The 255,269-nt window shown below is 29.1% G+C and overlaps 16 protein-coding genes, 1 non-coding gene and 4 pseudogenes across 28 annotated transcripts; 6 read left to right on the forward strand and 15 right to left on the reverse strand.

The window, feature by feature from the left end:
• Positions 1 to 1,853: 1,853 nt before the first annotated feature.
• Positions 1,854 to 6,477, reverse strand: LOC132945861 (uncharacterized; annotated as a pseudogene).
• Positions 6,478 to 6,656: 179 nt separating this feature from the next.
• On the reverse strand, positions 6,657 to 8,273 carry LOC132945859 (uncharacterized). Its single transcript, XM_061015654.1, has 2 exons — positions 7,759 to 8,273; positions 6,657 to 7,502 (listed from the first exon to the last, which is right to left on the reverse strand). Exons 1-2 carry the CDS (start codon positions 8,238 to 8,240, stop codon positions 6,752 to 6,754), a joined length of 1,233 nt encoding a protein of 410 aa, XP_060871637.1. The 5' UTR covers positions 8,241 to 8,273; the 3' UTR covers positions 6,657 to 6,751.
• A 2,355-nt stretch (positions 8,274 to 10,628) lies between these two features.
• Positions 10,629 to 12,368, reverse strand: LOC132945858 (uncharacterized). Its single transcript, XM_061015653.1, has 2 exons — positions 11,800 to 12,368; positions 10,629 to 11,718 (listed from the first exon to the last, which is right to left on the reverse strand). The coding sequence occupies exons 1-2, from the start codon at positions 12,279 to 12,281 to the stop codon at positions 10,902 to 10,904; spliced, it is 1,299 nt and encodes a 432-aa protein (XP_060871636.1). The 5' UTR covers positions 12,282 to 12,368; the 3' UTR covers positions 10,629 to 10,901.
• Positions 12,369 to 12,511: 143 nt separating this feature from the next.
• LOC132945860 (uncharacterized) lies at positions 12,512 to 18,542 on the reverse strand. Its single transcript, XM_061015656.1, has 2 exons — positions 17,937 to 18,542; positions 12,512 to 16,763 (listed from the first exon to the last, which is right to left on the reverse strand). The coding sequence occupies exons 1-2, from the start codon at positions 18,401 to 18,403 to the stop codon at positions 16,001 to 16,003; spliced, it is 1,230 nt and encodes a 409-aa protein (XP_060871639.1). The 5' UTR covers positions 18,404 to 18,542; the 3' UTR covers positions 12,512 to 16,000.
• Positions 18,543 to 22,053: 3,511 nt separating this feature from the next.
• LOC132945480 (uncharacterized) lies at positions 22,054 to 26,694 on the reverse strand. Of its 2 annotated transcripts, XR_009664573.1 has the most exons (3): positions 26,000 to 26,680; positions 22,652 to 25,511; positions 22,054 to 22,539 (listed from the first exon to the last, which is right to left on the reverse strand). XR_009664573.1 is itself a non-coding variant. In XM_061015239.1 (2 exons), exons 1-2 carry the CDS (start codon positions 26,503 to 26,505, stop codon positions 24,758 to 24,760), a joined length of 1,260 nt encoding a protein of 419 aa, XP_060871222.1. In that variant the 5' UTR covers positions 26,506 to 26,694; the 3' UTR covers positions 22,054 to 24,757. The 2 variants fall into 2 exon arrangements, 1 of the variants encoding a protein (XP_060871222.1); XM_061015239.1 differs by having other exon boundaries at positions 22,054 to 25,511; positions 26,000 to 26,694.
• A 3,969-nt stretch (positions 26,695 to 30,663) lies between these two features.
• On the reverse strand, positions 30,664 to 36,590 carry LOC132945862 (uncharacterized; annotated as a pseudogene).
• Positions 36,591 to 39,169: 2,579 nt separating this feature from the next.
• On the reverse strand, positions 39,170 to 40,943 carry LOC132944812 (uncharacterized; annotated as a pseudogene).
• Positions 40,944 to 66,047: 25,104 nt separating this feature from the next.
• On the reverse strand, positions 66,048 to 128,198 carry LOC132945170 (organic cation transporter protein-like). Of its 4 annotated transcripts, none has more exons than XM_061014837.1 (13): positions 127,935 to 128,198; positions 122,765 to 122,952; positions 72,342 to 72,616; positions 71,477 to 71,644; positions 71,309 to 71,412; positions 70,366 to 70,520; positions 70,124 to 70,292; positions 69,934 to 70,063; positions 69,244 to 69,433; positions 68,879 to 69,007; positions 68,620 to 68,804; positions 68,416 to 68,549; positions 66,050 to 68,327 (listed from the first exon to the last, which is right to left on the reverse strand). In XM_061014837.1, exons 2-13 carry the CDS (start codon positions 122,874 to 122,876, stop codon positions 68,249 to 68,251), a joined length of 1,830 nt encoding a protein of 609 aa, XP_060870820.1. In that variant the 5' UTR covers positions 122,877 to 122,952; positions 127,935 to 128,198; the 3' UTR covers positions 66,050 to 68,248. The 4 variants fall into 4 exon arrangements, with proteins under 4 accessions (XP_060870824.1, XP_060870820.1, XP_060870821.1 ...); XM_061014838.1 differs by lacking the exon at positions 127,935 to 128,198 and adding an exon at positions 127,739 to 127,916; XM_061014839.1 differs by lacking the exon at positions 127,935 to 128,198 and adding an exon at positions 123,014 to 123,496.
• On the forward strand, positions 101,325 to 105,883 carry LOC132945064 (uncharacterized). Its single transcript, XM_061014687.1, has 2 exons — positions 101,325 to 101,408; positions 104,559 to 105,883. Exons 1-2 carry the CDS (start codon positions 101,325 to 101,327, stop codon positions 105,390 to 105,392), a joined length of 918 nt encoding a protein of 305 aa, XP_060870670.1. The 3' UTR covers positions 105,393 to 105,883.
• Positions 128,199 to 138,757: 10,559 nt separating the features above from the next.
• On the reverse strand, positions 138,758 to 142,461 carry LOC132944505 (xaa-Pro aminopeptidase 3-like). 2 transcript variants are annotated; one of them, XM_061013878.1, is made up of 8 exons: positions 142,105 to 142,461; positions 141,891 to 142,024; positions 141,517 to 141,817; positions 141,273 to 141,457; positions 140,052 to 140,355; positions 139,660 to 139,901; positions 139,467 to 139,587; positions 138,758 to 139,392 (listed from the first exon to the last, which is right to left on the reverse strand). In XM_061013878.1, exons 1-8 carry the CDS (start codon positions 142,145 to 142,147, stop codon positions 139,223 to 139,225), a joined length of 1,500 nt encoding a protein of 499 aa, XP_060869861.1. In that variant the 5' UTR covers positions 142,148 to 142,461; the 3' UTR covers positions 138,758 to 139,222. The 2 variants fall into 2 exon arrangements, with proteins under 2 accessions (XP_060869861.1, XP_060869862.1); XM_061013879.1 differs by lacking the exon at positions 142,105 to 142,461 and having other exon boundaries at positions 141,896 to 142,024.
• Positions 142,462 to 142,586: 125 nt separating this feature from the next.
• On the forward strand, positions 142,587 to 149,426 carry LOC132944506 (nucleolar complex protein 4 homolog B). 3 transcript variants are annotated; one of them, XM_061013881.1, is made up of 9 exons: positions 142,587 to 142,722; positions 142,842 to 142,988; positions 143,051 to 143,288; positions 143,354 to 143,548; positions 143,643 to 143,703; positions 144,075 to 144,185; positions 147,523 to 147,680; positions 147,759 to 147,952; positions 148,756 to 149,425. In XM_061013881.1, exons 2-9 carry the CDS (start codon positions 142,875 to 142,877, stop codon positions 148,873 to 148,875), a joined length of 1,191 nt encoding a protein of 396 aa, XP_060869864.1. In that variant the 5' UTR covers positions 142,587 to 142,722; positions 142,842 to 142,874; the 3' UTR covers positions 148,876 to 149,425. The 3 variants fall into 3 exon arrangements, with proteins under 3 accessions (XP_060869864.1, XP_060869863.1, XP_060869865.1); XM_061013880.1 differs by having other exon boundaries at positions 142,622 to 142,742; positions 148,756 to 149,424; XM_061013882.1 differs by having other exon boundaries at positions 142,666 to 142,785; positions 148,756 to 149,426.
• A 568-nt stretch (positions 149,427 to 149,994) lies between these two features.
• Positions 149,995 to 154,373, reverse strand: LOC132944507 (uncharacterized). 2 transcript variants are annotated; one of them, XM_061013883.1, is made up of 5 exons: positions 154,150 to 154,373; positions 151,678 to 151,760; positions 151,574 to 151,601; positions 151,237 to 151,514; positions 149,995 to 151,166 (listed from the first exon to the last, which is right to left on the reverse strand). In XM_061013883.1, exons 2-5 carry the CDS (start codon positions 151,743 to 151,745, stop codon positions 150,659 to 150,661), a joined length of 882 nt encoding a protein of 293 aa, XP_060869866.1. In that variant the 5' UTR covers positions 151,746 to 151,760; positions 154,150 to 154,373; the 3' UTR covers positions 149,995 to 150,658. The 2 variants fall into 2 exon arrangements, with proteins under 2 accessions (XP_060869866.1, XP_060869867.1); XM_061013884.1 differs by lacking the exon at positions 154,150 to 154,373 and adding an exon at positions 153,386 to 154,005.
• A 5,039-nt stretch (positions 154,374 to 159,412) lies between these two features.
• LOC132944814 (uncharacterized) lies at positions 159,413 to 162,893 on the forward strand (annotated as a pseudogene).
• A 5,380-nt stretch (positions 162,894 to 168,273) lies between these two features.
• LOC132945455 (tektin-B1-like) lies at positions 168,274 to 171,434 on the reverse strand. Its single transcript, XM_061015202.1, has 6 exons — positions 171,232 to 171,434; positions 170,947 to 171,163; positions 170,643 to 170,857; positions 169,635 to 169,857; positions 169,346 to 169,569; positions 168,274 to 169,263 (listed from the first exon to the last, which is right to left on the reverse strand). Exons 1-6 carry the CDS (start codon positions 171,432 to 171,434, stop codon positions 169,131 to 169,133), a joined length of 1,215 nt encoding a protein of 404 aa, XP_060871185.1. The 3' UTR covers positions 168,274 to 169,130.
• Positions 171,435 to 172,289: 855 nt separating this feature from the next.
• On the reverse strand, positions 172,290 to 174,751 carry LOC132944618 (uncharacterized). The gene is made up of 2 exons (XM_061014063.1): positions 173,681 to 174,751; positions 172,290 to 173,570 (listed from the first exon to the last, which is right to left on the reverse strand). The coding sequence occupies exons 1-2, from the start codon at positions 174,071 to 174,073 to the stop codon at positions 173,022 to 173,024; spliced, it is 942 nt and encodes a 313-aa protein (XP_060870046.1). The 5' UTR covers positions 174,074 to 174,751; the 3' UTR covers positions 172,290 to 173,021.
• A 3,557-nt stretch (positions 174,752 to 178,308) lies between these two features.
• LOC132944861 (60S ribosome subunit biogenesis protein NIP7 homolog) lies at positions 178,309 to 181,353 on the reverse strand. Its single transcript, XM_061014384.1, has 4 exons — positions 181,157 to 181,353; positions 179,897 to 180,122; positions 179,677 to 179,817; positions 178,309 to 178,487 (listed from the first exon to the last, which is right to left on the reverse strand). The coding sequence occupies exons 1-4, from the start codon at positions 181,210 to 181,212 to the stop codon at positions 178,368 to 178,370; spliced, it is 543 nt and encodes a 180-aa protein (XP_060870367.1). The 5' UTR covers positions 181,213 to 181,353; the 3' UTR covers positions 178,309 to 178,367.
• A 3,281-nt stretch (positions 181,354 to 184,634) lies between these two features.
• On the reverse strand, positions 184,635 to 184,706 carry Trnap-cgg (transfer RNA proline (anticodon CGG)). The gene has a single exon. It is a non-coding gene; the product is annotated as a tRNA-Pro (tRNA).
• Positions 184,707 to 193,313: 8,607 nt separating this feature from the next.
• Positions 193,314 to 211,038, reverse strand: LOC132944924 (condensin complex subunit 1). Its single transcript, XM_061014480.1, has 25 exons — positions 210,757 to 211,038; positions 210,559 to 210,696; positions 206,280 to 206,458; positions 206,037 to 206,197; positions 205,824 to 205,974; positions 205,188 to 205,454; positions 204,902 to 205,063; positions 204,672 to 204,842; positions 204,453 to 204,615; positions 203,948 to 204,110; positions 203,089 to 203,266; positions 199,151 to 199,426; positions 198,882 to 199,084; positions 197,239 to 197,364; positions 197,060 to 197,180; positions 196,920 to 196,995; positions 195,450 to 195,537; positions 195,258 to 195,363; positions 195,096 to 195,202; positions 194,893 to 195,010; positions 194,690 to 194,817; positions 194,454 to 194,593; positions 194,257 to 194,389; positions 193,812 to 194,167; positions 193,314 to 193,744 (listed from the first exon to the last, which is right to left on the reverse strand). Exons 1-25 carry the CDS (start codon positions 210,872 to 210,874, stop codon positions 193,416 to 193,418), a joined length of 4,158 nt encoding a protein of 1,385 aa, XP_060870463.1. The 5' UTR covers positions 210,875 to 211,038; the 3' UTR covers positions 193,314 to 193,415.
• Positions 211,039 to 211,679: 641 nt separating this feature from the next.
• On the forward strand, positions 211,680 to 216,275 carry LOC132945476 (COP9 signalosome complex subunit 5). Of its 4 annotated transcripts, none has more exons than XM_061015234.1 (5): positions 211,680 to 211,994; positions 212,059 to 212,226; positions 213,563 to 213,797; positions 215,319 to 215,513; positions 215,598 to 216,275. In XM_061015234.1, exons 2-5 carry the CDS (start codon positions 212,072 to 212,074, stop codon positions 216,030 to 216,032), a joined length of 1,020 nt encoding a protein of 339 aa, XP_060871217.1. In that variant the 5' UTR covers positions 211,680 to 211,994; positions 212,059 to 212,071; the 3' UTR covers positions 216,033 to 216,275. The 4 variants fall into 4 exon arrangements, with proteins under 4 accessions (XP_060871217.1, XP_060871219.1, XP_060871216.1 ...); XM_061015236.1 differs by having other exon boundaries at positions 211,682 to 211,819; XM_061015233.1 differs by having other exon boundaries at positions 211,682 to 211,986; positions 215,598 to 216,272.
• A 4,902-nt stretch (positions 216,276 to 221,177) lies between these two features.
• On the forward strand, positions 221,178 to 232,384 carry LOC132944815 (queuine tRNA-ribosyltransferase accessory subunit 2). The gene is made up of 14 exons (XM_061014330.1): positions 221,178 to 221,537; positions 221,596 to 221,748; positions 222,416 to 222,534; positions 223,136 to 223,292; positions 228,525 to 228,719; positions 228,804 to 228,967; positions 229,045 to 229,137; positions 229,227 to 229,352; positions 229,419 to 229,476; positions 231,345 to 231,539; positions 231,624 to 231,787; positions 231,865 to 231,957; positions 232,047 to 232,172; positions 232,239 to 232,384. The coding sequence occupies exons 1-14, from the start codon at positions 221,406 to 221,408 to the stop codon at positions 232,297 to 232,299; spliced, it is 1,836 nt and encodes a 611-aa protein (XP_060870313.1). The 5' UTR covers positions 221,178 to 221,405; the 3' UTR covers positions 232,300 to 232,384.
• Positions 232,385 to 242,797: 10,413 nt separating this feature from the next.
• On the forward strand, positions 242,798 to 253,865 carry LOC132944520 (b(0,+)-type amino acid transporter 1-like). The gene is made up of 13 exons (XM_061013908.1): positions 242,798 to 243,117; positions 248,408 to 248,534; positions 248,656 to 248,757; positions 248,864 to 249,139; positions 249,273 to 249,398; positions 249,481 to 249,580; positions 250,314 to 250,358; positions 250,454 to 250,577; positions 250,673 to 250,776; positions 250,871 to 250,967; positions 251,064 to 251,213; positions 252,117 to 252,285; positions 253,085 to 253,865. The coding sequence occupies exons 2-13, from the start codon at positions 248,450 to 248,452 to the stop codon at positions 253,219 to 253,221; spliced, it is 1,515 nt and encodes a 504-aa protein (XP_060869891.1). The 5' UTR covers positions 242,798 to 243,117; positions 248,408 to 248,449; the 3' UTR covers positions 253,222 to 253,865.
• The last annotated feature ends 1,404 nt before the right edge of the window (positions 253,866 to 255,269 follow it).

Genomic DNA, 255,269 nt, shown 5'->3' on the forward strand with positions numbered 1-255,269 from the left:
AGTGTGTGTTTGTTCTCTGCTATATGGTTCATAACAGTACTGATGTCGACGACAATCTGAGCATTTTCAAACGCAATAGGAATACGATAATATTGTAGCTAATTTTATTTGCTAGTTTTTGATGCCCACCGTAACAGAAAATCCAACTTCACACTTGTATGAAGATGAGGTCGGGAGTAGTATTTTTATAGCTTCAGCTCAAACAATTAAAAATGTTTGTTGAAATGACAGCCAAAACTGAATCAAATTATTCAATTTATATATGTCTTATAAAATAATATTTACGAACATAAGATAAAAATACCAAGACGCATTTCTTACAGCCATCAATATGACATCTTTAAAATTCTAAACCATGAGAAGAAAAACATAAAGAAACATCAATGCTTAAATATTTTTGAAGATTATAAGCAGAATGATTTTTTATAGTTTTTTAATCCATATTTAAAAAAAAAACTTATAATACATAGTATAGATACCAAACTCAACAGGTTTAAAATAATTAAATAAGTTATATTATATAATAAAAATACTTTACAGTTAGATGTACAATTGTTATAATATAGTCACTATATGCCTAGTTTTATCTTTATTCATATAGCACGAAAAAATAAAGTAGGTTTAAATAACACAGCAATTTAAAAAAAAAAAATGTTTGTAATCTTTTAATATTAGGAAATAACATAAAAACTTACGATTTTCACCAAAAAATTATAGTAATGATATCATTTTCATAACTATTGAATCTTTCTAAGCTTTAAATATACATTATTACATGTTCTTATATTTTTTTGTTTTTTTGTTTTAAAGTTCTTACTTAAATCGCAAAAATAGAATTTTATGAGTTGAATTATCATAATTGTTATATTTATTTATTCTCTTTGTGTTATTTTCATGTGAATTATCGGTCGGCCTATTGCCTCAGATATTGATTGTATATTATCTTTCTTAAAAATTGTATTGTTTACATTCTGCGACCAACGCCCTATTATTATTACTATTATTTTTTATTATTATTATAATGTTGCGTTTTTGTGGTTAGGTATTAAAGCGACCATACTTTTTTATATTTTGTGATCCACTATTATAGCGATCTGTTTTATTTATTTTGTGATCCGCTATTAAAGCGAACACCAAAATTATTTATATTATTTTTTGGTGCACACGGTTGCCGACAATTATTATAATTATTATTATGTAGACTAGTATACGAATCCCCGGTGGCCAGAAAACGTAAAGTCACGGCTAATCTTTCCTCTACACTTATAGGTTTCCTCCAATGCGTGGTTTGTTTTTCTACTTGCGGACGAATCAATGAAACTAAATACTTGAAGTCAGAATAAGTCATGTGAACGAAATTTTCAAACTGTCCACTCTCTTGAAACAGCAAATCATTGATTAAATTTAGTCCACCATGTTCATCCTTATTCTTAAAATATTGAGTGATCCACCAACGTCTTTTTTGTTTTTTTTTGATAAGTGACTTCAAAATTATGAACGTGGCACCTGCGATGACTATGCGTCTTTTTACAAGTTCGTTATTGAACATTTTTAATAAAACTTATTGGTAACTGAGTACAAAAAAACTGAATGTGAAATGTGGAAGTTAAAGTCGATGATGAACAAATGTCGACGTTTAAGTCGAGAATGAACAACTGTCGACTGAATTTAATTTTTGCGAATAATTTTGAGCCAGTTAGAGCGGCTCCGGCCAGCTCGCCTATAGTGTTTACACAATGCGCTCAGTGATCATGTTTTGCTCGCGGTCACTACGGCTCGACCGTGTTTTTGCTCAAGTGTATACGCGCCTTACTGTGTGTTGCTATTAAACCTGAGATATTTTCAATAAAAATATGATTTCCAAAGCTCAATAGTAAGTCTTTATTATTATTATTATTATTATTATTATTATTATTATTATCGCGTTATACTTGCTGCTGTGTATTGTCAACGTCGGTGCCGTCTTTAGTCCCCGCGTAAGTCCGCCAGCAACGTACACGAGTTGTGTGAGAGGCCGCCCAGGTCGTCCAGGTCGACGTCTGCCTACTGCATCAAGATCGTTGTCAATCCATCGTCATCTCAAGACTTCAGTAGTGTTAAGTAAGTTTTTAAGTATACTAACCCTATTTTTGTGAGCTCTGTGCCCTGTGGTCATTGCACCAAACCGAATCGACCACAGAGATCTCCTCCCCATAACTAGCTTGCACCATCCTCATTCCTTCGGTAGGTCTCTCCCGTCCTCGTGTTTGTCGTCGTCGTACGTAGAATTGCCTACCCACCAAATATCAGGCGAGGGCACATATGGTTGCCTAACCAGTGCAATAGTTCGTGTTAGTGGTGAAATTGGCCATAGCCGAAACCAAAAATCGTTCTCGGGCATCATCGAGTGGTCCTTCGGGTAGCCCCTATCTTTAGGGTGCTAACAATCAGTATAATATAAATCAACAAAAATAATGCCTTGTTGTCTGTTTTTACACATTTTTCCAACGGATGTTCATGGGATAGATTGATAGATGTGTACGATTGTTATATTATAATGATAATACACCTACTTTTTATCTTATATTTACATCATAAAACAAAACAAAAAACATGGGTAAGTGGGTGTTGCTTTGCTGTACAGGAGGTTATTGTAATGAATGGTGGTAATACATTTGAAATCAATGATCATTGAATACGAAAAACGATTTTGAGACGGAGACAGTTTGTCAGCCTAGGATATTTTATGTTATATTTTCATACTGTTATTATTAATACGGTAGCCGGTAAGTTGAATAGATATTAGAATAATATACTTTAGAAGTTTCTAGTACCCACGAATAATATTTTTTTTTTTTTTTATTGATCTCAAAAAAATTAACATCGACAGCAAAGGCCATTAGTTTACAAATAAACATTAATTAAATACTAAATAATAACATTTTTTTTTTTTATATAAGATTGAACAATTTGGTTTGTTTCATAAACTTTATTAAATCAATGTTTTTTTCATGATTGGGTCCGAGTGAAGAGTCTAGGTTGTAGGATATCTTATGTGTGGTCCGCTCTTGGTTGAACATTAAACAGTCTGATATAATAAATAATATTTTTAAATTATAACAAAAACTAAAATCGTTCTTCTTCGTTAAAATATCTTATTTCATCCAAACTTGAACTTCAAATAACTATAAAAAAAACCCTGTTTTTAAATATATTTTTTTTAATAAGTAATATAAACATTCATTGCATTTCATGTATCTACGGTTAATGTTTTAGAGTTACATCAAAAACCAAAATCGACTTTGTCAAAACCCGATTTTGCAAAATTCCTGTTTTTTTTTTCATTTTTTAGATTTTGTTTTTCCTAATGGTTTTGAAAACTATTTAGTTTCAACTTTTAATTCTATGTAACGATTTAAGCGTGTATATAACAAGACTCATCAATATGAGTATAAAAATAAATAAAATATTATAACACAAAAACACGAGAATAATAAATTCAAGAAACAGCAATACTTGCCATATTTTTAGATCTTGAGCAAAGCCATTTTTTGTAAATAATTGATTTAATTAGTTTTGTGAAAAAAATGTATTAATTACATAAAATAATTCAACATCTTAAACATATTCACTCAACAAATGCTTTTTATGTACAAGTGTACAACCTAAAAAACAAAACTATAGTCATTATATTATGTTCAAATGTATTTCAATTTAATATGTATTTAATTGAGATTATTATCTAAATTTCTTACTTTATGTTATCTGTATTTACTCTATATATCTGTACGATTCCTTAAAGATCGTTATTATTTATTGTAAATTATTATTACTATGATTATTATTATATTGAACAAGTAGTAGAATATAATACAAAATAAATTTAGATCTACGATTAATGTAGTGACAATATAACAATTTTTACTTACATCATAAAACATAAAAATATCTAGTTGATTAAAAATACATACGTTATTTAACTATATTATGAAGCATGTCATGGTGAATTTATGGTGCACCACACAAAGCAATGGAATAAACATTCAGTCCATCACACTCAGGAATCTAGACTCACATATGATTGATCCAAACCAGTGGTCTTCAGACTTTACGTTACGGCTCCAAGGGGCGTCGTGAATATATTTCAGGGTACGGAGGAGCCGAGGCACTAAAGAAGAAATAAAAATTTCGATGATATTGATTAATATATAAATATTATTTTATTCTAAACATAAATCATTTAATTTCAATTTTCTATACTAACATTATTAAAACATTTTCTTCCGGTGTCCTTAATAATTTGACAGCAACCAAAATGGTGTAGAGAGATGTAAAATGAAAAAGTTTGAATACCTCTGGTCTCACACAATTGTAGAACACAAGGAACAAAAAGCACAAATTATCTCAACTACCTATGTCGACAAAATGTATTGTACTATTAATTCGTGTCCTTAACCGGATTAGAGTGTACGTCACGTCCCACATTTGTGTGGCCCGTGTTGACTAAATGCTGCACAATATCGGCTATGTACTCGGTTGCCAGGTCACCACCCAGAAAGTAGTCCACCACTAACGCCAGAAAGTAGTCCATCGGATCACCGTTCGTCAGATACGAATCCAGTTAATCGCTTCTGACGCGTAACATATACGCCAGGCCAATCGACGCTTTGACGAACCCGTTGACGACGGTCGCGGCCATCTCGGAGTCAATTTCAGAGCGACCTCTAACGGGAACGCCTGGTGGGATGGACGCGGCCAGTGCGGTGCAGTAGGTGTCTATGAAGTCGTCCCAGTGCGCATCACGCACCCGCCGTGTGGTTGACATGTACAGAAACGACGAGAGATCCAACGCAGGTGACCCGTAATGTAGCATAAAATAGTCTATGGGCAGCACGTCAAACGGACGACGGCTTTCTTCGTATTGGAACATCAAGTCACCTTCACTGATAATTGTCTTTAATTATTTTTCAACGATCAACTCCATAACTTATAATCGCAATATTTCAATATTTTACGTCTTTTTTGTATGTTATTTAGTTGAGTACTAATTCCAGTACTAATAATTTGGACAATTTACAATCTAATTTCATAACAAATCGAATAATACCTATTATCTTGAAACCCCGCCTCTAAAATCACTTATCACCTCACTCATTCATTAATACGTTAATGTGCAGTATAATAGAAGTTATCAATATTCTTTGTTTGTTACATCATTTTTGGTTTTGTATACACAGTACCTAGTTTATGCCTAGTCTATTTATCGATAAACAACCAAAGTAAAGAATATTTTTTAGTGGTTGTTGATATGTGCGGTTCATTTTTATGGTTCAATATTTTAAGTGTTTTCATGCATACGGTTTAATGTGTAACGTAAAGTCGATTAACGGAACACTATTCATTTATCTGTTAATATTCGGTAGCCATTACAACTGTAACGTGTGTAATATGCTACACGAAAACGTTAAAAAAAATTGTTTTTACTAATTAATTGTTATAACTAATCTATATTATATAATGTACAAAATTTAAATCTTGATTTTGTTTGGTTTCCATGACAACTCTAACGGTTAGAAAAACATAGTTATTATTTATCACAAAAGCACGACTAGCAATCACCTTTACAACATGTGAAGTAGAACTGTCCATGTGAGAAACAGCCCTCTCTCAAGTCGATACCAGCTATGTTCAATGATATTCGTTAAAGTTTGTTCGTTTTCATGGAAAATCATACTTTAAGAAGGAACCAGTGGTGTCCTCAGGAATTTTCTATGGGGTGGGTTCTGAAAATTTACTAGAACTCAATAGGGGGGGGGGGGCTCTGCCCTCCCACACTCCCCCCCACCATAGTCATAATATTTACACATTTTGTGTTATTATCTATTTTACCATTTCAGTAGTCAGTACCTAGTGAGCTGTATTTGGAATATCATATGAATATCAAAAGTAAAATAATGCAACCGAAAACTAAGCCATAATAATTTACCAAACATTTCAAAACCAGTGGCGGCTCGTGGTTTGGGCGACGGGACGATCGCACTCCCTACTAAAGTTAATTAAATGAAGAAAATTAATTGTATAATATTCTTAATTTTACATTTTTAAAAAATATTGCAAATTTTTAAATAGTAAAATAGTTATAAATTACCTACTAGTTACTACATACTTTATCTCTATCTGTTCTCTTTATCGTTTTACACTACTAACTACTTCTTTAACTGGTCAATTTATAGGATATTGTGCATCGCCAACAAGAATAAATCTTTTTCTTTTTAAAATTAATTTTTTATTAACCTGTACATTTTTGATTTGTATACTTGTTATACTTATAATATAAACTTGTCTGTACATAGGCTCGCGGACTGTTTTCACAATTAATAGGTAAACAATTAAACGTGTTAAGTCACATACCGGAAAAGACAGCGACACGGACCACGTAATGACACAACCTTAAAGCATCGAAAATAGCGTAAAAATGGCATAGGTGGTAGAAAATATGTTCTCTGACTCATAGTATCTCACGCGGACAGGTCAATATATCATATGAAAGCATATAGTATAAAATGTGGTAGTTTAAACAAGGACTTATGTAAAATATAATAATATTAATACATAAACCTGCGTATTAATACAAACATTCATACAATTAATAAAATTTAATTATAAAAAAAAAAACATAATAGGTATACATATCTTTAAATATTTAAATAAAAAACAAAGCAACATGTAATTATACATTGTGGTGATCAATATCAAACAACTGAAAAACCCGTTAACTACGTAACACATTCGTGTATTTCATATCGACGATGTGTTGGACTAAGTCAGCCACTTTATCCGTTGCTGTATCACCACCCAGCTGTAATATCCACTCTATAGTTTCTGTTTCGTCCATTCCCCCATTATAAATGGCATCAGATTCTAACTGATGTGGTAAGAAAAACAACGCATGTGCTAATCCTAAAAAGGCACACTTGGACATTTCGGAGTCCAGTTCGGCTCTGTTTGGCACGCGGACGCCGGACGGTACGGATTCCGCCAAAGTCAAGCAGTACGCGTTCAGTAAATCGTCCAATCGACTTTCACGCAAGTTTTGCGTTGTGTTCATGTACAAGAAAAACGACAGATCTAACGCTGGAGACCCGTAGCGAGGCGTCCCAAAATCAAATAGCAAAACGTCAGCTGGAAGTCCCGCCTCGTCGTACCGGAACAGCACATTGTTTCGGTTGAAATCCCCGTGGCACACGACGGAAAACGGTTCTTGGGGAACGAGCACACGTCTCAGTGAGTTGTTTCCGTCACCGATGATTTCGTTAAATCGACACAAGTGCTCGTTTTCCCGATAAAGGTCACCGCTACGTTTAAGCAGTTGGTCTACTCCTCGCTTACCGAATCTATTTAATGCGTTGTTCTTAAATATCCACTGTCCATCTGCATCAAATTGTGTATCCCGGATATCCATAATGATTTCTTGAAATCGATCGTGGTCTTTGTGTTTTGCTGTGTATGACAACCCATGAAACCTGAAGTGAAATAAATAAATAATATTTTATTTTATTATTTTAAGGACTGTTTCATAATAGCATTTGTACTCAGACTTTTACACGCTTAATGATAAGTTTAATAAAAAGTTATTTTGTATAATATTAAATATTTAAATATGACTAAAAATTCACAAATCGTCACAAAGTCTCTTGTTTGATGAGAAAACCTCAAACTCCATAAATGTATAAGCCATTGTATTTATTTTTATATAAAAATATTATTGTGATAACTCACTTTGCTAAAGCTTGGAATGCAATTAAAACGTGATCATAGTCAAGAAACGGACGTGCTTCACTCAATCGGAATCCCAAAGGATTAACGTTCTCCAATACTATTAAATCTCTTTCAAAAAACTCACCGCATTTATTACGACCGTAAAAAAATCGAGCCAATGGTGGCAATTCCCTGACACCTGCTATAGAGCGATGACATTCAAAAAAGAATGGTATGATTCTTTCATACATAGTAATTTCGTTGTGAAATTGAAAGTCGAGTTTAAACTTAATTCTCATCTTTTCATCTCGAAGTTTTAACTTTACCACAACACGATGTTGTGATTCATCAGATGTGGTGATTGTACCAAATAATACTGTTGACATGTACTGATCTTGTCCAACGTTATCCTTGTCCAATTCAAATGATACATATTTGAGATTTTTTCCGAACGCACCATTGCTTACAATTGTTGGCAGTTCTTCTCGCAATAAAAAGTCCATTGCTAAAATTATTGTTGAGTACTAACTCGATTTAGCTAACAACAAAATATAATATACTGTATTATTATCTTTGCACTTCACTTCTAATGTCGTGTATACACACAATCAATATAACTCAAATCACTAGATTTTGTCATCAAAATAATTTTTAGTTTTATTATTTACTAAGTGTGATGATTAAAATGTATTTAATTTATTCTAATTTAACTGATATCCATCTATACTACATAAATGTATTATTTTTATTTTTAAGAATTTGAATAATACAAGGCGGAAGTCTACGAGTTTTCCGTTTCATTATAATTACTATTAGGAATTAGGATAATACTTCAACACAAAAAATAATAATATAGTTGCCCACTCTGTATATTAATCGTATAATAGGTATAAAATCTACTCATATTTTACTACCTACGTCATAATGTAAATAATACTTACTCAAGATACATATTATAATCTAAAAAAAACTGCAATAGATATTTCATTATTTACCATACATTTATAAGTGTGATTTGATTGAAACATGAAATTTGATTATGTCATAAGTATTTTTGAAATATTACAAGATATAAGACCTACATTATTGGAATAACATTATTTATCTGCAGTAGATGCATGTCAGTAACAAATCAATATTAATAATATTATTAATATTATTAACTACGTATATAGAATCCGTTCTACCATGACCAATGTCAGATTAGAATCGTTTGACGTACATTGATTGTGAATAAGATTTCAATATCGATCATAAATATTATGTAATTGACTAATTTAGTATTCAGTTTTATACGTTGGTTATAAGTTATAACGTGTGTATAATATGCTACACTTGTTGTTATATTCACGAAAAACGACCGGTGAGCCGTAATGAAGCATTTCGAAATCAAACAGAAACACATCGACTGGAAAACGATGGCACACGATGTCTAGCTGCTCGTGGGGATTCATCGCACATGTCAATGAATTGTCTCCGTCACCAATGAGTACGTTAAATTGTTTCAAGTGCTCGTGGTCCCGGTAAAGATCACAGTAACGATCAAGCAGCCGAACGGGTCCTAGCTTACCGAATTGAGGTTGTTTTTTACGTATTATTATTATTATTTAGTTATGACTCATATTTTTGTATACTCATATACTGTACATATTTTGTAATATTTATTCTGAAGTGTTGATATCATAAATTCAAACACATTATTTTGATTGTAATTACTAATACATCGAAAAATCGAAGAACAAACAATGCATCAAGGCGTATACGCGTATTAGCGTACATATTAGTATTTAGTGTACACTTTTCGTTTACAACTTCATTATTATTCAACATATTATTATTATTATTATTATTAATAGAATAATTAATATAGTATTAATTTCAAATTAAATCTGGATCCTAACACCACCACCGTGTACCACGTAAATCCGGCGAGTCCAGCGATCAGTGCTGTTCAAGGCGTTAACATTTCTACCGACAACATGATATGTTCAAGATTCAAGAACAAATAACGTCCAAAAACGCAATCGTACTAAGACGAAACCTAAATAACCATTAGTACTATTCTGGTTAAAAATGTAATGCCTATAATTGGTCACTCACTTTGACAGCGTTCGGAGCGCCACGACTAGGTGGTCGAAATCCAAATACGACTGGTGGCCGTCGGCCGATCACCACCTTCCTGTATCCGTGGACGGTTTCGTTTTCTGAAACGATCACGTCCCGGCCGCTTGTTTGCAGCAATCGTAAAACTAACGGCAGAGAGTCTGAATCGCGGGCTTATCGCCCCACCATGGGCCACCAAACAACTGAAACGGCAACTTTCACAATTTTTTTGTTGATACCTTATTATTTGTAAGTCATTGTTACATGACTAAAAATAAGTACTTACGCTTTAATTTTAATAATATAATATCGTAATTGAGAGTAAATATTTCCGCACTAACGAGAGTGTGGGATAGATAAGTGGCAGATCGGGGGGACAATATTATATTTTACGATATTTTTGTCGCATAGGTATGAAACATCGAATTTTGGCTGTAACTTTTAAGCCGTACAACCAATGTGCTTGCAAGGTCTCCCATTCCCATATGCACAATATTTCTGATCGATTGATATCTTATATAACCTTATATGTTCAGCTGTTTACCATGTAGAGTGGGCCGATAGATTAGCACAAATTACCATGGTTTTTCAATGATACGATACAACTCTAGCTTCTATACATTAAAGTGGCTACTGAGTTTTTTTTTACTTAGCTCCGCTACTATTGTCACAATGGATTATTATTTATTACTATTTTACTGGGAAACGGTATTTTGCACCAATTCTAGGGCTTGTGCCACTAATAAATTATTTTAAATAGCAGACATCTATGGGATTTGACAGGCACATAAAGTAAAATAATTTATTAATAACATAATAATATAAATCAATATATAGCTAGGTATTATAAAATTTCATAACAATTTAACTTTTATCTTATATCTATGAATAATAAATAAATAAAAATAATTCGATATCAATTTCAAATATGAAACACGTTAAGTCTTTAACAATAACACATTAGATATAAAACTGATATAAAAATAAATCAACCACTAATACAATAATACATAATATAAATATAAAATATTTCTAAATATCCAAGGACCAATACGCTCAATTTAGCTTAACTGCTTAGTGTTCTCACAGCGCGTTGAGTTCGCATCCTTAACATGATTTGAGTTGACGTCACGTCTCACGTTTATGTAGCCCATATCGACGAAATGCTGAACCACGTCAGCCAAGCATTCGGTTGCCATGTCGCCACCCAACTCCAGGAAGTAGTCCACCGGGTCGTCACTAGTCGCCAACGAATCCAATGTATCGCTTCTGTCGCGTAACATGAATGGCAGCTCAAACGACACTTTTGCGAACGCGTTGATGGCAGTCTCGGCCATCTCGACATCAATTTCGGCGCGACCGGGGACAGGGACGTCGGGCTGGACGGACGCGGCCAGTGCGGCGCAGTAGGTGTCCAGCAAGTCATCCCAGTGCAACTCTCGCATCCGCTGCGTGGTAGACATGTATAAGAATGACGACAAGTCCAACGCGGGTGACCCGTAATGAATCGAATAGAAGTCTATGGCCAACGCGTCGAACGGACGTCCGTCCTCGTCGTACTGGAAAAACAACGTGTTGCGGTGGTAATCGCCGTTACATATGACCGACAGTGGTTCTTGAGCTTTTAATGTCTGCATTAGCGTGTTGTCGGCGTCGTCGAAGAGCTCATTCAAGCGGCGAATTTGCACGTGGTCCTGGTACCTGTCTCCGTCCCGTTCCAACAGTCGGTTCACACCTCGTTTACCACACTTCTTAAAAACATCGTTCTGGGACATCCAGTGCCCGTTAGCATCAGATCGTATGTTGTGAACGTTTTCTATGATATCGTAAATTCTGCTCGGATGTTTGTGTTTGGCAGTATACGACAGTCCATGAAACCTTATCGTAAAGAACAATCAAAATAACCTTAACGTGAAAAGAAATTAAATTTTATGTTAAATATATTTTATTTAAACTTACTTTGCTATTGTCCGAAGTGCAATTGTTAAATGTTCGTAGTCCAAGAAAACTTTCGCATTGCTTAAACAATATCCTAAGTTACTAACATTTTCGATAACAATTACATCATTTGCCGTCAATTCACTAAATGTATTACGACCATAAAAAAAACGTGGTACAAATAAGGCATGTGCATCATCAACTGTTGGCCCTCGGCACTCTAATAGGAACGGTACGATCTTTTTGTAAAAAATTAATTCATTATTAAATAAAAAGTCACATCCAAAACAACCACGCATTTCCAAATCTTGAATTTTTAACTTGATCATTATGCTATAGTGTGATCCGTCCGAAGTTATAATGTTACAAAATATTTTATTGTACCACCATTCTTCCATGTCCGCCATACAGTTGTATAATTTGATCGACGTTAAGCTACAATTTTTTCCGAACGCACCTTCACTAACAATCGTCTTTAATTCTTCTTCAACGAAATGTTCCATATCTTATGATAATATTTTATGCGCAATATGATATACCATATACGTCTTATTTATATGTCATTTAATTGAGTACTAATAATTTTGTACTGTTCATAATTGAATAATAATTTCATAAAAAAAATCATATACATTATCTCAAAACTCCACCTTTTAAAGCACTTATATAACTGCACGTGTATAGATTAACACGTTAATTTACATATACCTAATATAAATTGTTTATTTATTCAATTTCAACATTACAATGGTGCAGAGTACAGTATTCTATAAAAACATGTACAATAGTGCATTTGCGACTTAAGAATAAAATTATAACGTCAAAATTAATTAAATACATTATATTAAAAAATATATCAGTATTCTGCCTTGTTTTCATGATTTGAAAAAGTGGATCTAGGAGGAAGCGCATCCATAATCAGTACTATGGAAATTACTTTTAAATGTTAAGCGATGTCTTGAGTTAAAATATGAAACAGCGATGGGAAGTAGAGATAGAATTTAAGTACTCAGGAGAATTAATTCAAAGGTTAGGTTAGGTTTAAATACAAAAGAAACAATATTATTATCAATAATATTTTGGTTTATCCTTTATTGTGTCTTTTTTTTATGTATTTACACTTTTTGTATTGATGAACAACCCAAGTAAAGTATATTCTAATTCTTTATGAGCAAATTATATAGGAAGCTTTTTAGTCCAATGTATTGAATCCATTATACCTACATAATTATATATAGTATAATTTAATATTTTATTAAAATTAGTAAACATTAAAAAAAAATATGAAAAAAATTAAAAAACGGTATAAATATTTCACAACCAAATATAATGCATTAAATAAAAATATATTTGAAAAGAATTCAAATTCAAATTTTCTGATGGCATTGGTTTTTATAAATATATTAAATAATTAGTAGTCAAAAAAATATTTAATGGTCATAAGTTATAACTTATTGTTATTAATTAAACGCAAATACAATAATATAATAAGAAATAAGTATATTTATAATTTATCAACAAACGATAATTATAAAATCATTTCTAATTTGCAATTATAAATTAAATTTTTAATAAATTCATAAGATGTATTAAAAAAACTTAATAAATATATGTATTATACATATTATAGAAGTATACAGAATTATACATTTTAAAAAAATACACAAATAATAATTACATTTGCTAGCTCCCGGATGGGTGACCATCCGGGATTTTTAGCTATAAATCGTTGCCACACATACATACACGTGTTTCAACCGTTCCTTCCCTTCCACTGCAAACAAAAAAAACAGCTTATGGCCATAGTTGCCATGCTTAAGCTCAATAAAAAAAAAAAATAATAAATACATAAATATACTATCATTAGAAGGTATTTGACTATTACATGACACTATAGTATATCAAAGTAGTAACAATTATAAAATATTAACTAAGTAACCAGATATAATATTATGTTGTATACAAATGTAATGTAATAATTATTAATTGTTTCAGTGTACATATTTTAAGCATCTTAAGAACTAAATATAAAACATATTTTGTAATTAAAAATAAAACAAAGATTAACATTAACTTACACTAGGTATCTTATTTATCTTATGTATTACTGTATAAATAGCTTTGGTTAAAAAGTATCTAATACGATCACCGGAGTGGCGCTCATACAGTAATGATGCCATCGTATTAAAAAATTAAAATATAAAATAACTTTCAAAATTATCCAAGTGATTTGTAAACGGAAGGTAAGATTCTGGAATGTCAATATTTTGTACCATAATATCTACAAAATCCGGAAAGTGGTATATACGAATAAAGATTCTGAGTAATGACGGCCTATTAGCTTATATTTGTAAGGATATTTTATAATATATATAAATTGTATTATCTATATAAGCTACTAATAATTTATTTTTCTATCAGCACCATGCGGTTGTGGTAACAATTTTCCAGTCCCTATGAATAATATTTTTTGAATTACCTACAGCAAAAACAACTAATGTTGTTTCTTTGTTTTTATTTAAATATCTAATTTCTTCAACATTTAAACTTTAAATGTCTATAAAAATGTAGGACCTAAAAGAACAGCTTACGAAGAATCCTTTTCAAACTTTTTCACCCACAAACAAATATAACTAAACATCCGCACTCGAGTCACACTTATACTCTAGCAATTTATAATGTTATTTTAATTATTAATATTATTATTATTACATTTATTCAGTTCCTGTATACCTACTGTAATTTTATTGCTATTATACAGATGAATCATATTAAAATTTAACAACAAATTGTAAAAGTTGGGCATGTGTAACAACCACTAGATTTTGAAATGTTTGTAAACTATATTGGGCTCCTGTTGGCCCATAAATAATTAAATAACTTGATATTTTCTCCACTGCAAGGAAAAACAACGAATCATATTATACATGTTTTTTGTGGTCGTTGTTATTTATGGTTTATCGCATAACACAAATTATTTGTTAATGTTTGGTTGCTATTGCAACTGTAACACGAAATATGCTACGCGAAATTGTTAAGAAAATAATCAATATAATCGATAAAAACTAATGATAACTAATCAATATGAATGATTTCAACTTTTTTACTGTTTGCCGTAGCTGCAATTGTAAAGCTCACAAATTATTTTTGTATCCAGCTCAAAAACATACACTAAATTGCAAAACGATAATATTCATGGTTCTACTCAGAGTATATTAACTGCGTGATTCATGTACTTTTTAGGTGTTATTTAAAAAAATAATATATCTCGCTATACGTTGATACAGTATGTTTTGATACATATTAAAGCAAGGCTGGGCATTAACGAGTTAAAAAGTTAAAGTTAAGTTAAAAAGTTAATTTTATTTTAACTTTTTAACTTAACTAGTTACTTTTGGCTTTTTATTAACTTAACTGTTAACTTACTAAATTTATTTCTCAATTAACGTGAAATTAACAAGTTAATTTTCCATTTTAAGAAGTGAGTTAAGTTAATTTATTTTGTTTTAATTTTATAATATTTCACTATTTCAGTCTATTTCGTTTTCATGTCAAAAAATATGTATCGTAAATTGTTTGAAGTTAAAAATGTATATCATTCGAATCTAACTTATATGGAAATACTGTATGAAGTATAAACACCATATCCTATAATTTAGTTTTGGGTTGTGAAAAAATTAAGTGCGCTAGCGTTGTATAAACAAAATAATATTATAATAAAATTTAACTAAATAAAAATTTAACAAAAAGTGTGTATTAACTTTTAACTTTTTTTTATTGGTGCATATTAACTTGACTTAACTGAGTTTAAAAAAATCTTTAACTAGCCCAGCCTTGTATTAAAGCATTTACTACTTGAAACAAGTGTGTGCATGTGTGGCAAGGATTTATCACTAAAAATTCCGGGTGGTCACCCATCCGGGAACTAGTGTCACCTGCCGGTGTGTACACGCAGAGCACATTCGTAAATGAAAGCAAACGCCACGCCACACCGAGTCACAAATAGTAAATTATAGGCACCTACCTACAAAATAAGAAAAAAAAGTGTTGGAAAATGAGTGTTTTATATTAAATAATACTAATACTTTGAGATTGTGAATACTTGTGATACTTGAAATACTGCTTCTATATAGGTACTTTCTTCAAAAGCGTTTAAATACACGTATTTACATTTTAAGAGCTTAAAAGTTATTTGAATACTTTTACCCAATTACAACTACTATTAGCCGAGTGCATTACAAGGCTGCGTGTATGCCAAGTCGACCATGTGCTGAACGAGGTCGGCCAAACAATCGGTGCACGCATCACCACCCAACACCAGAAAGTAGTCGACAGGGTCATCGCTGGTCGCCACCGAGTCCAACAACTGGTCGCTGTTGTCCCGCAGCTTGTACGGTAAAATGAACGACGCTCCCAAGAACCCGACGATGGCGGACGCGGCCATCTCGGCGTCCAGTTCGGCGCGATTCGGGAACCGGACGCCGGGCGGGACGGCGGCGGTCAGCGCGGCCCAGTACGCGTCAAGCAGGTCGTTCCAGTGCGTCTCGCGCACCTGCTGCGTGGTGGTCGTGTACAGGAACAGCGACAGGTCTAGCGCGGGTGACCCGTAACGGGATTCGAAGAAGTCCATGATAAGCGCGTCAAACGGGCGCCCGCTATCGTCGTACTGGAACATGACGTTACCGTGGCAATATTCGCCGTGGCACAGGACGGACAGCGGTTCGTGGGCACCCATCGCCCTCCGCAGCGTGTTGGTGGCATCGTCGAACAGCTTGTTCAAGCGGCGCAACTGCTCGTGGTCACGGTAACGTTCCCCGTCGCGCTCCAAAAGTCGGTCTACGCCGCGTTTGCCAATCCTCTTCAACCGGTCGTTTTGGGCCATCCAGTAGCCGTTTCCGTCGAACTGCAGGTCTTGGATGTCGGCCACCATGTTAAGAAGTCTGCTAGCATTTTTGTGTTTGGCTATGTACGACAGCCCGTGAAACCTGTGCGCATACACAACAACTTGAGTAATCGAATTTTAAACATTATCCTGATACGTCGTCTGCCGTGTCATGACCACTGAAACTGAACACATATTCCGGTAAAACCTCTCTATAACGGAATCACTTGGTACCAAATGATTTTTATTCCGTTATAAAAGAGTTTCTGTTATAGGGAGACTAAAATATACGGCATATATAGGTTATAACAGGATTATTGTTATTTTCCGTCATACATGGCGTCCGTTATAAAAAGGTTTAACTGTATATTAATTTATTATTTTTCAGTTCAGTGATCGTGTCGAAAATATGGGCACAACTCTAAAAATTTACCGCACTAGATCATGGTTACTGGCGATTAAATGGGCCAATCAGAATACGATAACAGGCACTCGACACGGCAGACGATAACGATATGAATCCGTAGTTTTCTGCGTATCTTAGATGCTACCTAAAATTTTATAAGTGTTGTATACGCAATGCACCTTTTCACCAAATTCTATTCTGTATGGTATATTTTCAATTTAACGGTATTTTATGATTAGATCGCCGTGTGACGGTGTCACACTGTACCTCTTTGATGTTATAATTATGTAATGCTCTTTTATCATTTATTTTACTATCAGTTTTAGTGACGTGGTGATATTTTATACACAATACGCGTTTAGTAGATAACACGAGATTATTACTTAGAACTACGACGAGATCAGAGAGCACGTATAATCGTCTTTTCAATCAATATTTATGTACTTACAGGCGTGGATACAAGAGCCCCATAGGGACTGACTCCCCCCCCCCCCTTAAGCCTTAAGTACTTAACAATATTTCATTCTTGCCTACATAATTATGTAATATTATATGCAATTAAAGATAATTTTGTTATTAAAGTTTGTTATTATTATTATTTTATAATGCACGTACCTATGATGAATATTTTATTCACTATAAAAACTTAAGCTTAATTCCTATGATTTTGTGTACTTGAAGTAAAGTTTTTCATCCGGCCCTTCCCTTTTTTTATTTCACAATCCACGCATGTGTACTTATAAATATGGATATTTTTTTTTTTTTGTAATTTATATAATAGGTATTGTAAATTTTAAACTTCACAATCTAATTTATTTTATTCACGTCTAATATAATATTTGAATTTTGTCTGAAATCAAACCAACTTACTTTGCAATAGCCTGAAGAGCAATGATTAAATGATCGTTGTCCATGAACATTTGCTCTTCGGTAAAACGGTAGCCTAAGGTATTAACATTTTCGAAAACAATTAAATCCTTTTCCGCTAATTCACCGCCGTTGTTCCGACCATAAAAAAACCGTGGTAAAGACAGAGCATTTACATCGTTTACCAACGGTCCACGACACTCCAATAAGAATGGTATGATCTTTTCATAAAAGTTTAATTCATTTTGGAATAGTACATCACATCCAGAACTTTCACGATTTTTAAACTTGATCAAAACGGAGTAATGACTTTCGTCTGATGTGACAATGTCCCCAAATATTGCTCTGTACTTCCATTTTTTTTTTTCAATAATATCATTATACATGTTGAACGACACTAAGTTACAATTTTTACCGAACGCACCTTCGGCCACAATAGCCTTTATTTCTGTTTTAACGAATAGTTGCATGACTTTTAACTTTTATTACACTCTTTGGCGGTGTTAAACGTCTTTTTAAGTGTAGTGAAATTGCTAACTAATGATAATATTAATTTATTTAATAGTGTAATGAAATATACTATCTCTCTGCTCCACTCATAAATCAAATGCACCAATTACGTTTTATGTTCACGTTATCAGTCTGATACAGTACGTTTATAATGTGGTCTAATTGGGTTAAATAAATAAAACTGACAATAATACAATTCTCAGCACATTCAAAAAATACGTGATAAGTACATACGGGGCCCAGAAGCTATCTCATGAATATTTCAATATAATTAAGAATACTATTTCTTATTATTATTTTTTATTAAGATATCTATTGTATATATATATTTATATATATTTTAGATTCTGAGCGAAGCGATGAATGTATTGATTTTACATTGATGTGTGTTTTTTTTTTTATTTTTAATTTTTTTAATTTTTTAATTTTTGTGTCTGTCATGGCCTTTTAGGACAATAAAAGTGCTTGGATTTCCTTCAACAGTAACTTTTCTGATAGGAAAATGAATCTAGTTGGTACTTTGGGGGGTCAAAAAAAAAAATTTCAAAAGCGACGTGAAAAACAAAAGAAAAATTAAGGAAAAACGGGAATTTTTACGCAAAATCTGTTTTCGAGAAAATCGATTTTGGTTTTTGGTGTAACTCTAAAAAAAATGACCGTAGGGACATGAAATTTTGACTGAATGTTTATATTAGCATTTTCTATACACCATAAAATTTTGACTCTTTTTGAGCTGTTTACGGACATTGTCAGTCTTCAATTTTTTTAGTTTTTTTTTCTATAACTATCAATAAAATTGTATCTGTTGAGTAAAAAAGCTTGAAAATTTAATAAAAAGCTCCTAGGTTATTTTTTCATAGGCAGATGAAAAAAATTAAAAATCCTTAGTCACAGTTTTTATTTATAAGCATTTAAAGTTCAAATTTTGACAAAATACGGAAAAATCACAAAAAATAGTAAATTATTTTGAGTTGAGAATTCATAAAAATTTTTCTTTTTAAATGTAGTATAAGATTACTCATAAGTTTGTCTACCTTTATCAAAAAAAAAAATGTCTACAGGAAACATAAATTAAATTTTTATGAGCGTCTGAAATTTATATTTTTACAACATTTGATATTCACTTGATTTCTCATGTAACAATTTTCTTATTTTATTGTAATTGAAAAACAAATGACTGTAGATACTTGAAAATTTCACTGAATGTTTATATTAGCATTTTCTATACACCATAAAATTTTGAAAATAATTTGACTCTTTTAAGCTGTTTACGGACATTGTCAGTTTTCAATTTTTTAGTTTTTTTTTCTATAAATATCAATAAAAATTTTTTTGTTGGGTAAAAAAGCGTGAAAATTTAATTTAAGGCTCCTGATATATCGTTCTAATAGCAGTTGAAAAATATCAAAAATACATTTTTAACATACACAATTTTTTTTTATAAGCATTTAAAGTTCAAATTTTGACAACATTTATCAAATTTATAATTTATTAATTATTTTTTAGTTAAAAATGTATAAAATGTTTAACTTTTATGGCTAAGGATTGAAAATTTAAAACAAGGCTCACGTAAATAGGTTATATATAAATTACTTTATTCACAATAATATCATCAAATATACTTGGTAATATCATAGGCTGACTGACCGTTTTCGCTCAGAATCGTTTTTCTTATACAATGATATTATATCATTGAATTCAAATTTAACACCATCCATTACAGTGACCCACTTGTGACCTACTGTACAGCAGAGCGACATCCACTTATCCACTTTTTTTTTTATTTTTTTAACTTTATTCCAATTTTTAATTTTTAAGAATATCTGTCGTTTAGGAATTTAAAATTTTTACATACTATAAATTGTTGGTTTGTATACAATTGTTGTCTTTTCGTAGATAACCTTCAATCTATAGGTATAGTTAATAAACCACTAAAATTATTAGAATCTTATTTAGACAATAGAAAACAACAAGTAAGAATTAATAACACACTCAGTGATGAAGTTACAATCACAACGGGAGTTCCTCAAGGGACAGTATTGTTAGTTATTCTTTATATTATATTATTATATATGTCTCTTCGCTAGGTCATTTAAATATTCACGGTAAACTATTTTCTTATGCGGAGGATACAGCCATTCTTATATCAGGGGACAATTGGGACGAAGTTCATCTAAAAGCAGAAACAGACCTGCACTTGATAAATGCATGGTTTCTTAAACATAATTTAAGAATAAATTACACTAAATCAAACTACATTAATTTCACTCTACACAAAAGAACCCAACCCAATTCAAATACAATTAAAATCTATGATATAGATTGTAAATCTAATTACTATTCGTGTAATGTTTAAATAAAACGGAAACTATTAAATATTTAGGTATTACATTTGATCAACACCTAAAATGGGATACACACATAAATAACACAATAATAAAACTACGTAAAATGCAGTATCTGTTCATTAACGCAAGAAAATGCCTAAATCACCAGGCTCTACGTTTAACATACTTTGCCATGACACAATCTATTAAACAATACGGAATAACCACCTGGCGTGGCTTAGGTATTATAGGAAGCAATAAAATATTCAGAGCTCAAAAAAGCATAATTAAAATAATTTTAAGTAAACGAAAAACATATCCCACTAAAGATCTATTTACTGAATTTAAAGATTTACGACGCAACAGTTATTCTACAGAAATGCACTATATTACACATATAAATTAAATTTAATAGAGTTTAAACCTAGATACTATAACACACGTCAAAAAATCAACTTAGAAATACCTACTGTTCGTATATTGAAATCTAGTCGATGTTTTTCGCAAGTGGGTCTGAAATTATTAAACAATATTCCGCTGCAAATTATTAATAGCACGTCTTACAAAATATATAAACAATCTATTAAATTATGGTTGTTAAATAATACTAGTGACCTACACCCTATGTAAAATACCAGTGTATCTATATAATGTAGTCTGTTTATTTATCAATTCCATTTTTGATGTACTTCTTTATAATATATTTATTTATTGCAATTTATGCTTTAATTTCTATAGCTATAATTAACAATTAGTTCTACAAGTATGTCTATTTATGTTTTTGAATTTATTATAGTCAGATATGACGCGATTTTTTACGAAATATCTAAAATATTATAAAATGTATAAATGTATACCAACTTAGCTCTTAATAGTACTCCATCATCACCGATAAGAGGTTATCCTCAGTGGTGAGATGGACCATCTAACCATATTATATATATAATCATTGATTACTTATTGAAACTGTATTTTTCTTTTGGCCGGTAAATAATATTATTATTATAAAGTTTTAAATTATGTATCCATGTGTCATGACCTATATACTTGTATTAAGACTTTCAAACAATTTGACATTCAACTAAAAGTCTACCATATGTTGTCATTTATTGTTTCAAGCTCTTCAAATCATTTTAAATTATATAAGGCAATATCATTTGAGCCAATATCTATGAATTAACAAGTATCCGTGATGACGTTGTACAAAACTCTGAAACCTATTAATACCTAGCTATTTGCCATACACTTTTTTACTTTTCAATAATCAGAATATGCCATCATGGTGGCCTGTTGAATATAATATATTGTATAAATAATTTAACTTAAGTAACTAATTATACATTCATATTATACATTACAGCGTGCATCCCAACCATCGATATAGGTACACAATGTTAGAAGTTATAACCCACTACACACACATTTTACAATATACACTAAGAATAACGATACTCACAATATAATACTACAACGATACAATTTAATAAGCTTTACGTTCTTCAAAAGTTCTTCTTACATCAACCAAAACTATAATTTAAAATTACCGAAAATATAAATATTATGCAACATTTTTTTCCTTAGACATTTCGTTGAAATTTAAAAAAAAAATAGGATATATTAAACGTAAAATAACGAATAATTTAGGCAAACTGTCTTCGCTGATAATGGTATATATGATATATACGTATATGCAGGTGCTTTGATTTATCATTGAATTCAAATTGAACACATCCATTACCGTGACATAGTCACATAGATACTCTCAACATCTACAATACAGCACAAAGAAAAGCAAATAGTTTGTAAAATTATAAGGATTAAAAATAACAGTAACCGACTAAGAGTTTCGTTAGTTTTAATATTAGATTTCATTGTCCTAACCTGAAGATACGGCGGTAATAAACCCGCTGAGAGCCATTCCCTTCTGCGGAACTGTTTTTTGTGGTTGATCGAAATTCGGCGCCTTTTGAGTGCAATACTGATGTTATACATGCACCGACGTTCAGGTAGGTTATCGCCCAAACACCAACACACTTATTATTATAATATTTATTTATTTTACTATAGAATAAATAAATAAACTGATGACATTGATAATTTCTATCGAACAATTATACTATGGACGTGCGTAATTATACCTGCTAATTATTAATATTTATCTAATAACTCAAGACTTTATAACATTTGGTACTTATACTTTCTTTCATTCGTTTGGATTCATAACCTTGGATCTGTTTATAAATTATTTTTTTATTAAAAAACAGGAGAATGGCAGCAATATGAATTTCGATATAAATATAGATTATATGGTTGTTTTAATTAGAAATATAATATATTTTGTAACTAATTTATAAAAATCGTCGAGTGTTACTGATGGGTAGCTACTCCCCTCGCGCTGTCACAGTCATTGTAAATTGGAAATAATATTACAGATTGTATATCTTCTAATAAATATAAAAAAAAAAGCGGGTAAGTGGATGTCGCTCTGCTGTACAATAGGTTACAAGTGGGACAATGTATAATACATTGTATTAAACTTCAATTCAATGATATGATATCATTGTATAAGAAAAACGATTCTGAGCGGAGCCGGTTTATCAGTCTAGATTTTTTAATTTTTTTTATTTATTATAGCCTTTAAATAGAATTAATATTATAATATTATAATTTTTTATTCGTTGCAACAGCAAACAAATTGTTAGAAATTAAAATCCCATTTTAAGCGGTTTTTCGTAATTTGTCAGTAGTTTTTCCCGTGGCTAAAATAACTATTGAGAAAATCGAAAATGACCTCTCTAAAGTACCATTTTGATCCAATTTGATAAAAGATAAGGTAGGTACTATATGTTGAAATCGAAGCACTCCATCTGGTGGAAATTTTGTATACAGGATATATACAAAAAAAAAAACACCATTGTAAAACTACTAGTTTCCTTGTTCCGTTCAAAATCTAAAATTTATAAAAATAAAGACTTGTTTTTAAAAAAAAAAATTATGAGAAAAATTATATTTTGATATCCCTCAAAAATTAACAAAAATATGTGACCCACTGATTGAATATTGGTTATTCGCATTTTCTAATAAATGCTGGTCCTCAGAATTTTCTTCAGCAATACATATTTATTTGAGTATAGCCGTCACTGCAAATACGTATGCAAAACGACCTGTGCGAGATGTGTGTGATACTGCGATAAGAACGACACGTGCGGTCATGAATTTCGGCGGCGTTGCAACTTGCAAGCGCCGACTAGTACAGCGGATGACTCGTATAAAACGATATATTTTATGATATATGAATAATTATAATATATTAATTATTATGATAAGCCAAACACCGCTCAAAAACTATATTCAAATTAAATTAATTATAATGTATATTTTATAAATTATAAAGGTGATTAATGTATTACTAATTGCAATTGATACTACTTTTATTAGTAATTTTGTTTTAATATAAAATATATGATGAACGTTATAATTTTAAGATATAATAATCCACTGGTAGTAGGCAGGTACAAAGCTAATATTTCAAAAAAAAATTTAACTAATATGAATGGGTTGGTAACGTAGGTAATGATAAATAATAATAATTATAGGTATTCGTGTGAACTGTTTCAATGGAAATAGTCTCACTCATTGTCCATATAACTATTTGAGTGATTGAAAATACGATATGTAGTTATATTATTATGTTATATAATCATGCCACTTAATTACAACTTTCACATACAAGGGCAGAGCAAAATAAAGCACCATAATATTATAAAATAAAATCAAAATGTTTTTTCGTTTTACTATTATGAAAACTACAGTTTATTACGAGTGTTGCGCCCAGTCACTTCATGTAATACAAGAAATGTCATAATATAAGGATAATTTGACAAGAATGTAGGTGAAGTATGGAAATCTGCAGACTTAAAAAATAAATTAATAAAGAATACGTGTGATTTTCTCCACGCATGCGTATAAGCAATACGAGCATCAGGATCATATTTTGGCATACGACGTGTCCAAATAGTGTTGGACGATGTCAGCCACCCATTCGGTGGCCAGTTCACCACCAAATGACAACAGCTTCTTCAGCACCATATCGTTGGTCATTTCGATGAACTCCGATGGATTGATTGGTTTCTGTTCCTCCAGCATGATTCGCAAGAAAAACGCCCCGTGTGCCAACCCGTAGAACGCGTGCTCACGCATTTCGATATCCAGACGGCCACGGTCCGGCACCGGGACGTCACCGGCGGCAGTGGCCAGCGTTTCACAGTACGTGTCAAGCAGTGCATCCCAGTGATCGTCCCGGGTCCGGCGGTCCGTGTTCATGTACAAGAAGAAGGACAAGTCGAGCGCCGGCGACCCGTACCGGATGGTGGCCATGTCGTACGCTAGCGCGTCCACCGGCCGCCCGCCGTCGTCGTACCGGAACAGCAAGTTGTTCCGGTTGAAGTCGCCGTGGCATAGGACGGACAGCGTTTCGACAGGTTCCATTACACGTCTCAGCGTCTTCATCGCATCGGCCAACAGCTCCGTCCGAAACCTTTGAGCACGTTGGTCGTCTTCACCACCATTGCCGCGACGTACCTTTAACGTGTCCAGAGCCAAGGAGATCAGATCTTCAATTCCTCTGCCTATTACAAGCCACTGCCCATCGTCGTCCCACTGCGCGTCCTTCACCTTGACCACTAGATCCATGAACTTGTTTCTGTCCACGTGCTTGGCTCTGTATGACAAACTGTGAAACCTATGACCAAAGCACAAATATAGCCACTGTCATTATCGATCTATATATGACATCGCAGTGACGAGCGTTTATGAGTTATAATATACTACGGGACTTTACACGAGCGTATTACAATATGATCATAATATCTATTGTCATATTTCAATGTTTGCTTCTTCTCACAAAATAAAGTATCAAATATGCATCAAATTTAAAAAATAAAAGTATTGTTATTTGCTAGCTTAGGTTAATGAAAATCTATATTTCCATTTTGATATTATGAACGTAGCTAAATATTTTATTTACAAACAAGTAAAATTATGCGATCGGCCACTGATATGTGTTAGGTAATGTTTGGTAATCCAAAATGTATTTGATCGAAAACTCGTCTAAATTATAAACACTTAGATATCAAAAGAAATCTCCACGAACTAACTATTCGAGTAATTACCTATGGCCCCCGTTAAGTAACTCAGCTTGAATATAACACGGTTATACTTCCCACTCACTTCGCTAGAGATCTGAGTGCCACGATCAGGTGTTCGAAATCAAAACACAGCCGATGTTCGGTTACCGCAGACCGGTATCCGCGGTCGGACTCGTTTTCCAAGACGATCAAGTCCCGTGGCGCCAGGTCACCGCAGTCGTTGCGCCCGTAAAAGTAACGACAGAGCGATGGCGTCCCGGAATCGTCTCCATCGCCCTGCGAGCAGCAGGCCAACAGGAACGGTGCGATCCGTTCGTAGAAGAGTATTTCATTGTGGAACTGCTTGTCGTTCTTGATTAAGTCCCGCATCTCGGGCAACGGGTGTTTGAACTTGAACACTAGTCGATGGCTTTGGTGATGGCAGTTACGATCCTCGACAGCAACCGTACCGTACAGTACCGACGAAGCGAACTGATCCCGTTCGGTGTGCTGGCCATCCAGCGCGAACGATACGAATCGGCTGTCCGGTCCGAACACTCCTGTCTCGATCATTTCAGCGACCGCAGCAGCGCTCGCCGTCGTCGTCATCGTCACCGGATCCCGATGGGTTAGAGGTGTGCACCTGTGTGAAAAACACCACCAACGTAGTGTGGGTACGTGGAGTGAGTGGACCGAGTTTGACTTGGTCGGGTTCGTGTCACCGCTGCAGCAGTCGTCACAGCACTGAAATCGGACGGACACTGGGTCGGGGCCACAAAACAGGCGTCGGTTATATACCGTCCGAGAGCATTTCCCTCCGAGGTACAGTTTTTTGCGACGAATCAAAAGTCGGGTGCGTTACGAGTACCCAAGAGTCAAGTGCGTACAGTAAATCATTTGAAATTATCAGCTCGAGTATAATACTGATATTATACCTGTACTGACGGTCATGTAGGTTATCGCCCAAACACGGACCCATTAATTAAATTATTATAATATTAGTTTATTATAGATGCACGGATGTCGGTCAACGAGCTAACTATAGACTTGGTAATACCGCGGGAATATGGCTAATTGCATAGTGTAGACGACAAAAATTGTTCCTATAGTTGACGGTTCGGCAGTCAACCAAGGACGAGGAATTGGAGGAGTACATAGTCTTGTTTCCCAGCGCATCTGTCTGTTTAAATGACACTTTTTAGTTCACCATCGAATCCTTCGCTCATAAACCGTACACAAGTCCCCGCTAATTGCGGTATGAGTATTTAAATACGCACACAATACCAACACGCAATTCGTTATAATTGTTTTAAATTTTTTCTACGTATTGCATATTTGTTTTAACGTTATCTGTTAATATTATATTCTTTGTTTTGTTATTTATCATTTAATAGGTAAAAATCAAACGACTGTTGACTGTTTTATCGATAATAAAATGATTTATGAAAATTGTTTATTACAACAAACATGCCCGAACATTGAGATAAGAGCAGCTCTCGATAGTGGAATTGAATAGATATTCAACAAAAAAATTGTACGAGTATTTTAATGTTGTAAAATAAAATATTTTTTACACCAATGTATGTTGTTTTCCTAAAAAAACTCACCATCCATACACTGTAGTGCTTTTCATAACAAGTTTGACTCAATATTCGATGTGGCCTTGGAGTTAACACTATAGAGTATACAGCGTGTAACAGAAACACCTGAGTACCTAACAGATGAAATAACTTTTGTTTTAATCAATATTTTTAATTTTTTTTTATATATTAAAATTTAGTCGCTCGCGTTACACGTATAATATAAACAAAAAATTTCCAATTTTAAAAATCAAAAATCTGACTACGTACGTTTCCCCAGCCCCCCCCCCCCCCTCACGCATTAAGTTTTTGCAATTTTTTTTTTAGCAAATATTTTGTACTCAATTTGTACGATAAGTCGATAAGAACCTAAATTTGTACGAATTTATTCTTGAAGATATACGAGAATTAGAGTGGGGGGCTATAGAAACGTTTCTCCAGTCCACCCATTTCCAAAACCACTTATTTCTATAAAATTTCCATGCAGTTATTTAGCACGAAATTTGTACAAATTTTTATGATCATTCGCAACATTTTCTGAAAATCCCTTACAACCAAAAACGCATTTTCCTTATATTTTCCTTACATAGTCAATTAGTAAATCTAATTGTTAGAACAATTTTAATGGTAAAAACATTTATCTAAATTAAGTAGTTTGTTTTTTAGATGGTGTAGGAGAAAAATAAAAATTTAAGCAACTAAAAAATTTTTGAACAATGATCTTGAACTCAAATTCATTTTGTCGTTTCACTATATGTCCAACAACTACAATATTCTGATTTTTTATCATAGCATACTTATCTTTTATTTTAGAAGTGTTAATAGTTATGTTTAAATCTTGTAATGTAATTTTTTCATAGATCTTATCAGCTAACGAAACATAAGGAGAAACAATTTTAATACTGATTTCTTTTCCTACAGTTACTGGATTCAATATTTTATATTTTTCAGATAAACAGTGTTTTTGTTTTTCAATTATTCGGTTTGTGATTTCTGGAAGTGGATACTTAGCACTTTTCATAGATTTTTTTATTTCCTGAAGATAGTTTTCATACTTAAAACAACTGAAATTATCTAGGGAACCATGAATCTTCACAAACATTGGAAGATGTACTAAATTATGTACATTATATGAAACATTATGTGGGCCATATAGAATCGAATACTGTGAAACAAATTCTCTGAGAAATGTTTCTGCTAATTGGTTGTGTATTTGACAAAGATTATCGCACACAAGAATCCGTAACGCGCTAACTAATAATTTAAAATGAGAATAAAATTGATTATTTAACTTTCCTTTTAATACAATTAAGCCAGAATACAACAAAAAAAATCATAACTCGGTTGCTTTCCAGTATTCTAAATCATCCAATACTCACCAAGACTAAACTTTAACTGATCATTATGACTTAAATATACTTAAATTACTTTTTTACAATATTTATCAAAATGTAGCTTACCTAATCATTATATTAACAATTTTCTCAATTAATTTAAAATTATTTTTTTGGTACTTATGTAGGTAATATTCGATTCTGAGCGGAGAGATTTTCAGAAAGATGTGTGTTTTATATTTTTTTTTAAATTTTATTTTTTAAATAATGCACGACTTGTTTTGAGCTTTTTATGGACATTTTCAGTTTCCAATTTTAGATTGTCAATAACATTTTATTCAGTTGGTCAAAAAGCTTGAAAATTTAATATAAGGCTAAAAATATTAAAAATATATAGTCACATTTTTTTATAAGCATTTAAAGTTCAAATTTTGACAAAATCACGAAAATGTACAAATTATTTTGAGTTAGAAATTCATACAAAATTTTTATTTTTAAATCTAAGATTTTAAAATTTAATACAAGATTCTTCATAAGTTTGTGAACCTTGATCAAAAAGAAAAATATCCACCGGAAAGTCAAATTCATTTTTTAAGAACGTTTGAAGTTAACATTTTTACAACGTTGGATATTCAATTGATTTCACACATGTAACGATTTTCATATTTTGTTGTAATTCAAAAAGTAATAAATTACTGTAAATACTTGAAATTCGTACTATATGTTTATTTAATTAACTCCTATACATGTTACAATTTTCAAAATATTATGACTCGTTTTCAGCAGTTGGTGACATTTTGAAATTTAAATTTTTTTAGTTTTTTGTCAAAATAATAAAAAATTTTTTTGGAAAAAATAGTGTACATTTAATACGAGGCTCCTGATAAATTTTTACAATAGCAGTTGAAAAATATTAAAAGAACATAAAGCACAATTTTTTATAAGCTTTTTTACAGTTTATAATTTGAATTTTAAAAAAAATTATCAAAATCTCGAAAATTATCAATTATTGTAATTAAAAAATTATAAAATGTTCAATTTATTAACTAACGATTAAAAATTTTAAATAAAGATTATCGTAAATAGTTCATACTGTAACTGAAAAATTTGAAAAATATAGGTACATAATATTTTATATTTGTGGGTATAATATGAAACTTCTAAGTTTTAAGTATATTATTATTATATTTCATACACATAATACCCTACTGTAGACTGTAGTAGATACTAATGTTTAATACTAAAATGAACTACCTACTTTAATCACAATAATATCATAAAATATACCTACTGGGTAATATTAATATTAGACTGACAGACCGTTGTCACTCAGAATCGTTTTTCGTAAACAATGATTTTATATCAATGAATTAAAATTAAACACCACCGATGAAAGTCATTTTTCTGTTATTTTTTTGTATTTTTTAATTATTAGCACTATTATGCAGGTATTCAACGGCGTACCTTATGTCTGCGCATGCCTTTTAACGGTGAGGGCTTAGGTTCAGACTAGGTTCTTACTAAGCTTTTTCGCCGCATCGGTGAAAACGCACGCAGCAGCTAGCTGTATTGAACAAAACGCACTTAGTATTTTAATTGATTATCTTTATATATATTGTCCGATTCGGGGACTCCAACCAGCGTGACCGACAGCTTCGCAAAATTCTGCCACACACTGCATGAGATTGGCATACCGAAATATTTACCAAACTCATAATATTCTATAAAATTGTTATTCTTTGTATGCAAATCAAATTATAATATAAATACCAAAATCTAAAATCTTTTTCGACAAACGGTAAATTATAATCGTTGATTTATTTGTCAATCACTAAACTAAATAACGATGGTTAAACTATAATATAGTCTCAATACCTTACACAACAACGGCATTAGCTATAATATAATATTATGTATTATACAGTGTATCACAGTAGATATTAAACTAAAATATGATTTTTGATATTTAAATTGTTTTTATTCAGGGTAGTCGCTCTGATTCATAGTAGATGTCGAGTGTTTTTTACGATTGAGTAAGTAACTTCAATAGATGAGTTAAATTGGAATTCAATAATAAATTATTGTATACGAAGAAGGATTCTGAGGGTCTGTAAGCCTTTGTTTCTATAGATATTTTATTTTATATTTATATTTTTGTTAGGTAGTAACTTATTTCCCTCTTACAGTAATACGCCATACGCTATAGGTTATACTAAATGTTCGCAAACATTTATTAAATTATTATTATTATAATATAATATGAAAATAATGTTACTGTTATTAACTTTTAAGTAGATTCTGAATATTTTGAAAATTTAATTGTGTATAGTTTGTATAAATATATAGTAGTACAAATTTAAGTCCTCCCAATAATACTTCTTAAATTACATAAAAATAACTAAAATTGTTATTACTCGTTTAAATACACTATTTCGTTTTGAACTTCAATCGATTAAGAATACCCTTGTATTCAATTGACAATTTATTTTCATATGCCATTTTTTTCACACACAAAATTTAATCATACATAAATCGAAATAAATTTGACAATAAGTCTATAAATATCACAAAAATATTTTGAAAACTTCATTATGTGTAGAAGGTGCTAATATAAATAAATATAAAAAATGCTAGCTTTACAGCTATTTTTTTTTTTAATTACAATTAATAAAACAAAATTACCTCATCAAACAAGGGGTCGAAACTACGTTTACAAATAAGAAAATTATTAAGCAATGATATCGGGTCTTTTTAGACTCAAGCCAAAATTGTTTGTACCATGTTACTAAATTAACACTATATTAACAGCTCTGTTCAACTTTATTTTTACCTATTGTATTACTAACATAAATAACTCAACCTGGCACCTGCTATTTTTTACATAAATATCGTTATGTAAAATGCGTTGGTACCTGATTGCATTTATTATAAATATTGGAATTAATGTTACAGAAACATCAACTCTGAAATAAATTAATTACATGTACGATGAATATTAATTAGAGTTTACTAGTAATAGTCAGGGTCTGTGCAACTGTTTTAAACAAAAGTCATTTCATGTTTAAATCGACTATAATGGGCATATTGTTGTTTATAAGGCAAACATTATTTCAATCGTATTGTTTAAAAATTTTTTATATTAAATTATATTTATTATTTAAATATTATTTCGTATTTGTGTATATTACTTAAAGCAATTCAAATATTTTAGAAATACTTTTAGAAATGACGATAGAATAATATTATATTGGTATACATTTTTTTAGAATTTTTATATTCAAGTGGTATTGCAAAATATAAAATATCAACAGCCAGGCCAAGGTGATGGCAAAAACATTTCAGGGTAAGCCTCCACCTGGTGTTTTATGTGTAGATCCATCGACTACTCTATCAGTGTACGCCATATCCAAATAATGTTCTACAGACGTCAACTGTCCATTCGGTGGCTCTCTTGCTACCACACGACAGCCAAATCTGCAGCGTTTCATCGTCAGTGAATCCGACCAACCTCGACAAGTTGAACTGGCCTTCCAACACGAGTCGTGATGCAAACGATACAAACGCCAGACCATAGTATGCGTGTTTTCGCATCTCGGCGTCCAGCTGACTGCGATCTGGTACCAGAGCACTGCCAGCCACAGAGGCCAGCGTCTCGCAATATACGTCAAGCACCTCGTCCCAGTGATCGTCCCGGGTCTGGCGGTCCGTGTTCAAGTACATGAAGTACGACAGATCGAGCGCCGGCGACCCGTAACGGACGAGGGCCATAACATACGCCAGCGCATCCAATGGCCGGCCATCGTCATCATACCGGAACAGTAAGTTTTGGCGACCGAAGTCACCGTGGCACAGAACGGATAAAGGTTCGTCCGGTTTCATCACATGCTTCAGCGTCTTGACTGCATCGGCCGACAGTTCTGTCCGGAACATCTGCGCCTGTTTGTCATATCCACTTTTACTCTCCACCAGCGTGTCCAAACCATTGGAAAACAGTCCTTCGAGTCCTTTGCTACTTAAATACCATTCTCCTTCTGCAGTCCACTGCGCGTCCATCACCTTAGCCACCAGTTCATTGAATTCTACTAGATTCACATGTTTTGCTTTGAAAGACAAGCTGTGAAACCTGTAAAATGTATTACGTTGATTTTGGTATACACATTGAACCTATTCATACTATATAAATATTCCTTAAGGCGCTAGACGTATCCATCGCTTCACGGAGTGGTATGCCACGCCATAGTTGTTTTACAGTAACCTACTGAATGACGAGGTACCTACACTCGTAACCTCTTATACAGCAGTAGCAAATTGCGAATTTTTTAAAAATCTAAATCATAATAAATAGATATAATGTAAAACAAACAACTTTCCCATGTAAGAAAAACTTTGTGGATGTTATATGTGTTAATAATGCATAATTGCAATACAAGCGTGTCAATCCACTTAATTTGTCAGTGTTCTTAGCGCCACAACCAGATGGTCAAAATCCAAAATAAGTGGATGGTCGATCACCACTGACCGGTATCCACGAATAGTTTCGTATTTCAAGACGATCCGGTCCCGATCCACTAGGTCACTACAATCGTTGCACCCGTAGAAGTAACGACACAACGACGGCGCGGTAAAATAGTCACCATCCCTTTATGAGCCAAACCCCAACAGGAATGGCACGATTTCTTCGTAGAACAACTTCTCGTTATGGAACTGTTGGTCGTTCCTGCAAAATTTCCGCTTCTGGGGGGTCGTGTGCTTGAACTTTAACACGAGCGGATGGCTCTGATTGCGGCCTTCTCGGTTACTGATCGCAATTGTCCCGAACAGCACGACCGAACTGAACTGATTCGGTTCGGTGTGCCAGCTGTCAAGTATGAAGGACACGAACAAATTTTCAGGTTCGAAAACTTTGCACTCAATCATTTTTGTGGCTGTAGCTACAGCTACTGCTGCATAGTGTTCTAGAACATAGATTACTTGCTTAAATTTTTGTTTGTAATTTTTTATAAATTTAAAATATCTGTCATTGTGCCAATGTGCATATTATATAGAAATTGAAACAAAATCCAATTATTTGAAATCTAATGACAGATACTTATGTAGGTAGCAAAATGTTTCTATTATTCTATTATTTGAGTATGATTTTCAACATTTTATAAAACATTATAATTTTATGAAAATCACTTCTCTATATATATTGTATAAATATATTAGTATTTATCAAATATCAGTTATGGTTTGTTGATGGCACTTGATAATAATTAGGAAATCAAATATGTTTTAACTGGAATGATTTAATTAATTTTTCATAATCTATATAATATTATAAGAAGTCCTAACTGACTGGTTCATAATTAACTCACAGCCAAAACTATGAAAGCTAGCGACTTGAAATGTTCATGGTATGTTTGTATTATAGTCTAGACATTATAGTTTAGAAAGGTTTTTGAATAATTTTAGAAACGAAGTTTTTTATGGCACGATGTGGGCTGGCCGAGAAAAAACGTTCCTGACGAAATACTATGATTTATAATATATTAAATAGTTATTTTAGCCAAAACATCCAATTTTAATTCCATCATACTAATCGACTTAGTGATGCGATAATACTTTTTAAAACTGATTTGAATTTGTTATTTTGTATATTTGATATTGGTCAGTCCACTTTTCCAAATTCACCTCCCCAACATCTATAAATTTAGCTTAAATATCTTGAAATTTCGGAATTTTCAAACGTTCATTATTCGGGATTTATTTGGAATATAAATCAAAAATCTTAAAATGTAGACTGACCGATCTCAAATAGACACTCCAACGAATTCAGATCAGTTTTCTGAAATATTATCGCATTATTAGATCGATCGGTAGGATGGAACAAAAAAAAAAAAGCGGGAGCGGTAAGTTGGATTGACGGTCCGTAATAGATTGATTATAAATATCTTGCGTATATTAATAATATAATTATTGATAATATTATATCACTACAGTACTACACTACGTATATTATGCATTTATAATTATTATAATTAATAAAATATATAAGTAATAAGTATATGTAAAGTGGAAATCCCCAAAAGTGCTGGGCGCGCTATCACGCATATTCCCTGCACAACTAGACACTGAAATTTATACCACGGTCCTTACCAAACATTTTGGTGATTTTAACATAAATTTTAATGATAAGAAATCGGAGACATTTAAAACTTTCCTTATAGAGACATCCAATTTACATAATATGATAAACAATCCAGCAGAATCTAAAACGAGAGATGACACCACTATTGATGCAGTACTTTCAAGATATTTGGAAAAATTTGGAAAAATTTACATCACAAACATACGTATCATATTTTAGTTATCACAGGCCTATATTTCGATTATTGAATATGACTTATATAATATTAATTAAATACTAATGATAATAATTTTCATTTTCATTAATTTTCCATATTTACTTAAATACATTTACTTATTGATATTTACTTTTATTTTGAATGGTTCCACTAAAATGTATTTGTAATCTATAATATTTGTTGGAAAAAAAACTTCGTTTCTACCGGGTGTCCCATGACACCACTAACAGTGATATTAAGATTCATGGCGAAATTAAAACAATTTTTTTTATTTGTGGTTGTCATTGGTTCCAGATTATAATAGTAATAGTAGAAATTTATAGTACAATTATAAAAGGTTAGTAGTCAATGTGTATATGGTGATCATTTTTCAGAATATTTACCTGTTTCAAATCTTAGTGTTTGACAAAATTCTACTACAGTATCATCAGTAAAAAAATAATAAGTGCCGTACCAGGTGTACAAATAGAACAAAACAATTGTAATTATTTTGATTGCACAAATAGATTTTAGTGTACCTAGAGTTAAAAATATTTTATAACTTTGATTGAAGAAATTATTGTAAACGGCCTGTTGACACCTCAAATAGTTGTTCCTATCATCAAACGTTCGAGTAAAAATGACAAACTTTGAAGGACATTGAAACCTAACACTTAAAAATTATACACTTACGTACGCATCTCGGGGGGTCCACCGTAATAAATTGCTCGTGTAATCACAAGCGTGTCTCATAGGCAACACCGTGAGGGATCGCTATAAATTGTAATATAAAATGATTTACATTTAAAAAGATATTATTGCTTCCATGCAAGTCACACCCAAAAGGCGTTGAACGATCAAAAATTGTTTTTCTGGGCAACGCCAGATCATACAGCTAGTTGCTTATAAAAATTGTATTAATCTTACGAATCTGTTTCTAAATAATATGAAATGTTCATTTATTATTTATTATTTTCAATCTGTGTGATATTTTTACTTGGATATTGTATACAGGATGTTTTGTCATTCGATATTTTTTCTAAATACCACAAAATATCTGTATTGTAATTGTAATTTGTTTTATTATTATTTGAGAACATCATAAATTACATAAAGAATACAATTTCAATATAATTTTAAAATTTTGAAATAAAATATCGCTATTTTAAACATAAAATAGTTAGATTTTAATTTAAATGGTTTTTTTTTTTATGTAACTTGAAACATATTTTATCATTGAATTTACTTACGTTTGTATTGATGTTCCATTATATTTGCTTAAACCTGTTGTTTAACGAAAATATGTAATAGGTACAATAAAACAGTTTAGCGATAGCTCATTTCCAATAGGTATATAATTCTCCTTATACAATATATTCATGTGTGGTAATTTATTATACATATCAACTTGTTTTGATTGTGTTTTTATCTAGGTAAACGCTACATAGAGTAAGTACGTACTTCAACATATTTTAACGTATTATCGACTACCGATAATTGCGTGTTATTTTAGTCATATACCTAGAAGATATCTTCAACGTTTTATTATCTGCAGTCTTCTTATTCCCCACTCCGTACATAATTTTTTAATGAAATATTTAAAATGTAATATTTATATTGTACAAAAGACGATTTTTCCAGTACAAATCGACTCCAACAGAGCACAAAAAGAATACCCCCAGATTTTTATATCAAACGTCTACGTGGAAGTACTGGGCCATGCAGCATATCAATTTGGTATAAATAGATACTTATAGTAGATGGTTTATAATTTTAAAAAAACTTAATTTGGAGAAGTCGCTCATCGGTAAGTGGTGAAACCAAAAATTCTAGGGTTTTAGATAATAAAAAAAATAACATGGGGTCAAGTTATGACTAATCAGCTAAATTAATTGTCAATGATTTTATAATCTATATAGAAATGTGACAAAAAAAGTTCCAGGATTATAACACAACTACATAAGGCATATACCTACCTTCAAACCACCTTAATATATATACATGTTGTATAGAGTTTATAATATATGAAAGACAATTGTTCAAAGTTAAACATTAATTTTCATAAGCATATGCATAAGCAACCGAACAGAAATTTATTTTTTACATTTAAAGTCATTACATACATTACGCTATTTATTTTATTTAACTGTGGAAGCGTTGTATTTAATTAACTAGTAAAATGTATATTTGTATTAAATTATTTTGAGACACCTCACCCGCTAGTAAATATTTAACCCATTGTTAATACATTCAGAAAATAAAGTATAATACAGTTCTTAAAAGATACATTATCGTGAAAATATATTACATACATATATTATTTGCCATATTATATTTAAATAAGACATATACGATATATACCTACGTTTATTACCTAATTTTTCTACTATAAAATAAGAATAATTAAATTTGAATAATTATGATGAAGTTTAGAAAAAAAATTAGAAACTGAATTCTACGTATTTTTATTATATTAAATGATTCACCGTATCGTATTAAATAGCTTAGCTCTGGCTACTACATAAAAATTTCGCCATGTTCGAAAATATACTATATTTGTGACTACTAGCATTTTTTTTTCCCGTTAGTCGAACCTCACATTCTCACCATAAGAATTGAATGATGGCCCAAATTATAAATTATGTAATGACAAGTTACGGTTCAATGTCGATTACGGTTTGTACGATTAAAATAATATACTAAGTTACTTAAAGTACCTATATCAATTATATATATTTACATCACTTGTGTGGGGAAAATTTTCGATATTCCTGTACCGAGAACTTACTTGACTTGTGCCGTAATAAATCAACAAATTACATGACACTGCTATAATTTAAAATCGTCTTTCACTTTCCTAGATCTAATAATTTAATGTTTAGAGATGATAGATGATGAACTCGTATAATATATTATCAGTACCATTGCAAGTCTTGTAAATATAAAAATTTAAGACTCCGCAAATTTAATTATATCCTGTATACATATATTTATGTTTCTGCATCTTCAAACCACCGCTCTGGTTTAACGGTGTATTAATACTACCTATAATAGGTATGCTCAAAAATAAATTATAAATAAACTTTTTTTATTTCGAAACCAGTATAATGATATGTGTGGGTACTTGTATCAATCATTAAGTATTATAAGTATTACATTGATGTTATAGGACAATATTTATACGATGATTAGTAATAAAACGTAATTGGTATTATAATATAGTCAAGGATAGTTTAAACTTAACAATGTTCTGAATTGAAAATATCTCTTAAAACCAATCGTTAATTTTTTAAACATTTGCCATTTACACTAATAAGACCATCCTTTGTGTCAAATTACACATACTTACGTCTTACAAAATAAGGGAACCACCTTATAATTTTGATCATCGGTCCATCAGTCAGACAGTCAATAACAAAATTGAAAACTTTTATGTTATACCTTGTTGGGAAGGATTTATATTAAATGCTAAATTGCTTAAAATTGCCTAAGCTATTTAAGCTTAAAATATGTTTTAAATCTTGAAAGTGTATCTTAAGGGGAAGCAGGAATATGATGGTAGGAAAACTGGCTAACGACGTTCATGTAAATAGACTGGAGTTGATTGGAACTTGGCAAGGGCCCTGCCGTGCGCTCAGATACTTACGTATTAAATAATAAATATTAAAAATTTTCTACATATCCATTAACAACATTGTACGTTTTTTTAGTTCAATGATCACTAGTCCTATCAAACTTCGAACAGGACGCTCTTTACCGCGTATTTAGAAGATAGTCCTGTTTTAAACCAACTATCTACATAATTCTGCCCCAAAGACCATGACGTGTGTAAAAAAAAAGCCTGTATGCAAAATAATATTTTTACAATTATTATCATTTATTGAAACTTAAGTTCTAAACAATAGTTCTCATTTACCTTTAAGTAGTTTGTTAGCATCGAGTTCCGATAAAGAATATAATGAGCAGCAGCGCCAAGTTGATGGCAAGATAATTTCAGGGCAAACCACCCCGGATATCAGCATGTGTTGTATGCTCAATTGGCTACTTTATCGGTGTACGTCATGTCCAGATAATATTGAAAAACATCAACTGTCCATATTCAGTGGCACAACTTCCACCCCACGATAGCCAAAGCTGCAGCACTTCTACGTCAGTCAAGCCAAACAATTTGGACAAGTCAGGCGGAGTCTGATCATCTCTAAGCATCATTCGTGAATCGTCATCCCATCGACGAGAGCACCAGTCCATAGCATCCATGATCGCGAATTTCTGCGTCCAGCTGACTGTGGTCCGGCACCAAAGCACTATTAGCCACAGAGGCCAGCATCTTACAATAAACGTCAAGCAACTCTTCCAAGTGATCGTCCCTGGTCTGGCGGTCTATGTTCAAGTACATTAAATTTATAAGATCCAGCGCCGGTGACCCGTACCAGATAGTGGCCATATCATACACCTGCAGCGCGTTCAACGGTCGGCCATCGGCTGTCATACCGGAACAATAAATTGTGACGGCCAAATTCACCGTGGTACAGGACAGACAGCGGTTCTTCCGGTTCCATCACACGCTTCAGCGTCTTTATTACGTCAGCCAACAGTTCTGTCCGGAACTTCTGCACCTGTTTTTCATATCCACTTTTACTCTTCACCGGTTTCACACATCGTCCAACCCATTGGAAAACAGTCCTTCGAGTCCTTTGCTATTAATGTATCATTCGCCTTCTGGAGACCACTGCATTTCCACTACCTTCGCCACCAGTTCTATGAATTTTACTCAATTCACATGTTTTGCTCTATAAGACAAGCCGTGAAACCTATGAAATTGTTTTTTTTACTAAACAGCTGAATATAAATCATAATATTATGAATATTTTAAATAATAAAATAATCATATTATAGGTACATAATGTTAATGGATAGTCGATGCCCTAGCTAGTATGAAAATTAAGTTAATTCTAAGTGCCATTCTAGTTTATAATGTACAAATAAATAAGTAATAACATTGATTACATGCTCTACATATAATATTTAATATATTTAATCAATGGTAATAACTAATAATAAAATAAATTCTAAATAATCTTAATATAATAGGTAACCTATTTATTTATTTCTCTTGCGTTTTTTCATCGTAGGTTTTCAAATATTTATAACAATATAATAAATAGGTAATAAAAGAATTATAAATGTCATACATTTTTATCTACATGATATCTCTAATCCAAGTAAGAAACTTACTTTCAGCTATTTACTAATTTTAATTCAATAACATTCTCTGTAATCTTCTATTACATTTTCAAATGTTGGTTATGATTTTATGAAAAGAAAAATGTTTATAAATTTCTAACTGTACATTAATTTGCACATTTTTTCGATTTTTGTGAATATTGTCAGAGTTCTAACTTCAGACAATCGTACAATCATAAAACATTTAGATTTATGATCAACTTCATTTTTTTAGTTACTATATTAACAACTCATGTGAAATATTGTATATTTGTATCATATTTCAAGTTTTTTGATCAAGCAAAAAATTATTTATCGGCAATAATTGAAACAAAAATTTAATTAACGAAAATGTCTCATAGTTTTAAATAGCATAGTTTTATTCGTAACTAATAACTATTAGTATTATAAGTTAACTAGTTATGTATACATATATATTATATTGATAAAGTAAAAATAAATATATTTAGATGGTCAAAATCCCGTATCTTTCGGTGGTACAGTCCTTTCTGCAGTCCACTGACCTTAAACAATGGGCAACCTAATGCATTTCCTTGACACCAGTCACCAGCTATAATAGCCATCATTATATCAACAAACTTCTCCAAACCTACGAGCACATAAAATGTATATTCGTACAATGAACTTAATTTTAAAGTTATAATTAATATTAATCTATTTCAAAACTAAGCCACTCGTGAACGAACTACTACGTTGAATAATGGAATTTGTATACAATTATTAATTATATTTTAATATTTAGGATAATATTATAATATTGTAAGTAATTTCGTTCACATTTGATACTCTATTAGCCACTATTTGCCAATCGGAATGCAACTACAGCTAATAATATACGTAATATGAAAATGTAATATTTATTTGGTGTAGATGTATTAATTGATTCTTTCTTAAAAAATATGAAAGGAGGTAGATAAAAATAAACTTCCTATTCGCTTGATTACACGCGTTATATTATAATTAAAGGTATGGAATAAAAAAAATACAATACAAGAAACGAGCGAGGGATTAAAATTAAATGTCAGTTCAAAGTAACGACGTTACAACAGTATAACTACGTCTCTTCACGTGCAGCAGTTGTCGCGTTGCTGCGGAAATCCTAAACTGAGTTAAATTGCAAGTGAAACCGTATAAACGTTGTACTTTATATATTGGTCAAGTGTGTTTAATATGTGCAACCATCACGTGGTTTCGGCGACTTGTGCGTTTCTCCGACGCATATACGCGAGATGGAAACTTACTGATGCGATCCAAAACATTCAATCCCATACACGAGCGTATAAATTACGCGGGTCACTGGCTTTGAGCTTTGAGTCTGTTCCACCAAGTAACGGACCTAGGTTAAATAATTATTACTGTCTTTGCGGTATTTCGTCTAGATTTTTGTAAAACGTTGATATACACTATAGGCAAGGTTTTTCCTACGGGGATTTTTTTAAATAAAACAGAGAAGTACGATTAGGTACAATGAAAATTCATCGCACGTCGTAAATGGTTTTCATTTTTCTGTGTAATTGCACACGGGAAATTTACGAGTGAAAACTTAAATGCACATAACACGCGTATATACATTATAGAAAACGGTATTTTTTAAGTCGTTTGAAATACGAGTTTTTTTCTACAAGATAGGTAATTTAGTATAAATCAACAAAATTCATTAGGTTTATGTCATAGAATTAATTAATAAAAAAACATTTATGGTGTAAAAGAATTCGTAAAAAAAACTACAGTAAAACATTAAGTATAATATAGGTACTACAGCATATTATAACGTATTGCATCATTACATTTTACAAGCATGTATTTTATAGTATGTGAAACTATTAAATAAAATAATAATACAACAATAATTGGTATAAAATATAAATAACCTCATCAAATAATTTATGTGCCTATTTGACATTTTATACTGTTCACCCGCTCACATTTCTCCCCCTCTGACTTAATTAATTACGTTCTACCAAATCTAAACTTTGGTAAAATTACATATTATAACTTTATAATATATTCACGCGTTATACCTAATACGTTAAACATAACTTATAACAAATTTATTATTTCAAGACTTATAAGCTTTTCGAAATAGTAAAATAAATTGTATTTAATTTTTACAATTTCACAAAATGTATGTTATTTATAATAGATAGTTTTTATTATTTTTATAAGAGTCTAGTCCAGGGGGTGTATATCGGTAAAACAGATAAAATATCTGTACTTTACGTAAATTCTTAGACTCGTAGGCGCAAATCCAATAAAATTTCTGGAGGGGCTAACATTTTCAACATCAATGTGGGGGGGGGGCTAATGGTATATTTGCGGGGCTAATTCCCCCTGTGATTTGCACCTGTGTTCTTAGTAAAATTTGTTATACATTAGATTTGCATTTACATTCTTAGATGTAATATTGGTCCTGTTTGAAGCAGATATTACTTATTAAAAGTACATTTATAATATAATTTGCATGCATGTGACGAATCCATAGGCGTAAATACGCATACAACAGTACCTATTAGGAAAAAAAGGCCCAGAAAAAAAATTATCATTAATTAGATAAATTGATAAATTTGATAAAAACTTTTATTTACATACTGTAATAAACAATACCTAAATAGTGTGTCAGAAAACCACTGTATCACCCTTGTTATATACTTATATCCATAGAAAACCATGTGGTTTTTTTATTTTGGTTTCTTATACTAATTGTATTAATATATTATTTTATAAGAATTAGGTAATACTTATTTAATTAAATATTACTTATTTTATTGCATGACTTTATATATTCATAGAATAGTTTTATTTTTGTTTTATGATTGTTTTATATTTTTATTTATATTTCATATTATTTTCAAAAGTTTTGAAAGTATTATATACAACAATTCCATATAATATATTATATGATTATCTAATTTAAAATAATGTTTAGTAAACTTACCTATTGTTATTAAATAATACAAAAATTATACAAAATAAATCTAGACTTACATACTAAATTAAAAAAAAAGTTTGTAAGTGGGTGACGATCTCCTGTACAGTATGTTACAAGTGGGTCATTGTAATAGATTTTTTGGTTAAGGAATTAATTACTTACGTGGAACCTTCTTTTAAATGTTGTTAAAATTTAAAAAATAATCAATAATATCGATAATTAGAGCATAATCATATAATATTTAGTGTTTGTTGGTAAGGGGCTTTTTTTTTCCTAGATTCATATCAGTGACCGTGGATTAGTAGCTATTGATAACGTGACCATATGAAAAAAAAAAGTAGTGGGAGAAACAATTTTGGCTTACCTTAAAATAAACAAGCCTGATAAAATGATTTAATCATTTTCATATTTTTTAGGTGAAGTTAGGAAATATTCGGGAATTGATACCCCTAAGCACCTCCCTATTAACGCCAAATATTTCCTTACTTCACCTAAAAAATATGAACATTTTTGAATCACTTATCTTAACATTAATTTTCTAAACTTTTTTAAAAAGTATAATGATATGCATACCTACTTGTATCCATCAGTAAGTATTATATTGATGTAACAGAAAAATATTTATACGATGATTAGTATTGTATAAAATTATACGTTATTGGTATTATAGTCAAGGATAGTTTACATTTAACAATGTTTTGAATTTAAAATTTCTCTTAAAACCTACTATTTATTACATGTGATTTAATATTTATTACTAATTTAATACGGATAATCATTATAATCTTGCAGACACGCGGTCCATAAAAAATAAATATGTGAACAATTTAAAATCTGTAGCAACAGCCGTTTCAAGTTTAATAGTACAATTAAATAAACTTATGTATTAACAAATTTCTTATAATTAATTAATTAATCAACGGCATTGTCCGTTTTTTGACCACTGTGATGATTAACTGTCCCGAAAAACTTAAAACGGGACACTTTATGCCGTGTTTTTAGAAGTCTGTAAAATCAAAAACCTGTAACTAAACAAAACAATATTTTATCATATTATATTGAGACTTAAGTTATAAACAACATAGTTTTCGTTTAGTTTTCAATAGTTTTTTTTCCGTCGAGATCCGGTGGACAATGTTGTTGCCGATAAGAATGTGATAATATTGTGTAAAGTGAAGTTACTGTGAATTAAAATAATATGTACGAACTTCAACTTTTAGATTTTTCCTTTTAGTTACACTGTAAAACCTACCTTTGTGCCAAATTCCACGTTTTTACCTATACTGGAAGTGTCTTATAATTTGGATGATTAGTCAGCGAGTCAGTGAGTCAGTAACAATATTGAAAATTTTTTAATCATCCCATTTTGAAACGGCACAGAATTAAGGGCTCATTTTCTTATAGGACTCTAAGCTACTCGAGATTGATTTATGTTTTAAATTTCAAAAATTTATCTTAAGAGAAAACAGAGATATATGGGTTAGAAAAACTGGGAAAATTGGTTCGTGTAAAGATACACTGGCATTGCTGGAACTTGACCTGCCGTTCCCTCAAATATATAAAAATGTCATGTCACAGTGTTTGTTATTGAACTCCTCCAAAACGGCTTGACTGAAACTAAATAATGTTCCAATTATTATTTATGTTTATTATAAATTACAATAACACACATATATATATATATATATAATAATAATAATTGTAATTATATACATTCGTATAATATATATTATTATGTATAATGTATAATCTATACTAATATATAAAGCTGTAGAGTTTGTGTGTTTGAACGCGCTAATCTCAGGAACTACTGGTTCGAATTGAAAAATTATTTTTTTGTTGGATAGTCCATTTATCGAGGAAGGCTATAGGCTATATAACATCACGCTACGACCAATTAATAGAAGTGCTCAAACCGGGGTTTTGAGATTTACGAAGGAAATATTTGTTTTTAAATAGTTGCTATTGGTTATAATAGAAATGGTATTTATTTATTATTGGTTGCTATTGGTTAATCGGGCAGATCAGGGACAAGCATGCATCAAATCGAATTTTCGCACAATGCCTACCAGAGTGGCTGAGTTGCACTTACTGCAGTGAGTTACACCAAAAAGGAGTTGAACAATCACAATTTTTTTGTCATTTTTTATGGGCCACGAAGTGCGCAGGATCAGCTATATTATATTATATAAATTAATGTTCGTGTGCAGATCTTTGAGAAGAAGATAGGCTAATTTAAAAATGGTTAAATTTGGTTTTTTTTATTCATCGGATTTTAGTACGTTTAGATTAGGTTAGGATTATGTATAAATTGAATATATTAATCCACTGTAGGTGGAATTAAGTAAAAACGACGAACTTGGTATAACATTGATACCAACACTTTGAAGAGTTAAATCATACACTTACGTACAAACAGCACTCAGTCCGCGATCTACCACAAGTAGATTGCCTACCTGATAATATACTGCTGCGAAACAGAATTTTTATTCCAGGCAACAGAAAAGTTAAGATCAATTTTGAAATAAATATTCACCGAATATTAAATAACGAAAGGAACAAAATTTGAGTCATATAGAGTTGGTATATTTAACGGGCAACGAAGTGCACAGGATCAGCTAGTATATAATATATTTTGTTATATAATAATAATGTATATATTAAAAATCTTTTTTATTCATTATTATACAATTATTATCAAGTCTGATAGAGAAAATCGTAATAAACATTTACCAGACTTGTCTACATTTGTTCTACGACAAAAATTGTCACTATGGCATCTTACTGGAATTTTTAATGACACAAACAAATAGAAAATATTCAAATTAAAAAAAATAATATGGGTTGCTATGGGTTTAGGATTTGAGATTAATATTATTATTTTGTTTAATTTGAATATTTTCTATTTGTTTGTATCCATAGCCACCATTAATAAACAAAAATGTCTATCGTAAATCTCAAAATTCCTGTTTGAGCACCTCTGGGGGTGATCAATTTCCTTTTTAAATTAGCCTAAAATATATTCTCAGACCTACCAAATATACACAGAAAATTTGATCAAAATCGGTCGAGTTGTTTCGGAGGAGTTCAATCACTAACACTGCGACAAGACAATTTTATATAATATTAAATAATTATTTTATAAAAATCTTTTCCCTATACATATCGTATAAATATATTAGTATTTATCAAGAATAGTTAATCGTTAGCACTTGGATATTTATATACACTTTAGGAAATTCAATATTTTTTTAAATATGTTTTTAACTGGAATAATTTAATTTATTTTTAATTTATAAAAATTGTATTAATCTTATGAATCTTATTCTAAATTTTCTATTTTCATTTATTATTTATTATTTTCCATCAGTATGATATTTTAACCTTAGATATATTTACTTGGATATTGTATGCAGGATGTTTTGTTCTTGGATATTTTTTCCAATACTCCAAATGATCTGCATAATTGTGATATACATATATATCTGCATATTTTTTTCTTTAATTATTAATAAGAACTTAATTATAAAACAACTATTTTTGTGTACCTTGACTTATTTATGATATATATATATATATATATATTATATATTTATATAGTGTATAGTATTTTTAAATTACATCGATCGTAATTCATCGTTTAAGTATTTAATTTCGTCAAAATTTGAACTTAAAATAGCAATAAAAAAACTGTGTTTGTGTATATTTTTAGATTTGTTAGTAACTGCATGGACTACTTATGAGATGTTTATTTTTACATTTAAAAAAAAAAATTTTATTTAATAAACTTGTAACTACAAAATATTTAGTACATTTTTGAGATTTTGATGAATTTTGTCAAACTATAAACTTCAAATTCTTATAGAAAAATCTTTAATTTATTTTTATAACAACATTTGCATGAGAAACCTTGTATTACATCTTCAAGTTTGTTGAGACATCTAGTGAAAATTTAAAGTATCTAGAGTTATAAGGTTTTTGGTTAAACCAAAAAAACTCAATCGATTTATTTAGTTGAAAACTGGTTTTGCGTAAAAAACGCCGTTTTTATTTTTTTTTTTTCACGATGCTTCAAAAAATAATTGTAAATTTTCTGATGTGGCCCATCAAAAATACCAACCAGATTTACTTTTATGTCATAAAAAATGCTGACGTTTGAAATTAATTATTATTTCTACTTGAAAAAATATTTACAGACATTAAAAACACACACTATAAAGATGTGATAATCGTTTCCCTCAGAATCTAAAATCGCTATTATAAACACAAAAATATATTAGATTTTAATTGATATGGTATTACTTTTTTGTATTAAACTTTAAAAAAATCTATAATCATACAAATTTACTTACGTTTATATTGATGTTTCATTTAATATATTTGCGTAAAAACATGACGTAATATAATAAAACAGTTTAGTGGCAGCTGTTTTCCGCTTATATAATTTGTATTATAAGTTCATAAATCACAAATGATGGTTTATTACACTTCAACTTCCTTTATCCTTGTATATAAGTGTATTTTATCTAGGTATGACTGTATAAGCTACATACTGTAAGTACGTATTTCAACATTTAACGTAAACATTTTCGTCTATCGACAATATTGCGTGTTATTTGAACATCATACCTAGTGGTTAGTAGGTAATAGGTACCTTCGACATTTCATTATCTGTGTCATACTTTAACATGCGTAAACCGGAATCCAATAATCTGATAAGAAAAAGAAATCGTTGATACTTGAAGGAAGTATTACGTAAGCAACATTTAACAATATTGATATTATAATATTGAGACGCTTATACAATATAATACTGTAATATTTTCCAACATAGCTATAACATTGAATACATGGTCCATCAATAAAATCAACGTTATTATAACGTTAAATTATCTTAATTTAATATAACATTCAGCACTATTTGATTTATTAATTACATACTAAACGTCTGATCTAGGAATGATGATTTTGTTTTGACCATTCCTTGCAAAGTAATATTTCGAAAATGTATTTAGATGCTATATATCGAATAAATCATGGTAACTACTATAATAATATACAAGATACTAGCTACAGCTTACAAGGTACACATAAATGCTGTAAGGTATGTGGAACAATTAATTGTTGTACGTTAATAAATTATTTATGATGACCTCCATATGGACTTTACTCCTAATAAAAATAGTGTACCTACCTACTTTTATTTATTACAAAACGTAAGAGAATTAATCTCAAAGATAGCAAAAACAAAAAAGTTTAATTAAATTTTAGTTAGAGCATAAATAACTAGTGTAATAACGTGCACAATTTTTCTAGTGTCGCGGATCCCATTATTTTTTGAATTCAAATAGTTATCGCTGTCGAGCCGTTCTGTTATTGTGTCTTACGTGTTAAGTTGTTCATTATATAAAGTTAATCCAAGAAAAGGATAACAGAGAAGAATAGATTTAAGGGATTTTATGGTCTTAAATGAAATAATGGGAACACATATACATTGTCATTAAGTTTAAATCTCAGTGATTAATCAAGTTCAAAGTACTGAAGCTTAATAATATTTATGAAAATAATAAATATCACAATAATATTATACAATATACCATCTATGTATTGAATTCATTTTTTTTTTTTTAATATTCTTAACCCAAACTGCAGGTCATATAAGCTTTTCTTATACTAATTTACATAGATATACAAAAGAAATTAAATTGAAAAAATAGGTTAAGAATAAACTGTGCTTAACAGCTTACAAAAAAAATTTAACTATTTGTATTAAATATGTTTTTATAATTTGGTCCTCCAGACAAATTAGATGGAGTATTCCAGTTAGCAATTGAGGAGGCTTATAATATTGAGTATAAAAAATTGTTAATGTAATTGATTTGTATTTAAACATCTTATAAAAATTATATAACTATTTATCATCAGTTAAAGTACCCACAAGGAATAAGAACATAATAATAATGAATCATAAATTAATCAAAACTTTTCAATATTTTTTCAAATGTAAACACTAATGCACTTAATTAGCTAAAATATATTTTGTTTGTGTTAAAATAGATTTCAGTAGGTTAATGTAATTGTTCATATATAACGTATTCATTATACTTTTTAGTTGCCGGTATATTGCTAATTTTATACCAATATTTAATGAACTTTAAAAGTTTAAAATACGTACCTACTATAAAATATTCAAAAAAGTTTGAATTAAAAATATTGTATAAAAATATATGAAATATAATTAATAATATTCATAAAATTAGATGTACGTTTATACAAACAAAACAAATTATGTGGGTACCTAAATAAATTACATATTTTTTTTTAGTAAACATTTTTTCTTAAAATAAAATGTTTTGAACAAGTGTCATACACTAATAAATTTTAAACGTGGTAGCTGATGAAAAATAAAATAGTTTTAATGTCAATTATTATATTATAAACAATTATATTTTAGCCTTTAGCGTAAAATGCCATTCATCCACAAATTGTGATTAATTTTTATGTTCCTAAATATGTTAAATGTAATTTACACTGCGCATTATAATGACACATTGTTGAACATACTATTTTAAATAAGGTAATTTGTGAAAAATGAATTTATTTTAAACAATTTCAATTACGTTTTTGTTTCTTTTACTAGTGGACAAAAAGCTCTTAGGTGGAAACAACATTTTAGATTTAATATTATTTCAAATTAATTTTACATATGAAACAACTTCGTCATAAATCTGTGTAAACGTTATTATAATATTATATTAAAACGGTTATATGTATCCATTTTTATTATTTTACATAATATCATTGTATAAATATTGTAACACTCGTGTCTTAAGCAGTTATATTTATGTGTTTTGATGACATACAATATTTTATATAATAATATTATTATAATTTTGTTTTAGGGTACATGGTTTAAATTAAACTGTCAGAAAAAAATAATTTACTATTAATTATAATATTCATATGGACAGGGATCAATGATAATAATACTAATTCGTATTATCTAAGTATAAAAATGTTCATGAATGAAAGTATTAGTTATTAGTATCAGTATTTGGCGTTCATTACGTTATTATTACGCGTTCATAGCGTTTATTAAAATATGTCGGTTATTAAATAACACGTATGCCGTATCTAACACGCATTATGTTTAATAATGAAGAAATACCTGAATCTGACACTAGACGGGCCATACACAGCCCTGTGGAAGTTTTAAATTGTTCAGAGTTCAGATTAAACAATTACGAATCTAGCGAATACCGCTAATTAATCTAAACGATTAACGCAAATCATCGAATAACCCACTAGTTCAGCATTTAGTGAATTAGGTAATAATATTTTCTTGGAAATCGTTTTTTTTCTATTTCTATTTTCTATTTTAATGAATTTACCATCAATGTAATGTAATATAGTGATCTATCACTAAATCTATAAGACACGAAACTTATTATAGAAAAAACAATTAATCGCCAATGGTCGGCAAACGACGAAAGTACAATCTATATATGTATTCTATCTTGTGCAAAAAACCATGGAAAATATAACTAACTGTGCGAAATTGAATATGTACATACTGGTTATATTATCGTGTTGACCTCACCGTTAAAATAGATGCAATTTTTATGCATGGATGTAAGCAAGGTGATATGATACTGGTATTGTATACTATGAACAAAAGATCTAAAATTAATAGTTTTTTTAATAATATCTGTTTTGAATAATATACATTTTTAAAATAATCTACGAAAAGTTAAAAAAAAAAAAACAATTGTTATACCTTTGTACGAACAATAATTATTATAACTGATAATACACAATATACTGACTATACAAGAGATTCACTAAATAAATAGAAGGTTGGTTTTAAACTACCAGTCCAAGATTGTTATGAAAAAGACCTTGGGATTTTATTACAACATTTGAAAGTTTTAAAGTTGCAAAGGTAATGTTAATCTTTAAACTGATACCTTACAGTTGTTAACTGTTGTCTTAAAAAAAAATTTGAGTACAATAACGGAATACATCCTACTTGATAATAATATCGAGTACGGGCAATTAGTTATAATTTTATGCACAAACTTTGTTTAGCCCACAGGCTTTAAAACGTGTTCAAACGTGAGATGTCGGTATACAGCAAAATAAGTATTTAAAAAACAGTATACAACAAAACAAACGAAAACTCCAATAACTATACCATTCTACTTTCAAACAGTTTTAGGTTTTATTATCTTTACAATGAAAATAATTGAGTTTCATATTTATTTTTATAAAAGATTTGTTTTAATGGCCTTGAATTATATTTTATACTATTATTATTATTTGTTACAATATTATTTTTATTTTTACAAGTAATAAACAGTCTGTATCACAATGAGAATATGTGATAAAAGTTACAATTACCTGGTCATGAGAATTTTGTTGACACCAATTTATGACACTTTCTGTTTGTTTGTTGGTTAATTTAATTTAATAGATCACGAAACTACTTACGCTTTGGGCGTCATGGAGGATTGCCAGGTATTTTGGGAGTGGCCATGTTTTTTATTAGTTGATTTGGATAATTATTTAAACGGTTATGAAATCTTTAATAAAAGATTTTTGCTTCATCAGTTATTGATTTACTGAGTTTTAAGTCGGTATGAAGTGTATGATTTGATACGTAGGGTAAAGCGTTCGTTAGTTTTCTAAGGACAATATTTTGAAAAAATTGAATTTTAATGATTTTTGTATTTTTTGCATTGCCCGAAAGCTGAAGTCCGTTTCAATATTGGTTTGATAATAAGCAGTTTAGTTCTAATGGAGGTATATTTATTATTGCATAATAAGGATTTAAGCATGCCAAGACGATAATTCAATGCTAATCTTTTAGTTCTAATGTGCTGAGCCCACGTTAGTTTTTGGTCCAGAGTAAGGCCGAGGTATTTAATTTTTGGAGAAGAAAAACTGTAGGACAAGGAGTATGTCAGAGAGTGAAGGTTGTGTGAACGGATTTACTTTGATTGACTTTAAACCGCCACTCGGTAAACCATTTTTTCCATAGCGTTAAAGTGAGTTAGGAGATTTTTTGATGCTATAAGTATGTTACAGTATAATATAATTAATATTGTCCATTTCCTTTAATTCAATTTTTAAAAAAACAATTTGGTATTCTTAATTTCTTACTCATTAAAATATATATAATATTTTCTTGTTTGAAATAACTTTCTTTACACCTAATCATAATGTTGTAAAAAATATTAAAATACACGATTATATAAGTACAAACATTTTGAAAATTATCAAGTTTCTAAAAAAGTAAATACAAATAATGTGGAAGTAAACTTAAATTACTATAAATGACTACCTACTTGAGTAAAAATATAACTGAGTAAAATTGTTCGTTCTTAATTGAATGTTATTAAAATACAACTAAATGTTATTCTCAATCCATGCTCCATAGTATTACATTGTTGTTGAAAATAAACTGTTCATAACACATACTGGACCACATTATCAATTATAATTAAAAGATTATTTAGATGAGAACACGAAATAAACAAAAATATTTTGTATGTTACCTACTCACACTTATTATATTCGTATTATAATACAGTGGATTCATTATTTGCAGTCTTTAAACTTTACAAAAGTTAGAACTAGAACCATGTTTCATTAATATTATATTATGAAAGTTTTTTTTTCTAAAATATTTTATCCGACAAGAGAACAGTAAAATAAATGTATTTTGCGTGGCTAAGTTTCTTGAATATTTTCGTATTACGTACTGGTGTTCTTCACACAAGTCACTCATGTTTACTTGTCGCATTTTATACTGTGTACATTTTATATATTCTCAAACGTTTTTACCCAGCCAAAATTCGCTCATGTTTGTATACGCTTAATCGGATTAACAAGTTCTCATCCGGGTACCTTTGCACGGAGACACCTGTGCACCGGATTTTTAATGCGCTTGTTACCCAGAAATCATAAGAGCAAACATAGGACACTCCCTAACAAGATCAATAACTTTTCTTCCCGAATTCTATGATAATTAACAGACTTTCCGCTGTTTGAAGATTAAACAGTCACTTGACCTAAAACCATGATAAAGAACACCATTTAACACGCACCACATCAAAAAAAAAAAAAAACATAGTAAAATCATTCTTGTCGGAAATCATTTTTGTACACAGAAAACTTAATACACAAAATAATTAAAATATTATTGTTATACTATATAGATATAAATGACTAAAATAAATTCTGTGATTATCTAAATGTAATTTAATTTCGTGTATAAATAATTATACTCGTGTCACGGGTAAAACTAAAACTTGTCGCATTTATCATATATTTACTAAAAATATTAATAATGAGGATTTACAAACGTATATATACTTCAAAATCACTGATCATTAAGACGCTATATTATCTTTCAATATACAATAAAATTATAATCTTAATAACTCAACACAATCTAGAAATATAATCCTACAAATTAACGTTTCCTAATCATATTCTAAAATCAGAAAATTGGATGAGTCTTTTAGACGCAGCAAGTCCAGATTCCTAGTTTAAATATTGCACAAAAAACGATATTTTAAACACAAAATGCTGTATTTTAATTTATATGGTTTTTGTTTTTAAATTTAATTTAAAAAAAAAATCTATAATCATCAAATTTACTTACATTTAAATTGATCAATTTATTATGGTTGTGTAAGAAAACAAAAAATAAGCGATACAATAATACAGTTCTGTGATTGCTGTACTCCGACAGGTATATATATAATATATATATTTTTCTTAATTAACTTCCCTTCTTTTAGTTGTATTTTATCTTGATTTGTATATAAATCCACGATAATACATCAAATGTTGAAGTATGCACTTACTATATGTAGCTTCGGAGGGCTACCAAACCACATGTGACTGTCTACGACGTTTTTTTATCTGCAACCTCGATGTTTAATTAACGATCCTAATCACACATCATTTTTTTACTGTAACTGATTGAATGAATAACAGGGCTTATCACTATATTATAACACACAATTGTCAGTAGGTAATTGTTTACTTTATTATCTCGACTAAATATCATTTTATAATGATACGAATTGTCGTATATACTCAACAGTTTTGTCCCTTTTTATACTGTCTTGAGCGATTTTTTTCCTAAAGTATTCCTGAAAAATACGGTTCCACCATATAAATCAGGGAAAAAAATTAAACAGGAAAAAAAATTTAGAATTGTTATTTGTATGAAATCTTATTTCAATAAAATTATATAATATAGAAATAGTATCCACATCATGTATGACGGTTAAGAACGAAGAAATTAAAAATATTACATACATGTTATATTCAAATATAGGTACGTAAATTAATACACATAATATAAAATGTATATTTTAAAACGTTCATAATAGTTAATTAAGAACATTCTTATATCTCAAACTCATAGTAACTTTCATGTATTTCGATCTGCGAATAATAATGATATGTAACTAAGTTGAACTTAATATAGTACCTAACTAAGACCTAGGTTATCAAATTCCATTTATCATGAAAATCGATCAAACACAAAATTAAATAAACTATTGTTTTCAGAATATTTTCAACATGTTATAATAGTTTTTTTTTAAACAATTTTTAAAAACATTTATACGATCACGTTCATTTTTCTAGTCTAAGATTTTATAATATTTGAGTAATGTATAGTATTAATACTGTACCTAGGTATATCATATATATAGTAAAATATGAATCATTATCTTATAAATATTAGTAGAACGCTAAAGTTTTTAAATTACATTTTAATAGTTTAGTAAAAAAATGCACATTGAGGCATTTAAAAGTCCCCATCTTGGGTAAAGTCGATAAAAAAAAACAAAATCAATAATATTGTCTAGAACAACAGGCCTAATGTGATTGAGCGCAAAGCGTCTAATGTCGTCAATCATTCTCTCTCCTGACTCACGGCATGTTTGCAGACATAAAAAGGAGCCATAAGCACGCGTAACAGAGCTCCAATGATTCGTAGCTGATCGTCCGAGTCGATAATAGTGCTCGTGTGGTTCGCAACTCCATCACAGCCGCATCGGCGCTTCGAATTTCTTTGGCGAAATGTTCGTGTAAATTGTGCGCAAATGAGCTGTGAAAGTGATGAATGCACGCAAAATATAAATTGTGACCTGCAGATACCGGGGCCGATGCGCTTCGCGGTGCCACGAATCGTTATAATGTTGCAGTCGCATCGCCGTCGTTGTATACGCGTATCGTACGATAGATAATAATGATATAACGCGCGAGCACAGAAATACATATTATATATTACTATATTAGGTATATTGTACAATATAATAGTGTAGGTACCTATACCGACGCGGCAACAGTGTTTTACCGCGAGCTGTCAGCCGTCTACCCTCCCGCCGCCGCGATATATTTATATATTATACCAGCTACCCCTCGAACGAGGTCTGCGCGACATTTATGCACTTTGCGCGGAACACCGGGATCCATTACGTTAATTACGTCCCAGATCCGGTTAGCGGAGGAGCGTCTGTCAAAATGCCGTGTGTTATATTGCTGCGGCGATACATAATATAATATAATATGTATATATGTGTGTATAGATCTATGTAAAGTTATATACATATATAATATAAGTGCGCAGACAGTGCCACCACGTGGACGATTTTGTCGCTTTTACGGTATGGTAGGGGTGTGTGTGTGGAGAATTTACGGGTGGTGGTCGGGGGCTTACAGTTGTCACCCCGACCGCGCGCGCCCTCGCAGACCCGGAGACAACTTGACGCGGTCGAAAGTTCCGGGCCGGATATCAAATGGGCCCGGTTGACCGCGAACAACGTTGACCGATGGACGACGATACTGCCCCTCCACCCCCCCCCACCCCCTCCGTTACAGCCACCGACCGCTGTAATAATAATATATTATACAATACACGCATGTACGTCACGCGCCACTGTCGGTCACTATCGCCGACGACGATGTCCGGTGGCGGACCGGCAAATGGATATCGTTGCGCAGAGGTCTCCACTAGCTGGTCATTCGTCACTACATATTATAGTATAGGTTATAGGCACCTACCTAATAATCGTGACAATTATTATTAGTTGTTTTTACACCGCGCCGATTTTCGTGACGATATTATTATTATTATCATCATCGTTCATTTAAATACAACATTTTTGTGACCTCTTACAACGGATGGACAGAAATCGATACGCCGAAAGTTACTGCAGTGCATTATTATGTGGGTGGATGCTTACTGGAAAAAAAAAAAAGTTTTTTATGCAAACGCGTACACACTTATAATATTGTTTATCGTTTGAGTAAATAATAAATAATAATTTATTTTTCAGGCGTACTGTGTTATTATACAATTAGTACAACTTTTTTTTTCCTAGACTTATTGGCTTATTGCATTATTATGGTTTAAGTAATAGTACCTGCCTACCTACCTGTACAATAGTACACGACGCTTTTAGAATAGATATAATAATTTCAAAACTATATTTCTTAGTTTATAACCTTTAGGTACGATAGGACCTCTGTACTGCGGCGGGGATGACAGCAGTCTATCTCCATCTCTCTGGACAGCTGTACGTGACAGGGGCCGAACGTAGCTGGGTTTTAACCAATGATGTTGTGAAGCACATGTTCCGCCCGGACGATCAATCTTTAAATCTTATAATATTATTAACATATTTCGTTCAAAATTAAAAATTAAAAAAAGGTGGATTTGAATATATTCCATATTTATTAGAAATCATTTCACCAAAAAATTCAATAAGACATCAGTAACCGAATATTGATGATATATTCTATGGCTTTCTGTTTGATTGAGTTTGATTCGATCAATGTATTGCTTAGTACACTAAATAATTTTTGATCTGTGAAGAACGTCAAACGATAATTATTTGGATGCAACAGCGAGTATGCCGCATCGAAATACCCTAAACTACTGTCAAAATGAAATTAACAGGTATATTGGTAAGGACAGACGTAATAAGACCCGAGTGGTATGGTTTTGATAACGTCGTTGAGTATAAATTAGATAATCTCATTCAGCCGTAAAGAGAGAAAAAAGCACTTTGCATTTGAGTAGATGACTTTTTTCCTCCGTTTTTTTCTCCTTATTTTTTTCTTATTCTTGTGTTTCAATTTATTGATCACAGTTATCTTTTAACTGCGTATCTCCCAAGACGAGTGGGCGAGTGGAAGCGAGTTAGTTCGACCGTGAAATTTCCCTCTCGGGTCGTTTAACTGATGCAAACCGTTTCTTGGCCCCTCGCGCCATCCCCGGGTAATATCACTTCAATTTCAGACATCAAGAAACTTTCACGGTGACCGCAGAGGGTTTAGACAAATCCAATGTAGCTGATAGCCCAGTTAGGTAAAGGTTTTTTTTTCTTAGCTATCGTTTCTTTGGTTATATGAAGATGGCAATATTATATTATTGACATGTCACTCTGTTGTTACAATACACCAAACGTCGTAATCTGATTCGAACATGAAACCTAAGTAAGAAATTGGAAAATGTTTTAAGAAATTCTGCATTTAATGATAATATAACATAATATTCCAACTGTAACCTATTTAATGTATAGCTAAGCGTAGGTATAATAATATTGGCAGGTGCAATGTTCATATTTTATGTAATTGTGTATGTTCGTTCGTACCTTATAATTTTAAACAGCTCGATTATTCAAAATTCAATGTTAAATTTCTTTCTAATATAAAATATTATATAATTCAATTTCAATATTATACTTTTGTATTTTTCTTATATCATAATTCATAATTGTAATCATTACAACTAATATATACAATCAATTATGAGACAAAATAAATTAAGTTTTGGTTCTCGTTGTAAGCACATATCGTGGTAAAAAGAGAGAGTTGGTTATTAATTATTATATTACAGTAATTTCTAGAAATTAAGAAAATGCAAATAGAATTAACTAGGTATTAAATTAATACAAATAATTAATATACATACTTAATTATAATATAATAATATTGGTATTTAAAACATATTTTTTTGTACTTGGTAGCGGATGGTTGTATAAAGCTAAAGTACATTGTCGTATAACATATTTAGTATTAGATTTTTCTTTACTCTTATTAAACTTATGATCAAACATAATAATATCTTCAAAGTTAATAGAATACCTACGACATGTATAATAGAATTTAAATCAACCGAAAGTTTATAATATAGCAAACTGATTGAATGAAATCTAGGTTTATTTAAAATTATTTTTAACGAATTAAAGTTAATTAATTATGAAATTGTTGAACGATAATATGGTCCATGGGAAAGCGTGTTGTCTTAAAATCTACACCTATGCCCCAAACACATAGTTAATTATTTATGTAGTTAGTGCAATGTAAGTCATTTTAATATTATTACAAATATTATTACATTTTTTAAGAGAAATAGAGGATATTTCACCCGCATGTGTTTTCTCTATTTTTCTAATGCATAGCATGGTAACTTTTACGTTAAAAAGACGTTACACCCGCATACGTTGTCCAACGAAGAGGAAATCGACATGACTCTTTTTCAGTTAAATCCGGATCAACTCGAATTCTTAGAAATCGTGGGTGACTCGATAGAATCCGCGGTTATGCGTGGAAATTAGTAATTCGTTCCTAGAAAACCAAAATACTATTATTGAAGAAAATGTAATAGACTATCTCTGTAGTGAAAACGTGTCGACAGCCAGGACGTTGAATACGTCCACGACTACGCAGGTCCAAAAGCCGAAAACCAACCCTATCCGGTCAGTCACTTACAGACGTAAGAACACGGTCGTCTGCAAATAAAATTATCCTCTTGGACGCATTAGGAAAATCCTTGAGAGCGGCGGCAATACGATAAACTTCGTACTGTCTGTACTAACTTTTCCGCGGCCGACGAGATTTGTTATAACGGCTGAGCAGACCAAGGTTATTGCTTCGATTGGTAATGGATCCTGTCCCAACGCCTTTGATGATGATATGTCCACGTCCGGTCGAATTCAACGTCATTGAAGAAAATATGTCTGCCGGACAGCAGATTGACGAACCGGAGAACGTAGTCTTGGCAGCCGATAACGACGGTAAACCGGCTGCAAGAGGCTGCTGCACCTAAACGAATATTAGACGTAGGCCGGTCCTTTCGTCCTCCGGGAGGTGACTGCTGAAGATCGGCAGACAACTGTGTTTTTGGTGTGGTACACCATCGTTGGTCCGCAAAGATGAGATCCGGTCCGACTCTTCGAGGCGACCATATAGATTAGATTCTGCGGTTGGAAAACCGTGTCGATCCTGTGCAGTTTGACATGTGTAAGTTCACGCTGTGTGTTTATGGCGGTTCGCTCGTCTTATATTGTTAGATAAATCTTTAAAGATAATATTATGTTACCTATTTACGATTTTGTAAAATTAATTTTGTTCCTTGTATATAATATTGTTATCATAAACCTATTACCTGTAATCTGTTAATATAATGCCAGTACAATAATTATGGTAAATTTGTTGTAGATATTTAAATATATGTTACCTATTTAATATCAAGTACGTCTTATTAATTGTGTTCCATGTATATAATGTAACGAGAATGTCTATCGTAAATTACATATTTTTTCTATTTTGTTGATTTTTCTCACTCTCTCCCAAATTTACTTATAATTTCAGGGGCCCAATTACTTATGAAATAAGTTTTACTTCCCCAGAATGTAATGGTGAGCTCACACACTCTCTCACTTTTTTTTATTTTTTTTTTATTTTTGTGTCTTGTGTACACGATTAGTAGTCGAAATAAAGCTTCGATTTTCAACTTCAGAATCTTATTTGATGGGAAAGTGAATCTAGTTGGTACTTTAGGAAGGTTTGAAATTCCCAATAGTTTTCAAAAGCTTCCGGAAAAACAAAATAACATTTTGAGCAAAACCCACTTGCCCACCTTTTTTTTTTAAATTTTGAATCAAAATATTAATTTTTTGTTGCAACATAACTTTTATACCAATTACCACATTTTTATTATGTTGTTAAATTGCAACAAAAATACGGTACTGAACAAATTTGTGTTAAAAATTATAATACGAATTTGTTAAATTGTAACTATATAATATTTTCAAGTATATTAATGTTCTATATAATATTTAAGCGTTAACCTTGAATTTATCAACTCGAATAAAAATTATTTAAGTCTCAAACAAAATTTATAAAATAAACAGTTTCTTAATTACGAGGAATTTAAATAAAAAACTTTATCCAGATACCATTCAGAACTTTATATTGATTATTACTATTTAGTTCCAGCCAAGAAACTAAATTAGGCGTATAACCGTTGTCCTTTTTTTTCATTATTATTATTATTCAATATTGGGTCAGGTGAAAAGTAAGTACATACTCATAGTACTATTGTTTATATTGAATAACAATAATCAGGAATTTCTGATGTAGGGGTTTTTTTTAAATTATAACTCAACTTTTAGTTCTATATAGGTAGAAAAAATGAATAGTACAATAAAATATTTGAATGGTCACAAATGTATTGCGCATTGTATAACATATTATAATAATATAGTCCATTTGGCAACAACCATTGTAAGAGATAATGATCAATGTTCGTTTGAGTATTAATGGAAACACGGTGTAGGTACATCATACATACCAGCCGGCAGCCGGGGTTAAGGATAGATTATATTTTCGTCGTTATACCGTGTATATGTGATAAGCAAATGCGAATAAAGCTAATAAATTTCAATACAGGTAGTTATCGTGTGTTCCCCTTTGGATATCGAAAATACTAACCTAACCGTGGTGGGTGATGTTTTGTAGGTACATAATTCGGAAGGCACCAAAACTCGAAAACCAAACAATCCCCGATCATTCGCAGAGGAGCCTACCGAGGGGACGGTACATCGATCCATCGGCACACGCAGAGCACTGCACCCAATTGGAATCGACATTTGTAATTGGATTATCGGGTCGAACAACAATACAGTTATATCCTTTGTGTACAACATACGGTGTATTGTAGATCTCCCGTCTTCAGTGCAGGTTGACAACGACCGATACAATACCCGTATTGAAACACTGGCGTTACCGCGATTGTCTCGAATGTCAACTTTTGAATGTGGTCCGCCTTTTCTTTTCATAATCAACGTTGTTTAGTATTTTCCAATAATCTAACAGTTCTCTTTATATTATAAATTGAATTACTTATGTAAGTTAATAATGAGATTTTTAAAAATATAATTTGTACACACTATAATATTATACCTACGTGTTTAAGTTGAAATTATCATGTCAAATTTAAATAAATTTAACTAAATTTGTGTATAATGTCACTACAGTATTTTTTCAATACAATCATTGTTTTCACACAAATGTAAAATTTTTTTATTTACGTATCCAAAGTTTATTGAAACAAATTTAAGTTTTTATGCTATTTAACTTTAAAACAAATAGTTAAACTGCATATTAGTTGTAGGCTGAATACCGACAAACTATTATAGAGGTTCAACATAGGCAATATTCCAATAACGTGTGATGACTGATGAGTAACCATTAGTAAAATAATTAAGATCAGGACCATCACTACCTATAACATACCTCCCATATTTAATAAATATGATAACTCACGCAAACGTACCAATAATAGACATTTTTAAATATTTTTTTTGGAAAAAGTGTAATATTATACGTCTTATTAATAATCACGCATTCTACCTACAGTGATAATACACCGTTCATATGCGTACATGAAATTGGGTATCCGCACAATTGTATTTATAATTATACTTTTACTTCAGAATAATGAGTATTTAAAATGTATTAAAATTTAAAATAAAATTTTTAAAATAGAAGTTTGAGCTTTTCGAAAAATCGAAAGAAACGGACTAGATCTAATCACATTATACTGATACATATTTATATTATATTATATTTTGTGTTATTTATGGGAAAGTAATAATAAACTAATGCATTATGTATTACGCGTTAGTTTAGTTTATATTTATTTTATAGCAACTGGGGTCTAATTTCTAGGTAAACCAGAAAAGGTATTATTAAATTAATTGAATTTCATAAAAAAAAAAAAAATTACCTAGTTTATTTGATTATTTCCTGTGGATTCATTTCTTCCATTAACTTCTCGACTTATGGACGCAATTTTAAAAGACTTCCAAGGGACCAATAATAATCTTAAATAACAGTCTTTTTATAACAAGATTTTCTATCTCTAAAGTAAAAAAAAATAACTATAAGCTCTCTCGTTTCGTTAAACATCAAAAACTGTTTGTGAAGCCCTTCGTGATCCCGCAAAATCACCTCATATGATAGGTTACACAAAATCCCTGTACACTATCTTATAATTCTGATAAGGAAGTTAATCTGTAATATAAGTGCATAAACCACGACAAGAACTTACGTAAAAGGAAATTTTACTTTAATATTTTTTTCTAATCTTCGTAAAAAAAAGTAAGCGAACATGTTTGTAGCATTAAAATTATAATTTGTACATTGACTTTAATTCAATACCTATATTAAAACTTTAAAAGCATCCTTTTTGTCAAAAAATAAAAACAAAATAATTTAAAAATATGGTTAGTGTGAAATGTATAACGCAAAGAATATTTGCATGGAAATACGTATCAAACCATTTTTGTATTAGGCACGTTTATGTTTAAATAACAACATTATTATGTTAAGTTTAGATACCTACCGCTGTAGTTCATTAACTCATTAACATTAGAGATGTAAGGAACATTAATATAATTGATTATTATGATTTGTAAACTAGCGAACATGACTTTTCGCTCATAACAATTAAAACTTGGATTATCTAAAGTTCACAAACTCGGAAGTTGATCATTTGCCAACTTCTGCTGTACCTCTACCTATGCTGTTGCTGATTGTATTACAACTGAACACTATAGAAGATAAACCAAATTCAACGAAACTTACAAAGTTAAGCTACTATAATATTTTGATTGATTACCATTAATTTTGTAAGTAAAATTTAGTCTAACATATTAAACAAGTTAGTCTTGTGCTATATCACGTACTTTGTATACAATATATTTTGTTAGAGCCAGTGTTTGAAAGCAATGCTTTTTGATTTAATTAATATTAATTATTTTGTAATAAACCTACCAAATTAGTTGACTTCTTCATCGTCGTGCTTTAAACCAATCATCGATTTCCATTTTATCTCCATTAACCCGTAAAAAATATTATATAATATATTCATACAGTTTAAAGATACGTCGTCTTGGTAATCTTATATTTCACAAATAATTGACTATATTTCTTATCTTGTATTTTTTAGAGTAGAATATTATAACCATAAAGTCTTTCGCCAGGATAAAATATTTCCCTGCCACTATTCACTTATCTCGTACAGTCGTACCTATAAGTGTTTTCAATTGAAGAATTATGTTTTTGGATAAATCATTAATATTTTCACTAGTCAATTTTTAATTTATATAGTTAATAAATATTATAATATGCGTAACTCTTCGACACCAATCAAAGGATCTTTAAATATTATATATTACAAATAATAAGTAACGAATAAGACAATGCAGCAGAACTATAATTGGTGTACCTTATACCTACTGAATTCAATATATAATATGTAGGTCATTTTCAGACGGAGCTCATTAAATTTTAAATCCTTCATAAGTTTAAGTCTATGGCCCGTAGTGCAGACAATATAGTAGGTAGAGAACTTTTCTTTTTTTTTTATCACGCCATGAGAAGCGTTGGCTGTCGAGTTTACGCACGTGCATGGTCGGAAGTTTTGATGTAGGTTTAGCCGAGGACGTTTTTGTGTGGGCGATAAAGGGGAGGGCGGCAAAAGAGAAGAAATGGCAGTTCTAGTAGCAGGTTTGGCATTGCGACGCGGTATATTCTCCACATTAAACATTCACCCCCCCGAGTAGTAGGCACTTTTTTTTGTAAACTCGTCGTTCTCGAGCACGTGTTGTCGCCCTTCATGAAATAACAAAAATGAACGGCTCCTCGACACACTTCTCTTTCAGTAGCTAGAGAGAAAAGCGGTAGGGTGAAAAAATAAAATAGAAATCGCATAAAATATTCAAAACAGTTTTGACAGTGTTTTACCACGGATTTTCCAATCCACGTTTCATTGCATAATTTAGCAACATGAGATGGGTACTGAACACACTACACTATCCCCGCTTGTTCATTGAGGTAGTGCATTGCTTATATACACAAGAAGCAATTTACTTTTCCGGTCGAGATAAGGTCTAGGAAAACATATTTCTATTCGAATCTCCAGACGGTATATTTACTTGAGCGATTCAACCAAATCAGCATTTACTTGCAGTCAGCGTATTTATAAATATACCAATACTTTAATTTACTGTTGGCAAACATGAAAATAATAACAGTGTTAGCATATTATAAATTAATTTAATAAATATGAAAGAGAGTGTTTTAATTATAGACATACATTTAAACAAAATTGAATTGACTACAACCATTATTATACTTCGTTACTAATCGCTAGTATCAGAACATAGACATTATATTTTTATTTCTAAAACCCGATCTATATCCAAAGTCTAAAATGGTGTTTAAATTTTTTGGTTAGGAATTAGGATAGTAAATCATTACATTTGGATAATTATTGTTAGTTAAACAGTATAGGTATGCGAACATGTCTTACACATTAAACTATACAATTTACAAAATCATAAGTGGAGCGAGTAACGAATTGGCTTAACACTGATATTTTTTTTCCGTCCATTGTATAATATATATTTTACTGTTAATTTAGAGAGAATCAGTGCACTTTAAGGAGTTCATTTTTAAAAGTTTAAGGAAAAACTTTTGATAAATTATAAGAACAAAAGAAAATTATAAATATCTACGAGTTTTTTCATAAAATAAAATCGATTGATTTATAGAAATTTAAAAAGATATAATAATCGTAAGGTCTTAAAAGTTAAAATAATTACTGATTATTTAACATAACTATATAAGTAACATAGACATAATAAAATGTTTTAAAATTTACATTTTATAAGAAACTTAAAGTTTAAAAGCATCCTATTATGACAAGCTTACGCTATTATTGTAAAACAAGCTCCATTCAGAATCGTTTTTAAATGCGATTATTCATCACTGTGCTTAATAAAAAATAAAATGTATGGCTATACAATCCCGTGCTAAGCGAAATGAAATAAGTTAGAAACTCTTGGTCCCTGATCCTGTTGACTTTTTAATTTTATGTTGTACAGGGCGCATAATGTAGTTAAATGAATGCGCACAATAATGTACACACTAATTAACATAATCGTAATCTTAAACATGATCGTATACTATATTTATATAAATATCTTATTTATTTATTCTAATATGTCCGTGGTTGAAATGGGAGTCGTGAATATAAATAAATATAAGCTTACAGAAGAAATTATACCGATATTCGCACTGTTTATAGATTATAACAAATTTACTTCAGCGCATAACGACTATACGATACATATAGTTGTAGTACCTACCCGCGCCCACTTTGAATACAAGTTTATAGCTAAATTGTAATTTTAAATTTAAATTAGAATATTATAATTATTTTAAATATTATATATACGTCAGATAAATATTTTAAAAATGTATTTTTTGTAAAATCCCTAAGGACATTAATGATTTTACAACACCGCGTATCTTAAAAAATAATTAACTACATTTAATAATATATATTATATTATAATTAGACACTATAGAAATAAATTATAAATTATAAAAATAAAAATAAATCATCGAAAAAATGTACAATTAGATAATTAATTATAATTAATTAAGTACCTACACAAATTATATAATCAATCAATCATGTAGGTACCCATAACGAATTTAACTCTTGAGATAACATACAGAATTTAATTTTATAATATTGCAGGTATTTAGCCTTACGGCTCGTCTAAATTTGATTTGTGCGAGAGCGAAATGTTGTTTTTAATCATACGTTTCTGCGAGTCCAGTGAGAGCACTTTTTTATTTAGGCTTGTCAGACTACGACGTGGAAGGAGGAGGGAGTAGGTTTTATTTTTCTTTCTGTCCCAGCAGCAGTAAATAATACGGTATTCTCGGCAATTTGACAACAGACCCTCTTAAAGAGCTTCGCTATAAAAGGCCATAAAACCAAAATAAAAATGTCCTATATATCGTATTCTTAATAGCCACTTAAGTTTACACTAGGGTAATAACTTTGACTTTTTGTTTTCAAGATTAAATGATGTTTATAGAACACGCCAAATAATAACGGATAAGACGTAGTGAATATTACTAGCTAGTCCAAAACTGCATTCTGAGTACCAATTTTGAGTAGGTATTGCTCAGGTACATTGTATTCTCTATGATTCACGCACCACATCATACTTGACTAAAATCTGAATTCAAAAACTTATCGTAAAAGATAATTCACAAAATTGTAAATAGATTTATGTCAATAGACACATACACTGACTAACTAATGATACAACGAATATATAGGCATCAGGTGGCAAGAAGCCAAAATAAAACTTAACATTTATCCAATACTTGCTAAGTAACCTGTGTCTGGACCAGAAAACCTACTGTAAAAAACACGCACGAATTTTCAAACCAACAAAACCAAATTGTGAATCTAAACGTGTTAAAATATAATGTATGTTATGTGGTGATGCTTTAATAAATGGGAGTTTTTATGACAGCCAATAAATAAAAAATATATTATATATTAAATAAATATAATCGAAACCAATTTAATATAATATTAACTGTTAATCGTTAATTTAATATTGTTTTCAAATGAATAAAAAACTGTAAACAAAAAGCAACTCAAGTGGAATTCAATCAGGCAATTTTTCCTCCTAAAAATATCTATTTTTCCGTCTTCTGATCGTTTTAAAAGGCGATAAAAAATATAATGAAAACCTGTTTAGATTCCTCGTTTTTCATTCTTTAGATGTTATTCCTAACAACTTTCAACAAACTTGGACTGATTAAATTATAAATAAGTCTTATTTCCCTTACAATATGTTTATACGAAGGTACCCGAAGGTTGAAATGAAAATATATTATATTCGAATTCCAAGAACCGACCTATTCAATTAGATATACAATTATGACCCACTATTCTGCACTTACATAGTAGGTAGGTGTCTTACATGTTTATCTTTATTTGTTGTCGTAAATACTTGGTAAGATTTTGAAAATTAAAACGCAGTAGGTATTACTTACTATAGCCTATAGGACATTACAAGAAATCAAAATATAATCAGCATTATTTAAATATATTTATATTAAGTCTTGGTCAATTATTCCGATATCATATTATAAGTTTATATAATACAAGTTTTTATAAATCAATAAAATCCATTATTTTAATACTTTTCGCGTAGTTTAAGGTTAACAAAAAAAAAAATAACAACATATTATTTATCTATCTTTAAATATTATGATTAAAGTTAATATTTTTTTTTTCTTATTAATATAGAATATACATATACATAATACATAATACTATATGAATTTAATCGTTAAAATATATACATTTTATAATATTTAATACAAATAAAGATATAACTATACTTATATAACAAGTGCCTATGGATAACAATGTATTTTATATTATCCACAGGCAATAATTTGTAAAAAAAAAAAAATTGACAAAGTCAGTTCAGTTTTTTACAAGAACTTACTTAATTCTATTTACTTTTTTATAAAACTATATTAACATAATATAGACTATCGGTGTAGTACTTTCGTTGACTTATTGATCAACTATAATTTTAGATAATTATCACAGAAATATGCAGAATGAATAAAAAAAATATGTTTTTAAAATACTTATCAAAACGTAATAAAACGATTAGGAAGACAAATTAATAAACAAATAATAAACCGTATAATGTCTATTATGAAGAATTATTCTTTCTCGGATGGCGAACTTTGTACGTTACTACTTATTGTATCGATATATTTTTTCTGTGTATTATTTGATGTGCTGAAATAAAACACGAACAACGATGATAAAAATGACAAAATGACAAAAATAATTACTTAGTAAATTTGTTTTTTTTTTTGTTACTTACCTAATACAATCCTCTACTTCTTCTAATGTATCAGAAAGATAACTGCCTGTTTCTGGTAACATAAGTACAGACAAGCCACCAATGACACTGACTGTTCCCAGTACCAATAACGGTAAGACTTTGCTCAACGGAGACTGTAACAGACGTTTAAAAAAATAAGAATACAATTTAAATTTTAAGAGAAAATATATTCACTGGACTCACTAAGTTCCAAAGGTATGGCACCATAATAAGTGCAATTCCTGCTGGTATATTTGAAGTTCCCACGCCTAAATTCCTTATGACAGTTGGGAACAATTCGGCTGTGTAGAGAGGCATAATAACGTTTGACGACGACACGGAAAATTTGCCAGCCATCACCAAAGATAGCGATATCCACTCATCCGTATCTAATTAAATTATTATTAGATATATTTTAAAAGGTGTAACGAGTAAAATTTCAAAAAGTAAAATATCTAAATACCTGCTGGTAGAATCGTAGTTAGCAAACACGCAATTCCTCCAGCTACCATGGTAAGGCACAATGGAATTCTTCGACCCATTTTGAGCAATATTACCACACTAATCAATATTGCTGGAATTTCGACCAAACCTAAATTCAAATTCAATATTGAATAATATTTTTAGTGAGAACACTTAAACTTGGTTATTTTTTATTGTATATTTGCATATATTTAATTAATTACCATACATTTAAATAATTATACACCTTATCAACGCAGTCGATTTATAATTAATAAAATATAAGGGGAAATTTCGTTGACATATTTATTAGGTATTTTAAATTTAAAAGATAAAATAAATATACTATTTTGTTATGAAAATTACCTGATATTATAGTGTTAATGTATATATTTCCACCGATGTTAGACAGATTAAGTACAAGCCCATAGTATACTAAGTAAAGACTGAACCAAAGTATGTATAAAACAAGGGATATCTTTCTAATATTTTTGGTACGAAACAAATCTGAAACTCGTACTTTAGGTTTGCCATTAATTTCGAATTTGTTTATACTCTGAAACAAAATAAACATTAGATTAGAAAAACAATATATTCAACAAGTATAAACTAACTATAGGTATAGTTTATATAAGTAATAAATGAGTGATACTAAAATAAAAAAATGGTTATTTTAATATTTATGTTGTTTATTTATAATTAATCAGTTATTAATATTAAGATATGAGTCAAGTAACTTGAGTTTGGCCTCCACATTACACAACGATTCTTATATCGTTCCAGTGAAGTCATCAATATACGACCTACTATTAAGATAACCTATTTTAGTAAAACCAAAATATGACTCATGACATATATATTATATATATACTTAATATAAATAATTTTACTGCGACAAATAATAACATTAACATAAAGTACTGTGTACTTAACATATTTTACATTGATCGCACTAAACACAATAGCATATTATACGTTGAATTAAAAAAAGTAATTTATACATTTTCCGCCAAAAAATTAAAAAGTGTTATAATGTAATTTTAATTTTTAATTTACTTGTTTAAGAATTTTGTCCATATTCACTGGCAAGGGGTGCTTATTGATTTTAGAGGCCTTTTCCAGAACTTCCATAGTCTCATCCACTCTGCCCATGGCCAATAACCATCTTGGCGATTCGGGAACAAACCTAATAATCCGTATGAATAAAAAAATGTGTCCGCAATATCTCGATATTTGAATGTCTTACCAATGCAAAACCAAGAAAAATACGGCGGGTAAAGTGACACACCACTGCAGTAACCTCCATCCTCTGCATATGTATGCGATTCCGGATATTATAATGTAACTCATCGGAACCGGGAGCAAGTAAAGAACTCCAGCGATTGTCAACCACTTACCACCGACCAGTTCCATGCCTATATAGAACAAAAACCGTCATCAAATCAACACCGTTGAAAATAATATTATAATGGTATGTGGAATACTTACACAACACAAAACCACTAAAGACGATGCTCACACAAACAAATCCCAAAATAAATCTCAATACCAGATAGAATTCAAACCAAGGACAAATAGCGACTAAAATGCCAAGAGCCAACTGCATGATTAAGGAAGCCATCAACGTCTTCTTTCTACCAAATCTACAATCATAAAATTATTATATTATAAAAGTATACATAATATTCGTTAGGTAGTTTGTTGGTATCTAAATAAATCAAGCAAAATGTTTTAATTAAATTTAGATATTTTAAGCCAATTTAACAACATATTGCGATGTTCTTTCAATAAATGATCCCCTTTAAATCTCCAAAGGAAAAAAAACATGTAACTATATAATGAATTTACCGAAAATCTAATTTATATTTTCTACAATTACGAGTATTAACAATAATACCTACGTATTCGGGTATACGTGCTGTTTAAACGAATTGTACAAACTCCGGAACAGATAATAAAGATATTAAATTATATAATGGTTGAAAATAAAAGGAAATGAAAAAAAAAATAGAGGAAATGATATAACATTTTGAACTTTCCTTTATTATGTTGGTCGTTTCTATTTTTTCTTACGTTATTTATGTAGGTAGGTATACGCTAGTAAACTATTAATATCTACAAAAGCACATTATATGTTACTCTTTATTAAATAATAATATTACTACAGTATAAACTAACATCACTTTAAATGAATAAATTAAACAGAATATTATAACACTGCACATTTCACATGTTCAAGCTTTACATAAACAGTGTATATGCACATATTTTAACAAATTTCGTTACCAATGTTTAATAATAAGATTTTACTGTTCATCTAAATAATTTTCGTAATCTGTTTAAAAGTTCATACCCTTTTTGTGAAAAGATTATCATATTATGAATAGTTGTTCGCTTGTTAATGTTTTAAACTTGTCAAAATTTGACTTACCTGTCTGACACGAGTCCTGAGAAGAAACCTCCAAAAGCAACACCCATCAAGAACATCATCTCAGCAAAGTTTTTTAATTCTTTTCTGTCACAAACTAGGTTCCACTGTAAATCCAAGTATCATAATAAATAAAAAATGCTCATTTATTTTTAATAATATAAAAATTACTTCGGAAGTGATTGTATCGCCGAATTCAGTAGTATTGAACTGCCACGAAGAACACGTTTTAAGCTCATATTGATCTGTTTTATTTTTAAGTAATTCTTTGTAACTAAATTTACCGAGTAAACTTTCGTAGTCGAAGTCACGATAATGACAAGGATCGTATACTGAAACCTATGTATGAAATAAAAATATTTATAAAATTCCGTAAGTTAGTAAAAAACAATATAGTTTAATAAAAACATTTTATCGGGTTCACCTTCACGTATATTATGTTAGGCATCTTATATGTTGTTTACAAATTATTGAAGTAGTAATATTAAAAAAGATTATTGAAAAAGTAAATCCGTTTGGTTAAAAAAACGTTATTAATTATATTAATAAAAAATATCAATCGACTGAAAACAATATTGACAAATAAAATAACAATACATTCGTCGGACATAAAATTGACACCTTGTATGGAATTATATTATATTATAATCACTTTGAAGTATTTTTATAGTTTTATTTCAACGACCATCGTAGTCAAGGATCTTAAAACTACAAACATCGCTGTTTCAACTTTCTCGCTAAAATAAAATAGTACATATATCATCTAAAACGACTAAAACGCAATACTAAGCTGTTCCAAAACTAAGTATAATTAATCCAAAATATTGTTGTAGTTTTAAATTTAAATTTAAAGAGATACCAATGTTTCGTTCTTTTTTTCCATTAACATAATTTATTTGTAGTCTTATTTTAGGTATTATTGATAAAACAAATAACAATATTATGTTTAATTTGACATTATATATGTATTTATATATATTTATAATAATCGCAATTATAAATGTATCTCGATATTACAATTTTCTTTGTAACTCACATTGCTTGTTGGTGATTCGGGGATTACACCACTTAAATTTTTCCATTCATCCACGGATATCCGGTTCAGTACACCCGGCGGCGGTGTACACCAGAAGTCCGTATCTGCCCCCTGGAACGTTAGTACGAATATGTGCCATGTACAAGGCAAATTTAACAAGGACAAAATTAAAGTAAGCATAGCTTGCCATCGGCCGAATTCGCCGATGGCCATAGAAACTGGATCTTCATGTGTCTTTTCCGTTCGTTTGTCATCTTTAAATACTCCAACATTACCTGAAACAAAAACAAATAAATGCCAAAATTATAATTTAAAAATTTCATAATAAAACTATAAAAGTAATGAAATGAAGTGACATCGTATTTTATTTTTCTTAAATTATATTTAAAAGTTTTCAATATGTATATATATATTTTTTTATTAGCTTATAATATAATATTAAAATTGCAAACATAATTGGATATTAAAACATACAAAAAAGCTGGTATGAGTACCGAAAACAATGTATAAATGATATCATTAATTTCAATTAGGCTATTAATTATAGAGTATAAAACGAATAGCATAATGTACGAATAATATTCGATGTAAAACATCAAAGTTGACAGTTGAATAATTCGTGACTTGAAACTAGTATGTACATGTTCAGTAGATTTTGAATGCGATAATTCATTCAAATAATAATCTGTAGAACCTCATACGTTTTATTGGGGAAAAAAAATGCAATGGCAATAAATAACAATATTAGTGTAGGTTGCCACATCGAATAACAAACGATCCGGATTATAATATAATATCATATAGGTAACATATTATTATATGTTTTTACAATACTTCGATCGCATTTCAAACCGCATTTATTAATTAACAGCCGGAAACAATATCATTATTAATGGTCCTTGAACGGAGTGGAATTGCCACCGAGTGTGTGGTGTGTTTGGAAAATCGTTATACATCGATAAGGGTGGGGGGCGGGGGCCTTCTGCGAATGCATAGCCGGAGGATACGGAACGAAAAGCGAATATACTTCCGCTGGCATTGCGGTATACGGTTACTGGTTAGCCGGTTAGATCCCGTTTGCACTCGTTGCACTCATTGTGCGCGCGCGGCGGCCACTGTGGCCAGACACTGTATAATATTATTGCAGATTATACGAAACCGAAGGCCGTCGTCCATTATTGCAGAACTACCCCGTGACGTAAGTATGCAAACGACCTGTCATATAACTGCTGCAGGACGTGCCTCCCCTAACGCGACAATATAACAATATGATTCGACTGTTGAGCGTATATACATGTAAATTGTATCAAAAACGTATGGAAAAACTGTATGCAGTCGAGTCTCGACAACTCGAATTTCTGCGAAGGGAATAAAAATAAATTCGACCGTGTATTCGTATACCTCAGACTCGACTCAAAAACACTTCAAGGGGGCGAGATAAAAATTCGAGGTTACCGAGCTATCGACACTCGACTGTTGTATGATATAATTATTCGTCTCAAACTACCCCACCGTGTACGGGGAGGGGGTGTGAACGGTTACCCGCGGGCACTCGGTCTGCCGCCGTCGTCGCGCGGCGGATCGTGAACGGATAAACGCGGTATTCTCCGCGGGGAAAGGCTCATCGGCGCGGCGGCGATTGTTCGTCGTTTAATAGTAATATATATAAGACATAAGTACCTATAATATAATATATTATGATATACATATTATAATAGTCGTACACATTATATTATCGCCGTGCCAAGGATATTGGCCGACGATCGTATATTACGGTGCGTATATTATACCTACGTCGTCGGATATACGATCGTCGCAGTGCGCGGGGGCATGCTATATCGCACATGCTGCATACGCAATATTATTATTATAAATTGATTACATCTCTGTCGACCTCCATACCGCGTTCGAATGTTAAAACCTATCAAACGAATCCGTTTGCCGACGCGGCACACCGCTGCTAAATAGCCGATGCCGGCCACGACGATCCGCCGTCTGTGCGCTGCGGCGGTTCCAGCGGCCCGTAGGTACAGGTATGCTATGTCGGGTACGTCAGGTATATAATAGCTGGTACCTACCGCACTCGCGGTACCCAGACGCACCTCGAATGAACATTATTGTCGTGCGCGTATCCCCTTGTCCCGTCGATATCATATTATATCATATCATTATCATTATAATGTTACATTATAACAGCTATACCTGTTATGATGGCAATAATAAAAAAATATAAAATATACCGGCAGCGTTCTCATCGTACATGGTAATAGTGGGTACCTATTGATTTTGATGTTTAGCGCTCGTACGATTATAATATCATATTACATCGACGCAGTCCATCGTTTAACAAATTTTAAACGATGAACATATAATGTTTTATACGCACTCGCGGTACCCAGACTCTTAGAATTTTAATAGACATTATCGTGCCCGTGCACCGAATCATCTGTATCATATCATTACCTATCATAATGTTACATTAGATACATTATAATGAAGATAATAATATACCGACAGAGTTCTCGTACACGATTTAGTGGTATACCTATTGATTTGATGATCGGAGCAGTGGTCGCGTATAACAATGTTACATCAACGCAGTCGATCGTTTATCAAATTTCAAACGTTGGACGTTCTTAACATTTATTACTATGTAAACGTAACCGTTGTTTTGGTTTATATTATTTTATCCGAACGTCCGTTATCAGTCATCACAGCAAAGCATTATTTTATAATATAAACAAAATTTTTAAATAGATATGCTATTAAATATAAATGCAAAATCGTCGATTATTTATTTATTTTTGCTTATTTACTTATTAGTTATTAGGTTAAAGGAAAACGTAATATTAAGTCAGAGTGAGTTTGAATTAAGAAGTTATATAATTGAAAAAAATTAAACTTAAATTATCGGTTATGACTTAAGATAGTAATGCGTACTGTGATACGGGACGTGTTTCAAACGACATTCGGGTGTTTAGAGATTCCATATTGTGTAGGTCGTCTACCTCAATCTTGCACAAATAGAAAAACAAATCTATTTTAAGGTCCTATTTTAAGTAAATTATAGAGATAGTGTCACAAACATTAAACGTAATCTACAGACACGTAACATTGTAAATTATTTTTGGCAATACTAAAATAATATGATGCCTACGTGAAAATTCGGCAAAACTACAGATAAACGTCTTATCAATAACGTAACGAGTGAATTTTTTATGGGTATCGGAGTAAAGCAAACCACCAATTCGGTGATTTTGCGTGTTTCTGCGTTGCAAGAATTTCAGTAAGTTTCTAAAGGTAATAGATATGTATATCAACCGAGTAATCTATTTGACATGCTAGGTAAACTCGATTTCTCAGTCAATTATTCTGTAATTTTTTTTTATATAATTTGACGTATCTACTAATAATACTATACAATAGCATATTTTTGAAACAATAAAATTTAGTTGTTTTCAAGCTATTAAATTCATTAAAAACGTTACCACTTGGGGCCCCCTATGGGCTACGGTTAATCGCTGGAGCGTATACCTGTTGAAAATGTATTTTAAAAAATATCACATAGTGGCTGAAACTACCCAAGCACAGTTATAATTCTAAAATAAATAACATTAAAAATATAAATAAGATAATATAATGATAAAATATGTATAGGTATTATGTCGTATGCGCAATTTTTATCAAATTACGTATCATAAAAATTGTCACTTTAATTGTGACGAGGATAATCCCATTACAGTATTCCTAAAAATAAGTGAAAATTCCGTTGCGAAAACTGTTCAGAGTCATGGCCGTTCATTTTATGTAGCTTACCAATACGTAGACCGTGAAATGTACAAGAAAAATATAATATTTGTTATCCAATTTTGGAAATTCGAAATTACCATAATATTCGATGATCAAATTACCTACGTGTTAACAAATAATTTCGATAATAATAATAATAAAAAAAAAAAAACATTAAAGCCTTATTATCTTAACCAAATTAGTAATTATACATCAGTAGATAACCTTGGCCCTCCCCTGTTTCAAATGCTGTTTTAAATTTAATTCTTAGAATTTTAGAAGAAAATGCAAATTTATTTTATTAATAAATACATCTATGTCGAAAATATTTAAATTAAGAATATCTTACTGTTGTGGTGTTAACTGTATACTCTATCGATGATTTAAATATCGTTATTACTCATAAATAATTTAAATACCTATAGTAATCATTATGTTTATCTTTTTCGGTCTATAATTAGTAAAAATACGATAAAGCTACGACGCCACGTGTCTTCAAAGTTATTATTAATCAGACTTAATTGTTAGTTGAAATTTATAAATCGTGACTTAATATATTATTATATACCAACAGTTATGAATAATTTCAAGTGAAATATAATATTTTTATCTCTAAAATCATGTTGTGGCTGAATAAAAATGTTTAATGAATAAAAAAATTGGAAGTTTAAATATAAATCCCCAACAAGCATATATATATTTTTCATATATTAATTTTTTCAAGTACTTTTAGACTAGGTTTTAGTATTTAAATGTATTGTATTCTAACGAAATTTCTCGTTCGACATTGAACTGTCTAATTAAACAACAGTTTTTACCTATATAAACGATACTAAAATGTTTTGAAATATATATCCAAAATGTTATTATTTGTGTGTGTAGCTATCTAGTAAAATAAACATGATTTTCAAACAAATATAAAGGTATAAACTGGTGATATTTTACCCAATTCATATAATTGAAAATGTACTTTCATATTTTAGATAAAGCATATATTTTAAAAATAAGATGTATAAAATGAAGAATTTATAAACATAATATAGACCGACTAGATAGACATTTTCCGACGAAAATGTCAATGAATACGTTGAGGTTGACGTTAGAAACCGACGGCGGCGGTGACGATGACGACGACGTTCTCTTTGAGTTTGTTTAGGGTTTTACTTTCGTTTGTATACAACACAGCGAACGAGTAAAATATTATTCGAGAAAATTCAACAAAGCTTCCCACAAAAATAAATTCGCATGAATAACCTACTCATATAAGAGCAGCTATTCGATACCGTTTGAATGCACTTTCTGCTGCAGCAGAGTGGTATTATGCCAAATTGTCAGCACGACTTTCCGGCAAGCCCTTAATTGTACGTTGTCAACTCGCAGCCATAATAATATTACTATCTGTGCAAGTTGTTTTCGACTTAAACATGACCCTAACTGTTTATGGTTTTGACGTTTTATAAGTTTGGCACGCACACACCATGATATGTACACACAGATTCTGTATCGTATGTTTGACGGTAAACGTTTAACGTGCTGCGATAACACGCAACGGGTCGTTTATAGATTTACTAATACCAATGCGAAACTGTTAAATTGTCGCGAAATCGTAGCGTGGAAGTGCTAAAAAAATAATCAAAAAAAAAAAAAAAAGTCCAGTATAGGTCACCGTTTCGTTATATTATTGTCGTCCTAGTCTATTATTGGCGTTAACTGTTATATCCGCGTAGTTTAAAAGACGTTAAACGACGCGAATTCTGAACGAACGTAATAATTCCGGATTTCAATTGGCGCAGTAGAGATTAAAATATATTATACATAGGTATTAATGTACGGCGTTCGTGTTATAATACAATATTATGTTATTATGTATATATTTATATTAAACGCTAAACCGCGCGCGGGACTATCGTATGGACAATGCCGAGCAGAGACCGTCTTCGTCGTGCAAACAATACGCCGAGGCTGTCAACCCATTGAAACAAAACCCACGATCCGTTCATTAAGCAAAATTAATACTTTCTATTGTACAGTATTGTTGTTGAACATATTTCAATGTCAACGAGCAACATTCAATTGGGAAGGGGGGGGGCTGCTTTTCACCACAAAGGTGATTTTCATAGAATTTAGATTGTATTTCTTTTTTACACCTATTATATGTAGGTAGAAGATATATTTAAGAAAAATTATAATAATTTTTTAAATATATGTTTTCTCTTTCTTTTAGTTTAGAAGTAAACAATAACTTATCGTAGACTTGAGTCTTTTTTCAGCTGATGTTTAAAGAATGAAACGCGGGTGTTGTATTATACTAAACAATAATCAGCAACTGAAAACTTAATTTATGTGGTTTCAACTTTTAAACTGCATGGCGTGTCTATATTAATTAATGCATAATAGTTCATATTTAAATAAGAATAAAGATGCTATTTATTAAATTAAAAAAGTAATACATAATTAATTAAATATGTGACGCATATGAATAAATCTTTACTAAACATATAATTATATTTTGCTATCAATCAAAGTATTAAATGTTTAAATATATACTTATATCAATAAAAAAAAAAAAATATTTTTAATACATTTTACGAAGGATCGTTATAAATTATAATATAACAAAGGCTAACTAATAGAATAAGTTGTAACACTCTTCTTATATTATTATAAATCATTAACAATAGGTAACCTATACCTACTGTATATTTATAGCTGAATGTTTTACATTCACTAAACCAAGATTAACGTATGCGACAAGCGTAGGTAACTAGGTAATAACTAAGAAAATGTATCATTAGATATAAGGTCATTTCGAAATAAGATATCAAAATTAAATTTAACCAAAGTTAATAAACTAACATGTCAACATAAATACTGAAGCTATATAGTTATCAAATGATTCGATCGCAATTATTTATTAATAAGCCTCGTTGTAAATATTTGTTATTACTCACAGATCCGAGATTATTACGAGATTAAGTTGTTGCATTTTAAATAAAAAAACTCAAAATGTTACTTACTATTGAAATTTAAATATATATTACAAAAATATGGATCATAAATTATAATTTATTTTGATAAATTATAAAAATAAATTAACTTTGATACCTATTTAAATATTAATTTGGAAATAATATACAAACCAATCTGAAATAACTTTCGTTGTATAATAGTTATATATATGCAAATAGTTATATATTTCTGAAACATGAAACGATATTTTTTAAACAATAAACAATTTCAATTTATCTCTAAAATGCATCAATTTGTTAGTATAATATAAAATATTATACTAGAATATTAATAATGAAATGATCCATTCAGTTATTGTTTGATTATTCGTGAAGAATAAAATAACATGCATGTACCCATACTAAGCAAGTATGCGTGTACGTCAATCAAGATTGGTCGTAGATAACTACGAAAATAGTAAATGTATAATAAAATTGTATTTAAAAATACGAAGGTTTAGAAAAATTCAATTCAAAAATAAAATAATGACAGTATTAAATTTAAAAAAATATATATTACTGACTAAAAGTCTATAATTTTTTCTTGTACATATACCTACGTGTTTACCTAACTATGAGTTTAATGTGTTAAAATAAATTGCATTAAGCTCAAAAAATAAAATAAAAATAAAATATTTTTTACGTAACATATAGAACTACGAACATTTTAAATATTACGTAGGTAATATAAAGTTGTCCATAAATTACAATGCATTAAATTGTGGATGAGAAGTTAAGATAAGTTTAATTATAATGAAAAAACTAATATAATATAATCAAGCGATGAAACTTATTTGAAACATTTTCAGTCAAGGAATTTGAATTTTAAATCACTATAAATAACCATTACGATTACATAAATGTAAGTCATATAATGAGTAATGACTTATGATGCTTTCCCGTGTATCCGTGAGATACATAATTGTCCCTGTGGCCCATATAAAATATAATATACCCAAAACCGCATACATAATACACTATAACTACCTACCTAAATATTTATTGAACATATTTTTAAGATGTAATAGGTACTGAAATATAGTAAACAACTTTTTTTAATAATTTGATTTATTTATTTTGTGAGTTGTATTTGGTGTATTTCGTTGTTTTAATTTACAATACTTTATTTTAATGTTTAAGTAACCCGTCTGAGCTAAGTTACTTAATGATAATTTTGATCCGAACTGGTTAATTATGAATAATATTCTCGAAAATGTGTAATATTATAATATATCCCACGTCCATGAAATATGATAAATATTTTATAATCCATAATAAACGTTATTTATTTCATGATAAATAATATATTATATTTTCATTCATATAACATTTAAAATAGGTAATTAATTGAGAATTATTTATCAAAAATTTTAAATTATCTGAAACTTCTAAAACTGTGGTATTTAATGGTATAGGTAAATTAAATTAGAACTGAAATAAATGCAATTCCAGCTTACCTTCACAGAAGACAATTAATCCATAAGCATTACATGGATTATAGCACACGCAGTTAAAAAAATGTTAATAAATAGTAATTGAAAAATCATAAACATATATTTTAAATCTTTAATAATGTACAAGAAACCGTGGTACGTTAATTTCCGGTAACGTTACTATATAGTTATTTGCAAAATATCCGATAAGGTTCTTGAACATTGTACATTCAAAAGGGTAAAAAATATCTATAATTGGTATACCTATTAAACTGGTATTCAAAAAAGTAATTTGTGTTTAAATAGTTTCCCTACACCCAGCGACAACATCTCCTAACATACCTACTTAATTTCCCATTGTTAGCACGATATCTGATAATTTCGTAATCCAAAAACTTAATTATGATTGGTGTCGGTTTACAATATCGAATCTAGCACTAATGTGCCCACCTGGTACAATATTATGGAATCACTATAGGACGTCATCTCGTTGGAGAAATATAGTTACAATAGATATCTATATTATATTTGTAGGAATCATATGGTTCTATTTCCCTTTAAACCGGCGAAGTGATAGTTTTGATTCACGTGAAACGCTAAGAGAGTGAGAGACATTTCATTAACGATAATCAGCTATACCTAGGTATACTAAATTGTCTAGATGTAAATCAACAAAACGCCTTCGTAGTCGGAGTAACAATACACAATTATCGCGGTAGAATACGATCGGGTCGCAGGATAAAACACTTGTATATATCATTATAATATCGTATATTACACTTGGTAAACGCAAAACGCTATAAGTATATTGTATTATTAGATTTTGTTAAGTTTTAAACTGCAATCGCTATTATAAACCACATATACTATAACTATATAAACCACACGTTTCAATCCTTTGAACATTTTCATCAACGATTAAAAGTTCATAATGTAAAGCCACATCACTCGTAAAAAAAACCCGGTTTGAAATATGACTACCGTTTTTCAATGAAAATTCTGTTTAGATCATAACGTCATAGTCATCATGAGTGATATCACAACAAACCTGTTGAATATTTTTTAATTATAATGTCAAGGCGATAACAGTTTTAATGAAATTTGAGTTTAGACCTACAAAAACTACCGTAGGACGTACCTAATCATACTTGTTAGTAGTTTACTAATAAATCACAACATATTCGAGTGCATAAGATAGTAATATTATCTTTAATACAGAAGCTACAATGAATTAAACGATATGTTTACTTCCAGAAATGTTGGATAGTAGAGAGTAATACTATCGGTTCGTATATTTGCAGATTATAAAGTATAGGTAGTAAATTAAATAGCTATACTTGGAATATTTTATCAATAATTTACATTTTTGAATTCAATTCAATATTTTGTTTACCTTCAAAGATGTTTTTTTATTCAAAGTCTAATTTCATTTCTCGTTTCATTTATAAAATCATTTACATTTCCGCGTTAAAGACTGTACATACATAGTACATACATACACGCATGCATAATATATACATTTTAAAATAAAGAAAAAACAAATGCATGTTATGATATATATTATATTATTATATATGACATATCGCCGGGAACCAGTTATACGGTCGATGTGTATATCGTGGAATTACACAACGCGCGTTGAGCGTATAAAACCATTGGGTGAATTATTATCATTTATTAGTTTATTATATTATATTAAATATAATTTTATACGAATTCGCTTCGAATAATGTATCATTTTCTGCCGATTTGAAACACGACTCCACGCCGACAGATACACGACTGCGGATAGCGGGTGAGCACGTCATACGTGCGTGCAGTGCGCAGGGAGAAAAAGAAAGAATTAGTCACGTCCTTCGACTTTTGCCACCTTATGAACACTGCAGATACACATACGAGATAATATTATTATATAGAACGCGACTACGGCACAACTGTCGCGCGTGTGTGCGTACGTACAAGCCGCGGGTTCGAGGGACGAAAATGTGACAAGAGAAAAAAAAATATGTAACAAAATCGTCGGTCGGGGGTGTGCAATATACAATAAATCGCGACGGCAGTTATATGGTACGTGGTGTATTGCAGATTTGGAAAATATCGTGTCTGATAAACGTGTGTCTAGTATATGTAATAGTACTATAATATGTTATATCGGAGGCACCTAACGTATACTTTACAGCTGCTCCGAACGCGAAATGCACAGTCGTATATGCAATAAATTCACTACGTGATGACACGCAGAACAATAATAATTATACAGTAATACAAATTCACTTTCCTCGTATCGTATTGCTTACGACATATATATTTTGAAGAAACTGGTTACGGATTATTTAACACAACTATACATATAAAAAATATTATTATTATTATTATTACTGTTGTTTAAAAATGGAATGAATACCTATAGTTAGCTATTATAGGTTGAGTACCTACCTATAGGTTAATTCCTTTTTTAATTTTTCAATGTTTGAACAACGAATTACGCGTTTTTACTAATTTCCTTGTATTTGTCTCCCCGTAATTATTTAATGCGTATTTAATTGTCAAGTAATAATATTTTATATTATATAACGTCTAACTCACAATTATTAACTAAGTGTTATTATTATAATGGTCGACGATTTCGACGAACATCCGTGTTCTGCATTGTATATATAGTCACAGGCAGCAAAATATAGACACAACGTTTTGTTTTCATTTAAATTTAATTAAAAATACATCACTATTATAAACTAGGTACGTACTAATATAATTTTAACATAAAATAATATTCAACTCACACATAATAATATTATAATCACATCAATTTTCACATCTTAAGCCCAGAATATATTATTATATTATAACAATCATTGTATCTCGTATATTTTATTGTTGTCTAAATATTTATATTATATTTAATATGACGAAGCTACATAAAACGTACAGATCAATTCGATAAAGTTTATTGTTAAGAGGATGTCAGCGCACTATTGGTTTTCTCTCTCTGGCCCACGCGCAACATCGACAAAACGCATTTGCGCAAAATCGTTTTTTCCATGTTTTTAAGAAATCTTAGAGTAAAATCACCCATTACAAAAAAGATAGAGAATAATATTTTTGAGGGAATGTCATATCGATTTCTCTAAATATTGTTTCAAAACAATTTAAACATCATTTAATAATATAATATGTATAATGTAAAAATACATTATTTTATAACGATATTTTAATTCATCCACAAATAATTTTGGTATTTTATTTTTATACCAACGCTTTGATTCGATAATGTATAAACTTCTTATTTTTTAATAATAATCTCAGACACATTCGTACGTATCCATTAATTCGTATGTACCTATATCTGCAGTACTGATTTCTTAGGTATAGAAACTCTTTTTCATAAACGTATAAGACACACAAGACGTAAATTAATATTTATAAGCCACTAACATACCTACAAATACTGATTATGAAATCATACCGAATCTATCCTGCAGTATCAATACTATTTCAAATACATAAAGTATTTCCAAATTTCAATTATAATAATGTACGTGAAGATAATAATATTAGAACTATTAATAACATACCAAACGTGGAATATTATGTTGTAATCTATAGATATTACAGACAAGATTATAACAATAATATATTGGACGAGTATCAAAAACTAAGTGAATATTTTGAAGAAAAAATCACATTTCACATTTAAATTTGTATTTTAATCCATAAGTTAATAACCCTACGATTTCGGTATGGTAAAATAAATCTTCACTAATGTTTCACAATAAATTTTAACCATCCTTTTTAATCGATGTCCATTGCAATTGGATGCGGTGGAAAAGTGAAATCTCATTGCTAACGTAATAATAAGTACAAGAAAGAAGGCAAGTGGGTTAGCGGTTGCATGCTTATTTCATGTGTTAATTACGCAAGTTTGTATAGATTACTATTATTACTATCATTTTTTTTTTATTGCTCCAAAAGTGTATTTTAACAATGCGGAATAATATATTTTGTTTACAACGAAAATTGTTCGTGCTTGTACTTTATCTTGTAATCATATTATCTAACACACAAAATTAAATATTATGTTAACCGTAAGAACTAGCAAAAGTCGTTCTCGAACAATGCACCTTAGGGTATAAAGGACTAGAGTGAAGTAAGAACGTCAGGTTTAGGAACTTTACTTTTTAATAGTGTTTTTGGCTTAATGTTTAAATCGATTGTTTTCTAAATTGTAATTCGCGTGTGAATATTTCAGCAACTTATTTATTATTATTATAATAATATTAACTATAATATTAACTTCCTCATTTTACTTCGACTCCACCGTGTACATAATATATAATATAACGTTGATAAATTAATACCGTAATGAACTTCTAATTTCCTTCTAATTACAGTAATTAATCATAACGATACTGTGTTATTAAGATATGATGGACGCTAATGATATTTCGTTAAAATAAATAAGTTAAGTCGTATATTTTACTTATCTAAAATCTGCAGTATACAACTATTAGCTAAGTGAGCGACGGACGATAAATTTATTTCAAGATAAAAGTACAAATTTCGATACACACAAAATGTGCGGTAACTCATCCTGAGAACTTTTATGCGACGGATGTAGAGAAGAAAAAATCATAATATATTAACCCCGTGCATACTGAATCCACGGCGTTTTTAGTAAACCAATATAATAATATGTACTCACGTTCTACGGTATAATTCTTCGACTGTCTTCTGAATATCTTTGAAAATATCTTATCGATAACGAACGTGGGTATCACCGTCATGTCGACGCGATGATATTATATTACGAGCGATTGGTTTGATCGGCAAGTGCACACTACGTCTATACTATTATAGTGATGTAGGTTATATACTTATGTTGTGTATGCGCGTAAAAATCAACAATAATAATTAATTGTCGTGTGTGCGGCCCTATAGAACGACAACACTTTTTTTTTAAAAATAGATACCTTTTTTTTATTTATTTATCATATAGTAGGTGGGCACGCGCTGCACGAGTGGCAAAATTAAGATTATATTCTAAGACACGTTTGAATGTGACTGAATAAAGCGGCCGGCGAGTGCACCAATTATTGGCCGAGAAGAGGACATGCCGCGTGCTTTTACCGACCGCGTGGAGGGGAACAACACGTTTAAAATATAATATATTATTATTATTATTATTATTATTATTATCGCATATAGTATCGTGTAGGTACCGTGTATTTTGTGCTCCACACGTTGTACAACCGACGATGTACAATATGAACAATATAATAATAATAATAATAATAATAATAATATTATGTAATGAGTATACGTATAATAATATTATCATTATTATTATCATTATGTTCTACAACAAAAACACTGCCGTGTGCTTGCGGGCTTTCGATCCCTGGGCTCTCGTCGAGTCCTTGATGGATCCGATCTGCACGTTGGCGCACCTATATAAATAATATTACTCCGGCGTGCCCGTGTCTTGTAACAAAAAGAAACTGTTTTGAAAATTACGTCCAACCCTGTGCGATGATAATAATAATAATAATATTATTACGATATTACAATACCTATTATGTACGCGCACATCCCGGCGGCGGGTACAACGACAAAATATTTAGACTTTGTCCCCGCAAAATGTAATATTATTATTATCATTATTGAGACACTGAAAACCGTGTTAACCGTGTACGGTACGCGTACTTGAAACTAGTTTAAAACACCACGACATTATATTATTATTTATTATGCTGCTTGAACATTGTTTTATTATGTTGAGTAATAAACATATTATCAAAACATCAAACTACAGCTGATTGATGAAAAAAACCATAATTCGAATGAAAATAATAATATTAGGTACGGTTACATTAAACACCCGTGATTTGTTGTGTTGGTTGGTAACTGGTAAGCAAGTATAGGTGATACGATATTAAGCAGGTACAGGATACGAAAGTGTCAAATGATCTGGAACGTCGATATTGTTTATCTGAACTAAAAATAATGCTAAGACTATATTTTGAATTATTTATTTGATCAAAGCATGCGTAAAAAGTTAATAAAGTATTTAGTAGATATGTACTTACTGGCTGTCTGGCTAATAAGTACATTCATTTTTTTTTTTTTAGTTAGTTGTTCAACTTTGAACATGATGATGTTAATCTATATACAATTAGAATTGCTTTCATGAATAACAAAATGTTATATTTAAATGATGAAATAATAAAGCACTATTTAAACTGTATTATGGAGTGAAACAATTGTGCGCCGTCATTGTTGTGGCCTTTTTAGAGGTAAAATGAGTTCTACACATTACACAGAAAATCTAAACTGTGTTGTGTAAGGTATGAATATACAATGTATACATTGAAATATTATATATAATTTATTTATTTAATCAGTACTTCCTGTAACGTGTGTATGTACATAGGCGTGCGCACAGGGGGTGCCGGGAGTGCCTGGGCACCCCCGGACCCTTCACCAAAAACGACAAGGGCCCTAGATATTAATTAAGTGTAAATTAAATTAATGAAATTATTGACGAATTAAAAAATGTTCCTTTTAAACGTCAATTATCATTATAAGATTGTATACTATATATTGTTATGTAATATTTATTTGAATGAATAATAAAATAAAATAAATATTTTTAGTGTATTTGATATCTTTAAGACATTAATTGTCTGTATCTATAATTGTTTTAACATTATTGTGGGCCCTAAATTTAGTGTGCACCCCCGGAACCAAAAGTCTGCGCACGCCTATGTGTATGTATATAGTACATTATATTATCAACTATCATATCGATATGATTTCATTGTATAAGATATTTCTCAAAATATTTATTCATCAATTACTTTTTTTTTAGCTCATGCTATGTTTTTTAATATTTAGTTTGATATTTAAAGGGACTTTGAATACAAATATATTAATCAATTACATATATTAGTGTTCAAATAATTATAATATGTGCTAATATTAGAAATAACAATAATATTATGTTATATAATTAATTTTTGCCTTTATAGGGCTTCATGGTATAGTGCCCAATTTATATATACATTATACATGTATAATAAATTCTGACCTATTTACTTTATTTAACTGTTTTAGAAACGAAGGACATTTTTACAACTATACTGCTATAGTATATTATTTTTATTACTGTTTTAATGTATTCTTCAAGAAAATAGTGTGGGCCCAAACATATTCGTGTGGGGGCCCGTGAGTTTACAATTTAAAATTCAAATTCATTATTTTAGTTGCTACAATTAAATAAATACATATTTTTTTCTATATTTCTATAATATTATAATGTAGTATTATACTATTATGTATAATAACGTGTAGTTAAATAATACAATATAAAGCTATAAAACTTAAGCTATCAATAACGTTACTAAAATCATCATCTAATTAATGTAGCAAGTGGGTAATGCAATAATCTAAGAAATTCGCTACAGGTATGTTTATATTTTGTTCTTGTAGTAGCCAAAGTGTATTAATTTTTTATATGAATCTTGGAACTTTACTTTTGCTTTGCTTGGTTGGGACGGCCTGGCACCTATTATTCTATATCAGGCCCGGGGCCTTTACTATAGTAGTAGGACGTTTTTGATTAAGTTTTTAATTTATTATAAGTTAGTCTTCATAATATGCCCATGATAGTGGTCTTGAGAGGCATTTGATTGAAGTTGATCTATTTTGTTACAACCTAGGTAATGATTTGGTGTGTTTGTAGATGGATTGTTATGGTTTGTGTGTAAAAATGTTTTTGATTGCTTTTTGATATTTTCTTTGATTGTAGTAGTGTTTGTCTGTTTAACTAGAACAATAGAACATCATTTCTAAGAAATATTAGCTTGCCTGAAGATGTTCGTATTGCTATTGTTTGGACCTATTCGAATTGTCGCCATTGAGATTTTGTGAAGTAGGGTGCCATGCTGCGCCGGCGTAAGTGAGATAAGTAAGTGAGGCGTAAGTACATTTTCAAAATTGTTAAGGTAGAGGTATTTGGCTGTTTTTGTTGAGCACTGGGTAAGAGCATATCTCTTGTTTTCGTGACGTGTTGCTCGACGTTTATGATATGGTCCCACATACTAGGTCCTCTTGGTTCACGGCTGATGGTGATGCCTAGGTATTAAGTCTTGTTTGACCATCCAATTGCTGTCCCATCGATTTTTAATTTCGGGATTTGTGATAGTTACATTCGACCAAACATAACAGCTATTGTTTTTGAAGGATTTATATTTAAACGCCATTTCCTGAACCATTCGAATGCTAAATCTTTGGAAGAGTCAACTACGTTTAATTTCTAATAGTAACACATATAGTACATTATCGGACCGATACCTTTATAAGTATGTTGATTGTGTTAATTTTTTGTGCATGGTTGGTATATTTATGTTAGATATTTGTCTAGTACTATAATATTATTATCAGTGTTCATTTTTAAAAGTAAGATTATTTTTAATTACCTATGTAGTATGTATAATCTGTTTTTCTAGTTTTTTAATATTTAAAATGTCCCTTATTCAACTTTACCTAAAAATAAATTATTCTTGATAACATTATAAAATATTTAACCCTTTTTAAAACAAAATTAAATTAATAATAAAAAATAAGTTTCATTTAAAAAAAAAGTCTAGCATTATTTTGATATAATTGTACCATGGGGGTAGTTGTTTAGTTTTTTTTAACCAATATATGTGAGAAAGGTTGAAATTTTAGATGACTAATAAGAAATGTGAAAAAAATGTTTAATAATATAAGTCATGTAGATAAATTATGAATATTATTATGTCTTAACTAATTTTCCCTTAATTTCTATGAGCAATTAGGTAGGTTTACTCAATATTATTGAATAAGAATTATTTAAAGAATTGTTAAACATAACTAACAAATTTCAATAGGTTTTTCAAGTTTTTATTATTTTTATACTCGGAGGGTAAATTACATAATATTTTCAGTGTATAATTATGTAATAGGTACTACAATTAGACATCTAGTTTTTTTTTGCTTACTACTTTTGATTTATAATTGTTACCGTAGTTATACAAAATTTTTTTTATAAATTTCAACATAGTATAATGCTATAATTAGTAAACCATCTACATGCGTTTTATGGTTGGTTTATCCACATCAATTATAATGGAATTACTTGTACTGGTACAAAACTACTTACCTATTATTTTTTTATACTTCATCAAATGTTTTAATAATGAGATAATATATCTATATGTATTATTAAAATGGATATTCTTTGTGCACCTGCACGGTTGTTAAATAATCAGATTTATCTCGAGATATTAACATTTTATTGCAGCGCCAAACTGCAGGAAAAAAGTCGAAATTAAGTTATAGTAAAGTGTAACCTTTTTCGCTTTTCGCTATAGGCCGTGATAATAATATGTGCTTCAGCTGTGACCGCGCAGCTAGAGATCGGAAAATTCTATGCACACTGCGCAAACGATTCAGCTGATTTCTGCAGAACTGCAGCCACGGGCGGCTATATTATATTACGTTATTTTGTTGGCACCGAGTCAGCCCGACGCCGTTCGAGTACCTATAAAACGCGCTATTATAATATCGAACAAAATATATTATAATCTATATCATGATATTGCAAACGGCAGGCCCATTTGGAGCATAAAATACCGTCCTTGGCCGGTTACGCGTGTATATATATATGATATTATATCCTTACGGAATCCGTAACCGTATGAATATTATAAACCGTATGGACAACGCTATAATGTTCAATGCGTACCTACACTCGACTGATCAACGTTTCCACGAGGCGTGCGCGACTTTCAAATTTAAATTTATGTGCATTGCGCTGTGTAGGTATACATAATAATATTATTGTATACTTTATATTAGCCGAGTATATATTATGATATTATAGGGTTCTAAATTCATCGGGCGTTTTTTCTTTTTCTCCGAGTCATTAAACGTAGATAATATCATATTATTATTCTGATTCGATTATAAAAATTAACTCGGCTAGCACAATTATTTTTTGCCCGACCTGTCACATAAACAGCTTCTAATAAATTTATAATGAAATATATTCTCGTAACATACATTGCTAATGACCCATCATTAGTATTAAATTACATTGAAATATTGAACGAGTATTCAAATAGGTACCTACTTTAAATAATATTCACTTTTGAAAAACTTCGCTAATTTTCTTTTAAAACATAAGCAAATTTATAAAATATTGAAATCAATAGTAATCACGTGAAAATTATTATTTATGACACAGGTATACCTAATTATAACAGGTATTATAATATCATATAAACTAAGTAAATGCAATATTGTTTACCGACTACATGTACGTGTTAATATATTATTTAGGTTGGTACTCCGTGGATCTAAATGAACGAATAGATATTTAAAAATATATTAAAAAACAATATTTAACAAACAATTTAAAAAAAAAACGTTTGTGCGTGTACATCCGTTCGCGAATGAACGATAACTATATTATAGTTAATTTATTTATTGCAAACAGAATCCTTACAACATTACAACTTTTTATGAATACGCGTATTATTAGTATACATAATACTGTTCAAATACTTTTCAAAAAAATAAAACATTTTTTAAGTTTAGCTTGTTGTGTTATTTTTTTTTAGTCAGGTTGTTTTGCTTTTAATGCAGATTAATATCCTTATAAAATATATCGGATCTCGAAATTGACATTTATAATTAATTCAACTGTCTTATCAAAATTATACAAATCGCTTTAAATTGGTTTATTCGTCGAATATCGGTCGGACGAAAATGTTTACGGTCAACAGGAAAATATTACAGGTAGGTACACGTCCGTATCGTAAATTGATAGTTTAATCCAATTTCCAAACCAGTCGTATTGTTACGAGCATTAAACAAGCTGGCCATGCGGAAACGAAAAAAAAACGAATTGATGATAGCCTTGACAGTAGACACATTGGATAACACATTGGTCCGCTATGATATAAATAATTTACCGATAGTCGACTTCATTGTATGCAACTTAAAAAAAAATATCTAGCTCAACCCGTATACCTACTGTTTACTGTTTAGATCGGTAGAGCGCCTCCAAGCGACGCAAACGATTTTAGTTTTTATATTTTATCACTATTTGGAGAGCATTATTCTCGGGCGTTTGACAGGAGGACGCCATGACTAATACTTTTTTTGAAATCAGCTGACCGTGGTTCTACTTTAGCCTTTCCAATAATTACAGACTATCGTAATCATGACAATCAAAAAGTATTTTTGTCACACGCGGAGTGTACGAAAAATGGACACTGAAGAACACTGAACACCCACAGCGTGAAAGTTGTACTGAATTTCTTCTCTTCGTCAACGAAGAAGAGAAAAATAATATTTACTAAAACCGATTACATAATATGTTACGCTTATATTATATTGTATTGTCGAATGAGATGCATTTTGAAAAAAATATTTTATTTCGAAAATTCACGTGCAATTTTCTAAAACGTCTTTGTTTTGAAATGTTGTACTCTCAAATTAAAATTTGTTTGATATTAATCCGATACATTAAACGATTACTTAATTATGTAATCAATATGTGATTTTTAACAGCACTTAAATAATTTTTAAGCCACACACGCGAATGATTATGAAAGAATTGCTAATCAACGAGTAGAGTAATTTGGTATGTATAGTACCAAGGTATAAAAAAATATAGCTCCAATACAAAATGTATTAGATATTAAAACTAGTAGGTACTAATAAAATTATAACGTTAGTATAACGTAAACTTCGTTGAGATTAATAGAAGAATAACATGTCTTAAAAAAATATTATTAATGCATAATATCGTACCCCCCTCCTTAATCTGTTTTCACCAATTATTATGCCTTATGAAATAGAAAAAAAAATGCATAATTATTCTACACACGAGTAGTTGCGTTAATCATTTAAGTTTAACTATTTTTAACACTTTTTACTGCATAATTTTAAATATATAATAAAATAAATAATTTCAATTTAATGGACAATAGTTAATTGTAGACTAGGTAGTTACGTAGTAGGTAGACTTGAAGTGCAATAATTAAACACGTCATAAAATTTCCCACAAAATCTAAATCCCACATTTTTTTAGATCGTTATAATAGATGCTTTGTTTTACCACGTGCTAACCACGGAGCGTAACATAGCTCAGATCCCCCAACAAGATAAGTTAACGGAAAAGGTTGAAAACAAATTACCCTCAAATTAACCCCGTCCAATAGTTTTCCTTTTAACAAATAATCTAATTACTGTCTTTTCAACTGATTAGGATCGATTTTTCTTCTACAACAATTTATAATACACATTTTCGTATGTTGTATGATATGATATTTAATTAAATTACGTTGTTAGCTATCGACACACAAATGAAATTGAAATTAATTATAGCAACAGTAAAGGCATATTTTTATCGATCCAAAACCAAAATCGATTGTAAATGTACTGAAAACATTTTTTTTTAAATACATACAACGTGACAGTGCAGGGCAGTGAACACTTATTTACATCTATTAAAAATAGTGTTGTTATATCATGAGAAATTGTTGTGAAAATTCCTTATACAACATAAATAATTATAGAATTACTTACAGGTTTTAGAAGTTTTTAAAATAGTTATAAAATAAAAATGTTTGATTTGATATATACAAACTATAATAACATTTGCAAATACAAGCAATTGAAAATATGATTTAATAAGTAACCAAATTTATAAATCATAACTTTTAGATCGTTATGATGTGTAGTTCCTACAACTATATAGTGGTATAACAATATTGAGGTCAAAAAGCTTACACGAAATAAAATATGTGGGTGCTTACCCATGTGGTAACTTATTGGTGTAAATATTTAATACGTATATTACCGATAAGTACTGTATAAATATGTAATGCATCTCGGCTAACTTTTTGTCGCCCACCGTACCCAAATATACTGACCGAGCATCAGGGCCAAAGATCGGTCATTGTTTTGACACAGCAATTATAATAATATGTTAAGGACTTTCGATCCTATACCGTATTAGAGAACCGAAGCGCTTTTGGGTTTATATGGATTGACAGACTGTTTTATAATTTATGGTTTTCTATTCTTCTATAATATGATCAGTTGTGTCTGCGCTTGATTGCCAGCAGGTCACGGATAAATGTGTCGCAGACTAAGTCTGAAAATGGTGTTAGACACCTCGGTTTTTCTCACCTAAGTGCTCAGGTGTTGGGAGTACATCTACTAGATGAAATCAAGGTTTTCAATCGCTAAACAGACGCCTGCGGCTAATCAATAACGTTCAAATGCATTTTTAAGCATCGACACAAGGATCTTATTATATAAGTTCAACCATTAAACAAACCATTATTTAAATTATCAAACAGTATCATGTATATTATATTTAATGTATTAATAGAATTAATCTGAAATCATTTTTGAACGTATCGATATATATACATGTATTTTATTTACTTTTTGTTGTTTTTTTTTAATTATGATTATTTTTGAAGAACATAAAAAATCTACTATCAATCTCATATCAATATTGTAATCTATAATCATACATTTGTTACGAGGTACGATAAAATACATGTTCAATATTTTTAATTTTGCAATTTTTAAATCTCGTCATTCATTTTTAGAAACATATTTTAATTGAAAATTTGATTATTTACATATACTTACATTATTGTAATCAAAATAATAAATCAAATACTCTTAACTGACATGAAGCGTACTTTTCATTGTAATTAATTGTATACAAAATAAATCTAATGTATAAGCACAACTCTTATTTTATTTTTCATCTGAACGCTTTCCGATTATAAACAATACATAATATAATATTAAAATATAGAAACTAAATTTGTATCTATAACCTAGTTTCTTTAATTCTATATATTTGAATACAAATATGTAAACACAATTATCGTATTAATCATTATAAAAATATATTATTAACACTGAACTCTTTTTCAATATTATCAATTATCATGGTAATTTAGATGTTTAAGTGCATTAAAATTAAGCAATATCTAATATCCGTAATCATTTAGGTACTTATATTATGGTATTAACAAAATATAGATAATCAATTTAATACGATTGTATTGAATATAAATATTTCATTAGAGCGTATATATACAAGACGAATCGTAGGGGGGCTAATCGAGAACATTTCCGATGTACTAGAAGTTAACCCCCTATGGTTACAATGCCAAAAATGTTGGAAAAAAATAAACCATTCGAAAGTTCCGGTAAAGTGGTGTTTCCAAACAGGACACCTGTAGAGATAAAATCATTGGAAAAATCCTTTAACCCATAATTGTTTTGTTATACTTTCTCTCGGTTAAACAGTTAAACACAGTTTTCATTATTTTGGCATCGCTATTTTCTCTGGAATACGCATAATAAATACATCATCGACACGCGTGCAAAAACACGCACAGAAACACAAAACATTTAAACTATTAAAAAAATATAAAGTCGTTTAAACCTACTATTAAGAATTTAAAAATATATTGTATTGCATCATAAATCTTTAATACAGATTGATTTGGTATTACGATTACTACTGCGTGTAAAGGAAAAAAATTATATACCTAAATCGTGTTGGTCTTAAGTTTCCAAGAGCATAAAAATTGAATATTATTATATTTTATATATTATCATACAATTGAAATCTCTTAAGATATTCAATTAATTCGTTTATCAAACGATGTAATACTGATCGGATTACTTAATATAATATATTATGTATATGCAAACGATTGCCGAGAGACAATGTAATTTACGTTGTGATATTATACAAATCGAGGCGTATACACACAAATTAGTTTATAATTTTGGGATTAGTGACCTTGAAACCAGTGTAACTGTAAATTATAAAAAAATTAAATATGATAAATTAGTATTTTTTTTTTTTAACGAACTGATTTATCTACGTTGATATTTTAATGTATCGAAACCATTAACAGTCCGTATTTTGTAATTTTTTCTTCTTATGCATATATTTAAATTTTAATAAACATCCTATTCTACATCGTTGGCATATTTAATAAAAACAACTTCTTTGTTTCAATAATTTATTAAAACGGAGTATAATATATTTTTAGATTTTTTAGACATACCTTGTAGGTATAAAATATAATAATAAACTATGAAAAAATATATTATATTGACAGACAAGCAGAAATCCAGTACAATTAGATTCACTAACATCTTGGTAAACAGGCATGAAGTACCTATAGGTACTGCATATTAAAAATAATAATAAAATATCGAGAGATTTGCGATAATACCTAAGTATGTACTGCAGTTAATATAGCATATTATGTTTTGCGATTGATAAAAAAAAATTATATATAGGTTGATAATATAGGTAATAATTATCGACTAATATTGTATAGTGTTTTTACATTATATTATCATACTCTGTCTGCACTGCATGATGTGTAATATTTCTGTTGTGACTTCGTTTTTCTGCAGTTGTGTACAGCCTTATTGGAAATTATGTGTACCTGCTATAGTGCAATGTCAACGATATAGAAAGTGGAGGAGATTTATTGGCTGGTCCTGGGTTGTTTAGCAAATGGAACCATTACAATAAATAAACGCACGATGTGTATGTACAATACCAGCGCGGGTATGAACCGTGAATGGTAATAAATTCAATTAAACTGAAATCCAGTCAAATCTGGAAACAAATTAGCTAATTATATATATATAGTCTTCCATTGTGACGCGTGTGTCACTTTTACAACGATCACCGATGAGCCTAATGCACACGAATATCCGTTTGTGTTTGCTGTGACCGAATAACCTTAGGATCGATCCCGCCGAGTTCAGCGTGGTATTCTGATGTACCGCGGTTATAATATTATAATAGGTAGGTATTATAAATCACTACCGCATAGGTACCTACACCTCAACGCGATCGATCAGACTTGGTATTTTAATTTTTTTTTTTCTAACTATTTACAAGCTTATAAACGTTATTCGGAAAAAAATAAACGATATGCGAGTCCGCAGAGTTTGATCGTTAACGGGATTTTAGTATGTAAAACACAATATTTGAATTTGATAATGGATAAAAATATCAAACGTAGCATTGTTGTACTTACTACAAAATAAATAAACCGCGTCTGATGCAGCGCTTGTATATTGTCTACCTAGGCATATAATATTATTTGCGCATTCTCGAGGTAAAATATATATGATAACATCTAAAAAGGAAATGAACCGCAGATGTTTGGAAGATAATTTATTTATTTTTGGACATTTTTTTCCCCTTTCAATAGTTTTTTTTTCTTTCTGTATAATTGACAAATCGCGACGGAATACTGCTGCAGAGACACGGATCGAAGGCCTAGTGACACTTCAATGTACGTCGACACTCGTTCGTTCACGGCTATAACAGTCGGAACCTTTCACCGGCTGTATCCGTTAATGGATTCGCCGAGCAAATATGTTCGCCGCCCGCGCACGATCAATCATAATAATAATAATAATAATATAATAACAATATAACGCTGCAGCAGTATTCTAGTACCTACGGTAATAAATGTGATCAAAATAATAATAATAATATAAATATATGGGTACGCGTATAGGTAACGAAAGAAAATATAACGATATTCTATCAGCGGGTAAGACACGCGCGGTTTGTCCATCGGCCGTGCCAGATTGAAAAACCAGATGGCCCCTTCGGGTAATTTTCAGACCGTTGTCACAATACATAATATAGTGAAATGAACGTTCGAGGACATTACAATCTTAATCCAATTACGTTGCATACGTACAATGTACCGTATTGTCCGATGAGGATGCTTAACAATTAATGTTTCCAGACACGGGAATTCGTCGATACGGAAGTTAAACTTGACAGTGCATGCCTCTGGGCGAAAATGTAGACGATCTTTTTTTTTATGTAGGCTATATATTGTACATATATGGGTACCACCTACCCATAATATTGTTGTTGTGTTAATAAACGTAATAAAAATAATATCATAACAACTACACGAATAATATAATAATAAATGGACATGTCATATTATATTGTTTTTATATGAACAATCTTATAGTCGTATCGAAGGACACTATAAATTAACGCCGAAAGTACATAATTTTCAACTCAATAGCCGTGATACGAGTTCGAGAGAAATACATTATCTATTATGGTGCATGCGATATGCATGTTAATGATATTAGTATTATTATACATGTAAGTACTTAAAGTCAATAACAATTGAAATGGGTTCTGCGAATTTATTTTATGTTATAAATTATAATAGAACCATAGCACTAAAAAGTTACTTGTCTTTTAATAATTACTAAAACCAGAGGCAGCAAAATATTCTAAAGCATAATTAATATCCTTCACTATACTTCCACGACGTTAATACTGATGAAAATGGGCCCAGTTAAGTTAGTTCCAAGAATCTAAACCTCCAAACAATGTCCATGATCCTTGGCTTTGATGGGTAAGAATATTGCGGGTGAACCTCCCGTAGACTTAATGGTAGAGTTTTCAAGTATACTGCACCAATCCCTTACCCTAAGTACCCTCTTTCATTTATAGAAATGCGCACAAACGATCCAATACGAGGGGGTACTACGATACAATATCTAGGCTCTTCGATATTAAAACCAGAAAACTTTAGAAAATTCAATAGTGCAATTTCCGTAATTAACACATGCATATAGTATAAGTGACCAATATTATGGGAATAAAAATAATGATTTCAAAGTTTACTAATATAATTATTAGATATAAATTAGTTTAACATTAACAAATCAAATTAAAACTAGGTCTAGGTATCTACATTATTTATATCTTTCTTATGTAACTGCATGCTCTCGTGCAGTGCAAAATCATCCACATTGTCGGTGCAGGAAACTAGTAATATATAATTATTTAAATTCTTTGTTGGTTTTTGTTGGAAAATACATTTTTTCCTCATTCACGATTACAGACACTGTTCTCTCAAGCATATCACAAAAAAATAATATATGCATATTTCATACTTTTAATTTAACATTCTATATGACATTTAGTAAAAATCATATATTTTGAAACAATAAATTAATGACAAAAAAAACTAATTTAAAACATGAACTGCTCTTTTATATTAATACTATACTATTTAAATAAATCAGTATACACTTTACCAAATAAACTCCATAAAGGTTTAAAAAAAAAATGTTTTATGCATTAAACAATTTTGTACGTGAAAAAAGCATAAAATACATACACTAGTCTTTATTCGTCTTCTTTAACTTCTACTGGGTGACTCTATTAACATTTAATTCAAAAAGTATTAAGGTTTTTGAAAATATATTTTTTACTTAGTTTGAAGTCATTACAAACAACATTTATGAAAACAAATTTAATTATTTACTATTTTTATCGTTATAATTTTAAAGTTATTTAGTTTTTTTAATGACATACATTTTTAATTTTATATTCCAAAACAGAATATTTTTCTGTGGATTTGAAATGAATACTTGATAATATGATATAACTGTTTAAAGTTTCAATGAGCAGAGTAGTAGACAAACATTTTTTTGGATACACTTTTGCCACACCACTCCTCTCAACTAAACTTTGAATACTTATAAGCTATAAAATATAAGCAATAAGCATATATTTTTAATTTCATATTATGTCCGAGCAGCGAATTTTTTTCTGAAAATTTGTATTTGAATTTCGAAATTAATTATTTATATCTTATCACTAATTAACCACTCATTCGTTTCAAAAAACAATTAAATCATTTTAAATATTAATTAAAATATTCTGTTACGAAATATTAAATTAAAAATGTATACAAAATTGTATTCAAAAAAGTTAAAAGTTAAAATATTAGGTTTATAATGATAAAATAGTACATAATATAATTTACAAATACAATGTATTTTCAAAATGTTGTTTTGTGATAACTTCAAATTATGTGATATATATGTTGTTAAAATTGTTAATACTTTTAGTGATTTTGATTGTTATTGTACAGTTAAATGAACCATTCTGTATACATTTTATGTATTTTTTACTTAATCACCTTGAAGTTGTCTCTTTTCTTTTCGTACATAAATTATTACAATATATTATAATAACTAATTTCTCCTTTGTGTTACTGTAAAATCCATTATTTGATTCTATTTTATTCTAATATTGCCAGCATAATCACCTTAATTTAACGGTTTTACAATTAATTTAAAAATTGATTTCTACATTTCAGACAATTTTTCACATCATCATATTATTATTAATACTTTGTTATAATTAATTTATTCGCGGTAAAAGTTATTTTAAGTATTTTTAATTAAATTTTAATTTAGCCTAAAAAACTTAGATCTCATTGGAGTTGCTTGTCACTAAACGATGCAAAAGTTTCGACAAAAGTTTCAAGATATATGTATTATTTTAAGGACTTAAAATTAATATAGTAACGGTATAGCTCGCGATTTATAGCCTGGCCTATAACTTACATATCTTATTTTTGTTATAAAAACTGTGTTCAACGTACTAAACTATCAACAGTTGATTTGGAACCGTTAATGAGATTATCACATTGGTATGTATTTGATTGATATACAAATACCTACCTACTACCAAATGCACTAAATAATAAATGCGCTTACTACTACCTACTAACTGATATATAGCCATATAGGTACTATCACTACTATATACTTAAATTATTATAAGATGTGGCAAATCGTCGTCATACAGTTCTTTTACACATGGAAGCTGCCTATTTATCTGTTTTAATATCTAGTACAAAACATTTATAATATAAATATGACCTTAATCCATAATACTAATTGTATGTTACTAATAATGAATATATTAAGAGAAAAAGAGAATGTCATTTATACACTTGTGTTTTTTTCTTACACTTCAAAAATATAGTTCAACTAATCATATAACCTCCTTAAAATACATGTTTCAAAGTATTTATTCTAATTTTAGTAAAAAATTATTGAATCAACTTCATATAAATTAAATAAAAATGTATGCATGTACCTTATATCATACTCATTTAACGTTAATAAACAAAAATAATAATAGATATTAGACGATTATCATTTTAATTATCTCCCATGAAGGTAAATTAAATTAAATTTACTATCAATATTATTATAGGTACTATATTTTCTGCACGATTAATAGTTTAATAAGTTATTAATTCTACATAATAAATATTAATACTATTATAATCACCCAACGATAATAATATGTAGAAAAAAAAGTTCTATACCACAATAGTATCATCATAATAATATATAATTTTATATCGTATCATATCAACACCTGTTTGTTTTTATATATCAAACATTTTTCTAGTTATAAGTAATATTATAATTATTGTAAAGGGTTGATTTTCCAAGCAATGAAAAATTGCATCGTCAATGATCCAAAAATATTTAATTCTTAAATGTATGTATACCAGTATAAGTCAGTTAGGTACTAGTGCCTAATATGTTTGCGGACGATGTAAAATTATTGACTTTAATTGATATAAAAGAAAAAGGTAGTATTAACGTGTACATTGATGTAAAGAAAAGCAAACCGGAACAAAGACCTATCCAATATTAATATTGTTAAATTATATGGAATATAGATGTTATACAAGTGCGCAATTAACTTAATCATTAACGCCGAGAAGGTAATTGATACTTATAATGAATGAAAGAGTTTGACTGGTGAAATATCGAATAGATAGTCATCAATGTGGTGTGTGCGTGTGCAGACTTCTAGAAGCACTATAATCAAGCCACCCAACATGATCATTCAATCTATCTTCATACAAATCGTAAGTACTTTTTGAACAAAATCTGTACTTTCGGGTAAAAATATATTTATATTTTTTTTTTATAGCTTACCTACGACGTTACGTAAACGTTAGTCGTGTAGGTAGGTGCCGACCTACTACATCAGCTTACTGATTACTAGATTTTTATCTATAAACGTGGATTATCCCAAGCGTGTTGTCCTTTATTGCGATTATTTTTGTTTGGAAACTAAATAACAATAAATTTCTTCTTTTTGTATATATATATGATATACTAAACAAAATTATTTACGGAGTTCTAAATAAATTAGTTTTTTATTTACAAAAAATACCAACGTTTTTTTCTCCTGAAACGGCTGAAACTCAATTGTCGATTATTCATTTCGAAATCCTAGTATTTTTCTCGGGAACATTTAAATACATAAAGTAGATAATTGCTTTTTTATTCGACTATTCATTACTTTACAAAGCAACACAATATTCAAAACCGTAAACGAGCACCAATCATAAATATACAATGAAAGAATGTTAAACGTAAGTATATACAGTATACACTATACACCCTGCATGGCAGTGCAAAATCTATACGTCCACTACCTATTTAAAAATAAATCGATCCAACCTACAGGGTGTCTGGGTTCACAAAATGTTTGTATGTATTACCATTTTCTGTACATGATGACATATTTGAGCTATTTGTAGACATTTGACATTTTAGTTTAATTTTAGTTATTTTCTTTGAATATCGATAAAAAAAATATTTACTGGGTCAAAAAGCTTAAGCTAATACAAGGTTCCTAATAAGTTTTTAATAAAACAATAAAACAATAGAAAAATATCGAAAATGCAAAGTCACAATATTTTTTTATAAGCGTAATTAGTTTAAATTTTGTCAAAAATCTTCAAAACCACGAATATTTGCAGATTATTTTTAAGTTGAACATTTTTGAAAATGTTTCTTTCTATATCTAAGATTTGAAAATTTAATACAATATATCTCATAAGTTTTTCAAATTGTAACAAAAAAAAAATTACGGGAATGTCACTTAATTTTTTATGAACGTTTGAAGTTCGATTTTTTCGATATTGGATATTTACGCGTAAATTATCCAACTATTTCTCCTAATTAGATTTATGAAATATTGTTGTTATTCAAAAACGAATAACCGTAGATAGTTGAGAAATGATACCAAATGTTTATTTTATCATTTCCTATACCTATATGAAAAAGTTTCCAGAATATTTTGACTTGAGCTATTTGATATTTAATACAGTACCTAGTTATTAGTTATTCCTAATAGTAAAATAAATAACTTGAATAACAAAAATATCATAAAATATACTTAGTAATATAGGCGACAGACCGTCTTCGCTCAGAATCGTTTTTCATATACAATGATATTATTATCGTTGAATTCAAATTTAACACATCCATTACAGTGACCCACTCGACACTTACTATGAATTATGGTATCCACTTGCAGTGACGTAGCTATGGGGGGAGTTTTGCCCCCCCCCCCCACGGGCCTCGACCGTATTTATATCAAAAATATAATATTTATAATATAGGAAATAGGAATACAATCATTTGGTCATGATAAAATATATTCTGTTATTCCATATTCACACACTAGCACAGTTTAAGATCTTAAATAGTGCACACGGTGTCATATCATCGCACTCGTGCAGATGATATTTACAGTACACCATCATATGGAATTTGCGTTATCTACTTCACTGGTGATAATAATCATTATCATTAAATTTTTTTACTATTTTATACGCGATGTAGAGAAGATACATCGTCTTTTCTACATCGTTATTTTTTACTTTGAGCTTACAGCACTGTCAATTGTGTCAATAATTGTTATCGATATAAATATTATCATTATATAAAATAGTAAAATACATATTATAATTTATTAAAACAATTTATGACTACATTTTAAGGAGTGTGAAATCCTTCACAAGTTACATTTTATTACAAAAATAAAAACGCCTCCTAAAAAAAATCCTGGCTACGCCACTACCCACTTGCCCACCATTTTTTAATAATAGTACCTACTCAATGGATAACATTTAATACGAAATAGATGAACTTATAAAGTTTTGAGTCCGCGTACGCATTAAACCAATAGTTTAAAATTTTAATATATCACGAACCTGCATTGCATTTAATTAAAACGCGAACGAAACCGATTTTGAAATGAATTCCACCGACATCGAGTGATTTTCACGAGTGTTTTCGTTTAATATAGTTTATATTCCTATCTTCCTATTTTCTAGCATATATTACGTTTATACTCATATGGCATCCGTGCAATATGTGGAGAGATTCAGTTTGGTGGTGAGCTTAACTTCGTCAAAAGTTGTCGAATCCGTACAAAATTCTCAAATAATTTTACCATCCCTAGAATACGATTCACAGTAAAATCGTTTGTAAATGACGTACATATATTAATATATGTTCTACTCTTCGCACTCTCCTCTAAAGTTTTCCTTAAAATTGCACCTATGGTGCTAATACAAATTACAAACGCCATTCCGTGTCCGTTAATGGAAAAATAAAAATAATATTGCAAAATTAGTATTTGACTATAGGTAAAACAACTGTACGTACTGATTTCCCTATAATTATCTAACTTCGGGATTGTCGATGAAGGTCTTAGGTTCCCTAGCCTTATGAAATTCATCCCGACCACCGTATCTGTACGTTCAAATTAATATATCGTATCCAAAAAAATGTCGAGCTCGTCGATTTGAATATTATATTTTTTTTTTTTATTTATTTATCCTTAAGCCCGACATCTATGGCCAATAGCTGTTAGTAGGGTTGTATTGTGGTGGTGGGTTTTTACACATGAGTGTTTGTGTTTGGCAGAATTTTTGATTGGGCACCCGTAGGTATCTGCCATGCCCGGGTGGGGGATGGCGGCACTTGTTCTCCGGATACCGTGAATTGCCCGAAGAAAAATGCCACCCGTGACCAAGGAATCGAACCGGCGCCGGCTGCGTCGCAACCGACGCCTTAGACCGCTCGGCCACTCCGTCCCCCGAGTATTATATTATTTTGTTTGAAAGCGTAATACTTTTCCAGCGTATACAACATTTTCATTGTACGTATTTCAAGTAAATTATTCATTAATTTTTTTTTTCATTTCACGTATACAGACGTTTTGGTGGTCACTATCGACGACGGTCGACTGTGTCCTGGTGGAGCAAGCAAGTGAGAGACGGATAACCGCGGACAGCGTTCCGCTTCCCGACATTCCGATGGCCAGCGAGGAGAGCGTGCACATGCTAACGGCCGTCCGATTCCCACCGCCAGCGCTGTTCTTTGCCAATCCTGACAAGAAATGGTCGCTGGGTGATTTCGAAAAACCTGATCTGGTCGCGACTTACTCGGTCACTGATGACGTGATGGACATGCAGGACGAACAAGACGCGTACCTACAGCAGGATCCAACGACGACCACCGAACCGGAAACGGAAGTGGAAGCTGAGGCGACCACCATAGTGGCTGAAGTCGACGAATCGGTAAACGGACTGCAGCAGACGACCGGTGACAGACACGTGCAAAGTCTAAAGCCAGCCGGCGACGGACTCGAGGAAAGTTTGCAGCCAACCGTTGACGGACACGTGGAAAGTCTGCAGCCGATTAGTGATGCACTTGCAGAGAGTCTGCAGCCAACACACGACCGACTAGTGGACAGTCAGTCGACCACCGCCGGTCGGCTCGTTGTCGCGCTGAAGCAGCAGTCGCCGCCGATGCGTATCGTGAACCAACTGCCGGCAGACAGTTGGTCGGAAAAGCGATGGACGGCCCCCCGAAACCGACCACGACGCCCGGTGGTATCGGGACACGGCCGATCGCCAACCCAGAAAATCGTTTTGACCAGCCGACCGCTTCCGGTGCCCGACGCCGACGTCCGGTTTCCCGACGTCGAGTACGCGGTGGCCCGACTTGGTGAGCGGAAAAATTTAGGCAATTTTCACCGACAATAGTGTAATAACGTTAACTTGCTACTCTGATTTCCGCGCTTTCATATCGTATGGACCAAACGTCCGAATTTGATGCAAGCGGACAAAAGTTACGCGTTTTCGCAATAATATAATTGTACTGCGTGCTGATAATCCGGTGCGTGCATATTGGGTTTTAAAGAAAAATAATAATAATAACCGCCGTAACATCCATACCGTTACGATGATATGACAGTTTATTATTAATTAATAATCATTATAATATTATGTTACACAATATAACCTGTTGGAAATAATTTATTATACAACCGATTTTGTTTTTATTTTATATTTCACCGGACACTCCGATCTGTGGTTAGGAGTAATACTGTAATTTACATTGTATTAAGTCTCTCGAATCCTGGTACACACGGTTAAACAAAATTTAGAACATAATAAATAAATATATTTCATATAAATTGAAACAATCACAGTCTGTATTCATAATATAAGCACATACATAATAATAAACATTTATCAGATATCAGCAAAAGTTTCAATAGAAATTCTAAATAGTAATTACCTAGATATATTTGTAGTTTTTGAATTCCACATTATCTATTATAATAAAGTTAAGTAGAAATGTGACATGAAAATAGTAATGAATCAATTTAAATAGATTTTCAGATCAGTTTCCTTTTTGATATGTATGTGTAAAAAAACGATTAGTGATTATTGTAAATAATCCTTATTGCTTATTGATAAAATAAACATACAAAAAATGAAAATCTATTATAATATATGAATAAATAATATTCACAATTTAAAAATAAAATAATATATAAAATGTAATCACTTGAGAAGTAACCATTTAAATGTCAGTTTTAAATGGCTACAACTCTAACTCTTCCTAAGTCTAGATAGAAACTATATAGATTATCAACTTTAAAGGAATAAAATTTAATAAGATCTACAGTTGCAATGATATTTACTTATAAATTTCATACGCTTTGAACTCCGGGATAATTTTGTTGATACTTATTTTGGCTCTTGTCCCATCACTGACCCTTTATAATTAAAATAGTAGCTAATAATTTAAGTATAAACTGTCATTTACTTTACAATTCAATTTTATACAAATGTAAACTATATTTATGTATATTATTTTGTAACATTGTGTTACAATATTAATGTAATAATATTACCATTGATCATAAATACTAGTATTAGTAATTACATTTTGAACAATATTAGCCTTGAAATAAAATACATTCAATATATTTTACACACATATATATAAATTGCCTACACTGTCTCCGCGCATATTATTATACATTCACATTTACCAATAATAATACCAAAACATGATATTTTAATATTATTACTCCCTTCAATATTATGTACTTACTTTAATGTTATATTAAAATAAAAAAAATTTTAGAATATATTTTTAATTTTTAAATATCAGTACCTAAATTATATTGATTAAGTCGTAAAAAGTGCTCCATACATAATGCAATAATTTTTCGTATAATTATATAAATACTATTTATTAATATATCAGGTGCTCTTACCACTTATAATGTCTTCCCCTATAAAACGATACAAAATTAATTGATTTAAAATTAAATTAAAGATTTTAACTCACAAAAATATCACCGTATGAAAAAAAATATTGATTACAACTTACAAGTACATATTTAGCAATCAATAATGTTCGTTTTAATAAATAATAATCATAACATTAAGTAATGTTTTTACAATTTATTTGTACTTTTTTAAACTATGAAATTTAATTACCTAACGGAACGTCTGTAATCACGATTTTGTAGTATAACTTTTGATTAAAAACGTTATGAAATTGTTTACATCAGGTAAAGACAACATTGTTATAGTTACATTTTATTATAAGTGTTATATTTTGTTTACGACTGACTACTATTTCTACTAAGACAATGAGTCATACGTTTTACATTTTTTAATACAGGTACACGATCGTTTGTCAAGAAATGCACTTCTGTTATAAAAAACGATAAATCAAAAATATATTATATATAATCTGGTTGGATTTTGAGTAATCGATTGAAATTAAACCTGAAACTCCTTGGCGACGATGGTCGGCACTCATTATCACGTACATGTCATTGCAAATACGCCATAATATGCGTATGATTTATTGGAATTATCACATTCCTGGATATTAATTATTATTATTATATCGTAGGCATTACTCGTATTTTCGTATTCATCACTGGCTGGTTCGTCAATTATTAGACATCGTGGGCATGGGAATCGGAATAATTTCGATTTCCCGAACGAAAACCTAACGAGAGAATGGCTATCATTCCCAGCCCACTCTAAATCGAAAACAGACATAAACCGTATAAATATCAATTAAGAGACCCTTCGGCTATTATAATACAACCAGCGACTACTCAGTCGAGTCCGCGTAAAAAAAAAATAATAATAATAAACCCCGTCGTCACAGATGATAAGGGTAGATAACGGCCGTCCCCCATTGCGGTTCGTTGTCATAATGCTGTCGGAAAATTAACTTTTTCTAAAGCCATAGCTATTGCCGAAATTGACGCTAGCAGATCCTGTCAAAAACGTCAACAGTGGGTTTTTTTTTCACTTCAATATTAACGCGTAAATGAAAAACACAACCAAGCGATTCAAAAGTGTAAATTTCGCTTTTAATTTAACACGACCCCGTGCTGCAAAACTTTAACCATAAATCTAATTTTCAACTAACGGCACCACCGCCTAAACGCTAACGACGAACAAAAATCAACTATTGCGATATAATTTTCATAATAGGTGTGTATATACAAGTAACAAAACTACGGCGAAGAAATCGTCGTCATTATGGTAAGATATACTTCAATTATTTCGTAACTTAAAAAAAAAAAAATTAAAAACCACTTTTGAAAGTGTTTTGAATATGAATAGACAACTATTTGTCGGTTGTTGATAGTTGAAAGCCATGAATGCTTATTAAGATATCTGTTTTTAATTATTTTTTAGGACAAATCGAAAACAATGTAATCGACGGGCACGTGTATAATGTATATTGATGAAATTCCTTTTTATTTTTCACATTAAAAATGCACCCTCTTAAAAAGTGGGTGATTTTAATATTTCAATATATTTACCCGCGTCAAAAACATTCATAACATCAGGTTTTCTTAGGTTTTTTCCTTATTTTTTCACTTGATTATTTTACAAAACCATTTAAAACATTAATTTGAAAGTATACTAATATAGCATTAACAAATCTGCTTTCCAAAATAAAATCCATTAACGATAAAACCATTTTTTAACTTTTAACGGTGATGATCAATTAAAATGAAAACACAATTTTTTTAGTTATTAATATTCATTAAAAAAAAAAGTAGGCAAGTAGGTAACTGGTCTGTTGTACATAGTAGATGTCAAGTGTTATTTTGAAAAGTATAGTGCATTTTTTATAATTGACCACCTTAATGTACTAATCGGGTATAATTTTCTACCGAAAACCACGCTCAAAGTTTTTACTGATCCAAAAAGTCGACATACATTATTGTAAAATCAACACATATTCATCTTTCAAAATCTAAAATGTGACAAAAAAATAATTTTTTTAAGCAACTTTGAGAAATGACTATAAATGTCTAAATGTAATTAGTTACTACCTATTAAAATGTGTAGGTACGTCTACTTAATACTTATACAAGTAATTAGTTTTCCTTTTTTAAATAGGTAGTGTTTAAAAAGTGATATTTTATAATAACAACTTCAGTATGAACGTTAAATCCTTATAGATTATATTAAATATTTTTATACTATAAATAACATTAATGAATATTTAATATTAAAAATGTGCTGCCACTGAATTACAACGATAATTTAATTTAACAATTTATATTTAAGTATGAATGTATGATAATTCCAAGCAAATTGAAAACAATAATTGTTTATGTATCCACATAGCAGTGATTAATAATTATGCAACACATTCTTGTGTATGCGTATAATAATTAATTTTATCCTGAAAGTTTTGTCGTATTTTATATTTGCATCATTCAATATTTTATTCGTATTATTTTCACATAATAATAATAATATATAATATATCCCAATCCTATGTTTTCATTAATTCAGCTTGTTGTACATCCGTGTAATTCTTGCGCTATCTAACGGCTTATGGCACAAACTAAGCCCGTTAGACTGCTTAATAATCAATACACATATCATGACATTCCCATAAATTATATTTTATAAATAAACCAAAACATATAATTACAATTTTATTTACGTGGTTAAAATTAATCAGGGTATACGAATCATTTTTTTATGCGGTATTATAAACTAATTATTTTAATTTTTGCGTTTTTGTTATTTCGAGAGCTTAAACTGCATTTTTCAATAATAAATGCATGTAGTTATACTGCCAGAACTATTCTACGAGCAAGGTTAGTTATAACTTAAAAATCAATTTAAATTTAAATAATTATTTTCATTTAAATACTCCTAATAAAATTTAATATTGTGAAATGTTGCAAAAATAATTGAATGCTAACAAATTGATTGACTTGCTCAAAATGAATGCCATAGTTCCATTGAAGATTATGTTCGTTACATATAATTATTAGACTATTATTTCGTTAATTATTGAAGAACTTTGCGTTGGTTGAAAATAATTTATTGTGAAAAAACTTTAATAGTAATAATATGGATAGAAGTAGAGCGAGGTATATTAAATAGTAGGCAACTTCTATATAGCTACTACCTACACGAGTAGCAAGTAACAACTTATAGGTACTATTATTATTATTATTATTAAACAAACTTTAAAACAAGTATTAAATATTATGTATAACATATCATTAAAATAATAATTGAAAATTTTCATCAAAAGAGCTTTCCTGATATCTGCACATAATATTTGGATTGTGTAAATGTGAAATTCAAATACATCAGTAGAAAGTATTATAATCGTTGGCTGTGGGCTGTGTCAAATCATGAATTAAATATTCTACCACTTTGCTAAATCCAAGAACACCACCTCGACACCTCGTAGAACAGTGAAAAGAAAATGTAATCTCCCACGTCGTCCCAGATTGGATAATATTTATTTAGGCAATCGCTAAAATTGCTCATATTTTATGAGCCCACTCAAGACTCGACACATTTTCCTTACACTGTAAACATTTTCCATTTTACTCAATAGTGGTATAACACCCTGCAAGTCGACGGCGACCACAGTAGGCAACGCTCAGAAACCACAGATTAATATTATAATATTATACGTGGTGGGGCGTAAGCATTGAAGTATAATAAGTTTAATATAACTACTTTTGTAAAAAAAACAGTCTAATAAATCCGATTCTAATGGACGTCACGTGGCGTAATAAATGTACCGTGTACGTATAATAAATGTCCGTAAAAATTGAAGTTGTAAAATTTAATTTACACTGCTCACCAGTCAACACACACTCGCAAATAGTGACTAGTGTATTACTAATTTTAGGGTTACAAGCTACCTAAATGATTTTAAGATTCACATAATATGATTTCGTTTAATAGGTTTGTGGTGCAAAAAAAAAGAACAGGTTAGCTAACCTTAGCTAGCTTATAAATAGGTTCATAATTCAATGTTATTAGATACCTCATAACTAAACGTATATATTATGTATACATAAAATATGTCAACGTGACATTTAATTAATTTAATTAAATAATATATCGTTTAAATAGGTATTTTAAATGAGTCTGTCGTCTGTGGCCATTATATTTTCAAATTGCATCACTCACCTTAGATATCATATTCACTATACAGCTAACAATAATAATTCTAAATAGTCAATGTATATTAAATTGCGTTCTCACTCAGTAAGGCGTTTGTGTAGTAACAAAACAACAAAGATAATATTATTATAAATAAAATACATTATGAATCATAGGTATATTTTTTTCTTTTAATTAACAAGTTATGCAATTATTATTATTGTAATTTATTTTGCATATCACGTACTTTATTTAAATGGTTAATAAAAATATTTTATCGTATTACGATATTATACTATTAATTATAGACTAACGACGATTGCCATCATAAATATCGACACGTCGCAGCCGTATGTAGTTCCTTGTTTCATTTTTATTAACTAGTTATTTTAGCCCTTGTGCCACACCACGCCACTGTTATTTAAATAATTGAATAAAAATAACTTGTCGTTTCTTGAACCGATACAACATCCGAAATATATCATTAATGAACATAAATATTTTTTCATTTAACTTATTAAGCAAAATCAAATGAAACGATTAGTCATTATAAATATTTGTATGCGTTTGCGTCGTATACCAAAAATGTATTTGTTAAAACTTATTGGTATGATTTTATCAACTGATACTTAAAATCGTTTAAAACATTTTTTAAAACTAAGAAACTGAAAATATATTGAAAGTAACACATATTTTATCATAACACTAATATTATTATTATGTTTAATATATATTTTGTTTTATTTGATAATTTCTATATTACTGAAGGTCTCAGACCACCTAACCTAGTCTGAAATACATATTTATTTTATTTTGGATTCAAAGTTAAAAGATAATCATTTATTTTTAATCACTCAATTAGTAATAATAATATAATTTCTATTCTGTTTGAATACTATAATATCATTATTGAGTATTTTTATTTATACTTTTCGTTCTATAGAATTACATTTTATAATTTAAGTTATTTAACAATATTTAGGAACACAGAGTATAATAATTATTAATTGGGAATATCATAGGTTAAATATACCTACTTCTAAGGTTAGGTTAAATCTTAAAACTTCGCCGATTTCACATATAGTAGTAATTAGGTTACTCACGCTTACAAGTTTTAACACTTTCAAAATCAAGAAAACTCGCAAAAGAAAAATCTATAGCTCCCAATTGACTAGGAATTTAATATAAGCTGAAGTATAGAATAATAAGAAACAAAAAACGTAAATATCAATATTTTCCATCAGAAACTATTTGTACCTACTCGTTGTTAAGATGTATACTAACTTTAATGCATAAGTAGATAGACATTTTAATGGCTACTGCAGTTTTACATTTTCTGTAACACATGTGATTTGCTTATTTCTAATCATTGTTTACAGGCACAATATAAAAGGTTATAACTTATGAGTTATAAGTTGTAACCAATACTACTGAATAATAATTGAGAAGCCTAAAATTTGTCCAGGTGCACACAAATATTGTTATAAATTTATATTACGTAAGTAGTGAGTTGTTGAAAACAATTTTCCTGAACTAAAAAAATATTATGAGGTACCAGAGGTACCAACTATAAATTAATTTGTGTATAATACAATCAATTTAAAGATATCATCGATATTTAAATACAATTTTAGAGAATACTTGTGAATTTTTATTTCCTTAAAATTGTATTACATAGGTACTTACACCTATTTAAAATTAAGTAAGTATAATAATTAATATTAATACTTTACTAGATATATAATGCGTGTATACTGAAGGCAAAAAATATTTGTTGCTATACAATCGTCCAAAATATTGACACGTTGCAAGTTTATACCAAATATGTTTTAATAAACACCAATGAAAAATAAACAAATCAAAATGTTTTTTATAAGTTAATTCTATCTTTTCAAATTATTGATTAATAACAGAATCTAGTAGCATCACTAAATATGTTTTCATGACATTTAATCACTGTCTACCTGTCATAATTGTATTGTGTTCACAGTTAATATACGACCGTCGGTCATTAATTGTAAACATAATGTATATTGCCACTTTTAAAGTCTATTTTTTTTTTTATTTCATTTGATTTATTTCATTTTTAACTTGCATTTATTATTACAGAACATAAATTAAAGTTTACTGATTTATTTTGTACATTGTTTCTAATAGTTTGCACATAATTGCCAAACAAAGAAAATTGAAACTTTTGCGTTTAAAATTTTTTATATGAAGATTATTTTTAAAATTAATAATTCATATCATAAAAAATTTACTAAAATAACTAAGAATAAAAATAATTATTATATTAAAAAAATAAATTAAGAATTAATTTGATGATAAAATATGAGCGTAAATGTTAAGCGTTTTGTTTATCTGTACAGTCAAAAATTCAAAATTCTATAATGATCAGTGGTAATAGTTCGTAGAAAACAGTTTTGTCATAATAGTGCTACACATTTCACTATTTCAAAAATCCTGTTGTATTTACCACTTTACTAGATCAAATTATCGTCACGTTTTCCAATAAGAAACTCGTAAAATTTAACCATAAAACAATTTTCTTACTAGGTTTTATTTTGACATTCGCATCCTTCGGAAAACAACAACACTCAATACTTAGTTATCAATACCATTCATCGTAACCTAAATTCCTGCGAATAATCTTAAATAAATGTAATAACCCAAGTGAAATTAAAATAAAACTAACAAACAAACAACTTTGACGCAACTTCCATGACAATATTTATAGTTTGTACACACGTTTCACTTGAAAGAATCCGGACAGTACTGAATTCAACTACTAAATCAACCGTACGTATACAGTAAACCAATTTTTTTACTTTATTCATTTTATATGTACATTTTACAACAAAAAAAAACGATACCTAGGAAATTATTGTCACCTGTCAATATTATTATATTCGTGATATTACTACATTGAGCAGTTCAGTAGTTTCTTAGAATGTATTACTTATTATAGAAACTTCTAAAAATAGACTATAATGAATAACTGTTTTTAGGTACCTACGTATAAAAATGATTGATACATAGAGTGCTTCACATTACAAACTATTAAATTTCATTAATATTGAGTACCAAAATCGTAAAAGATTAAAAAAAATTACTCTATAGACCAGACTACAGTATAGGTACCTACTCGCATCGATACTTTTAAGAAAACGAGATTACTATAAACCTGCTTTCAGCCATTGTGTTGTCATCTTACCGATGTCCGTTGACTGGCCGTCCTTTTAGCGTTACAGAACCATCGAAAAAAGAATACGAGTTTGGTAAAATAGCATTGTGATTGGCAAGAAAGTAAAAACAAGTAAAATACATATTATTTTCATCCCATGAATTCCTTTATTTCAGAGATAAGACAACAATAAAAACAAATATCAAATACTGTATTATAAAATTTAATTAATAGACCATTTCTTTAAAGAGGTAAACAACATTTATTTTAAGGATCTCTATATTATTATTATGCAATATTTTTTATGTATGTACTAAAAACCATTAAAACAATGTATGCATATCTCGACGATAATGTATAAATAATTTTTGCATTTCTGATAATTAAGTTATCTAAATAATTAAGATTCATTTTTAAATGTAATAGTTTATCATTCCTTTCAAATGTATAATACAAATAGACAATAGTATATTAATATCTATACTAATATGTGCCAGAAGAGTGTGGTAGTGAGACGACTAGACCAGTGATTAAAATGCAGTGCATTCCTACTTTTTATCCTTTTATTTCCAAGTTCAGTGTTCATGTATGGTTTATAAAATATATGAAATGTTATAATCAGCTTGAATGTAACATGCTTTTTAAGATTATTTCTTGTATTATACTATTATGTATATAATATTTATACTATGTTAGGTAGTTACTTAGTTATTAATTAAATACATTTTAAGATAAAAAGCGCTAAATAAATTATATACAAACATACCAACACTGACAACACTTACAATAGTAAATAGTTTATAGCAAAATACTAAAATAGCAAATAGCATGAACATTTCATACGATTAAATAAAATAGCTGTACTTTTTATACATATTTAATTATATAATTATAGCCATATTCGTAGTAGGTACTAGCCTACTGTGTATTAAAAAATATTGTAGGTATATTTATAAAAGTTGATTTAGTTTCAAATATAAAAGAGGTAAAAATATACGAATAAGAAGTACAAGAATAGTAGTCCAAACGACCAGACGACTACATTTGGATGCACGTTTTTATATACTTTTTTGTAAACACAATACATAGGTTACCTATGATGTGCACAATATAAAATATATTCTTCCATAATATCCATAAGTACCTACAATGTAAGAACAAGCTATGGACATTTTTATAGAAATTACAAATAGGTTGTATGATGTATGAATAATACCATAGTCCATAATAATATATTGTATTATTTACTTTAAGTGTATGGTTTTTTTATTTGATAATAAAATATTCAAGACAATATTATAAAATAGTATTATAAATATGATAAAAGTGTATTATTTTAGTATTTTTATTATTTGAAAATTTCTCAAATTCAGTACTAAAATAATAGCTTAACAATATAATATGTACTTAATTAAATAAAGTACATTTAAGTTTACATTTTAGTTAATACGTTTAAACTACGTAATAATATTATCTGGATAATTAAATAATAATTTGAATAGTTAATGTTATTTCATAATTGCATTGAGTTTTAGTGTTTTACGGTATTCTTAATATTATATTATATTATGTACCTACCTACTGTATAATATATGTATTACCATACACTATAAAATAAAAGAGAATACTTATTTTTATATTGTGCCCCTTTAATAAAAATATATAATTATTGTTTATTAAGTGACGGCAAACTTGACTTATTGTACCCCGAAATATTTTGTTAGTCATAATTTTATATTATACATAATAATATATTATATACCTAATTTAAAGTTATTTTTAAATTTCTCTTTGTGCATACCTATTTAAATATAATTTAATTTAAATAATTCAACGAAGTTCTACAACATTCGCCTAGCAATATGAGTGTGTATTAATAATTATTATTAGCTTAAAAATGTATATGTAGTTACGTATAAAACAAATCGAAGATATTAAAAAATAATAAATTTGAATATGTTAAGTAAATTGTTTGTTAGTAAGTATGTACCACACAAACCTAAAGTTATAATTAATTTATTTAATCATAGCTATATAGTATATATATTTTAGCATAGGTACCTCCGAGGTGCCAATAATTTTATATTTGTATCAAAAAAAAAGAGTACCTACTACCAGTATGGCTCTAGTTTAGACGGGTATTGTATTTCCCAGTGAGCGTCTATTTAAATGTATTATAGGTGTCAGAATAGCATATTTACTAATGTAGTGAAATTAAATTTATTCAAAAATGTATTAAATTGTATTAAATAACAAAATACATACAATATATATTATACATATTTAAATTGGCAATTAAAATTAATTATTAGTTCATTAATTCTATGTTTTTGCATTTAGTTTAAAAACTAAAAAACTCAATTACATTTATCGTCAAAGTAATTCAGATTGCAGGCATTCATAACAATATTAAAGGCACGTTTGTATTACACACTTATAATGACAACATAAAAGTTCTTCGCAGAAATCATTAAGACGTATATGTGTATAACAATAAGTAAATAAATACATCTTAAAGTGAATATAGGAAGTTACAAAAATAACGACACCAATTAAAATAATAACATGTCCTTCTAAAAGATCTTAAAATTAAAAATATGACTTTCACAAGTGTTTAACACATCATAAAAAATCAGAACTTTGTATTTTTTCAAGACTGACAAATTCAATAATACCTATTTGCTTATATTATATAAAATACACAATACCTATTAATATGACTAGGTGTCTACTTTTATAACTTTTAAAAGTTACAATTTATAATACTACAAATTAATCTTTACTAACGGCCGGGACATGTAGATTTCTAAATACGTTTTAATTTAATTTTCTTGGATAATTTAGATCATCGACATCCTGGCCCCTATCATTACACGCTCGGAGCTAAAACGGCCCACGCGCAGTCGTGCAGTAGTCTCGTACCGTGGTACCTACATCGTCGTAGCGGTCGATTCACGTAAATTAATTATTATAAAAATAATAGAAAACACGTAAAACATACAACACAAAATGTGTATACCACGTGTGCAACACGCCTACAAACAGCATACGGCGATCACCCTGCAGGTAAAATCGTGACTTCCCGGCCAAGGACGTCCGGATCGCGGCGGCGGGACCAAAAGATAAATATTATGTACTATATATACAGTAGACATCGATGCTTGATGTTGATGCGATATCAAAGGGACCACGTGTCTGGTCGCATTAACCGATAGGTCGTACAGAACGATACACTAAAATATAATAACTGAATGCCTTACATTCAAACTGGAAGGACGGGAAGCTGGAATATCCAACATTCTGTCAAAAGTTCTCCCCTGGGACAACTTAAAATGTATGATAAATGATATTCTCAATGAAAATTAAGTTAAACCGTAATCGTATGTTAAATACTTAAATCAATTCAGCCAATGGTCATAGTCACCGAATGTGTAATAATATTATGATGTTGTATGCCTCTACTGGCTCTACTCTGCCGCAGTAATCATCCACTGAAAATATAAGCTATATTATATTATTATGTCAATGTATGTTTTTATTTAATTCTTTATTCGATAATTTCCGTTACGCATTATATAATATATATATATATAGGTGCATACACATTCATCAACACATGTGTGTATAATGTATATATATAATTATATTTTATACGCATTAAGCGACCATAACACGAGACACATATCTAATTACACACTACTAACAAGACAAGTAGGTAAGTATACAATACACTCACGACTCACCCACCCACCTGTTTACGAAAAATGGTGTACGTTGATACGTTATAATAATATAATATCGTATTACTTATTAACTTATAATATATAGGTAGAGGCACACAAGCGGAATACGTCGCGGGCCGTGGGCGGTGAAGCCGTGTGGGCCATCCTTCGCTCAGCGGAAATCTCTGTATCGATCGTCGCCAAATCCAATACGGTGTGTTGTTCTATATACTACAATGTTATTATAGGTATGTCATACATAATATTATAGTTATTATTACTACCCGGCGACTAAAAAATATGTAATTCCATCCGCGGCGGCTTTAATGCAAATATTACGCGCCGGACCAATCATCAAAATTCCGTTCGCAACGGTACACGCGTACACATAATATTATATACATATATTTGTTTTTGTAGTAATTACCGATATAATATCATCCATATCGTACAACGATATTGTGATTCGTGTATAGTCTGTGATCGCTTCCCGTTTGGATTACGTCCAATTCCACGTGCGATTTACATAACGAGATAATATAAATGCAATGTTGTGTTCATGATGCGGTTTAATATGATTTTCAATTACACCATTTTTACTACGTCGAGAGACGTATACTGCAGTACCTATATTGTATATTATAAGGTGCAAGACGTGTAAAATATCATTTTCATAATATTTTACCGATTAAGGTCGTATAAATGTGTGGTTATAGGTACACACTTACGCTGTAGAATAATGTACCTACACCTAGTGTTGTACCTACATTTCTGGTTGGTTCTTACGACTTAATACATATGCCGACTATACCTGTATGTAAATTATACATATCATAATGTAATAACAAAATGAAACCAAATGAAAACGTTGAATTAATATTGCGGTTTTATTTTAATAGATCTTCGGCGATGACCTTTTTTACTATTACGAGATCAATGTCAAGGACAGGAATAATCCAAACGATACCGTGTTTGTTGGTTCCGCTCGAAGTGTCTTATCATCGGGTAAAGTTGCACTGCCGTGTTCATGGTCAATATCCGAAATTAACGGTCGCGTCAATAGACGTAACCTTAAGGGCGTCAAGATTTATGATAATCACGAAACAATATATATAGCTCCCATTCCAGTATTTCACCTGAAGAAAAAAGCTACCTATATGTTAAAATTGTATTTTAACAAATACATTTTTTTTCAAAAGTCGTGCTTTAAAAATTAAAATATGTATAAAACTAACACTTAGGAGTTGATATTAAGCATTTGTTCTATTTTTTAAGTTAAAAATTAAATTAAAACAATATCATTCAATCAATAATGATTAAAACAATTTAATTCAACGTGTTATTGAATACCTCATCAAAAATGTCATGTTATATATTTTAGTTTTAGAAATTCTGTCCTTGATTTAAGGCATAAATTAAAATATTCACTAAATTCATACTATCATTACTACTTTTTAAAACTTCAGTAAGACGTAATTAAACTGATTTAAATAATCCATAAAATTATATGTTAAAATGTAATTCCTAATATTATTAAATATGTATTTATTATACATTTTACAAACATAAATAGGACTATTCTTATTTTTTATGTTATCTAATTCAGAATATTTAAATTTAATAAATACAAAGTTTTAATCTTATATGTTAAATAACGTATATTTTCAACAATAATTGTAATGCATTTTGTACTTTTAAAACATAGGTACTAAATAGTTTAAGAAAAATAAGTTTATCTTATATCAATCAAGTAAAAAGAAACAAAAATTCAGTTTCAAAAAAACTATGGCATTTAAGTAAATAACATGTGTATACATTATTCTTGTATGCAATATTATGTAGTGAGTACCTACATTTATAGACACTAATACACTATACGCATAGATATAAATTAATGTTTTGCAAAAAACACAGATTTGCTTTATTGTTATTACTTTATTGTTTTTAAAAATATATGGCTATTTCTAGTAGATTATATACATTAATAGTCACAGCTGATAACTATTATTTACGAAACACCAAGGTTGCAGAACAAATTTAAAGGTCCCAAAAAGTTACTCAATGTAGGCCAATTCAAAAAGAAAATCCGTTCTTTTATTCTCTTGTTTTTACAGCTATGCTATAGATTTTCGTTAAATATGTATAGGTTACCTTTGATTGAAATAATAAAACTGTAAACAATGACAAGGTTACATGTAGGCAGATTGAAAACAACAGACTTGATGTAATGATGTGTATGCTTAAAAACAAAAGAAATTAAATGCAAAGTCATTTGATGTATTTAAATTGATATTTTATTCAAATAATTCGAATTTCAAAACGTAACCTGAGTTTACCAGACATGGTATTAATAAATAATAATAATATACATTTATATGGTTTAAAATCTGATGAACCGAGTGACTCGGAAACAACTGAAAAATCCACGAAATGTCTGTAGATACTGCACTGTGTATCATGATAGAAATCTATGGAAAAATCAACTGACTGCACCGATACAACTTACAACAATGGGTCGCGACATGTCGCTCAATCAATAGTCGATTTGGCTATCACCGTACAAAGGGGAATCAAATACAGCCGATAGGTTTACACTGCTGGAAAATTGTCCCTAGGGATAGTGTATCAATAGACGACGGCCTCTGCCTACACTCAAAATTCTAGAACAATAATTCATTATTTCTGGAAGCGCTCCTTAATTAATACCATTTTCGAAAATAATAATATATTGTACAACTATACTGTGCAACCGGTTTGCCCCCGTGCCTGAAGATATAGGATGTTTAAGGTGCCTACAAGCATGTTGTACTACGGTGTTTACACCCGTTGTAAATTAATCAATCATAACCGTGTAAGTAGAAGACAAGTTATTATTTATTTGTAGGTATTATTATGCACCATAGGTAATCATATAGTGTACCATATGTGTGTACATACCACATAGATCCCCATAAACACTCAGCAATGCACCGAGTTCCGGGACATAACTCGTATACTTCCTAGAATATATAGATGCTCATTAAGCTAATGGGAAATTTATTTCAAAAAGTACGCTCAACAATGCGTAAATAATACTCTAACTTCACCATACATCAAGCAATTGGTAGCGAAAAAAGGCGTGACTTGTTATAAGAATATAAGGTATTTGGTGCGTTTATCCTTGTCATTAAGTACGGATATGAATGCACAAACGACTCGGACTTCGATTATAAATTGTTGTCTAGAAAATATATTATAATTTATAACTGTACACAAGTATATTATATTATAGAATATCAATAAAACGTACGCTAAATATTAGATCGTAGAAATGCTTGCAATTTCACTGGAATATATTATTTTCTTCATAACACAACAGTTAAATGTGATGCGTGATTAGAATAAATAAATCAAAAATTCGTAGTATTATATTATATTTTTATTATATGTATATGTTGGAAATATTAACTTTCTAATAGATTCAACACTTTAAAAGTGAATTTAGTTGGGGCGATGCCTATAGTTATTGGCCCTAAGAAGATATTTAACTTATTATAATGATTTATTTTTTCTTAGTATCTCAAACAAACGCTCCACAATATTTACATGACACATCAATCAATTGAAAGTTGATGTTATAAACTGTATTTACTAATTCAAAATAAAACTTCACTATTTATTGTACCAAGGTATTTTTCTGGCAATAGCAATACGGCTACCTATTACTTTATAGATACATATAATTTTAATTAAATTTATTTTTTCACTTCGTTGTAACTTTTTTTTTTAAAAACAATTAATATTTTTTAAATGTACAGAATTCCCATTTTTAACATTATTATAATTTCAACATCATTTAAAATGCCTAACTCAAAATGGTTTGAGTCATTTTACTTAAATGGTCAGAAAAGTAAACTATAGGGGCAAGGAATTTTATCCTATAAGTATAAACCTAAGATGTAAAAAATATCCATTCTTAGAATATTCAAATTCCTAAATACATATATGGTTTTTATGTACATGACATAAAAATGAATGTTAAAATGATGTTATAACTAGAATTTATGGCACTAACTTAGGTACTTTTAAAATTATATCCAAAAACAACACAATATATAATAATAAAAACCTAATATAATAAGTATTACAGGTAAACATATTACTTTGAAAATAAAAAATAATATTGTCTTTTGTTTATTTAAATACAAGTTTAAAATTCGAGTTTTTAACTTCAACGAGAGTTATCATTTGAATAGAACTATAAAAATAAAAAACATTATGTCTATTGTCTACTGTACCTAACCAATATGATCAGATCGACATACGACAATAAAGTCAGTGTTATCTCGTGTAGTCGTGTTATCGAACTAATATTCTAATAAATCATATTTGGAATCACAAGATCCGCGAGTGGATCACAACGTTCAGAGGGTAAATACATAATAGTAAATATAGATAGCACAATAGGTACGTCTATACATCCTAATAATAATATAGGCGTGCGCTGGCTCCAATTTCTGGTCGATTCTGAAGTGGTACTAAAATGATACTAAAATTATATACCACTAATCATCTCAAATTACGAATAGCGGCCACTGATGTAGATTATGAAATATACATATTATTAAACATAGTATTATACAATATTATACGAATTTTCAAATTTTCAATGCCCCCCCCCCAAAAAATTCAAGTCGATAGCACCGTGCGCACGCCTGTGCATATCCTAATAATAATGTAATAATATCGTAAAGTCGTCTTACCGGATTGCCGACGGTTCTGCCTGACGAACCCAGGCTGCACACTGCGATCTTCGCCCAAGAGAAAAGAGTTGGGCTCCTGTTCTTCAGCCCATTTTTCCGTATTGTTAGCCATGACGGGACCGATCGATTACGCACGACGATGCTACTCGATCTTCGATTCCATAGGCTAGTGACGAGTGTAAGACTGGCTAATACCAACAAGAATAAAAAGTAACAATGATATTATAAAGTATAAGGTGCAATATATACCTAATTGCAGGTGGGTAATAATAATATTTCGCAATCCTCGTTTGTCGGAAGACTTAAATTTAGAGTTGATGTTATAGAAAACGACCGTGTATTATACTGCGCTGGCAACGAAACCGCACGATACCGTCGTAAGAATTAATATTACGATTAACTCTGAGGTGGTGGCGGCGGTGGCGATAAATAGATAGGTACCTATAGTGGCCGGCATCTATAGTCGCGGATGATATGCGTTCGATAATAATAATGATAATAATAATTGTGGGTGGAAAAAACTTGCGCACGATTGTGATTTTATAATTTATATATCATTATCGCTGTCATAATAACAATAATATTTAAATACCGGCGTGGTGGCGCGCAAAACCGACGCCGGTCGCGGTCGCCAGCAGTTGATGACGCCGAGGGTATAGGAGCGACGGTCGACTGTACACACACACGTACCTACCTACACCAATGCGTCATGCGTACATAATCAAACACGCGTATGATACACATAATATTATGTATTGTATAGGTTACCTAGGTATACCGTGTCCGTGTGTGCTGCAAGTACCTACCTATGCGTGCGAGAAAATTTAGTTCAAGGAACGTGGACTCGGCGTGTGCTCGCAGGAAATCAAGGACTCGGAGTTAAATAATAATAATAAACAGACAACAACGAAAAAACCGATGTTATAATATTATATTATATTATATTATAATAATATTATATTGTTATACATGTCGTTATTCGGTATTGTTATTGTAATACGGTGCGTGTAAGTGATGGTGCGCGTGTCGTGTAATATACCCACCTGAGCGCGCGCTGTGAGTATACGAGGGTTTCAGGGTTTGCAACAATATCGTTTTAATTAATTCATTAGTTATTTATTCGTCTAATAAATATCATCTCAAAAAAAAATTCACCATGATATAACATTTAAATGTACAAAAACTTTCTTTTATTTTAATCCAATATAACGTCTGCACATTTGTCAATGATAAATAAAATACAGCCCCAGTATGTTTGTCAAACGCTCCAAAATATTATTCTTTATAATTTTTTTTATAGACAATGCGCCTTGCCACACTCTAGGATGCAAATGGGTCAGAGAGAGAAAACAAATAGTGAGCGGTTTATCTATCCGCAGTGCCGTATTTAGACATCCGAATGAAATTTGTATTATTTTAATAATTTAACTCAATAATATTATATAGGTAACAAAATGTAGTGTTTTATTTCCATAAAGGAGCTGTCTTTTCATTTTTATAATGTTATATAGATAGATACCTATACATTAACCTATTTCTAATTTATTAAACAAACTCTATGTAGTTCCCTCGGTCGTTTAACTTGAAATCTCAATTTCTCTTTTTTTATTTACATAAACTAACGGAAATAAATAATTTTTAGAAGAAACTTATTAATAGCAATAGATCAAATACCTTAAACCAGAATAAAAAAGGATGATCTAAATATCTCTCCCATCCCCTGAAAATATGCTACAGATTGGCTATTTATGTATAATCATGACGTAACAGCTGCTGCAGACTTTCAAATAAAATAATATCAACATTACTAATATTATTACATTATATATTATAGTGTACGTACGAAATACGATTATCGCGTAGATATAAAGTATATATTATTGAATATGCATATGCATATTATTATAGTAACAACACGATGAAATCGACGACGAGAGATGCGAGATAAGAGGGCTGTTCCTCGTTTCGTACGTTTTAGGTATTAGGAAATTGTCCAAAAATGTATTTATGTCTAATAGAAAACATTGTAAGTTTGTTTATCGGTTTTTAAATTGTTTTCCATTAAATATAATATAATATAATAGATATTATACCGGTATTTTTAACAAATGGTGGTTTCGATTTTGGATTTCATTGGATTCTTTTACCGTTTCGTTTTCGGTTTTTAATACCTACCGGTTTTAATTTCTATATTAATACATTTTGGTATTGATATCATTTTCAATAATAAATCATCAAAATGATTTTGAAACCGGTCCCAAGCTCCGGACTTTCACTAATTTTTAGTAGTATAATATAGGTTTGCAGACTGCAGTACGAAATTTGAGACATTTGGCCCGGAGGTACCTAATCCCCGGCTACAACGCACGTGGTCGACAGTTGATCGAACCACAAAAAGTTGTATCGCAGTTGCACATATCGTATACACAAAATGTATAAAGTAGATAAGTATTTACTATTTACCCTTTTTTCTATTTTACCTTTCGAATATAATATAATTAATACATTATAATAATCTACTGCTATAAAAATCCATGTCGGGTGTTAGTTACAGATCTTTAAGGAAAACTGTTTTTATTAGACGTACCTAAAATATAGGTTCGCTCATTTTAATTCTTAATCAAAATAATCAATCAATTTTCTGTGGAAATCTTAAAAAACTAAGTAAAGTCAAATACCTAAAATAGCGCTAGTTAATGTCTTAAGCCCAGAATTATAGTACCTATACACTTTGTTATCGCTGTAACTATTGTAAGCTGCGACGGTTGGTATGGTGCGGAGAATTGTCGACTGTCGTAAACTTTATATGACAGACGATAACAGATCATTTTTCAAACGTTAAATCGCTATAACTTCATAACCAAATCCAAATGTTTGAAAAGATCATGCTAGTCGTAACTTTAATATTTCTAATCTGGCATTCCGCATGCCCGCATGTATACTAATTACTAAGTATCAACGCACATTTTTAAAATATGTTTTCCCTAATAATTAATTTTCCCACTATCCCACCAAAAAGTGGTATAAATCGTATGACAAACAAGTATATCGTTTAGCATAATCCTAATATTATCGATATTTCTGGGAGGCACAGTCAACATAAATTTGGTTGCTTATTACTTTCCTAACGAGAAATATTCTTATTGTCAATCCATCATATAATCGGATACATATTTATAAAATGCCAGTGACAATAGAAAAAAAAATGAATATTTGTTATGATTAATTATTACCATGAATGTTAAATTTCACACCATTCAATTATTATAGGTAGGTAAGTAAAAAATCGATTTATTTAATATATTTAGGCTCTATTATTAATGTCATGTTAAAAATATATTTTTACATAATTTTAATTTTAAATTTTTTTAAATGTGATATAAGTAAATATTATTTTGATTTACAGTTAAACTGTATGATGAACATAAATTACAAACCATTACAAATTATTTAATTATTTTTCCACAACATAGATACTTTTTTTTTGTTAAAATGATATAATTTATCATTTTTAATTTTTTTGAATTTAATAGGTGACTTGTATTTAAATCATGAGTGTATATATTATTCGATAGTTTATATAACTGCTTGTATACAAACACAGAGCTAAATACATATGGCACACAACACTTTAATATAATTTTTTTAAACTATTCAATAACGTATAACTTCACTAATTTATCAAGTTTCTTTTAAAAAATAATTAATTAACGACTAAAATAGTATTTAATGTGAACTTATTAGAAACAAAATTACGATAACTGTATGATTGTAAAATGACGTTCGTAAGTTTGAAAATTTAGGTATATCATTTTAAATATTGTTTATGCTAAAATGTAAGTTACCTATTTCGGTACTAGTAAATTTGTTTTGAAAAAACAGTGCACAATTAATTGGTAGCAAATTATATTATATTACTTTATTTTATGAGAAAATCATTCAATTAAAAAAGTATTTTTCTAGAATTTTTTGGAATATATTAAAAATATAATCGTGATTAAAAAATTAAAAATTATTTGTAGGTACTTAAAAATATAGAAGTGTTAGATGATACCTAATATCTGAATAATTGTCATTATTGATTGATAATATAAAATTATGAAATTATAATATAGGGGTTCGTATTGCAATGATTGAAGGATTATTCGGTATAGCATGTATATAGTAATTCTCTATTGAAATTTTTATCAAACACCACGTTGAATAGGGGCACCAAATATGACTGCTCCGGGGCACCAATCATAGTTAGCAGTTAGCACTACTATACTTTCGTCTAAGTAAATTATTTTTCCGATCGAATTTATCGCGTGACATATTTTGATCGACTAACGCTAACCCACCGGTGTACCACTGACTCTATATCGATGTATTAAGACAATTACGATATAACAATATCTGAATTTATTTTGGAAAAGTATCAATGTAATATTATAGAAACACTGTTATAAACAAAACACTTAAAATCCACATTCGCCATCGATCGTCATCCGTAGAAGGTAGGTACCACATGGGCTTGCAAGATTTACTATCCCTGGAGACCCTGCCCATTAAACTGTCCTCCCTCCGCGCGAAATTCGTCATTGGTCGAAATCTTAGTTTCGGCACCTCTACGCGCTCGACCAACGTCCATAAATGGCGTAACTCGGCGTACAATTTTATAAGGCAGGACCAGAGTTAATTAAATTCTTTTTTCAGTTTTAAAGCGATGCCCTTAGCTGTTTTCATCATCTATGTCGGTGCCAAACATGACACAAATGTATGCGTTAACATGGTCAACGGATTCATCGAAAAACGATGTGCCTGCCGAGTCACAAGCCAAACCGAGACTGTGTACACCCCACACCACCACCCTATGTATTCAATTCGACTGAAGGACTCGCGAGAAAGGAAACAAAATTACGCATTAAATATGGTACAGTACGATTTGATACATGGATACGATATTGTCGCGCAACAGACGCAGTACAGACTTACCGCCGCGGACGACGTGCAGGAATACGATCGCAATACCACCGTGGTCGGCGCAAACCGCGGTAACCGCGGTAGGTATATATAATACCTATTACGATATAGACACTAACGAACGACGCGGTTACCTATGCGTACACGGCCGATGTATTAATAATAACGTGATAGAAATTTCACGATTACGAATATTATAATCCATTACTATATTATTGTTGTCGTCGTCGTCGTCGTCGTCGTTTTGCGTGCAACGTCGGTGACGGCCAAAAGTGCACTTATTGCAGCGGCGTGTGTATACAAACGGTATCGTTTATATAGAGGCGCACTGCACACCTGCAGGATCATCAGCAGCGGACGGGCGCGTGCGACACGTGCAAAACGGAACGGCGACGGACGCGAGTCGACGATACTATTATATCGGGGCGAGCGCGCGTGCTGCACGGAACGCAACAGAAACCAGACTTGAGCGGATACGCGTAGACACACCGGTTTTTGTGGCGGCGGCGCGCGGTCGCGGGTCATTGAGGAGTAAAAAAAACCGTATACAATATACGCGCGCGCGCACACGGACACACAGATGTATAATATATTGTGTGTGTGTGTGTGTGTGTGTGTGTGTGTGTGTGTGTAATAAAAACAAAATATGTAATAATAATAATGATAATAAATGTACGTAAAACGTCGAGATGTCGGCCACAGAATTTCCACCACCAAATCCGAGTCCTCAGTCATATAATAACATTATATATAGTTGTACCTGCTAGATATTAAACATTTATAGAGGTAGTACCTACCACCTAACTGTGGCTGATCGCGGCAAAATGCAGGTCGTCGTCGTCCGAAGGGGAAAATGCGCGCCCGCGACGCATGGGTACGACCGGTTTACGCAATGCGCTACGATTTGAGACGATTCTCGCGCGTTTTTCATTGGTTTTTTTTTTTTGTTATACTACTACATCGGAATATAATATTATCATAATATAATTATTGTACATAATATCCTATACGGGCATGGATGTTAGAATGTAAAAACCGACGAGTCGTATTACCGCGGCCAACGAACAAGACGGTTTTTTTTTCGTATGATGTTGTTGTTTATATCAGAGTTATTACGTAGGTGGGTACGTCTTATACCTACGTCTGGTCGTTATGCGTTCCACAACAAAATGTATAATGCTAATGTCGAGTAGTGTATAATAAATTATATTATTATAATTTACATTTACGGGACAGAAACGAAAACAGTTATACGCTGCCTAAGTAAAATTTTAAGTGATTTCGAAACATGTTCAGAGGTACTATTATAATATATTAATATTTGATATCCTTAGAACGAATTATATGAATATACAATGATTAATATATAGATACCATATAGTATATAAACAGGGGTTGTAGAAAATACTAAAGGTACAAACAAACAAAACAAAAGCAAAAACACGTTTAGTTGGCGCAACTAGAAGGTGCTTATTGCCTTAGGAGTGCTATACAGCACTTCTATTTAATAGCGGCTAGCTGCAGGCTTATTTCATTATGCTAAAAATCCAGAAAAATATTTTTCTGACCTATTGTCTAAGTGCTTTTCAACTATAATTGAAATAGTGTGAAATATGATCCTTATGAAAATATTAATGAAGTTTAAAAAAAAAATAAGGATTGCACTACCTATAGGTATAGTCTATTAGGCATTTAGACAGCATTTAGACATAGCATTTAGACATAGCATTTAGACCTCTATGATAATAAACAACAAAAAGTACATTTTATAGATATGAAACAAAATATTTTTATTAGCTCTATATTGTTTTAGTATTTATAACGAGCAAACCACTGGTAAATATGATGGTTTGACTTCTTTTTTTATTGTGCTGAGAAATATAGATGATTCACACTTTTCTGCCATAAGTAAAAGAAATTATTTTTATCCAAATTTTTAAACAGTACTTATATCTTATGAAAAAAATGAGACGTCCTTTCATAGTAAAGCCTTACAGGTTACAGTGGCGTATTTACGGGGGGGGAGGGTCCATGGGGTCCAAACCCTCCCCCCACCATTCACTCGCGTCTCGTTTATGTTAAATGTTGTGTTTTTACATGATTAAGTAAAACAAATTTTATTATACAATACGAAGGATTTTGTAAAAAAATTTCGAAGCTTCAGTTATCAACATTTTCAATTAATATCGTAATTCTTTTTGTTATCAGTTTGGTACCGAAAATGGTTGAAAAATACCGAATTTATTTTTTAATTCAAATATTTTGTAGTTTTGAACATTGCCTGTATCTACAGCTACTCCAAAGAGATCTTTTTCAACCTTAAAAAGGTTGAAAAGTTATCTAAGATCAACTACGAATGAAGTAATGTATTTAAGGAAATATTTTTATAAAAGTTATGTTATAACATAACTATATTAGATTCTGAGCGGAGCGATAAAGCTAGATGTTTTACAATGGTGTTTATTTTTTTTTTTTATTTTGTATACAAAATTTCTTTGATTTCAATATATATAGTACCTTATCTTTAAGCAAATTGGATCAAGATGGTACTTTAGCCTTTAGGGATGTCATTTTTTGATTTTCTCAATAGGTAGTTATTTAATGCCACGTGAAAAACCACCAAAAAAAAAAAAAAAAAAATTTCAATATTAATTCAACTTACAGGCTATAATAAATAATAACAATATAAAATATCCAGACTGACAAACCGTCTCCGCTCAGAATCGTTTTTCTTATAGAATGATATTATATCATTGAATTCAAGTTTAATACAATCCATTATACATTGACCCACTTGTAAGTTGTAACCTACTGTACAGCAGAGCGACATCCACTTACCCGCTTTTTTTTATTGGTGTTGTACATATTATTATTTAATAATTAAAAACTCAAAAATTGTATATCGTCTTATAAATATGGTATATTTATTTAATAAAGAGTAATTGGGTGGTGTGAAGGGCTTCGCACAAATTCCTAAATACGCCACTGAAGCCTTAGTTATGGATACTATTAAATTATTATTAAAAATGACACATTATACAGTTTTGAAAAAAAAACAGTACCCAGATTAGTAGAATATACAACAACATATTTTTACTACTTGAAAAAACAGCCACCTTATAATCAGGTACAAGATATTAGCACCACGCCACCCCTATATTTAATCTCAAGTTACGTCAATGTGAATAAACTATGCCTTTTACATGCTATGTCTTATATTATGATATAACTATAAATAGATAGTACAAAACGCTATAATAAAATAATTTTACCCACATCAATACATCATAACTATAATGTAATAAAATGTTATTAATTAAATATTCGAGATATACTATGATAAAAGTAATGAATTACGCAGGTGAAAAATAAATGTGTTTCAACCAATATAGGTGCTGCAGCTTTTTTTAGACGCCCACGCAAATTTTAGCGAGAATGGATGCTTAGTGCCTATACATATTATTATACACATAGCCATATAGGTAAACTAAAATTTAAAATAAAATACATTTAAGTTGGAAATCAAATAATAGTTATTCTCTTCAGTTGTAGCAAGCCTGGGCATAAACGAGTTAAAAAGTTAAAGGTAAGTTAATTTTAATTTCTTAAAAATTAATTTTCATTAACATAATTTTTAACTTAACTTATTTTAATTGATATAAACTTAATAAATAACGAGTTACTTTTAATCAGATTCAAGTTAAGTTAATTTTCAAATAATTAAATAATAAATACAATAAAAATTATTATTGATGTTACATAACCATTTACTAGAATAGGAAATTAGAAATATAGTTAAATTAATTTCTTGTTCCATTAACCAGAATTGTTCAAGAAAAATAACTTGAATAAATAGTAAATACATAATATTATGGCAATAGCCATTTAGGTATATATTATATCATAATATATAGTTGTATTGTATATATAAAGATTAAAGATAGACCATACTGCGGCATACGGACACATTGTAATAATAGTAATTAATAAATACTAATAACTAATAAGTAATATGATAATATTATCTTATTATATTAATATAGATACAAATCAAAAATTTACAATTATCAAGAACATATAAAAATATATTCGTCATAAATAAGTTTTTTATTTATTTATAAATCAAAAGATTGTATTTATTTCGGCATTTTCAATTTTTTAAGCTTTTGGTACCTACTACATAATTTTATATTTCTATTAATTCAGTACCTAATAATTTAATTCTATGTATAGAAAAGCTATTGGCTATTTCCTGTGTTCAATAATATTTATCATTTTTATTATTTTATACAATTAAACCATATTACTAGGTATTTATATAGATATTTAAAAAAAAAATTAGGTTAACTGTTAACTTTAAACTTTTTAAAATGTTTTCCATCAACTTGACTTAACTCAGTTAAAAACTAACATTAACTTGCCCAGGCTTGAGTTGTAGTATAAACTCGAATAGCGTAGACACTTAGAAGTTAGATGATTTTAGTTTAGATGATATAACATTTTTAAATTATTATAAATTTTCTTAAAAAACACACATTCAAATATTGAATATGATTTAAAGCCAAGTCAAAAATGTAATAAATACTACAAGGTATATAATATTATAATGCATAATGTCAACTACTAAATTATGAGTTACATATTTTAATTAATTAGGCACATCGGCTTGTGAGTGAATTTAAAAATTTAAATCGTGTACTTTGTGTCTTTATATAATGACTTTTACCTATGTATAAATGGATAATGTATATGTTATGCTATTTAAGCTATACATTAAACATATTATTATATAGTAATTATACACAGCGTGTTATTTTGTTACATAGGTATTATTACCTACTTAGGCTACCTATAGTTTTCTTACAACTCAAACGGATAAAATTCACAATAATGGTTGATTAAATAATAGCTAATAGATATATTTATATACATACAAAATTTATATAATATAGATAGGTACATTAAAATATTGTAATAATTTATATTTTATACCGAATAAATATTCGACATTTGTCCTTAGACATTACTTTAATTCATGATTTATGAGGTTAGGTTAAGATTTACCTACAAATTACCTAATTACAAAATTTGTATCTACCTAGTACCTATACATTTTTGTAGTTATTAAAATTAATAAATAAATAAAACCGTTTATACTTTTAATATCAACGAATGAGTTCTTGTGTCGTTCACCCCTCAACGAATTAAATAGAACTGAAATTATAAACTAAATTATTTCAATTCCACACATCCTTGCTAATGTAGCAATGGAAATTAAAATTCATTCTTGCACTGTAATTCATACAAAATATAAAGGTATTAGGTAACTACTCAGGAAATTGTTTACCTAAATTCAATAATAAATACTTTTAACTGGTTTGAATGGTTTATCGTTTGATGTATGATGTAATACAATACCATTAGAATATTTTTCTAAAATAATATTTCAATCGTCAGGAATACATAAATTTTTTTCCAAATTCACAAATATTGAAATATCCAATACAAATAAGTGCCAATTATGTTAAATTTATGACAGTTATAATTTTTTTTTTAATTATAAAATTGTAATTTTCCAATAAACAGATATGCTTCCAAGTTTTATTACGCCGTTGAAAATATGCACGCGGAATTATTAGAATATTATACTCTTTATATAGGCAATATATAATTTATGTATGCAGAAAAATACAAAAATAAAAAGTCAAAGAGATGCTGTAACGCAAAGATTATGTATTAATAAAATAATTTCCCAAAATATTACACAATGTGTTTCAACATTTATCATTTATTCAGACTTTTATCATAACAACTGCACAAAAATCTTAAAAATATATTTTAAATGTATGTAACTGTTTAAGGTATATATAATTTTAAGCGACTGTCAATGTATAGAAAATGAGTTAAGATAACAAAAGTACTACCTACCTACTTACCTATTGCTAAATATAATAAAATATTGTTAGGTATTGTATAATGCGAGAAATATAGAATGAATACATAATATTAAGCATGCAAAATAAATGAAGAACTATCAACTAATGATGGTTAGCTGAAACAAGAAAATTGTAAATTTGTTGATCACATAACAAGTTACGTAAGTTTTAGCAAAATAGGGATGTTTTCAACATCTTTTCAGAGGTCCTATACCTAATTGTGAAAATGGGGGACGGAGAGTATTGTGTTCTTGAGTATAAAAGTGTGGCCGATCTGAATTTAATATTTTTCATGTTGGACATATCTGTAATCTAACATAAAACTCTACAATAGGTACACCTACACTCGTACAAAAAACAATACTCTACTTCTTGGTCGTTTACTTTTGGTCTTTGAATTGTATAAGTATATTGCTGTGTGTGTGTATTATGTAGCCAAATGAGGTTATCGCAGTCGCTATACCTACTGACAGTAAAATTATTGGTACCTACCTATTATACTAAATATATTCCGTATTCAATTTATCTTGGATGTCTATTTTTATGGACGGTTATAGTCACCAGCTCTGCAGAGCTCTAACCCAAAATGTGTGTAACTGTGTACCTACCAGTAGGTACAGACTCCTAAAAACGAATTGACGTATATATAGGTACAATTGTACAAGAGTTAACAGATGATATTGCAAATTTAAACTGGACCAATTAGTTAAAATTGTAAAAATATAATTTTTTACGAACAAGGTTGAGAATATTTTGTCATTGGAATATTTTTATTTTTTAACTATGAGAAATGTTTTCTTTCTTATACTTCAAAAATTCATAAGAAACGATATTAATACGGTATAGCTCCTGCTGCTTCCCCCATATTTGTATACTCATTGTGTTAATTATATTATTCAAGGATGTGCAACTACCTTGTATTAGATTTAAACGTAAAATATGTTCATAAAAACTATGCGACATTGGTTCAGTGTTCTGCGCTACCTATATATTGACCAAATGGAATGTTATTTTCTTAATGGGTTTTACATAGGTCCCTGAATGAAATTTATTATGTTTTGCTAAATCTCATTAAATCACCAAGTGAAGTGGATTTTAAATACTAAATAAATATTAAAAATACATTCCTTGCTTCGTAACTAAACAATTATTACCTACTCGTTTATTTTTAAGCTGGCCAAGTCAATATTTAACGGGTAACAATAAAGTAAATTAAAATGCGCCTTAATTTAAATGGAACTTTTTACTTGACATAATATTATACGATAGCATAGATAACTTAAAACCTGTATTGTGTCTAAACAAATACGAATTAAACTCATATATTCGTACCTATATATTTATTTTATAGACAATACGTAAAAAACCTAACGTAGTAACGTCAAATACCTACTTCATACTTGGACATCAAAATATATAAGTAAACAAAAATATTAACAACTCTGAGATTTATTCAATACCCACCTACCTAATAATGAACAGTTTTAATATTTTGAAAATCGAATAAAATATAGAATTCCATAACAAACAACGTCTGTAATCATTCCAGAGTTATATAGTAAATAATAATTAATAACCAATCAGTGGTGCTATAGTGCACCAAGAATTCATGTAAACTAGGTACCTACACGGTTTACTAAACATTTTGTAGAAAATACTTTTTATGTTATCAACAAAAACTAAGCACCACACGATAATTAGGATTTAGGGGCAAATCGTTTTAACAGATACTCGATAAGGGTTTAGGTATATTAGTACCTATCCAAATTCTATAGGCTACGTCTAGCGTATAATCGCAATATAACTTGACTGTATAAAATAGGCAGGTAGAAACCTACCAAACGATACCTACTTACGAGCTTTTTTATTTTTAATTATTTGTTATTATTATTATTATTGATATTTATAATTTATGGTAGGTATTTAACCTTATACCTACTGCTGGATCCTGGATATGCAATTATTATATACCTAAAAGTACCTAATTGGTAATTTATAAAAATATATTTTGTTAGGTAGGTATAGGTATTTAATAGTTATATCTTGACATCAATTATTTAGAGACATAACCTAATAATTGATAAGTTGATTTACCTACTTGAATAATTAATCTGGTATCCTTAAGACTTAAAACTATTACTTTACAGCTTAAATAAATATACTTTATAGTTATTAGTTATTAATAATGTAGATCAGTGAAATCGCTATCAAAATCTTAACCGTTCAAAAAATGCTAGGTTAAAGATAGCTATTATCAAAAAAAAAAGTCAATCTACCAAGGTAGTAATATCTACATTAAAGACCATTGACCAAGTCTACTCTTTCTCTTCTTTCATTCTTTCTTTTCACTTCACTCCTACAACTACCATGAGCAAAACAAATCTCTTTTATTTATATTTATACTTGGCCAGCAGTTTCTGAATTTGCCTCTTGTGCATTGTAAACACCTATACGAGTTATACGACCTAACATTTTTCGGTATCGAATTTTATTTTAATGATACATGAAACAGACTTAGCCACAGTATATATATCATTACAATCTACTTTTTTATTTAGTGTTCTTTAACATGGTATTTTTAACGGTTAGATTTTTGATGGGTATATTGGATGTAACTTCTTTTTGTTGGCTTCAGCTTCGTGGGCGTTCTTATTGTCTTTTACAAGACACTGAAAGGTTTATGTTTGTCTTAGATCACACATCATTATGGATCCAATATGCCAATAGCTTTTTTTTTTAATATCCTTGGCGACGATTGAAATATTCTCTTACTTTGCTACAAGTCTACAGTCTACACGACTACACTTATTATTTGCTTTTTTTATTGCCATGGTAAATTAATATTGTTATTATTATAAATTATTTATTTCACATTTTCACATGTTTAGAACTCTCCTCCATAAAGCGGCACTAATTATAAGAAAATTGCGAATTCCAGATTTTTTTTTCTTTACTTACACTATATAGCTACCTATCTTGGTTAGATAGGTATATCTCTGTGCCAAATTTCAAGTATCTACCTCTACGGGAAGTGCCTTATAATTTTGATGACGAGTGAGTCAGTCAGTCAGTGACGAAAACTGAAACTTTTAAATTCTCCCATATAGCCATATTGAAACGGCTTAATATTATTATGAGCTCAATTTTCTACACTATCCTAGTATCCTATGAGCTATTATAGCTTAATCAATGTTTCAAATTTCAAAAGCCAAGGAACCCAGAAGGCGGAAATCAGATATTAGGGTGGGAAAAACCTGATGAACTGGTTCATGAAAAGATTAAAAGATATACAGCATGCTGCTTGAAGTTGGCATGGCACACTACCAGTGCGCTCATATTAATAGACTTTTTGAATAGGTAAATGAAAAAGGCACACCTATCTAAAAGTTTAAAAAAAATATAATTTTAGTTAATTGTAAGACCGCAGGAGTGTTATAATTTAGATTTTCCTAACCTACATATTACAAATAATTACTATCTACAAAGGCGGGTGTCTTGAAATGTGTGAGCAAGTAATAATAAATCGAATGCCCGAAGTCTCGTTAATAAAATCATATAAAAATTTAATTGTAAGTACCTACATATTTTGTTAATTTTTATTTTGTAAATAAATATAGATAGGTACCTAATTATTTATATGTTACCGTTACGGGTTACAAATATAGTTTATATTATATTAGTCAAGAATACGTCATCAACACTCAATTCTTTATTATAGGTAATATATTATATTTATTACGAAACAAACGTAACCTAACTTAACCCTTGGTAAAAGTGTACCTAATACGTAGATATTTTTTAATTAATGATATACCTACAATCCAAATGTAAATGCACAATTATTGGGTGTTTTTGTTATGATTTTATTAACGAATAATGGGGTTTTTTTTCAGACGTTTTTACCGTGAACTTTTTACTGTTTACCAACAAATCATTTTAAAATTTTTAATTCAAACAAATTTTTGAAAATCACGATTTACTAAAAAAATGGCAATAGTTTAATTTAGTAATTTTGCTTAGAAACATTTAGTTCTTAAATATTTTTTTGAAAAATGTATTATATTTACACATAATTGTATGTAAAATTACCTTTTAAGTACAATGTTCATTTTTCTAGCTGTGTAGCAATATAGTTTCATGCTTATTAATTGTTTTTCCAACTTTAGAAACTATTTTCAAATAAATAATCTATGGTTGCACAACCATCTGCTCTTGGACAATTCAGAATTTATTGTATGTTCAATAGATTAAATATATCATTTAAATTTGAGTTAGTGAATCAATAAAACATATTATAATAATATTAACTACATAGATACAATAATATTGTCAATTTTTCATAGATTAAGTAGGATTTCAGAGAAAATATATGGCATATCAAACAAAGAATTTTTAAAAATAACACGACACGAATTACAATAATTATTATTTAATAAATTTAATTTAATTCATCATTTTATCATTTTATCATGAAATTAGTTTTTGTGTAGGACGTAATTTTTCATTTTGATATACCTACAGTACAATTCATTAAATAGGTTTATGCATATTTAAATAATGATGTTATTCTTATTGTGTATTCTGTATCAAAAATTAACTATTTGTATATTTAATTTAAAACTTTACTCTGTGTCTATCAGGTTATCATTCATTAAGACCAGGAGCCCACAGTCTTCCGTACTCCACCAGCCCACTTACAAACTGGCGGCCCTTGGGTACGTTCTTATTCCGTGCATAGTTTTATTATTTTATAGTTAGCCAGTAAGTCTCCATTTCTTCAACTTTTATCTCTTAGCATATTTTCAGTCATCACGGCCCCTCATGACTTTTAACGACACAAAATTGTTACTTGCCGGGCCAATCCGGCCGTGATTAAGACATTTGCTATTCTATATATACATTGTATATAAATTAGGTTGAGTACCTAAAATATTTGGTTACTTATTAGGTACCTAAATGAAACATAACAACCATTGCACTAACATAATTAGACAGCTTTGGATTCTTGTACTTTAAATACTACCAAGTGTTATTATTATGTTACTAAATAAGAACCATATAACATCTTGATATATCTACAATATACAAATGTCAATTAATTGGATAAAATCAATGAATAATTTATTTACATGAAAGTTAACATGATAGTTACATGAAATAAAATTAATTTTGAAACAAATGAAAAAATGTATTGGTATTTTAAATTTTTTATCATCCACTGATGGTAAATACTAAATAATAATATTTTACATTTTTGCTTCATGAAAAATATACAGTTTAAAATATTTATATTTTCCACAGTAAAATTCTTAAACACAAGTAAAACATTTTTACACTCAAATTATATTTAACAGTTGTACAAATACACAATATTATGTATGGTTAACAAGTACATTAGAATGTAAACACAATAAACATTATACATAATATTGTTTTCAACAGGACACAGCCAACATTTACTTTAAAAATTCGTCATAATTTTCATTAAACAAGTGGTAAAAGGACTTAAATATAATAAGGTATAACGATAACAGCTAAAAATAATCAAACTCAACATAAATCATTTGGGTTGCCTAGACATGATTTTTTCAATATCTACTACTTCTTTAGGACAATCTTCACTTAACACCTCAATACCGTTTTCAGTGATCAACACATCATCTTCTATTCGTATGCCCAATCCAAGGAATTCTTCATGAACTCTTATATTATTTTTACTTACATAAACACCTAAATTAAATAATATTAAATATGTTATACATTTTAAGGACATTTCAAGAAAATGTAAAAATAATAGAACTAACCAGGTTCCACTGTAATGATAAAACCAGGTTCAGTCTTAATACTTTTTTTGATGGTACCAATATCGTGTACGTCCATACCCAAATAATGACTAACATGATGAGGGCACAATGCACGAGCTAACTAAACAATTTAAATTACCTATTTTACAATTTCATTCTCAAGAAATATAATCTATAATATTTTAATACTTACCATATTTAGCTCAGAAGGATCAACATTTTTTTTAAATACATGGGCTGCTGCCAAGGCTTTTCCTAATTTAAAACACATGGCTTCATACAATGTGTCTAATGATGGACGAGCTTGACACATGTCAATCAATTCTTTTTGAACACATAAAGTAGCTTCATATAATGTCTTTTGAGCGTCAGAAAACCATCCATTTGCTGGCCATGTCCGAGATATATCACTTGAGTATCCATGATATTCGCAGCCTAATTAACCATAATATGGTTATTAATTGTTGATACTTTTAAAACTTTAAGATAATAACTTTAAATATTAAAATTATAACTGCATAATAGACATATTTATACATAATATAATACAAAATCTATTGTACATGAATATTAATTTAATCTCACCAGCATCGACAAGAATTAAATCCCCATCCTTGATTTTTTGTTTATTGTCAATGTAATGCAAGGTATTAGCATTATTTCCAGCGGCAACCACTGGAGGATATGCAAGATACTCAGCTCCACCCATTCGACATTCAAAGTCTAACCTAGCATACAGTTCATGTTCTGTTGACCCTGGTTTTGTTGACATCATTGCTTCAATAAAAGCTTTAGAGGCTATTTTACAACTTTGTCGCATTAATCTTTGTTCGGCTAATGACTTATATAATCGTAATTTGTGACAATGATCGACCAAACTATCATCTAGCTACAAAAAAAAATTAATATGTAATATAAAATTCAGTATCAATAATAGTTTGAACCTGGGCTTGAAACCGGTTACCATGACCAATTTTGGGTCTGGTAACCGCTTCCCGGTTTGTAAGTTTTAATTTTGAGAAGCGGTTAACAATTACCGGTAACCACCAAGTTCAATTAAGGGATAATGTGTGGCGATAACCTTTTTTTAAAAAACCAGATGATTCAACAAAACTGGAAATATCAAAAAAAAATAATGTTATTTTTAATTTTTATATTTTTTTTTTGGAAATTGTATTCTATTTTTTTGATTAATAATTTTATTTACAAGATAATAAATAGGAACGATACTAATAATAATAAGTAAAAATAAGTAATAAGCACCAATCGTAGATACTAAGTACGATTCATTTGTTCATAGACATACTATAGAACATATTAGATGATTATTATTTATTTTATTTTATTGTTATTGACACCGTTGATTAAGACTTTTCCATAAACTATTTTTCAATCGATGGTTATGGGTAATTTACTAATTTAATTTAAATTTATATTTATCCATAGCTTCAAATGATAAAATATAGCCATATAGGTATTTATTTTTTTAATTTAGCGTGTCCCTAAATCGTTTTATAAAGTAGATATTTGTTTTATGTTAATTAAAAATAACTAAAATTTTCCAAAAAAAAACCGAAGAGGTTACCGTTAATCTTGAAGAATTAAAACCGATGACCACATTTTTAGGGATCATTTTGGTAACCAGTAATCAATTACCACTAATTCTAAAAACCCCTAAAACCGTTAACCAAATTGTTCATAAGCAGTTTCATGCCCTGGTTTGAACAAACAAACAATAATAATTAAATAATAAAGAATAACAATAAAAGATAATGATCAGTTGTCAATTACCTAATAAGAACTCACATAAATTGAATTTTCTGCAGCAGCATTATTAACAGTCTTATCAACAACACTTTGGACTTTTTGCTTTTGATTGTACCATAGAACACAATTTGTATGGCCTTTAAGTTCAGATATTATAAATTCTGAAAGCTGGGGTAATGTTTTGCCACCATCAACACCAAAAATTAACGATGCACACTCAGCTTCTACAGAACAATAATTCTATATAGTTACATGAATCGTAAAATAATTAGCAATCATCTACTTGTACTAGGTCCATTCCACAACTCAGACTGAAGATCATAAGGCTTGACAAATAGAGTTGACGTAAAGTTATCTACAGAATTACCGCACAAAACCAAAGCACTGTCAGTTTCCTGACATCCACTAAAATATAAAAAATCCGTATTTTGTCTAAACGGATATGGAATATGGTCAGACATGTACTGCCTAATGGCTGACGGTATAACAATTACATGGTAAAAATCTTTTCTTGTACTCAATACAGATTCCATTAACTTGCGTCTTCTAATCGTAAATTCTTCTTTTTGTATTCCGGGTACAAGCTGAAATGTATTGAGTAATTAATTTATATTTAATTAGGTTCACTCTACACGGTTTGTCTCTTTAAATACTCACTTCACCTTTCATCACTAAATGGGGATGAGATTCATCTGTGGGTTGACCGCAAATCAACGGTGTTTTCACAATATTTTTCATACTCATTTGATGTATACATCTACTACTATTCGACCAAAACTCTGTCAATTTCCCTGCATCAAAATGTCACACATATTATTATGTTTGAAACATTTAATTAAAAATATTTAGAGAAACTACTGAATTATCTTACCGGCATAATTACTCAAACAAAATAATCGGGCATGAGGATACATTATTGTTAAATTTAATAAATACAGTACAATATTTGAGTCGTTTTACAATTGTCAAATTCAGACATTCAGTAAAAATTTTGAAAGTGATCCTTTTGAAAAATCATATTGGCATATTGTGTAGTGTATCCAAACCAGCGAAAATAATATGGTAAAATACTTGGAATTTTTATCACCAGTTATCGTTTTGATGATCACCTCAAGATTTTATAACTTATTGTGAATAACAAAAAAAAACACTTCTTACATACTGGAAAGTCAAATAATTGTTGTTCAAACACTTCAAATTCTGGATGTAAATCGTCAATTTTTTTATTTAAAAATTACAATTTTTTTTGTAACCTTTATCATAGATAAATCTATGCTTTTATAATACATACAATAATTGTAATTTATTGATGAACTGGTAGCTCTACCTTGCAAGACACGTGAGATTTATAATTTTTATTGGTTAGTGGTTATATCATTTTGAAGAAATGTAGATTGATAACAAAATATTCAAAATAATAAATGTTTGTAATGTTTGATGTTCCCAACATTTAAAAAATAAATAGTAACAAACTAACAACTGTTGAACTGTAAGTTTGTAAACTAACAAGTAAGACGAAGTATTGACTATTAATTACTAAAATGCATATTAGGTATTATATATATTATATATTTTTATTAATGAATTATATCTTAAATCCTGTTGCAGAGTAATAATTATTCAAGGGAGAGATTTATAAGCATGGCGACAATTTCAGAATTCAAACAATTATTTGACAAATTTTTACGGGAAAATAAATGCCCTACTGGAGAAATAGTGAAAAAAAAATATTATTTTCCTGTTGATCAATTAAAGGTAAGAACAGTAAAATATACAAACTAATAATTAATTATACTATTTATAAATATTTTTTGTAGACAATTTACACATCTATGCTTACAACTACCAATATACAATGGTCACAATTTCAACAAATGTTAACAAATTATGTTGAAAATTTGGATTTTTGTTATTACTCGTGGGAATGTTTTTCATTAATTGTTCAACATTTGAACACAGACAAAACAAATGTATACATGTTTACAAATCTTTTAGGATTTATTAAAATTCCTACTGAAAAAAATGAAGACGACAAATTACTTTTTAAAAATAACAGTAAGTATACATAATAATATTTATAATTGACAAATAAATTAATAACTTTTGAATTTGTTTGATAGAACGACCTCAATTTAAATATAATTCTGAACAATTAAAATCATGGGTTACGATAGTTTGGGATGATATGAAACCCTTCATGTTGTCAAATATTAAAATTAGAAGAGAGATGTTAACACTGTTGATTGAAAAAATGCAAATGCACTTGAATAATCCGCTTGTAACTGCAGACTTCTTAATGGATTCATTGGATACTCGTATGTTTTCATTTCTATACTATTTTATTAAAAAATAATTATAATTTATATAGTAGTCATTAACATGTCTATTACTTGTTTATTAAATATATAGCTGGTCCCATTGCAATATTAGGACTTCAAGGCATTTTTATTTTGGTCAAGGATTATAATTTGTAAGTAAATATTTAATTACCTATACTGAAAATATTTGTTGTTTTAAAATTAAAATATTTTCAAATTCTTAACAAGCAATTTAAAATGCATTTTTCAAACTATACATTTTTATAAAAATGTAATTTATTTATTATCTATTAAACATTTACAGTCAAATGTTTAATAGATGTGTCAGCTATTTTTATTTTTAAATTGATTTTTTCCAAACTTCTAATATAGTTAATGTTGCCGATCTAATACTAATGCATGGTTTATATAATCTCTTTATAAAGAAAAAATACTAAAATAAAAATAATTTCAACTTTGAAATAATATAACAGGAAAATTCTACTTGTTTGAATCTAATTTTTTTGTTATTGTTTCTAAATAGAGAATGTCCAAATATTTATGGGAAACTTTACAACTTTTTTACTACAGATATGTTTAATTATCGGTATAAAATCAGATTGTTTTATTTGGCTGATATATTTCTTCGTTCAACGTAAGTAATTTTAAACATTTTGATCAAACTATTTATAAATACAATGTTGAATAGTGTCATAATGAAAGTATGTAAAATATTGCAATTTAAAAATTAAAATATTGTAGAAAAACAAACATAATTACTGATAATGATATTATCTTTAAATTTGATAATATGTCAATTTTGCTCACACTCATATTAAAACTAAGCTAACAACCTGAAATCGGTTCAACTCAAATTTGATATGTTTGTAAGATGAAGAAAACATGCAGGCGTGAAATCCTCTTAAGAATTATCCACAGTAGTTTTAGATTCTGAGCGGAGCGATGAATGTATTGATTTTACAATGATGTGTTTTTTTTGAGTCTATCAACACCTTTAGGGGCAATAAAAATGCTTGGATTTTTACTGCAAGTAGGAACCGAAATCTAGTTATTACTTTTGGGTCATAAATAAAATATTCCCAGTAGTTTTTATAAGTGATAGAGAGAAAAAATTAAGAAAAATTTAGATTACGTTTATTTTCACTCAAAACCAGTTTTTGACAATTTTTTTTTTTTTGAAAACAAATAATTGTAGATATTTCTAATTTTTATAAATCTTTTTATTACCATTTTCCATAAAACATTGTTCATGTTCTTTCAATTTTCAAAAAATGTTGACTGTGTTATTTATAAGCATGAGAACTGTTTGATTTTTATGAAATTTTTGTCTATAAATAATTTTTCCCTCGAATTTATAAAAAAAACTTAATAATGAATTATAATATTCATATAAGTTTTTCTATCTCTATCAAAAATAATTTACCTGAAGGTCACGTTCATTTTTATGAGCGTTTGAAGTTCAAATTTTTATTTTTTACGACATTGGATCACCTGTAAATTCACAATTTTCTTATTTAGTTGTAATTCAAAAACTAGTACTAACCGTTAAATACTTAAAATTTTCAACAATGTTAATTAATCTTAATTTTCTATACATGACACCAATTTCAAAATATCTAGATTCGTTTTGAGCTATTTATAGACATTTTAAATGTTCACTATTTTTTTAGTTTTTTCTCTATAAATATGAATAAAATAAATTTTACTGAGTCTAAACTCAAGAATCTTACAATTTTAATAAAAGATTCCTCATTAGTTGTTATACTAGCAGTTAAATTTTAAAAATACATAGGCACGTTGAAGTTAAAATTTTGACAAAACTTATAAATTATTCAATTTTTATAGCCACAATTTTAAATAAAATTTCTCGTAAGTAGTTAAAATTGTAACCAAAAAATCTAAAAAATATATTAAAAGAGTTTTTTTTTATAGATATTTCAAGTTAAAATGTTGACAAAATTATAAATATTTAAACGAAGAATAACTATGTTAGTTGTTAATACATTATTCGTGGGGAGTATATATTAATATATGTTTATTTTTATTTTGTCATTTATATTTATATTTTTTTGTTTCCGATTGAGTTTATCTTATCGTTTCTAAGAATCTTCAAGAAATTTTCTTACCCTGCCTTACTTTCTTCCCCACGTCTACCACTGATAAGCCAAAGTGGCTGAAGGCATTATTATTACTATATACCAAGGTTGGTTTACTAAAGAGCCAATTTTTAGAATTTTTTAATCTAATGGGTCAGAGTATATAGATATATCGTAATAAAGAGGATATTTTTGAACAGTAATTTTTTCCATAAGTACACGTCAATCTCTTTTGTATACAGTGAGTTTCACTCAAATGGTAACACAAAATATTTCCGTTCAGTGACCTTGGATTGAATTGGGGATTTTTCGAGGAGCTAGGGAATACTAAGATACACATTTTGTGATCATTTTCGAATTTTTAATTCTTTTATTGTGCGCATGCGCAATAAAACTTACATTTTTTTTAAATGGAAACACCTATTTTCAACACCAGATTTCGATAGAACTATTTTTTTTAAGCAATTTTGATATACAAACTTTTTTCCTATCTCAAAAATTGACTGAATTACAGCCATTCCAAGTTAAAACAAAAAAAAATTGTTGTTAAATTTTCAATATTCTGTATTTTGTCATTTTATTATTATTTTTGGTTGGAAGCAAGATAAACGGAAGGGCATGCGTTTATAGGTTATTTGAATAAAGTTAAACATTTTATTTTTATAATTAAGTTTAAATTTAATTTAAATTATTTTTAAACATATTATTACAAATATAATAATACACAAGATTTCGATAGAACTATTTTTTTTAAGATATAGCTGCCAGTAGGACAAATTTATTTATATATTTATTAATAATTTATAATTTTCCATTGCATATTCGAAAACATTGTTTGTCGGTTTTATAGTTGCCTCATAACATTTGCCAAGGTGGGCTATTGGCCTCCTGAACCACCCCTTACATATCACCCCCTGCATCTGCATGTCGTATATCGCTCGCCGAATTTGATCGATGGTCGACATCTGTCGGTCCAATTTATTATTTTAAACATATTTTACCATTCCTAGTGGCTAATTTTTATGAGTGTGATATTGATTGTGCAATTTTTTTTAAATAAGGTCAGAGAATATTAATTGGTATGACGTTTAAAAATGTATAACCCCTCCCCCCTCCCTATTAAAAATCTCTAATTGCGCATATGGTGTGAACTTTCAACTTTTACGTGTATTATAACTTGTACATGACAATTTCAAAATATTTAGATTAATTTTTAGCTATTACCTATTTATACCGTGAACCCAGTCATACTGTTCAATGATAATATAGTATTGACTCAAAAATTAATAACAGTATAATAATTGCAATGTTTTTGGCAAAAATTAAATCAACCTTCAGTAGTCATACTAATAATAATATAGGTCACTTTAATAACAATATCAAAAAAGTGGGTAAGTGGATGTCGCTCTGATGTACAGTAGGTTACAAGTTCACTAGTTTCAATAGTGTGTTGTTAGTTTTGATACTAGAGTGAATTGACCTACTATCAAACTTTTAGGTAAGAACATTATCTGTGTTTAAGCGTTGGTGATTTTTTAATATTTTAACTTTCAAGAAAGATATGAGTATGTAAAATATTACAAATTAAAAGTGCTCATATCTTGCTTAAAAATTATAATATTGAAAAATTGCCATAATTTATGCACAGATAATTTTCTTACTTACAAGTTTGATAATAGGTCAATTCATTCTAATATCAAAACTAACAGCACACTATTGAAAATAGTGAATGAACATTTGCTATGTCATACATGTGTATGACAGAGACAACAAATGCATGGGTAACGTCCTCTTAATAACTTATTATTTATTAAACATTTTGTATGTTAATCAATTTTATCTAGTTCCAGTTTTATTTTTGTGTATTTATTATAGCCATTTACCTGAGTTGCTTGTCGCTGCATTTGTTAAACGCATGGCTAGACTTTCGTTGATTGCACCACCTACTGACATACAAATTATGGCAGCATTTATAGGAAATTTACTTATTAGACATCCGCCATTAAAAGTATTGATCCAAAGTGATTCCGTTGGTAATTTTGCACTTATAAAAATATAATATATTTTTTTAAATTTAAAAATATTATTAAAATTGCATGTTTGACTTTTAGTTGGTTCAGATCCTTATATTTTTGAAGAAAAAGATCCACTAAAATCAAATGCATTAAACAGCTCATTATGGGAACTTGTCTCTTTAAAACAACACATTCTACCAAAAGTGGGAAAATCTGTAAACTTTTTATTTAAAAAGTTGCCGCAAGTTGAATGGGACATGAGTGAATTATTGGATGACTCTTATGAAAGTGTAAGTAAAAACCTAGTGACTATTATTTATGTGAACTTTTTTTCCAGATATAATATAAAATCATTTTCTCAACATCCACTTACGTCTGGTATACTGGCGGAACCCTTGAGTTTGTCCCAAGGAACCTTATTGTTCCGTGGAACATACTTTAGGAATCACTGAAGTAGTGGACAACATTTTGTGGAGCGCCTCTGTATCACTACTCTACTCCGCTAATCTATACTTATATATTATTATGTATGCTTATAAAGTTATAACTATTTGGTCTTTATAAGTCAAAATACTCTTGCAATAAATGATGACAGCAGAGGAGTAGTATTATTTGAATAGAGCCTCTTCTGCTGTCGGTTGAACAGGAAAAAAATAAATCGTAATACTCCAGATATTCTGCTTCGAAATATGAAATAAAAGATGTATGGTGTATTTCAAAAAAGGAAAAAAAATTAAAAATAATAACCATTAAAGATAGTAAAAAAATATTTTCAAAACATTTGAAGTATGAAATAGTGAGTGTAGACACTTAAACGGATCATCAGGTGTATTATTGTTGAGACTATATTATTTAGAAAAATTGATATTTCGTGCCCTCAAAAATATAATTTTTTAGAAGGAAGAATAACCTAACTTTTGATATGCATACAATTCAGTATTCAAATTTAGCAACTACATAATTACGTATTCATGACTTCATATCTTTATCACCACAATTTTTTTTTATTATTAACTTATACATTGATCAGTCTAATATACTAATATGTATTTTAACAAACATATATTTATTAACTTACTTGGTTTTGTAATAGATGATTGATGAAGAATACAAGACAGACTTTCAAAAAGTGAGCTTAACATATGAAAAACCGGTTTCATTTTCTGTACCACTATCCAATCATATGGACGATTTATGGACTTTAGATGATTAAATTAAACTGTTATTATGTTATTTTTTTTTTTTTTTGATGTATATCATTCAATATATGTTGACTTTATATTTCACAAAACTGTACAAATTGAGCCTCTATTATTATTATGGTGTTATTCCATCTAGTGATACAATAAGGATTCTGAAAACAGATTTTCACAAAGCCTGATTCAGAACTTTATCCGCCAAATAGATAAATTTTGTCAGACACCATTTTTTTTTAAGGATTTGGAGCAAACATTTGATTATGTTTATATCAAAACATTAGACTTAACAACTTATTTGTTTTCAAAATCCTGATAAAAAATACTTACATAGGGATTAGGGATAGGAGTATGCTGTGCTAGTGCATACATCATAATGTGAAATAAAATTTAATTTGATTCAAGTAAAACTGTTCATGCTTATACGATGCTAATTGCTCAACTGTGATATTATTATCTTAATTATTCACAATAAGAACAATTAATATTACATTTGACTTTTGTCATATCTAGATGTTAATTTTGTCAAATTTCAAAATAAAAATACCTTGCATATTAATGTTAAATTGCTATACATAAATACATAATCATACAGGCAAGCTAGGGGGCAATCGACTTAATTGAGAGAATGCCACCGGGAAAATAATTTAGTACCTATTAACTAGTATATTGGTATTAACTACAACAGGTAGATAAAAATATGATTGTAAATGCCTTTATCTAGGTGAAGGTGGATGAAATATTAGACTTGCCTCTTAAAAAACTTAGAGTTCACCGCGCGACTGGGTACAGCTACGAACATGCAACTACTAATTCTTCTATGAATACTATTAAATCACCATCGTAAATGTGATATATACAGTAAATCGGTGCTCACAACCCACTTAACAATACATATTGCATTTTATGAATATTAATTATTTAATTACACTGAGATGATGAATAATATAAGCCTTGGCTCCAATTGGTTTGGTTGAAAATATAGTTCATAATTCATCAGTTCCTGTTTGATTTGGCATTAGTGATTACATTTGCTTCAGAATTAAAATCTAAGTCTACTACCATAATATGTCATATTAATAATATAAATATACTTATATAACAGTATACAGCAAAAAAAACAAATTGACAAAAAAATAAAATAATTTTCATTTATTTTTATGTGAGGTACACTGAAAATAAAAAAATTTGTCTTAAACATTAATAAGTTTTTTTTATTTTTACAAAAAAAGCAAACTTTACAGTTTAAAGTACCCTATATTAAAGTATCACTGACTTACAGAAAAATCAGATCAAGATATTGTTAGGTTAGACAATTTTTCTTCAAAAATAAAAATAAAATAGGCTTGCATATAATATTTGATATGATTTATGCACATGCTTAATAATTCTGCTAGTTTTATCTTCTTTCTTTTAGCTTAACCAAACAATATCTTTCCGTGTTCTAAATCTCAATTTAATTGTGGGAATAAGGTAAAAATTATTTTAGTCTAAAATAAAAAAAAACAATATAGGAATCAAATAAAAGTAAATACAATACATTGTTTGACAGATGTTAATGGTCACAACATTAAGTTGTGAAATTTAATGGTAATGCACAAATGATAATAACTTAAATTATGCAAACATAAAATTGTATTTTCTTAAAATTGGTTTAAAATTGTACAACCATAAAATATCAATCAAACAGTTTATGTTAAAAGACGTTTGTTACATAAATAAATAAATAGGACTTGATACTTCATTATAGGGACTAGAGTTACCTTTTGAACCATAACTCAAATAATATATATTGATGCGTTACACTCTAGCAGATTGAGTTAATGCAGCCATAAAGACACTGTAACTACTGCGATCTGATTTTATATGCTGCACTTGGTGCATCGTAAGTGAACATTTACTCATAAATTGTGCATCACAAATAACACAAACATACTGATATTTTAATGCCTTATTTTTGGGGGGACTATATTTTGGTGGACAATGAGCAGAGCTTGATGAATGATCGTCTGAAGAAACCAGTGATAAGTCATCGGCATTCCATTCTGTTTTAACTGTTAGTGTCGTCTGATTGTCATGAGGTGAATTTGGAATAATGATTTTTGAACTACTTGGAATGTCTTGAACTTCAATAGTATCGCAACCATTTGGTTTTGTTTTTGACTCCTCTACACTTTCATCGCTACTAATATCGATTTCAACAGCTTCTTTCTTTAATGTCTTTACAGTTGCTTTTTCTGAATTTATTGAACCAGAGTCTGATGAAGATTTGGAAGCAGTCACAACCACCCTAGTGTTTTGATAACATCTGAAAATATAATGACAATATTTCAAATATTATTTTATATTTCACCAATTTAGAAATTTAGAAATTATACCTTTTTCTTGTTTTGCGAGTGTTCAAAGTTTCCAAATCCATAAGTTGTGCAGCACTTAAACGGTTATTCATTTTTTTCTTAGTCTTAGCTTTCTTTAACTTGTATTTTTTATAAACATCGTTGTAAGTATTTAGTTTGTAATTTGTTTGAGTTGTATGGCATGATAATGTATTAAAATGCAATCGAAAATTTAACCATGTTTTAAAGCTTTTATAACAACCGCGACATATCACTTGTGATTCATCATCAAAGTAATAAAAACATACTCGTTCGCATATCTAAAATACAAATTCATTCTTAGACACATACAAGACTTTACAAAAAATTGTATACTCACATTGGTATCATGTTCTTCTTCCATAGGCCTAAAAAAATATTGTTTATGATTATGTTGAACTAATTAAATTGAGCTTGAACTAAAAAAAAAAAAAATGGAAATACCTCTGAATTTTAAATGGTTGTAGACCAACATTTTTCAAAAATTTTTGTTTTCGATAGCGTTCTTTCATGGTTGGCTTAATGATCTAGAAACAAGTTAAAAGGTAATAAATAATACATAATGAAAATAGTTATTAATTAATATCATTGATACATTGTTAAAAATGAATCAAATAGGTGTGACTTTAAACCAAGTCACAAATATTTTTAACTGTAATTAATTGGATTGCAAGGAAATCCTGTACTCTTTTAAGTCGTAATAATATGCTTCTAGTAACGGACATCACATATTATAATTGTGAAAAAAAAACATTTCAATAGTATTAGTACTTTTATAAAGAATATTAGGATATTATAGTAGAGCCTATATGCCTATACTACTATACTAATTATCAGGGTTCAGAGTACTGGGTCCAACCCATTAAAACCCACTGGGTTGTTATAAAACCCAGTAAAAAAAACCCAGTATAAAAAACCCAGTAAAAAAAAAACCAACAAACAAAATAATTAAAACTTTAAACTGCATATTTATTTTTATTACTTTTTAGTAATAATAAAAAACAAATATTTGAAGATAAGCATAAACATTAAACATTATAATTTTACATTTTACTCCGGCAGTCAGAGTGAAGCTAGAAATGATGATAGGAATATACATACAATAATATATTATTATATAATATTTGTATTTGTCAAAACTAAATTAAAATGGTACATTTATGTTTTGTAGGTAAGGTTTGTAGGGAACTTCCCAAATAAAAGTTTCAGGAAACGGCATTCATTTGCAAATTTTTAAAACCCATTAAAACCCAACCTGGTTAGGTTTTTGTAAAACAACAGTAGGTTTTTTAAACCCTGCTAATTATTATGAATTTATAATACATAGTAATTTTTATATTTAAATTGCAAATTAATTCACATTATTTAATCTCCAAATAATATATTGAACAAAGTTTATACTCAAAAACATCAATTATTGTCATCATATTATTCAAATGTATTTATGCACACACATCTTCAGTAAGGCCCGTTATATTCTTGAAAAATAATACTATTCTGCTCTACTTAGTCAGAGTTAATCAATTATGTACTTTATATATCTATTATCTGTTCCTAATAGCTTCAAGGCTTTAGCTAAAGTATTACTTTCACACGTTATTCTATTAAATTTTAAAGAAATGTATACTTAATTAGATGCAAACAGCATACAATACAAACTATATAAATATACTAAGTAAAAATACAAATGCATCATAATATAGTTTAGTGATTATGTGTCTACTTGATAACCTTAATTTACAATTCTATTCAGTAAATCACATAACATTTTTTATTTTTTTATTTAATATTTATATTATGTTACTCAAATCAGAGTTTAAACTGAAAATCTACATTAAATTGATGAAAATTAAAAAATTAAAATATTTTTTAGAAAAAACTTCATCTTCCTTATCTACAATATGATATGTGCTACATAATTCACAATTATGTTTATTATTTTTTTTTATAGAATAATGGATATTTGTATCACCTGTTTTTAGTGATTGACAGACTAGCAAAATATTTTATAGGTCTGCTAATCAACTAGAAGTGTGGCTTGCAAAAAATTACTATGACTTATATACGAGTAGTCCAGTATACATTTCAATGAAAATATCTCTATTTCAAACTTGAAAGAAAATTATTATAAATGAACAATTTTTTTTGTTACCAGTTGATATTAGTGATTTCAAAGCTCAGACAAATGTTTTGTTTTCATACAACCATTCACACTTGTACTTTGTAGGAAGTTTATAGGTACTTTTGGAATAACACAGTCAATTACTTCATGGGAAAAACTTTAAATTAGCAATTGGCAGACGGTTTAATTTATTCGTTATCATTATCGTAACACTCAAATGTGAGAAGGCATAAAATTATGGAAAAAAATGTTTTGTGAAAATAGATTGAATCCAAAAAAAAAATTTAACTAAATCGAAAACAAACGAATTTTCCAAGTGAAACGAGAACGCACGATTGTCGAACACGCAAAGTAAATCGTAATCAAATCGAAAAAATGTAAACGCAGATCGCGTAAGAAAGAGGACAAGGAACTTGTGCGACGGCGCGAAAACAACATGGAAGAAGCCGTGGAACTGTGGACGCGGTGGTGTTAACGGTGGAACGAGCAACCATCAAGACGACGGCTACCGAAGACGGTCGCCGGAGTCGTGGAACGCACAGATCTCGGGACGATCTTTCGACGATCAAACAGCTCGGGATAACTACAACTGCCTTGCGAGGTCGCGAAGATGAGTGGGTTTGGCACAATCGAGCACCAGACACCTCCAACTACTGCGACCGAACAGCTTAACATAGCGCCGGGCGCCATCCACCACCGCAACTACCCCATCCACCCACCATCGCACAGTGCCGACCTAGCACGGCACGTACGCCAATAATAACAACAAAATAAATAAAAACCCTTCTACGAACCTATTTGGAGCGTAGTCTGTCGTTGCCGGAACGAATACGGAGCAGCTCTGCGACGGCACCGCCGTGGTAATCGTTTACAGCGTCGTCCAGCGATGGTGGTGGGTACCGTCGTCGTCTTCCGTTCCGTCCAAGAATCCAGGTGGACGATGGTAGCGTCGGGAATGGGAATGTGCCCATGCACACTCGCAGGCCGTCGAGGAGATAGTGGCATTGGCGAGCTCATGCTCGGCAGTCGTCAGTGTTACCGGCGACGGGGATATATTGATACGACTCGGCGGGCGCGCGGCGCGGTGTACGGCCGGTGGGCGGGCGGCATGGTCGGACGGACGGGTGGATGGGTCCGACCGGGCGGGTGTTTGGGTGACGGTGGGCCCGTCCGACGATCGGGAAGTGCGCGTTTCGTGTTTATACTTTATTATTGAGAGATATTATATAAATACCTGTGGTGTTTACACGCATTTTATTGTTTATCGTTTTTATAATTTTTTTGTTCCCATTATTATTGTTCGAGGTGGTTCTCCGACAGACGATATATATTTTTTTCTAATTTTACGATAATATTATTATTTATTATTACTACTGCCCCGGCGGTCAATGAACCGCGATTTGTGGCCACGACTAATATTTACGTCCGCCTCTTGATTGCGCTATGCTGTCCACGTTGTCGTCGTCGTCGCTCTCAACACGAAAATGTGTTGGCAACAGCGTTGGCGATTGATGAAATTGTGTACTTTGACACGGAACTAAAATGCACAATTGGCGTTTTATTTCCTCCAATACCTGTAGCTTAATAATTAATAATAATATTACCCATGTCGTCCTGCAAGCGTTGACGCATCGATACGCCTTGCTACATCGCCCTCGCGACCTCATGAAGTTGCGTCTCACGCGTCACACATATTGGCGATACGTCCTTGCCATAAATAAATATATTATTCAATATTTTAGCCCATCCGATGTGTACGATGAACCTATTATTGTAGTGTAGATCAATAGTTCAACATTGGCGTATTTAGGAATTTGTCATGGGGAGCGTCCAGATAATTTTCAGAAAACAAAGCCGCGAGGGCAAAGCCACACATGCCACCCAATTACTTTTTATTAAATAAATATACCATATTTAGAAGATAGAAGACGATATAAAATGTTTGGGTTTTTAATTACTAAATAATAATATGTACAAAACAATTTTAAAAAAGCGGGTAGTGGATGTTTGCTCTGCTGTACAGTAGGTTACAAGTGGGTCAATGTATAATGGATTGTATTAAACTTGAATTCAATGATATAATATCATTGTATAAGAAAAACGATTCTGAACGGAGACGGTTTGTCAGTATATGGATATTTTAAATTGTTATTATTTATTATAGCCTGTAAGTTGAATTGATATTGAAATTTTTTTTTTATTCGTTTCTATGGTGATAAACAAAGCGTTAGAAATTAAAATCCCATTTTTAGGTGGTTTTTCTTTTTTTTTTTGGTGGTTTTTCCTGTAGCATTAAATTACTATTGAGAAAATCAAAAAATGACCTCCCTAAAGTACTAGGTATCTTGATCCAATTTGTAGAAATTTTTCTAAACAGGATAAAAAAAAAAATAAACACCATTGTAAAACGAATAGGTAAATAAGTTATGTTGTAACTTATAACTTTTATAAAAATATTTCCTTAAGGGTGGACCCCTTGAACCTCCCCCCACCGTAAATACGCCACTGAGGTCAAATATGTAACCATCGGTGGAGCCATTTTAATGAAAAAAATTTGTGTGTGTTTGTGGGGGGGGGGGGGGTGGTCTGAATCTCCTATTTTTTCAGTTAGTCGTCTAATGACCGTGGAATATGGATTGCACAACTGCACTCTCCCCCTAGTTCAAAAATCACATTATTCAATAATAATATTATTAATAAATTAATAATACAAATTAACCACAAATGGCATAAATTATATAGGGTTTGCTTAGCTAACCCAAGCACCGTCCTCCCTACACACACACACACACACACACACACACCAGTGGCGCACCCAGGGGGGAGGCTTTGGGGTTGAAGCCCCCCCCCAAAAAAAAAAAATTAATATTTTTACATTAAATTATATATTATAGCATATATTGTCACAAATATAGTAGACGTTAGATACCTACACATAAATATAGTTCAATTATTACGTGAAAAGGACGGTGACGTAGGTATAGGTACGTATAATATGTAAAAATTGTTTACTTGAGTGTAGGGAAAGTAAAAACATTTTTAAGCCCCCCCCCAAACAAAAATCCTGGGTGCGTGCCTGACAGTGCTCGAAATGGACCGGAACTGCCTGACACACACAAATATTTTCGTCTATATATATGTATACATATTATTTTGGGCAATGTTCGGTTAAAATTAAATTATCTTAAAAAAGTTTGTAAGGTCGATAATATTGTGAACACTGAACTATAATGAATTCTTTTTTTTATTTCAGTAGAATTGTTCAAAATCAGAAGACTCAAAAGTGCAATATAATATGTATAGCGCCTGCAGGTTTTATGTAAAACTTTTCATAGTTAATTATAGGTTAATATTGTCAAATAAAACTTGTAAGGAAAAAGAGATAAATTATAATCACAGGCGTGCAAAGAGAGTTCCATAGTGGGCAGCTCCCCGTCCCGCGAGCTAAACTTTTTTAATATTCTTATCTATACTTAATATATAAAGCTATGGAGTTTGTTTGTTTGAACGCGCTAATCTCAGGAACTATAGTATACTGGTTCGAATTGAAAAATTATTTTTTTGTTGGATAGTCCAGGATTTATCGAGGAAGGCTATAGGGTATATAACATCACGCTACGACCAATTAATATAAGTGCTCAAACAGGGATTTTGAGATTTACGATGGAAATAATTATTTATAAATGGTTGCTATTGGTTATAGGAGAAATAATTAATAGGAAAAGCATTTATTTATTATTGTTTGCTATTGGTTAATCGGGCAGATCAGGTACAAGCATGCATCAAATCGAATTTTCGCACATTGCCTACCAGGGTGGCTGAGTTGCATTTACTGCAGTGAGTTACACCAAAAAGGAGTTGAACAATCACAATTTTTTTGTCAATTTTTATGGGCCACGAAGTGCGCAGGATCAGCTATATTATATTATATAAATTAATGTTTGTGTGCAGATCGTTGGGAAGAAGATAGACTAATTTAAAAATGATTAAATTTGGTTTTTTTTTTTATCGGATTTTAGTACGTTTAGATTAGGCTAGGATTATGTATAAATTGATTATATTAATCCACTGTAGGTGGAATTAAGTAAAAACGACGAACTTGGTATAACATTGATACCAACCAGGCTACCAGGGTTGCTGAGTTGCACTTACTGCAGTGAGTTACACCAAAAATGAGTTGAACAATCACAATTTTTTAAGAGTTGTCATTTTGTACGGGCCACGAAGTGCGCAGGATCAACTATATTATATATAAATGAATGTTTATGTGCAGATATCTTAATCTCCGGGAAGAAGATTGGCCAACTTAAAAAGGGTTAAATTTGGTTTTTTTTATTCATCGGATTTTAGTACGGTTTGATTAAGTTAGGATTATGTATTAATTGATTATATTAATCCACCGTATTATATCAAAATAAACTTTGTTTAACTTAAGAGTTAAATCATACACTTACGTACAAACAGCACTGGGTCCGCGATGTACCGCAGGTAGATTGCCCACCTGACTTTCGTATTTCAGTTATTTCAGAGTTAAAATCACTCATCACAAAAATTGTTGAAAATCATATTTTCAAGGTTTGATATTTATTCGTCTAAATATTTTCTCAAAACAATATTTTTAAAGTCAAATAATAATAAAATATAAAACCGATATGTCAAACCCACAAAAATATTATTCTTTATATATTTTACTATTTGTGATTTACTCTAAGATTAGGTACTTAAAAATCGTATAAAACGAATTTAGGTAAGTCAATGCGTTATTGTTATGTCACCCGTGGGTCTGAAAGACATAGTCACAAAGGTAACAAATATGAAATAAATATTCGCTGTGATCTTCTGAAAAAACTATTTTTCTCAATTTTTCCTGCATGTTATTATAGTTTGTTAAAGATTTAAATTGATTACTGTAAATTGAACTAGTTTTGTTTCGCGCAAAAACAACTCTTAACTCTTAAGTATATAGGCGTACCTACTACCTATCTAATTTTAGATTCTGAGCGGAGCGATGAATATATTACAATGATGTGTGTTTTTTTTTTTATTGTATTGATTTTTCTCGCTCTATCTCTCTCTCTCTAAACAATCAATAATAATACGCACGTTTAAATGATAAAAATAAATAAAATACGTGGCAGAATAACGTGTGAATCGATGGCGATAGTGCAATACTGATCAGTGATCAGTCTCTATATACTGTCCGCCTGTCCCCCCGAAAGTGAAATTTCGTACATTTTTTTTTTTGTTAGTAAATTAATAATCAATTTAAAATAATCTGTAACGTAAGATTAATTGGAATTTGTAACCCAAAATTTCACACTTGAATTGATGACAGTCAAATTTTTTTTCGGTCAGCTCATTAGCACTCCTAACACTGAACCATCAATAGGGTAAAATTGTATTTTGGTGTACGAATTCCAAAACTTGCATTACAAATTATTACAAATTACTAGTTTTCTAAAAAAAAAAGTACGACATTTTACTTTTGGGGTGCTGGGCTGCCGGAACTCTTCTGATCACGCATACACGTGACGAGTACACGGCCGCAACGGTCTACGAGCGTTCTATGTTTTGTTATTGATAGTCGATATTATAAATTATTATTATTGTCACTCTACGTAATAAAATATGGGTTAGTGCGTGTTAATACCCATCTAATTAATGCATTGGTAGTAGGGAGTTAGTTACATTATTAACAAGTGGCAAGTATTTAGACTATGGGTCTACATAGTTAGTTTAATAAAATATTAATGTATCGAGCGTTCCACTTCCACATGACCAAATTAAATAATATAAAATATAAATATTATATAGATTAATGCATGGTAGAGTGTTAGACGTTAGTACCAATATAATTAATTTATAGGTAGTAGTCAGTTTTATTTTATTAATAAGGGTCGAACATTTGGACTAGTCTGTAATTATAATATGATACTTAATTTTGTACCTTCATGTTTTTTACATAATATCAACCTTAGTTCATAATAAACAACGTCAGTGTTGAATAAATAAGTAACTGAAAAATAATCACACTCAGTATGCCAATGGTGACGCGACATGGCGGACATGGTTGAGATATTTTTGCAAAAGATGGACTGCAGTGACGACGGTACAGGTTAAGGCACGATGCGGGCGGTATTTTTTACCTACTGCGAGTTAACCGTAACTCTGTTCTTCGCACATTTCGACGTATCTGTCGTTCGTCTACTCGACGGAAGATCTATCCATTCGCATTTTTGGCTTCCTGTGCTTCATCGTCGAAACCCTCATTTTTGCTTTAATAGCCGTTAGGGTCTACCATCAGTCACAACATCACGATATGTATACCAGCGTTCACAGAAAGTGGGAATACCGGAAGACTATAGACGGAAAATCACGACGGTGATTAAATACCAACTTATCATGTCAAACGTGCTCGTGACAGTTCCCATGTTGTGCACGATTTCGTTGGATTGGGTGCGGATGGGCGATCTGTACATTAAGTTCCCTTTCGCGGACGTGTTGCCGATAAAAACAACACACACGTGACTGTTTACGCGTGCAAATATATTGTATATGCTTTGCCCTCGTACTTTGCACACTTGGAACTCAGTTGGAAGTCTGTTTCTTGAATGTGACGTTTATGTATTCCACGGGCGTCGTGAAGCGACATTTTCAGATACTCGAACAACAGGTCGAAGAAGCGATAGTAACCGAGGAAGAAGAGAAATTAAAGATCGCGATCAAACACCATCAAGAGGTGTTGAAGTGAGTTGTGTTCAATACACTGTACTTATAGTTTAAGTGTACTTGGTGACATTTAACTTAAACATTTTGTCAGACAAAACAAATATTTAAAATGGATTAAGTTTCCTGTTTATTCCAATTTAGCCAATTGGCTTATATTAATAAAAATTAATTTTGAATAAAATTGAATCCCAAATAAATAGGTACCTCTACTAGACATTTTATCAAAAAAAGAAAATGAAAAACGGACTTTATATTATGAATAAACCTATATTTAATTTAATTAATTGTTTATTAAACTTTATTAAAACATTTATCTCATTAATTTATAATAATAAATTAATATATTATATATAATATCAAGATCTACGCTATTTAACTGACAGTGGTGATGTGGGGACGTAGCCCTCATTATTACGATTATAAAAACTTATATCAGTTTTAGAACCAATTAATAATTAGTAACTACGCCACCGCAATGACTTATGAATTAATCCATAGTAATACCTATAGCTATAACCAAAATTGTATAGAAATTATTTAAATATCATTGACCACACACTAAAACATAAATTAGTAAGATACCAAATCAAAAAAAAAAAATGTATTACTTAGATACACTATTAATACTATAAACCTACTTACCTACTTATTTTATTTTTAGGTTTTTTAAAGATATGAATACAGTTTATGAAAAACCATTATTAATAATAATAGAAGGTTTTGTGCTATACATATATTGGCTTATCTGGCTGTACAATGATTCAAGTCATACAGGTGTGTGGTAGTAATAATATATTTGATTAATTGTATTAATAGTTAAAAAATATTTTTTAACTATGTGGTTATAACAACTAAACATTTTCAAACATTTTGTATTTTATAGAATTTTGTAAAAATTATTATCCTGTATAATATATGCATTGAAAATATTACCTTTCTCCAAGTTTCTAATCAATTCATATAACAAAAATTTAAATATTAACATATTGTTCTAAATTAAAAGAATAAACGAACAATTTATAGTTTATACCTATTTTAGTTTTAATAGAATATAGTGGTTCTCAAAAGTGCCAGGCAAAAAACAAAAACCAGCAAATCCAGTTTTCGAAAAAATCTATTTTGTTTTCTTAGTGTAACTTTAAAAAAAATAAACGAATATAGATGACATTTTAACTGAATGTTAATATTATCCAATTTCTATGCACCATGAAAATTTAATACAAGGTCTCTTATAACTCATAAGTTGTTATATTAGCATTTAGCAGTTAATAATTATTTATGATGTATAGGTATGATTTTTTTTATTTTAAGTATTTAAAGTTCAAATGTTAACAACATTTATCAAAATATCGAGTAGTTAAAAAATGATAATATGTTCAATTTTTATAGCTAATGATTGAAAATTTAAGATAAGAATTCTCATAGATGATTCATAAAGTAACCAAAAATTCTAAAAAATATATAAACAGTTATTTTTTACAGACATTTTAAGTTCGAATTTGGATGTAATAACATATTATAACCAAGAATAATGATTTTAGTTATTTTTTGTTATTTAAAATTATTATTTATGGGTAAAAATATTATTCTACATTAAAAAAAAAACAAACAAAAATGAATTTAGTTTTAAAAGAATATAATACTATATTATTTTTAATATATGACCTTATTATAACAAAAATTTAAATTATAATATGGATTTTAGTTATTAGTTAGGTATACCTGTATTATTTTTAGGGTTTTGTTGAACCAATAATATTTGGATTGTGTATAGCTAGTTCTGTGACGGGTTTCATAACAATTTCAATTTATTGCATATGTGATAGCAATATGTATGATTTAGTAAGTATTTATAATATGTATTATACAGTTAGTGCACAAAATGTGGCTATTAGTATAATATTATATTATTAACAGCATAGTATTTCCACATGGTAAACACTCATTTTCTCAAAAACTCCTAATGTTTCATGTGTTCCAATTGTCCGGGTGTTCGTCGGCTCTCGAGATCGTGTATTCGAGAATTAGAACAAATACACCGTACAATATAATTTTATGGTAAAACCACATATAATGTATTAACTACAATCAATATAAAATATTATATTATATGTCTTACCCGATTCGCAGTTGTTTGTAGATAATATTGTAGGAGTTTTAGGTTGTAGATGAAACAAAGTAATACTTCAAATAAGAACGCACTGATTATTGCTCGCATAATGAGTCCAGTTGTCGCTCGTTGAAATCGGTTTTTTGAGACTTGACTACTTGAGAGGTTGTTACTCTGGTGGTTGGTGACCATGCACTGGTTTAAAGGACGACACGGATATGCCGACCAGAGAGTGGTAGGTTAGGTTTTATCAAAGGTTTTTGTATTTTCCCGAACTAGATTTCTCTTCGGCGGCAAAGACCTTAATGTCGGTGACAATAATTTTATTGGGGATGACCGATTTCTACGAACGACAGTCTGGCCGTTATTTATTATTCTGTAAGATTTTAGTTTATTTATTATAATGTGTGTGAGCATATCATTACAGTATTTATTTCAGATTCTAAAGTTTACATATACGATGTTGAATGTCTTTATTAACTTCAATCAATGGCCAGTTTAAAGAAACTGCAAAATGAAAACAAAATTTTTCTTTTTAAACGATTAGTATAAATATTAGGTATGATAAAAATCATTTTATTATTTTTAATTCTAAAATGTTGTTTTTAAATCAAATTGTATTCGCCTGTTAAGTAAAAATTGTTGTTATAATAATTTTAGTAATTTTATTTATTTCAGATCTTAAAATGTCTCACATAGTCACATATACCGAGTTAACACCGTACTACCATCATCTTTCAATAAAATAGCACCACCCATCACGCAAATGCAGTGTTTGAACATTTTTTCAGCTCAAATTATAAATGCAGTCACCTATATTTTGAGTAACTTCCTATATAACCTTCGATACCTTCTTGACATGTTTTTCAAATGTTTATTTCATCATTTTCTATACATGATGAAACTTTCAAAAAATATTTAAATAAAAGGATACTATTTTTAACTGAGTTGAGCAGTAAATGTATTGGTTTTACAAATACACACAGTATTGTTGAAAAAAAAATTGTTGTATGTAAAGACATAGGTACTTAAATAATTAAAATTAATATCCCCAAAGACTTGAAAATTTCACCAAATATTTACATTAGTAAGTATTTTCTAGATTTGATATAATTTTAAAAATATTAGCTTATAACTTTATTTATCAATATAAATATATAATTTGTCGATTAAACTAGTACGATAAGGTTAAGTTAACAAATATAGACGTCTTGATTTAAAAAACTAATTAATTAAAAAGATTCTTTAGCGTTAAGACACATACATTTTATATGGGCGATTGAAGTTCAAATGTTAACAATAGGTTGAATATTTGATTGTATAATATATTTCTGTTCATAAAAATAATGTAATTTCCATGTCGATGGGAGGGTGGTTGGGTGTTCATAATATTATAGTTCCATCAGAAACACCCATTTAAAGTTGGATTTTATGATTTGTATTTCATTCATATTAATAATATAGGTATAGTAATTCTATATAGTGTTGTTGTGCCTGTCTTGTGGATTTCCTCTATGGTGACTGATGGTTATACCTACTCATCGTCCGACGTCCATACTAATGGAAGTATAAGTATATAAATATTAATTCAAATCAATAAATTATTTAAAGTTTTATCGCATCAGCTCTGCTATATAATATAGGTACGTCAATGCATCTAAGTATATTTTATCAATTATCTATACTAGATATTTCACTATACATTTTTGATGCTTTTTAATAATTCTTTTTTTTTATACTAGCTAGCGTAAACATTAACATTTATTAACGATAAGTTAAGAACATAAATTACTAAATTATATAAGTACTATTTTTTTTTTATAATAATATATATTCAATATTTATGTAAAAAAATTACATCTGCTGAAGATAAGTACCTATTATAAATTTATGTTTATACCTACGACGCGTCGCCGGCGTACCAGAAAAAATTATGTAAATATTAAAATATATATTATATTATATAAATGTATACCTACATAGGTGAAAACTTTATACCAGACGAGACTGTACAATTGCTCGTAACACCGTGACAAATTACCCTATATAACTACTATAGGGAACGGATTTTATTGTAAATAGGTACATATATTTTTATTGTAATGATATATTTTTAATCTGGTAAAACAATGTGTACGATTTAGATATTAAATCATTCTAATTGAAATAAACCCAAATTTATTTTACATATGTTTACATGTTTAGTAAACATATACATCTTTTAGTAATTTTTGATTTTTTGCGATTTTTTCAAGTATCCTCGATGACGACAAACATTATTAGTTCTGCTTTATCTAAACGGCATTCACGTATCGATGTGAAGCTATTAATACGACTTCGATACCTTTAAGTTTAATAAGCATTGAAAGCCTAAAATAACAAGATTAGTAATCTTTGACAACGACCATTTGTCTACGCGTTATCTATTTGGCATTTACGAACTTTTATGCTGGGATGCCGCTATAATATACGCTGCCGATAAGTACCTAACTATAGATAAAATTTCAGTAGGTATTATTTATTATCATTGATTATGTCTAGTCTCTAGTTCAGGTGGATTGTGAAATTTGTATTGTAGCTAATAGCTATATTATTTGTTTGTCTTCGTACATCGAATTTGTGTCGTTTTTTAAATAACTGTATAAATGCCTTAAGTTGCAAGTTCATTAATAATAATAAAGGTAGCGTAAGTAGGTAGTAAAAATAATTACGCCCTTCAGAGCCTATATTTTAACGTGATGCGGAACGTTGGTTAGAATCCACTTATTATTATGAACATTTAGAAAACATTAAACAAAGAATTTCAAATCTAGAAACACTGAAACCACCACTGTCCACTGTTATATTAATAAAACTAACAGTTTGATGGAAAATGTTAATTAAAAAAAAATATTTAACTTACCTACATTCCTAAAGGAATTTAGTTTTTTGGTACATATGATAAAACAAATCGAAACCCGAAATATGTCCATATCAGAAAGGAAAGGGTATGTATAGTTCAAAAGCACAAAATAAATTAGAAAAAGCACAAGGGCACATGGAAAATTTAGTTAAAGAAAAATTTGTATAAGTATCCGGAAAAAATCATGAACTAAAAATTGTGAAAGTAATTAGAGAGTAGAAACATACTATGACTAAATCCTACAGAATAACTGGACGATTCAGTGGCGGGGGGGGGGGGGCTCCATGGGGTCCGGACTCGTTAAATGTTGTGTTTTTACATGATTAAGAAAAACAAATTTTATCATACGATACAAAGAATTTTCGAAGCTTCAGTTATCAACATTTTCAATTATCGTGATTTTTTTCGTTATCAGTTTGGTAGGCACCAAAAAATGGTTGAAAAATACCGAGTTTATTTTTTAATTCAAATATTTTGTAGTTTTGTACATTGCCAGTATCTACCGACACTCCAGAGAGATCTTTTTCAACCTTAATAAGGTTGAAAAGTTATCTAAGATCAGCTACGAATGAAGTAATGTATTTTAGGAAATATTTTTATAAAAGTTATAAAATGTTATAGTTATGTTATAACATAACTATATTAGATTCTGAGCGGAACGATGAAGCTAGTGGTTTTACAATGGTGTTTATTTTTATTTTTTTTTATCCTGTAGGTATACGACATTTCTACCAGAAGGAGTGCTTCAATTTCGGTATATATAGTACCTTATCTTTTAGCAAATTGGATCAAGATTATATTATTTGATTTTTTCAATAGTTATTTAATGCCACGGGAAAAACCACCGACAAATTACGAAAAACCGTTAAAAATGGGATTTTAATTTCTAACGCTTTGTTTCACCATAGAAACAAATAAAAAAATAAATATTTCAATATTAATTCAACTTACAGGCAGGTTATAATAAATAATAAAAATATAAAATATCTAGACTGACAAACCGTCTCCGCTAATATAAGAATCGTTTTTCTTATACAATGATATTATATCATTGAATTCAAGTTTAATACAATCCATTATACATTGACCCACTTGTAAGTTGTAACCTACTGTACAACAGAGCGACATCCACTTACCCGCTTTTTTACAAATTTGTTTTGTACATATTATTATTTAATAATTAAAAACACAAACATTTTATATCGTCTTATAAATATGGTATATTTATTTAATAAAGAGTAATTTGGTGGTGTTGGGGGCTTTGCCCCCCGCGGCTCTGTTTTCAGAAAATTATCTGGACCCTCCCCATGACAAATTCCTAAATTCACCACTGAGACGATGAACTCACACCACTCAATGTAAGAATATTAATGTACATATTTAGATTTTTTTATTACAATAAAGTCCGTTCCTTGCTTAAAAGTTATAACACTTAAATTACTTAACCAATTGTTTATTTTAAATACCTATAATTATTAATACTATAAATTCTTATTAATCAATAATGCTATAATAATTATGTTATGTAGCATAGAAAAGAAATATAAAGACAAACTGATTTAGTGTTTAACGTAAACGTGGACGTAAGGGGTTACTACCAAACTATAATTTTGAGTTTGCTATCCCAAAAAAATATAAATGTTTAGACGTTTAGTATTTTGAGCTCAGAATAAGATGGTATTTTATATAATATATTGATGCTATTTGCAGTAGGTACCTCCTTTTGTGAGTTGTGATTAAAACAAAAGTGGAAGAAATAGAGGCACAGAGCCTAATGGCATCAACCTAACCTAACCTACATAATATAAAGTAAGTAAATTAAAAGTATTATTAGCTGAACTTTAGTTCTGAGTGTGTGACTCAAATGTATTATATAAATTACCTAGTGAATATTCATCGTATAATATGTAAATTGTAAATATGTTACAAGCTTATAACTTATAACTAATACATTTAAATGTACTTAAGTGTAGGTATCATTTTTATAATGATATCTATTACACTATGGAATCTCGGTAATCCAGCAGATATTAGACCAGAGGACTACTGATAAATGAAAACTCCGGATTATTAGTTTCATAAAAAATTTTTTACTTATTGCAAAACCTAAATAACTGACCCTGTGATATTTTAATGTAACACGTAATACAGCACAATAACTAACCAATACACGTTAATGTTAACTGAATAAAAATAAAATCTCTCATCGGTTCATTCACACTTAAATCAGTTAGTCTTATCGTTTATGATAATAATTGTATGGGTATAATACCGAAAAATAGCCAGATTGGTCGTATTGGTTTATCGCATGGCCGGATTACCGAGTCTATTGTATCTATAATGTCCAATTATTGTGGTACAATTTTTTTTTTTTTTTAAATAGTATATTTACAATCTATACAACAGAGTACAGACAAGGTACCTATAATAAGTAAGTGTGGTGACATAAAATAACATTATTAAGAATAGGAAGGCTCCCCCCAGCAGTGCCACCTGACCAGAAATAAATAAATAATTTTTTTAACACTAATATTAAGACTTTATTATGACGCCACACCCGCTATGTTGTAAATTGTAATACATTGGTACCCACAATGACAGATTTGATTTAAGTAGAAATAATAACAATTTTGCGTTGTTAGCTTTAATAAGTTTAATATAATAGTGAATTGATATTACCAAACTTATAGATAATAATACTATTAATTGTTAATTGTTTAAAAATATAAGATTAAATTCAAACCTGACAATAATAAAGTATAGGAATTGTTCAATTGTTGTAACTAATTCATAATTGTATTGACAAATATATAATATTTTTTTTTAATTTTTAATTTTTAAGTATTTCAGTGGATCGAACATATAGATTTATAATCTATTATATTTATGAAAAAAAAATGTTTATAATATTATATATTTTTATATTTAAAAAAAAAAATAATTTCATATTAAATAATAAATAATATTGTATTATTAAATTCAATATTATTATTTATTAGTGAATAATAAACTTTATAAAAAAAAATGGGGGGAAAATATCCGCATCAAAAATATATCGGGGAAAAATGTTTAAATGTCCATTTACCATACAGACTTTATAAATATATTATAGTATTAACTATTTTTTTATTATATAAGTAAATCTATTTTTTTGTTTTTTTTTTCTAATTTGTCCAGTACTTCGTAGGATGTTATCTTTATAACACCACGATGAACAGCCATAGTAAAATATAACCACTAAGTCCACAACTTGATTTTCTGTAACGATATTAGTGATTTTATTTATTTTTTCATCCATTGAGCGTTTAGGAGTAGAGCAACTTGCATCAAAATAGCTAGTAATTTTTATTTTATTAGACAGTAATTGTGAAAATATAAAAAGACAAAATAGTCAATATTACAAAAGACACCGACTGTATAATAGTAATACACTTTAGTACACTATACGGACACACAGTAGAAAACACGAGTACGAGAGAGTAAAGACGAATCACGGTGATAACTAAATATGATGAGTTGTGACAAATAATAAGCAATCGATGTTTCAAGTTTTCAACCAACTAATGACCTGGGGCTGGAAGTACGTAATATTGTAAAATATATCTATCGATCGCACTATCGCCAGTATGGGCCAATGTTCTGGGAACGTGTAGAGCTGGTTGTTATTGAGAATTCTCGATCATCTAGTGGGATAATTCACATATTATATTTTGTGTAAACAACTAAATATTAAAAATAATATCCTAGTTCCTAGATATGAGTCTAGATAATAATATAGTAATGTCACATAAACACATAAAAACATGTTTTGACATTTTGTCGAAATTTACAATAGTTGATAATTTGTTTTTAGAAAAAATATTGAACAAAATTTAATGCATTATGGAATATTCTTAATTATAAATTGTTATAAATATTGAAAAAAATTCATGGGGGGGGTCTATCCCCCTTATCACCCCCGTTTGACCGCCACTGAGTAGCCCATCAAAACTTAATAAATAAATAAATATTATATCCTGTTAGTCATTAAATTACTAGCTACAACTCCGGCCATCCAGTTGTACTCTATACTGTAGACATTTTTGGTCAACATCCAATGCATGAGTCTTATTTTTTAGTTGCTCGTCTAGTATATTTATTTGTTCAATAAGAATATTATGCAAAGCCCTGTAAAAATAAATAAATAGGTAATCAAAACATGAAATTTACTATGCATTAGCATTTAGTATATTATACAAATGTGTTTTACTTGGTTTTATTTAGCTTATCGTTCAACATTTTGATGGTAGTATCAAGTTCAAATTGTTCTTTATGCAAACCAATAGTAGTTTTATCAAGGCACATTTCGACACCAGCCCTATATAATCTTTCTTCGCACCGTGTCTCAACTAACATTTTAGGATTCAATTTTCTGTACAAAGCGTTTTCTAATTTTTCAATTTCTTTCAAAAATTTATCCTTGTCTGTTAACATCTACAAATAATCATTACCTACATCACAAATATCACAATAATTTTATTTTTTATTAATTTCCTTACGTTCCATTTTTGCCATTCTAATTCATTCTTAATTCTTTCTGTATCATAAATACGCCTTCTGAGACCATAATTTACTTTGTCATTTTGAGCAAGCAGATCATTTATAGTTTTATTTTGTGGCACGAACATAGTTTCACGTAATTTTGTTGAACTAATTAATTCATTCTCAATTGTCTGTTTTATATTAATGCACTGTTGGAGCCATTTTTCATATGTATTGAAACTACAGTTTTATAATTTAAAATAATAAGTATTATATTAAATGAATTATTCATGTGTATATTATATAGGATAGATATTAGAGGTAACAGGTAATGAATACTGGGAATTGGCAAAGTTACAAATTTATTTTAATTAGTTTTCATTTGTTTTCAAGTTTAGTTAGTTTTTATACTTTTGTATACCTAATACCACAGCACAGAATCTAATACTTACCTATTAACTCATCTGGTTGACAAATTAATAAAATATTTATACAAAAAACTAAAATCCATTAATTCAGTAAAGACTTATTAAACATATTATAATCAGTGACCAGTGTAAAAACCATCAATAAAGTAAAAAATATTTGAACAATAGAAAAAAAATATAATAATAACTAAACATATTTTTATCACAATCAAACGATGAGAACAACATTATTTGCAAATTTTCATTTCTTTTGTTACATTTCAAAATACAAAAGTGAAAAACTTACTGTTTGAAATTTAACTAATTTAACATATGAATTAATATTATTATTACTTTGATTAGCAGTTGGCGACTGGCGTACAATAATTGAACCTATTGCTAAAGTTTAGTTAAAATGTATGAAAAAATTATATTTAATTGTTGATACCCAATCTTGTAGATTTATTAGTAATTGATTATTAACTGTTTATTGTTTTTAAAACAACCCATTAATAAATAATAGTTTATAAAAAGGTAATTATTAGCTCCAACATAATGAAATATTCTAACTAAACTCCCAGAAATGTAACAACAATATTAAAAGTTTTGGAAACTTACTCTTTTGGAACTCTTAGTGGATCTGGTTTGAGGGAGATATTGTTTGAATCTTTAGTCATTTCTAACAACTCACTATCTATGTTTATTGTATTATTCTTTTTATCTAAGTCTTCGGCAACATTAATTTCCAACTCTTCTAACTTATTAATCTTTTCCCATGCAATTTGGCATACTCCAACTAACAAGTTTTTCAGTTTTTCCAAAGTGTGTTGTTCCTAAACAAACTCTTGATGTTTTAATATCTTAAACATCACTTAATACTTATTATAATTGCGCAATATAACTAAACAAAAACAATGCATACTCTTTTTAATTCAATAGATGCAATATCATGGCACAAATCTGCACTACCTCTTTCATCTCTTATACTTAAGCAATGATTTGTAACAGTAAAGTTCAAATTTAGAAATTCTATACATTTTTCAGTTTTTTCTTTTTCGATTTTCAAATCTTTAATTTCTTTTTGTAAGTTTTTATAACCTAATTCAATTAGATTTTTCCAGCGCGTTATTTCAATGCGTCTAAAAATATAAAAGTTATTCGTCTATTTCACTGTTTTAAGTAAAAGTAAAAATCATAGGATACTTACCTGTCAAAGAACTTAGAATTTGTACGATGTGTACCCCAATAAGTAGTGACATCTGTATCATTCCTTAACCTCTGAGATTCATTTCTCAATACAAATGCATGACGCCTATGTTCATCACAAGATTCTTTTAATTCCGTTATTTTGTAATACCAATCAGACTCTGCTACTTTGGGCACAGGCTTCTCAAAGGTAACTATAGACATTGTATTTTATTTAAATATTCCCAAACGGAAAACTTAAATACCAGAAATATAATAAAACAAAACCAAATATCTATAAGTAGAAGGAATTGTTATAAACTCAATGGTATGATCCAGATAGGTACTACATAATATGTAGTTTAATTATTGTTAGAAATAAAATTTAGAAACAATAATTTATATTGTTAGTTAAACTATTGATCAGATAAAACTTTCAAGCATATTTTGTGTTATTGAACAGTGAACACACAAGTAATATACTAGTATATACTAATTATTACCCAATATTAGTTACTATAGCAACAACCAACAGTTCATGAGACAGGAAACAAATACCATATTTCAGAACAAAGCTGAGCATCTGACAGCCATTGGGATTGGACTTCCAACCAAACATGGATATTATCAAGTTTCAAAACAAAAAAAAAGGTGCTAGTGGGGGGTACCACTTTGCTGTACAGGAGGTGTCTACTGACTAGCATAGACAACAGACATAATAGAACTCTATTATGTCTATGGTACCTAAAGGAGTCACTGCAACGGATGTGTTGAATTTGAATTCAATGATGTAAAATCATTGTATACAAAAAACGATATTGAACGAAGATGGTCTGACAGTCTATATTACTAAATATATTTTATAATATTAATGATATTAATGAATTTCTTTTACTGTTTGATATATTTAGTAATACAGTAAGTAGGTTCAATTAATTTTTTCCGAAAAAATTTAATTTGAAAACATCATAGTGTGTATAAAATATAATATGTATTTTACAATTTTCATAATTATTTATAATTAAAATTACATTTTATTTTATAATTAAAATATATTAGTTAGTACAAAATGCTGTCAAATTTAATAAAAAACAGTCTTAATAAAATGTATTATGTAGTCTAATATACCAAGGAAAAAAAATATGTATACAATTTAATTACTAAAACAAAATTGAACTTATAAAATTCCATCTTAAATAAGATCAAAATGATATGTTATAAAGGTTTAAATAAAAATATAAAATATATATCAGTCTTAATTATATTTGTCATAATGTTTGAGAATCAGTTTTAAACATAATATAAGCTTAAACTACAGATTTAGTCTTTTTTGAACACTTAATTTATACATAAAAAGTAAAAAAGTAAAAAATACAATTCAAATTGTGGTTATGAGATACAAATTAACTGTGTAGATTAAACATTATAAAATTGTATTATCATATTATATTAGTTAATGTAAAATTTAGTCTTTTAAAAGAAATTTAGTTTTCCAATTTATAAAATACAAACTTAAGCCAATGAGATATAGATTAGACTAGAATAATAATTTTTTTCTACTGTTGACCAAAAGTTAAATTTATATTACAACAAAAATAATTGTGTAACTAATAAGGTAAAATAAGTCTTATATTTGGACTATATTTTATACTAATTTTAATAAAATATATATTATTGTATTCCCACTATAAGTATATTATTTGAAATAAAATGTATTACACAATATAGGTACTTATTATTATCTAAAAATAAATCCCTTTTGTTTCAATAGTTGGTCATGTTATTATATTATCATATTAAACACATAATCATTTAAAGCAACTCAATGGGTTCATCATGCTTACGATTAGTTAAAAGAATTTCTGGCACATCTTCATCATGACAAGTTTCTGGGCTATATTGGTTTTTCTTAGATATTTCTTTTATGTATGGGTATAGTGAATGCAAAAAGAATAATAAATGTAACAGATTTTTCATAATGAACACTGAGGCATTTTGATTGAACACAATCCACATATACATCCGTATCCCCAAAAAAGGCATTTGAACTAACATTAAATGCATGAAATTATAACATACTGGTTGCGGAAGTCCCATTGGCTTGGTATCAACGTCAGGCTGAGATACATTATACAGTACCCATAATGGTAACATAAAGTTTAAAAAGGCTGTAATGTAGATCAAGTACTCCAAGTACCCAATTTTAACGTCTGATGCTATGACTATCGATAATATTTCAACAGAATCAAAAATCTCAATGATGCACGCATTTGTTGGCCATTTATCACGATCTACTTGCCGTCCAAAACATTCAGCACTTATCAACAAATAAAATACAATGCCGGAAACACCAATGAGCAACTAAAAAAAAAAAAACAAATGTAACATTTTTAAAATTATTTAAGATATATCAATGTATCATATTATTATATTACAATGGCGTAATAGACTATAATCAATAGGTATTTTACCTTGAGCATTTGTGGTCCCATGAAATCATCGTTGGAGACCAACGAGATGACATTGTTGGAGAAAATCATTACAATCTTGCTGAATAATACGGTCACATACGTTGCCCAGGTGATACAGTTTAGGTACACGGGATACTTGGCTTTGCATTCAACTAGATCTCCTGTCTTCTTACTACGTTCATATTTGTATTCTCTGTAACAGTTGAGGAAAGTATGGTAGAACAGTAATGTCAACACTATGTTGAGCACCAGGAACAGTGTGTTTGGATATCTGGAGTACCATGTGTCTTGGAACACAACCATGACATAATAGTCCAGACTGAAGAATTGCAATATCTGTAGGGTAAACAACGCCCCCGCGTCCAAAATGAAAATGGTTCGCGTCTTATTCATCTTCAAAGTTGCCGAAGGAATCCAGTTTGTACTGCTATGCCACCGATCGGACGGGCAATGGTATAGGAACCGTTGATACAGTCGTGATTTCCGAACAATGTCCAATAGTTCTGAGGTTGAATAATAATTGTTGATTAACACTAGCCACCAGGTTTTAAATTAACAGAAGTGTGTCAATAGCAATGCGAGTTTCGGTTCGCATTTATTTCGAACACGAAAAAGCACGATGATAAGTCATAAAACAGAATGTATCATATTATTATTATCATCATCATAATAGACAATAGACATCAACGGGGAGACAATAATATAATGCTGACTGCAACCGTGAACCGACTACTGAGTCACTATACTCAGTAACTCACTGTAACATACAGCATAAAGAAATAGTATTATTCTTTATAGTTTAAACTGTGACTACACAGCACACACTATAGGTACACTACTTCACTACTACAGAGTACAGTATTGTTCTGTGCCCTGCGGTAGTATTACGATGACAACAACTGACCAATGACCATAGATAACATAATAAAAACTGTCAAGTGGCAGTACAATGTATAAGTGGAATTATATAACTTATTGTTTTATTGTTATTGTTAAATTGTGTATATTTTGCACATTTGCACCTCGTAAGTTATAACTTATAAGTACTTTAGTACCACACTACAACACGATGTAAATAATATCGTGCACCAGTGGCGTCCGCAGGGGGACGCTAACGGGCTGAAGCCCCCCCCCCCATTTACGTATTATTATTACTTAAAAAAAATAAATATTTATCAATTTTCAACTGTCAACTATAGTAAGCAAGACGTAAATTTCATAAACGTCTTACCAGAACGAATTCATTTTTGAAAATCATTGTATTTGCATTCCAATTTTCCTAAAATTATCTGTAATTTTTCGGATAAAGTATGTTATGAACTACTTGTATGAAAGACCTTATATTCAATTTTCTAATCTTAGCTTATACACATTTAATATTTTATAAGTTTTGAACTACAAATTAACTGTGGTTTTGAAGAAATTTGAACTTTAAATGCTTATAAAAAATAACAATGATGCCTATGTTAATATTTTAGCTATAATAAAAACTTACGTTTAACATTTTTAAGCTTTTTGACCGGATAAATAATTTTTTATTGACATTTACAGAAAAAAAAAATGTTAATTAATCAAATACAATCCAAGTGAGGACGGTATAACCAAGCTGGTAACCAAACAATTTTAATACATTTTCATTTTTTCTACAATTATTCTAAAAACCACTGAGCATTTTCAAATTTGACCTCTAAAAGTACAATTTGGTTCCAAAAACATTCATCGGGCATCGAAGTTAATGATCAGAGCATTTTTTCTACCGGAAAAGTTGAGAAGTTACAAACATTTTAAAATATCTCAAATAAACGTCTCCAATTATTAGACTGGACAAAACAAAAATAAAATCGTAACTAATTTTCAAGCTCCCCCCCCCCCCCCATTGAAAAATCCTGCGTACGCCAATAGATAATATAAGAATTATATTATCTATGCTTACGCCACTTTCGTGCACTACAATGTAGCGGTGTTTTGGAGCTGCAATAGCATAATAATATATAAAATTCTGATTTAGCGTACCTATACCCTTAATACCCTATGGCCTATAGTATATACTAAGGCCTTATACAATATTACTATATTTTTTTTTATATTATAGAGATACCTTCAAAATTAATCAAGGATAAAAATAAAATACTAATTGCTTACAAAAAAAAAATTTAGATTCTGTTTCTTTTTATTTTTTGTGTGTACACGATAAACCGTAGATACATGACATTTTCACTGAATGTTTATATCAGAATTTTCTATACACGATAAAATTTTCAAAATATTTTGACTTGTTGTGAGCTGTTTATGGCCATATTTATTTTCCAATTTTTTTAAGTTTTATTTTCTATAAATTCCAAATGTTTTCTATAAATAATCACAAATTTTTTTATAAGCATTCAATGTTCAAATGTTGACAAAACATCCAAAAATCACGAAAGTGTGCAAATTATTTTGAGAAAGAAATTCATAAAAATTTTTCTTTTTAAATCTAAGATACAAAAATATTTCTATGTACACTGGAGTAATGCTAGGCAGGACATTCAATCTTCTCCAGTTGCATTTCATAGGTAATTTTTATTCTTTTCAGCATCAAAAAAGTTCTTTCCGGTGTTGCCGTAATAACTGGCAAAGTTGCTAGAACTTTTATTAAAATGAAATATTTGGAAAAAAATATTGGTTACAGTTTGAATATGCTACGAGTATTTCAGATAATTCTAATATTGGTTGATCACACCATTTCCTTTTCCAAAGTTTTGTAAAGAAATTCATTATAGTGTTTTATCTTGTTGCCATTTCAAACAAATTAATTAAAAATTAAATACAAATTAGAAATTACAATTGTAATTATAACATGTAAATCGTAGACTAAATGTCAACTAAAAGTTGAAAATGAATATTGCCCGTGAAAAAAAGTTTCAACTATTTTCATATACTATTAAGATAAGATTACTAAAATACTAAGAACTAGTTCCTTGTCGATCACACATATTCTGGTGGTAATGTATTATAATATTATCAATAAATCCGATTGATACACCCGAACATATTGCAATTTGGTTTTTATTTTAATAAGAAAACATTTTAATTTATAAATTATAAATGAAAAAGCTGTATCTATTAAAAAAAAGGTCAATTAACCAATTAATAATCTCTGTAAAAGAAGGGAGTTTAATAAGTTTCTTAAATTTGTCATCTGTTTTAATGGCTGATTTCTAGCATAGTTCACAGTACATAATACAATTTAAAAAAAGTGCTGTGGAAGTAGTAATTTTACTGAAAGTAGAAAAGGTAAATGTATTGTACATTAATACCTACCTAAAATAAGATTTTTAGGATAGAAAAATTGCATTTTACTATTCTGCCAGCAAGGGAAGATGCTGAGAGGATATTCATGTAGAGAAAGCAGAATAGCAGAATCTTAAATTAATAATTAAATAAAAATAACGAAAATCAAAATTTATTTATGCTTATAAATAGCTTAAAAAGAGTCAAAATTATATGGTGTAAAGAAAATGTTAAAGCCCCTACACACAATATGATCTGGTCTGGCCGACAGATAGCCTGATCAAATCAGGTGTTGTGTACAGACGACATGACTTCTGCACAACTTGGTCAGATGAATTTTAATTCCACTAGTGCAGTAGTGTTCTGCGACTGTATGACGATTCGCTTTCGTTTGACCACAGTTTCGTAATCACAAAGACAAATTACAATAAACAATGGCTTCGGTGACAAAACACCAAAAAATTGGAATTGCTCTTACAGCATTATCTTTAACATTTGAGCATGTAAAGAAGAAAAGAAGAATGGAGGACAAAAAATGGCTAATAGAACGAAAGAAATGAGCCACATAATTTTACTCAAAGAACTGGATGGCGATGATTTTCGTAATTATTTAAGGATGGATTACGATTGTTTCAATGAATTATGAAATTTAGTGAGTCCATTGATCTTGAAACAAAACACCCATATGAGATAAGCAGTAAGTGCTGAAGAACGACTTGTGGCCACACTTAGGTATTTGGCAACAGGTAGAGATTATGCCGATTTGAAATTTAGTACAGCAATTTCATCACAGTTGCTGTCAAAAATAATCCCAGAAACGTGCAATGCCATTTTTAAAGTGCTGAGAACTTTTAAGATCAATAAATGTTATATAAGTTAATTTAAATGTTAAGTATTGTAATGTTACCTATTTTAGTTAAGCAATGAATATGGAGTTTTATTAATGCTTATATAGATTACTACATTAATATTTTATAATCTGTAAAAAAACTCTACCGGACTAAAACCAAAAATTTTTATGAACGTTTGAATTTTAAACTTTTACAAAATCACATAAAACAACGATTTTTGATATTTATTTCTATTCAAAAATTTCTAGTGAAAATGTCATGAATATATGTTTATTTTTTTAGAGGTACACTAAAAACCAAAATTGATTTTGTCAAAAAAAGGTTTTGCATAAAAACCCTTAATTCCTTAAACTGTTTTTCCCGCTTTGAAAACTATTTGTATTGCCCCAAAAGGTGATGATCGACACACACAAAAAAAACATCATTGTAAAATCAATACATTCATTGCTCTGCTCAGAATCTAAAACTAATAGTTTTTCAAAGCTCTCAAATACAATTCAACTTCAATTTAAAACGTCAATGAGTTGTTTATTAAAAATATTTTAAATAATAATGCAAGTATTGTATTATATTAAATCATCTTCACATCGAATAAATTCACCAATATCGGCTTGATTGAAACAAACTACAGATAGTGGATCTGTGTGCTTACATTCAGTAGTATTTTTTGCTGCAACACCAAAACCCTGAAATAAAATAAAATAAAATATTTAAATTGATTTAGTATATTAATTTTATGTACTTAAAAAAAAAAAAAAAAATGATTATTGCAGACACAATGTTTCATGAACATCACTACTTTTAATGTGAAATTTGAACTTCAAATTCATATTTTTAAGGAATTTAAACAATTGTTAAATTTAATTTCTTTTTCCAAAATAAACATCCTTCCTTAGCTACAGTGGCTATTGGAATAACAATGGTTTTTAAATTATATGATACAAATTAGATAGAATTAGGTATTTAAATAACTTAATTGAATAAGATCTAGGGGTCGGGACTAAGAATTTTGTAGAGGTTGGTGGAGGATATTCTATTTTTAATATTATTATCCTGTTATTCACATAATATCTACATGGTAATATTGACAAATTTATATTATTAAGAGTTTTTTTCAAATATATGTGGTAAGGGCTGTGTGTTCAATTCAAACTTCTTATATGGTATTTATTTCATGCATGTTAAGTTTAAGAGGACTTTAAAACTACATGTGTTGTTTACATCTTACTAACACATAACATGGAAAATGTAATATTCAGAAGAATCTGTTTCACTCCATTATTATTAATACTTGAGTGAATTGACCTATTGTCATATTTTAAGTTAAGGATATTATCTAAGGCTGGGATACCCAATTACGGCCCTTCAAAGTATTAAATAAAAATTAATTCACATTTATTTAAAAATGAACATATATAAATAAAATACAAAATAATATTTCTTCTTTTCCTATTGCTTATTGTCAATTACATATATTGATACTTGTTAATCAGACATGAAAATGTGTCACAGAATAATTGTCGATATTAGTAATAAAAATAGCATTATTTTGCACAAACACTAAGTTAACATTATATCCTTCACCAATAACAATTCAGTTTTATAGTGAAATTTTCATTAAACTAAGTTAAACTGACAAATTTAGTTAAAAGTTTTTCTATAGGATAGAAGGTGAATTAATAAATTAGTCGTAGCTCATTTTTTCCATATCAAAGAAAAAGAAAAATAAAAACAAGAAATTTTGTCCAAAGTCACAATGAAAGTTGTTTAACGGATAACCTAAATAATAAATATGTATACTTACAGGCTACAGTATACAAATCAATAAATATATAACTTAAAATAATATTTTATAGATTATATAACTATATTTACCAAAGGAACATCACTCATTGAGAATACCAAAACTCCTTGGTATTGAGTAGTACTTTCTGTAATTCGCCCAAGACCAGATTTTAAAACATTATGACCATACAGAAATTGTTGTTCAGCGGCAGGTTTTATCCACATTTTATGCTAAAAGAACAATTAAGTATAGTAAAAGCAGTCCATATAGCAAATGAAAAAAAATTAAAAATACTGATTTATATTTTACCTGAGCATATGGAGCTAGATAATCTAAAGATGTTATATGTATTCTAAATTTTCCAGACTTGGTGAATTTTCCAAAACATGTGCCTATACTAATTATGTTATCAGGATTCATCATGGATCCCATATTTAATACTTTTTCAGATACATAATAAACTCGATCTTTCTTTTCGCGAAAACAGTATTTTCCATCTGAACGATCAATTAATAACTTTATATTTGATCCAATGCTAAAATAAAGATAATAATAATAATAACATAAAAATAATACATACAAATTAAAAATTAATTCTTACTCATTTGTTTTAACAAAGTATTAGTTAATATTATTTTACTTACATGACAGTGGAAAAAAATACCACAGGAATAAAAACCCATAAAAATAAAACTTCAGAAGTACAATACTGTATCCTAACCCATCAATAAATTGAATTTTAATTATCCAACTGTTGACATTTTGAGCAATATTTTACTTAATTATTAAAAGTTTACATATATTGTTGGGTGCCTACTTACATAGTTACTAAATAAAAACCACTGTATAACAGGTATACAGTGTCCTTCATCATCGAGTTTATTTTATTAAATTTGCATTTAATAAAAAAATTTGTTGAATTAAGTTAAAATAATGTTATTATTATGTTAGGTATGATTTGTAATTTTATTTTGGTTGGTGAGTTTTTTATGTAAGTATTTTTTTCAATTTCATTAAAATAATATAGGAGAATTTATTTAAATAAACGAGTACAATAATCTAGTTATTAACAAACAGTTGGTTTTATATACAAAACAAACAATAGCAACATTTTTATTAGCAAGAACATTAACACTTATGTTTTGTATTAAATTTGAAAAATGTAAATTTATTGAATGGTTAGGTGGGAAGTAAGCTTAATTTAAGTCTAAACTCACATTATACTTATAGAAATACAGTCAATAAATTAATTCCAAAAACTAATTTGAATGAAAATATAATGATCAACATAACTAGCCTTTTAATATTGTTCTTGAAAAGAAAATACAGTGATAGAAAATTTTAAATGAAGTACCTTTTGCAAATCTATCTAATGAACAAATGCCATATACATTTTTCTGACAAACGTTCAAAACTATTTGTTTCGACAAGTTAGTTGGCTATAAAAATGTGTATTTATACCAATGTTTTATATTTATATAATGTACAAAAAGATTTCACCCAAGGTAATAATACAATAAAATTAACTTCAGTCTTAAGCTATGCATGTATGTAAATAAATGAACTTACTATTTTGACAATTTTTCGAAAAATACTTTCATCCGGTCATCCGTTAATTGTTTCATTTTAACGCAGTGGCTATTTTCACGGGGTACAGGGTAGTTGGACAGAATAAACAGAAAGGTTTTGACTAATTTGACTCGAAATTCAAAAGAAATTTTACGTGCATCGTACAGACAGTGATGTACACCGTACACGCGGTAGATAAGTAGATTTGATAATTCATGATAATAGTTTAGAGTTTGATGGGGACAGTAGTGCTTGATTCCATGAAGACTAGAATTCTAGATGTTTTTTCACGTTGGCGTCACTGCTGGATCAATGGGATAAATCGTGGTATGACCACGAATCACGATTTAAGATAAAGAAGCAATAGTTGATCATCATATTTTAAAAATATTATGTGTGCAAAATATCATTTGGAAATACGTAATAAAATGTGTTAAGGACTAGGGAAACATACTTAACCCACCAAGCGGATGTAGTCAAGAACAAGCAAACATAAATTTATTAGTTATTACAAAAAAATAATAGACTGAAAAAAAATACGAAAAAATCAAAAATAAGACATTATATAGGGGATTCAGATTAATTTGTTCTGAAATGTAAAACTAATGTACTAATATAAATGATAGTTAAATTTTTTTTTAACACTTATTATAATTGTTAGTCTCATTAACCACTGCTTATTTACATTTCTACAAGGTTTTTCAAATTTATTACATTTAGTGAATACCTACGGCATTTTTTTTACCCATGATCTTTATTTTATTCTTGACAAACTTAAATATTATTTTTTTAATTAGTATTTTTAAATGCTGATTTAAGTCACTTATTCCAGCTTATGCAAAAAAAGGGTGGGTAAGTGGATGTCGCTCTGCTGTACAGTAGGTTACAAGTGGGTCACTGTAATGGATGGTGTTAAATTTGAATTCCATGATATATTATCATTGTATAAGAAAAACGATTGTGAGCGAAAACAGCCAGTCAGACTATTACTAGGTATATTTGATGATATTAAGGTGAATAAAGTACTTTATATATAACCTATTTACGCGGAGTCTTGTTTTAAATGTTCAATCCTTAGCTATAAAAGTTGAACACTTTATAAATTTTTAACTACAAAACAATTATTAAATTTTAAATTATCTTAAACCGTTAAAATCGGTACAAAATAGCTATAAGCGGAAGATTAGTTTATGTATTTCCCGATGTCCGATTATTATTTTAAAAATATGTATGAACTCATCATCCCCTTTATTAGGTTATGTACGAAAAATAATTGATGTTTTAAAACTGAATGTAAGTGTACAAAATAAAAAATATTTTCATAATTTTTTTAAATTTTAACATATTTTTAAGCCTTATTGAATACAAAAATCAAAAATCTGTTTCCTACATAACCTAGAAGAGGATATGATGAGTTCATACATATTTTTAAAATAATAATTGGACATCGGGAAGTACATAAACTTATCTTCCGCTTATTGGTCTAAAACTACAAAAAATACGATGTGCTCCAACAGCCTTAACTGAAATAGCGGGGATGATGGCCCCCCAACATCCATAAATGTATTGATTTTATATTTTATTTTGTGTCTGCCATCATCTATTAGGACAGTAAAAATGGTTTTAATTTCTACTTCAATATCTTTTCTAATAGGGATAACGAATTAGGATATCTTCCAGGGATGGGTTACTCAATGCTACCAGAGGGGCAATTTTTTAGGTTCAAAAATTAAGCGGACCAGAGAAAATAAAAAGGCAGAAAGTAAAAAAAAAGATAGCTATATTAACACTATGCCTCTATATAAATAGTACAATACAATATTTATGTATATGTGTATTTATGTAAACTGCACTGTTATATCCCACTATTGTAATAAATTACTTGTATTAATATTAAATGTAAATAGGGCTCACGCCCGTAATGTATGCTAAAATAAAATAAATAAATAATAGTTCAATAATATATAAATATTCATTTCCACGTTTTACAATAAAACATTATATCGATTTTAATAATTTTATAAATATAATAAAATAAAATACAGAAAAATCCTAACATTTTACCTATATTTTATAAAAGTAATTTGAAATGTAGCACGGGCCAGTTAAAAATGGTACGTGGGCCGGATGCGGCCAGTTTCTCATCCCTGCTATAAGATATTGTAATGACTCATGTGGTACCATAGATAATATAAGAAAAAAATTCTTATATTATCTATGTGTGGTACACACTGAATATAAAATATACTACCTAGTACCTATACTATAATACTATGTAAATACACTAATCCGAGTAAACACTATCCGACTAATGTATACAGTTCAAATAATATAATTTATAAGCGAATAAATATACCAATTATATTTACAATGATGTGTTTTATTAATGTCTGTCATCAATATTTGTGGTAGAAAAATACTAGGATTTTCGACATTAGCATCTTTTCTGATAGAAAAGTGAATCTAGTTTACAATTGGGATGTTAAAATTGGAAATTCCCAGTAATTTTTTTAAGTGTCGGCCGTCGGGAATAACAAAATATTTACACGGTTAAAAAGAGAATATTTGGTTTCCAGTATAACATAATATGGACGGTCATGCTGCTACACTTCTTTTTCTTTAACTTAGATTCGCGAGTCGCGATATAGTCGTGTCGCTGTATTTGATCTCACGTATTTTATGCATTTCGCATTATAGGAAATAAGATATGCGTTTACAACGATAGGTAGTTGGGTAGCATATTATTGTTCGTGCCGTTCGGGACATTAAATATTTATTTTAATAATAAAAAGTAAATTTAAGCTTTAAAAAAAATGAAAACAAACTTAGTTTAAAGTTTTAAACATTGACTCTTTCGACGAAATCCGTGACGTGTGTGCAGCGCCTCACCTACGTGGGTTCTACTTCTACAGCGTATCTGAACTAAATATTGTGATCAGATTTATGTAAAAAAAATCCGTACGGAACACAGAATGTTTTTTGTTCATGTCTGCTTTGCTTATTGATATTTTAGAATCTTAATCGACTTTTTGAAACTTTTCATATCAGTGAGGTCCGTGTTTCATTGTTCATTGAAATTTGACATGGCAATAATCTAAATTTGTCGGGTGCATATCTATTTTATCTTTTTTTTCAAATATTTGAACATAGAGAACTTTTTTATAATTTATTGCATATAAATTTAATAATTTTTCGAGTATATTTTTAGAAAGTTTTTTTTAGCATAATTATAGAAATCCGTGCTCTGTTATACATAATATTATAACTTACTATATAGTCTATTGTCTATATAATAATTAATGGGTACCTAATAATCAAAAGTAATTAATCACGAATGTCATGTGGGATCATCAGACGCGTGGCTTAAAATCAATCATATTAAATGATTAACACTAATAGGTTAAAAAAAATGGTTTGGAGCGATTGAAAGTTTTAATCGCGATGGTGGAAGGGGAAGGAAAATTTGCAAAAAATTTACGGGCCTGTCCGGGATTTGAACCCGGGACCTCTCGCACCCGAAGCGAAAATCATACCCCTAGACCAACAGGCCGTGTTATTATTAGTGTTAAAACTTTCTCTTTTAGATTGAATAGAACAGAACAATATTCCCATCAAACGCAAAGGTCACTGCCGGCATCGTCTCATTTTTTACTAGATGGTTAAACGTGATATTCTTCAGTGGCGTGGCGAGCTATATTCACACAAGGAGCAAAGATTTTATTCTACCCACCCAAATTTTATGAGGCATATAAAAAAAAAGGTGGATAAGTGGATGTCGCTCTGCTGTACGGTAGGTTACAAGTGGGTCACTGTAATGGATGGTGTTAAATTTGAATTCAATGATATAATATCATTGTATAAGAAAAACGATTCTGAGCGAAAACGGTCAGTCAGCCTATGATTTTACCAAGTATATTTGATGATATTATTGTGAATAAAGTAATTTATATATAACCTAGTTACGTGGAGCCTTGTTTTAAATTTTCAATCCTTAGCCATAAAAGTTAAAAATTTATTTTTAACTACAAAATAATTAATAAATTATAAATTTGATAAATGTTGTAAAATTTGAACTTTAAATGCTTATAAAAAAAAATTGTGCCTATGTATTTTTAATATTTTTCAACTGCTATTAGAACGATATATCAGGAGCCTATTATATTAAATTTTCACGCTTTTTTACCCAACAAATAAAAATTTATTGATATTTATAGAAAAAAAAACTAAAAAAATTGAAAACTGACAATGTCCGTAAACAGCTCAAAAAGAGTCAAAATATTTTCAACATTTTATGGTGTATAGAAAATGCTAATATAAACATTCAGTGAAATTTTCAAGTATCTACAGTCATTCGTTTTTTAATTACAATAAAATAAGAAAATTGTTACATGAGAAATCGAGTAAATATCAAATGTTGTAAAAATATAAATTTCAGACGCTCATAAAAATTTAATTTAAGTTTCTTCTAGACATTTTTTTTTTGATAAAGGTAGACAAACTTATAAGTAATCTTATATTACATTTTCAAATCTTAGATTTAAAAAGAAAAATTTTTATGAATTCTCAACTCAAAATAATTTGCAATTTTTCGTGATTTTTCCGTATTTTGTCAAAATTTGAACTTTAAATGCTTATAATTAAAAACTGTGACTAAGGATTTTTAATTTTTTTCATCTGCCTTTGAAACAATAACCTAGGAGCCTTCTATTAAATTTTCAAGCTTTTTTACTCAACAGATAAAATTTTATTGATATTTATAGAAAAAAAAACTAAAAAAATTGATAACTGACAATGGCCGTAAACAGCTCAAAAAGAATCAAAATATTTTGTAAATTTTATGGTGTATAGAAAATGCTAAGATAAACATTCAGTCAAAATTTCATGTCCCTACGGTCATTTGTTTTAGAGTTACACCAAAAACCAAAATCGATTTTCTCGAAAACAGATTTTGCGTAAAAATTCCCGTTTTTCCTTAATTTTTCTTTTGTTTTTCACGTCGCTTGTGAAAACTACTGGGAAATTTTTACTTTTGACCCCCCAAAGTACCAACTAGATTCACTTTCCTATCAGAAAAGTTACTATTGAAGAAAATCCAAGCACTTTTACTGTCCTAAAAGGTGATGACAGACACAAAAATAAAAAAAAATAAAAAATAAAAAATAAAAAAATAAAAAAAAAAACACACATCATTGTAGAATCAATACATTCATCGCTTCGCTCAGAATCTAAAATTACGTTAAATTAAATTATGTTTATTATTTACTTAACATTTATGTATTGGTACAATAACAGTACCTACATTCTTAAACCGATTGAAGTTAATAACATAATATAGCTTCTAGTTTATTATTTTGTTATTTAAGTTATTTTTTAAGATTCTGAGCGGAGCTAAACAATGTTGGTGTACGATTTTCTACTTCAGCATCTTTTTGCTAATAAGAAAGTGAATCTAGTTGGTAAATATTTTTTTTTAAAGAATAAAATAAAAAAATTTGAGTAATTATTAAAACGTGGTAAAAACTAAAAAAATTTTGGTTAAGTGGAAATCGCTCAACCGTACAGTAGGTTATAAGGGGGGGGGGGTCACTATATAATGGATGGTATTAAATTTGAATTAAATGATATAATATCATTGTGTACGTAAAACGAGTCTGAGCGTTGATGGTTTGTCAGTGTGGATATTTTATATTATATTTATATTGTTATTACCTACTTATTAGTTATTACTTATTATTAATATGGTAGCCGGTAAGTTAAATTAATATTATAAAATTACTACAAAATAACTAAAATCGTTACTATTGGTTGTTTAAAATGTAATTAAAAATTCTCCAAATTTGAACATTTAAAATTTTTGACATTTTTGGTTACAGAATAACCTACTTACATGGAACCTTGTTATAAGTTTTCAATCCTTAGCTATAAAAGTTGAACATTTTATAAATTTTTAACTACAAAATCATTTTTAAATTTTAAATATGATAAATGTTGTCAAAAATCGAACTTTAAATGCTTATTGCTTATAAAATAAATTGTGTTTATGTATTTTTACACTGCTATTTAAGCAATATATCAGGAGCTTAGTAGTCAACTTTGATGATTTTTAGCCTAACAAATACAATTTATTTGTTGAAATTTATGGAAAAAAAAAAAATTGAAATTTTAAATTGCACGTAAACAAGTCAAAATATTTTGAAAATTTTATCAAGTATGGGAATTGATAAAATAATATGTGATATAAATTTCAAGAATCTATATACGGTTATTCATTTTTGAATTACAATAAAATAAGAAAATCGCTACATATGATAATAGTCGAGCTGTGAATATCTAATGTTGTAAAAATTTGAACTTCAATAACGCTCATAAAAATTGCTTTAAATAGAGTTGTATTACATTTGAAAATCTTAGACTTAAAAAGAAAAATTTTTAACTCAAAATAATTTGCACATTTTTGTGAGTCTTACGCTTTTTTTTTTCAAAATTCGAACTTTAAATGCTTATAAAAAAAAAATTGTGACTATGGAGTTTTAATATTTTACAAACGTCACTGTAACAATAAACATATTAAGAGCTTTGTATTAGATTTTCAAGTTTTTTTACCCAACAAATAACATTTTATTGACATTCATAGAAAAATAAAATAAAAAATTGGAAACTGAAAATATCCGTAAACAGTTCAATACAAATCACAAATCAATATTTTTTGAAAATTATTGTGTATATAAAATGCTTATATAAACAACCAGTGAAATTTGAATGTGTCTACGGTCAATTGTTTAAGAGTTATATCAAAAACCAAAATCGATTTTGTCGAAAAACTATTAGGATTTTTTAGATTTTAGACCCCCCAAAGTATTCATTTTCCTATCAGAAAAGATACCTACTGTTGAAGAAAATCTAAGCATTTTTACTGTCCTATAAAAGGTGAAGACACAAACAAAAAAAAAAATTTTTAAATTTAAAAAAAAACACATATCATTGTAAAATCAATTTACATTCATCGCTCCACTCAGAAATGAGAATTTTTACGCAAAGCCAATTTTCAACAAAATCCATTTATAATGAAATAATAACCGTATATAGACAGGTAGGTACATGAAATTGTCTTACCGAATATATAGGCAATTTTTGTTTAATTGCAGTCGGTAAAAAAATTGTTGGTAGGATTTCAATAAACTTGAAAATGTAATTGGACATTGGTACGGTTCCGCATAAGTTGTTAAAAGTGAAATTAAAAAAAAGTTGAGCGTAAGTCCTCAATTATTTTTTACGACCGTCTGAAGTTAGAATTTTGACGAAATTCATCGGTCTCGAAAATTTGCAAATTACTTTTCAGTTAGAAATTAATAAAACATTTTCAAATGTAAACGATGAAAAGAAAATGACTAAAAATTGCAAATTATATTGTATAAATGTATAAAATGATAATTTTTTTAGTTAAAGATTGAAAAATTAAAACATAGTTTTTCATAAGTAGTTGATATTGTATAACCCATAGTTCTTTAATTTTTAATTATAATATATAACTATACAAGTACCTAGGTACATATTTTATAATTCTATTTTGAGATTTTCTTCAAAATTAAATTGTTGGCCAACGTATGTCGATTGTCTTAACGTCGTACTCGATAACGATCACTAATTAGCATTATACATAATATAGATTAAAAAAAATATATCTTAATTTCAATTATTTACATAATTATCTGTGTAAATTATTGGAACTAGAAAGGAACGAATAATGTTGTTATTTTTCCTTGAAAAAAAGAACTAGTTCATTTCCTCGTTCTTTTTTTATAAAAAGGAATTCGTTCATCGTGCCGTTTTTTAAAAAGGAATTCATTCCTTTTGGAACTCGTTCCTTCCAAACACTGATATTATCAGGGCCCAGGGGGGGTACCTCACTACTTGCAGATAGTTACTAGACAGTTGTCAGTTATAGCGTTTTTGATTTGACGATAAAAGTGGGCAGTGTGCACTGAAATTAAACTGGCACTACACTAGTGCACGGTGCACTATGCATACATGTCGATTCCGACCAGTAAAAAAAACATTGGTAGCTGCTGATCCTCAATTCTAAGAAACTAATAAATTAACAAGATTGTACCTTTTTTAGATTCTGAGTGGAGCAATGATTATATAATTGATTTTACATTTACAATGTTTTTATTTGTATATATGACATCGCCGGGGGGGACTCAGTGGCACAACTACGGGGGTGCTAGGGGGCGCTTAAGCACCCCTACTTAACTTTAAGCACCCCCATGGGCCACATGCTCCATGTCGTTGTAATTTAAAATATATAGATATATATTAGCATTTTAAATATTAATGTTTTACCTATTCGTATCTCACTAAAAGTTTGATAATAGGTCAATTTACTCTAATATAAAAACTGACCACACCTTATTGAAACTAGCGAACGAAAATTTGCTATGCCGTACGTGTGTAAAACGAAGACAACACATGCGGGTGCGACGTCCTCTTAAATTTGAATTCAATGATAAATCATTGCATATATTTGCATATGAAAATGATTCTGTGAGAAGACCGCACATCCATTACAGTGGGTCACTCACTCACTCGACACTTACTGTAAAAGAGCAGTACCTTCGGGCCTAGGACAGGATAGTGTAATTTTACTGTATTCGAATTGAATGCAATGATTTCATTCGATAAAAAACGATTCTGGGCGGACGAGGGAATCTTTTTTATTTAATTTTATTCGTTTCTATGGTGATAAACGAAGCGTTTTAAGAACAGCTTAAGAACTATTTATATAAATAGGTAATTTATATAATTATAATTTATAATTAGGAAATATCATAAAAATGAAAAAAAATATAAAATAAAAGATAAAGCTCATAAGTCCATAGGCCCAATTTGGGGGGGGGGTCTAGTTTTTAAATATGTATATTCATTCTTTAATCCAACTAATAAAAAAAATTAAATATGGGATTTTTTAGCCAACTTGATAATCAGTGTACGTACCTGTCTAATAAGTGATAACTGATAAGTAATAATTAATATAAATGTATAGAATATATAATCAACTGTTGTTATTAATGTTAGTTTTAATGATATGAATATAATATGATACATCGTTGTATACACGATTATAAAAAACTTCATATAAGTTCTTTATAATCGTGTTGTATAACAGCTTGAGTATAGTATTGTTCTATGAGTATAGATAACCTGCTATCATAGTAGTAACACAGGTATAAATATTATTATTGCTTATTAGCTATTTTTAGAATATGTAATTTACGGAGATGTCATCTGTATTTTATATAAAACAGTAAACTGACTGACTGATGTCTGATCTATAAACGCACAGCTCAAACCATTGGACGGATCGGGCTGGTTTTGGCATACTTAGATAGCTATTATGTTGTATGTGTCCGTTAAGAAAGGATTTTTGGAAATTTTCCTCTAAAGGGGAAAATAAGGGGTCTTTTTTAGCTGTGAGGAAGATAAAAAATTGGTACGCACATCTATGCATCAAGATAGATTTTCAAATGCTTCTGTGATATATATAGAAAAAGACATTTCTGGTAGTATTAAAATTAAGAATATTAAATAAATTCGCTATATATATAATCAGCGTTTAAGATTTAACACTGCGTAACTATGTTATTTTAATTACTAATAAATAATTAATTAGCATTGAGTTGTTGAGTACTTGAGGTGTATATTATTGTATTTCATTTATTAAGTATTTTATTTTTACTGTTGAGTACCAAACTAAATGTTTTTTTAATATATTATAACCGCAAAAATTATAATAAGTGGTGAGGCCGCAGGAGCGTATTTAGATATTTTTTTTGGGGGGGGCTGTGGTATTTTCTCCAACTAAAATTCCCTAATTCAGCCTATTAAAAATAAGAGTTCGAAAATTAGTACACAATTTTAATTTTTGTCATGATTTTTAATGTTTTCAAAAAATTAATAATGAAATAATATTATATAATAATAATAATAATAATAATAATACGATATTAATATAACAAATCAAATCAAATTTAAATTTCTTTCTTTGCCACTGTTAGCAAATTTATCTAATAAAATGTCATCTGGTATGTCAATGTCTCTATAAATAGCTAAAAGGGCAAGTCCCACTAGTCTAGATTCTGAAGTTGTATTTCTTAAATACGTTTTGAGTCTTCTCAACGTCGAAAAGCTACGCTCAGCTGTAGCGGTGGACACTGGTATTATAGCTAGTATTTTTAGTAATTTATACATGTTTGGATACATTAAATTATCACAGACACTAATGCTCGTATAATTATTGTACGGTGATTGAAACGCGACAACGCGTGTATAATATCAGTAAATCAAATAAAATTACGATAATGCAGCAGTACCGCACGTCAAAATTAAGCATTATGTACCGAACTCAAAGATATAATCGTTACGACCAAAATCGTCATTGACACATTATAATATGAATAACTTGTTCGTTGTTAATAATAATTCTTTATAAAATTATATTGAACTTTTACGATTTTACATCTAGTAGAACATAATAAGTAGACTTAATAAACAATTCATAGATTTCGGGGGGAGGGGGGGCTAAAGCCCCCTCAGCCACCCCCATAAATACGCCCCTGGGTGAGGGGGTGTATTGATTTTATAAATGTAGCCCCCCCCCAAATCAGCTATCCAAATTGCGCCTATGCATAAGTCGCTCAATGTTTTGAAATTTTTACCATGTCTAGGTAAGGCTAATAAGTAAACAACCCAAATTTCAAGTTTTTACGAATGTTTTTAACGGAATTACAACAAAAAAACTCACAAAATTAAAATGTCTATAAATAGCTCAAAAATGGCTAAAATTTCCCGAACAAAATCCAAAATACAACAAAAAATATCTCTTGTCATTTTTCATTTGAAGCAATATTTCTGGTAGAAAACGTCGTCCGTAATTATTTAATATTATAAAATCGTGAAATCGTACGTTTTTTCTCCTTTAACCGCTTTTATTTCGAGTAGCGTTTCGAAAATCGAAAAATGATCTCTCTAAAGTACCAGCTCAAGAACATTACCTTTCAGAAAAGATGCTATACTTGATACTTTTGGGGAAGTTTAGAGGGAGTGTTTACAGAATAAAAAAGAAAAAGAAATAAACATCATTGTAAAATCATTACATTCCTTGCTTACCTCAGAATCTAAAAACAGTGTAAACAACCTTGCACATTCTTTAGGAGTTTACTCAGCACAGATTACATGGTGTCTCCTGAATAATGCTAATAGGCTGAAGATACCTACTCACAGTGGCATGGTGAACTAAAAATTTTCCAGAGGCAAGTCACAAATATCCCAAGTTTTTATGTATAATAATGTATTAATATAATATAACAAATTATATTTAAGATCGTTATTGACTACCTATTGAGAATATCATATTAAATTTACTAGGGGACCCACTGGCTACCAACTACCCCTCTATTTAAGAAAAATTTCAGAGGCCATGGTCTCTTAAATTACCGTTCTCCACGCCACTGCCTACTCAACTCGAACAACCTAAAAGATATTGGTCGGACTCAACTCCGATAACCCAAAAGTATTTATGGGACTCAATTCAATATCACCGACTATAAGTTGTAATACCTAGTCTATGGCAAAATTCCAAAACCGTAGCCGCCAGTACATAATTCACATGATTAACCATGATCTTTGAGAATATTTAAAAATATCTTCCTAAAATAATTAAATAACAAAAAAGATCGAGGAAGAAAATTGTTGTGTATCGGCATCTGTAGTTTTTAATTTAATATTTTATACTATATAATTTAGTGTTAAAATATAAAAATTATGTTTACAATAAGTGATTTTTTTTAAGGGTCGAGGAATGTTGAATTTAAAATGTTAAGTTCGGGCTCATAAAAAATTGGGAACCACTGCTGTATGTTATATTATATTAGGTATCTAATGATCAAGCTAAAAATATTTTATTAAAACCCCTAATTTATATAGGTAGTAGGTAGTATATTATATAGTGTATACATTATAAATACATTATAAAAATCATTCCATTAATATGAACTATAAAAATATATAAAAAAATAAAATCAACAAAATATGGTCATATTAATATAGTTATTAACCTATAAAGTATAACAAGGATATGCAAATAACTATTAACATAATATTATTAATATTTCATTAAAAATATATTTGAACACAGACAAATCCCATGAATGCAAAAAAATAAAATACGGAAAATAATAAATATGATGATTTCTTTCATCATTTAGGTTTTATACCGTGGATTTCTCTTACTCAAACTTCCAAACTTATTTCGTCTTGTAGTTCGTTTAATTACATTAATTTTATCATCATCAGTTTCAGTATCTTCATTGACTTTAATTTGAACAATCTTTTGAACATTACTTACACCACTTGTATGAGCAATTTCTTCATTATTTTCTTCTTCTTCGCTATCATTTTCCATCAGTCTCCTTTTAACTTTGCTACGACATCTAGCACTTCGTTTCGTTACCAACTGTAATGGTTCGATTTCATCTCCTGAGGATTCATTGGTAATACTTATAGGTGCTTTCTTTCTTACTGTATTTAAACCTTAATACAAATATAATAATTAAACAACTGATTAAAGATCAATATTTTAGATTTAAGTAATATTTACGTTTTCCAGGAGTTTTTTGGGAAAGCAGAACGACAAAGTCTTCATCTTTTACAATTTTTTCAATCTTACTAGTTAATTCATTTAATATTTCTTTAGTGGCTGGTTTTGCCATTTTAGAATTTGCACTTATGAGTATGTTAAAGTTATTGTAAACTCTAGGGTTTTTAAGTTTGTTAGTGTAGTAAGATAAATTGTCTGAGAGCTTAGTTAGGCTTTTGTCTGTATATTTAATAAGTGTCAAGCAATAAGATATATAATATTCTTGAATTTTATTATCTGATTCTTTTAGTCTAATACATAATTTGTCAACTAAAGATTCAATTTGGCGTTCTTTGTTAATAAGTGGAAGTAAAAATCTAAAAAGTAAAAGCATAATAGTATATTTGTTTATATACATACACATAAGTTTCAAACATAGGTATATATAATATATAAATATATTTACTTAATGATTGACTGAAAATCAGTTTCTGGTACCAAATCATCAGGGTTGGACAAGGCTGAAATAATATCAGATAAGACATTGTAAAGAGTGTTTCCTTTTTCTGCAATAACCCCGAAAAATTGTTTTGCAATGTCTGTAAGTAATCAGTATAATTAGTTTAAATAATAGTCAAACATCTAAGCATTTTATAAACATACAATTAATATTTTGTTCTTCATCAACAAGCAGTTTGGCAATACTAGCAATTTGTCCTCTAACTTTAATCATTTCTTGACGTATAAGGTCTACAATAGTGATTAAAGTACTGTAGCGAACCTGATTACATTTGTCATGTAACCTTAAATGTGTACAACAATTGAAAATTAAAATATTTTTAAAACAATTATAGTTAAATTTGGTTATTTTAAAAGATTTTATTATTATTTAGCATTACTTTGCATAAAGTTTATCAGTACAAGGTTCCATCAAATTTGGATGCTTGAAAACCAACCAGCCAAATCCAGATACGAGATCAATAGCTGTTTCCGAGTTATCTGCATTTGCGATTAGATTTAGAAACATCTATAGTAAAATTATATATTTTGTTATTTTATGTTATTTTAATACCTATAAATTATTTTTAAAAAAAAACTAAACCGGTAAGTGTTTTTGACAAAATGAAGTAGAAATCAACATAAACTTCATCATAGAAATAATACTATTTGTCTTCAAATCTAAATCTTTTGAACTACATGCGTTTATTAATATGTGTTTTCTGTAGAAAAGTTAAAGTTAACAATTAAAAAATATAATATACATTAAATTATAAATTAAAAATAATAAACATATTAAATTCTTACGAAAAGTGACTAAAAATTCCATTTCCGTTTAAAAGTTGTTTATCACATATTTGTCGGATTCGATCATTTATAGCCTCTATTTCAGCTGCTTCAGAATCATGTACATTCTATAAAAAAAATGTGTATAGAGCAAAAGTAATAATACAATAATTTGTTTTATACTTCATCTTCTTTAGCTTTGTCCATTTTTAATTTTTTAGTTTGGTATTTTTCTCTCACTTTTTGTATTAATTCCTTTGCAATATAATTGTCTAAATGATCATACTGTCTAAAAAATAATAATTAATGTTTAAATAACAAATAGAAAATAATGTATATTATTATGTATTAATAGTAAGAAAATAATAATTTTACTGTAATGCAATGTGACCAATGATAAAAAAAAATTTTGCAAGCATATTATTATTTAATTGAACATAAATTTCATTCTTCTGAGAGGAACCTAAAAAATAATTTATTAATATAATTAAGTGATAGTATGTTTAAAATATGTTTATAATAAATAGTGGTTTAAAAGAAAAAAAGGTGGGTAAGTAGATGTCGCTCTGCTGTACAGTAGGTTACAAGTGGGTCACTGTAATGAATGGTGTTAAATTTGGATTCAATGATATAATATCATTGTATAAGAAAAATGATTCTGAGCGAAAACGGTTAGTTAGCCTATGATATTACTAAGTATATTTGATAATATTATTGTGAAAATAAATTTAATTTTGTATATTTACTTATTTACGTGGGACCTTGTTTTAAATTTTCAATCCTTAGCTACAAAAGTTGAACATTTTATAAATTTTTAACTACAAAATAATTATTACATTTTAAATTTGATAAATTTTGTCAAAATTTGAACTTTAAATGCTTATTAAAAAAAATTGTGCCTATATATTTTTAATATTTTTCAACTGCTATTGTAACAATATATCAGAAACATTGCATTAAATTTTCAAGCTTTTCTACAAACAAATAAAATTTGTTACACGAGAAATCGAGTAAATATCAAATGTTATAAAAATATGAATTTCAAACGCTCATAAATTTAAATTTGACTTTCTTGTAGACATTTTTTTTTTGATAAAGGTAAACTTATGCATAAACTTGTATTACATTTTCATATCTTAGATTTTAAAAGAAAAATTTTTATGAATTCTCAACTTAAAATAATTAGCTAATTTTCGTGATTTTTCCGTATTTTGTCAAAATTTGAACTTTAAATGCTTATAAATAAAAACTGTGACTAAGGATTTTTAATTTTTTTTATCTGCCTTTGAAACAATAACCTAGGAGCCTTCTATTAAATTTTCAAGCTTTTTTACCCAACAGATAAAATTTTATTGATATTTATAGAAAAAAAAACTAAAAAAAATGGAAACTGAAAATGTCCGTAAACAGCTCAAAATAAGTCAAAATATTTGGAAAATGTTATGGTGTATAGAAAATACTAATACATTCAGTCAATACGGTCATTTATTTTAAAGTTGCACCAAAAACCAAAATCGATTTTCTCAAAAACTGATTTTGCCTAAAAATTCCCGTTTTTCCTTAATTTTTCACGTTGCGTTTGAGAACTACTGAGAAATTTTTACTTTTGACCCCCGAAGTACCAACTAGATTCACTTTCTTATCAGAAAAGTTACTGTTGAAGAAAATCCAAGCACTTTTACTGTCCTAAAAGGTGATGACAGACACAAAAAAACATAAAAAAAAAAACATACATCATTGTAAAATCAATACATTCATCGCTTCGCTCAGAATCTAAAAATAACATTTTTCTTAAAAGTGTAAAAAGAATAAGTTAGTGCTTCAAATTATACATTATTTGCTTACCATCTTTGTTATTTAACATAGAATTATACAATTTTTCAATCAATGTCATACAAGTTGCATCTGGTTGAGATGTCAACTAAAACATAAATACAATTACAGTATTCTGTTTTTCTTTATTATAGATAACATGAATAACTTACTTTGTAAATGATGTTAACGGCATTTGAAGCAACATCATTGAATAATTTAACTTCAGATTCATTAAAACATTTTTGTATTACACTAAATACTCTTTTAACTAGTTCGTGATTGTCAGTAAATCTGGTCATATATTTAAAATGTTATATATTTATTAAAATAAAATTATAAAGTTAATTACCTTTTAAAATGTTCTTGAGTAATTGGTTCCAATATTTGACAATTATAAATAAATAATTGAAAGTCATCACAAAATCCATACTGGAGAATAGATTCTAAGTTTCCCATTGCAATAGAAGGCTGTGCGCTGAAATAAAACAGTAAAAAGTAATTTAAAATTTACAATACAATAATTAATATTAAAAATTTGAAAATATTTAAATTTAACATTTAGATTTTTAAGTAAAAAATAATTAATCAAGATTATAATCATTACAAAATTGTTTTCCTTAGGATAACAAAATCTGGAATAATTAAAGAATATATTAAATAAATTCATAATCGTAATAAATAAATAGTACTAAAACATATGGTTAATTGTTAGTTATGTTTGTTCTTTACAGTACACCTTGGGATAAAGAACACATAAATAATATTAAAATATATTAACATCTACTGAATTTTTTTTTTTTTTAAAGCTAAATATTATTAATATTTATATGTTAATCAGTAGAACCTTGAACAAATTGGGAACGTACCGAGTTTGGATATTTTAAAGAATTTTTAATATGTTATAATAATTATTATGCACATACATAATATTATATGATATTTATAGTCATTATAATTATTTATTACTAGCTGATCTCGTGCACTTTGTTGCCCGGCAACCAATAATTATTATTATAATAGCTTCAAAACCCATGGCAACCATTTATGAACAAAAATTTCCATCGAAAATCTCAAAATCCTTGTTTGAGCACCTCCTGGGGTTGGTCCTCCCCCTTTTTAAATTAGCCTATCTTCTGCCCAGAAGTCTAATCTATCTATGTAGCTGATCCTGTGCACTTTGTTGCCCATTAAAAATGCCAACTCTATTTGAATAATATGTTTTACATACTACCCCATAGTAACAATTTATACATAAAAAATTCTATCGGAAATCTCAAAATAATATATAAATGGTAGCCATGGTAATATGGACAGACAGACAGACATACATTCATTTTTATATATAAAGATTATAATTATTAATAAAAAATGATTATATTATGTATATACATGATTTATTTACATGTAGGAGCGCTACAATGTGTATTGACATTCAGATAGGTCAATTATAATTCCAATAATAGAGAGTTTATGTAACACAGTTTCAAATAATTGAGATTCTACCGTATATACAATTGAATGTATATTTGCACGGAGCTTATAAACTTTAAACTGCAGAACCTATTAACACCAAATTTTGTAGACATAATCCTTGAGACTCGAGGAGTATACTTAGCTTTGTTTTTCAACCCATGTAGGTTGCTATTAGGTGACTCACACTTTAATTTCATTTTTTTAATGGTTATATCACTACCACCAGTAAAAATTTCTTTAAGTGCAGCACAACATTTGCCAGTTCAAGTAGTATTATTATGTAAATACACCATATAACTTTTAATTTAGTCAATATGAGGTTTTATCCAACAGGATAGCATATTATTTTAAAGTCAACTATACAATATTATATTTTTTAATACCTTTTCATAAATATAATTTTTATAAAAAGTTAATCTACAACATAAAAAAAAAAGTTAAGTTAAAAGCTTTAAATATTTTAACTTTATTATTACACTATGATATACAAAATATGTAGTTAAATTAAATTAAAGATACCTGGCCAGCAACGACAAAATAAGAGCAGCAACTACTCGATCTTCATCATTAATATCTTTAGATTTAGTCAACCATGCCCATAACACCATAATGCATTCATCATCTAGTGTTTTATTTTTTATCCATTCATTTAGTAAAGCTTTAAATGCTCTTCTATTAGTTACATTTAAAGTTTTTATTAAACATATAAGTCTGGTCATAATCTAAAAATAAATAATTATAGTACATTATTGTTGCAAAAATTAAATCAATATTATGTTTTTATTTACAGTTACAGGTAGTGTAGTAGATGAGTCCTTGTCTTCTTCAGTTTTCAAATATATCGTTTTATACGAATTCATCATAGCTTCTTTAATATTAGAATCAGATGAAAATATTAATGTGAGCATAGCGTCAACACCAGACTGACAATGAGGTACACCAAATTTATAAGCTGTTGTAAAAAAGTCAATAGCTTCTAATGACTCAGATAAAGTATTCCCAAACATCAATTGACTTATAGTATTTAATGCTATTTTAATAGTGTGTAAATACTCGGCACAATCCTAAAATAAAATTATTAACTTAGTAGACAATTTCTTATAATTTAAGTAAAATAATATACTAGAAAATAGAAATTGTTATCTAGATAATTCTTAATAATTCCCTATTTCATAAGCGATTGTTTTAGTTTCTATTATTTGAGTTCAAACAAGACACAAAATGCGTCAACAAGGCGTATGCACATTGAACACATATAGTGTAAACTGAAACGTGCACATATGATACATGGGCACTGATTATAATAAAATTCATACTATTATAATAATATATATTTCTAAATTAAAAATAAGAACATTGTTTAACTAGGACAATTTATTAATAAATTAATGATGATAATGTAAATTTTCACAGCTTATCTGGGCGATAAAACTGGATAATTGCAAGGCTGGGCATTAATGAGTTAAAAAGTTAATATTATTTTAACTTTTTAATTTAACTAGTTACTTTTGGCTTTTCATTAACTGAACTGTTAACTTACTAAATTTATTTCTTTTTAACGAGTTAATTTTTCATTTTAAGAAGTAACTTAACTTAATTTATTTTGTTTTTAATTTTATAATATTTCATTATTTCAGTCTATTTTGTTTTCATGTCAAAAAATATGTATCGTAAATTGCTTAAAGTTAAAAATGTATATCATTCGAATCTAACTTATATGAAAATACTGTATGAAGTATTAACACTACATCCTACAATTTAGTTTTGGGTTGGAAAAAAATTAAGTACGCTAGCGTTGTATAAACAAATTAACTTTTTTTTAACTTAATAAAAAGTTAACAAAAAGTGTGTATTAACTTAACTGAGTTAACCTATAGTTAAATTAACTTTTTGTTATAAGTGCATATTAACTTAACTTAACTGAGTTAAAAAAAATCATTAACTTGCCCAGCCTTGGATAATTGTGACAATGTTATTGAGTATATTATTTAAATTATGAATGATAATCAGAATCCGTCAATATTAATTTTCCAATGTTATTTTAGGTGTTAGAGAAAATTTTTGTCACGGTTAAAGTCATGGTGTTTATGTTAAATGCTTGATATTTAGTCCATCAGTCATTAATTGTATAATAATTCTTTTGCTGGGGGACGGAGTGGCCAAGCGGACTAAGGTGTCAGTTGCGACACGCACTGTCGCTGGTTCGAACCCCGGTTACGGGCGGCACTTCTCTTTGGGCAGTCACTGTGTCTGGAGAGAGGCCACCATCCCCCACCCGGGCATGGCAGATACCTACGAGTGCCCAAGGCTGGAAAAGTTAATGATTTTTTTAAACTCAGTTAAGTTAAGTTAATATGTACCAAAAACAAAAAGTTTAAAGTTAATTTACTATAGGTTAACTCAGTTAAATTAAAAGTTCATACACACATTTTGTTAACTTTTTATTAAGTTAAAAAAAAGTTAATTTGCTTATACAACACTAGCGTACTTAATTTTTTTCTAACCCAAAACTAAATTATAGACTATAGTGTTTATACTTTATAGTTTATACAGTATTTCCATATAAGTTAAATTCAAATGATATAAAAACGACATGAAAACAAAATAGACTGAAATAGTGAAATATAATTAAATTAAAAACAATATAAATTAACTTAACTTACTTCTTAAAATAAAAAATTAATTTGTTAATTCCATGTTAATTAAAAAGTTAAAAATAACTTTTAACTTAACTTTAACTTTTTAACTCGTTCCACTAGAAAATTCTGCCAAACTAACAAACACACAAATTTAAACACTTTAAACCTACAGTACCCTCCCCCACAGTAAAAAACTACCCAATAGCCTAAGTTGCCGCGGGTTAATAATAATAAAAAAAAAAAGTTCTTTTCATAAATTGGTACATATTTATCACTATAAATATCGGTATTTTATATTATATTATTTATATTGTTATTTTACACCTATTTATTGTACTACCATTGATTATAAATACTAATAGTATTTATAATCAATAGTACTTCATTATTAGATTAATTATAAGAATATTTGTCTATACTAATAAATCAGAATTTAACTACCATATAATTGTTGTTTTTTTTTAAATTTTAGATTTTTGAGACAAAATAGCATACGACTGATGAATCTTAAAAGTGAGGAATCTACATTATTTTAATAATGCACAGAAAACTTACACAATCCATTTTTTTATAAGTTATATAAGCCCATAAATTTATAATATATTAAACATAGTAACTCTTTTAAGATTCTTAAAGAAAATCCCAATTTTGCAACTACAAGAACAACATTAAGGTGTATAACCATCAATAATCCCCCGGTAGATGGCGGGACAACAAAAATACTTACGATTACAACAGTACTGTCGATTACTAATCACGTGCCCGCACACTAACAAATATCAGTAATCCACTGTTGTATTAATTAGGTAGTTTGTAATAATTATTAAAGTTTTTAGTTTTATTAGAATATTTTATTAATTTAAGATTTGTAAAAAAAAATTATATAATCTGCTATCTTTTATGCGATCTACCCAAATGTAGTATAAATAAATCATTAATTAGGATAGTAATATAATATATTAATATGTTTATTACAAAATGTAAGCAAATTATAAGTGAAAACAATAAAAAATTGAATGCTAGAATTTACTAACCTAACTAAACTAACTCTAGAGATATTGAAATGTAATTAAATGTACTAACAGCAGATACAAATGTGAGTGGCAATGTGGCATGAGTGTTACCAAATATCAACACATACAATAAATCGATAAAAAAGGTATTCAAATGGGTACCGCTCTGCTGTACAGTAGTATCGAGTGGTTCACTATAATGGAACTGTTAAATTGAAATAAAAAATAATATCTTTGTTTATGAAATACAATTCTGAGCGAAGACGGTATTACTAAAGATATTTTATGATATTATTGCTATTAATTAATTTTATTGTTATGAATACAGTAGATTGAATTAATTTGGATACTTCAAACATTCTTAATTATTATCAATTATCAAAGTATTTTGAACACTTTTAAACTATTTATAGCCATGCGTTTTTGTTTTTTATTTTTTTTTTTTTATTATTGACAGTAAATAATTTTTTATGAGTTCGAAAATCTTGTAAATTGAATAAATGGTGTTCCTCAGCGTTTTCATAATAGCAGTAAAAAATTATTAAAGATACATAGGTAAGATTTTTTTTTAAATTTTTAAAGTTAGGATTTTGACAAAATTATTTGGTACCTAATAAAAAATGTATAAAATGTTAAATTTTTGAAGCTATGGGTTGAAAATTTAAACATGGTTTTTCAAAAGTATACTAAGCATACTAATCTAGCCATAAAATCTTAAAAAAATTAAAAAACTGTTTTTTTTATAGTTTAATTTCAAATTTGTGACAAAAGACAATTTCAATTATTTTATTGTAATTTAAAAATATTATTCATGTACATGGAATTTTTGAAGTACATTATTATAGAATATACACAAAAGGACTTTTTCAAATGGAATGTTTTTGGCAAAAATTAATGCAGCCTTCTTGATGAGTACCATTACCAATAGTAAAATAAATTACTTTAATATCAATAACATACAATATACATAGTAATATAGACCCACTTGCCCACCTTTATTAAATTGAATTCATGGGGCATAACACCACTGTTCATTATTTTCTTGAAAAATATATAAATAAATATATTAGATACCTGAAGGTATGCAATTTTAGATTCTGTTGAGAAAATAAGAAAATTTATTTCGTCTGTAGTCATCTGTTTCAATTTGTCCATGTTAATTGATTCCATTGATCCCATTGTATTTTCACAGTACCAAATATTTTTTAACACTAAAAAATATTGTTTTGACGAGTGTTCTTCATCTTTTAATCTGAAATTAATTTTTTGAATATTTAAAATTTAAATCAACAATATTAAATATTAATGAATTTATTATAATAATTATAATAATAACAAACATGTTGGCTCTGTTTGAGGTATTAAGAGAAATTCAAATCAATATACGATATGTATGTATGTGTAAAAGTATAGCACTGCATATACCCACATACTGCATACTATACGTAGTATAAACGTCAATCACCAAATTGCAACGCAACATGTTTTTACAGAGTAGTATAAACCGCATGAGAATTACAGTGCTATTACACACACATGCACATTATATTGGTTTCAGGATAAATTACATTACACCACTCAATGACGAGGTACACTCAAAACCTATTACAGCAGAGTCGAGTTTCTGGGTACTTCAATGTACACTTTTAAAAAATTTAAAATAAATGAAATAACTAGATATTTATTCAGTTTGACATTTTATAGTTAAATCTATCATACAACAAATGCATGGTCATTATATATACAATAATACATTTAAAACACTATATTTTACATTTTTTTATATCAATATAAGTAAAGACATTATCAACTATAAAGTTTTATTTTAAAATAATACTAAGTTTAATCAGGCTTATTTTTTTCCGAGTATTATATAAATCATCAATCCTATCGCACAGTTTTTAAACATATATAGTTAATTAATACTACATACTGAAATAGTGGTTCTTCCTCGAATGTATATCTTCCACGTAATACATATTTTAAAGCAGACTTAAATTTGTGGGAAGTAATGTAACTTTTTATCTTCATTAAAACCTCAGGTAACTCCATATCCTTTAATATTTCGATTTCACCAAAAATGTTTGAACTTCTATCTAAAAACCATATTTAATTTCATATTTTTATTTAAATACAAAACAGAAGCTGTAGCCGCCAGTTAACATGCACCAACAAAACTATACTCTGTCAGTGAGAGAATGCATATCCCCCACGCGTCACCCGGTTAACAAAACTGATTACCTTATTGCAGGGACAACGTGGGGATGCGCAGAAAACCGATTTTGGTCATCCCATTGCGCGTTCTCTTGCTGGTCATAGTATAGGTATTCTCTTTAGAAACAGAATATAAGTTTGGGCCTACTAATCTTAGCTACTCGCCATAAGAAAAAAAATTTAACTATTAACTTTTTAATAGGTAACTAACTAACTAAACTTACCTTCAAAAATGTCCTTTAAAAACAATTTTAAAGGTGTCTCAATTGATGGCCACATATCTTCTTTGTTCATTTCAGAATCTATTTTAACTTTAAGCACTCTTTTCATAGATTTTAAATAGCAGTTTTCTTCTTTTAATTTATCATGTAGTTTGTCTTCTGTAAACTATAATTAACTTCTTAGAATATTAATTCATTTAAATATTTGTTTTAAATTTTTACATCACAACTATATGGGTTTAATTTGATTAATGTTTTGATTAATTGAATAGCACTTTTTGTAACATATGAACTTCTGTCATGTAGTTTATCCTCTGCACAATTTAATATTATGCCATACATCTGTTTTGGTAAACAGTCTTCATTTATTATGGCCGTAAACAACTGTAATATCTAATCATTTTGGATTAAACAATGAATAAATTAAAATAAATGATATTTTATGTACTTACTTTAGATCGAACAAATGCATTTACATCTAATAGATGATCTTGCATAATAATTATATAATCGTCTCTCGTTTTCCTCTGAAATTCATCCAATTCATCATTATTTAAAACATGAATAATCAATTCTTTCAGAACACTTAAGACGCAAATCCTCATAGTATACGGCTGAAATAAACATTTTAATAATAAAAGCTTAAAAATAATAATAATAATGAAAAAAAATACCTCATAATTAATAAATATTATCTAAAATTTAGATTCTAAAACATAAATAACATATAACACTTACATCAGATTCTAAGCATGGCAACAAATGTTCAATATTTGGCAATAACAATTGAGGGCAATGCCTGGCAATTTCCACAAGAAATGCACAACAAGATTTACCACCTGTTATTTCCTGATTATTTGTTTCTTTGATACCTTCCACTTCTCCTGTTTCTGCGATTTCTTTGACAATTAGTTCGATTAATGAAGATCGGTTATTTCCAGACTCAATTATTTGTATAACAATTTTAGCCAGGGGCAATGACAAATGTTCATATAATTTTAGTAGCTAAATAAACATAAATTATATGTATTGACAAAAAATATAAAAAAAAAAAAAACGTTTAAATATATTAATGATACTCAACATTTTTTGTTGACAAATTTCTGTTTAATTTTTAAAAATTAGACAAACTATTATATAATCTAAATTTATTAAAATATATTAATTATATAAGAGCCTTAGTCTTGTACACACTTGGTTTCAGCTAAATAAACTATGAATTGAGTTCAATTGGATTTTTGTCACATAAGGTAAATATTTTTTAATTATATGGATACTCCTTTTGATATAGCATGCACATATTGATATAATAAGTAGTTTAATAAGAAAATAAATACAAAAATTATTCAAGGTTATAAACATAAATAAACTTACTTGAACTACTCTGGTTTTAAAATCATGTGCATGGTCATAGTTAGTAATAAGTATTTCTAGAATTTGCATGACACTGTCACGAAGTGATTTGGTTCGTACAAAAGCAATACTAGGATTTTCCAGCTGAGTGTAACAACAAGAAGCAACATACCTGAAAATGAAGAATAATAATGAATAAGTCAGAGAAAAATTATAATAATTTATTATACTTACGATACAAAAGTATGATCAATATAAGGGGGATCATATAATTGAGTAATATTATTTGAAATAATACTGTAAATTGCTTTCAGCCCTATACACAAATTATCTTCCCAATCCCAATTATAATCAGAAGTATGCTTTTGAATCATGTCCTGCTTTTTATTTCTACCCTATAAATATTCAATGTAATTAAAAGCTGTGTAAAAGTATTAATTTATAAGCTATAGGTTATTTAGTGAAAATAAAAAATACTTTTGTTTCAAGAAGTAATAGTTTATAATCAGTTTCAATTTTTGTGTTAAAACTATGAACAAACTCAACAAAGAGATAAATATTCATTTTTATAATATTTGTAAATTGATGTCGTAGATCTAGTGACATATCTTCAATTTCTCCATAACTTGAGAAAAACGATGCTATAATATTTAAACCTAAAAATATTAAATGGTTTTTTTTAGTAAATAATCATAACATTTAAAAACAAAAATTATGATTTTTTATTTCAAACATAAGTAAATACAAATCTTAATTTATCATATCTATAATAAATTGTAATATGTAAGACTTGAGTAGTGAGTACTCTCTTTAATGTATACTTTCAAACAAAATAAATTAACAGGAAGATTTGTATTGCTATATGTCTAAAAATTAAACAATGTTTTATAATTGTATGACTTATGTTTGTTAAATCTGTAATGGCCGTTCTTACAATGTTCGGTTAAGTGTCAGTTAACGCTAACTGGCTGATAACAGATTTTATTACTGGCAGAAATCCGCTGGTGTCCGTTAACTTAAGTGGCCATAAGTGTATTTGATGTCATATAATAAAAGTATGTTCATGTTATACTTATACAATTTGAATAGACTTCATAGAATAATTGGTGGATTGATTGATACAATTGATAAAATCCAGAGAAGATTTGTTTGTGATAACTTATAAAATAGGTATGCAAAATTGTTTTCTTAGTTACTACTTATTAGTTATCAGGCAAACAATGGCTGATGTAAAATGTATGTGTAAGCTTATTAAAGGAATGATGGAATCCTCGGAATTATTAGAAAAATAATGTAGAAAAGCCTTTCTTTTAATTTTTTCCTTCCATCATACCTTATAACTCGAGTAATTATGTGTTAAATAATTCTAAAATTTGTATATTGAAGTCCAAAACAGTACTGGTTTGTTATAATGTTATATCCCTGCCCAGAAGTGCAAAAACTTTATAGCCCCGCCACTCAGATCCGTTATTACGCAGCCATCCATAATAATAAATATATCGCATTAATAATTCAAATGTTCTCGGAAAAATTTACAATTTCTATAGGTACCTGCCATAGGTATTTATCACCATAATATGGGTTATATACTTCTATAAAAACCAATATAAATAGTTTAATAATAACCACCGTGGGACTTAGTATGTTTTTGTTTGTTGTTATTTGATTTACAGATTTAAATTATTAAAATTAATTAAAAATGTTTTGCCAGGACAAGTGCCTGATGTAAATTGCCGGACATACTAATTTATATAATTATATCATTTTAAACACTTTTTGACATTTTATGTATTTGCATTCGCACATAGAAACGAAATCGAAAAACGTCACGTTACGAAAAAAAATTGCAAAATGTCATTTGTTATTATAATATATCTTTTTGATTTTTTGACATTTTATATCTTTGCTTTGGCACTTAGAATCGAAATCGAAAAACGTTACGTTACAAAAAAAACATTAAAGTAAAAATATCATTTTTCTCATACGAGATTCGAACTTCGTAACCACCGTTACCATAGCAACCGATGTTGCCATAGCAACCGTCATGTTACTATAGCAACCGTTATGTTGCCATAGCAACCGATGTAAGTATAGCAAAATATCACATAGTTAGGTGTGACTGCACCGACGCTCGATGTGTTTGATACTTCGACCATTTGAGCAAATAGCAAATGTCGCGAAAATGTCGTATGTGCTACATATCATAACAAATTAAATAGGTATGTCAGCAACTCGTGATACGCATGTCTGTGACGTAGCGTTTCTCTAACAGTCTGAGCGGTGGTCGAGTCTTCAGCGGCGGCGGCGGCGGACCAATGAGAACCGGAGAAATGCCTACGTCACAGTACATGACTGGGCGGAGAGTGGGTGCGTGATTTGTTTCTAAACCGGTAATATTGCTGACATACGTATTTAATTTGTCATGCTACATATAAAATGTGGTACTTCATTGCAGACCGTATGCAACATGTTTTAAATTTTTTGAAATATATTATTACTAGCTGATCCCGCGCACTTTGTTGCCAGTACAAAATGACAACTCTTAAAAAAATTTTGATTGTTCAACTCCTTTTGGATGTACCTCTCTGCAGTAAGTGCAACTCAGCCACCTTGGGTTAGGCAATGTGCGAAAATTAGATTTGATGGATGTTTGTATCTGATCTGCTTGATTAACAAAATCCTTCCACGTGACTCAACCGATCTATTAGTGAAAACCGTATGAAAATATGTTGAGTACATTTCGAGATATGCGCGTAAATATAAAATGTGCTTCTATTCTCGATTACAAAAAAAAAAACTTAAACATTTTCATTGATCGTCTTGAACATATATATTGTTAAATATATATATAGTAATATTAATTTAATTAACGATTAACCAATGGCAACCAATAATAATTATTATAATAGCAATAATTTAAAAACAAAAATGTCCATTGTAAATCTCAAATCCCTGTTTGAGCACCTCTCCGGGTTTTAATTTCCCCTTTTTAAATAAGTATATAGCACTCAAGGGTAATGTAGCATTCTAATGATGAAAGCATTTTTAAATCGGTCCAGCAGTTTTTGAGTTATAAATGGTCCAAAATTTTTGTTGAACTCTATTTTTTGTTATGTTTTTTCTGATGTATCTATAATAATGGATGGCTGCGAGTTCTGTGTCGCGGGTCTTCACGCGTCCAGCGGGGATGATATAACAAACTAGTACCACCAAAACTTTGATGGACGAACATGATTCTTTATGGTCATTACATAATGAGCATTAAATTTAATTTAATTTAATCGTAATTTATTGCTTAATTTGTATTATATTTTATGATATAATTTATATTCTGAAATTATGTAATTCAGTTTGCCTTTGATAAAAAAAAAAAATTATAATTAAAGTAAATAATAATTTAAAATTTTAACCTTTTTTGTAAAAATTGTATAAATATTAATACAATTATACATTTAATATTTAAATTTACAGAAAAAAATGAAAAAAGCGGGTAAGTGGATGTCGCTCTGCCGTACAGTAGGTTACAAGTGAGTCAATGTATAATGGATTGTATTAAACTTGAATTCAATGATATAATATCATTGTATAAGAAAAACGATTCTGAGACGGTTTATCAGTCTGGATTTTTTAAATTTTTATTATTTATTTTAGCCTTTAAGTTAAATTAATATTAAAATATTATAATTTTTTATTCGTTGCTACGGTGATATACAAAGCGTTAGAAATTTAAATCCCATTTTAAGCTGTTTTTCGTAATTTGTCAGTAGTTTTTCCAGTGGCATTAAATAACTATTGAGAAAATCGAAAAATGACCTCTCTGAAGTACCATTTTGATCCAATTTGCTAAAAGATAAGGTAGTATAATATGTTGAAATTGAAGCACTCCTTCTAGTAGAAAATGTGTATACAGGATATAAAAAAAAAAATAAACACCATTGTAAAACCACTAGCTTCCTCGCTCCGCTCAGAATCTAAAAATTATAATTAACTTGATTCTTTTCCAAATTACTAAAATGATAATTTGTTGAGTAATTTATTATATTTTGATAATATAAATTATTGCTAGGAATTTACAAATACCTTATTTTACAACATATTATGTAATGTAAAAATTAATAATAATATTTATTTATTTCAAGAATAAGAATAGTTTTTTTTTTTTTAATTTCTTAGGTACTAATTAACTAAAATGTTTATTAAATGATAAATTTAATAAACATTTTAGTTTTGTATCTAGGTTAAATCAAATTTCCTAAGCATTTAAATCTAGTGCCTAAAAGTTGTAACAGATCTAGGTATTTGTTGGGACTTCTATAAATTACTTATATTTATTCCAAATATTTTTAATAATATTGGCTGTCTGGGGAGTGGGGACAGGGACACTGATATATTTTTAAACTTTTCCCCTAAATTGTTATAGGTACAACATGTACAGATAGGTAAATATTGATAACTAAATATAATATATACAATTTTATCAAATACCTGACAAAAACAAAAAAATTCAAGGCGACTACACTAGAAAATTAGGATTAGTCTTTATTCAACACTATTAGTATCATATTGATAAAATAATAATTAATATGACATGTATTATAATATAATTATAATAGTGACAATAGAGAAGATCTAAAAAGTCCAAAATGAATTTGATCATAAATGTATATTTAATGCTAACCTACTTTGAAAATTTTTCCACTAAATAAAATAATAATATCAAATTAATTAATATACTATCAAATACAATATAACTTACTCTTAACAAGAATTTTTTCATAAACGTAATGTAAGACGTGATAGTCAGTCTGGTCAATAAACTCAATCACTGAAAATATTGTATCAAAGTTTTTATATATAAACTGTGCACCTTCTGAATTTAATTCTTCGTAGCATGCTGAAAATGTTAAATAAATAAATGCGTTAACATTCCAAGTATTACTGTAAAGTAGCTCACCTTTTATACGTGATTTCAATTCTTTGGGTTTTATTAATTTGTCAACCCTATACTCTATGGTAGAGGGTGTTCGCAATTTATTTCGATCAGTATAAATAAAAAAATCTTTGTCAGCCATTGTATGTGTTTTTAAACTCTTGGAAACAAAATAACTGTTTTGAAAAACGTACTTTTAGTCAATTCGTGATGTAAAAAACTGTTTATGCTAAAAAAACCGCCATATTCATTATCAAACGTAACAGTTCAATGTTAGTGAGCCGCGGCTGAGTGACAATAAATAAACAATATTATTATTATTTTCTATTCGATTCCATGCCGCCGCATGGGTGGTTTGCATGGAAGAGACTATTTGGTCAACAGTTGATACCATAGGGCAGTGCTTCTCAACCTTAGATACTATATTATATATGTATAAGTATTATAGTCTAAGTTCTCAACCTGGGGACCGTGGCTATAATCATATATAGACCTATAAACTAAGTTAGTTTATAGGTCTATGGCTATAATATTATGACTGGGGGGCCTTGAAATATTTATTTCAATTAAAATGTTTTCGATTATTTAGTTATTATCACGATTTAATCTTAAATCTATCTTAAATCGTGGTAGGTACACCTGTCACTTGTCAGCACGGATATAGATACTATGGACTATGGTTGCACAACGAGCAATAATAATACGGCGCCAAATGTTCTTATCAAGTTACATGTATACATACATAGTATCCCTACAAAAAAAGTCGCGTCATACTAGCGCTCCACAGTGGCTAGGTAACCAGATTTGGTTAACGTAACCAGTATTGGTTGTAGAAGGCGCTAGTAAAACGCGACTTTTTGTCAGAATTGATAAGAACATTCGGCGCCGCTCAGCGCTGTGATCCAATATGGGCCGTCGTGCAACCATAGTATCTATATCCGCGCTTGTCAGTGACCACTGACCAGTCCATAGATAAAAGATTACCAGTCACCAGCAGCAGCATATACAAAGAAGAAAGAATATTGAATACACCGTCCAGTAGATATTAGATAATAGATAGTTCGAACTTTGACTTGTGAGTTTTGAGGCAAGTTGTAAGTGTTTGATGGTGTGAATAGACGAAAAGTCGAATTCATAATTTACAAATTGAATGGTTATAACTTAAAAGATATCCATACATCCTGTTGATAAGGTTCATCATTTTTAAGAAGTACCTAATCCAATTAATTTGCTCGACATTTAGATATCTTAAAAGTAAAAACGTTTGTAATGATCTTGGTTTTCTCTAAAATCAAAATGTATGATTTAACTAATGTTCATGTTTAGGTGGTTTTTTAATATGGCGTCTACATCAAGAGATTCCCAAGAAATCATTGCCAAAAAGACATGGGAATTGGAAAATAGTGTGCAAACTGTTAATACAGTCGACGACATATTCAAATATGACAAACAACAACAACAGGATATTTTGACTGCTAAACCTTGGGAGAAAGAGTAAGTTTGTATTTTATTTTTATAAATTATAATAATTGATTTATAATGATCTGGCATATAAAGTGTGATTCACTAAGTAGGTATGCTCCTTGTTATGCTCACTCTTATTTTTCTTTTCATAATTAATTTATTCAAATTATGATTTATAGAATTTTTAAATATATAATTGTTGAGATTCTTTTACTATAGAGGGGTGTCCTGTGATTTTCAATCGTACAAACTTCTGTTTTTCAAAAAAAAAACCCCTTTTTACCAAAAATTGTTAAGTGTATAATTATTTTGAAAATGTTGATGTGTCTAATTCAAGATTCAAACTTGTAATTTATCAGTTATAAAAAAATTTGTACTATAAATAGTTGTTTCAAATTTATTATTTTTTTTATATTTGGACTTTTTTTACAAATTATAAATGTCTATAGATTAATATTAATTAATACAAATTTCAAATAAAATCACCATATCCGCCATATTTTAAAACCCGTTATCATGGAGCTGTTATCTTTAATTCACAAAGTTAAAGAACTCAAAAACTGTATTTGTTTAAACTTTAATTTTGATTCGTCTATATTTTCAAAATATTCCGCTAAATAATTTACAGTAAAAAATAATGTTATCAACATAGGCACAACTAGACCTCTAAAACATGGGGTCCTATAATTCTAAATGCCTCATAGAATCATGGCTCTTCGTTATTAATTGTAACAAATTAATATTTTGGCATAAGTCATACTTACCTATGAAGAATTTTTTTAATATTTTATAATTTAAAAACATGACACTGATGGTATTTGACTATAATAATAATAATTAGACTTAGACCTAAAAAAACAGGGTGTGATAAATTTAAACTTCGGGATGCTTAAGGCCATTTTGTACCCCCCTAATTGTGCCAATGGTTCTCGTTTGTATCTCCATAGGTCACTCCTTAAGCAGCAAAAAAAAATTGCAAGAATTTGAAAATGTAGTATTTAAGTTTATTAAATCAAAAATTGAATAACTGCATAGTTCAAGAAAAAAAGGTAATGAGCATGTTTGGTGAATCACTGTACATTTATTATATAAATTAGTTTTAATTTTGAATTGATTTTGACATGTACGTGCACAATAATATTTATTCATAAACTTATTCAAACTATTTTGGGATAAAAAGTTAAATTAAGTTAGAATTAGGTTTGAAATTTTCCAATTTATCATTAGCAACTTTACACCTGGCTAAATTTCTGCAGTCTTCTAGGAAGTCTAAAGCCTCAGCTCCCGCAAGCCATCCCTTACACTAAATGTATTTTATAGTTGTTATAATATTTTGTATTGATATAAGTATTGTTAAATTTTTCAGTCCACATTATTTTAAAGATATAAAAATATCCGCATTAGCTCTACTAAAAATGGTGATGCATGCTCGATCTGGTGGTATTTTGGAAATAATGGGTCTATTACTTGGCAAAGTTGAAGGTAATACTATGATTGTCATGGATTCTTTTGCTTTGCCTGTTGAAGGAACAGAAACAAGAGTCAATGCCCAAGCACAAGCGTATGAGTACATGACGGCATACATTGAATCTGCTAAAGTAGTAAGTTTAAATTGAGTATAATATTGAATTATATTTTTTCATAAGAGTCAGAGATGTTTGTAAAATTACTTTTTGTTGTTACTCGTTAGTGAACGACTTTAACACTAAAGTCACCCTGTTACAAAAATCTTAAACATAATTTATGCTTATTACCAGTGCCACAACAACCGCAGTGGCAGCTGGAGCAATGTCCCTGTAGAGGGCCGCTAATCGTTGGCTCAGGGCGTCCCTACGGCGCCCCTCATCTATTTTAAATTTTTAAATAATTGCATTGTTATCTAATGTTTAAATCAAAAAAAATATATTAAATAAAAATATTTATTTTTATAATTTATTATGCTATCTAATTTTTTGTTGAAGAACGGGGCCTCTATTTATCCATAATAATATCTATATTTATCATTATATTTTTAGGCTTTTTTAAAAAAAAATCACCATAGTTATTTTTTTTTGTATAGGTAACCTATAAAAAAATATTATATACATAGACCTCAGGGCCCCATTCATTGACTTAGAGCGGGGCCCCAAGAATCCTAATTGTGGCTCTGCTTATTACACTAAATGTAATGAATTGTTTAATACAAATAAATATAAATGTATTTTGTAGAACAATTATAAGTTTTACACAAATACATATTTTTATAAATGATAATATTGTTATTATGTCACATCACTATATTAATTAGTATTAGGTAAAATATTTCAGATGAAATTACATGGTATTGATACAGTTTACCTTAACCCTTTTTACACTATCAATAAGACCTCAGCAATTAATGCTCTGCCGTCAGTCTACATTCACAGAAGCGGCCGGACAGAGTAGTCATAATGGGATTACTTACATATTACATTATTTTATTGCTATAACTGATTTCAAATTATATATACAGTGACAAATGACCAAGTGTTGCCTGAATAAGTGGTACCAATAATTTTTATTTGGCAGTTTTGATAAAAAAAAAAAATAGAAAAATAAAAACAGGGGTGTAATAATAAGTGTCCAAAAAGTGGCAATTTAATTGAATTCAATTATTTGTTGGTGAAGAAATTGGTTTTTGTTTTTTGAGCTGTGCTCTCTATTTTTATTTCATAAAAATTGAAATAACACTATAACAGACACAGTATAGTCAGTATAAGAGCATCATGAGGGATCCCAGATAACAAAATTGTAGTACATATATTTGATTGTATGATTTGTGTTCTAAAAACTTGGACAAGTTACAATTATTAGATTTTATGTCCAGGCTGCCTCTTCATACTTCATTAGAGTTTTTACTATTTAGTATTTAAGTGCATTTTATAATATATCTTTTACTTCGCTCATTTAATAAGAATAAAATGTTTGAATATCTTTTTTGATATTTTGCTTAAACTACCATATGTAACAATTGATTTTAATTTACAAATATTTTTGGGCATATTATTAATATAATTTATTCTTTGAATTTTCAGTTACACGCCTGTTAAATATCAATTCATAATTATTAGAATTTATCTTATATTATAACTAAATTTTTCTAGGTGGGACGTCAAGAAAATGCGATTGGTTGGTATCATAGCCACCCTGGCTATGGATGCTGGTTATCAGGTATTGATGTTTCTACACAAATGTTGAATCAAAATTTTCAAGAACCTTTTGTAGCAATCGTGATTGATCCAGTTAGAACAATTTCTGCTGGTAAAGTTTGTTTGGGGGCATTCCGTACTTATCCTAAGGCAAGTTTATAAGTTTTTTAATATTTAATCTTTTTATATTCATTTTAATTATAATACTATTCAAAACATAATTAAAATGTATAGGGTTACAAGCCAGCAAATGAAGAACCGTCTGAGTATCAAACTATTCCATTGAATAAAATTGAAGATTTTGGAGTACACTGTAAACAATACTATTCATTGGAAGTAAACTATTTCAAATCTTCCCTGGATCGACGTTTACTAGATTCATTATGGAATAAATATTGGGTGAACACTTTAAGCTCGTCCAGTTTAATAACTAATGCTGATTACCTAACTGGTCAAATAAATGATCTTTCCGATAAGCTAGAACAAGCAGACACTTCTCTGAGTCGTACATTTTTCGAGCCTGTTGATCGTACTAAAACTGAAAATAAATTGGTAAAAGCTACAAAAGATAGTAATAAAGCTACAATTGAAATATTATGTGGATTAATGTCTCAAACAATTAAAGAAGCTCTGTTTAATAGTTGTACACCAAAGAATAATCAACAATAAATTACAAATCTGTATTATAATTACTAAGTAAATAATTAAAATTCTCGACATAACTTATTATAATACTTACATTTTTTTAAATAAACTATATATTATTTGCAAAATAAAAAATGTATGTTATTTTATCATTAGAACTGTTGTTATATTAGCAGTCATAAGGTAAAATGGCAAAATAAATATTTTTGGTAAGAACATTATATTATAGAATATAGCATAAATAACATAATTTATATTAAAAAGTAAATCATTGTTTATGATTAAATACCTAGTACTTATTTTTTTTTTTTTTTTGAGGCTTTGACAACAGGTCATTAGCCTGTGGAACTGTGGGGGAAGGTACTGTAGGTTTTTAACACGTGTGTGTTTGTTTTAATAGAATTTTTTAAATGGGCACCTGTAGGTATCTGCCATGCTCGGGTGGGGGATGGCGGTGTCTCTCCAGAAACCGTAACTGCTCGAAGAAAAATGCTGCCTGTGGTTGAGTTCAAACTGACACCTTAGTCCGCTTGGCCACTCCATCCCCCATTACTTATTTTATCACCAAAAAGTTAGAAGTATATGTGTTTTGTACTGTACAAAAATTGTGATATTATTCAAAATACCTTAAATTATACTACTTTACCTACAACTGTTAATTTTTATAGTAGATTAGTAGAATAATTTTAAAATTTGATCAATTATTAGGCAATACCTAAGTAGTTAGATCATTCTTACTATTTTGTAGTTAGGTTCTTATAGGACCTAGGTAACTACTAAAATAAGTAAGAAAATACAATATAATGATTTATATTATTTAAAAGTACATAGCAGATAGGTACCATTAAATAATTTTAAGCTCAATTAAATAATGATAAACATTTGGGTTATAAGAAAACACTTTTTATGTTTTTTTATTGAGTTATAGATAGAAAATTATCTTCAAATTTTCATATTTCATTATTTTATATTATAATCCTAGCCCCTGGGTTCTAGCCTTCTAAGTTCTATAGGTAGGAATATTATTTGTAGGTTAAGTTTCTATTTTAGAATAGATCAATAGGTTTTCCTATAGGTATCACATTTTTTGATTTAAATCCCAGTAGTCGAGTTTTGGACAAGTACCTACATAACTTATAATTTGTACTGTAATATTTTCTGATTAGTAATTATCAAAGAAATCAATTTTGAAACAGTTGAGAGAAATATAACTTCCCAACAATGTGTCCAGGGTATAAGCGCAACTAGTGGTGGCTGGGGGGCTTAGCTTAAAAATTCAACTATTTCTTATTTTTTTTTTTTTTAAGTAAAATGTTATTATTTAATTTTTATTTAATTTTATATTTTATATTGCCTATGATAAATATGGTTAATATCATTAACTGTATGCCTGTATTTATTTTAAAGAAACAATAGTTATTATTTATGTTGGTATATTGGTAAGATTATTATACATAATTGTACAGTAAAATATGCACTGAACTATAATATAGATACAGTGAATTGGGGTATATAAGTCCCTGGAAAAAACCTCCCGGCCAACAACACCGGTAAAATAAACCCTGACCCTAGGAAAAATAACCGCCAGACTACAACATTACTGACAACCACATGAAATTGATTGATCAAATATTTTTTAAAAGCTTACTAGTGTATTTATCACATATTATATTTTTAAGAGAATATATGTGGTGGTGTGGGGACATCACCCCCATGGGTTACTTTTTGTTTAATATCAGGTGGGGGCTACAGCCCCCCAACATCTTAGCCCTGGTTGCACCACTGGTCTAGGCCCAAGGGGCACCGCCGTACCGGAGGATACATTAAAATGTCTACAAACTTGTGGACTAGTTTGTATGGTTAAATTTGGCATGCGACCAACAACTTAAATAGGAAACCAGAATACATTCACAAAGATCACAAAGATTTCTGTAAAAGAACTTAAGAACATACCTATTATTATGATTTGTCATTAGACCGTATTATATAGAATCAAAAATATATATAATTCGATCTATTATCTACATCGTGTCCGTGGGTAAAGCAGATTTTGAAGAAGTTATCACTATTTTCAAATTTACAATCCAGGAGAGTTATAAATGTATCTAGATCATTATTATTAAAGAAATTAAGATCAGAAGAAATGCAATCAAATTAAGTAATACATTTTTTCAGTAATAATTTTCATTTATTTGTCCATTAATGATAATAAATTGAGTCCAATTTCTCATAATATGTTCTTCATATCGAGCAACATTACGTGTAGACGAAGTAAAAACATGCAGAGAAATAATGTCAATATTTAATAATTGTTGTTTACTAAACTTACTACGTGCACTGTTATTATTATATACATGAGCACACATGGTATTTCTTGTAGGTGTTTGGGGCCATATTTTAATATTGCTTTGCCACACAGCACACTACGAATAATATTCAAATACGATTAATAATTAATAAGCCCTAAATCCGTGTTTATTCAACAGACTAGTATCTATATAGAGATATTATCTGCAGTAATTCTAAATTATCTCAAGAGAACCAGCCAAACGAATGTCAAGAACATCGTATTGAGGCTTCGACGAATAGCGGACACGCAGATCTTGAACTGTAAAATCTACAAGTAGAGGGCAAAAGGAATACAACAACAAAATCAAAATCACACTTATCTACTATAGTATACGTATACGAAAGTAGAAAATGTATGTCGACCGCCGATATTAAGTTGGTGCGTGGACGATGGATATTTATGATATTCGACCCTTAGCGCTCACGGTAGTTGGCTGTTTTGACCATCTACTATTTATCCTCTTGATTCGTATGAATACTTATTTATTTTATGATAAGTGTGGTTTTTATTCTATTCGGGTGATTATTCTATGGTAATTAATAATGATTTTATTAGGATTGTATTAGATTCAGTGGTTAAAATGATGAATATTTTTGATGTTTTATTAATGTCCGGTCACTAACGCTATCTAGTGACAGTTTAGGACGCGACAACGTGTTTATGTACATTGTCCGTCGGCGCGCCCTAAAAGGTAATGTCATTGAGGCATTGAGTATACTCAATTGAGTCAATACTCAATGGTAATACTTATATACTTATATAGTTACTTTTACCACCAGCCCACTATTGTGTGTCCAGCGTTCTTGTATTGATATTCTCTCTCGTTAAAAGTTTGAATAAAAACTACAGTCTTTGATTTAGTTGTTTATACTTTTTATGATTAAAGTTATATTCTGAAAAATTTAATGGAAACATTTCTAATTTAATGAGTTTGGATTTATGTAGGTATATCGTGTATATATTGTATTATTTGTTCGAATTAAATTTTATTTATAATACAGAATTAAGGCAATCTTTACACTCTCTTCCAACACCAGTCATAGAATTTTCTTTCAAACTCTAATATCTATAGATAAACTGTTAAATTCATTTACAAGGATTTTATGGTATGAAGAATCAGTTATTATAGGTACCTATAATGGTTGTTTTCGGGGAATAAAGATTCAACTGTTTGGATTTTTTTGTATTTTGATGGCTTAACCTATTGTTGGGATAAATCTGTTTTAGATTTCCTTCATAATTTATATGATAAACAATAGTACAAAATATGTGTTCGCATTTACCATACCCGTACGGCTGCAGTCTGCACCAACATTCCACAATTGCATAGTGTTTTTGAATTCTTAATTATCATCAATCCAACAAAAGCGGGCGAGTGGCTAACGTTCTCTTGTACATTACCCATTAAGTCAGTGGTTGAAGTGAAAGAAATGGGATTCAGAGGAACTCAATCCCCTACCACTGAATGCACTTATAATGTATTCCGTTAAACTCATTCTTCAAACGTTACACTGCCGCATATACGGTAAGGCATTGAAGCTTTATCAAAATAAATTTTCCTCCGCTAAAATGTATCATTTATCTTTGAAAATTTATCATTTTATACTTTTCAGTACCTATTTATAAGTACCGTAAGAGCGGGATACTTTACTCCAAGGGTTACTAATACTAATTAGTATATATCTGTGGCAAGGTGGATTGATAATATCAATCCACCTTGATCCTTGGGTTAAACATTGCTCCAAAAAAAATATTCATTTATATCAATCGTAGCACACACGGACTAAGATATATCTTATATACAAATTTTTTTCAAACATTTCGAACATCAATCTATTAGTTTGCCTCCGCCCTCCAAGATGTATGTCATGAAAAAAGTTGTTTTCAAAAACACAAAAATTCATAACAGAAAAGTTATCCAAAATCTAGGGGATTGAAATTTAATTTAAAATGTATTGAAAAAAGACTTTTAACAACTAAAAAAGAAATAGGTGGGTAAGTGGAAGTCGTTCTGCTGTACAGTAGGTTACAAGTGGGTCACTGTAACGGATGGTGTTAAATTTGAATTCAATGATATAATATCATTGTATAAGAAAAATGATTCTGAGCGAAAACGGTCAGTCAGCCTATGTTATTACTAAGTATATTTGATGATATTATTATGAATTAAGTAATTTATATATTTACTTATTTACGTGGAACCTTGTTTTAAATTTTCAATCCTTAGCTACAAAATTTGAACATTTTATAAATTTTACTAGTACAAACATTCAGTGAAATTTTCAAGTATCTACAGTCATACGTTTTTTAATTACAGCAAAATAAGAAAATCGTTACACGAGAAATCGAGTAAATATCAAATGTTATAAAAATATGAATTTCAAACACTCATAAAAATTTAATTTGACTTTCTTGTAGACATTTTTTTTTTTGATAAAGGTAGACAAACTTATGCATAATCTTGTATTACATTTTCAAATCTTAGAATTGAAAAAGAAAAATTTTTATGAATTCTCAACTCAAAATAATTTGCTATTTTTCGTGATTTTTCCGTATTTTGTCAAAATTTGAACTTTAAATGCTTATAAATAAAAACTGTGACTAAGGATTTTTAATTTTAGATTCTGAGCGAAGTGATGAATGTATTGATTTTACAATGATGTGTGTTTTTTTTTTATTTTTTTATTTTTGTTTGTGTGAGTGTGATTTTAGCTATTCTTGAGAATCGTGAGCACGCCTAGCACGGCAGGATGTTGATAGTACTATCACAGATTATATGAAAATATATAATTATATTTCATATAATCTGTGGTACTATCAAGTTCTATACCGTTACTAAAATCTGATAACGAATAATGATTGACCGGCGTCAATGTGCAAAATGCCAAATTGAGATAAAATGTATGAATTTTGATTTTTGAATAATTCAATTTTTTTGGACGTTCTGACTTCGGCAGTTGTATTAAGAAACTTAGAACATTATAATATTATATACGATAGTAACCTAAACTTTTACTGCTGTCGTATTTTTCTTTCGAACCCTATCAATGGAGCAAGCCCGGTTTTCAGTTGTCACGGACAAACCAAATGGCATACCACCGACTAACATACCCAGACTCGGATCACTGAAACACTCAAACTCTCAAGTCGTCACTCCAGCATTCATGTTTTACACAAAAGTAAAAAAGTCCAAATCCCTTAGTCTAATGTTATATAATTTTGGTTTAATTTTTATAGTGTGGAAGTGTGCCATACATATCGAGAGAACTGTTTGAAAAAATTGTACCTGACGATCAGGCGTTATTTAATTTTCCATTACCAACATGTCTGAGTTTCCTCCAACCACTGAAAGAGTTTAAACACGGTCTTAACTCGTTTGTTGGTCTTGAGGTATATATTAATTTCATTACTAACACTGCTCACTAATATTCATTTAAAAACACATGCAAATATCTATGGAATGTAGCTGCACTGTGGTTATAATTTTACATTCATGTATTATTATTTAGAATTTTATTATTCAGACATTGAAAATTAATGATTTTAATTTTGATTAAATCAAGTCTTATTTTGAAAAATGTTTGTAATTTTAATAAAATATTTGACTTTTAGGATCAGAGCACAGCCGGGTTGACAATTATATTTTAGAGCGGCAAATTTAAACATTTTACCGGCCTGCCCACAGTTATAGCTTAACTACAAAATAAACTATGAACTCTAATCAACAATTGTAATTGATAATACTTTTTTTGTTAGTTTTATACTAACCAAAAAAATAATTTAAAAGCCATAACCTTATGGCTAATTTAAAAATATAAAATATTTTCAATACTACTTACCTCATAAGGGTATTTAATTAAATTTTATCAGGTTACATTTTTAATATTACAACAATAGAATTTTATTAATTTCATTTAAGTTTAATAATATTCACAAAAAACAGACTGTTATTTATACTTTATTGTCCATTAATATCTAATAACTTACTTGCATAATTTCTATTTGAATGATTTGTGCTTTAAGTATTATTTCAAAGATAAATATTTACATTTTTCAGAAATACTTATCATGCTGCTCAATAACTGACTATGCGGTGGATACCCCACGAGGTTACAATAAAAAAGATTGTGTTGCTATAAAAACCAAAAGTGGAAATCAATTAATTAACCATGAAAAGTAAATAGGATTACAGTTATTTAAAAATTGTATATTATATTAATAATAATAATTTGCCTAATTTAATTTAATTTAAAATGTTAAATGTAGTTATACATTTGTTTATTTTTTGCTATTCATTTAATTCATAATGTGTATTATATTATTATCATTGATTATAAATACCATAGATTGCTCACTGGCCGGTTTTCCTTTGGCACAAAATATTTACTCCCGGTAGATGGCAAGGTGACGTGACTACTAGCGATTACAACATTACCCTACCTTACTAACCACAAGCCCGCACCTAATAACACGGCCGCTTCGTTTAGTAAGGTCGGGTAACATTGTAATCGCTAGTAGTCACGTCACCTCGCCATCTCTCGGGATTAAAAATGTTGTGCCACTGAAAAACCGGCCAGTGAGCAATCTATAGTATTTATAATCAATGTTATGTAAACAAATAAGTTGCATCTTATTTTGATTTTTTTCTAAGGTTCATTGTTTCAGAAAAATAATTTATGTTACAATGAGACACAAATTAAAGTTATAACATTTCTACATCAATTCTAATTAAAACTTACATTATGTTATACATTTTATTAATATATGTTGTATTTAGGTATATGGATATCATAGAAGTATTCAAACCCACTATGTATGTTACCCTAAGCATTTCGGACATTAATTTGAATAGTTCACTTTCAGCCATTGAAAAGTCAGTTAATATTTCAAATAGACACTTTAAGAGTTGCCTGGAACGGCATCATCAATCAGAAGTGAGTATTTATTTATTTGTATAAATTAATTAAATATTCTAGTAAAATAAATACTTAAATATTATAAAATTAGTTCTTAAATAAGCTTAACTATCTAATATATCATTTAGAATGTATGAATATAAATAACATTAAGTAGGGTTCTGTTCTTGAATCTGCATAGTTTTTTGTGAAGTTGTTAAAATTAATACAAAGTCATTGCATATTTTCCTGTGTTAAAAACATAACTTTGTTGCTCAAAAAATATATAAATAACAATATTATCAAAAAGACTTATGTGATTTTGTTAATAGATTTGATTTATTTTTTTATTTAAAGTGTATAAAATAATAAAACACACAAATTATATGCTTTAATAACTAAATAATTAACCCCTCTAATAAGCATCAATATGCAAAATACAATTTCATCTATGAAATCAGCTTGATTTGAAACCCTCCTAGTTGTGCATACACTCAGTATGAATAAGAATATGCATACAACTCTGTTCTCTATTTATAATAATTATATACTTTATTCATAAACTATAATCGTATTATGAGAGTACCGTGGTAATATGTGCTTATGTTGTGTGAATTTAAATGAAAATATTAAATATATACACAAAAATGTATATGTAATTTATATTTAAATTATTTAAAAAAAAAATTATTTTATAATGTCCACTAAATAATGAACATGTTTATTTTAAATAATATTTTTTAGAACTGTATTAAATTAAATATCCAATGATACATGTAACATTATATTATAAAAAGTTGACCTACATTTTGTTATTATTTTAATTTTGATTTATATATTTATAACCTGTCCAGTGAGAAAAGACACCTTGGCCCAACAAAAATCAGTTCTTTTGTGCATCCCCACCTAACTCCCTGTAGGCTGTGTTGCGTAGGGTTGCACAAAATTGGAGTATTCTTTCACTGGACAGAGTATAGTGTTTATTGATCAATATTTATGTTATCAGTTTTTTCCAGTACCAAAGTCATATCATTAAACCGGCAAACACTGTATCAAGCACAGTTATAAAACCATAGATCAATGGATGGAGCCATGGTTCAATATTTTGATGTACATGATAGCAACGACTATGAGTCACTTGGTAAGTGGCCTCTACTGCGCATGCGCTTGGAAGTTTTAACTAGTCGCATATTTATCCCAATACATTCTGTTTAAGATAATAATTTATATTCGATACTGTTAATTAATAATAAATATTTTAATAAAATAAAATTATAACATGAACTGTATTGGTAATAAGCTGAAGTCTGTATCACAGATAAGAATAAAATATTGGTTGAGATAAATATGTGACTCGTCGCTAACTTGTACATTATTGTTATATGTAATCTATAGGTCATGGCTCTATCTATTGTATATGGTCTGAGTATAAGACGCAGTGTGTTATACCTGTGGTATTAAATATCAATGAATGCAATATTTGAAGCTTATATTTTCCCCTGTTTCGAGATAAATCTTTCATTTGTTTTGGTTTGATATTATGGATGTAAATGGGGGGAGGGCTTAGCCATAGACATATAATATAATATTACATTATTACATGTCTATGGGCTTAGCCCACTCTGAGCCATCTTAGCCTTCCCTAAGATAAGTTAAAATGTTAAATCAATTTAATATATAGCCTTATTGGCAGTGCTCGAAGTGGGGGGGGGGGGGGATACGGAGGGATGGCATCCCTCTACTTTTTTGTTAGATGAAGAATAGAAGAATGTTATGATATCAGGAAATCTGAATTGTACGGCATCCCTCCACTTATCTTGAGCCATTTCGACCACTGCATATAGGGAATCATTATAATAAATTATATAATTAATGAGCTAAAAAATATACTATAAACATGCTCCAAGACTATCAAGAAATCTATTAGTACCTTCAACTCTTACCTCAATTGGTCAAGTCATTTAAAAAATACACGGTTAATTACTAAATACACTCAAAAATTAAATTATATAATATAAACAAATTATATATATATTTTATAACTGTATAAAGCCATTTTTATTAAATTTATACAATAATACAATACATTAATTTACATTTAATTTGTGATTCTTTTGAATTGTACCTATCATAGATAAAATAGTGTTTATGTAGTGGGTGGAAGACGCATCTCCTACTCTGATCACCACTTGAAACCCAGATAAATAATTCTGTTAATAATAATATCATAAATTTGTGCATACTTTGTAACAACATGGTGTGCGTGTGATATCACATCAAAGCACAAATTACAACAGATTACATACTCCAAACTCCTATATTGCCTATAAGTTATAGGCTATAACGATTATGTAAATTGCATGTATTTATAATTATGTATGTATGTGCGTACCTGTATGTTATATGTAATACAATTACAATATTTTAAAAATACAATATTCTTATTAAATAGATATGTGTATACTATGTTTGGCCAAAAAAATACTAAAACTTGTATACAATGGTCGTCTATAATTTATTCCAAATAAGATCAGGATTCAGCGACGACCAGTTTTTGTTCCGCGATGGTCAGACGAAGTCTCAGCTACGGCGGCGCATCAGGCACTGCCACGGGAACAAAGCCATGTCTATGCGCACAACTTGGCCGCCGAAGCCTGATCTTATTTGGAATAGAGTTTTTTTTTATTTTATTTTTACAATACATTTTACAATCTGTTAATAGCTAAAAAAATAAGTAAATTTGGTAGATGAATTTATGGCTTGAAGAGACAGATTAAAGAAGCTTTCCAAGAAAGACAGTTTGTCATAGGTATATTCGTTTACAATAGTATTATACAATTTTAAATTTGAACTAAATTAGTAGGTTCTGACACCGCCATCGTTTTAATCTTTTTTCGGGGTTACCTGGTATACTTCTTGACGCAAGTCCTTTGATTAGGGGATTGGTGTGGTTTTAGACATTTAAGTTGAATCGCCTGTAAAATGTTTTAGCTACATCGTGGACAGGCGAGATGGCAAGATCGCTATGTAAGGTCTGGTTGGATACATAGAAGGACGCTTTAGTTATAGCACAGAGGGTTTTGGATTGAAAGCACTGAATACGGTTTATGTTTGAGATTTTTGCAGAACTCCATACTTGGATTCTATACGTCCACATTGGTTTGAGATACAGTTTGTATATTGGTAGCTTGGTTGGTAACTTTACGTGGCTGGAAGTTAGGAGAGAACGGTTAAGACGAAGTCGGTCGTTTATGGATAGAAGTTTGTTTCGAAGGTGAGGAGACCATGTAAGGCGTTGATCAATGGTAATACCTAGGTAGCGAGTGCTCTGTGCGGTTGGCAGAGTTTGATTGTTTAAGGTAATAGGTGGGCATTTTCCCTTTCTAAAGGTGAAGATACAGTGTATCGATTTTGACTCGTTTATTTTCACTCCCCACTCTTTGTACCATTTTTCGAGGAGCGAGAGATGTTTTTGTATATGTGAGGAAGCAACGGTTGGGTCATGGCTATTTGCTATAAGAGCTTTGTCATCGGCAAAGTCAGCAATGAGACTAGTGGGTAGTGTTGGTTGATCATAAAAGAAAATATTAAACAGCAGTGGAGCAGTGACTGCGAAATAGAGGATAGACATGTTTTTTATGGTCCCAGGACTGTCTGTTATTTACTGGTTTCACTGGTCTGTAGGTATATTCATAGCATTGTTATTACACACACTATCATTTGTAACTAAACCATATTAGTTTCCAATCGCTATTCTGTTTATTTTGTCAAAACTCATTACATTTTTAAAAGGTTATTAAAACAAAAAATGATTTATTCTTCTATCAAAATGAATTATTGTAAAAAAATCTAGTAAAATATGCTAATCAGAATAAAATAATTTGATTTTAAGAAAATACATTTTTTTAATCATTTTGATGATAAAAAAAATTAATGTACCAAGTATGTATTTCTTAGAAAGATGACAATATTGTTTAATGACCTATTACAATATTTTATATTATTTCTTTTTATTCTCTGAGACAAATCATATTAGTAATATGTTATTACTATGAAATTGTAATTTGTTTACTTACAAATATTTTACTCGGTATAATTATTTAACAGTTGAAATAATTATCTACTATAAAGCTTTACTAGTTACTTATTTAGTGATACTTTTTTAACAACATAGATTATATTTATGTTTTTTATATAGTTTATTATCTATAGATTTATGAAAGTATAAAACTCTCATAAACACATTTTTTCTATTTAGATAAATATTTTTACCATTTTATATTAATTTTGATGGTGTTTAAAAAATTTAAATATTTTTAATCAATCTTACAAACAAATGTTTTTAGTACAAATGTTTATAAAAATATTGTATTGCCCCATTTTTTGATAACATTATATTTTAATGGATTTTTTATATTTCAAGTAAATTTAACTAATGGCTGTTTGGAAGAAAAACTATTTGATTAAACTACTGTGAAAGTTTATAAGGATTATAAATATAACTTAAAATTGCAATATACTTACAAAGTCCCGTTGAATTTGACAAGTTTTAACAATACAATTTTTCTTTCAAAAAGTATTAACGTTTTTGAAATAATGTGTGTTCAATGATAAAATAATCGCCCAGTATAGTATTTATTGAATTTAATCAAATTTATGTTTTCGATGTTAACTTTTTAAACTTTCATTATTAATTCATCATTAAGTATTTTTCCCGACAGTATCTATTTAGTAGAATAAAATCATTACCATTTTTATTGCCGGGAAAATATGTGATTGTGGAATTTAAAAAGATGCAGTTTACACTTTTTTTATTATTAAAGATATTAGTTGTTTATCATATTTTACTTAATTGAAAAAATATTTATCCTAATTATAATTTTATTGTGTTGTATGTATATTTATAAATATTTTAAATAATAGCTATTTATTAATTCAAATTCTGATTTTTTAGAATATTTATTTAAATACTCATCTTTTTTTTATACCATTTTAGGATTATCTAGAGGTGATAGCAATTTACTTTTTTTTTAATGAGAACCACCCATATTGCTATGAATTATTAGGCAGGATATATTTTTGAACATGTTAATATATCCAAAACAAAATTTGATTGATTAGTTCTTGAGTAATTGAACTGTGAAAATATTAAATAACAATATCTTGAAAGTATAATCCTTAGTGAATTATCCTGTATATGAAAAAATAGAATAACAACTATATTCAAAAAATGTACATCCTTATATTGAATTATTCTAATGTTTGTTTTAGGTTCTAAGACAAAGCGGCGTGATTGCTCCAATTCAAGGGGGTTATAATGTACAGGAAAGAATTCGATCAGCAACATTTTTATCGGAATATCATGACGATGTATTAGGATTTCTATTTGATGGATTTTTTACTGATGGAACCATTGTTGAAGAAATCCCTAGTGATCTTATTCTACCCATCATCGATAAAACAATGGTACTTATAATAAAAACACTTCTTTATTCACATATTTAAATTTTATATGTACTTTCATAATCATAAATATTTTATTCAACAAAGGAATTTATCCCATATGATAAAATGAAAATTATATTCGGTGCCTGGACTCCTAGTTTAATAATTAATCTTATAAACTGTGGAATGGACATGTTTGACTCATCTTTACCATACATCACAACCAAACGCAATTCGGCCTTAATATTTGATTACAATTTAAAATATAAGTGAGATTTGATTTGATTTTAATTATATTTATTCATTATACTCAACATACTCAATATACAATTCCTTTAACTTTCAGAAATGAAAGTATTATTATGGACATTTCTCATCGTAAGTCTGATAAAAATGTAGACAATTTGAATGAATATGAAATATGTTTAACAGATAAATGGTAAAGTATTGATTTTTTTTAATTTTTTAGTAAAATAATATTACATAATATTTATCTTTTTGGTTTGATTTGGAATGAAATAAATGTAGCCATTTTGAGAAATTTGTGCCAATAAAAGATTCATGTACGTGTTTGACTTGTAAGAAACATACTAGATCTTACATTCATCATTTACTGGTCTCAAATGAACTTCTAGGTTCTATATTATTGACCATGTAAGTGTATTAAAAAAATATCCTAAATATAAATTACTTTCAAAATTAATTATTTGTTTTTTTCAGACACAATCTACATTACTTTAACCAATTTTTCAAGGACATACGTGAAGTATTAATGAAATAATAAATACAAGTTTGAATTAATTGTTTTAATTATGTCTAATTGTGTATATATTAATAAATTGAGTAGATACCTATTAATTATTATATGTTCTTGCGTTATCTACTCTTCTCTACTTATTTTGTAATTTATTTATTATTCTGAAAAAAAAAAAATTACAAATTAGTCAAAATCTTTTGATCACAATTTATATTTAGGCTATTTTGGTTAAAAATTATACTTGTTCCTCCTCAATCAGTCCAAATTCAATAAAATGAAACAACTGTTGGAGATTACTAATCAAGTCATTCAGCTATAATCTATCCCAAAATCGCTTGTGCCAGAAGGGTATCTTAGGTTTATAAAAGCTCATGTAAGATTTGTTTGGATGTTACTAATGATTTGATTGTAAATGACTACCTAACCTTGATTTATTCTTCTATCAAAATGAATTATTGTAAAAAAATCTAGTAAAATATGCTAATCAGAATAAAATAATTTGATTTTAAGAAAATACATTTTTTTAATCATTTTGATGATAAAAAAAATTAATGTACCAAGTATGTATTTCTTAGAAAGATGACAATATTGTTTAATGACCTATTACAATATTTTATATTATTTCTTTTTATTCTCTGAGACAAATCATATTAGTAATATGTTATTACTATGAAATTGTAATTTGTTTACTTACAAATATTTTACTCGGTATAATTATTTAACAGTTGAAATAATTATCTACTATAAAGCTTTACTAGTTACTTATTTAGTGATACTTTTTTAACAACATAGATTATATTTATGTTTTTTATATAGTTTATTATCTATAGATTTATGAAAGTATAAAACTCTCATAAACACATTTTTTCTATTTAGATAAATATTTTTACCATTTTATATTAATTTTGATGGTGTTTAAAAAATTTAAATATTTTTAATCAATCTTACAAACAAATGTTTTTAGTACAAATGTTTATAAAAATATTGTATTGCCCCATTTTTTGATAACATTATATTTTAATGGATTTTTTATATTTCAAGTAAATTTAACTAATGGCTGTTTGGAAGAAAAACTATTTGATTAAACTACTGTGAAAGTTTATAAGGATTATAAATATAACTTAAAATTGCAATATACTTACAAAGTCCCGTTGAATTTGACAAGTTTTAACAATACAATTTTTCTTTCAAAAAGTATTAACGTTTTTGAAATAATGTGTGTTCAATGATAAAATAATCGCCCAGTATAGTATTTATTGAATTTAATCAAATTTATGTTTTCGATGTTAACTTTTTAAACTTTCATTATTAATTCATCATTAAGTATTTTTCCCGACAGTATCTATTTAGTAGAATAAAATCATTACCATTTTTATTGCCGGGAAAATATGTGATTGTGGAATTTAAAAAGATGCAGTTTACACTTTTTTTATTATTAAAGATATTAGTTGTTTATCATATTTTACTTAATTGAAAAAATATTTATCCTAATTATAATTTTATTGTGTTGTATGTATATTTATAAATATTTTAAATAATAGCTATTTATTAATTCAAATTCTGATTTTTTAGAATATTTATTTAAATACTCATCTTTTTTTTATACCATTTTAGGATTATCTAGAGGTGATAGCAATTTACTTTTTTTTTAATGAGAACCACCCATATTGCTATGAATTATTAGGCAGGATATATTTTTGAACATGTTAATATATCCAAAACAAAATTTGATTGATTAGTTCTTGAGTAATTGAACTGTGAAAATATTAAATAACAATATCTTGAAAGTATAATCCTTAGTGAATTATCCTGTATATGAAAAAATAGAATAACAACTATATTCAAAAAATGTACATCCTTATATTGAATTATTCTAATGTTTGTTTTAGGTTCTAAGACAAAGCGGCGTGATTGCTCCAATTCAAGGGGGTTATAATGTACAGGAAAGAATTCGATCAGCAACATTTTTATCGGAATATCATGACGATGTATTAGGATTTCTATTTGATGGATTTTTTACTGATGGAACCATTGTTGAAGAAATCCCTAGTGATCTTATTCTACCCATCATCGATAAAACAATGGTACTTATAATAAAAACACTTCTTTATTCACATATTTAAATTTTATATGTACTTTCATAATCATAAATATTTTATTCAACAAAGGAATTTATCCCATATGATAAAATGAAAATTATATTCGGTGCCTGGACTCCTAGTTTAATAATTAATCTTATAAACTGTGGAATGGACATGTTTGACTCATCTTTACCATACATCACAACCAAACGCAATTCGGCCTTAATATTTGATTACAATTTAAAATATAAGTGAGATTTGATTTGATTTTAATTATATTTATTCATTATACTCAACATACTCAATATACAATTCCTTTAACTTTCAGAAATGAAAGTATTATTATGGACATTTCTCATCGTAAGTCTGATAAAAATGTAGACAATTTGAATGAATATGAAATATGTTTAACAGATAAATGGTAAAGTATTGATTTTTTTTAATTTTTTAGTAAAATAATATTACATAATATTTATCTTTTTGGTTTGATTTGGAATGAAATAAATGTAGCCATTTTGAGAAATTTGTGCCAATAAAAGATTCATGTACGTGTTTGACTTGTAAGAAACATACTAGATCTTACATTCATCATTTACTGGTCTCAAATGAACTTCTAGGTTCTATATTATTGACCATGTAAGTGTATTAAAAAAATATCCTAAATATAAATTACTTTCAAAATTAATTATTTGTTTTTTTCAGACACAATCTACATTACTTTAACCAATTTTTCAAGGACATACGTGAAGTATTAATGAAATAATAAATACAAGTTTGAATTAATTGTTTTAATTATGTCTAATTGTGTATATATTAATAAATTGAGTAGATACCTATTAATTATTATATGTTCTTGCGTTATCTACTCTTCTCTACTTATTTTGTAATTTATTTATTATTCTGAAAAAAAAAAAATTACAAATTAGTCAAAATCTTTTGATCACAATTTATATTTAGGCTATTTTGGTTAAAAATTATACTTGTTCCTCCTCAATCAGTCCAAATTCAATAAAATGAAACAACTGTTGGAGATTACTAATCAAGTCATTCAGCTATAATCTATCCCAAAATCGCTTGTGCCAGAAGGGTATCTTAGGTTTATAAAAGCTCATGTAAGATTTGTTTGGATGTTACTAATGATTTGATTGTAAATGACTACCTAACCTTGAACGGAATTTCCATTTTATGGACAATATCACTACTTTCAACCCAACTTTTGTGAAATATGTACATTTCAAAAAAAAATGTTCCTTAAACGCTAAGAAAGGATAACTTTGATGTTCAAAGATTGTTTCAATGCTGGAACTGGAAAGAAGATATCTATAAAGTATAAATTGAAATTATTTAGCAAACATTGACCGATACAATAACAAGTAGGCAATAAAATTGTAAGTTACCAGTTATTTCCTTTAAATTCAAAATCTTCAATAAGTAGGCATTGATGTAATTTTAAAAAAATGTGTGGATACACGCCTAAATCAGTACACCACTGATTTTAAATAATGTACTTACAATTTTAATGGGACCGGACATTTAATATGTTAGTTACATATGCAGAACCATTTAATTACACATTATACACCTATTAAGAGAAATACATATATTTTGAAGAAATCTAAAGCACATAGTAAATAGTATATTTTTTGCATAAATGTTGCGAGGCCAGTGAGGGGGTGTTACACACACAAAACAACCCTCTGGCTCTAACACGGCCACTGTGAATTACATTTATATACCTAGGTATATAGTTATATTATATGTATTGATGACTCATATTATGTAAAAAATACTGATAACCCCCCATACCTAAGTCTGTAACTGTGTTTGTTTTTTATAGGTACCTATATCTTGTAGGGTTCTGTGGTCATACCTATTTGTAAATAGTGATTATGGGGATTGTTCTTATAAACTGTGAAGTCATGACTTTTATTTTTCTTGATAATATAATACACCGTATCAACCTCCTCCTCCCCCTAAATAGGTATCGACTATCGGACAGTAGATTAGTGAAAAAGTATAACAATTCAAAATATTTTGAAAATGTCATCATGTATAGAAATTGATACAATAAACATTTGATGGCAATTTCAACTATGCCTACGGTTATTAGTTTTTGAATAGTTAAGGATAAACAATTTTAAACAAGTCTTTCAAGTAGTGTTCATATATTGCAATAGAAAAATCTAAAAAATATATTAACACGATTTTAGTTATTTTGTTGAAATGTAAAATTATTATAATAATATAGGCCTGACTGACAGACCATCTCCGCTGACTGCTCAGAATCGTTTTTAGTACGTAGGTATAACATGTATAATGAAATAATTATATCATTGAATTCAAATTTAACACCATCCATTAAATAGTGACTAATATGACACCTAAATCAGAACGATTGTACCTATTTTCCCCCTTTTTAATTATAATTTAGCACCAAACTCGCAACGACGACATTTCTTGGCTTGGTCACGTGATTTTCAAATCTCCACAAGAAAATAACAATTTTAGAGTGTGGGGGTAAAACATTGTTAAATCTCTGATAATATTTAATTAACTTTTAATACTCAAATTACCAAACATATTATCATATGTAATATAATATTAATTAATTGTATACCTACGTCATACGATATACCTCGGGCTACCTAGTACCTAGTACCTACGTCATACGATATAGGTGCCTACAGGCGGTAAAGCACGATTGAGCATATACCTTTTTAGCATCAAGATTGAGCATAGAATATTTTATGCGACGTTGCCACATTCACATGGCTGAAATTTTGTAATTTATTATTTTCACGTATTATTACACCAATTATTATACCAGCCGTGAGCTATCGATTAATAAATTAATTCCGAAGCAATAAAGTAAAAAAAAATTTAATTTATTTAAAAATTAATACAATTCCAAAATTATTATAGAAATAATATCAGTGTTCGATCACCCATACTCTATAGTGTTCTTGACTTATAAACCATGCAGTATTTTTTTTTAATAAAACCATATTTGGATTTTATTATTTTCATAACTATTATTATCAAACAGATTTATGAAATGCGACTATATTATTGACTATGAAATCATGTTATTTTTTTGATATGTTATAACTTATAATATAAATATATAATTATTTAAATAAATATTTTTATATAATATAGTTTATAATGGAAAATGGCAACGTTTCAGAGTTTTTTATGCTCAATAGTGTAGGTTTTCTATTGTATTCTGATTTCCTTTAATACGCCGACAATTTTGCTCAATCGTGTCGCAAAAAAGGTGTTTTATGCTCAATCGTGTCTCAGCTCCTACAGGGCCGTCCTGACGATTTGCGGAGCCTAAAACGTCATTATCGTCATTTGGCAGTTGCATATATTTAATATTATGATATAGACCTAGGTATAAGGGGGCTACGCGCAAATATACTTAAAAATATAGTACCTTATACTTGCAACAAATATGAATAAGTAAAGAAATAAATAACAAAACACGTCATATATAATTTAATATTAATATAATAATATTGATAAATTAATAACTCTATGTGTCTATGGACAAGTGGACAAGTGGGTACCGCTCTGCTGTACAGTTGTAGGTGTCAAGCATATCGTTGTAATTTTTCGTAATTTTTCGTGTTGTATTCGTTAATTTACCAAAAAACTCCAATAACGTAAAAAAGTTTACTTCAAAAGTTCATAAAAAATTAATGTTACTTTTCAGTAAACATATTTTTTATGTTTGAGTTAGGAACATTTGTGGGTAATCTTCTATCGATTTCTAATGTTAGTTATGAAAGAAAAACTTTTATAAATTAATAAATTAGTTTGAAAAATTTGAACTTTATAAGAATATAAAAAATAATTGAGCCTGTGTATATTTAAACTTCCATTAATGAAAATTATAAGGAGCCTAGCATTACATTTTCAAGATTTTTTACTAAGTGAAAAAGATTTTAACTTACACCAAAAAATTAAATCGATATTTTCAAAAATTTGTTTTGTATAAAAGTTACCTTATTTTTTGTTTTTTTTCTTTCGATGCTTTTCTAAAACTACTTGAAATTTTTAATTTTGACTTACCAAAATACCAACTAATTTCACTTTTCTACCAGTAATGATGCTGATCTCGAGCTGATCCGAAAACCAGAGTATTTTTACTACCTAAAATGTGGCTTAAAAAACAGAAAAAAACACATATCATTAAATATTATAGCTAACTAATACAGTTGGTGCCTTTTTTTGGGACGGAGCATTTCGATAGTTATTTTTATAATTTTAACTTTGAAAATTGAATTTTAATCAGATTAACTCGTTTAAAATGCAATACATTTATTTGACGTCAATTAATATAAGTTGTAGTCTTAGGTTGTAAAAATTACAATTGAATGTAAAAATATATAAATGATAAATTATTTTTTTGCTCATTAGCTTTACTTTTTTATTGTATCTATAAAAGCGGGGCCTGTATAACTGTGCCGAAGGCGCGGGGCCCTGCTCGCCCTGCCTTGGGACGGCCCTGGGTACCTATCTAATAAATGCGATGGTTTTGAAAAATATTAATATAATAAAATATTCTGAGTAATAAAAATAGCTAATAGCCATTAGCCAATATATGTATTGGCTGACTGACCGTCTCCTCTCTGAATCGTTTTTCGTATAAGATAATTTATCTTTGATTTCGACTGATCGAAAGCTTTCAATTTAACATATCCATTACAGATAACAATTAACAGATAGGTACCTAACTTACTCAATGACTACTATACAGCGGATCAAGGTATATAATTCCTAAGATTTTTAATTTTAACTGTATTAACCTTCCCATTTATATTTACGATATTTGTATCGATAGGTAATGATTATGGACTAGGTAGTAGGTAGGTTAATAATTAAATATTACCTTAAACGCTTACCCAGTAGTCAGTTCCCTTTTATTGTAAGTTGCACATTGGAATATGATATTATGTTAATGGTTCTTATATTAATATGCATTGTCCTTATACGACCTTCCTATTTTTCTAGTACGTTCTACGAATTATAATATTTGAATAAAAAACGAAAACATATGATATTGTAGGTAAGTCTTAAAGCCAGTTAAAGAATAATGTCTTGTTATATTGTAGGGTTACATAGAAATTTATTTTGATAATCATAATTTTTTACTTAATTTTTGTTGTTTTTTTTTTTTGATTTTTGACAGCAGATTTAATCATGGCTAAGTACGGTCTTATAATTATACCTTCTAGACCGTGTGGTCAATTATTTAGCTTAATATTTTTCACTGTTTGGATATCGATTGTATATAAGTTAGGTGCATCTGAGGTTACATCCGTGGTCTGCATTATTTTACCTTTACCTAATTATAATTTTAAGACGTAGATGCGTGATTGTTAACTTACATAAACAATTGAAAGAGTCCATTGACTTATACATTTGTTCAATTGCTACAGTTAATTAGCGAACTATACTTTGTTCTAACATTATTAATTATGGTAAGACATTAAAAACACAACTATACAAATTTATCAAATAAATTAATCCTTGAAAAACTTATCTTAAAATTATTGTACTCGTAAATATGTTCAATTATTTCTTATGTATTTCGCAGTAACCTTCTCAGTTAATATTAAATATTGTATAACTACTATAGTCTATAACTAAACATTGGTTTTATTTTATATGAATAATTTAGGTAATATTAAAACAAAAATTAGTTACGGGCAGCTGCCCACCCTGCCCGTACGCTAGAATCGTCAATGGCTAGTCTATAACTAGGCAGGTAGTTTATCTAATATACAGCAGGCTGTCAGCTAAAGTTTATATGCTGTACATTTACAAATAACAATTTGCTTTATACGTAGTAATGTAGTATACAATATTAAAAATATTATATAATTTTAGTATGTGATATTGTGATTATATATTACCATATAATATATTATGCAGTTCACGTATCAATCTGTATTTATTATTTAATAATTACTATTCATACCTGTTTCTAAAGTCCGTTTTAAAAATCGACTTGAAAGATTCATATATTATCAATACTTTGTTCAAAATTTGAAATAGAGGTAAATTAGCAGACGTTGTTTTTGTTTTTTTTTTATCTATATATGGTATGATCCATATTTGTTAGATCAAATTTATTTTCGTACCCAATTTTATATTTCTAGAAATTAAGATATATTTATAAATTACAATCTTTCATTCTATGAGAAATCCTATGTGTATTTTTTTTTAAATTTTTTTATTTTTGTGTCTCTTATCGCCTTTTAGAACAGTAAAAATACTTAGATTTTCTTCAACTGTATCTTTTCTGATAGAAAGGTGAATCTAGTTGGTACTTTGGCCTTTGGGGGGTCAAAAGTTAAAATTTTCAGTAGTTTTCAATATTTGCATTTTCTATACACGATACAATTTTTTTGTTTTGTTTTAAACTGTTTAGGAACATTTTCAGTTTTCAATTTTATTAGTATTTTTTTCTATGGGTGTCAATAAAACTTTATTTGTTAGGTAAAAAAGCTTGAACATTTAATAAAAGGCTCCTACTATATTGTTACAATGATATTTGAAAAATATTAAAAATCCTTAGTCACAGTTTTAATTTATAAGCATTTAAAGTTCAAATTTTGACAAAATACGGAAAAATCACGAAAATTAGCAAATTATTATGAGAATTCATAAAAATTTTTCTTTTTAAATCTAAGATTTGAAAATTTAATATAAGATTATCCATAAGTTTGTCTACCTTTATCAAAAAAAAAAAAATGTCTACAAAAAAGTCAAATTACATTTTTATGAGCGTTTGAAATTCACTCGATTTCTCATGTAACGATTTTCTTATTTTGTTGTAATTAAAAACGTATGACTGTAGGTACTTGAAAATTTCACTGAATGTTTATATTAGCATTTTCTATACACGATAAAGTTTTGAAAATAATTTGACTCTTTTCGAGCTGTTTACGGACATTGTCAGTTTTCAATTTTTTTAGTTTTTTTTTCTATAAATATCAATAAAATTGTATTTGTTGGGTAAAAAATGAGTTAAAATTTAATGCAAGGCTCCTGATATATTGTTACAATAGCTGTTGAAAAATATTAAAAATACATAGGCACAATTTTTTTTTATAAGCATTTAAAGTTCAAATTTTGAGAAAATTTATCAAATTTAAAATTTAATAATTATTTTGTGTTTAAAAATGTATAAAATGCTTAACTTTTAAAGCTAAGGATTGAAAATTTAAATTAAGATTCCACGTAAATAGGTTATTTATAAATTACTTTATTCACTTTAATATCATCAAATATAGGTACTTAGTAATATCTTAGACTGACTGACCGTTTTCGCTTAGAATCGTTTTTCTTATACAATGATATTATATCGTTGAACTCAAATTTAACACTATTTATTACAGTGACCCACTTGTAACCTACTGTACAGCAGAGCGACATCCACTTACCCAGCTTTTTTTCTAAAAATATCAATAAAATTTTATTTTTGCTAATTTTCGTGATTTTTCCGTATTTTGTCAATATTTGAACTTTAAATGGCTATAAATAAAAACTGTGACTAAGGATTTTTAATATTTTTCAAATGTCATTAAACATGTCACAAATGTCAACAATATAGTAGGAGCCTTGTATTAAATTTTCAAGCTTTTTTACCCAACAAATAAAGTTTTATTGACATTCATATTTCATACAAAAAAAGACTATTAAAATTGGAAACAGAAAATGTTCCTAAACAGTTAAAACAAATCAAAATATTTTGAAAATTTTACCGTCTATTGAAAATGCAAATATAAACGACCAGTGAAAATTGCATGTATACGTTCGTTTTTTTTTTAGAGTTTTAGAGTTACACCAAAAACCAAAATCGATTTTGTGGAAAACCAATTTTGCGTAAAAATTCCCGTTTCTCTTTAAATTGTATGTTGTTTTTCCCGGCGCTTTTGAAAACTATTGGGAATTTCGACCTCCCCAATGTACCAACAATATTCACTTTCCCATCGAACAAGATACTGAAGTGGAAAATCGAAGCATTATTTCGACTACTTATCGTGTACAGACACAAAAAAAAAATAAAAATGATAAAAACACACATCATTGAAAAATTAATACATTCATCGTTCCACTCAGAATCTAAAATAAAAATAATTTAGTGCACTCTTTAGAATTGTTAAGGCATTTTTAAGTTTTTTTAGAACATAAAAATCATCAATAATAATTATGATAATCAACCTAGAAAAAGCCAATGGGGAGGGGGGGGGGCTACTTGCCCCTACTTACCCTCATTGCGAACGCTCTTGGTTGTACCTACTTGAATCGGGACTAAATAGATAATTGTCCGTGTTTCCAGGGTTTCCGACTTACCGTAGTTTTCTTAACTATATATACTTTATAGTACGTTAGGTTATGTAGTACGTTATACTAATATACTTTTACTGTACATATATATTTTATTTTATCTAATTTTATCTATTTTTATGTATTTATGTTATGTGTTAATTTTGATTGCTATTATAATTCTTTATTTATTTTAAACATATATCAATTTAACTGATTAACGAATGACGATATAAACTATATAGACATTGTAAATATTTTAAGACTCCTAAAAATTATATACTTTGAACAGTACCAGTATTCCGCGTTTTTAATTTCTTTTGTTATACATTTTGTGGACTGTACCAATATTCCGACATTCAAAGTATATAGTGTGTTTCATATCAGAGGTAAGTCTTACATAAGTGGTGCACCCCTATCGGGACTGCGATTACATGAAAGAAAAACATCTTTACCTTCCAATTTAAACTAGTTGGTACGTTTATTTTAATATTTTATAGGCACTGTCATATTTCCGTTAATAATTAATAATTATTTATTAGGAATTGGTAAAATGTGTTTTTGCTTTGTTTCTGGTCTAAAACAGTTTGTTTTTATATAATATTATGTTAATTAAATTTCCTTTATACCTAAATACTTGAGATAATATATTGTAGTTTAAAATTCTTTATTATAATACAGTTATATACTAAGTTACATGTTACTCAGTTACATGTTTTAATTTACGTTCACTATTGCATCAGTAATAATCAAGTATACCTACTGTCATGATATAGAGAAGATATCTTCTCTACATCGTGCCTACTATCAATAATCAATAGTACCTAAGCCTGTCCTATACCTACTTGTACAGTTGTACTTGCTTCTTGTTATTAGGCGATAAAATATATGTCTAACTTTTATTTTATGCTACAGTTGAACTAATTTATAATATGCGTATTGAAGCAACGAAATTATTACAAAATTAATAATATTATTTAACACAGCATGAATAATTAATATATAATGATGATGATTCACTTTTTAAACATTAAATTTTTAGTTTACAATATTTGTTTTTGTTGTTATAACGACTACATACACATAACCTTAGTCCTTAATGGCTTCATTATTAAATCAACCTATTACAGCATTTTCAGTTATTAATTTATATGTTAAAATGACAAACAATGCATTAATTAAAAAAAAATTATGATAAATTAGTAACTAATGTGTGTAGGTAATTACTAATTGTTGTTAATAAATAATCATAGACTTGAATTATATTTGTAGCAATAGAATAATAATATAATATTATACAGATATAGACGTGTATATACTGCATAGGCGTAGCTGCTTGTATACACACTTGTACATTTATATTAGTTTTGAATTTATTCTAATATGTACCTAAAATCAATATTTTAACTTGACACATTTTTTCAGGTTCTAAATAAAGTTTTATATTACAAATTAAAATGACGTAATACAATCATTATAATTTATAAGTTTAATATCATACATTCATATAGGTACACCTAATAGTTTATTACAATTATTCATACTTTGATTAAAATAAAATACAACTAAATACTAATACAAGTATACAACCAATGAACCATTTTTTTTACTTTCTTAAATGACGACGACACCATACATTTTTAATTTAATATTCCAAAGCAGAATATTATTCAAAGTCTTTCAATCGTTCATTAGTTATAACAAAGGGTGTACAAATCAGACAAAGTATGACATTAATTAAGATGATAAAGATAACAAATATAAAAGCTTTAAACTTCACAAAGTATATTAATTTTATACATTGAGTGTTATAACAATTGCATGAAGTTGAGTCTACGATTCTTGGTTATACAAATTTAAAGTTATAACTAATGAACACTTGTCCGAAATTGATATTTATGGATTGAAATACTCCGAATAATATTCTGCTTTGATATATGAAATTAAATTGAAATGGTGTTATTAAAAAAGTAAAAAACTTAAAAAAAATATAAAAGGTTATAAATTAAAACTTAAAAAAAAAATGAGTATGAACGCTTAAATGGATCACCTAGTATATTTGAATTTGGAGGTATCATTAATTCGTCAAATTATAATTTGTATGTACCTACCTATGAGGAGTTTTCTGTTGTTTTCAAAACTTTCCGACTAATTATTTTTCATAAAATTAGTATTCCAATTTTTTTCTCCTCAATATTATTTACCATCGAGTTATTTTTAAATAATTTATATTCAATTGGAATTATTATATTTCTATTAAATTGTTTTCAATAAAATATTTTTTTGGTTTAATTACCTATAATTGTAAGTTTTTGTTTTCAGTGAAATTAGTTCCCTACATTTAATATGATCCCCAATGAAGATTAATACCTAACTAAGTGTTTTTATATAGTTGGATAGTATGCATACGTACCTACATCGTACATAATAATATCATATAAGGAGAAGATATTCGTATTATATAAAATTATAGTTTATAGGTATATTTTTAAATAATTGTATTTATTTGGTAGGTACCTATAATAGGTTATGATTTGTAGATATTATGTAAAAAACTGAACACCTCTTTCAAATTTCAATCTTTTGGTTGAAATAATTCTCGGGTATTGAATATCGACAGAAACAAAATATTACAATGCTGTCGTTTATCCACGAAACTATTAAAACACAATAATTTCCGACTTGAGCTGGCGTATAATATTATCATATTGCATAATATCTATATTATATCTTAATTCGTGCTTTGTACGTACCGGTATACCACACACGACACGGGTAGATGGTTTATATAAATCACGTCTACCTATGGGCCATATAACCTATATTAAAAAAAAAACACACACAACCGGCTCACTGGGATCGCTGCGGGTCATCATGTTAACGCAAGCCGGGCAAGCTATACTCTGCCGAATGCCGACTTTAATCCACTACTCACTACACACTGGCGCACCGCACACCATTGTCGACTGTAGGTACACAATTTACACGAATAGACGGTTTGAGACTGCAGTGTAGTACAGTACCTCACAATAGTCGGGCTCAGACAGTCGGTGCCATACAGTAGTCGTACACCGACACGCATACCGTGAGGTTGGGATACCGTCTACGTTGATCGTGCGTTTCAATATTTTATTTGTCTAGACATCGATTCAAATCGTTATTTTCGCTCTGCAGACTCACCAACGAGATTTGCAATTTTGCATAAATAATAATAATACGACAGTCTTTTATCAAACAGGTAAGATTTTTATTTTCTGATTTCCTTAATACACTTGAAAAAAACCGTAGGTAATCGTCGACACGACGACATAATATTATAATATTGTGTGTGTGTGTGCGACTTTCAAATAATATAAACTATTATTATTATTGTTTTCCTAAGTCGTTTCGTGCATAGACATATAGGTACAGTTGATATAAAATATATCGTTTGTATTTGAAATGGTAGGCAACAGGCATATTATATTAATGAACGCAGAGTGTTTAGACGACGATAGTGTATTCCTACCATAATAGTTGGTTGCGATTTAAAATTTTTATATAGTTACTAGTTACTACCTAACGGCCAACTAATGCAGTATAGCAATATAGTACCATCTTCATTTCCTTTGTCGTTATTACTGTATATTTGTCTTTATATTTTATTTTATTTCATTGTCATTTTACTAGTTTTATTTTACCCCAATATTTTGGTTTTTGATAAGATAATTCTAGAGATAATTCCGCAGTCCATGTGTATTGACGATTTCGTTGATACCATTTACGTTATCTAGTGGTGAAATTCTCAAAATATAATATAGATTTAAATAACGGACGTACCAACCAATAATTAAAATCTTACTATTACCGGTTACATTTAAAAAAATCAACGAAATAATAAAATTACATTTTTATCGAAAATTACCAAAATTACGATATATTTACGAACAAATCAATTTTAAAATGAAAAATAAATATATTAATACCTACCTACCATTGTAGTTTAGGAAGGTTAATTGAATTATTAAATAATTTTAATGTTTATATGTAATACTGATGTATTTCTATATACGTAAGGTACAGTAGGTACTTATACAAATTTAGGTATTTATTAAATTTAGATGTATCTACTACCTATATGACTATATATTCATATAGATTAGCAAAAAGCTTAAACAATACGTTCAATAATTATAAAGAAATATTATAAACGTTTAGTTTCGAAATTCTTCTGGTTATGTACTATATTTTGTTAATATTTAGTAGGTTCTCTCTATTACACAAATATAACAATAATATGTTCAACAATAATTTATGTGTCCATATGCATGTATAGTAAAATGATCCACAATTAGATTATTTAAATTTTTCAATAATTTATTCACTATCATAAATTATAACATTAATTTTTTATTTATTCATCTTCTTTTATATTATGCATGGACTAAATTATTTCCTTTTTATGAATTCGGTACATATGAATTGTGAAGGTACCTAAATAGTTTGTTTTGTTAGATACATTTTAATAAATAAAAATATAAATATAAATTGATAAATACTTTTCAAACCATAAACAATCATTATGAATTGATTTTTCATATTTTGGAATTTTGGTATTTTAATCGCACATCAGCAATGTCCAGAAAGTATTTTGATTGCCTTTGCCAATTTACGAGCCAATGCTAATTGCATTCGCTCATGAATTGACAAAACATATTATCATTTATTACGAATATTCTTCGTTTTGTGTTTATCAATCTTTACGATAAACATTTTTTTTTCATTCGATAATATTAGAATCTAAACTTATAAAAGAATATATTGATTGAAATAAAATTCGTGAAACCTAGGGTCCTTAAATTTTAGATTCTGAGTGGAGCGAGAAGCAAGTAAATAATTATATATGTTAATTATTACTTATAAGATGTGTAAATTCCTTCACGAATACAAAAATGAGATATTATGTAAGTTCCTACACTGTAAAAACATTCGCTCGGTTTAACAATGATGAGTTTTTTTGTGGCGTTTGGCATTATTTGTTTGAGCAGTAAAAATGATTCAATTTTCAACTTTTTCAACTAAACGTAGCAAATTGGATTTAGTCGGTACTTTGGGAGGTCAAAATAATTTTAAAGTTTCTAATTATATAATGAATAGTTACTTTTTACAATGTTTTATGAAGATTACGTATATTACACCAACCATAATACGATGAATGTTTATTATTAGTCACTATTATTACACATATTATAGGTATTTAAAAAAATCTATTATATTATTTTCATAAAATCCAACATAGGAATTAGGAACCTCTAGTAAATATTTATTTATGAGTTCTTGCTGAATTATAGTAGCGAATATTTGCAGGTATAACAATAACTTATGATATATTATTATTTGTTATAATTATCATGCAAAATATTGTAGCTTTATGTAATTTATGAATTATTCGTGGTTATTGTATGTACATATGTATTATGATTTATGAACGTAGGTACAATATAGGTACCTACGAATGCAACGCGTTGAATGATAACATAATTTAGGTATACTACACACTTGTTACGCTGTATGCTTCACCGATATAAAAAATAGCACACTATATTATAACTATATATAACTATATATTGTAATATACACATACTACTTGGCACATATCTCTGCTCGTTTTAGTCGCGATCGCTGCAGCATCAAATTAAAACAACCATTATGTAATAGTGGTCTTACTCATAGCGGCTACTATAAAATATCTATAAACATAATAATATTATATTATATTTTGTGCGTACGTGAATGTAGACTGGCGGATCTCGCAGATCTCTATTCAGTCCCGTTCAAGCCACGTAAAGTTAGTTACAGTTGAAATCAATTTTCGCGCAGTTAGTTTTTTTCTTAATTTTATATTTATACATAATATGATGTGACCGAACACGTCATGCATATAATATACCAATATCCAATTTTCTTACCATAGGAATTTCATAATTGAATTTGTATTTATTTTATTTTGATATGTATTGTTATAATTTTTGTTAAAATAACTGATTACTCAAATTTTTTTTAAAAAAATAAGTAGGTATAAGCAAGCAAATCATAAATCCCACATGAGTATTTTTAGGGTGAACACAGTTTGAGAACCGCTGATTGTTGATGTACATATCACAAAGTACGTTGTTAAAAAGTATACGTATAATGTGTGATATACTGTGTAAACTGCTTAATACCGCAGTCATTGGCGCCTGATGAATTGTAATTCGTTAAAAAAATAATTTAAATAAAAAAAATTCGGCGTAGCTGTAGATAGAACGGCACATTTCACTATTACAATAGTATATACCTATGTTTTTATTCGCACACGTGTGATTGTTAATCTGACCTACGTACCTATAAGTAATGCGTATTACACCGTATCAGCCTATATTTATAAATATAATATAATATAAGTAATAACCATAATCAACGATTTTAAAATTTAAAACCTCATAAAAAATTAATTTGGGTTTACGCTAAACTTTGTTTTTAATTTTTGAAACAAAAACCGGGAAGATTTTTCATGTAAATCTAGTCTTTGACAAAGTCAATTTTCTTATTTTGTTGTATCCGTGGATATACCTGAAAAATTTACCAAATGTTTATATATTAGAATTTTCATCTATACAAATTGATTTATTATATGTTATCACTTTACAATAGGTAGTATAATTTCAAATCATCAAAATATTTCACTATTAATAAGCTACTTATATAGACATAGTTCATAGATATTCGATTTTTTCCATGAATGTCGATAAATGTTTTCGCTGGAGTTAAAACGCTTGAAAATTTACTACATGGTTCCTCATAAGTTGTTATCAAAGCAATTTAAATGTATATTAAAGATATAAAGCTGAAAAAGGCATGATTATTTTTTATTTGAATTACAATGAATGAAAAAAAAATCATGAAAATTTAAAAATTATTTTGTTGTTAAAAATGGATAAAATGACCAATTTGTATAGCTAATATGCTTGGAAATTTAATAGAAGGAATATGGACTAGTTCATACTTGAACCAAAAAATAAAAAATCGATACGCTCAGAATCTAAAACGTAGAATATATTTTAAATTGAAAGTCACTTTCTGAACTAATCCACTTTTTGGTTTGATTGTATGTACAAAGTTCAAGGTGAATCATGTACACAGGTATAGACTCTAATCAAATTAACACACAGTTAAGTTTCACCTTATGAATTCGTGAAAAAGATAATTCAATAGGTTACCGAGACGAGGTTATCGAGAAGTTTACGTTGCTGAAATCATGCGATATAGGATTGATATTAATTAAATTTAATATCTGAGTGTTACCTATATATTTATTTTCAACACTTAACAAAGTAAAAACGTACACTTAATTAGTATAACTAATGCTTAGTTCTTAGTAAAATATTATCTATTGAACAGGTATTATTGATCAGAAAAAAGCGGATATTAATAGGTAATTAATATATATTGTATTCATAATAATTTATAGGAAGGTAACATTGATAAAATAAAAAAATAAAAACATTTTTCAGTTTTTAAAACCAGATAATAAATAAAATGGTTACAGATATTGAAAATAATAAAGTATAAACGTTTAGTATTGTAGATGCTATAATGCATAATACAATTTGTATGAATAATTATTTATTATTCGTTTATCTACAATGGTCAACAACGAGGAAGTTTTTCTCGAAATTTCATTTTGAGTTATATGATTTTATCAGTTTTGTGTTTAATTGGTCGAGAATTCCTTTTAAACGAATACCTACTGATATCATTTTGCATATTATGTATTCGTTTTATTATAAAGAAACTAACGTTCTTCTATAAATATTAAATAATAAGAATACCGCAGCTGTTAATATAATATCACGTGTTGTGGTATTGTAACCTGTATATAACTTTAGATAGCAAAAATTATTATATAACATTACTAATACATTATTATATTAATTTAAATTGTGACTACCATAGTACCTACCTATATTATATGGTAAAAAGATTTTATATATACACATAATACTGTGTTATAAATAAAAAGCCTTGGAACTTGCTCTGTTGTATAGGTTGTGATTTGTCATTGACTTTAGGTCACTTTAATAGATGTGTTAATTGTTGAATTTGAATTCAATGATAAATCATTGTATTCAAAAAAATGATTCTTTGCTGCAGAGGAGACAGTATACATCATCATATATATTTTTGAGGATAGTAATGTTAATATTATTTATTATATATACTATCTGCGTATTACTCGATTTCGATCGGATTATTAATAAAAGTACTAGTATACCTACTACGGTTTTCTTAATTAGAAACAAAAAACATCATTGTAAAACCAATAAATTCCTCGCTCCGCTCTAAATCTAAACACATATCACTGAACCAATGAGAAAAAACTGTTAAATCTCAACAATTAAAGTATACGCTCCATATCGAATAATAATATTAATTTAAAAATGAAAAATGAAAAATGAAAAAAAATATAATAATATTAACTTATAGTCTGCTTGTATTATCTTTTCTAGTTCAAAAATATTTTTTACGTCTATACAATCCAATAAATAAAAATGACATCGATACCAAAAAACGTAAAATTGCGCCGAGAACTTGGTCTTTTCAGCGCAGTCTGTCTTATTATCAGCGTAATGTTGGGTGAGTAATTATTTATCTAGTATTATAATATGATATACAAATAGGTTTATGTTATTAGCTGAAAATTTTGTTAGTAAACTTCGACTTCAAATTATAATAATGTGTGATTTTCACTCTGTAGGATCGGGAATATTTGTGTCTCCGGCCAATGCGTTAAAGAACACAGGATCTGTTGGCATGTGTCTGGTCATTTGGATGTCTTGCGGATTGTTATCGCTTTTGGGTAACTATTTTTTTTAATTGACCTTTGTAAATCCATACAACATGTATCTTGATAGCTGCTGTAGTTATATTATTACAATCGCTTTACCCGCAATAATCATGTTCAGGTGCTATGTCGTACGCCGAACTCGGCACGGTGGTCAATAAATCGGGAGGCGAGTTCAGTTTCTATCAGTCTGCATTCGCCGACATGCACAAGTTCTGGGGACCTCTGCCCAGTTTCATATACTCTTGGGTGAGCATCATGTACGTTCGCCCGGCCGAGGTGGCCATCATTATATTGACGTTCGCCGAATACTTCATCCGGCCGTTCAGCATTTTGAGTTCCATGACCCCCGAAACCGAACACACGGTGAAGAAGACCGTCAGCATACTCGCACTCGGTAAGTGCAGCTCTAAAATGTTTTTTGTTGATGTTGTTATTATTATTATTATCATTATTATTATTATTATTATTAAGTATAAGAACAGTAAGCTCTTATTACAATGTTTGTATTCGTTTTTTTTTTTAAAAAGGTATCATAACTTTCATCAACTACACTAGTGTCAAGTGTTTCATAAAAATCCAAAACGTGTTCACTGTGTGTAAAGTTACTGCCTGCATAGTTGTCATAGGTGGTGGACTATATCAACTCTACCAGGGTGAGTGATTTGTATATTTTAACGATGGATTTCGAACATCGACTTTATTGACGTCATATTTTATCACTGTTTATCATTACAGGAAATACCAAGAATTTGATGACTGGATTCGAAGGCACAACGTTATCCATAGACACACTCCCGATAGCCTTTTACAGTGGCCTTTGGGCGTATGACGGATGGTAAGTCTCGTGATCGTGCGATCATCAGTGCTTGATTAAGAAAAAAAATAGTAGAGGTACTCTGTTCTCACAAAAATAATTTGCGTTTCTGCGGCTAATAATTAACCCTTTTAAGGGTTAATAATTAATATCCGTTACATATTATATAATCGAGAGGGGTTTTACCCCCATAGGTCGCATCCCCTTCATTACCCCCTCAATATATTTCCAAAATCTAACAAATATTTCATAACTCATTATTTTTAGGTACCTTATAAGTTTCGACTATATAAGCTTACGTAGATACCTATAAGTTGGTGGTAAACTTTTGATGGAAATTAGTATTTATTTTAAATGGATAAATAATAAAGTATAATTTTAATTATTTTAATTTATCTAGTTGTTAATATATAATATAAATATTAAATATATATATATATATATATATTGTACAAAATGTCTAAAGTCAGTCCCAATATCCAAGTATAATAAGAAACATGTAAGGAAGCTATCACCGTAGGTGATGCCTTACCTTTTAAAGTTTTAACGGAACATTTTACATTGTGATAACTGTAAACATACAATTTTTTATTAATCTTGATTTGATAAACTCCATAAACGAGAATATTTTTCTCTAAATTATTTACAATGATAATTATGCAAAAAAATTTTGTATTTGCTACAAATTCGGAGCCCAAATATTATAATAGGTTATGGGTATATTATGCTAATATAACGCGTATACGTTTTGCAGGACGGCTACAACCGTGGTGTCCGAGGAAATCAAAAACCCTCGCAGGTACGTAAGATTACTTCGTTTGACGACACATTTTACTGCTATCACTGCTCGCTATGTTTTTTCTTCTATATAACGACGAAATGTACGTGTTACAGGAACATACTGCTCAGTATTCTTTTGGCTGTACCGTTTGTCACCATGATTTATGTTCTGATGAACGTGTCGTACTTGACAGTCCTGTCGGTCGCGGAAATGACTTCAGTCCAGGCGGTAGCGGTAGTGAGTATATTATACTGCTTAGCAAAGTCGATATTCGATTTACCTACTATTTATTTCCGTCTGTGTAGAACAATTTTAACGTATTTAATTCTTAGGAATTCGGAACTCGAGCACTGGGAAGTTTTAGTTTTATAATTCCACTCGGCGTAGCCACGGCGACTTTCGGATGTGCGCTCAGTGTCCAATTCGGAATAACCAGGTCAGTTGCCGGTTTGATGTTCGAAATATACTTAAATTCGCGTTATACGTATTTAATTTGTTTCATTATTGTATTTGATTTGTTGTTGACGTAGGTTGTGCTTTGCCGCGAGTAGAGAAGGTCAGATGTTGGAAGTCTTCTCTTACGTGAGCGTAAAAAAGCTAACGCCCGCTCCCGCTGTCGTTTTACAGGTATGTCAATATAATTAAAACGTTGTACTTTTTACATGGAATTCTAATTAAGTGTTGTTGTCGAGTATTTTATAACAATTTAATGTTTTTTTTCAGGGTTTGCTCACGTTAATTTGTCTGTTGTGTGGAGACATTGTGGTGTTAATAGAATTCGCTAGCTTCTTAGTGTGGATGTTCTACGGTATCTCCATGGCGGCATTGTTAGTGATGCGTTATACCAAGAGAGACGTTAAACGTCCATTCAAAGTAAACACATCATTATATTGTCGTACTAACGACATTAATGCTATATACCACCTCTATGGTGGTGCCAAATAACATCTCTCCCGTGTCCTACTATGGACTTGTAGGATACTCTATATATCGGGGGAAAATAATATGGTGAAATTATTCATCTTACATCGACTCAATAAATCAATTATATTGTTGCTCCGGGTGCAGTCGTTATGTATAATATTCCGTTTGTCACCTTTATGGTGTCGATACAGTCCGTATAATATAATATAGTAACGTTTTCTTCGATGTCCTACTATGGGCTTTATATATGACTCCGTGCTTCGAGGGAACGTGTATATGTTGCAAAATAATATGATGAAAATATTCATCTTAATATATTGTGTATTGGATCGAATAAATCGATTTTTCCGGGTCCTCAAAGGACTTAAAATTCCCACCGCATCCGTTGTCGGATGCGGTGTATAACTATATTATATAATAATATTACATTGTATTAATTTTCCGTGATTGTGTTTCTTTCACTAGCGTCCAATTATTTATAGGTATAGATAATATAATATTTCGAATGATTAGGAGGGCATCATATAACCTTTGTTCCGCCTGCACGAGGATGACCTCATATATGACACGCCAATGTGTATGGTAACGAAATGAAATCCTATATATATACTGCTCTGCACATACACACACACTCGCAAACACTATATATAGGTGTATACTGACAGACCGTTTATATATATATATATAAAAATTATATATGGCGTGTAGGTATATGTTTATATCTGTCGTATCTACCCCGCAAGAAGTATGTAGCTTCAAAAAAAAAAAACGTATCGTTTGAGCACGCTACGTGGGTCGGCGAAAAGTTCCTAGTTTTAATCTGTACATTTTGTTTTCTGTCCGTTCACGCAGGTACCAATCGTCATTCCAATATTCGTGCTCATTGTGTCCACAGTTTTGTTCATCACACCCATTCTCAACGATCCCAAGCCACAGTTCCTCATTGGTCTTGTGTTCATTCTGTCGGCGTTTTTGATATACATTCCATTTGTGTACCAGAAAAAGAGGTTATCGATAGTCGGTAAGTATACCTATATATTATACTTAATAATTATAATATTACAACGTTGACAAATTTGCATTTCGTATAAATGCATCAGCTAGGTTGCCGGAGTAATAAGTATCAAATATTTCGCAATGATTCATAGTTGTGACGTTATATACCCAAAGTCTTGATTTTTGAGTTTGTACTTCAACTGTACGCCTACCTATCATAATATTTTATGTTTTTAAATATGAATGATTATAAGATTTTCAAAAATACACAGATTACGCCGATTTTTAATAATAATGTTTATTGTTGTATAATATATAAATGTTATTTGATTGTGGTGTACAAGGTACACTAGCTAGAGTATACCTATACATGGTATTATCATAAATCATATTGTTAGTTTTAAATTATAATAACTTCTAAATAGTATTTAAAATTTAAATAGTCAGATATTACCTATTTGTATATTTAACTTTAGTATACCGACATTTCCTCCCTCTCCCTCCGAACACTGTCTACATAATACATTGTCTGAAGATACTATAGATCGAAGGTACTGTGTGATAATACTATAATAGTTGTAGTAACCCCTATAGCATAGGCGCAAATTGACTAAATTTTTTGGGGGGAATCAAGCCCCCTTTTCCATAGACCATATTGCTTAGTACCACAGAATATAAAAATTAGTACTAATTACGAGATTTTGAACTTGACCGACATTTGGGGGGATTAAATCCCCCCAAGCCCCCCCCCCTATTTGCGCCAATGCACTATAGTCATTTGTGGCGTTACGTAAACTTATGGTATTTTTGTTCTATTTATACAGATAACTTCACGAAGTTCATTCAAGTATTAATGGTGGTTGTGCCGCCGGAGAAAGATGAAGAGGATGCCGAGGAAAATTGCAGTGTGAAAGACGATCAAGGCGAAACTGAGGCACCCATGATCGCCGCGGTGGTATGAAGACCACCTTAATATAATATATTATAGGCCTCAATAACAAGTTTTCCAGTTGGTCATTACCATACAATATTAATTAATAATGATTATAATATACACGACTGTGGAAACGGAATTCTAATTGAATATTAATTTTACGTCGTAGCCACGCGACACGTAAGTGGTGAGTCTGTGATATTAGGATTAACAATTGTATATAGTCTGTATATATTATATAACTATCATCAAAACAGTCGTATATTACGTTAAGAATAACGCCAATTAAAATTGCATTAAGGGTAATTTTTTTATATAAAAGATTTTTTAATTTATTCATCTCTTGTATTATTATTATTTATTATATTTCGTATTTATAATATTTATGTAAAAGGTTTTCGCCTGTGTCCTATGTATTTAATTTACCAATTAACTGATAATTGTCTGTATGCATAATATTATATACTAATATTATAATATATAAGCCTTGTGGTTCGAATTATTGTAACGATTTTATTATGATTTTATTGAAATTTTTTATTTTTAAATAAAAATATGTCGAAAAAAAGAAAATATGTTTGTCAAATGTAATATCTCACAGCTTTCTACTTATCGAGATTGGTGAATTGTGAATGGTGTAATAATAATAATATGTTATGTATATATGTAAATATGTTTATTGTATATTATTATGTTTTTCTATTCTTTATCATAGTTTAAAATTATATAATATAGGTGACCCTCACGCATATTTTCTAACAATAAATAATTTATTGATTATTTAGTAATATTTTTTTTTTTGTTTTTTGTACACACTACATAATGTGGAGTCAGGAGTATAATAAATTACCTAATACCCTGTTACACCAAGCAACACAATTTTACCAGAATCCAGCGGGATTGATTTTAGATACACGTGGTTATATTGTGTATCCATCACAGACTATAAAGTTACAAAGCTACAAAATAGTATCCAAGTTGAACTAAAAAAGTGAAAAGATTAATCAATAAAATGAGCGTGTATTGAAAAAAAAATTATTCCTAAAAACTTCTAATGATTCTATAATTTACCAAACTAACTACAAATATTTACTGATTTGAATATTATAAATATTTAGTTATGCTATTTCAGTAAAACAATACAATATATAGTTCTAAATAGTGTAAAAATTATTTTATCATCCGTTCTCTGTTATGTATTTCTATTTTATGCTACCTACGATTGCTACGACTGGTTATGACTAATGACTATTATTAAACCGTCTTCATTGACATAATAATGAAATGTGTGAAGCAAACAAATATTATTTTATAACGAGTTCTTAGAAAAAGGTGTGAAATGTCTATTTTTTTATAAAATTAAAAATAAGTATAAACCACGTTTAAAGATTATTTTTTGAAATTGTTCGCCCTATGGTAGAAATTAAAACAAATTAGTATGCTCAGTACACAAATATTATGTGACTATTGAATGGGAGGGAGTGGTGTGGATGGACGAAGTTGATCATTATGTATAGGTAATCCAAGATCATAAGACTAATTGCAAATATTGGGGGGCTCCAGGCTCTAGCATCCCCAGTATTTTTTTATTATTTTATTTTTTTATTTTTTTTTATCAAAGTTGTGTTCCTGCATAATATTATATTATTTACCTAGTCTAGTAGTCTATACGATTGTTTCGTTTTATTTTTACATTGTTTAGTCTCCTGCATATAAATATTTGTGTAAGAACATAACTATACATAAGATATAGGTAGTTGTATTTATAAATAATTAAATGTTTTTAAAATCGTTTAGGTTAGGTTAAACATTTTTATACATTTTGTAAACATTAAAATAGTAACAAAGTGTTATGCTTATAAATACGCAGCGATACCTCCTTGCAAGATCTATGGTGAGGCAACCGCGAAGATTCATCCCCGACAGTAATAATAATAATTTATTTTGCTAATAAGAATTCAATACACTTCAAAAATATGACAATAGACAGTATGCACTCCCTGTAAGCATAGCTTGTATTGGGAGAAAGTACCTAATATTTAATTAACTATTTTGTGCATAAATTGTATAGGTAG

The sequence above is a fragment of the Metopolophium dirhodum genome, chromosome 5 (assembly GCF_019925205.1).
Source record: "Metopolophium dirhodum isolate CAU chromosome 5, ASM1992520v1, whole genome shotgun sequence".
Classification (NCBI taxonomy): Eukaryota; Metazoa; Arthropoda; class Insecta; order Hemiptera; family Aphididae; genus Metopolophium; species Metopolophium dirhodum.

Excerpts from the sequence above, each read along its gene's own strand:
- LOC132944520 (XM_061013908.1), top strand. The coding sequence starts at position 248,450 with ATGACATCGATACCAAAAAACGTAAAATTGCGCCGAGAACTTGGTCTT. Across the intron at positions 249,140-249,272 it reads CGTCAGCATACTCGCACTCG|GTATCATAACTTTCATCAAC; the intron begins GTAAGTGCAGCT and ends TTTTTTAAAAAG. Across the intron at positions 249,399-249,480 it reads ACTATATCAACTCTACCAGG|GAAATACCAAGAATTTGATG; the intron begins GTGAGTGATTTG and ends TTATCATTACAG.
- LOC132945170 (XM_061014837.1), bottom strand. The coding sequence starts at position 122,876 with ATGGCTAACAATACGGAAAAATGGGCTGAAGAACAGGAGCCCAACTCT. Across the intron at positions 72,617-122,764 it reads GCAGAACCGTCGGCAATCCG|GTAATGTTGGAGTATTTAAA; the intron begins GTAAGACGACTT and ends TTTTTGTTTCAG. Across the intron at positions 68,328-68,415 it reads GAAGTAGAGGATTGTATTAG|CACATCAAATAATACACAGA; the intron begins GTAAGTAACAAA and ends GTTTTATTTCAG.
- LOC132945860 (XM_061015656.1), bottom strand. The coding sequence starts at position 18,403 with ATGCAACTATTCGTTAAAACAGAAATAAAGGCTATTGTGGCCGAAGGT. Across the intron at positions 16,764-17,936 it reads GCTCTTCAGGCTATTGCAAA|GTTTCACGGGCTGTCGTACA; the intron begins GTAAGTTGGTTT and ends GTATGCGCACAG.
- LOC132945859 (XM_061015654.1), bottom strand. The coding sequence starts at position 8,240 with ATGGACTTTTTATTGCGAGAAGAACTGCCAACAATTGTAAGCAATGGT. Across the intron at positions 7,503-7,758 it reads GCATTCCAAGCTTTAGCAAA|GTTTCATGGGTTGTCATACA; the intron begins GTGAGTTATCAC and ends ATTTCACTTCAG.
- LOC132944815 (XM_061014330.1), top strand. The coding sequence starts at position 221,406 with ATGGAGCAAGCCCGGTTTTCAGTTGTCACGGACAAACCAAATGGCATA. Across the intron at positions 223,293-228,524 it reads AACGGCATCATCAATCAGAA|GTTCTAAGACAAAGCGGCGT; the intron begins GTGAGTATTTAT and ends TGTTTGTTTTAG. Across the intron at positions 229,353-229,418 it reads GGTTCTATATTATTGACCAT|ACACAATCTACATTACTTTA; the intron begins GTAAGTGTATTA and ends TGTTTTTTTCAG.
- LOC132944505 (XM_061013878.1), bottom strand. The coding sequence starts at position 142,147 with ATGTATCCTCATGCCCGATTATTTTGTTTGAGTAATTATGCCG. Across the intron at positions 142,025-142,104 it reads TTGTTTGAGTAATTATGCCG|GGAAATTGACAGAGTTTTGG; the intron begins GTAAGATAATTC and ends ATTTTGATGCAG. Across the intron at positions 139,902-140,051 it reads TTTAATTCTTGTCGATGCTG|GCTGCGAATATCATGGATAC; the intron begins GTGAGATTAAAT and ends ATGGTTAATTAG.
- LOC132945858 (XM_061015653.1), bottom strand. The coding sequence starts at position 12,281 with ATGGAACATTTCGTTGAAGAAGAATTAAAGACGATTGTTAGTGAAGGT. Across the intron at positions 11,719-11,799 it reads GCACTTCGGACAATAGCAAA|GTTTCATGGACTGTCGTATA; the intron begins GTAAGTTTAAAT and ends CTTTACGATAAG.
- LOC132945455 (XM_061015202.1), bottom strand. The coding sequence starts at position 171,434 with ATGTCTATAGTTACCTTTGAGAAGCCTGTGCCCAAAGTAGCAGAGTCT. Across the intron at positions 171,164-171,231 it reads AATTCTAAGTTCTTTGACAG|ACGCATTGAAATAACGCGCT; the intron begins GTAAGTATCCTA and ends TTATATTTTTAG. Across the intron at positions 169,858-170,642 it reads CCACTAAGAGTTCCAAAAGA|TTTCAATACATATGAAAAAT; the intron begins GTAAGTTTCCAA and ends ATAAAACTGTAG.
- LOC132945476 (XM_061015234.1), top strand. The coding sequence starts at position 212,072 with ATGGCGTCTACATCAAGAGATTCCCAAGAAATCATTGCCAAAAAGACA. Across the intron at positions 212,227-213,562 it reads GCTAAACCTTGGGAGAAAGA|TCCACATTATTTTAAAGATA; the intron begins GTAAGTTTGTAT and ends TAAATTTTTCAG. Across the intron at positions 213,798-215,318 it reads ACATTGAATCTGCTAAAGTA|GTGGGACGTCAAGAAAATGC; the intron begins GTAAGTTTAAAT and ends AAATTTTTCTAG.
- LOC132944618 (XM_061014063.1), bottom strand. The coding sequence starts at position 174,073 with ATGAATAAGACGCGAACCATTTTCATTTTGGACGCGGGGGCGTTGTTT. Across the intron at positions 173,571-173,680 it reads TGGGACCACAAATGCTCAAG|TTGCTCATTGGTGTTTCCGG; the intron begins GTAAAATACCTA and ends TTTTTTTTTTAG.
- LOC132944507 (XM_061013883.1), bottom strand. The coding sequence starts at position 151,745 with ATGAAAGAACGCTATCGAAAACAAAAATTTTTGAAAAATGTTGGTCTA. Across the intron at positions 151,515-151,573 it reads AAGAAGAACATGATACCAAT|ATATGCGAACGAGTATGTTT; the intron begins GTGAGTATACAA and ends TTTGTATTTTAG. Across the intron at positions 151,167-151,236 it reads ACTCGCAAAACAAGAAAAAG|ATGTTATCAAAACACTAGGG; the intron begins GTATAATTTCTA and ends TTATATTTTCAG.
- LOC132944506 (XM_061013881.1), top strand. The coding sequence starts at position 142,875 with ATGGCGACAATTTCAGAATTCAAACAATTATTTGACAAATTTTTACGG. Across the intron at positions 143,289-143,353 it reads ATTACTTTTTAAAAATAACA|AACGACCTCAATTTAAATAT; the intron begins GTAAGTATACAT and ends TTTGTTTGATAG. Across the intron at positions 147,681-147,758 it reads GATCCAAAGTGATTCCGTTG|TTGGTTCAGATCCTTATATT; the intron begins GTAATTTTGCAC and ends TTTGACTTTTAG.
- LOC132945064 (XM_061014687.1), top strand. The coding sequence starts at position 101,325 with ATGTGGTGTGTGCGTGTGCAGACTTCTAGAAGCACTATAATCAAGCCA. Across the intron at positions 101,409-104,558 it reads AATCTATCTTCATACAAATC|ACGTTTTGGTGGTCACTATC; the intron begins GTAAGTACTTTT and ends TCACGTATACAG.
- LOC132944924 (XM_061014480.1), bottom strand. The coding sequence starts at position 210,874 with ATGGCTGACAAAGATTTTTTTATTTATACTGATCGAAATAAATTGCGA. Across the intron at positions 205,064-205,187 it reads TGCCATGCTTAGAATCTGAT|CCGTATACTATGAGGATTTG; the intron begins GTAAGTGTTATA and ends TGTTTATTTCAG. Across the intron at positions 204,111-204,452 it reads TTTAAAGGACATTTTTGAAG|ATAGAAGTTCAAACATTTTT; the intron begins GTAAGTTTAGTT and ends TATGGTTTTTAG.
- LOC132944861 (XM_061014384.1), bottom strand. The coding sequence starts at position 181,212 with ATGAAACAATTAACGGATGACCGGATGAAAGTATTTTTCGAAAAATTG. Across the intron at positions 179,818-179,896 it reads ATCTAGCTCCATATGCTCAG|CATAAAATGTGGATAAAACC; the intron begins GTAAAATATAAA and ends TTGTTCTTTTAG. Across the intron at positions 178,488-179,676 it reads CAATGAGTGATGTTCCTTTG|GGTTTTGGTGTTGCAGCAAA; the intron begins GTAAATATAGTT and ends ATTTTATTTCAG.
- LOC132945480 (XM_061015239.1), bottom strand. The coding sequence starts at position 26,505 with ATGACGACGACGGCGAGCGCTGCTGCGGTCGCTGAAATGATCGAGACA. Across the intron at positions 25,512-25,999 it reads GCACTCAGATCTCTAGCGAA|GTTTCACAGTTTGTCATACA; the intron begins GTGAGTGGGAAG and ends CTTTGGTCATAG.